The 215,152-nt window shown below is 41.5% G+C and overlaps 2 protein-coding genes across 5 annotated transcripts; one reads left to right on the top strand and one right to left on the bottom strand.

Annotated features, from left to right (window-relative positions):
- Positions 1-53,383: 53,383 nt before the first annotated feature.
- Positions 53,384-191,058, top strand: rhobtb3 (Rho related BTB domain containing 3). 4 transcript variants are annotated; one of them, XM_043709644.2, is made up of 12 exons: positions 53,824-54,109; positions 54,308-54,533; positions 70,630-70,822; positions 132,121-132,278; positions 165,517-165,622; positions 167,359-167,724; positions 170,240-170,352; positions 173,271-173,397; positions 180,515-180,688; positions 186,120-186,286; positions 188,699-188,795; positions 190,943-191,058. In XM_043709644.2, coding segments are annotated over exons 1-12 (1,845 nt in total). In that variant the 5' UTR covers positions 53,824-54,107. The 4 variants fall into 4 exon arrangements, with proteins under 4 accessions (XP_087855196.1, XP_087855206.1, XP_087855201.1 ...); XM_087999070.1 differs by lacking the exons at positions 53,824-54,109; positions 190,943-191,058 and adding an exon at positions 53,384-53,452 and having other exon boundaries at positions 188,699-188,836; XM_087999075.1 differs by lacking the exon at positions 190,943-191,058 and having other exon boundaries at positions 53,546-54,109; positions 132,124-132,278; positions 188,699-188,836.
- glrx (glutaredoxin (thioltransferase)) lies at positions 190,907-212,693 on the bottom strand. Its single transcript, XM_043709632.2, has 3 exons — positions 212,433-212,693; positions 200,509-200,625; positions 190,907-191,094 (listed from the first exon to the last, which is right to left on the bottom strand). Exons 1-2 carry the CDS (start codon positions 212,637-212,639, stop codon positions 200,515-200,517), a joined length of 318 nt encoding a protein of 105 aa, XP_043565567.1. The 5' UTR covers positions 212,640-212,693; the 3' UTR covers positions 190,907-191,094; positions 200,509-200,514.
- Positions 212,694-215,152: the final 2,459 nt, after the last annotated feature.

Raw genomic sequence — 215,152 nt, 5'->3', positions numbered from 1 at the left:
CTTTCATCTCCCCTGATGCTTGCATCAGTCTCATTCCATGAAGAAAACAATCCTCAATAGTTTAACGAAAGCGTTAAACCAGTTGGTTGGTTGTCTGATATTCAGCTCCGTACCTCTTATATGGAGAGTATCCTGACTTTGACCACTCTGAGCGGCAGACTGATGTGTCTCAGTCTGGTATTGAAGGCTGCCCTTGACCTGCTGTGCTGGGACATGCTGACCAAAGACAATTGTCCATTACTGAGGCCCACTGACAACTATGACTAGCTTCTGGCCTGTGTCAGTGCTAATCAACAAAGCATGACAGCAGTAATATGAACCTGCAAAAAGGCAAGGTAATACAATGTCTTGAGCATGCAGGTAGGCCGAGACTGATTGAGCAGTTTGACAGTGAGTGAAGAGCCTTGAGATGCAGCATAGTCTAGTCAATGAGCTGAGTGTGTATCCCTAAGTGCACAGTGTCCTTGGTACTGCATTACAATGATAGTTGGTAGTGCAGCCGGAGGTGCAACATTGAAGTGTAGAAGGATTTGAGCTATAGGGAGAGGCTGAACAGACTGGGGCTGTTTTCCTTGGAGCGGGTAACCTTACAGAGGTTTACAAAATTATGAGGGGCATGGATAGAATAAACAGACAATGTCTTTTCCCTGGGATGGGGGAGTCTAGAACTAGAGGACATAGGTTTAGGGTGAGAGGGGAAAGATACAAAAGACACCTAAGGGGCAACTTTTTCACGCAGAGGGTGGTGCTTGTATGGAATGAGCTGCCAGAGGAAGTGGTGGAGGCTGGTTCAATTGCAACATTTAAGAGGCATTTGGATTGGTATATGAATAGGAAAGGTTTGGAGGGATATGGGCCGGGTGCTGGCAGGTGGGACTAAATTGGGGTGGGATATCTGGTCGGCATGGACAGGTTGGACCGAAGAGTCTGTTCCTGTGCTGTACATCTCTATGACTCTATGTTCCATGATGGTTCTCAAGTTGGCTCATATTGGGTGCCAAAGTCCATGGACTTGGGTTGGGTGTGGCCAGTGCTGCTGGAGCATTCCCTGGTGCCTGTTGTCCAATGTGGAGGACCTGCAGAGCAGGCAGCAAGCTGAAGTTGCTGGGTACCCGTCCTGACTTCTATGTCAGAAACCCTGGTTAGATCTCACCACATCTTAGGAATGAAATATTGGTCTAAGAAGGAGTACAATGTGGGTTTACAAGAATGATACCTGGAATTCTAGAGTTAAGTTATAAATAGAAATTTTCTTTAGAATTTAGAAGGTAAGGGGTGACCTGATCAAAATATTCAAGATATTAACAGGAAAAGATGGGGTAAGGAGATAAATCATTTCCACCTTTAGTAGCAGCTTCCACTTCATCAGCCTCATGAGCAAGTAAGTGCTGCATTGTCACAGATATTGTCTTTCAGATGAGAAGCTAAAATGAACCCTTGTTTGTACTTTCAGTTAAATATAAATAATCCAGTGACACTGGTTTTGAAGAAAAGCAGGTCAGTTATCCTTGGAGTCATGGCCAATATTTAATGCTCAATCATCATCATTAACTTGGATCGTCTGATCAATACCACATTTCTGTTTGTGGGAGCCTGCTATGCTCAATTTAGCAGCTACATTTCTGATATTGCAGCAGGGACTGTAATTCATGGGCTCCTCCTGAGTATGTACATCTCAATAAAGAAAATATTGGTTAAGTATACAACTATTCTTATTTATCTTGTGATTGTGGATCTAGAATTATGCCCAGCACACTATTAAAAAAAATCCCTTTCACTTTTGAGTCATGAGGTTAATTTTTATTTGTTAAGATGTTAAGCTGTGATAATCACAGTTTTTTTCTGAAACTAGTTGATAGCTGTTTACCAAACTTGCTGATCAATGTGATGGAATCAATGAGAAGAAATCCTCGTGTTCTCGTCCTGGTCCTATGATTTCTAAGACTGAATGCTGGCATTGGAGGGTAAGAGTTTCTTAATTTATGTATAAATCCAATCTTGTTTGTTTATACAACATAGACCAGTGTGCACAGGAACAGGCCCTTCAACCCACCATATCTGTACCAACCTTAATGTCATTCTATACTAATCCCATGGGCCTGAACAAGGTCCATATCCCCCTATTCCTTGCCTGTTCATTTGTCTGTATAAATGCCTCTTAAACATTGCTATTGTATCTGTTTCTATCGTCTCCTTTGGCAGCATGTTCCAGGCAATGACTATCCTCAGTGTAAAGGTTTGCTTCACACATCTCTTTTAAACATTCCCCCCTCACCTTAAACCTCTGCTCTCTAGTATTGACCTGTCATAATTTTATATACTTCAATCATGTCACCCCTTAGTCTTCAGTGCTCCAACAAAAGTAATCCAAGTTTGTTTAAGTTGTCCTTATATCCAATATTCCAATCCAGGTAACATCCTGGTAAACCTCTTTTGCACCCTTTTCAAAGCTTCCATACCCTTCCTATAATATGGTAACCACAACTGTGCATAATTCTCCAAATGTGGCCTAATGGAAGTTTTATACAGCTGCAACATGACCTGCTAATCTTTCTACTGAATGCCCCAACTGATGACTGAAAATATGCTGTATGCCTTCTTTATCACCTTACTCACTTGTGTTGCCACTTTCATGGAGTTATGGACTTGCACACAAAGATCCTTGTATGTATCAATGCTTTGAAAGGTCTTGCCATTTACTATATGCTTTCTTCTTGCATTTGACCTCTCAAAATGCATCACCACACACTTGCCCAGATTAAACACCATCTGCAATTTCTGTCCAACTTTCCAACTGGTCTATGTTTTTGACAACCTTCCTCACTATCCACACCTCTTGTCAAATTTCATGTTGTCTGCAAACTTACTAATCGGAAAACCTACAATTTCATCCAAATTATTTATATATATCACAAACAACAGAGGACGCAGCACTGATCCTTGCTAAACACCACTGGTCACAGCCGCCCGTCAGAAAAACACTCCACCACAATTACCCTCTGTCTTCTAAGACCAAGCCAATTTTATATCCAGCTTACAAACTCATTGTGAATTCTATGTGACTTAATCTTCTGGACCAGATGATCATGAGGGACCTTGTCAAAGGCCTTAGTAAATCCATGTAGACTATATTCACTACCCTACCCTCATCAATCATTTGTCACTTCCTCAAAAAAACTCAAACAAATTTATGAGACAAGATTTTACCTGCAAAAAACCATGTTACCCTTCTTTAACAAAGGAACAACATATGCTATTCTTGAATCTACTGGGACCTCAGCTGTAGCTAAAAAAGATACAAAGATCTCTATTAAGGCCCCAGTAATCTCCTCCCTTGCCAACCTTACTATCCTGGGATAGATCCCATCAGACTCTGGGCATTTACCTTATTTAATGTTGTTAAAGACATCCAACACCTCCCCCTTCTCCATACTGAAATGCCCTAGAATATCAAGAGACTTCTCCCTCAGTTTAGCATCAATATTTTCCATCTCCCTGGTGAATACCGATGCAAAGTAATATGTTTAACTACATTATTTTCCTATTTCTGGCTGCACTAGCATGTGGCGCAGTGATTAAAACCTGAGAGAACCTGCTTTTCTACTTCCTAAGTAACTCCTAATTTCCCTTTGCAGGACCTCTTCTCTCTTCTGGCCTATATTTTTGGTACCAATATGACCTACTGGCTCACAGTCCCCTTTCAGAAGGTCCTGTGCCCACCTAGAGACCTCCATTACCTGGTACTAGGGAGGCAACACACCATTCTGGAGTCTCAGTTGCAGCCACAGAATTGCATGTCTATGCACCTGACTATAGAATCCCCTAGCCTACACTGTCACCTTCCCTGGTGTACAACAGAGCCAGTTCTGGTGCCACTGATCTGGCTGCTTTGGTTGCTTTTCCCTGTGATGGAGAGGCCATCTCCTCCAACAATATCCAAAACAGTGTATCTGTTTGAGAGGGGTATAACCACAGGGAGCTCCTGCACTGCCTGCCTGTCCCTCTTGGCATCACCCAATTATCTAACGAAACCTTTGGTGTTGCCATATCCCTGAAACATCTGTCTATAAAATTTTCTGCCTTCTGTATGCTCCTCAGTTAGTTGAACTGCCGCTCCAACCGATCTATGCGGTCTGAGAGGAGCTGCAAGTGGACACACTTCCTGCTGGCATAGTTGTCAGGGACTTCTCTCGGATCTCCCCTGATCTCAGAGGAGGAGCATACCACTCCACTCACTGCCATTACTATCCCTCTAGTAACTACTGGAGGAAAAGAAAAGACCTTACCTTGCTGTAGCTTAGCGCTACTTGCCTTATTCAGCAAAGTCCAATGTTGAAAAGTCTGGCGCTGGAAAAGCACAGTAGGTCAAGGCAGCATCTGAGGAGCAGGGGAGTCAACATTTGGGGCATAAGCCCTGTGTCCGGAATGTTGGGGGGGGGGAAGGTGGTGGTGGAGGGGGCTGAGTGATCAATAGAAGGGGGGTGGGGCTGGGAGGGAAGGTAACTTGGAAGGCGATAGTTAGATGCAGGCGGGGCCTGATAGTGATAGGTCAGAGCGGTGAGTAGAGCGGATAGGTGGAAAGGAAGATGGGCAGGTAGGGCAGTTCAAGAGGGGGGTGCTGAGTTGGAAGGTTGGATCTGGAATGAGGTGGGGAAGAGGGGAGATGAAGAAACTGGTAAAATTGACACTGATGCCGTGCGGTTAGAAGGTCCCAAGGTGAAAGATGAGGCGTTCTTCCTCCAGGCGTCGGGTGGCTAGAGTTTGGCAGTGGAGGCTCAAGGCTTGCAGGTCCTTGGTGGAGTGGGAGGGTGAGTTGAGGTGGTCCGCAACAAGATGGTGAGGTTGTTTGATCCATGTGTCCCAGAGATGTCCTCTGAAACGTTCCGCAAGTTTGCATCCTGTCTCCCCAATGTAGAGGAGAGCACATTGATTAGATGTTTAGATGTGCAGGATAATCTCTGCCAGACACGGAAGGATTATTTGGGGCCTTGGATGGAGGTGAGGGGGGGAGGTGTGGGCGCAAGTTTGAAACCCCTCGGGCGGTGGTTTTACACCTCTTTCTTAATCTCGCAAAGAATTAAGGGATATGGGGAGAGTGTGGATTAGATTAGATTAGATTACATTAGATTAGATTACTTACAGTGTGGAAACAGGCCCTTCGGCCCAACAAGTCTACATCGACCCGCCGAAGCGCAACCCACCCATACCCCTACATTTACCCCTTACCTAACACTACGGGCAATTTAGCCTGGCCAATTCACCTGACCTGCACATTTTTGGACTGTGGGAGAAACCGGAGCACCCGGAGGAAACCCATGCAGACACGGGGAGAATGTGCAAACTCCACACAGACAGTCGCCTGAGGCGGGAATTGAACCCAGGTTGCTGGCACTGTGAGGCAGCAGTGCTAACCACTGTGCCACCGTGCCACCATTAGTGATGTTGAAATGCCCATTAGTCATGATTGCATCCACTCCTATGTCTTATGGTCTTATGGTGGCAAGGGAACGTGCCGTGAGTGGAGGGTGGGTTGGTGGGGGGCATGGACCTAACGCAGGAGTCACTGAGGGAATGATCTCTGCAGAATGCTGATAATGGTGGGGAGGGAAGTATATCTCTGGTGGTGGGGTCTGACTGTAGATGGCCAAAATGGGCGAGGATGATGCATTGTATCCAGAAATTGGTGGGGTGGAAGATGAGGACCAGGGTAGGGGGGGGGGGGGGGTTGGCGTTCCATATTTGTTGTGGTTGGATTGGTGCAGTTCAAGGGCAGAGGTGCAGGAAGTGGAGGAGATAGACTGGAGGGAATTGTTGACTACTTGGGTGGGGAAATTGTGGTCCTTGAAGTAGGAGGCCATCTGGGATTTTCTGATGTGGAATTGCTCCTCCTGGGAGCAGATATGGCTGAGACGGATGAATTGGGAGTAAGGGATAGCATTTTTACAGGAGGGATTTGGAAGGAAGTGTAGTCCAGGTAGCTGTGGGAGTCGGTGGGTTTGAAGTAGAGGTCAGCATTGAGTCGGTCACCGGAAATGGAGACGGAGAGGTCCAGGAAGAGAAGGGAGGTGTTCGAGATGGTCTGTACCAATGAGGGACCTAGAGGACAGGAACAACTGAACCTCAGCTTTTTCAATTGTCCAATCAATTGATTGAGATTCTTTCATCATGTTTAGATGGGGTTGGGGTTACTGCATGGATAAACTAACTGATCATGGTGCTGTGATACAGAAAGCCATTCAAGTGGGGGGAGAGAAAGGAATCTAGTTGTCATGGGTGAGTCAATACAGGGCTGGACAGCATGCTCCAGAGGAAACAACATGTGTCCAGACGGCTTTGGGATCTCGGCTTGTAGCTGGACAGGAACTTGTGGGAGGGATAGAACCTAGTTATTGTTGTCCATGAAGGTACAAATGAGATAAACAGCACAAAGAAGGAGATTCCATGTAGTTGGTACATAGAGTTTGGAGCCAAATTAAGAAGCGGAATATAAAGGTCATGATTTCTGGATTATTACTTGAATCATGTGCAAATTGGTATAGGCTTACCCAGCGAGATATATACATGGCTCAAGACCTAGTTAGATTCAAGCTTTTAGCCTGTCAGCTCCAGTCCTGGGGATAATGGGACCTAAACCAAAAGGACAATCTTCACCTGAACTGCTCTGAGGATGGTTTACTTGTGAGCCACATAACAAGGAAAGTAGAGGGGTAAAGGATTGAATTTAGAAAAATATGGTAAGTAGAGACAAAACGTAAATACAAATGGATTAGTATGAGAAATGAAAGACTGTGACAGGAAAGGATAAAAAGAACAAATCTAAGAGAAAATCAACAGATAACACTAGAATTGACAAAGGGATTAAAAGGAAAAAAACTAAAGGATCTGGATGTAAATGCATGATGCGTTGTATCCAGAGATTGTGGGGTGGAAGGTGAGGACCAGAGTTTTTTTATCCTTGATGTAGTTGGAGGGGTGGGGCTCAAAGGCAGAGAATTCAAAACAAAAGAGAAGAATTGAGAGCATAAACAGAACTATATATATATTTATAATATGATCTGGTGATCATTATAGAAACGGCTGCAGGATGACATGGATTTGGACCCAAGTATTGATGGGCACATGGCATTTCAGGGCAGGCAGCTAAGAAAAGCTAGAGGGCTGGGGTCATTAGTTATTAATGACATTAGCACAATCAAGGAGATCAGAAAACTAGGATGTGAAAACTGTTTGAGGAGAGATAAGAAATGATAAAGCTAATAAATTAAGATGGTGTACAGATGCCTGAAGAGTAACCACATGGTTGGGTGGACCATAAAGGACAAAATAATGCAAGCTTGTCAGAAAGGCACAGTGATAATCCTGAGAACTTTTAACTCCACCCATCAACTAGAAAAGTCAGATTGTCAAAGGTAGTCTAGATAATGAGGTAATAGAATATTTTTGGATATTTTTTAGAAATTATATTTTGGAATTGACAATACAGTAGACTATTCTAGACCTTGTAATGTGCAACAAGGTAGGATTAATTAATTATTTCATAGTGAAGATGCCTGTAGGTAGCAGCACCCATAATGTGAGAGGGAAAGGAATGGGTCCAAGATTATTTTTAAAATTTATATAATGGCAATTATGAAGGTATCAAAGCAGAGCTGGCAGAAACAAATTAGTAAATTAGGTGCAAGAGTAATTTGACACAGATGCAGTGGCAGAGATTTAAGAGTCTACATACATACCAACAACTAAGAAAAATTCCAAGGGACATACCTAACATCCATTGTTTACTTGACATTTTCGAGGTAATATGTGTAAAAATAATGTAGTGGGCATGTTCAGCTGGCAGGTCAGAACACGGGATGGAATATAAAAAAAAGCAGAGAATGAGTAAAATAAAGAGTATGACAGAGGGTTAGTCAGAAATATAGCAGATGGTAATAGATGGTAAAAATACTTAAAAAAATAAGAGTGAACACTTTGATCATTGGTATATAGAAAGTAAGTCTAGGGGAATAATAATGCAAAATCTGTAGATGGCGGATGAATTGAATGGATATTTTGTTTCAGTCTTCACTATAGAGGATCCAGATAATATTCCTGCAGCAGCTTACAAACAAAGGGAGTGATTTACTTTGGAAAACTACCATCACCAGACAACTAACTTAAAACGTATAGATTTTTGGAGCTATGAGCTGACAGCTGCCCAAGTTCTAATGAACTTCATCCGAAGGTCTTACAAGCTATAGTTAATGAGATTGTTAATGCATTGATGGTAATTTTCCAAAATTCCCTAGGTTTGGGAAAGGTCCTGTAAGGGTGGAAGATAACAGAAATAACTATTTTTCTTCAAAAAGGAGAGACTATAAAAAGTATACGGCAAGCCATTTAGTTTAGCATTTGTCGTGGAGAAAATGTTAGAGGTTATTACCAAAGAGGTTGCAGCAGGGAACCTGGATAAATTCAAGGTATTCTGGCAAAGTCAACATAGTTTTGTGAAAAGGAAATCATGTTTGCCAAATTTATTAGAGTTATTTGAGGGAATAATGTATGTTGTAGATAAAGGAGAACAAGTTGTTGTACTGGAGTTAGATCATCAGAAGGTATTTCATACCATGTCATAACAGAAGCTATTGCAGAAAACAAAATTTCACATTTTATGGGGTAGCATATTGGCATTGATAAAAGATAGGCTGGCTAAGAGAATGCAGGCAGATGGTATAAATGAGTCTTTTTCAGGTTGGTAAATATGATGAGAGGTGTGTCACAGGAATTAGCATTGGGATTTCAGTTGTTTACAATTAATATAAATGTCTTAGATGAAGGTACAAAGAAAGTATGTTACCAAATTTTCTTATGATACAAAGGTAGGTGAGAAAGTAAGTTGGGAGGAGAACACAAGGAGACTACAAAGAGATTTAGATAGACTTAAGTGAATAGGCAAAGATGTGACAAATGGTATATAACATGGGAATGTGTAGAATTTTCCATTTTGGCCGGAAGAATATATAATATTCTGGCTGGGAGAATACGTATGTATTTTGAGGAAGCAGGAGGATGCAGAGAACTTGGACAGGCCAGGAGAGTGTGCAAAGAAGTGGCAGACGGAATGCAGTTTGGGGAAATGCGAAGTTATGTACATTGGTAGGAAGAATAGAGGTCTGGACTATTTTGTAAAAGGAAAAAAGCTTCAGAATTCTGAAGCACAAAGGGATTTGGGAGCCCTCGTTCAGGATTCTCTTAAGGTTAACATATAGCTTCAGTTAAGAATTAGGAAAGCAAATGCAAGAGAATCATAGAGTCAGACAGCACACAAACAGTCCCTTCAGTCCAACTCTTCCATGACGGCCATGCTGAATTAGTATCATTTGCCTGCATTTGGTCCATATCTCTCTGAACATTTCCTGTTCATGTACCTAGCAGAAAGTGAGGACTGCAGATGCTGGAAATCAGAGTCGAGACTGTAGTGCTGGAAAAGCACAGCAGGTCAGGCAGCATCCGAGGAGCTGGAGAATCGACATTTTGGGCATAAGCCCTTCATCAGGAATGTGGCTTGTGAGCCACGGGGGCTGAGAGATAAATGGGAGGGGGTTGAGGCTGTGGATAAGGTAGCTAGGAATGTGGTAGGTAGATGAAAGTGTGGGTGGGTGGGATGGAAGGAATATGGTCAGGTAGGACCGGTCAAGGGTGTGGTGCCGAGTTGGAGACTTGGGACTGGGATAAGGTGGGGGAGGGGGACATGAGGAAACTGGTACACATTGATCCCGTGTGGTTAAAGGGTCCCAAGGCAGAAGATGAGGCGTTCTTCCTCTACGTGTCAGGTGGTAAGGGTTTGGTGATGGAGGAGGCCCATGGTGGAGTGGGTGTGTTAAAATGTTCAGCCATGAGCGGTGGGGTTGGTTGGTGTCGGTGTCCCAGAGATGTTCTCTGAAATGATCCACAAGTTGGAGTCCTGTGTCCCTGAAGTAGAGGAGACTACATCACATGCAATGGATACAGTAGATAACATGCATGGAAGTACAGGTACATTTCTGTCGAATGTGGAAAGATCCTTTGGGGCCTTGGACGGAGGTGAGGGGATGTGATCCAAGGTCTCAAAGGATTTTTCTGCATCCAACAGAAATTTACCTGTATTTCAACACACATTATCTTTTGTATCCATGGCACACGATATGGTCTCCTCTACTTCGGGGACACAGGACGCCAACTTGCGGATCATTTCAGAGAACATCTCTGGGACACCCGCACCAACCAACCCCACCACCTCTTGGCTGAACATTTCATGCCCCTTCCCATCTCACCAAGGACATGCAGGTCTTGGGCCTCCTCCGTTGCCAATCCTTATCACCTGATGCCTGGAGGAAGAATGCCTCATCTTCCATCTTGGGACTCTGCAACCACATGGGATCCATGTGGATTTCACCAATTTCCTCATTCCCCTCCCCCCTTATCCCAGTCCCAAGCCTCCAACTTGGCACTGCCCCCATTGACTGGTCCTACCTGTCCATCTTCCTTCCTTCCCACCCATCTGCTCCACCCTCCCCTCCGACCTATCACTTCCACCTGCACCTTCATCTACCTATCGCATTCCCAGATACCTTCCCCACAGCCCCAACCCTCTCCCATTTATCTCTCAGCTCCTCTCCCCGCCCCCCCCCCCCCCCCCCCCCCCCCCCCCCGTCCACAAGCCTCATTACTGATGAAAGGCTTGTGCCCAAATGTCAATTCTCCTGTTCCTCGGATGCTGCCTGTTCATATACCTGTCCAAATGTCTTTGAAATTCTGTAATTGTACCTGCTTCTACCATTTCTCTGGCAGCTCATTCCATACTAGCATTCAATAAAGAAGGCTGGAATACAAGAGTAGAAATGTACTCCTGAGGCTGTACAAAGCTCTGGTCAGACCGCATTTGGAATATTGTGAGCTGTTTTGGACCCTGTATCAAATGAAAGATGTGCTGGCATTGGAGGTGGAGAATGATCCAGGTTGTAGGGCTTATCATATGAGGAGCAGTTGAGGACTTTGGGTCTGTAATCGAAGGAGTTTAGAAAAATGAGGGGGATCTTATTGAACCTTATAGAAAACCTTATAGAAAAGGCCTGGATAGTGTGGATATGTAGAAGATGTTTCCTCTGGTAGGAGAGTCTAGGACCCAAGGGCACAGTGTCAGAGTGAAGGGACGATCCTTTAGAACTAAGATGAAGAGGAATTTATTCATCTTTTAGTGATGAATCTGTGGAACTCATTGCTGTGCAGGCCAAGTCATGGAGTGTATTTAATACAGAGATGGATAGCTTCTTGATTCGTAAATGGATCAAGGATTACCATGAAAAGGCAGGAGAATGGTGTTGAGAAAGATAAAATTGCAGAGCAGACTCAAGGGGCCAAATGGCCTAATTTGGTTCCTATATCTTGTGGTTTTATGGTGTAGCAGCATATTGTCTGAATGCTGAGACATTATAGTGCTCTGAAATGCAGAGATCTAGCATACAAATCTCAAAATGCTAGTACGCAATTTAAAGCAATTAGGAAAGTGAACAAAATGTTTTAATTTATTGTGAGCAGAATTGAATGCAAAATTAGAAATATTATGCTTCAGTTATGCAGACCACTCTGAGAGCACAGCCTTAAATGGGGATGTACAAACAAGCCCAATTACTGGAACCCAGTCTCTGGAGGAGGCCTCAGTGCTCGGGTTAGGGGTGGGGCCACTGTACTCTGGTCAGGGGCCAGGAACCTGGGACAGGAGTGGGATCGGGCTGGAAATTTCAGGTCCTGCTCCTGAGGTCATGTCTGGAGTGCTGTGTACAGTACTGGTCACCTTGTTTAATGAAGAAGACATTAACATTGGGATAAGCAGTTCAGACAAGGTTTACCAGACTAATATCTTGAATGTAGACAGGCAGGTGGCTGGAAGAACACAGCAAGCCAGGCAGCATCAGGAGGTAGAGAAGTTGACATTTTGAGTGTAACCCTTCTTCTGGACTGAGGGTAGGTGTAGGGGGAGCTACAGATAAAGGAGGTGGTAGGGGCAGGGTGGTGAAGTAGGGATAGGTGAAGACAGGTAGAGGGTATGACTTGGATGGTCAATGGGAGGGATGAATCCAGCTAGTGACAAGGAGGAGTGGAAGGGAGTCGGGGGGATGGGAAGAGACATTATTTGAAATTGGAGAACTCAATGTTGAATCCTCCTGGCTTTAGGTTGGCCGGGCGGCAGATGAGTTGTTGTTCCTCCAATTTGCAGTGTGGTTTGTTGTGGCAATGGAGGAGGCCAAGGATGGTCATGTCAGAAAGAGAGTGGGAAGGGGAATTGAAATGGGTGGTGACTGGGTGGTCTGGTTGTCCCCTGTGGGCCTGGCTGACAGGCTCGGTGAACCGTTCCCTAAGTTTACGTTTTGTAAAGAAGACCACATTGGGACCACTTGATGCAGTAAACTAGGTTGGGGGAGAAGCAGGTGAACCTCTGTCTCACCTGGAAGGACTGTTTGGGGCCCTGGATGGAAATGAGGGTGGTGGTGTACTTGCAGGTTTTGCACCTTTTTCAGATGTAGGAGAAGCTATCTTGGGATTCAGGGGGGTTAGTAGGGAGAGTGGTGCAAACCAAGAACTGTCGAAGGGAACGGTACTTGTGGAAGGCAGAGAGGGGTGGGAGGAGAAGATGTTCTTGGTGGTGGGGTCTAGTTGGAGTTGATGAATATATTTAAGGATGATGTGGTGGATGCAGAGACTGGTGCGGTGGTAGGTGAGGATAAGGGGGACTCTGTCTTTATTGCATTTGGAGGGGAGGTTAGACCAGTGAATGGGGAATGGAGGTGGTATTGTGGAGGGCTGTCTGGATGACAGAGGGAGAAAAGCATGCTGTTCAAACAGGTGGACATCTGGGATGCTTGGGAGTGGAATGTCTCCTCATCCAAGCAGATGTGGTGGAGGCAGAGGAATTGGGAGAACAGGATGGAGTTCTTGCAGGATATGGGTGGGAGGATGTTTAGTCCAGGTTGTTATGGGAATCTCTGGGTTTGTAGTAAATGTCCGCCTGGTGACTGTTGCTGGAGATGGAAATGGACAGGTCAGGAAAGGGGAGGGAGGTATCTGAGACTGACCAAGTGAATTTGAGGACAGGGTGAAAGTTGTGGGCAAAGTCAATGGACAGCTCCAGTTCAGTCTGCATGTAGGACACTGCACCGACGCAGTCATCGATGTAACGGCGGACGAGTTAGGGCACGGTGCCTGTGTAGGTACTGAAGAGGGACTGTTCGACGTAGCTGTCAAAGAGGCAGGCGTAGCTGGCAGTTCATCAACTTTGCCCACAACTTCCACTCCGTCCTCAAATTCACTTGATCCACCTTGGACACTTGCCCCCACTTTCCTAACCTCTTCATTTCTATCTCCGGCTACAGTGTCCAGACGGACAATTACTACAAACCCACAGGCTCCCATAACTACCTGGACTACATCTCCTCCCATCCAGTATCCTGCAAGAACTCCATCCCATTCTTCCAATTCCTCCACCTCCGCTGCATCTGCTCAGAAAAGAAGACGTTCCACTTCCAAGCATCCCAGATGTCCACCTATTTCGAACAACGTTCCTTTCCTCCCTCTGTCATCCAAACAGCTCTCTACCACACCACCTCCATTCCCCATTCCACTGCTGTATACCACCCCCAAACGCAATAATGACAGAGACAACTTGTCCTCACCTACCACCCCACCAGTCTCCGCATCCGCCACATCATCCTTAAACACTTCTACCAACTCCAATAGACTCCACCACCATCTTCCCCTCCCCATCCCTCTCTGCTTTCTGCACGTCTTGGTTTGTACCACTCCCCTCACCAACACCCCCTCTCTCCCCCCTCCCCCCAAACCCCCAGGTATATTCCCCAGCAACCGGAAAAGATGCAAAACCAGCTGACACCACTCCCTTCACCTCCATCCAGGGCCCAAACAGTCCTTCCAAGTGAGGCAGAGGTTCATCTGCCTCTCTTCCAACCTAGTTTACTGCATCAGGTGCTCCCGATGTGGTCTTCTCTACACTGGGGAGACCGCATGTAAACTTAGGGAACAATTCGCCAAGCAACGTAGATGTGCCAACTGGGGCCAACCGGACCTCCCAAACACCACCCATTTCAAAAACCCTTCCCACTCACTTTCCGACATAACCTTGGTCTCCTTCAATGCCTCAACAAACCACATTGGAGGAACAACATGTCATCTTTCTGTTTACACAGCCTACAGCCTGGAGGACTCAACATTGATTTCTCCAATTTCAAATAACCACTCTTCCCATCCCCCGACTACTTTCCCAGACCCTCCCCCTCACTTCCACTCCTCCCTGCCACCAACTGGATTAATTCCTCCCTTTGACCAACCAGGTTGTACCCTCTACCAGTCTTCACATATTCCCCACTTCACCATCCTGCCCCCCCCCAACTTCACCAGCCTGCCCCTGCCACCCCCTTTACCTGCAGTTCCCCCTACACCCACCCCAATCGTGGGGAAGGGGTACACCTGAATCGTCAACTTCTCCATCTCCTGATATTGCCTGGCCTCCTGTGTTGTTCCAGCCTCCTCATTGTCGACTTTGGATTCCAGCAGTTGTAGTTATTTTTGTCTCTAATATCTTGAATGGCTAGTTTTTCTAATGAGAAAGGTTGGACTGGCTTTGTTTGTATCTGCTGGAGTTTACAAGAGCAAGATGCAACTTGATTGTAACACATAAGAGCCTGGGTTGTCTTGATTGGTTGGATGTGTAGACATTGTTTCTCTTGTGGGAGAATCTTGGACTTTGGGTCACTATTTAAAAATTAGGGATGACCCATTTAAAATAGAGGCAAAATATAATCTATCAGCAGATCATGAGTCTTTGGAACTCTATTTCTGAAAAAGTAACAGAAATTCAATGGTGCAATACCCTAGCAGGGATGGCAGTGGAACAACAATGGCAGGTATTTCTGGGTATAATGCAGAAGATGCAGGATCAGCTCATTCCAAAAAGGAAGAAAGATCCTAAGGGGAGGCAGGGGTGGCCGTGGCTGACGAGGGAAGTTAAGGACCATATAAAGACAAAAGGGAAAAAGTATAACATAGCAAAGATGAGTGAGAATTCGGAGGACTGGGAAGCTTTCAAAGAACAAAAGAGGATAACTAAAAAGGAAATATGCAAAGAAAAAATAAGGTATGAAGGTAAACGAGCCAAAAATATAAAGGAGCTGAAAATGTGTTGCTGGAAAAGCGCAGCAGGTCAGGCAGCATCCAGGGAACAGGAGAATCGACGTTTTGGGCATAAGCCCTTCTTCAGGAATGAGGAAAGTTTGTCGAGCAGGCTAAGATAAAAGGTAGGGAGGAGGGACTTGGGGGAGGGGCGTCGGGAATGCGATAGGTGGAAAGAGGTCAAGGTGAGGGTGATAGGAGAGACTGGGAGAGGTCAGGAAGAAGATTGCAGGTTAGGAAGGCGGTGCTGAGTTCGATGGATTTGACTGAGACAAGGTGGGGGGAGGGGAAATGAGGAAACTGGTGAAATCTGAGTTCATCCCTTGTGGTTGGAGGGTTCCTAGGCGGAAGATGAGGCCCTCTTCCTCAACAATATAAAGGAGGATAGTAAAGGCTTTTTAAGATATGTGATAAGAAAAAAAATGGTTAAGACTAAAATTGGGTCCTTGAAGACAGAAATGGGTGAATTTATTACGGGGACAAAGAAATGGCAGAAGAGTCGAATTGGTACTTTAGATCTGTCTTCACTGGGGAAGACACGAGAAATCTCCCAGATGTAATAGTGGCTGAAGGACCTGAACTGAAGGGAATTTATATTAGGCAGGAAATGGTGTTGGAGAGACTGTTAGGTCTAAAGGCTGATAAGTCCTGGGACCTGATGGTCTGCATCCCAGGGTACTGAAGGAGGTGGCTCGAGAAATCATGGATGCATTGGTGATCATTTTCCAATGTTCTATAGATACAGGATCAGTTCCTGCGGATTGGAGGGTGGCTAATGTTGTCCCACTTTTTAAGAAAGGAGGGATAGAGAAAACAGAGAATTATAGACCAGTTAGTCTGCCTCAGTGATGGGAAAAATGCTGGAGTCAATTATAAAGGACGAAATTACGACACATCTGGATAGCAGTAACAGGAGAGGTCAGAGTCAGCATGGATTTATGAAGGGGAAATCATGCTTGACTAATCTTCTGGAATTTTTTGAGGATGTAACGGCTCGCTTTCGGAATGGCAGGCGGTGACCAGTGGTGTGCCGCAGGGATCAGTGCTGGGACCGCAGCTTTTTACAATGTACATTAATGATATAGATGAAGGTATTAAAAGTAATATTAGCAAATTTACTGATGACACAAAGCTGGGTGGCAGGGTGAAATGTGAGGAGGATGTTAGGAGAATTCAGGGTGACCTGGACAGGCTAGGTGAGTGGACGGATGCATGGCAGATGCAGTTTAATGTGGATAAATGTGTGGTTATCCACTTTGTTGGCAAGAACAGGAAGGCAGATTACTACCTAAATGGAGTCAAGTTAGGTAAAGGGGCAGTACAACGAGATCTAGGTGTTCTTGTACACCAGTCAATGAAAGCAAGCATGCAGGTACAGCAGGTAGTGAAGAAAGCTAATAGCATGCTGGCCTTCATAACAAGAGGAATTGAGTATAGAAGCAAAGAGGCCCTTCTGCAGCTGTACAGGGCCCTGGTGAGACCGCACCTGGAATATTGTGTGCGGTTTTGGTCTCCAAATTTGAGGCAAGACATTCTGGCTATTGAGGGAGTGCAGCATAGGTTCACGAGGTCATTCCCGGAATGGCGGAACTACCTTACGCTGAAAGATTGGAGCGACTGGGCTTTTATATGCTTGAGTTTAGAAGGCTGAGAGGGGATCTGATTGAGACATATAAGGTTATTAAAGGATTGGACACTCTGGAGGCAGGAAGCATGTTTCTGCTGATGGGTGAGTCCCGAACCAGAGGACACAGTTTAAAAAAAAAAGGGTAGACCACTTAGAACAGAGTTGAGGAGAAACTTCTTCACCCAGAGAGTGGTGGGTATATGGAATGCTCTGCCCCAGAAGGCTGTGGAGGCCAAGTCTCTGGATACTTTCAAGTAAGAGTTGGATAGAGCTCTTAAGGATAGTGGAATCAAGGGTTATGGGGATAAGGCAGGAACAGGATACTGATTGAGGATGATCAGCCATGATCATAATGAGTGGTGGTACTGGCTCGAAGGGCAGAATGGCCTACTCCTGCACCTATTGTCTATTGTCTTTTTGAATATATTTACGGCAGAGGTGGATAGTTTTTTTGATATAAGGGTAGAAATAATATCGGGGGTAAGCGAGAACGCTTGAAGTTACTAGTTACTATCAGATCGGCCATGATTTTATTAAATGGTGCAGCAAACTCAAGGGCTGAATAGCCTACTCCTATACGTGTTTGTATATTTGTCTGATAGTAATGTTATTATGTGAGTCAAAACCTTCAATTTTGGTCATATTTTGCTTCCCATCTCCTAAAGATCCTCCACTACCCATAGAAACTAACAAATGACCAGATCTAAATGTTAAATTGAAAAAATACTTTGGTAAAAAGATGGTGAGTGAAATATTCCAACATTTTAATAAAGACAGCTGCACTCATTTTCATTCTCCAGGATTTCAAGTGCAAGAAGACAGCATAATCTCAATGTTTTTTTAATATTCATGTGTGGAATCCAAGCATCACTGACAACACCAGTGTTTATTGCCTGTGCATAATTACCCTGATGGAGTTAAAAATCATACAACACCAAGTTATAATCCAACAGGTTTATTTGGAAGCATGAACTTTTGGAGCGCTGCTCCTTCATCAGGTAGTTATGGAGGACAACCACCTGATGAAGGAGCAGCACTCCGAAAGCTAGTGCTTCCAAATAAACCTGTTGCATTGTAACCTGGTGTTGTGTGATTTTTAAATTCATCCACCCCAGTCCAACACCGACACCTCCACATGATGTCTAATTTTTAAGTAGTTGCTGGGCACACTGATCAATGCTCCTGGCACGTGCTGCCACCACAGCGGTCCTGGTCTAAAGGGTAAATACTGCAAACAATAGGTATTGCTGGAATTCAGAATTAATGAGCACAAAGTCAAACAGATCGCATAAAACTGGAGTCACTGATATTTAATTCCATGGATAATCTGCACTGTTCAGACAAGATAGTATTCATTCTGAATTTCTTCAACAATAGGTTCTGCACCTAAGATAAAAATTTAACAGAAGGAGATTGATCCTTCAACTCCAACAATTGTTTTGGTTTGATCCATGGGCTTTAGAAAATTGCACACTAAACAAATGTTTCCTTGACAACGACAGTAACATTGATCTGCACATAAAACAAGACTATTTAACAAATTAAAGTACACCTTGCATTTGTATCCAAGACAAGAATGACATAATCAATGCTTCTAAAGCTACATGTTATGCTCTGAAGACTTAATGACAGAGTCATAGAGTCATAGAGATGTACAGCATGGAAACAGACCCTTCAGTCCATGCCAACCAGATATCCCAACCCAATGGGCCAGCACCCGGCCCCTATCCCTCCAAACCCTTCCTATTCTTATACCCATCCAAATGCCTCTTAAATGTTGCAATTGTACCAGCCTCCACCACATCCTCTGGCAGCTCATTCCATACACGTACCACCCTCTGCATGAAAACGATGCCCCTTAGGTCTCTTTTATATCTTTCCCCTCTCACCCTAAACCTCTGCCCTCTAGTTCTGGACTCCCCGACTGCAGGAAAAAGACTTTGCCTATTTATCCTATCCATGCCCCTCATAATTTTGTAAACCTCTATAAGGTCACCCCTCAGCCTCCGACGCTCCAGGGAAAACAGCCCCAGCCTGTTCAGCCTCTCCCTGTAGCACAGATCCTCCAACCCTGGCAACATCCTTGTAAATCTTTTCTTAACCCTTTCAAGTTTCACAACATCTTTCCGATAGGAAGGAGACCAGAATTGCACGCAATATTCCAACAGTGGCCTAACCAATGACCTGTCCAGCCGCAACATGACCTCCCAACTCCTGTACTCAATATTCTGACCAATAAAGGAAAGCATACCAAACGTCTTCTTCACTATCCTATCTACCTGCAACTCCACTTTCAAGGAAATATGAACCTGCACTCCAAGGTCTCTTTGTTCAGCAACACTTCCTAGGACCTTACCATTAAGTGTATAAGTCCAGCTAAGATTTGCTTTCCCAAAATGCAGCACCACGCATTTATCTGAATTAAACTCCATCTGCCACTTCTCAGCCCATTGGCCCATCTGGTCAAGATCCTGTTGTAATCTGAGGTAACCCTCTTCGCTGTCCACTATACCTCCAATTTTGGTGTCATCTGCAAACTTACTAACTGTACCTCTTATGCTCGCATCCAAATCTTTTATGTAAATGTCAAAAAAGTAGAGGGCCCAGCACCGATCATTGTGGCACTCCACTGGTCACAGGCCTCGAGTCTGAAAAACAACCCTCCACCACCACTCTCTGTCTTCTACCTTTGAGCCAGTTCTGTATCCAAATGGCTAGTTCTCCCTGTATTCCATGAGATCTAACCTTGCTAATCAGTCTCCCATGGGGAACCTTGTCGAACTCCTTACTGAAGTCCATATAGATCACATCTACTGCTCTGCCCTCATCAATCTTCTTTGTTACTTCTTCAAAAAACTCAATCAAGTTTGTGAGACATGATTTCCCATGCACAAAGCCATGTTGACTATCCCGAATCAGTCTTTGTCTTTCCAAATACATGTACTTCCTATCCCTCAGGATTCCCTCCAACAATTTGCCCACCACCGAGGTCAAGCTCACTGGTCTATAGTTCCTTGGCTTGTCCTTACCACCCTTCTTAAACAGTGGCATCACGTTAGCCAACCTCCAGTCTTCCCGCACCTCACTTGTGACCATCGATGATACAAATATCTCAGCAAGAGGCCCAGCACTCACTTCTCTAGCTTCCCACAGAGTTCTCGGGTACACCTGATCAGGTCCTGGGGATATATCCACCTTTAACCGTTTCAAGACATCCAGCACTTCCTCCTCTGTAATCTGGACATTTTGCAAGAAGTCACCATCTATTTCCCTACAGTCTATATCTTCCATGTCCTTTTTCCACAGTAAATACTGATGCAAAATATTCATTCAGCATCTCCTCCATTTTCTGTGGCTCCACACAAAGGCCGCCTTGCTGATCTTTGAGGGAGAAAGTGAGGACTGCAGATGCTGGAGATCAGAGCTGAAAATGTGTTGCAGGAAAAGCGCAGCAGGGCTGAAAATGTGTTGCTGGAAAAGCGCAGCAGGGCTGAAGAAGGGCTTATGCCCGAAACGTCGATTCTCCTGTTCTGCCGGACCTGATCTTTGAGGGGCCCTGTTCCCTCCCTAGTTACCCTTTTGTCCTTAATATATTTGTAAAACCCCTTTGGATTCTCCTTAATTCTATTTGCCAAAGCTATCTCATGTCCCCTTTTTGCCCTCCTGATTTCCCTCTTAAGTAGACAATAGACAATAGACAATAGGTGCAGGAGTAGGCCATTCTGCCCTTTGAGCCTGCACCACCATTCAATATGATCATGGCTGATCATCCTTAATCAGTATCCTGTTCCTGCCTTATCTCCATAGCCCTTAATTCCACAATCCTTGAGAGCCCTATCCAACTCTTTCTTAAATGAATCCAGAGACTGGGCCTCCACTGACCTCTGGGGCAGAGCATTCCACACAGCCACCACTCTCTGGGTGAAGAAGTTTCTCCACATCTCTGTCCTAAATGGTCTACCCCATATTTATAAGCTGTGTCCTCTGGTTCGGCACTCACCCATCAGCGGAAACAATCCTTTAATAATCTTATACATCTCAATCAGATCCCCTCTCAGTCTTCTAAACTCAAGGGTTGATAGCTAACAATGGTATCTAACATTGTTACACTCCACAATATCCTCTTAGCACTTAGCACTACACCAAGGTCTGTATCCACATCTTGCAACCTGTTCACACTGTCAGCTATGCAGTTATTAGATTAGATTACTTCCAGTGTGGAAATAGGCCCTTCAGCCCAACAAGTCCACACCAACCCACCGAAGCGCAACCCACCCAGACCCATTCCCTGACATTTACCCCTTCACCTAACACTACAGGCAATTTAGCATGGCCAATTCACCTAACCTGCACATTTTTTGGACTGTAGGAGGAAACCGGAGTATCCAGAGGAAACCCACGCAGACACGGGGAGAATGTGCGAACTCCACACAGTCAGTTGCCTGAGGTGGGAATTGAACCCGGGTCTCTGGCGCTGTGAGGCAGCACTGCTAACCACTGTGCCACCGTGCCGCCCACTTTAGATTACTTACAGTGTGGAAACAGGCCCTTCGGCCCAACAAGTCCACACCAACTCTCTGAAGAGCAACCTACCCAGACCCCTACACCTAACATTACGGGCAATCTAGCATGGCTAATTCACCTAACCTGCACATTTTTTTTTGGAGTGTGGGAGGAAACCAGAGCATCCGGAGGAGAATGGACAAACTCCACACAGACAGTTGCCTGAGGTGGGAATTGAACCTGGGTCTCTGGCGCTATGAGGCAGCAGTGCTAACGACTGTGCCACCGTGCTGCGCCCCCGCCCCCCCCACAGTAGTATACTCCTACTTTCTTTATACTCTTCTAAGGATTCACTCGACCTATCCTGTCTATACCTGACATATACTTCCTTCTTTTTCTTAACCAAACCCTCAATTTCTTTAGTCATCCAGCATTCCCTATAGTTACCAGCCTTCCCTTTTACCCTGACAAGAAAATACTTTCTCTGGATTCTTGTTAACTCATTTCTGAAGACTTCCCATTTTCCAGCCGTCCCTTTACCTGCGAATATCTGCCTCCAATCAGTTTTAGAAAGTTTAGATTAGATTAGATTACAGTGTGGAAACAGGCCCTTCGGCCCAACAAGTCCACACCGACCCGCCGAAGCGAAACCCACCCATACCCCTACATTTACCCCTTACCTAACACTACGGGAAATTTAGTATGGCCAATTCACCTGACCCTGCACATCTTTTTGGATGGTGGGAGGAAACCGGAGCACCCGGAGTAAACCCACGCAGACACGGGGAGAACGTGCAAACTCCACACAGTCAGTCGCCTGAGGCGGGAATTGAACCCGGGTCTCTGGCGCTGTGAGGCAGCAGTGCTAACCACTGTGCCACCGTGCCGCCCACAAAGTTCTTGCCTAATACCGTCAAAATTGGCCTTTCTCCAATTTTGAACTTCAACTTTTAGATCTGGTCTATCCTTTTCCATCACTATTTTAAAACGAATAGAATTATGGTCACTGGCCCCAAAGTGCTCCCCCACTGACACCTCAGTCTCCTCCCCTGCCTTATTTCCCAAGAGTAGGTCAAGTTTTGCACCTTCTCTAGTAGGTACATGCACATACTGAATCAGAAAATTGTCTTGTACACACTTAGGAAATTCCGCTCCATCTAAACCTTTAACACTATGACAGTCCCAGTCGATGTTTGGAAGGTTAAAATCCCCTACCATAACTACCCTATTATTCTTACAGATAGCTGAGATCTCCTTACAAGTTTGTTTCTCAATTTCCCTCTGACTATTGGGGGGGTCTATAATACAATCCCAATAAGGTGATCATCCCTTTCTTATTTCTCAGTTCCACCCAAATAACTTGCCTGTATTTCCGGGAATATCCTCCCTCAGCACAGCTGTAATGCTATCCCTTCTCAAAAATGCCACTCCCCCTCCTCTTTTGCCTCCCTTTCTATCATTCCTGTAGCATTTGTATCCTGGAGCATTCAGCTGCCAATCCTGCCCATCCCTGAGCCATGTTTCCGTAATTGCTATGATATCCCAGTCCCATGTTCCTAACCATACCCTGAGTTCATCTGCCTTCCCTGTTAGGCCCCTTGCATTGAAATAAATGCAGTTTAATTTATTAGTCCTACCTTGTCCCTGCCTGCCCTGACTGTTTGACTCACTTCTGTTCTCAGCTGTACCCGTCTCAGATTGATCTCTTTCCTCACTATCTCCCTGGGTCCCACCCCCACCCCACCTTACTAGTTGAAATGCTCCCAAGCAGTTCTCATAAATTTCCCCGCCAGTATATTAGTCCCCTTCCAATTTAGGTGCAATCTGTCCTTCTTGTACAGGTGACTTCTACCCCAAAAGAGATTCCAATGATCCAAAAATGTGACTCCTTCTCCCTTACACCAGCTCCTCAGCCATGCATTCATCTGCTCTATCCTCCTATTCCTGCCCTCACTAGCTCCTAGCACTGGGAGTAATCCAGATAGTACTACCCTTGAGGACCTCCTTTTTAAATTTCTGCCTAACTCTCTGTAATCTCCCTTCAGAGTCTTAACCTTTTCCCTTCCAATGTCATTGGTTCCAATGTGGACAATGACCTCCTGCTGGCCCCTCTCCCCCGTGAGAACATTCTGCACCCTCTCCGAGACATCCTTGATCCTGGCACCAGGGAAACAACACACCATTCTGCTTTTTCTCTGCTGGCCACAGAAACGTCTGTCTGTACCTCGGACTACAGAATCCCCTAACACAATTGATCTCTTGGAAGCCGACGTACCCCTCGTTGCATTAGAGCCAGTCTCAATACCAGAAACTTGGCTGTTTGTGCTACGTTCCCCTGAGAATCCATCACCCCCTACATTTTCCAAAACAGCATACCTGTTTGAAATGGGTATATCCACAAAAGACTCCTGCCCTAGCTGCCTACCTCTCTTATCCTTCCTGGAGTTAACCCATCTATGTGACTGTACCTGAGACTTTCCCCCCTTTCTATAACTGCCATCCATCACCTACTGTAGCTGTTGCAAGTTCCTCATCACTTCTATTTGTCTCTCCAACTGATCCACTCGATCTGATAAGATTTGCATCCAACAGTATTTATGGCAGATATAATCCGCAGTAACCCTTAAACTCTCTTTAAACTCCCACATCTGACAAGAAGTACATATCACTGCAAAGGCCATTTTTGCTTCTTCACAATCTACAGACCCAGAAAATAACACCGTTTTATTCCTCTACAAACACTGCCCCAGGGTAAATTAATAGCTATGGCTTATATTTTAAGTTTAATCAAGAGACTTATCTCCAAAAACATATAATCAAGAAAGAATCTATTGTACCCACTACTGCAGCCTTTCTATTGGACAGACTTAAAACAACAATTAACTTATCTGATTCTGTGCTGTGAACTTCGCCCAACAGTCCCTCCAAGATTAGTTGTGAATTTCACTGTTTGTTAATTTTCCCAGATGCACTCCGATGTCCAGCGATACACGAATTCAGGACATATCTCATCTTAAAATCCAACTCTGCTGTAAGCTGCAAAACATGTTGGCCTGGATTTCTGAGGAGTCCCAACTACACTCAGATTGCAATTTTGTGCCTTTTTTGACATTAAGAAAGAACTCTGCATTTCAGACAGGAGATGTCGATTATGACAAGTGTGCTTTAATTCTAACAGTTCCCGTAATAGCTGGGGAAAGGCAAACCACATCTCCTAACACTGGAAGTTATCTGCTGTATTTTGTGATTTGAATGTCCAGATTGCCTCCTGTTTAATACCTCCTGTGAAAAATTAAGTGCACAAGGTAAGTGTGAGGTCAGGGTGCCACTTGGGTAGGCGACAGAGTACTAAAGTGTCGGGTAGGTAATGTGCCAACTTCCAACAGACTGACTGGGGGAAGATGGGAGACATTGAGAAGTTTTGGGCAGCGAACGGAGATTGCACCCTCTCCTCTCCCTCCCCTCCCCTACTCCCACCCCCCCACCCCAGCAGAATCAGGGTGTTGTTTGGTGGTGGGGTGATTCAGGACTTGAGGGGAAGGCAATGTCGAGTGCACTGATGGGGGAAGGTTGTCAGGTCAGGGAGTGGGGATGTGTGGGGTCTGGGGGAGGCAGAAATGAATGCGTGTGTGTGTATTGAATATAATACTTACCCAGGAGTTAGACTATGTATTTAATTATCCAAACTTAGGGCTAAAGGGATCAAAGAGTATGGGAAAAAGTGAGAACAGGGTACTGAGTAGGATGAACAGCCATGATCATATTGAATGGTGGAGCAAGTTCAAAGGGCAGAATGGTCTACTCTTGCTCCTATTTTCTGTGTAATTGCAATAGAACCCTCTGAAATCTTCAGTTTCAGAGAATGCTGTCAGAAGGTTCCAAGCATAGGAGAACTACCCATCAGAACCTTCAATTTCCTGGGCAAATCCTCTGTCTCTCCTGTGTACCCATGGGCAACTCCTATGTAAAGCTATTACTTAGCTATTGGAAAATTGGGCCATTATTTGTAGCCATTTCAGATTATACAATGGGTTAGGACAAAACAAAAAAAAGTCAGAAACTCGTCAGATATTGCAGCTTTCTGAGAAATTAACTTTAGTTCATATATTTGTTTGAATAAGCATTATGCAATGGATCTGTGATGCATGTGTTCTATTTCTGACACCCAAGCAGAAACAAATATTATAGTACAGAGAATTGTTACAGTCCCAGAGGCGAAAATTGGTCCATCATGTGTCTGTGTCCACTCTCCACATAAACAAACTGAAATGATGATATGATGACAATATTATACAATAACTTCAAGTAACATTTTAGAGCTTTACAAAGAGACTTTCAAAAGTCTGCTTTGATATCAACTGCCAACTATCAAAAGAATGGAAATAGAAATTAGGCAGTTTCTGTAATAGACATTTGGCATCCAAGGCCAGTTTGACAGTGGAAGGCAACTTAAAAACGTATTTCAATACCAACACTTGCCAACTGGTCAGCTTTGAATTGGTTTTGCAATGTATCCTGCTGTTGGTTTTGATACATATCCCTGCATATGTCTAATAGTTAAGGCTGGTTCTGTATAAAATCCTGCCACAGTTTGGGGTAAACTGTGGTGACACTTGAGCCAAAATCTCTAATCGGGTATTTTACAGGCATCATGATAAAAACATACTTTCTTATCCAAGGCTATTTAGTTTTGAGATTTTATACATACAATTGTGTGGCTAAATAATCAGGATACCAGTTGACTCTGTTAAATCAAGTAATTAATGCAAACTCAGAAAATAGACTTAAAATGCAGAACATTTCTTAAATGCAACTTTTTCGTCAAAGAAAAATTTTTCATGGTAACTACTATCAGATTATAACTCTCAAACAAGCATAGCTTAATTTTTATTTGTTTTGGCTTGAGGGCTCAGTTTGATTAGTTTCATAGCAGTTGTGGTTCACACCTTCATTTCTAATTTTTTTTTCTCTACTGCTTTATTTTTGTAGGAAGAGAATGTGTACATTAGCACTTGAGGTACTTACTTTTGCATCATACCACTTTCTGACTATTTCCTTGAACTACAGAAGTTCTACTTAAAATTAACTTTAAGAAATATGTTTCAATTGCTTTACTTAAGTTAAATGCAGCCCAGCTGCTCTTCAAAGTAATGTGACAGCCATTTTCACAGTTAAAACTAAACTGGGCACTGATTAATACCAAGGTCAAGAATGAATTCTGGTCACATCACAATGAAAGAGATTCAAAACTTTTGAAGTTTGAATATCCAATTTCCAACAAAATTTTAAAATTCTGAAATGCAAATGAATTAGCATCATAGGTCATGAATTTTAATGTTAAAAATCACACAACACCAGGTCATATTCCAACAGGTTTAATTGGACGCACACTAGCTTTCAGAGCAACGCTCCTTCATCAGGTGGTTGTGGAGGACACAATTGTAAAGCACAGAATTTATAGCAAAGGTTTACAGTGTGATGTAACTGAAATCATACATTGAAAAATACCTTGATTGTCTGTTGAGTCTTTCATCTGTTCAAATACCATGATAGTTTCACTTCTTTCATATGTAAATCACAAGACTCTTTTTTTAAAAGTTGCATTCTCAGGTTAACTGTAACAATTGGTGTTAGCTAGACAATATGTTGAAGTTGTTAGCCCCCTGTGTTCTCTATCTATGCCATGGTGTTTAGATTGATTCTAATCTAAAAAGTGAGATAGAATTCTAATGGCTAAGAAAGGTAGAAGTTGACAATTGTTAAAACGTTTCTTGAAACTTGGGCAATATTGATTTTGACAAAGTTATGCTCCATTTACATCTCAGCTAAGTAAGGACAGGAGCAAGACTGTTGGCTCTGCTATTTGTTTGGAGATTTAGGTAGATTGTTGCCTATGTATCTTTTGGATTATTTACTGTTCTGCTATTGATTGATAAAGTTTGTGTCAGTCAGTGCCCGGGCTATTTATTGGTATGTTTACAGTTGCCAATATACCAAGAATAAAAGTAAGAATTTCTCTTCATGTAGTGTTGATAAATACATTTTCAATCTGACAGTCAGGGATAATTCTACATTCCTTATACAGTGGCAGCAATGTACAGAAGACTGGTTTGATACTGAATTGACCTCATGTTATGAATCCTATAAATCATAGGACCATGCATTCTGCATTGATAGGCTTTCTTTTAATTGTTCCTGGGATGCAAGCACAACTAACAAGGTGAGCGTTTATTCCTCATACATAATTGTCCTCAAGAAGGTGATGGTGAACTGTCTTTTTGAACTACAGCAGCCTAGCTAATGACACACAAGCTGCTGTCTTCAAAGGAGTTCCAGGTGTTTGACCCAGTGACAGAATGCAATATAGCATCAATTGATGAAGCAGCCTCCAAACAAGTGTTTAAGTGCTAACCATGTAACTTTCAAATGAGGTGCATTTGACTCACCTTTGCTGATGCGTGGCTAAGATTAGGATTGTTGCTAGATGCCAAACTACTGACATTAAACAACATAAAAGAGGGGGGAGAAAGATCTGGCACTTTGTTCTGGATGACAATCATGCCTCTTAGAATAGGTTCCTCTGATTTTGTAGCTATGAAGGATAGGAGGTTATAACCATGAGTTATGCTGGTAAAGGGGCCAAGCAGATATAGTGACGAAGGGTTAGACTTTGCAATTGTCAAACCGATTTAAAGTGCTCTCATCATGTATGGAAAAAAGCAAGGCCCAGAAGCTGGATGAGCAGTCTGGCCATGGCGTGCTGTTGTACAAGGTGAAGGGGAGCAGAAAGGAATGTAGAGTAATAACGGACAGTATAATAAGGGAAATTGACATGCTCCCCGCAGCAAAAGTACAGGCCCAGACAGCTGTGTTGTTCACCCAGCTCCAGGTTCAGAATGTCTGCCGGGAACCATTGAGGAACTTGCAGTCTCGAATCCCTACAGTGTGACATGGACAATTCAGCTCAGCAAGTCCACACTGACTCTCCAAAGGGTATCCAACCCAGACCCACCCCCTGTACCTTATAACCCTGCATTTCTCAAGGCTAATTCACCTAACCTACACATCCCTAGACATAATATGTTATTTAATATAGCCAATCTACTAACGCACATCTTTAGTTTGTGAGAAGAAAACTAGAGCACCCAGAGGGGACCTGTGCAAACATGGGAAGAATGTATGGATTCCACACAGACAGTCTCCCAAGGGTGGAATCAAGCTGGGTTCCTGGCATTGTAAGACAGCAGTGCTAACCATTGAGCCATCATGTCACCTCTGCAATAGGAAGGGGAGGATTTAGTAGTCACCATCTGTGTTAGTACTCGTTACATAGAATTACAAAAATGTTTCTGTGTGGTCAGCATAAGAACCATACACCAAATTAAATGGCAGACCCTCAAAGGTAACAAACTTTGCATTATTATCTGAGCCACATGCGATCTGTCATAAAACAAATCAGATTACAGAAATAAGTATATGGCTTAAAGATTGGTGTTGGAGAATTGCAGAGCTGGAGGGACAATAACATTTTTGCTTAGTAAATCTTTTTGTTTCCATTGTATAAGTTTTCCTTTTGCCTTTTGAGTTGCGTTTGTGTTCAGGTTGGTGCCTCAGGAAGAGGGATGTCTTATTTTATCTTTGTTTCAATTTTCGAACCCCTTGAAGAGTCATAGGACCTATTATTTAATCAAGAAATAATTATTCCAGAGGGAAGAAGGTTCTCAAAGGTCCCACACACCAAGGCTATTTAGCTCTTCTATTTTGACCTCAAACAAGAGCAGAAGGTGGGCATTGAACAAGCCACAAGCAGGCAAAGTTCCCATTTCCAATGGGTTTCAAGATCTTCAGCATTTATGTGCTTCCTGTAAGTGAATTTTATCACAATATCTGTCTTATAAACATTAAATATGTGAGGAGAAGCTGAACTAATAATAGTTGATTAAGTACATTGCCACAATAAATTATGGCTCAATAAAGATTAAAATTAATTGCTTCAGTTCCTTAAAGTAGCTGCTATCATAACCAATGGAAAGCGTATGTTTCAAATGATCATTGAGCTTTAGCATCTTTGCCCGAACTGTCAGGACTTGGCATCCACTCCCCAAATGCTAACATTGATAAAATAGCCAATTCTTTGAGGTGGCCTTTCCATTGCCGCTGCTCATCAGCTTTTAGAGACTCTTGGACTGCTTTCCCTTTTTCTGGTTTTGGCTGCCTGACTAATGTTATCACAATGGGTAGCTGTACACATAGGACCACAGATTTAATCATGGTACTGGTTATTGATTTATGATTGTTTTATCTAGGCTGCATTTAACTTTTTTATCTAGGCTGCATATACATTTATCAAGCATTCTGAGTTCCGCATTATTCCACAATCAAACATATTATTCCTTCTTAAGCAGTGTTGCCTGTAAAACATTCAACCGATAAAGAAGTGGAGGCGGTAGAGTAAGGTGGGGAGGTGTGCGTGCCCAAGCCATAACTGCAGGGGAGCTTAGCATAACCAATGCAAGGAAATTAGTGATCAATCTTGACCTCACTTTCATCTCAAAATGTTGAATGGTTTCAAACATAAATTTTCTCAGGACTTTGTCACAGTAACACAGTACAATGTTACTTCAATGTGTTGTGCCAGGGTTTAGCACGTTATGGATTTGTGCCGATGATTATTTGTGTGAAAGAGTTACTGGATACAACCCACTCATGTGTACTTCTTGGAGCAAGATCAAAAGCTTATTTGAAGATGCAGTTTCCTCTAGATGCCTGGCAAGGAAATATGAAGCTGCATGACACAAGAAGGAAGAAAGTAAATGATATAGAATAATATTGATTACTAGACGAGCAAACAATCATTTTCAATTCTACAATTATTTTAAAACATGTAACAAATGCAGTAGAAAATACTAATGAACCTCAGACAAGAATTATTTTCCTGTTTTGCTTGCAGTGCGGTTAAACATGTTAGAAAAATAAATTTTCATGTAAGATTGGCTAGGACCTGAAAATGGATTCAGGATTTCGATGTAGGATTATCCTGTACTCTGGTCCTAATACAGGTAGCTCACAATCCTCTTGTTAATTTAACTGATTCCAGCATGCAGCCACTGTTAAGCCCTCTCTCCTGAGTGGCTGCATTTCTAAGAAAGGCTCACAAAGTCATAAGAAACTACCACATGTTAAAGCTGGCCTGAACTACATACAGCCAGCCTATACCTCTTGAAGAAGTGGCACATTGTGGCTGGAGCTGGTGCTGAAAGCCATTCCAAAATTAATTTTGAATTGAGGATCTCAATAATAGCACATGTTGGCAGGGAGAGGACTCTATGATATTCCAACCTTGCATTGGAGACCTTGTTACAGGAGGTAGAGAATAGGAGGGGTGTGACCAGTGGATCTTAAGACACATTTTGAGAAGGCAATGGATTGGGATGGCTATGGTGATCACTGTCAGGAATCTATAATTGGGGCTCTGAATGCAGTACCTCAAGACGTTCCTCACATATGGTCAAAGTCAAAGTCAAAGTCAAAGTATATCTTCAAATAATATCATTTTTTCTTGCCAGCAATGATGAATTTTAATTCATTAATGACTCCATTTATAGGTTCACATTACCTTCACACACTGAGCATTGCTGCAAAACTCACCCAGATCTTGCAGCACATTCACTGATATACTTCACTGGTATCACTTGCTGACAGTGCAGTATGTAACTGAAGGCAACATGACCTAACTAGCAAAGTGGGAGAAAGTGAGGACTGCAGATGCTGGAGATCAGAGCTGAAAAATGTGTTGCTGGAAAAGTGCAGTAGGTCAGGCAGCATCAAAGGAGCAGGAGAATCGGCGTTTCGGGCATAAGCCCTTCTTCAGGACTAACTAGCAAAGTGCAAACTCAACTATATGTCCTTACTCTGATGGAGGAGACATCAATTGTTGTCTTTGGAACAACCATGTCTGAGGCTATGGCTTGCAGTCAGATTAAAATCAAGAAAGATAGTACTATCTTCATTACTAATCTTCCATCTCACCTCTTACCAACCCCATTTGCCACAATCTCTTCTGATTACAAACTGAAAATTGTGTAAGTATCCACCTCTTGTTTTCCAACCTTCCTCTTACAACAGCATCATCTTTGTACCTTTTTCATTTCTGATTGGCCCACAGTTGTGATTTGGCCAGACAGTGGTAGAATAACAAAAGGCGCAAGAGCAGAAAGTAAGTGTTGACATAGAAACAATATCATTTGTACTCACATGTGAGTCACCAGCTCAGATGCTGATCCAACACTTTTTAGGCACATGCAACATTTGCATACAATGCATGAAGCCACGTATATATTGCACTGCACCACAACTGCAAAACCTTTATTGCTGCCAGACATTTAGTAGTGCTTTTGAAGGGTCTTTTTTTAACTGCAAGCCAACTTCACAGTGAATTATGCTGAATTATACCTCAATACTGATCCTGGCTTGATAGCTATAGTTGGCACACTAGGTTGACTTTAAGGGCTCATTTCTTCAATTGCCATCTATCATTAAGTACTTCAGCAGGACATGCTGTATTAATGTCATGACTTGTTTTGCAGTCTGAAGCAGCAGTGGTAAGTGATCAGTTGTTCTGTATATAACCTCCCAGCAAATCTTGACATGACTTATCTCAGAAGTGTATGGTGAAATTCAAACTCACAAAATTCCTCAAGCCATCACAAAATGTGTAAAATCTGGATTAAACCACCAAAGTGAACACTTTGCCTGACTGAGTGCTATTCAGGACAAAAACAATTCATGCTAGTTTTCATCATTAACAGCGAGTAACTACATTTCTTGTAAGTCTACTTATTTTTAACAAATGGAAGAGAATGGATTACTAATCCATAGAACTCCTACAATGCGGAGAAAGGCATTTCAGCCCATTGGCTCTGCACCAATCCTCTAAAGAGCATCCCACCCACACCCAGTCCCTTACACCCACATTTATCATAGCTAATCAACCAGCCCTGCACATCTAATACTATGCAACGTAAATCACACCCATTCAAAGCCCCAGATATACACACTTACTCACAAATGAAACAATCAAAAGACAGATGGTTTGACAAAAATGTGATGGGTGAAAAAAAAAGACAGCAAGAAACAAAATTCTGAAGTTCAAACATCCATATCTCAAGGACAGGCTAAATGGTCTTTCAGTTTCTTTTGCTTTTAATAATTCTAATAGCTTGTGCTAGTATTCCTTACTTCAATAGTTAATCCAATGGACTATGATTTTCAATATATTAAAATGCTTTCTTTTAAATTTCTTGGGTTTTACTTGACTTGTCACTCACACCAGTTTGACAGCTCTGGAGATCTGTAGCTGCCCTACACTTACAGCTGTGTAACAAACTGCAGCTTGACCAATCTGAGAGCTAATGTTTAGTAGTCTTTCCTTAACCTAAAAATTCCTAGTGCTGCTCTAACGCAATACTCCATCGCTCTTGTTACTTTAATAGCAACATTAGGCTGAATATTACCAGATATCAAATGTCAATTGTGGCAATTTTCATGAAGAGTCTCTCTGTGAGCTGTAGTGAAATTCAGACCATAAAAAGACCACATGACATAATTGCAGAAGTAGGACATTTGGCCTAGAGAGTCTGCTGGCTAACCTGATAATTCTGAACTCCACTTTTCTGCTTTCTCCTCGTAACCTTTGATTCCCTTACTAATTAAAAATATGTCTATGTCTTGAATATACTTAATGACCCAACCTCTACTTCCCACTGCGATAAAGAATTCCACAGATTCAGGCCCTTTGAGAGAAGAAATTTCTTTTCATCTCAGTCTTAAATAAATGGCCCCAGATCATCTCCTGTCTATTCTTCAAAACTCATCTCATTACATATGCATCCCGCGTCTAGGCTCCCTGTGCATCAAATCTTTCCTATTGCTGGAGGCAGAAATTCTCACCATTGCCAGGATCTGCAGACAGTCCCCGATCTGGTATCATGTCTGAAGCCCGCTGTGCACCAGATTAAGTGCTGACATACAGGAGATTGGCTTTGCCCATGCACAGACTGAGGGGAAACCAAAGGAGAAATGCTTGTAAAATTATTGCTACTTAAGTACCAAAGCAACACAGGTTGTCCATTCTTAATGTCATCCTGTCTTAAAACCCTGTCTGTAGGAGTGCCTTTTTTCCCCCAGTGCCCAATGTAGTCAACCATCACGCTGCGCTGTTCCCCTATTGAGGCCAGGATGGTTGTGACATTGATGGTCCCACTCCTCCCAACTAACCCATGTCCTCCAAAGAACAATCATCTCCTCCCTTATATGTTTCACCCACTTTGCAATTATTGTCTCCTCTGTATTCTAGTATGCTGCCTCCAAATTCCAGTGTTGACATGCACAACTTTCCTATCATGGTAGTGGCCCCTGGTAACCCCCTTTGATGTTCATTAAGCTGACTCCCAGGACTGACTGTGAGCTGATCCCCTGACAACTTGGTTGGTCAGCCCTGACTGATGCCTGACTGGACTCCTGCTCGATTTGTGTGAAACTCCCCAATAGAGTTAATGCAAATCCCTGGATAGATTGCACTTGCCTTGCAGAACTGACTATGGTTCACACCCTGAATTGCAGAGTTTTAGATGTCCTGACCTTGATTGCTCTGATTGACTGAGTGACTGTGCCCAAGTCCCTGGGAAAAAAAAGCTGCCCTTGGTTTACTATGCCAGGACTTCCCCTGACTGAAGGCTACCTACCTTGATCTTACTGTGGACTGCACCTTGTAGTCTTTGAGACATACATGTCCATTTGGTTCAAGCATATGCAGTGCGTTTGCCATGTAAGCTGGAGATGTGGATGTAGTGTTACATGTTTTCATACAGCAACTTGCCCACCCACTTAGCAATCTGTTCACCCACTTAGCAAGTGGCTTTTGACTTGCATTAAAAGACAAGGCAAGACAGAAGTACTGTGAGCCCCAACCAGAGAAGGCAAAATACAAAAAGCTAAGACAAGGCAGACACTATGTAGATCCAAATAGGTACAAAGTGAGCATGCACTAAAAGAGAAAGCAAGGAAGACTAAGCTGGGTCAGAGGTCTGGACAGTCATGAGTCAGGTTTTTCATCTACGTTAGTCGGGGTGTGGGGGTGGTGGCCATGGGCCACAATCAGTCATGTGGGTTTGCTCAGTGAAAGGCAAGATGGATTATCAACAGCCATTGCAATGATAGGGAAATTGGAGAAGTCAATTCCTGGGACTGCAGGCAGATTCTGGGATCACATGAAGTGGCAGAGATGATATTGCATTTCATCCAACCCATGAGTTGGGTTTCTGTCCCTGTACACAAAATGTCCTGGCAGCATTTCTGTAGAACGGTCATTAGATCCGAAACATTAACTCTGATTTCTCTCCACAAATGCTGCCAAGCGTGCTGGATTTTTCCAACAATTTCTGTTTTCGTTTCTGATTTCCAGCAATTCCACAGTTCTTTTACAAAACAGTCTTGCATTTTAATGCTGCATTTTGGAGCACTGTGTACCTATCAAGGTAATGCAGCCAAAAAATAAATAAAAGTCAGCGACATGCCATGAGGGTGTGGTGAGGTCTGATGTCAATATCCATTGTTAAGTGGGGGAGGGGTGTAGCTAGCAGTTTCCGCCCAAGGAGCATGCCCTGAACTGTTGGTGACTGTTATCCAAGAGGGAGCCTGGAGCTGCAAACAAAAGGCTGGAGTCACCAGGTACACGACTTTCATGTCAGGATTTGTCAACATCTAGCAAGTGGCACCCACATCCCATGAATGAATTTAAAAAAGCAAGATGAGGCAATAATAATATGCTAATGCAGGCAAATGCATGCAAATAGATTTCTCACCGCTCAATAGTGAGCTTCTTGTCACACTGTTCAAAACATGGTTGGAGGATTGGACTTTTTCCTTTCTGCATTGAGAGTTTCATTGCTATTGATCTCACTCTATTTTCCTGACTGACCCACTAATCATTCAGGGGCTGGGAAGATGCTACCCGCCACCCCCCCCCCCCCCCCCCCCCCCCTCCACTCACTTGGACAGCTAAAAATAAGCACCATTTGATTTTTCCAAGTTGCAAAACTCCCTAAAATAGTATTTTAGCTATTTAACAGTGCCTGATTTCCGATCCAGTTTGTCATCAAAAAGGAAAAGTCTGTGATCCCTCCCAATTTATTTGTATACAGTCTTACCTTCAGATGAAAAACACACACTATTATTCCACCACTCCCTGTGTGTGTTTTAGTACGTTTACGTTAAAAGACATCACAACAGTGAGAATGAACCGTCTTAGAATGAATTGTCTTGAGGGTTGCTTCTGCCTATGTATTTCATTCTGTTCATACTCATGCAAAAGCTCAGAGCTCTATTCACACAACAGCTGCTTTTTAATGTCAGGAGACAGGCTCAACCATTTCTGTTATTGTTCAGTGCCACAAAATCCTGTTTGAGTCATAGAGTCATAGAGATGTACAGCACGGAAACAGACCCTTCAGTCCAACCCGTCCATGTCGCCCAGACATCCCAACCCAATCTAGTCCCACCTGCCAGCGCTCGGCCCATATCCCCCCAAACCCTTCCTATTCACAAAACCATCCAGTTGCCTTTTAAATGCTGTAATTGTACTAGCATCCACCACATCCTCTGGCAGCTCATTCCATACACGTACCACCCTCTGTGTGAAAAAGTTGCCCCTTAAGTCTCTTTTATATCTTTCCCCTCTCACCCTAAACCTATGCCCTCGAGTTCTGGACTCCCCCACCCCAGGGAAAAGACTTTGTCTATTTATCCTATCCATGCCACTCATAATTTTATAAACCTCTATAAGGTCACCCCTCAGCCTCCAACGTTCCAGGGAAAACAGCCCCAGCCTGTTCAGCCTGTCCCTATAGCTCAAATCCTCCAAACTTGGCAATATTTTTATAAATCTTTTCTGAGCCCTTCAAATTTCACAACATCCTTCCAATAGGAAGGAGACCAGAATTGCACACAATATTTCAAAAGTGGTCTAACCAATGTCCTGTACAGCCGCAACATGACCTCCCAACTCCTGTACTCAATACTCTGACCAATAAAGGAAAGCATACCAAACGCCTTCTTCACTATCCTATCTACCTGCGACTCCACTTTCAAGGAGCTATGAACCTGCACTCCCTGTGACCTTATCATTAAGTTGTTGTGGTTCTGTTCGCCGAGCTGGAAATCTTTGTTGCAAACGTTTCGTCCCCTGTCTAGGTGACATCCTCAGTGCTTGGGAGCCTCCTGTGAAGCGCTTCTGTGTGTTTCCTCCGGCATTTATAGTGGCCTGTCCCTGCCGCTTCCGGTTGTCAGTTTCAGCTGTCCGCTGTAGTGGCCGGTATATTGGGTCGAGGTCGATGTGTTTGTTGATGGAGTTTGTGGATGAGTGCCATGCTTCTAGGAATTCCCTGGCTGTTCTTTGTTTGGCTTGCCCTATAAGGGTAGTGTTGTCCCAGTCAAATTCATGTTGCTTGTCGTTGCTTGCATTATAGGGCAAGCCAAACAAAGAACAGCCAGGGAATTCCTAGAAGCATGGCACTCATCCACAAACTCCATCAACAAACACATCGACCTCGACCCAATATACCGGCCACTACAGCGGACAGCTGAAACTGACAACCGGAAGCGGCAGGGACAGGCCACTATAAATGCCAGAGGAAACACCACAGAAGCGCTTCACAGGAGGCTCCCAAGCACTGAGGATGTCACCTAGACAGGGGACGAAACGTTTGCAACAAAAATTTCCAGCTCGGCGAACAGAACCACAACAACGAGCACCCGAGCTACAAATATTCACCCAAACTTATCATTAAGTGTGTAAGTCTTGCTAAGATTTGCTTTCCGAAAATGCAGCACCTTGCATTTATCTGAATTAAATTCCAGCTGCCACTTCTGAGCCCATTCCATTGTATTCTGAGATAACCTTCTTCGCTCTCCACTGCACCTCCAATTTTGGTGTCATCTGCAAACTTACTAACCATACCTCCTATGCTCACATCCAAATCATTGATATAAATAACAAAAAGTAATAGACCAGCACCAATCCTTGTGGCACTCCACTGATCACAGGCCTCCAGTCTGAAAAACTACCCTCCATCACCATCTTTTACCTTTGAGCCAGTTCTTTATCCAAATGGCAAGTTCTCCCTGTATAGGGAGTGATAGGGTAGGGGAGTGGGTCTATATGGGATACTCTTCAGAGGACTTGTTGGGCCAAATGGCCTTTTTCCACACTGTAGGGAGTTTATTTCTATTCTACAGTCCTTTCACTAACACCACTCTGTCCAGTGGCATACAAAAGTTCCAGATTCAACAAACTAATTTTAAAAATCCACATCTTCATTTTCAAATTCAACATTTCAAAATATCAGAAATATTTTGCAATAAACGGAACAAACCTTAATAAAAACCCAAGAACTGCAGATGCTGTAAATCAGAAGCAAAAACAGAAATTGCTGGAAAAGCTCAACAGATCTGGCAGTATCTGTGGAGAGAAATCAGAGTTAACGTTTTGGGTCAAGTGACCCTTCCTCAAAAGTGTGTGAGAGAACAAGCTTTCTACCTAACTTCTAAAAATTCTACAGTGCGGAATGAAGCAACCGCAAATAAACCCCTGGCGTAAAATATGCCCAGCTGTTCCAGGAAATTATCCAAGTGCTTTATAAAATCAGCTTTTCATCCTAGTGGAGTTATACAAATGCAAAGCTTATGCAGTGTGGGGTGGTTTTGTTCTGCTCAGTGAACAAGTGAAACAAATGCAGAATGGCAACATAACTACATTTTTTAGTGAATCCACATATATCTTCGTAAATTAAAATAAGATTACTTTAAAAATACTACATATAAGTCTGTAAAAGGTATGAAAATTTTTAAAATTACTATGTAAAGGTTTGACACATTCTGAAAGGGAATGAATTTTGTGGTTTCATCTGAAATATTTGATTAAATTGCATAAAAACAATCACTGTTCAAAAATCAGCTGCTCTATTTGCACACTCTGTATAAGGTAGATTGAGTATGACTTTTTAACGTCATTTTCCCCACTTTCTGTTTTCAGCAGCCCATGTGTTTGCTCAAGTAAACTGACAACTATCACAATCTATTCTCACATTTCTGAAAATGTTGTTCTTAAAAGAATCTTAAGAGTGTGAGAACAGTCAAATGATGATACATCCTCTAATTTTGTTTTCCTCTTCCCATTTGGACAATCCATGAACTTGGCAAGTGGCAGGTTAGGGAAATGAAAGTTGCACTTCTTGAGAGGGCTTATTGCATTTACAATGTAAGGCATAGACATTTCTTCCTTGCATTTTATTCTGCATTCCTTCACATTTGCTATGTGAAGCCCAGGAACACGTTGTAATGCTATTTAAATGAAATTGCTTTTCTTTCAAACCTGACTCTTCCATTGAGCAGTGTTTCTTATATTGTTTGAAGAAAGGAAGCTGCCAGGACCTATAGATGACTGTGGTATGAATATTTAGTAGAAAGAATTGAGAATGAACGTCTCACCAAAAAAAGTTAAAATTAAGCACTTTATAGTCAAGGTAAATTGTATTTTAGATGCATGGACAGTTAATTATGTTTCTTTCTTTTTATGATCCTTACAAATATTCAATGCTTAAGGTAACATTTTACTGAATGTCCAACTTGATGAAACTGAACAAATTCAGTGATTCATGTTTCGTAAGTGAATTAAAAGGAAATTGATCCTTCTAAGATTTGGAGCAAATTGTGGACTTTCACAGAACATTCCACTACTTTTTTTTATCATTGTAAGGATAAACTAGGTGGAGTTCCTGATGTATTAAGGGAATTCCACCACACATGCTCTTTGACATGGAGGAGCACCGAAATTCAATCAACATTTTACTCCCAACTCCATCTGTCAACCCCCCCTCACATTGCTGTAGAAACTAAAATATGACTTGAAACTGGATTAAATGTGAACCTGGAAGTCTGTCCTCTCTCTAACATTGAGCCAAAGTGAAATTTCAGGGCTCTGGTAACAACAGATCTCACGTAAAGCAATTTTAAAAATTTTCATAGTGGGTACTTATAACTTAGTGAACTCCTCTTTCGTTTTTTTTTAGTCATTTGCATTATTTCTCCAGGGATGCGTCAGACTTCCACTAAATTTATGATGTATGATTGGAAGAATTCTTGCAGAATATTGATAGCTTTGTTCTGACCTAAAGCTTAGGATCACTTAGCATCAATATTTATGCAATAGTGTAATTATGTCCTTATGAAATGAACCAAATTTGGCACCTATTTCACTCCTCCCTCACCCCCACCCCCGACAACAAGACGCTTGCCTCAAGGTCAGATAAGGGGCACACAAGTTTCATCTGAACAGGTCTGATTGGAATTCAGTTGTATTTGTGGATCCTAACCAGGTGGGAGAGTTTGACAGTGGTTTACACTTGCTTTAGTCTAGTTTTCAGCCTGCTTTAGAAATTTTTCTCAGGCAGATGGGTTTTTAAAAAGTGCTACAATCAGGTTTGTGTACTTTAGAAGTTAGACCTTTAAATGCCATTCCCCCAGGGGAATCGTAGGACATCTGTCGGAGAGTCCTTTTCCACTGAGAAGGGGAAAAAGGAGGAGAGCAGTTAATAGATGCACCATGTATTCCACCAAGGTGTGCAACCTACTGGTGTGCAAAGGGCTGTAAGACAAAGACAGTGACCGTGTACACATAGATGGAAGCTTCAGATACTAGAGTGGTGTAATATTCTTTCATTTTGCAAAGATTTGGGTAGTGTTCGTTCATTTCCTTAATGAAAACTTCTTGGACTTGCACATGTTTTCCTGGTATCTCCCACACATCCGCAGCCAGCAGTTGTATACATGCCAATGTGGGTACCAAATGTAGCCAAACACCTGGACAGCCATGAACACAAACATTCTTAAAGGCATGTAGTCAATCCAAATGAAAACTATCAATTTGCACACATAAACACTCTTGGAACATCAAGAGAAAATAACATTTATGTAATTTCAAAACAAATCAATAATTTTTGTCACTATCAAAGCTGAACAATTACCCTTATGAAGCCATACATGAGTAACCTCCTGTTTCCTTACATTATCTCCATGTGCAAAGATATTGAGGTTGCCTGTGACCATGGGGCCCAGCTATGGCATGACATATGGAGGTTCCACTGTTGCTGTGGCCATTGGTGCCAATAGCAAGAGAGAGGCTATGCCCATACAGGAGTGTCCTGAATTGCCTCCCAATATTGGCAGCAGTTGCTCATCAACATTGCCATTCCATTGGCCCTCTCTACTATCCTGAGAGGAACCAGGACCTGGCTCTGAATCCAAACTTCTCAACACTAGCTCTCCCTGACTCTGGGCCTTGGATCTCAGATTCAAAGGATAGAATACAAGCTAGAACAGATACCCAGTATTCTCTCAGTGAGCTGCTGGATTTAATCATCTATGACAATAATCAGTCACTCAGTAAAGAAAATGTGTGTTCTGAACAATAGGTGATAGCAATGCACATAGTCTGATTGACTCCTTCATTGTCCATCTTATCTGGAACCGCTCTGAAATTACTGAATTGTCTCTGTGTAACTCACTTTAAATCTAACACCTTGTGTCTGCTGGACGCAAACGTTCATCATCTATTTGGGATGCAGCATCTAGTTTGCCTCAATTGCCAGAGGCCTGCCCAATCTAACCTGATCACTTGTCTTGTGACTGCGAATTGCCATTGTGTAGATTTATTTCAGTCAATTCCCTCATACAAACCTGAGATTTGTGCATCTGTGCCTGGACCAGAGCAAGGATGTGACTCTGCACCCTGTCAGAGTCCTTCCTTTTCCTCCCATGGGTTAGTATTGATCCCTTGGGGCAAGCATGTCCAGTTGTCAACCTATGGAGGGAAAAAACTAAGGCGAATGAAGGCAACACCAACGTTTGAGGTGACAATAGAGAGGGACATCTTCAGAGATATTAACCATTGTTTCAATCTCAGCCCCTTTAACACTGAGGCACACATTTGTCCCCCAAAATCTGCAAGTCTCCAAAGTTAAAACTCATCAATGTTACCATTACCATCAACACTGTTTGCAGGGTTCCAAGCTCTGCATCCTTGGAATTGCAGAATCCTGAGACTTTCCTCCAACATTGGTGCATCGTCATTGAGGTGACAATGGCTATACCATTTCCAACTCGATAAGGTTGAGAATGGCCATGTTGGCTTCATCATTTCCATCCCTGCCTCTGATATTATGTGCTGTCCTTTCCTGCAAATGTAAAGGTGCATTGTAATGAATAGGCTGTGTGCAAATCATAATTTCAAATGTGTGCCAAAAAGTCCTTTGTTGGTAATTAATATTTCTTAATGGCCTTTGCTAACTAACAGATATTGCAGACAATAAGCCAACTTCCCCAAGAATTTAATTAGTAATGGGTTGAAGGGTTATTCAGATTCGCCAGGGAAGTGGAGTTGAGGCTGAGACGAGATCAGCCATGATCATATTAAATGGCAGGGCAGGGTTGATGGGCTAAATTTCCTACTCCTGCTCCAAATTCATATGTTCTTTAAGAATCCTTCAGCATAATGCAGAGTGTATGCCTGCTTCATACTGCCTTAGGCCAAGACACTAGGCAAATTTCACATCATCACACCAATGAACATAGATCCATCTCCAAAATCATCATGCACTCTGAGAGAAATCAAGCTGATGGAGGGAAGATAGGGGCATATTTTGCAGAGTGGAATCCAACTGTTGTTTCAGGTTGAGAGACCTAGCATCATATCACATTAGAAATTAATTCACCACATTGATCATTTACTTAACCTCATAGTGGAAAAGACCACTTGTGTTGCTTCTGCATAATATCAACAAGAAACGCTACTGCTCAAACCTTTGAGATACCTAACCCCCAAGGTAATTGGGACACATTTTTGAACCTTGGCAGGTCTTAATGATAATGCCTCCAGCAATTGAAGTCTACTTGGCAACCAAACTGCACTCTCCATGTATTAACATTTTCCCTTTACATTGACATTCTTACAAATTGTCCTGATGTAGGCAAGATGAAAATGTTCAACAAAATATGTCCTATTTTCAGCAATTCTCTTAATTGATTAAATCAGAGAAACTTGCCCAAACAGGCTTTTTCTTTTCACCAAGTTTCTAAATGACTCTGTGGGAGAAAACCTTTCTAAAATGAAATTATATAGACTGGTATTAGTTTTAAGTCAGTATCACATGAAGTTATCATTCATAATTCACAAATTGTTAAAAATTAAGTTTCAACACATTATCATAATTTGAACCTTAAAACGTAACACAACCTTGGAACACTCTATCCATGTTAATAATTGTGACTTAGAGTTTAAAATGTTATTTTGTTCCACTTCTGGACTTTATTTTTGCAGCTCATTGATGTCATAGTGACAAATGGCAGACTCCTGCATTCAGTTTGCATGTTTCAAAGTCAAGTACAGTATGGTGCTGGGTGATTCAAACTGAAACAATGCTGTACTGTACGACTTGAACTCCAGTGATTTGGAGAATTATTTCATTATGTTCCAGGGGAATATATGTTAGATATTCTTTGGATAGTTTAAGACCCATGAATCACTTTTGTGAGTTCTTTTCAGTCCAGAGAGAAACTACACATGGGGGTGAAGCTCAGAACAAGTCTCAATTTATAGTTAACATTTCTCGAGATGTGCTGGCATCATGCAACTTCTGCTCACCCATCTCAATTCATTACACTCAAAGCGGCCAAAGAATACTGTAAGGTGAGCAATTATCTTATGAAATCGTGATAAACATAGCATTAGCATTATTAAGAGAGACTACTGATTTTGTCTTAAGATGTTCCCAGTGTAATATCACTCCAGGACAAAGAGATTTTTGCTTGGCATTATGCCAACCAGCTTTTAGCATGGGGGAGGGAAGGAGAGTGTTGGAGTTGGGACGGATGATCCCATAGCATCCACTGCAGTAACATACCCCAAGTTATTTCACAAAGATACAATGGAACAATAAATTGTTTGTAAGCTAAATGAGAAAATATTCAGATAAGTGACCGAAAGCTTTGTCAAAAGTTTGTCTTAGAAGCTGAGAGAGAAGTGGGTACAACATGTGAAAAAACCTACAGAGGAAATTTCAGAGCTTAGTGGCAGAAGGCGCAAACATCAAAGGTATATAAAAGACATGTAGAATGCAAAAGAGGCTGCAGTTAGGGGATTGCAAATTTGTATGACAGAAAGTGACTGCAAAATTGGAAAAGGAAAAGGCTATGCAGGGATTTGAAGGCAAGGATGAGAAATTTAAAATCAGTATTTTGTGGAAGCAAAACGAGCATAGGGCAGATGGATAAATGTGGTTCGATGTGAATTAGGTTATGGGCCACTGCGCTTTTGATGACCTCAGTTTTATGTAGGATGGAAATGAGAGAGAGGCTATCCAGAATAATAGTTTAGTAGTTGTGTCAAGAAATAAAATAAAATCTGGATGAGGATTTCAGTAGCAGATGGATTGTGGGAGAGCCCTGAGAAGGATGATTTGTTTCCAAGAGTCGTTCCAGGAATGAGAAACTTCAGTAATGAGGATAGACTGAAGAAGTTGAGACTATTCTCAAGAAGAAGAAGGCCGAGAGGAGATTTGATGGACGCTTTTGAAATCATAAGTACACTGGACAGAATAGATAGGGAAAAGTTGTCTCGCTCCTGAAAGATTAGGGACACGAGGACATAGATTTAAAGTGATGTGCAAATGAAGAAGGGTGATGCAAGAGAAGTCTTTTTCAAATATTGATTTGTTAGAGTATGGAAACTTGGTGGAAGCAGGTTCAACTGAGGCATTCAATAGAGCATTTGGTGATTATTTGAATAGAAGTAGTGTTCAGAGATTTAGGAAAAGGGTGGAATTTGGCACTAGGTAATGATGCTCATTTGAAGAACTGGTGGTATGATGGGCTTAATGGCTGGCTTTTATACTGTAACAATTCTGTGATTCTGAAATTCATCACAAGACCATAAGACATAAGAGCAGAATTAGACATTTGGCCCATTGAGCTGGCTCCACCATTCGATCATGGCTGATATGTTTCTCAATCACATTCTCCTGCCTTCCTCACATAATCTTTGAACCCCTTACCAATCAAGAACCTATCTATCTTTGTGTTAAATAGACTCAATGACTTAACCTACGCAGCCTTCTGCAGCAATGAATACTACAGATTCACCACCCTCTGGCTGAAGAAATTCCTTCACATCTCAGCTCTAAACAGTATCCCTTCACTCTGAGGCAGTGCCCTCAGGTCCTAATCTCTCTTATCAATGAAAACATCTTCTCCATGTCCACTCTATCAAAGCCTCTCAGTATTCTAGAAGTTTCAATGAGCTCCCTCGTCATCCTTCTAAACCCAGCATCCTCAAATCATCAACCAAGCCCTTCATCCTGGGATCATTTGCCCCTTCCAATGCCAACACATCCTTCCTTAGATATGGGGCTCAAAGCTGCTCACTAATATTCCAAATGTTTCTGACCAGAATCTTATACAGCCTCAGCAGCAAATCCCTGCTTTTGTATTCTAGCCATCTCAAAATGAATCCGAATATTGCATTTGTCTTCCTAACTGCCAACTGAACCTGAACATTTACTTTAATAGAATCTTGAACTAGAATTTCCAAACTCCAAGGATTCCCAAGGCCTGTCCTTGATTAGCAAAGGTATATGACTCTATTCTTCCTACCAAAGTGCATGATCTCACACTTTCTCACACTGAACTCTTTGCCCACTCTCCTAACCTGTCCAAGTCCTTCTGCAGCCTCTCTGCTTCTTCAACACTACCTGTCCCTCCACCTATCTTTGTTTGACCTACAAACCCAACAACAATGCCCTCAGTTCCTGCATCCAGATTGTTATGTATAACTTAAATAGTGTGGCCCCAACACTGACCCCTATGTAACTTCACTAGTCACTGGCTGCCAGTCTGAAAAAGACCCCTTTATCCCATTCTCTGTCTTCTGCCAGTCAGCCAATCCTCTATCCATGTCAATACCCTGCCCCTAACATCATGGGCTCTTCCAGCACCACTGATCCAGAATCTGGTGACTTCAGTTCTCTGATGGCTGTGAATAGCTCAGCACATGGTCACAACCAAGGCAAGCCGTGCATACCTCTTGCCCATGAATATTCCCATTTGGCATTTGCTAACCCCTCATGTCCAGCATGGCATCTTTCCAATCCACTTCCTGGCTGCTTAGAAGCACATCTTGTATTGCAAGCAGCAATTGCAACTAGCATTGAAAAAGAGAATCAGGACACTTTGTGTACAGAAACAGGTATCTGCATCATGATTAGAGCAGGGCTGCATCTCATGGCTGCTCACTTGTCCTCTTAGCAATTGCTTGATTGATGCCTTCCTGAATGCTCACAACATCCACGCCTTGTCTTGCTAGTTTGTTTTGCTGGTCTGCTCCTCAGACTAGAGGGCAGATGTCTTGATACATTAACCTCATACCAGTACAATGTACTAGCAGCTTATGTGGCAAACACACTGCATGCGCAGCAAGAAAGAAGCCATGTCTCATGGTCTTAGAGAGTAGTCCCCACTGAAGTGCATGGAGATGCTGACCAGAATAAGTCAACCTAATCCAGGAGATTGTCCATGGTCATGAATCTGGATGGTGTTTTCTCCATCAGGAGATCCATGGCTCTCCATTCCAAGGCATGGGTGGTAGCCAGTGGCTCCATAAGGGCTAATATTGGTGGGGAAGAAGGGTAGCCATCAATCGGGGTTTGGGTACCTCTTATCATGGCTGTCCAGTTAGGTCCTCAAGGGAATGGGCCACAGTCAGTCTATCAGGTCCTTTCACAGAAACCTAAAGGAAGAGGGTTGGAGGGGATGAAGAAATTTCTGGGAAGCCTTGGCAAGCCTGTTTGGGAGCTACAGGGTAGGGGGGAAATAGGGAAATGATAAATGTGAAAGGGGGTACCAGTATCTGCAAAGGGTTACATCGTAAATTATGGATGGGGAGCAGGTCATACAGGAGGGGAATTTGCCCAGACTTAGGAGAACTCATATGCCAAGGGTCAGGAGATAAGATGGCTGGTGCAGGCTCGTGTAGCTGGAGAGTTCACAGGAAGGGCTACCAGGATGGGAATTTGCTAGCTGTTCCTCCACAGCATCGCACTGATCTGCTGACAACCTTGGATCAGGCTGCCACAGTCTGCGGCGTGACCTCTTCTGGCAGTACTCTAGGAAAAAGACTCATCTCCTTTGCACCAATTCCTTCACCAAAACATCCAGATGCCCATTGGAGCATCACAGAGCTATGTATCCCCTTTCTGACAACTGCAGAAACATTCTTGACTAAGCAGGGCAGCTTCCGAGTGGTAGAGCTTGTCTGGGTGAACAGTGGTCTTTTGAATATGGTGCAGGAACCAAAGATGCTAGTCCTTTAAGATCATAAGACCGTAAGAAATAGGAGTGGAAGTAAGGCCACTCAGCCCATCGAGTCCACTCCGCCATTCAATCATGGCTGATGGGCATTTCAATGCCACGTACCCACACTCTCCCCTTAGCCCTTAATTCCTTGCCAGATTAAGAATTTATCAATCTCTGCCTTGAAGACATTTAACGTCCTGGCCTCCATTGCACTCTGTGGCAATGAATTCCACAGGCCCACGACTCTCTGGTTGAAGAAATGTCTTCTAATTTCCATTTTAAATTGACCCCCTCTAATTCTAAGGCTGTGCCCACGAGTCCTAATATTTCTGCCTGGTGGAAACAAATTTCCAGCGTCCACTCTTTCTCTGCCATGCATTACCTTGTAAGTTTCCATTAGATCTCTCCTCAACCTTGTATACTGTAATCCCAGTATCCTCAGCCATTCATCATATGTTAGGCTTACCATTCCAGAGATCATCTGTGTGCATCTCCACTGGACACGCTCCAGTCCAGTATGTCCTTCCTGAGGTGTGGGGCTCAAAACTGGACACAGTATTCTAAATGGGGCCTAACTAGAGCTTTATAAAGTCTCAGTAGCACACTGTTGCTTTTACATTACAACCCTCTTGAAATAAATGACAACATTACATTTGCTTTCTTAATCACGGACTCAACCTGCAAGTCAGCCTTTAGAGAATCCTGGACTAGTACTCCCAGATCCCTTTGTACTTAAATTGTATGAATTTTCTCTCTATTGAAAAAATAGTCCGTCCCTGTATTCTTTTTTCCGAAGTGCAAGAACCTGCAATTTGCTCACATTGAATTTCATTAGCTATTTCTTGGACCACTCTCCTAAACTGTCTAAATCTTTCTGCAGCCTCCCCACCTTCTCAGAACTACCTGCCTGTCTACCTAACTTTGTATCATTGGCGAACTTCATCAGAATGCCCCCAGTCCCTTCATCCAGATCATTAATATATAGTGTGAACAGCTGCAGCCTCAACGCTGAACCCTGTGGGTCACCACTTGTCACCGGCTGCCATTCTGAAAAAGAACCTTTTATCCCAACTCTCTGCCTTCTGTCAGACAGCCAATTCTCAATCCATGCCAGTAGCTTACCTCAAATACCTTGGCTCCTCACCTAACTCAGCAGCTTCCTGTGAGGCACCTGATCAAAGGCCTTTTGGAAGTCTAGGTAGATTACATCCACCGGGTTTCCTTGGTCTAATCTAATTGTTACTTTTTCAAAGAATTCTAACAGGTTTGTCAGACATGACCTACCCTTACTAAATCCATGCTGACTTGATCTAATCCAACCCTGCACTTCCAAGAAGTTAGAAATCTCATCCTGAACGATGGATTCTAAAATTTTACTTACAACTGAAGTTATGTTAATCGGCCTATAATTTTCCATCTTTTGTCTTGATCCTTTCTTGAACAAGTGGGTTATAACAGTAATTTTCCAATCATCTGGGAATTTCCCTGACTCCAATGATTTTTGAAAGATTACAACCAACACCTCTGCTATTTCTTCAGCTACCTCCCTCAGAACTCAAGGATGTAGCCCATTGGGGCCAGGAGATTTATCAATCTTTAGACTTTTTAGCTTTTCTAGCACTTTCTCTTTTCTAATGGCTACCATACTTAACTCTGCCCCCAAGTCTCCTTAACTGTTGGGATATTATTCATGTCTTCCACTGTGAAGACTGACACAAAGTATATATTGAGTTCTTCAGTTATTTCCTTATCTCTCATCACTAGCCTTCCTGTGTCAATTTGGAGCAGCCCTATTTCTACTTTTGCCTTTAATTTGTTTCTTATGTATTGAAAGAAACTTCTACTATCATTTCTTATATTATTGGCTAGCTTACCTTCATATTTGATCCTTTCCTTCCTTATTTCTCTCTTTGTTATCCTCTGTTTGTTTTTGTAGTCTTCCCAATCTCCTGATTTCCCAGTGCTCTTGGTCACTTTATGGGCGCTCTCTTTTTCTATGATACATTTCCTGACTTCCTTTGTCAGCCATGGCTGTCTAATCCTCCCCCGGATAATCTTTCATTGGGATGAACCTCTGTACTGTGTCCTTAATTATGCCCAGAAACTCCTGCCATTGTTGCTCTACTGTCTTCCCCACCAGGCTCTGCTTCCAGTTGATTTTTGTCAGTTCCTCTCTCGTGCACTTGTAATTATCTTTATTTAACTGTAACATCCAATTTTGCCTTCTCTCTTTCAAACTGCAGACTAAACTCTACCATATTATGATCACTGCCTCCTAAGTGTTCCCTTACTTTTATAAAGTCTGGCTCATTACATAGCATTAAGTCCAGAATAGCTTGCTCCCTTGGGGCTCCATCACAAGCTGGTCCAAAGAGCGATCCTATAAACATCCCATGAATTCCCTTTCTTTGGATCTACCAGCAACATTATTCACCCAGTCCATTTGCATGTTGAAGTCCCCCATCATCACTGTGACCTTGTCTTTCTAACATGCCCTATCTATTTCCTGGTACATCCTCAACCCCTGGTCCTGACTACTGTTGGGAGGTCTGTACATAACTCCCACTATGGTTTTTTTTGCCTTGTGGTTCCTCAACTCCATCCATACAGACTCCACATCATCTGATCCTGTGTCATTCAGTACCATAGATTTAATTTCATTCTGAACTAACAAGGCAACACCACCCCCTCTGCCCACCTCCCAGTCTCTTCAATAGGTTTCCAGATATCCAAAGCTGTTTTGGTAAGACGATGATGGAATTGGACATGATGGATTCATTCACTTAGGGATGGGGTAGCTGGTTAATTAGGTATGCAGGGAGAAGGCTGAAAGAACTTGTCAGGTACCATCAGGAGGTGGAGAATTCACTGTTTCGGGTGTATCCTGTCTGGTAATATACAGAAAGAAATCTCACTGGGGCCACACGGAAGAATCCCTGAAAAAATACTTGAAGCAATGTGCACATCTAAGAAACGGTCTATTTCTTCCCTAAAACTCACATAATTTCCATCCCCAGAAATTTTTCCATTTTCTTTCTTGATTCTCATATGACTATTTCTTCCCATCTAACACTCTGTGTGAGATATCAGTGGTAACCACCAGAGCTGCCATTTTTTGGATCTTTGACATTTGACTCTCATCAGGATAAGTATTACGGTGTGCTGAAACACTACTTCAGAATTAATACATAGTCATGATTTCACTTGCATTCTTAAAATTTCTCTCCAACTTCAGTGATTGGAACCATTGATTCCACAGATATTTCTTTTCTGTTGCAATGTCTACAAGTATATGCTTAGATTGCTTAATTAGAATCCTACATTTTAATTAATATGCTTCAGAGGCAAGCTCATAAATGTTGATTGTTTCCCTTTTAACAGCTTCATAGTCTGCACTTTGTGATTCTGATGAAATAGTGTACACATTCATAGCTGTACCTATCAGGAAACTGGCATTGAGTTAAAATGCTCAGACAACTGGTGCAGACATAATGGCCCCCTACACTTAATGAATCTGTTAATAATCGATTTTATAATATTGAGGGCCAAGGAACTTTTGGTCACTTCAACATCATGGGTACTATGACAATATCAATGAATTACAACCTCTATAACTTTATGAACTAAACACAGATTTCTAGTTTAATCCCACATGGAAACAGAATCATCATTTTTTACCACGTTTTTCTTCCTTTGCTTTCAGTATTTCTCTACCAAGTCATGTCTGAGTTCTCTTTCTAGGGTTGAAGCCTTTTAAATTCCACTGTCTTTCTTTTTCTTCCTTCACACTTTTCATTTCAAGCTCAATTCTTCCCATCTCTTTTAAAATTTGTCTTTGTTTCTCATTTTCTTTATCGTTGTTTTCCCTCCCCTTTCCTTATTTTTCATTTCTGTCTATTCAACTACAAGAAGGCATAGGTTCAAGATGAGAGGGGGTAAGTTTAGGGGAGAAGTTGTGGGAAAGTTTTTCAGACAGAGGGGGTGGATGCCTGGAAAGCACTGTCAGTGGAGGAGGTGGAAGTAGGCACATTAGGTCGAAGGTGTATTTTGATAAACACATGAACATGAGGCGAACAGCAGGATAAATATCATGAATGGGTAATAATATGTAACTGATCTAAATAAGGAGTAGGAATGCTCCTCTGTATTGCATTGTTTTGTATTGCATTTTCCTTCTGATTCAAGCTTTTTCATTGAAAGCTCATTTTATCAATGACACGTCAATTTCAAGTTTCCCTCATTTTAACTCTAAATTATGTTTTTATTTTTACCTCAATTTCTTCAATAACTTTCTCAATTTAGCCTTAGTCAAAGATTTCAAGTAATCCTTTTGTTACAGTTTGATTCCTGAAGAAGGGCCTGTGCCCGAAACGTCGAATCTCCTGTTCCCTGGATGCTGCCTGACCTGCTGTGCTGTTCCAGCAATAAAGTTTCAACTTTGATCTCCAGCATCTGCAGACCTCACTTTCTCCTTGTTACAGTTTGTACTTCCAATAAAGTCTAGCAATAGTCAGTCGTTTTGAATGTGCTACTAGTACAATATACTTCATATTCCTATTTTTAATGCATTGTACTTGCACATACTTTTTAAGATACACAGATCCCTCTTAAATTCCATGAATTTTGAACCTGCGAACCACTTTGTTAAGATCCCAGCTGATTGAAACACTGGACAAGTCAAATCCCCAAGTGAGGTCTGGCTTATTGCTCTAAAGTGTTGTTTTTTCTTTTTCTTTACCATGGAAATTAGTTACTGAACATATTCACAAGATACTTTTAAGAAAATAACTTGAAGTTTTATTAGACAAAAGAAAAACGTGATCCATGTTACACTGTATAAGGACTATTTGAAATGATCTCATTACAAATATCAAAAAGAATGATTCAACCCTTTTTATCCAAACAAACACCCAAAACTCAGTGAAGGATCTGTCCATCTTCACTTTACATTTGTACATGTTGAAGAAAAAGCTTTAGTCAATTTCTTTTCAGCAAATTTATGCAGTTCATTCAATTATATTTTCTTTGGTTAATGACTCATCTTAAGACCCTTAAAAAGCAATATTACCTCAACTCTTTTGTTACTGAACATTTGTTCCATAAACATGTATCTTTATCAGCTGGAGCCTTTCTCCTAAACAATTGGGACTTTTCCTCATTCCTGCTCTGAATATTTTGGAGATTGCTAACCTTACTGTTACAGATCTTTTACCTTTGCATGAACCTGCACACTGCCTGATTTCTTCCAGATTGTTGTAACTTGCTGTTTTACTGGACTCCTGTCACAAGGCAACAACAGTTTTTCTCTGTTCTATTGTTTTTTTTTAATGCTCTGAACTGTTCACCTCATGCTCTAATTCAAGGCTGTAACCTTCACTAAACAAATGTATAAACAAACATGACATTTCCTGGCACTAAAACTCTCAAAGTGAAACTAAAACTATGTCTTCTCCCATCTTAACTTACAATACAGAAATACGAAATTGTTGTTTTTCTGGATGTTTTCTTTTCTTTTGGCTGTTTCTTTTATTTCTGTTTCTGTTTGTAATCCTGTCTTTTGTATACTAAGTTGGTGCCTGAGACTGGCAACTTTGTACACTTTTTACTGTACTCGAATACACATGACAATAAAATCTAAAACAACACTAATATACTGTCCACTTCCATCACAATTGTATGACATTACTGTTACATGCCACTTGTCAGTCCAAAACTTAACGTTGTCCAGGTCTTGCTTAATAAGGACACAGACCTCTTTGCTTTGAGGAACTGGAAATGCTGCTGAACACTGTACAATCGTCTGTGAATGTCAACACTTCTGACCTTAAGATGGAAGGAAAGTTATTTATGAATCATGTGAGCTGTGTTTAGAAGATCTCTGGGGATCTTATGCCTTGATGTTTCAGGACTGAGGTGATTGACCTCCAAAATCCACAGTCCCTTTCCTTTGTATGAAGTCTTACTCCAACCAGTGGAAAATTTACTTTCTGACTCCCACTGATTGCAGTTTTGTGAGTGTTGCTTGATGTCAGACTCAGTCAAATGCAGCCTTAATATGAAGAACAAGCAGTCTCATCTCCTCTCTCTCGAGATTTCAGCTCTTTTGTCCATGTTTGGAGCAAGGATATAATGAGGTCAGCAGTTGAGTGGCCCTGGCAGAACCTGATTGAACATCAGTGAGTAAGTTATTGCTGTGTCAGTGCCACTTGATAGCACTGTTAATGATGTGTTTCAACACTTGGCTGATGATTCAGAGTGGACTGATGGGGCAATAATTGGCTAGGTTGATTTGCCCTGATTTGTGTGGATAGGGCATATCTGGGTCATTTTCCACATTTCCAGGTAGATGCCATGATGAGGCTGTGCTGAGTATTGCTTGGCTAGAGGTACAGTTATTTCTGAAGCGGAAATAATGGGAGTTTACACTGAGTTTCAGAGAACATGGATATATGTGATGCTTGCAGTTATAATATTGCTGAGCCCCCACTTTACCAGACTATTTATAGAACGAAAGCTATCCCATGGTTGATGTATTTCAGTGTTTGGCAGGATCATTGGTAATCTGTCCTAATGTTGCTGGTGGACAGTGTCAGGGCCTGTACCTGTGGTTAACTGACTACTCTGAGAAATTAAAGTTTAGTAAAAAAAGCTGTCTGAAACAATGTAAGTTTTTGTGCTCATTGCTGCTGGGTTAGTCATTTAGGTCACCAGTGCTAACAATGGTATCAACTACCAGCTGCCTGCTGTCCTTCCCACATGTTAGAGGACACACAGGGTGTATTGATCCAAGCATGGTGTTACAAATGATTTCCCGTTTCCAATTCACCGCTGCCCGAGAAACCTCCCTCGCTCTCTCTCTGTCTTTCCTTATCATTAACATCACTGTGATTTTCCTCATTTGAATAAAGTCAGGGGATAAACCCCGTGTGTGGCTGCAACAGTGTTTTGTGAACGGATTTAAATCTAATTCCTTTGCTTTCACTGACGTCAGGAGCCTGTGACTGGACCGGGTTTTGCGGGTATACAGTGTATTGGGAAAAAAGAGAGCTCTGTCCTGTTGTCCACAGAGCAGGCTGACTGTACCAGAGCCGCCTTTGCAGCCTCAGTTGATCCGCTCTGGACTAAGGACAAACCCACAGCGAGAGTAAAGTTCACCGCCTCGTCTCGCTGGCTATTGCTGCATTCTCTGCGGTCTACCCAGGGCAGGGAGCCAGCCTCCGCTCACTTCGAGTTTCTTTGTTACTCGCACCGATATAAGTATGAATAAACCCCAGCGTTGGCTCGGCGTTTGTGTTAAGCTGACGAGCCAGCATTGATCATGTAAGTTGCACGGCACCGGTTCGGTTAAAGTCGTTTGGAGTTTTTTTTTTGGTATTGAGTTCACTTCTGCCGTATTCGGTGTTAAAGTCAGCCTGGTCTGACAAAGCCCCCCTCCAAGCTGCACGCCTGTAATTACACGGCTGATGCTAGTCTCCGTTGACTGAGTGCCCCTATGTGTAACTTGTCCTCCTTGTTTAGGTCGGTTCGGATCGTGGCTCTGGGCAATGAGAAAGCGGGCTTTGAGGACAGCCTGCAGCAGCCGGATCTGATCACCACCTATTTCGGCAGACATGCCATTATCCGGCACGTTGAAGAGAGGCGCTTGCTCAGCTTTGCCACCCACATCACATTTCCTGCCTTTGTCGAGTACCAGGCTTATGTCTTCGGCAGAGTCCAAGTGCTGATTCACGACTGTCCCAACTGGGTAAGGAGGCAAAAAAGTTACAATGGGGCTCGCCCCTTAAGGTCACCTGAACTATAAGAACGCTTCGTAACGTTTGTGCAGCGCACCCCCAAAGATCACTTGTCCCTAGTATCAGTGATGCGCTGTTTTTGCTTTGGGTAATCCAGTAGACTATCTGATGCGCTAATGTGAAGTTTACAATTTCAAATGCTGCAATTTTATCAGAAGCTCGTTAAGTGGAACGATGGTTTTCCTCCCCGCTTACCGTTGTCTTAAATGGAGACATTTATTTGCATAATTCGACCATCATGTTACATATTGTCCATTTGTACACTGATCTCATGTTCAAAACATGGCCAACACAGCTCAAGAGTCATACTTTAACCCTGAAACAAATAATAATGATCAATTTTGAACTTTCAATAAAAAGGAAAGAATTGCTTTTGTTTTGGTGACTTCTCGAGGTCTTAGCACTGAATTTATGAACGTCTACTGAATATTTCCACAGTAGTTATTCTTTAATTTGACCTCAAGAGGTGCCTATTTAGACTGCAATCCCATCAAGGTAAAGGCAAAGTCACCATAATCCCACTCTTTCAATTAGAGAGAGATAGCTCTGGTTTAAACTGAAGGCCACCATGCCCTATTCTGGATCAGTGGTGCTGGAAGAGCACAGCAATTCAGGCAGCATCCGAGGACAGGCAAACCACCATGCCCTAGGCAAGGGAAAAAGTTGAGAAGGAGAATCCTTCATTAGAATCTCAACCAGTGTGGGAATTGAAACAACATTGTTAGCATTGCTTACCAGCTAATAAAGCTAACCAGTAGTGAAAGGTTATGCCACTGGGGAATGAAATCCATTATAAGATAGGTTTCATAATTGGGCTTAAGGTTCTAACCTGAACAATGATGATAGAGGTCAGTTACCAATATTTTGCCAGAATATTCATCTGCACTTTAATGGGATTTCATTTCCTGACATTTATTTTGAAGGAAATTGCTTTCAGAAATTGAGAGACTGAAAATGCTGCAAAGGTGCTTTTAAAATAACTAGAATTATTTTAAAATGTAAGAAGAAAAGATATGAATTATACAGCTATAAAAGGCAAATGGAATAATATAGCCCTTCCAACTAGATATTTCTGCCCATATATTTCTATGGGGAAACAGTGCTTTCCCTGTTTGTGCACACATTGCTATTGAATATGCAGAGCACTTGTTCTTGCGAGTGACGAGAAGTAAGTCAATCAGAATATACAGTACTGTTTTGGGACTGCCATGCACACCTATTATTAGTTTGTTGTAATGAAGTGTGAGTTTCATGTAACCAACTGCAGGATCATTTCAATGACAGTCATTGTGTGAGTATGTTATTCTGTTAGCAACAACATAACTGAGACTGGCAATATGCAAGCCTGCTCTCCCACCCCCACCCTGAAAAGGAGGAGTAGAGATGTTAAAGGCAGTATGTGAGTGGAGTGCTACTTTTCTAATGCACGATTAAGACTTGGCAGCCTGGCATGCAGGTAGACATAAGCTCTGGTAAGTGTGCACTCAAAGAGATGAGCAGCACAGAATTCTGATCACAAGACTTTCCTTGGCAACAGCTGGAGCACGACATGACTGAAATGGGATAAACTCTACCTTTGTGGAAGAAACACAATAGTCACATTTCAAATAAGTGATTAATAGTTAAAAGAATGCGATTGAAATTTGTGGAGGCAGATAATTGTCAAGAACTGACAATTCTTGGTATGTGTGCATTGTATTACTAGTATGATGTACAGGCCACAAAAAAAAAAACATGAATGTAAGAAAGTACCTTCAAAGTATACCTTGGTTTTTCTACAGTAGACTTTTAAAAATTTTTAGTTGACTTGAGAGATCATCATTTTAACACCTTCCTTATAGTTTAATGGAAGTGAAATTCAATGGAATTTCAAAGCACTTGATACTGGTAGGTCTCTTCAAAAAGGGGAAAAAAAATCCCCCTTGATTTAACTCAGTTGCTCAAAAGGAGCTTAATTAACTGCAATTTGAAAATCTGAGTATATCAATCACATTGGACTTGAATAGGAAAGCTGCTTCATTCTTTGCTTCTCTAGAACTTTCCACAGACTACAATTACATATAAATATAAATGGAGGAGAATTTGTCCTTCCATGCTATTTCTAAACAAAAATCTCACTCATGGGATGTAAGTAAAGCAAGGAGGCCATGTTCTAGTGGTATTATCACGACTGGGACCCAGGTTCAAATTCTGCCATGGCAGGTGGTGGAATTTGAATTCACTAAATCTCTAGAATTGAGTCTAATAATGATCATGAGTCAATTGTCCAGGAAAAAAAATATATATCTGGTTCAGCATTGCCCTTTAGGGAAGGAAACTGCCATCCTTATCTGGTCTGGCCTACATGTGACTCCAGACCCACAGCAATGCGGTTGACTCTTAATTTCCCTCTGGGATAGGCAATACATGCTGGCCTAGCCAGTGTTGCCCTTATTCTGTGAATGAATTAAAAAAAAACTGACTGGGTTAGCATTTTTGCCAGTTCTTGGTTACTCCTGAAAAGGCAATAGTGAGCTGCCCACTTTAACAGTCCATGTGCTGCAAGTAGGCTGAAAATATCTTTAGGGAGAGAATTTCAGGAAATTGACCCAATGACTGTGAAGGAATGGCAATATATTTCCAAATCAGGGTGTTGTGTGGCTTGGAGGTGGTGGTGTTCCCATGTACTTGCTGCTCTTGCCCTTCAAAATGGAAATGGAAATGAGTTTGGAAGCTGTCATTTAAAGATCGTTGGTGTATTTTTGCATTGCACCTTTGTAGGTAGTACTCACTGCTGCTACTGAGTTTGATAGTGGAGAGAGTGGATGTGGTACCAATGAGGAAGACTGCCTTATCCTGAATATTGTCAAGCTTTTTGAATGTTGTTGGAGCTGTACGCATTGATGCAAGTGGGGAGTATTCAATCACGTTCCTGACTTGTGCATTGTAGATTCTGTAGAGACTTTGAGAAGTGAGGTGAGTTGATTGCAGCAGTGTTCCTAGCCTCTGACCTGTTGTAGAGGAGGTGAAGGTTACATTGTCCCCTATTAGAGATGGTCATTGCCTGGCATTTCTATGGCGTACATGTTACTTGCTATTTTTCACCCCAAGCCTGGATATTGTCCAGGTCTTGCTGCATTTGGACATGGTCTGCTTCAGTATTTGAAGAGTTGCAAATAGTGCTGAACATTGTGCAATCATCAGCAAACATCCCCACTTCTGACCTTATGATGGAGAGAAAGTCATTGATGAAGCAACTGAAGATGTTTGAACCTCAGACACTATCCTGAGGAACTCCTGCAGAGTTGTCCTGGAGCTGAAATGATTGACATTCAACAATCATGACCATTTTCCTATGTGCCAGGTTTGACTTTTCCCTGATAGCCATTGATTGCAGTTTTGCCAGGGTTCCTTGATGCAGTCAAGTGGAGCCTTGATGTCAAGGGCTGTCACTCTCACCTCACCTCACCTCACCTCTTTTGTCCATGTTTGAACTAAGACGGTAATGAAGTTCTGAAGCTGAGTGACCTTAGAGGAACTGAAACTGGGTTTTGCTGAGCAGGTTGATGAAACTTAGCACCACTTTACTGATGATCAAGAGCAGACTGTTTGTTTGGATGGTAATTTGTCAGGCTGTATATGCCCTTCTTTCGTATCCAGGACATACCTGGCAATTGCTCACATTGTCAGAGAGATGTCAATATTGTACTTGAACAGCCTGGCTAGGGACACAGCCACTATTGTTGGAATGTTGTCAGGGCCCATGCTTTCGCAGTATTTAATGTCTCAAACCATTTCCTGATACCATATGGAGTAGATCAAATTAGCTGAAGACTGGCATCTATGATGGCAGGGGCCACTAGTGGAGGCCAAGATGGATCATCCATTCGGTACTTCTGGCTGAAGATTGTTGCAAATGCTTCAGGTTTACCTTTCACACCGATGTTCTGGGCTCCCCCAGTTTTAAAAGTAGAAGTAATTGTGGAGCTGCCTCCTCCAGTTTAATTATCCACCACTGGTCAACAGTGCAGAGTTTAGATCTGAATCATTGCTGTATTCCTGATGAAGGGCTTTTGTTCGAAACGTCGATTTTACTGCTCCTCGGATGCTGCCTGAACTGCTGTGCTCTTCCAGTATCACTAATCCAGAATCTGGTTTCCAGCATCTGCAGTCGTTGTTTTTACCCAGCTCAATCAGTAGCGGTGCTGCTGAGCCACTCTTGGTGATTGACATTGAAATCCCCCACCCAGTTTACATTCTGCCACCTTACCACTATCAGTGCTTCCTCTCAGAATTGTTGAACATGGAGGAGCACTGCTTCATCAGCTGAGGGAGGATGGTACATGATTAATAATTTTGATTCTGGATGCAATAAAGTCTCAATATTAGATTAGATTAGAATAGATTCCCTACAGTGTGGAAATAGGCCCTTCAGCCCAACAAGTCCACACTGACCCTCCGAAGAGTAACATCCAGACCCATTTCCCTCTGACTGATGTACCTAACACTATGTTGTGAAATTCCAGGGGAACTCCCTTCTCAGTGTATTCTGCCACTACCTCTGCTGGGCCTGGTCTGCTGGTGAGACAGGACACATCCAGGAATGAGTGATATTGGCTTTTGGAGCACTACCTGTAAAGTGTGATTTCATGGGTATGACTACATCTAGCTGTTGCTTGACAAAAATGTGAGGCAACTATCCTAGTTTTGGCAGTAGCCGCAGACGTTAGTGAAGAGGACTTTGCAGGATCGACAGGGCTGTGTTGGTTATTGTTTTCGGTGCCAAAGTCGATGCCAGGTGATCCTTCAGTTTTTGTTCCTTATTTCCTCTCCAGCAGTTGTTACAAAGGGGTTGCTTGCTCGGCCATTTCAGGACAGTTAAGATCAGCCATATGCTGTTGGGTCTGGAGTCACATGTAAAGATAGCAGTTACCTTCCCTCGAGGACATTAGTGAACCAGGTGGGTTTTTCTGTCAATCAACAATGTTTCCCAGTCATCATTAGACTCTTAACCTCAAATTTTTATTGAATTCGGATTCAAACCAGGGTTGCTGATTAATACTCAATTAAAACTGCTAGGCCATCACCTCCTCCTGTTAACTTTGCTGCATAAACCCTTGGAAAAAGTAACAGTTTGTTGAGTAGTTTGTAACTTTGTTTTCAGTGGCATATTGTTACTAGGTTTACAATTACTGCTGAACAGCTCAGCGGCCAAAAAAGAACTAATTTTTTATTTGTGCATTAATCAGTTTTTGATTTAAACCATCCACAGATTTTTAAAATAACTTCTTAAAGGTGGAAAGTATTGCAGTGAGACAGAACGATGTAGAAAGGATTCCAGAAATTAGGATTAAGGTAACTGATAGCATGATCACCCAAGCTGGAGCAATTAAAAATTTGGCACGCAGTGCAGGCCATAATTAGAGGCACAGGGATATCTCAGAAAATTCTGGGATTGGGAAAGATTACAGAGAATTTTTTAAGTATAGCACTGATTGTACAATTTCTACATCGGTTACTGAAAATGTGTTTAGAATGTAAAATCTGAGTGCTTTTCAGATACCTAGATATATTTTCAAATGCATTTTGAATGATTTTGGAAAATACATATTGTGCACTCTTTGTTAGCAAACGTATTGAATTATTTTCCTGTCATTCTTATCTTTTGATTCACCTGTTATTTCAGCACCATGTTCATTATTTTCCACTTGTTTTCCTGTTTAAATGTCTGTTTGCAAAGAGATTTTAGATTTACCGGAATGGTTGGCTGGAAAACTTTACGAATATCTTAAATAATTTTTACCAATTACCAATGAAAGCGAACAGTTTAATAAAGCTTACAGTTAATAAGGTCAATTAGCCTCAGAAAATAGCAGTATGCTTCCACTTTTAAGACTATTCTGTTGTGTACTTGTCTTATCACGGAAATGTTACGGTGCCAAAGGAAGCCAATTGGCCCAGTGTTTCTGCACTGCCTCACCAAATGAGTGATATGACTTCATGCCATTTTTCCCCATACACTTTATTTCTATTTAAATAATCATCTAATGCCCTCCCAAATGCCTAAATTAAACATACCTCCACCACATTTCTAGGTAGTACATTGTGTAAAAAATGTTTATTTTCTCACATCACATTTACAACTTTGGCAAATCATGTTAAATCTGTGCCCTCTAGTTTTCAATAATTTTATCAGCAGAAATTGTGCCTCCATATCCATTCTATTCCAATTCCTTCATAGTTTTGAAAAGTTCTCGCAGATATTTTGGGTTGGAGGAAAGTTTGCTGTAAAGTTCCCCAGGGCTTGGAATTAGGACTCTTGCTCTCCCTATTATATATATTAATGATTTAGATCTTGCTACACAAGGAAGACTGATTGAATTTTCTCTCTCTCCAAGGAACACTGTTCCAATTTCTCCAATCAGTCCTTATAACTGAAGCTTTTCCTGGAACTATTCTTATAAACCTGTTTGCATTCCCTCCAAAGCATTCAAATCCTTCCCACAGTGTGACACCCAGACTGTACACAGTATGTCAGTTGAGATCTAGTCAGTGCCTTACATTAGTTCAGCATCACTTTCTTGCGGTTGTGCTATATGCCCACATTGGTAAAGTCCAGTATACTGTTGCTTTATTAACTGCTCTCTTCACCGTGGGCAGCACGGTGGCTCAGTGGTTAGCACTGTTGTCTCACAGTGCCAGAGACCTGGGTTCAACTCCTGCCTCAGGCAACTGTCTGTGTGGATTGTCTGTGTGGAGTTTGCATATTCTCCCTGTGTCTGTGTGGGTTTCCTCTGGGTGCTCCGGTTTCCTTCCACAGTCCAAAAATGTGCAGGTTAGGTGAATTGGCCATGCTAAATTGACTGTAGTGTTAGGTGAAAGGGTAAAATTAGGGGGTGGGTTGCACTTAGGCAGGTGGGTGTGGACTTGTTGGGCCGAAGGGCCTGTTTCCACACTGTAAGTAATCTAATCTAATCTAATCTAAACCTGTCTTGCTACCACCAATTATCTATGCACATATAAACGTCTCCAAGTGTCTTCGCCTTGCAAAACTGAAAAGATCGTAATCCCTACTTTGTATTGTCTGTCCACGTAATGCAAAATGCATTACTTCACACTTTGACACATTAAACTTCATCTACCACTCATTTGTCCATTTTTTAAAAAAAAATCTTGTCTATGCTATTTGGCTTTCTAAGCTGTCCTCCTCACAGTTTACAATTTCAAGTGGTTTTGTATCATTCACAAATTTGCCTCCTGTGTGTGTGTAGCAAGATCAAAATCATTAACAAAAATCAGGAAAAGCAAGGGTCCTAATTCCAAACCCAGGGGAACTTTACAGAAAACTCCCCTCCAACCCAAAATATCCATTTCCTATTGCTCAACTAATTTTGTATCCACTTTGCTACTGTCTCTGTTGTTCCATGATTTCTAACTGTTTTAACTTGTTACAACATGTTTGGCCAGTCTGTGTGGCACGGACTATTGAATGCCTTTTAAAAATCCACTTGCAGCACCTCAATAGTTTTACCCTCATTGATCCTTTTAAAAAAAACCCTATTACCTCTTTTTAAAAAAAACCTTCAAGTTAGTAGATGTCTCTGCTGGCTCTTCCTAATCAATCCACCATTTGCCATCTGACTACTATTCCAAATAATTATTTTTAGAGCCTCCTCCCAACTGAAGCTAAACTAGTCAGTAATTGCTAGGATTAACTTTAAAACATTTTTGAACAAGGAAATAAGGGTGGCACGGTGACTCAATGGTTAGCTCTGCTGCCTCACAGCGCCAGGGACCCGGGCTCGATTTCAGTCTTGGATGACTATAAATGTGGAGTTTGCACAGTCTCCCCGTGTCTGCGTGGGTTTCCTCTGGGTACTCTGGTTTCCTCCCATGGTCCAAATTAGGTGCAGATTAGGTGAATTGGCTAAGCTAAATTACCCATAATGTTCAGGGATGTATAGGTTACATGCATTGGTCAAGGGAAATGTGATGAGGTTGGGGGATGGGTCTGCATGGGTCTCTTCAGAGGGTCGGTGTGGACTTGTTGGACCAAATGGCCTGTTTCCACACTGCAGGGATTCTATGGCATTTGCATTTCTTCTCTGACACCTCCCAAGTCCAGGGAAGATTATAGACAGGGCCCCTAAATTTCCACTCTCACTTCCTTAATTATCCATAGATGCATCACATTGGTTTCAGTAACAAAAGTAGAAATTGTTGGCAAAACTCCTCTTTAGAACTTTGGGCTTGAAGGCCTTGTCAACATTTAAGCATTGGCAGTCTCTCCAATATTTCCTCCACTCAATTAGTGACTGAGTTTCCTCTGGCACTATGACAGTGGTAGCAATCACATCCTTGATAAAGGCATGTGCAGAGTATCTGATATCTCAGCCATGCAACATGCCTTCTTGTGTAAGTGTTCTTTTTGTTCCCTAATCCACCCTACTATGTCTTTTCCAACCCCTTCACTATTTATATGCCTATAGAAGTCTTTAGGAATTATTCTTTTATGATGGCTGTCTGTCATTTCTCATAATGCCTCTTTGCTTCTTTAATATGCTTTTTTACATTCCTTCTTTAACCTTTTTCATGTTCCTCATGGTTTTCCATTGTATTTTTTGCTTGACATTTATCATAAGCACTCTTTTTCTTCTTTATCTTATTTTATATTTCTATTTTTAATCCAGTGAGTTCTGAATTTGTTTGGTGTACCTTTCCCTTTTGAGTGAATGTATACCTTAACTCTACCCAAAACATTTCTTTTTTTTAAAGTAGGCCATTGTTTTACAGATTTTTCCTTTCGTTCCAGTTGATCCAGCTCAGTTTTATTTGTCTCTCTCTCTGTTAATTATTTCTTTAGATTGCCTTCTGTCCTTTTTTATCAACATCTTAATCCTAAACCTACGTAGTATCTAGTGAATGGAATCACAGAAAGCAGTATGACAGTATTTCACCCATTTACAATCTCATGGTATCAGTGATCAGAAATAGGCTGAACTCTCATGGAAGAGAATTGAGTTGGTAATATTCTAGGAGACAAAGGTGGGATGGGGTCTAGCTTTCTGCCTCCAGTGCATGCCTATGGTTGCATGGGAGTCAAGTGGATGAAAAGGCCAAAACGCTGGAAAACCTGGTCAGGTTTTGATGATGAATGTCAGGCCGTCAAATCATCACTTCTCCAGCCAACATGTCCCGTCTATATCCCCTCATGTTCTCCTATGACTCCTCATGCCCTCCATACTAAATCACTTTCTACACACATCCTTGTACACTCATGCCGCCTCCATGACTCTTCTTACCCTCTCACCTGTTCCAATGCCCTCCAACCAACATGCTCCCTCTATATCCCCTTATTTTCTCCCATGCCTCCTCATATTACCTGTGCCTCCTTCCTATGCCCTCTGTAGCCACTCAATCAGCTTATACTACAAGAAGACCTCAGGAGGCATGCCGTTAAAAAATAAATGAAACCATATTATACAAAAAAACTGAGCTCTCACTTAAACACACTTCCTCCTGAAAACATCTCAATCATGAATTCTGTTCGAAAAAGTATTTCCCTCAATTTTAAATATGTTTCAAAAGCAAGCAAGCATTTAGTTAGCCAAGCAAATAAAAGATGTAGACATTTAAAAATTTCATAAAACTGTTCATCAAAATGTGAACACAGACTACTGACATAAGTGATTTTGAACCCTTTGGTCAGAGTTGTTCACATTTGGCATATGGGTAGGATTGATGTATTTATCCTAAATTTCACACCAGTGAGTTGAGAATGTGTAGGACAATTGTGAGCTGTTGATGCTATGTTTGTGTTCATAGAATCCCTAGGGTGTGGAAACAGGCCCTTCAGCCCAACAAGTCCACTGCAACCTTCCAAAGAGTAACCCATCCAGACCCATTCCCCCTACCTTATATTTACCCCTGACAAATGCACCTAATCTACACATCCCTGAACACTGTGGGCAATTTAGCCAATTCACCTAACCTGCACTTCTTTGGACTGTGGGAGAAAACCAGAGCGCCCAGACGAAACCCACACAGACACGGGAAGAATGTGCAAACTCCACACAGAGGCTGGAATCAAACCTGGGTCCCTGGTACTATGAGGCAGCAGTGATAACCATTGAGCCACCATGCTATAATTGGTTCAGTAAGACATTGACTTATTATCCTTGTTTGCAAATCCCTAATTTCTGAAACTCCTTCAGCCCTATAACTCTCTGAGATCACAGTGCTATTCTAATTCTGGCCCCTTGAGCATTTCCTCCACCAATGGTAGTCTTCAGCTGACCAGCTCCCAGGCTCTAATAACCTGCCCATCCCTCTGAATATCAGTTCCTCCCTTTCTTTCTTTAAGGCACTCTGTCAAACCTATTTCTTTAACCAAGCTATTGTTCACCTGCTTTGATGTTGTCTTATGCCTTTTGATTTCAAATTTATATTGATAAGTCATGTGGGATCTTGGATTCTCTATTTTATTATGTTAGCAGAACTATATAAGTGCATCTCATTACTGTTATAGTTGTTAGTTAGAGCAGTGTAGAAGGTCAAAGAGGAAAAGATCAGATGGCAATGGTAGAAGGAATTGAAATGAGAACCATGACTGTTTCTTACTTTATACCTTTTGTTTTTTGTTCAGTCGAAAGTATAATTTTATTTCCACATTTTCTTATTGAAATTGGTTTGACAAATTGAAGTGACAGGATGGTGCTAAATATAGAATTTATTTTCTGAAATGAACTGCTTTAAACAGACCTTGTATTATGAATTCATTAATTGAGGTCAGATGTTAACCACTGAATATCATGTGCTTATATTACATTTCTATTCTTTGCATCACAAACTCTTGTGATATAGATAATTGCCTTTTACTCAGATATTGCTATGGATTAATATTCATTGATGATTTTGAGACATCTCACACCTACGTGTGAAATTCTGTTCTCATTTACAAAATGAATGAAGGTCGTGCCTCGTAGGTATTTTTAATCAACTTGTGCAGATGTGTTATCGTGGTTGTGGGTATGTTCGCCAAGCTGTGAAGTTGATTTGCAGATCTTCTGTCCCCTGTCTAGGTGATGTCTTCAGTGCTTTGGAGCATCCAATGAAGCACGGCTGTACTGTCTTTTAGAATTTATTTGGTTCTGTTCCTGCTGCTTCTGGTCGCTGATGCGGATACTTTGTTATAGTGGCCAGTATATCAGGTCTAGGTCTGTGCTTATTGATCGAGTCTGTGGACATACATTTTGAAGCAGTGCAACTTGAATGCAGATCTCCTGGTCCAGAGATAGGAAAACTACCACTGTGTCATAAGAGCCTGCAATCACTCCTTAAGAGTTAATGTCAGCCAAGGCTCATTTGGGAAAAAATGAGCCTCTGAGTTTACATCCCACTTTACCATTTACATGCAGAGATCTAGACTGTTGGTCATATTGTACTGGCTTTCAAATGAAATATTACATAAAGTTCTTATCTACCCACTCAAATAGACATAAAATACTCTACAACACTAATTTGAAGATAATTAAGGATGTTACTGCTGTTGCCCAAGATGACAATTTTTTTCCTGTGAATGTTGAGATAAAAGGTGTGTCCATCATTCTTTTAGATGTCAAAGGAATGAACTCCTTTGAAGAGTTATATACAGCTGAATGTGTTTATGTGCAATTTGGAATAAATTTTTCCTGGGGTACTCAATGGGTGCAAAAGTCAGTGAATTCCAGCCATCTGAAGTTGATGGGTTTGCTTTGAACTTCTACACAAAAGCTTTGACCTACAACAAAAAATATGACCTAAGAAGATGTTGCATTTGTTTTTTTTTTGCCTGAAAGTCCACAAGGACAAGATTTTGAGATTGGTTTAAGCTGAGTTTTAATTTCATATACCATGATATTCATTGCTTCCTGTGCTGTTTTAAAATATGTAGCACTGTAGTTAATTTAATTGAGAATTACCTTGAGTCTCACTTTCAATGTTTGTAAAATATTGTAATCTTTGAAAATATCATTATTTCTGCCCACAGAGAATTAGTCCTACTACATAAGTATTCATGTTTTACTTTCAGTAAACAGAGAATTCCAACATATAGAGAGTTTATTTCATATTGAAAGAAAATAGAAAATATTGTTGTGCTAGTATCAGCAGATAATAAGCTTCCTTTGAGGATGGCAAAGATTCTAAATTGTGAAATCTCCAGATATACAACAGTCCCATTTCTTCTTTCATTCTTTGTAGATTTCTGTCAATTATTGCTAATGAGCATAACTTAAAAGTATAAGAATGTAGGGCCAACAAAAACTGTATTCCATATCATTTCACTACTTGTAATTCCTTTAAGACATATGTCTGCCACATTGCAGGGCCTTACTTTGATGGCTGGAAATGGGTGCAGGCATTGTGATTAATGATTAACTCCAAGCAGGTCCAGGTTCAAACTGCACTTGTCAGGGAATGAATCTGGCCTAGCAAACCTTTGAAGAGGGGGCAACATGGGAGACAGCAGTCCCCAAAGTTTTTAGACACAGCTTTGAAGACTTTAGGAGACAGGAGGAGTGTGTAGTCACGGGGGTCATAAAACCTTCCAGACACATGCAGTGAGAGTAAGTAGCTGTGAAAGTCAATGACAGAGTTACACACTGAGGGCCTGGATGCAGTGCCATAAGAATTTCAATGACCTCACACAAATGATTAAGATCAGTAATGCATCTTCAAATTCCATTTCCTATCAACTGCACCACTACCTCAGGTACTGCTTAATTTCTACTCCCCCACCCCCATCATCTTCTACCAACAATCAAAATTCACGCTTGGTCATTTTTTTGCTTTACTGCATCCTCATGCACTCAGTACTTCTGCAAGTCTCAGACCTATATTTCACTTATACACATAATCAGTGATTTGAGCATTGCAGCCACATAATCAAAAAGAGTAAACCACACTGTCTGGCTCTCCCTGCCTTTTAAAGAGAACAAGATGCCCACAAGTATGGTTATCAGGAGTTAACTGGAGGGGGGCAGGTTCACTTGCATGTCCGGACCTTCATGGAGGAAACTATGCTAGCCATTATTGGAATGCTCATTGCTGAAGCCTAGGCTGAAACTATAGAAAGTGACAGTCTTCTCGTACCTAACATGCTTCTCCCATTCCACCTTATTTATCCTTGGCTTCCGATTTACATGCTGTACAACATATACTTCATACAAGGTAGAAAATAAGAAAGGAGAAAGTGAGGACTGCAGATGCTGGAGATCAGAGCTGAAAATGTGTTGCTGGAAAAGTGCAGCAGGTCAGGCAGCATCCAGGGAACAGGAGAATCGACGTTTCAGGAATCTGAAGAAGGGCTTATGTAGAAAATAAGAAATCCAATAGGGAATTTTGAAGAAACATTTTAGCTGAAGAGTAGAATAAACTTAGTACTTGCAGCCAAAGGGTGTGATTGAAGTGAATAGTACAAGCGCATTGAAGAGAATCTAGACAATCGTATGTGGGAGAAGTGAACAAAGGATTATGACAATAGATGAAGAAAGCTAAAAGCAGGGTTCAGTGGAGTGTAAATGCTGGCATGGACTGGTTGGATGACACGGCATGCTCTTGTGTGCTGTTCCTGTGCAATGCAATTGTCACACTACAACTATCCTTCACTCTCTATGACCCAGTACCACATCCTTACACTTCTGCTTTTCTCATTCGGATATCTAAGAAGTGGAACCTGGCCAGACAATAGAGGAACAGGACAAAGGTTGTGATAATGGAGATATACCTGCACATTCACTTGAACTTATACTCAGTAATCAACACAGATACTGACACTACTCCTCCACATCATTATCCTCTCACTTCTGATACACATGCTCCTGTCTCTCAGCTGCCTACAGTAGACCTGGTGACAATGTTATCCCTCTTGTTGCTGAGATGTTACAGCATACAGCAGACCATGCCAATCTTGTTACCTTCTCTGTCAATGTTTCCCCCAAGTGCTCCATGTAATGGAAACACTGTTTCAATGTAGCAGTGATCTGCTCAGTTACATTTTGTGTGGCAGCACAACTTTCATTGTATGCGTACTGCGCACGTGAATCATTGCATAACTAAGTCATCAAGATAGTCCTTGTTCTCCAGAAGTCAACTATTTGGGTTTAGTTGGTAGCTCCAACTCAGCTGGTATAGTGGGCTGCCACTCAAAGGGCATTGTGCCTGCTGCTAAGACACTGGATGCTGGTCTACATCATATGCTGCATGTGTTTGCTCACCAGCCAGGTGTTAGATCATAGAATCACAGGATCTCTACAGTGCAGAAAGTCACCATTCAGTAGTAACCCTCTGAAGGGCATCAGACCCAAGGCCCCCCCCACCCCATCTCCATCCCCATATTTCTCATGGCTAATCCACTTAGCCTGCACATTTCTGGACACTGTTCATGCTAAATTGCTTTGTAACCTACGTAACCTGCACAGCTTTTATGGGAGCAAACCGGATCACCCAGTGGAAAACCACGCAGACATGGGGAAAATGTGCAAACTCCTCACAGATAGTCGCCTGAGGCGGAAACTGAACCTTAGTGCTGAGGCAACAGTGCTGTCCACTGAGCCACCGTACTGAAAGAGTGAAATTCATTTTATTTCCAGTATAATGCAGAGTTGGCATGTGGCCAAAGTTTTGTGTGCACATTTGTAGCACAGTCCATCATGCAGAAGCTTGCAATCCTAGCAAATACACATTCACTCTGCCCTACTGTCTAGTATAAGACAATGAAATGTAGTTAGTTCTCTTTAGATGGGGAGGCTCTTTGATATCCCTTACACAATATTGCATGCATTCAACAAGATTTTAAAAATATTTCCAACTACACAGTAAAAGACACTAGAAACATCAGTGGTCATCTTTGCATCTACTGGCAATATGGACCTTGCTATCCTCCGGAAGGTTCACTTATGCTGCAGCAAGTGGCAGTGTTCAGAGAGGATGTCTTTACTGAATCATAGACATCCCACACATTGTTCCAAACTGACTTTTAAGGAGAATAAATTCCTGAGTATCTTGGGTGGATGTAACCTCCTCCTGAAAGTCTGTTTTCCCCTCTCCCCTTCCTAGGTCCTTTCTAGCAGCTGGTTGTATCTTGTATGGTCTTTGTCAAATCTAATGTCATGCTGTGTTCATCCAGAAACCTTGAAGTCAGCATAAAGTCAAATCAGCATCGTCTACACCACTCCCTGTAAATATTTGTAAATTTAAGCAAGTAAATATATCAGCGCACATATATTCAGGCTGTTGCATTAATTCTATCATTCAGCAGTTAACTTCTATGTATTTGATCCCTTTAAATAGTATTGGTGAAGAAACCTCTTGGTGTGAAACGTTCTTTGGAAGTTCAGGGTTAAGAGAAGTTGTTAACTTAATCATTGAGGTTGAAAATGGCATTGATTGTGTCAAATCAGTATTGTACACTGATTACTACCATAATGTCTTGTTCTGCACGACATTATGGTAGTAATTAATTGTGAGTGTGCTAATGTTCTCTCGAATATGTCAGTTGAGACGATTCACCTGAAAAGTGGACACGTGTTGCAGATGCTTTTTTGAAGGTGAGTGTTGAGATAGGTTTTTTTTTCTTATTAAGTTGCAATGAAAATTCTTCTAATTGTTGACTAAATAAGATTACATTAAGCTATATCTGAATTAATGCACTCAAAACTGCTCAGGTTGCCCTGTAATTTGCAGTTTGCAGATTCTCCCCCTCAATGTTTTATCCCTCAATGTTTTATGAATGATATCTTTTATGAGATGATTGCCAGTATGCTGGACTGTGTGCATATTTTGAGGAAAGGGAATTGGGACTAATACAGGGCAGCTGTGGAAAAAGATTTTAAAGGTGACATGATGGTGATAGGATCCTTCCTATTCTTGTGCATAAATAATTTAGCAAATCTGATTTGCTCTACATGCTGTGGCTGACTGTCCGATTTAATGTTTTGGAATCAAACATATACATGAAGCAGTTTTAAATTTTCAGTTTCATTTGGATTTCTCAATTTGGCTTACTAAGTGTTCTCATCTCTTTGTTAGGAATTATTCGACAATGACTGGTATAGATCACGGAATGTGGTTGGGCTAGCAGACATCATTGTCCTAAAATACTCCGTCAATGACAAAACCTCATTTCAAGAAGTGAAAGATAATTATGTTCCGATTATTAAGCGGTTACTTAACCAATGGACAGTTCCAGTCATAGTTGCTGCAGTTGGTACAAGACAAAATGGTGAGTAATGAAGATTGTGCACATATTATTTAAATAAATAGTGGGAAAATTATACACAATGGTGTTAGTAGAATTCCTGTAGTAGTCATGTTTCACATGTGATGGTTTATATGTATTAAATTAGTCAGAAATCAAGCTACATTTTGTGAAAATTTTTCCTGTTCATCTATGTGCTATGCACTCCCCATAGTTTACAATATCAAAATCTTTTAACGTCAGCTTCCTCCTAACAATTCAGAAGGCAAGCACATCACATGATATTGAATGAAGCCAATTACCCCAAGATGATCTCTGGTTTAATCCCAGAAGAATGAGTTAGCTGGTATCAATAAAGCTGCATTGGCTACAGCATCGCTGGGCTAAGAAAGGCAGGGAAAATGTCAGTCAGAATGTTTTCTGCTGTCCATTGCCAATGACATATGGCAGAAAGAATATTTACTGGCATGTATATTGGAAGATTAAATCTAATTTAGCATTACGAAAGAGTATTGTAATGAATAATTAGCCTGAATTAGTCAGTAATCTAATGGTAAGGGAAACTTAGTTTATAATGATCTTAACAAGATTGTATCTGATGTGAGGTTTGAGTAGCAATAATTTAAGTCATCATTCAGGTTTTAAATTTAGATAAGGCTGATTGTGGAAGGATGAGGCAGGAATCTATGAAAATAGAATTCTGTACACAGTGAAAATCTAAAATAAAAACAGAAAATGCCAGAAATTAGCAGTCAGGCAGCATCAATGGAGAGGAACAGATTTACTGGGTTAGATTTTGAGTCTCACCAATTTTGGGTACCTTTTTTAAAACTGGTAACAGGATCTAGATTTGCGATGCTCAGAGCTGACCGTTTTTCTTAACATAGCATAGCAAGCCCACAGCCAATGCCCTAGCCTGATCATCACCATTACAGGGTTGGCATATCAAACACTTTAAGTTTATTGGGAGGCAATGGCCTAGTGGTATTATCAGCTGCCTGGTAATTGAGATAGCCAGGTAATGTTCTAGGGAATCCTACTGCAATGTGCTTCTTTCCTTAAAACACATCTTTAAATTGCAATGTTTTACATATTTTTGAAGACTTCCAGTTTTGTGATAAAATTAATTGATTCTATAGCGCATGGAGGTAAGTGTGCTTGGAGAATGCCTGGAGATAGCATAAGATGTAGGAGCAGAATTAGGGATTGATCTGTTTCTTAACCCCATTCTCATTCCTTCTCCCTGTAATTCTTGATCTCCTTACTCATCAAGATCCTATCTATCTCTGTCTTAATACATTCAATGACTTGGCCTACACAGCTTTCTTCAGCAATGATTTCCACAGATTCACCACCTTCTGGAGGACTAAATTCCTCCTTATTTCAATTCTAAGTGGCAATCCATTACACTGAGGCTCTGCCCTCACAATCTAATCTCTCCTACTCATGGAAATATCATCTTCATGTCCACTCTATTCAGGCCTCTCTGCATTTTGTAAGTCTCTGTGAGATTCCCCTACATCATGCTAAACCAGACCTAGAGTCCTCAACCAGTTCTCAAATGACAAGCCCTTCACCCTTGTGGTCATTCTTGTAATCTTCCTCTCGTTCCCTTCCAAGGCCAACATATCCTTTCTTAAATTTGGGGCCCAAAACTGCTTACAATATCCCAGAGTTAAACTGGGTTATGGAGATTGTACTTGCAGCTTGGAGGGAGAGCATCTACACAAAAATGGCGTGGAGTGCATGGAGGCGCCATGTAAGTGGAGGGAGTTACAGGTAGAGAGACCCTATCAGCTTTGAATACAACTGGGAAAAAGTCCAAGAGAGCCAGGCAGCCTTCTAATCAGGCTGTTTTGACATATTCCCACATCTGTAGCTACATCCATACCTGACTGCTTTAATTGTCAGACCCAACTCAGTCCAGCCCCTGCCTCGAAAATGATGCATGTGGAGGCCGCTTCTATGGAGCTGAGTCTGGTTATGAAAATACAGCTTAGTATTTCTGATTAATGGCTTTTCATTGGAACTGAGGGAAGATAAGAATGTAATAGTTTTTCGGCAAGGGAAAAATGGGAGGTGGGGAGAAGGCCAATCAAGAACGTCTATGATAAAGTGGAGGATAAGGTAGATGAGCTGTCCAGAGGTTTCTTAGCCGGAAAATCAAAAGGTATAGTAATGATGGATTATTTGACTTCCTTTATATTTTGTATTAGTTTTCATAGTCAAGGATATGGATGGATCCCTACAAGCCACAGTTTTGGCAAAGTTCCAATACTTTAGATTCCCTACAGTGTGGAAACAGGCCCTTCAGCCCAACAAGTCCACACCGACCCACCAAAGTGCAACCTACCCAGACCCATTCCCCGACATTTACCCCTGCCCCTAACACTACGGGCAATTTAGCATGGCCAATTCACCTAACCTGCATGTTTTTGGACTGTGAGAGGAAACCGGAGCAAACCCACACAGACACGGGAAGAATGTGCAAACTCCACATAGACAGTCACCTGAGGCGGTAATTGAACCCAGGTTTCTGGCGCTGTGAAGTAGCAATGCTAACTACTGTGCCATCGTGCACTTTCTGCTCCCAATTGGGCTTTTTACTGAATAACTTAACTTTCAGCAAATTTGGTTTGTAGATCTCTCTTCCATCTTCCCAGTTTTTTTTAATTAGAGTAGACCAGTCAAGTAAGAAGTGAAACTAAAATGAATCCAGAGATTATGCTAATTATATTCAATGTGAATTTACAACAAGGTTAATACAGAAGCTAATGAGACCAGTGGTAGTCAAAAATCCAGATCCTAATGGGTTTTCATCCCAAGGTATTAAATGAAGTAGGTCATGTATATTTGGTGCGTCAGTCAAGATCTTTCCAAATTCTCCCAATTTGGAATCTTTCTCTAATTTGTTTGATGGCAAGGGGAGTTATTAGGGAATAGGGTGACTGAGCATTTGATTAACTGTGTGCTGATCAATGACAGATTAGCATGATTTTGTAGAGACTAAACCATGTGTAACAAAGTTGAGTTTTTTTGAGGTTATTAATGTAGTAAATAAAGAAGAGTCTACAGATATTATTTAAATTAATAGCCAGTAAGCATTCAATAAAAGTTAAGAATGCCTGTCAAACAACATGAATGGAGAATTGGTTAAGAGACAGAAGACTGAGATTTAGGAGAATGGATAAGTAATCAAGTTGGCAGGATGTGACTAATAGTGTTCTTTCTTGTTCTGAACTTCAGCCTCAGCTTTTCACGACATTTTTACAAGTGACTTGGATTGAGGGACAGAGACCTATATGTCCAATTATTTTGATTTTTAGGTGGTAGAATACACAACATAATTGGAAGTGCACAAAGTTGGAAGGAGACATCAGAAGATTAACTGAGTATGGGCAAATCTGTGGCATAGGAACTTAAATTCAGGGCAGTACACAGTTACCTGCCTTAGTTCTTGTGTCAGAATAGCTTTGAATTTTGAAAGAAGTTTGGGCCTATGAATTTAAGAGTTGAAGTGCAGAAAGCACTAAAACAATGGACATTTTGAAAAAGTAATCTAATAAAACATTTGCCTTAATCTTGTATGCTGGAATAAACAAAAATGTAAATTCTTATGCTGTACAACTGGATTATTGCATTCACTTCTGGACTTGCATCTCATGCACTAATCTTGGAAGGAGTGCACTTCAGACTCACCAGCATATCCCAGGGACCAAAGGGTTTTAAATTATGAGGATAGGTTGCTTGGATTTAGTTTGTTCCTTGAATAGAGCAGACAAAGGCGTGGAATAATTAACTTCCTTCGGATGGTCAAAGGAAATATTAAAGTTAGAGAAAAATTACTAGAAGAATGAATTTTGTGCAAACTTCTGAATGTAAACTAGAATCAATGGACAGTCTAGTTTCATAAAACTAATGTAGAAATAATTTTGATAACTGAGAATCCTTTGATTATTTATAACTATGAAAGGTATGGTCGCGAAATGATTCAGAGCAGGCATTAACTATGTAGTAGTAAATTGAAAAGCAAGTCCATTAGAAATTAATTGCAGAAAATATCTTTCTCAGAGCTTTTTTTGTTAATCCGGGGGAAAGAACTTAGTCTGTTCTGATCTAAGAATATGAGATTGTAAGAAACGAACTAAATCCAAAATGATTTTGCAATAAAAATAATAAAAGTGCCAAGGATAAACTGCCAGCTTTTGTATTTTTTTTTACTAATTCCTTTAGTGACATCAAGCTGGATTAAGGCTTTGCAAACTGCTTGCTGGGTGGCATTAAGCTTTATTTACATTTACATAACTCTTTTCCCTTTTCTGCAATTAATGAAATCTTACAACAGTTGTAGCTTAATTTAAGGCAAAATCATAATAATTTGAAAGACATAAAGCAAGTGTTAAATTTAAATTACACTGGAACCACTGTCTAGTAGAACTGAGGGTAGCCCATGATAACAGCAACTATTCTGGCATCTACCCAACAATTTGGAAAATTGCCCAGGTATATCTTTTATGCAAGAAGCAGGACAAATACAATTGGCCAATAATTGCACCAACAATCTACTGTTGGCCATCTAAAATATGATGATAGGGGTCATCAATAGTGCTATCAAACAGAACTTGCTTCCCAATAACCTACCCACTGCACAGTTTCGGTTCTAGCAGGGCCATTCAGCTCCTAAGCACATTGCAGTCCTGGTTCAAACCATGGACTTGGACAAAAGAACTGAATTTCGGAGGGAAGGTAAAAGTGATTTCCCAAAACACCAAGGCTGTATTTGAGTGAGTATGACATCAAGGATCTCTAGCAAAACTGCAGTCAGTGAGAATCAGGAAAAACTCTCATGCAAGTGGAGTCTTTTGTGGCACATACAAGATGATTATGGTTGTTTAAGGTCAGTTATCTCAGATCCAGGGCATCTCTGCAGGAGTTCCTCAGGGTTATGTCATAGGTTCAACCATCTTCAGCTGCTTCATGAATGACCTTCTGCCATCATGAGGTCAGAAGTAGGATGATTGCTGATGACTGCACAATGTTCAGCAACATTCATGGCTCCTCAGACACTGAGACTGTCCATGTCCAAGTGCAGCAAGGCATGGACAGTTTCCAGGCTTTGGCTAACAAGGGGTAAGTAACCGTCATACCACACAGGTGCCAGGTAACAACCGTCGCCAACAAGAGAGAATCTCACATTGCTCCTTGACATTCATTGTCTGTGATGTCACTAAATATCCGAAAATCAAACCTTGGGGTTATAATTGAGCAGAAATTGAATTGGACTTTGACCTGTTTGCCAAATCTTAGTCCAGCTTCATATCACTGAAGCTATTTGTTTTAAAAAGCAAAGTAGAAAAGTTGTTGATTTGAATGCTACTACCACAAGAACATGTCAGAGGCTAGGAATCCTGCAGTGAGTGACTCTGCTCCTGACTCCTCAAAGGTTGTCCATCATCTGCAATGTACAAGCCAGGAGTGTGATGGATTACTCCCCACTTGCCTGGATGAGTGCAGCTTCACCAATACTCAAGAAGTTTGATATCATCTAGGACAAAGCATGTCACAAATATTCAATCACACAACCAAAGATGCTCAACAGCAGCAATGTGTACTACCTCTGAGAAGGAGTGCAGAAATTCACCAAAGCCCCTTGGATGGTACCTTCTAACCTCAGTATCTTCCACTATCTAGAAGGATAAGGGCAGCAGTTAGATGGAATACCACCACCTGCAAGTTCCCATTCAAACCAACCATTATCTTGGAAATATATCGCTGTTCCTTCAGTGTCACTGTGTCAAACTCTTGGGACTCCCTCCCTACCAGCATTATGGGTCTGCCTACACCAAGTCGATTGCATAGGTTCAAGAAGGCAGCTCTCCTTCTCAAGGGCAAATAGGGAAGGACAATAAATATTGGCTGTTACAACACGGAGTAAGCCCTACTGCTTAAGTTAAACTAGCAACACAGAAGAGATTTATCCTGTGCAGTAATCTGTGAAAATTCGAGAGGCCAAGAACTAGTTAAAGTAAAAGTAACAACTTTATTTTTTAAAGTATTACAGAGAATAATGAACTAACAATTATTTACAACTCCGTCCTCTAACCTATCTTTTACCTTCCCTTCTATAATACTCGTGTGATAAAAAGCCCCAAGTAAGATTTACCAAACATTCAAGTTTTGAAAACCAGCCAGGTGTCGAATTTTCTATTTGGATCTTCCTGTGTCTTTTCTTCTTCTTCGGGATTATGCTTCACTGGTCACGAATCGATAAATGTACCTTTAAGAGAGCTATTATGGGCAGTCTCTACATGCTGGTGGCATGGCAGTTCTCTTCCGACTGTTCAATTTTCCCTGGTCCCATACCCCAAAGCATTGGATTGTTTCATTAGTTTTTAATGTTGTTAAAGTACTAAATTCAAGTTTGATTGGAGGTTGCTATTTTGGCGTATAATTTAAACTGATTGCCGAATTTGAATTTGTTTTTGTCTCCAGACAACCAGCTACACTAACTGCTGGACCACATTGTACATTGTATCTTGCTGAGAACACTTAGTGTTGGCAGGTAGTTCTGCTAGCTTTTAACTTGCTTAAAGGTATAGTACACCCACATCTTCATAACATTGGCCCAAATATCAATGCCCATATAGCATGAATTAATTAATAAATAAACTTGGCTAAGCTACACAATCATCAATTCCACCTGTGATTACAGATGAATTTAATTATTGCAGATTTAGTGTTTGAGTGGAAGGGAAAGTTGAGTACAATGTAAAACAAGTTGTTGATTTACTGTCACTCTTTTTGCTGAATATCAATTTCACTCCCAGTGATCTTAATCAGTGGAGGAACTGAAATGCCTCAAATTGTCAGTTGAGTTCGATATGTTTACTCAAGGCAAGACTTTAAGTGGACATGCTGTGAGTTTAGTTTCACAGGCTTAAAATGTACAACAAAAGAGATTGGTTTATGTTTTAATGCAGTAATTAAGATAAATCTTATTCTTTCCATGTAGAAAATGGGAGTTCTGGATTTACATTCTAGCATCAGTTCTAGAACTCAATTTCCCTAAACTGACAAGTTTAATGATTTGTAATCAGGATCTTGGATGTATCTCGTGATGACATATAATTTGGGGGAATTGCATCTTAATGCCATGTTTTTATGTGATGCAGTGGTAACCCACTCACTGAACAATGTCAGGGGTAAGCCTGCATCTTCTGGCCCTGAAAGTCACAAATCAATGGTACTTTGTTCAGACATTGAACTGCGTGCAGTTGTGGCTTCTAACCGTCTAAGATAGCTTTCTCAAAAAGCTGCCATGCAACTAAAAGGATGGCACTGCATTATTCCTGGTAAAGCTATCAAGGATACAAAGTTCGTGAAATATCAGCGATGGATAGAGGGCTGAACAACTGGCCAATTAATAGCCATATAAGTACCTCAATTCACCCAAGGGTGGGTGGGTGGCACATGGCCCCTACTCTCCCACTGATGAAATATGGTATTCCTTGTCATCCCACTCAATGTTATGCCTACTGCTATTGGCTTCTCGGGATGGGCAGGGTGCAAACTCTCTGTGGAAGAGTCCAGTCAATGCTGAATGGGTTTAAAGGATGGGGATAATTAGACCAGGACGCACAGACATAATTCAGTTGTCTATTTCAAACCACATGTCTGAACTTTATTTTTATTTTTCCATGATAAACTCTAGTGCATTCTATTCATTTAATTAAACCTACTTATGTAGTTTTGTAATTATACATAATTGCAATCTTATGATACTAGCTGAAAAATGTGTTGCTGGAAATCGCAGCAGGTCAGGCAGCATCCAAGGAGCAGGAGAATCGACGTTTTGGGCATAAGCCCTTCTTCTCCTGCTCCTTGGATGCTGCCTGACCTGCTGGGCTTTTCCAGCAATACATTTTTCAGCTCTGATCTCCAGCATCTGCAGTCCTCATTTTCTCCTATCTTCTGATACTAGCATGAGTGGGAAAAGCGTTGAGAAGAGGAAGGAAAAGAGGATACAAAGGCTTTATTTTAGGGGCAGTTAGGTGAGGATCTGATATTTTCTGTGAAAACTCATTATGAATATTAAAAGAAAATCTCTTGTCACTTTAATATTGCATTTACTTTCATCCAACAAGCTTGTCAAGAATTATGCCTTATTAGCAAACACAGTTTGTTTAAAAGAACATCATGTGCAAGAAATCTGAGATAAAAACAAAGTGCTGGAGAAACCCAACAAGTTTGTCAGCACCTGTAGAGAGAGAAACAGAGTTAGTGTTTTGAGTCCAGTAACCTTTCATCAGAACATCGTAAAGACGTAGTTAAATGTGGGAAGAGAGATTTTCAGATCAATTGATTTGTTTTCAGAATTGACATAACATACCAGAAATTTAAACTTGCAGTTAAACTCTACAAACTGGGAAGAAAAATTGAGGGAATGGTATGAAGGTTAAACTAATGGCTAGCTGCAGAAGAGAGAATATGAACACTCGGAGGCTGTAAAGGTATCCAGAGAGGATAGACTTTGAAAGTATTGAAAGACCGAGTGTAAAGCCATAGAGCAGCTAGCTAGTGAAATTAGAATGTTAAAAGGTTATGTTGGCAAAACGCGTTGGTAACATTTGTAATGAGAAAATTAAAAAAAGATTGTAAAGTGGTGCCAAGGCAACCAGGAAAATCCAGAGTAAGTCTTAAACATATGCAGATTGTCATTGATAATACTGAAGAATTCAGCAGTACAGTACCATGACTAAAAGCAAATTTTGATGGCTAAAATGAGTCCTCATCTCAGATATGACCTTCCATTTTTAATTGAGAAATCAAATTAAGTGTTAAAGAGCAGAATGCAGCAGCAAGATTGAGAAATTGTCCAAAGAAGATAGGAGAGATCTGCATCAAATATATCAACAAAGGGGGGTGGTGGGGAGCTGAGGTGCTGTAAAATCCAGCTCATGAATTCAGAGCCATTGGTTAGCCGACAATAAATGTTAGTGTTAGAAGATTAAACAAACAGACGGGCACACAATTTTATTATGTTCATAATGTGCAAAATGTTCTTGTTAATCTGTATTTATCTTGAGCTGCAGGTACAAACAAATCATATTTGATTTGGTATTCATTTCAACCAAAAGGTGACTGTGCTAAAACATTTACAACATTCAAAATGTACAAATAAACTAATAAAAAATAATGTAGATTTTACTGAGTTGCCTGGGGCATTCAATCCAGATTGTACTGCCTGAACCATGGCAATGTGGACATTCTGTTTTTGCTTAAAAGTAGAAGGCAAGATGGGGTTGGGTGTGCTGAGGGCCGGAATATCGAGAAGCAGTATCTAGGCTTTCTGGAAAAATTGAATTTGAGTATGAGTCAGTGCAGTAAGTCTTTCCCAGTGAATCCAAAATGAAAAGTTGTGGTGATTTCAAGTAACATTGATAAAGAAGGAGAGAGTTTGTGTTTGGATACTGTCTCTTTTACCTTTGTAACATTCAAAACTGCTTTACAGCCAGGGATGACTTTTTCATTGCAGACAATATTGTAATGTACAAAAACATGCATGCATAAAAGTTTCAAAGAGCAAATAAGTGATTTGATCAGACAATCTGGCCAATTTAGTTGAAATCATATTTTCAGTGCAATTTGGCCAAAATTGGTGTTAGTGGCACTGAAAATTGTTGAATTTTAAGCAAAATTTGCATTAATGACAACTTGTTTCTGTCAGCTCTAGAAATTCTTTTAAAAGCATCAGGCTGAGTTTCCCCATTTGCAGTTAATGTGGTGGTGAGTGATTTTCATCATGTTCACTCCACCATAGCCTGGGACATGTTTTCTTGCATGTTCTTCCTTTTTTCTCCCCCTGAATTAAAGGAACTGAGATGTGCACATTTTTCGAGCATCTCAGAGACAGTGAGATGGAAGTTCTTGCCCCGCTCAGGGACTTCTGGCTTCTGTGTTTAGATGGCATGCTTAAAGTGGCACACCCCTTCGGATGCTGCAAACTAGGAACAACCCCGCAAACTGCGATGCTCCTTTTGAAGTTTGTAGAATGCTTTAGAATAACGGCATGCTCACCCCTTACTTCCAGGACAGAGATCTGGAGGTCCTGGTGGATGGAATGATGGAGAGAACGTCAATCCCTTTCCCTGCTTACACCAATAGACCCGGCCAGTCAGCTTGGGTTAGTGCAGTGTCCCAATGAGCCACCCAGCAATGATTTTCTGCACTACCTGCAGCGTTAGATGCCACTATATGCTCCCTGCGATCTCACATTCAAATGGCCATCACTTATCCTGTCTCTTTCACTGCACACATGTTCACCAAAGACTACAACTCTCACTATTCCACTCAATGGCTCTCAACCACCTCTTCTTCCCAAAGTACCAACTCTTCTTGCCCTTTGTACTTGCTTTTCACTGCTCATGCATCACAGCTCTTGTATCCACTTCCATCATACTCCTTTTGTCTCTTTATAGAAAAATATTGACCTATTCATTCTTAATCTACACATTCTATTATAATTATCTTCTTCAATTAACTCCCTCTCTTCTCATATGCAGGCACTGACAACACTCAGCTTCTTCTTAGCAGAAGAGCTCTATTGCAGAAGATCCTCAGTACCATTTCTAGCTGTAAGGAGGAAGCGAGTTAACCCTCAGATGCTGCAGCAGCAAGGCTTTCCTCAGCAGCCTCCACCAACTCAGAAACATTCACCTCAGTGGGTCCTTTTTTATCTGATTAGACTCAGGAGCACAATCTGGTGAGCACATCACTGACACCTTTGCAATTCAGATCTTTGACACTTAGATGATTAGATTCCCTACAGTGTGGAAACAGGCCCTTCGGCCCAACCAGTCACACCGACCCTCCGAAGGGTAACCCACCCATACCCATTTCCCTCTGACTAATGCACCTAACACTGTGGGCAATTTAGCATGGCCAGTTCATCTGACCTGCACATCTTTGGACTGTGGGAGGAAACCGGAGCACCCGGAGGAAGCCCACGCAGACACGGGGAGAATGTGCAAACTCCACACAGTCGCCCAACGCTGGAATTGAACCCGGGATCCTGGTGTTGTGAGGCAACAGTGCTAATTTGGCAGAGACTAGGGACCTGGCCAGCCCCAGACTGAAGTCAAGCCCTTGCTTTCAGCTATAAATTACTTGGTCAACCTGCAGAGACAGGCGAGAGATTTCAGGCAGGTTTGCCAGAAGCAGTCAGTAAATTGGAACAAATGACGAAGGAGTTAATCAATAGTATCAGTACTGTACTGACTCCAATGTGCAGGCATTTGGTGGTCTCCATGGACAAGTTGGTGATCAACTTGGGAAAGAAGCAGAACACATGGTGTTTGCTGGATATCCACTCACATCTGTTCTCCATGGCTTTAACCATAGGTGTTCACCTTGAATGGCAGCTTTTGCTTCTCTCCAGTTTCCCCTTGCTGTCAAAGAGACAGGGTAATGCCAGCAGACAATGATTGGAAGGAGGAACAACTCACAGGCTCCCACAAAGCTCCTTCTCAGGGCACTTTAGAGGTGCCATGTCCCTCCACCTGTTCTCATCTGTGACCCCCAAAACCTGCAGCAGTTCAAGTCAATGGGCAGGAGACTCTCAGCAGGCTTGGGCTCCCCTAGGCCAAAAGACATTTGACCCAAGTCAGCAAATTCATCTGCAGAGCAAGCCCATTCCACTCCAGCTGTGAAAGTTAGTCCTGCATCTCTGTTGTCTGGAGTTAGAGAGGGGGAATGAGGGCAGAAGGAGGAAACAAACTGAAGGCAGGTAGATAATATGGATGCTATACGTCATTGTAAACATACCATCACTTTTGTCAATATATTTTCATTTGCACTGTTACAAATATCTGTTGTAGTATTGATTTCACTATTTAGGACTAGGTTAAGTCAGACCGAGGTGATGTGCCTTTTGACTTATCCCAAGAATGTAAAATGTTACAACACCAAGCACCATTTATCTCTCACAAGCTACAAAGTCTTTGACTGCAGGTAGAGGCATTCATCAGGGATCTTTTAACTCTGAGGATTGCATTTAGGGCTTTGCATCTGAAAGTGAAGGACACTGAGACGAAAGGTATTGTACAGGGAATGTGCCAGGGTCTGGCCTGCACATACTGTTTAACACTCACACCTACGCGGTGGATGAGACTATAGAATTGGTGATGATTTCAGTAGGGAAAGATTGTTCTAAAGGATGAATTTTTTAAAGGAGCACAGTGATATTCAAGGCAGGGAGATGTTCAATGGGTAATTCACATGTGAACTGTCCTCAGTGCAACAGTCTGAAGAGAGAAGGTGCACAAAAGGAATGTCTCTCACAGGTTAAACACTCCTGTAGAGGATGTTCAAGCATGAGAAGGCAATGTTTCAGTCTCTGCAAATGCTGAAGCATTAGGGATAGAGATGAAGGAAAGGTCATAATGGACTTGTTTAGGGTTCAGGTCAACTTGTTGGCTGTTGTGAGGGCTTAGAGATGACTGATGTGTCACATCCTCAGAGCATTTCAGCATTAAGTTGCATGAGCATCATATAATATAAATGTATTGTCTCCCTGCTGCTTTTTACCTAATGATGATGTCGGGCAAATTATGTTTGGCTGCTTTCACATTAATTCCACTGACGTTATTCATCACATATTAACAAGGAGAACATCACACTTCATCTGAAAGACAAAACCTGAGGAAAAGCCATCAATACGTTAGAACTTCTCTTCAAACTAATCAGGGATGAGCAACTGAAATGTGCAAAAAATCAAACAAAGTCTGAACCCAGCTCAATCACCCCGGAAGCATGTGGCTATAAGTTTGTCTCTGACATCTCAGATTCTTCAAGACATTGCTCTGCTCTTCTCTCATAGTCAGCCTACCTGGACATTGTCCTGATCATCAGTGTCCTCTTCATCCTCAGAAGCTTGCTCTCACTGCCCCATTTCATCCAGATCCAGGAAATCCCTGCTTTATTGGCTCACATTTTGAAGAACACAGCATATTCTAATGATGTGGAACACCGTGTGCAAGACCCCACCAGAGTGGTACAGGTGGTGAAACCTGACCTTAAGTGAACCAGAACCAGATCCTATGGTCTTTTCCACTGTGGCCCTGGGAAGAGTGAGCATCAATGTATTTTAGCTCCACGTTCTTCGCTGGATTCTTACCGGTCTTGTGGGCCAGGTTTGGAGGCAGCAACTCTTGTCTTCCAACACCCAAGCCCTTATGCGATGAGGACTTTGAAAAGAGAGAGGAACCTGTGACTGTTGCAGTACATATGCATGGCAGCTCCTTGGATATTTGGTGCAGACCTCTACTAAGTGTCATGTGCTATTTCTGCTCTATTGTAAGAATCTGTGGAGGAGTTCAGAGATAACGCGCAATGTTATTGAAGAGAGACCTGAGTCTTTCAGCCCTAACAAAACCTAATCTTCTTGTTTTGACATCACACTGAGTGGTATAGAGGCTTCACAAGGACATAGTAGACATGGATTGAGAAGGAGTTGAGGTATATGCCCTTACCAAGAGCATGGTGGACAGCCAAAATGTCTGTCATTGAATGGGAGTACACCTCTGCCAAACAATCTCCATGAAACATACTCTCACTCCTAACCTCCTGTCCATATTTGGATTAACTTGTTCAGTAGGTACCACTTAGTTTTGCTTTTAAGTTCCTTGCTGAGCTTACATCACAAGGTGGCAATCAGTGTGCACAATATAATATTTAAAATTGTTTTAAGACACAACTTGTGATCTGCATTCTTTGACAATTACATTCCTGCAATTGAAATGAGAATTAAAGGCAGGTGAGCAATGTCGTTTAATCAATGACACAATGAGTGCTACAATTGCCCCCTTAGAAAATCGCATTATCTGCCCTTGGAGAAAAACTAGTAACTTTCTCCTCCCACTTTGGATGTGGTCCAACTATTTTCTGAACTTACAGTTGATTTTTCAATCAATATGGTGAGGTTACAACTTTCCACAATTTCCCCTGTTCTACATGTTCCTTTGTGTTGCTGTCCCTGTAGCTCCAATGACCTTTCAACTTCCTTCCATTTCAGTCCCATTTATTTATATTATTAATGGGCCTGCCTACCTACCTACCTCTAAACTGCATGAATCTGGAGCTTTCTATGCCCTTGCTGGCTTCATACCCTCCGTAGGTAAAGGCCATAGATGAGTTGCTTGAACCAGACCTTTGAGAATGCCCTCACTGTCAGATCCACTTTACTATCTCAAATTGATCTCTACCATAGTATCGTAGCAATGAGGCCTGTCTCCAAATTTGAGTTGCCCACTTTCCCTGGAGGCCATGGACTCACATCAGAGAAGTTCCTTGACTATTTGTGACCCAAACCCCATAAGTGTCTATGGCTTACACCCACCATAATCTATTTTGTTTGGACAACTTTGACACTCGTTCCTTTTGACTTCCCCACATTGCCATTTTCTTTGAGCACATTTTGTGTGTTTTCTATGTAAACAGCCAACACATGCTTTAAGCTTTGATTTTTGACATGATATCATGGCATATAGTAACATGCCCACCCCTTTTCTGAATGAGGCATTTACACTTCAGTGCGTCCCATCATCATGAGCTTCTTGCCTCCTCTTCTGCACAGAAAGCAAGCTATAGTTGGTTCTGCTATATAATGCACATTTTTTCTATGCGAATTGGATATAATGTGATTGAAGAATTTAGTCCATTATTTGTAGAATGCAAACTTTCCTTGTCTGTATTGGCTATAATGTAATTCTGATCCTATTGGTTTAAATGGTGCTGCTATTATGTGATTTTCTTATAATACGGGATCACACTGAAACAGAACTTTATATCAGAAGAGACTGTATACCACCGAAGCTGCCGGTCTCAAACTTGGCACTAAAGACCTTCTGTGGCTAGAATGTCAGCTAAAACACAGAAGCTGCCTGCCTTAAAGTCAGCGCTGAAAACCTGTGCTATGAGCAGTCTCAGACACAGACACTGACTGGTTCTAAGTTTGTGCTAATGATTTTGTGTACTAACAAACAAGGTAAGACTTTAAAGGTACCTGGCTCTATCTCGGCATTCAAAATGCCGCATTGGTACATAAGCTGCTTGGCTAGTTCTCAGCGCAAAACAACCTGTGACCAGGATGCAAGTCCTGGCTCTCCCTCACCTCTAAAGTACATGCTTGGAATCTTGAGCACATATCCAAGTTGGGCTGAGACCAAACACATTGACATTGTGAAGCTGGTGCCTTGCCAGTAGTGAGTTGAGTGGATGATGAGTGTAGGAAAAGCATGGCCATTGACCACATATGTACCTTGTGCTGAAGAAATGGTTCAATTTAAAGAGAAGCTAGATGGTTTGTACAGCCATTCCGTGAGCTGAATTGGGCACTGATAAGACAACTTGCCAGATACTCATTACCTTTTAGCAGTTGAATTTATGCGTGTCAAGTTTCTCTCTGTTGTGAAATGGAGGATTGGGGGATTGCTAATATGGCAAGTTAGGCTATTGATAAACTGAAAATACAGTGCGTGGAAATAAGCTTCTCAACATTCAGAAGTGAGATTCTGAGCATGCCATCTAAAGCATGGTGAATTCATTGACGGATTTTTACTTCATATCAAAAATTTGATTTTTTTTTTACTCTCAATCTAATCAAATCAACTCACTCACCATAATTTTCACCACTTCAGAGAGGAAAGTTCCTCCCATCGTTCTTTAAGAGCTTTTAGACAAGTAGATTTTGTGACTGTGGGATAAGCTACAGGAATGATCTGAAAGATTAATTAGCAAATTTTTGTAAATATATTAAGACATAAGAGGATGAAGTCAAACAGTTTCTCGCTGTTACTTTGGTAAGGTTTATTTTTACTAAGATGTCTCTTTCTACACAAGGACTGCAAATTGTTGGAACAATTTGGCTGTAGCTATATGTTAAGCTGTTTTATAACCTCAAAGGCAGTTTGATGTTTCATCACTCAAGAAGACTAGGAATAATATTGATAAACCTTTATTAAAACTTATTAAAATATCTTAATAGAATGAATAGAAAATAGCTGACTACTTCAACAAATTTTATACAGGAATTATTTCCCTTGGTTAGTTTAAAGTGAGAAGCAGATTGTGAAGTCAAATATTCAGAGATGTTGAGATGGAAATGTGTTGCTGGAAAAGCGCAGCAGGTCAGGCAGCATCTAGGGAACAGGAGAATCGACGTTTCGGGCATTAGCCCTTCTTCAGGAAGAAGGGCTAATGCCCGAAACGTCGATTCTCCTGTTCCCTAGATGCTGCCTGACCTGCTGCGCTTTTCCAGCAACACATTTCCATCTCTGATCTCCAGCATCTGCAGACCTCACTTTCTCCTATTCAGAGATGTTGTCAATTATTTGTACAAAGTCACCATTTTAAATCGGTAGTATATCTGATGTGATCCTGAATCTTTACCATTTAAAGTTCTTGACCTAACCAGTATAGTTATTAAACAGAGCTTGTCAAAGCCCCTCAACTTTGCCTAATTTTCCTAAACTTTCTCCAGTGAGAAAAAAGGAGATATTAAATTTATTACATGAGCCAAGCATTATATTTTTCATGAATCAACTATAACCATAGTATGAAAATTGTACCTTGAGCCCTTAATTATCATCTTTATTATCCTTTCATGTATTTCATTGTTGAATTGAGAATGCTTGCAGCTAATGATAAAACAGTGCAAAAATTCTAGGATCTTATTTTCTCTTTAGCTAATTTTCAGCCAATGACCCATGTTAAAGGTGTGCATTAACAGTGGAGAACTGTGTTCATGACCATGTTCACTGCTGCTTTGATAATTCCCAAACCTCCCTGAAAAGAATTAGATATTATTGGCAGAAAGAGTTTGTTTCCATATCAATAAGGGAAATAATGTAAAATGTATTCACCATTTTACACTGAAGCCCAGATTTCTAGTTTTGGGCCAGCTTGAATGCACAGTTGAGTGCATTCCCAGTTCTGGAACCCCAACCTTTTAAACTCTCTACCTATGCTTCTGATTTTTGGTCTATGGCTGGAGTTGGAGATTGCAGGTTTGGCTTTAAGTTAGAGCAGGCAATCCCAGAAGACTTGTGCAGGCTACCAGTGAAGAGGCTTCACGGCTGTAAGGCCTGCATCAGGTACACTGCTCTGTGTCTAACATTTAAAAAATAAAGAATGAACAATCTCTCCAATTCTCACCGCCATCACCCCACCTTTTACATATTCCCCATGTCCTATACATGACAACACTTGCTACATCATTGCACATACTCATCCCCTTGTACACTCATGTCATCCACAACAATGCCAAGCTATCCCCTACCTATCTCCATGGCCTTTGTAGCCCTTGTGCAGACTTAATGCAATTTCGAGTGAAACCATCCCTCTCACCCATCACCCTTTGTCCTTACACTCAACATGCCATATCAACTAATATACAAATATGGCAAACTTCAGGTTCCAGATGAATGAAGTCAAAATGAAATAAAATGCTCAATATGTATTGAAATGTTCACTATATTGAGAAAATAATCTGATTCTTACAGACCAACTTATTATACTTACAAAATTTCAACAGGATAAAATCTTATAACAAGCATTTTAGTTAAGTTCAAGAAACATTGAGATTCATAATACCACATTGAAAGTCCAAAACAATTTGGAACAATAAAGCAGCCTTTGAAATTGAAGACACCCCACGCTGAGTGATGGTGAAATCAGTCATGCAAGATGCAGCTTTATGTCAGTAAAGTGAAATATCATGCAATCGTTTTAGCAAATATTTAAATCTGAGCACTTTTAAATGCCTTGGCACTTTTGACCAGTCCCTTTGATATTATTGACCACCCCTTTGACAAGTTCCTTTAACAGGTCCTTCTGGCAGATTTAGCAGGTCACTTTGACAGGTGTTTCTGACAGTTTTCCAGTTGATTTTGCTCAATGTATTTTTTCTCACTGGAGAAAGTTTAGGAAAATTAGGCAAAGTTGAGGGGCTTTGACAAGCTCTGTTTAATAACTATACTGGTTAGGTCAAGAACTTTAAATGGTAAAGATTCAGGATCACATCAGATATACTACCGATTTAAAATGGTGACTTTGTACAAATAATTGACAACATCTCTGAATATTTGACTTCATAATCTGCTTCTGCCTTTAAACTAACCAAGGGAAATTATTCCTGTATAAAATTTGTTGAAGAAGCCAGGTATTTTCTATCCATTCATGGACCGATGAGCTTTATAATAATGCATTTAGGTACTTTTTTAATGCAGACCTAAGCCTATCTTTAACAATCCTAAATAGCACACCTGATCTGCCCCAGCCGAAAGGCATCTGACTTTCCTCAAAGGGTGCAGTATCTCGACAAAGCGCATCTGATCCCCCTCGAAGCTGTCCTGGGACCAGATCCAAAGGAGCCCATTGGCTATCCAAAGAAATCCACAACGTTCAGACCTCTGTGAGCAAGTCTAACCTGTATTCTCCTGATTTCACAGTAAAGTGATGCCAAAGTTAAACTTGAGTGGAAGTAACTGATGATTTAATTGGCCATCTACCTTCACAAACTGCACATGTGAATCCCGCCCTCTGAAAATCGATAATGCTGAGTTCAAAGGCAGGATTTAGGATTCTAATTAATTCTGCCATTTTCACCGTATCAGGGAACACTGTCCTATGATGAAGAATGAACCTGAGCATTTCACTCCATTTTCAGCTGAGATTTAGTAAGAAGAATGCTTGGGAAGAGTTCCAATAATTATCATAGGAATAACATAATTGAATAATATATACAAGATCTTTAGCAGATAGCATTTGTGTAGCATGTCACCAAACTTTTGTTTTAACATCTATGACTGAATCTTCTGCTTTCTGTGGTACCAAGTTTGAAGTGGGAAGGGCATTTAGTTAGGTAAGGTAGTGGTATCATTGAACCTTTTTCTATTTAGCTGCAATTTGACTCCTTTGTGGAGAAATCAGATCTTCAGTCTCCTGGTTCACAGAGTTTATCACAGGCATTCGTTGAGTGGTCAGTCATTCGCAATTATATTTAATTCAGCCTTAGAATTGAACTGGATGTACACAGAGGCTATGCCACCAAGTCTGCACCAATTTTGGCCAAAAGTTCAATCATCTACCTTGTTACAAATCATACTTCTTAACTCTAGTAAGTAATATCACCCTAACTAGAAATGTTAGAAAACAGTGCATTGCATTTATTGCTATTGGTTAAGCTACCTCACTTTTGGTGGAGAGGTTATTTTGCTTACAACAGGACAGTAGTTACATTTGAAATGTTATTGACTGTAGAGTGCTTTGCATAGTCTAGAGGGCATAAAAGGCATTCTATAAAAGCATGGTCATTCTTTCTCACTTGAAGTCAATCTATGATTTGAGCAAACTATGTATTATTACAGCAAGTCACAAATCAAATGCAGAATACAGCAGGTACAATTTAGTATGGCTAGATGATCATTTTGTACTTTCCTGTATAAAGAACATCATGACTCATAAGCTAAAAAAGAGATAATAACAAGGATCCATTATAATTAGGCTGCCACTCCCACAGGAAGAAGCTCTTTCAAACACACAAGCTGAGATCCAGACAGCCTATACTTTTTCTCTATTAAACTGATATCAGAAGAAATGATGGCTTTTCATTGAACCAACTAATAGGCTGATTTATGTATTTAATTTCTACAAAATTGCACACAATATCAACTTTTCAATGAAATTGGTTTAATATGATTTGAAAATGTCTTTCATGTAAGTTAAAAGGACATTTCAAATGAAACCCCAAGATTTCTGCTCCATTCATCCAAATGTTTTGAGTGTTCATGGATCGCAAAGAAAATCCTGCCCAAATTATGGAGATGAAACCCTTGTGATAGGCACACTGTTAGGATGCACATGGGGATGCATAGATCAGTCATACATTTACCAAGTGATGTCCAGATGAAGAAATTGTCAGAAGTCTTCACTTTTTGTAACTTAAATATGAATGAGAATCAATGTAAACCAAACATAAATTAACAGCAAATTCTGGCAGTGAGGGTTATAACTTATATACAAGATGGCAGTTACCATATATGGAAGTAGTGGATACCCTGGTTATATGGTTCCAGTTTCAACTGCTCAGAATTTCAATTTAATCTGCACAGGAGGGGGTGGCAGGAATGAATAGTGCCATTGAGCTATTGCTGATGAGCAGCCTTCCTCAAGCCCAATACACATCCTTAGCTTTGGAATTTCAGAAAGCTGCATCCTCCCAGCCCTCATATCCTTTAAATGGGGATATTACTTTGATGACATAGTCAGTTTGATGCTAGGCAATGCAATGTGAAGGGAAATAGCATTGCACAACACTTCAATCCAATGGTGTCTGAGCAGAATATGTTAGTACAAAGAACTGGACTAAATTGTTTGCAATCATCAACTAGAAGATATTCCTTCCGTTATAGACCGCAGACTTCAGAAAATTCAAATCGAAAGAGCAGTGATTGCTGAAAATCAGAAAAAAACCCAGAAATTGCTGCAAAAGCTCAGCAGGCCTGGCAGCATCAGTGGAGAGAAATCAGAGTTAACGTTTTGGGTCCAGTGACCCTTCCTCAGATCTAGTCCTCAGAACTCCAGTTCTGAAAAAGGGTCATTGGACCTGAAACACTAACTCTGATTTCTCTGCACAGCTATTGCCAGACCTACTGAGCTTTTCCAGCAATTTCTGTTTTTGTTTCAGTTAATTGAATTCATGTGATTTCAGGAAATGCTAAGTACATTGAATACTACAAAGGCTGTAGTGTTGATGATGTTTTGACTGCACTATTTGCTGAAGGATTGTGCATGAGAACTGGCTGTGCCATTAGCCAAGATATTCCAGAACAGCTGCAACAGCGAGATCTATGAAACATAATGGAAAATTGCCCATTATGTCTTGTGCGTAAGCAGGAGAAATCTAATCATGTCACTTGCTGCCCCAGTCCTCACTCATTCATATACAAAGTAGTGGAAGTATTGTTGACATCAATATGAAGCAGCACCTGAGATGAGGGAAAGTACCTTGATTTCAAGGCAGCATTTGAGGCAGCATCAATGATCCGAGTAAAGTTTAAATGAATAGTAGTCAAGAAAATTCTCTACTTGTTCGAGTCATACTTTGTGTAAAGGATAATGTTAGAGGTCAAAAAACTGAGCCCTAGACTATTGCTGCAGGAGTTCCTTAGGGCAGTGACCAAGGTGTGACCATCTTTGCTTGTTTAGGCAATACATTTCCCTTCATAATAAGGTCATTACTGTGCATGCTCATTGATGGTTGCACGGTGTTCTCAGTGCAACAGATGCTGAATTATTCTGTGCTAAATTGCAGCAAATCCTAGGCAACATGCAGCCTTGGGCTTTGGTATCACCTTGCATCTGCGTTTGAACTTTCATGTTAACTTATCTTAGGCAAGAAGGGAAGTAAAGGAGTAATGAACTGCTGATGTGCTGTGTTTACAAAACAGAAATATCTGGGAACCCAAACAAAAGCAGCAGTTTGTTTTTCAATTTCCCAATTCAGGTTCAGCTGTAACACTCGGGTTATATGAGCAGCAAGAATGCAGACATTCTGCAAGACGGTTCATCGCCAGATGATAAAGCAATTATCCCAGCATTATTGCCCCTTATTAAGCTAATATATATGTTGTGTACATTAACACACAGAATCCTGCAACCATGATCTGAGATAGGGAATGAGGTAAGGATCATTTGGAAATGTGCAGCATGCTGCACCCCAGAGTTTGCTACCCTGCATTTTAGTTTTGATTTATGTAGGAATTAGGCTATTGCATGAGTTCAACAAAATGAACATGCTGTTATTGATTAGAAGAAATTCTGTTACTGTAGTTCAAAAAACATTTATAATCCTTGGCAGCCATTCAACTGTTTCCTCAAATGAATACCTCTCCTCTGAGGAAACTGGTGACATGAATGTAAATATGTGTTCTCAATTCTTGGTTGAAGACTTTGTCATGAAGTGGGATTTTCCCACGGGAAAGTTAAAGGAATAGCTTGTTTTTTTACACACTGCAGGACAAGCACCACAGGAGTGTTTGGATGAATATTTTAAACCATATTTTTCTTTTGACTAATTAACATAGTTGGGTGGAATGAATAATTTCTGCAATCATAGTTACACATGTCTTTTCCTGCAGTCCATTGATGACCGTGTATGTTTTAACATCTTAATGATTTATTCACACATTCTGCTATGAAGATACACCACAACATCTCTTTTCATATGTTTTATATTAGTTTCCTTATGGTGGAAATTATCTGAAAGTTGAGTTTTATTCATTTAGAGATGTACAGCATGGAAACAGACCCTTCGGTCCAACCTGTCCATGCCGACCAGATATCCCAACCCAATCTAGTCCCACTTGCCAGCACCCAGCCCATATCCCTCCAAACCGTTCCTATTCATATGCACATCCAAATGCCTTTTAAATGTTGCAATTGTACCAGCCTCCGCCACATCCTCTGGCAGCTCATTCCATACACGTACCACCCTCTGCGTGAAAAAGTTGCCCCTTAGTTCTCTTTTATATCTTTTCCCTCTCACACTAAACCTACGCCTTTTAGTTCTGGACTCCCCGACCTCAGGGAAAAGACTTTGTCTATTTATCCTATCCATGCCCCTCATAATTTTGTAAACCTCTATAAGATCACCCCTCAGACTCCGATGCTCCAGGGAAAACAGCCCCAGCCTGTTCAGTCTCTCCCTGTAGCTCAGATCCTCCAACTCTGGCAACATCCTTGTAAATCTTTTCTGAACCCTTTCAAGTTTCACAACATCTTTCTGATAGGAAGGAAACCAGAATTGCATGCAATATTCCAACAGTGGCCTAACCAATGTCCTGTACAGCTGCAACATGACCTCCCAACTCCTGTACTCAATACTCTGACCAATAAAGGAAAGCATACCAAATGCCGCCTTCACTATCCTATCTACCTGCAACTCCACTTTCAATGAGCTATGAACCTGCACTCCAAGGTCTCTTTGTTCAGCAACACTCTCTAGGACCTTCCCATTAAGTGTATAAGTCCTGCTACGATTTGCTTTCCCAAAATGCAGCACCTCGCATTTATCTGAATTACACTCCATCTGCCACTTCTCAGTCCATTGGCCCATCTGGTCCAGATCCTGTTCTAATCTGAGGTAACTCTCTTCGCTGTCCACTACACCTCCAACTTTGGTGTCATCTGCAAACTTATTAACTGTACCTCTTATGCTCGCTTCGAAATCATTTATGTAAATGACAAAAAGTAGAGGGCCCAGCATCGATCCTTGTGGCACTCCACTGGTCACAGGCCTCCAGCCTGAAAAACAACCCTCCACCACCACCCTCTGTCTTCTACCTTTGAGCCAGTTCTGTATCCAAATGGCTAGTTCTCCCTGTATTCCATGAGATCTAACCTTGCTAATCAGTCTCCCATGGGGACCTTGTTGAACGCCTTGTTGAACGTCCATATAGATCACATCTACTGCTCTGCCCTCATCAATCTTCTTTGTTACTTCTTTAAAAAACTCAACCAAATTTGCACAGAAGACTCAAAATCCAATCCCTGTCTGCTGTGGGAATCTCGCAAAACATATCCATTTGAACAAAACATGTTTTGCACCTATCAAAGTCATAGAGAGTTGTGTAACCATGGAGTTTTTACAGCACCACAAGAGACCCTTTGACCCATGTTGGTCATCAAACAACTATTTATTCTAATCCCATTCTCCAGCATTTGGCCTGTGTCATTTTATGCTTTGGTATTTCAAGTGCTCTTCTCAGTACTTATGTGTCTTAAAGATTTCCACCACTACCACTTTTTAAGCAGTGGGTTCCAGATACCCATCACTCTCTGGGTAAAATAAACCTCAAGTTCCCTCTAAATCTCCTACTCCTTAATATAAAGCTATGTCCTCTGATTAGTGACCCCTTTACTAAGGGAAATGCGTATCCCTATCTACCCTGCCTATGCTCCTCATAACTTTGTACACCTGAATCTGCCACCACCATCCCTCATTTCTTTACCTGAAGGAAAACAACCCCAGACTATCTAGTCTCTCTTCATAGCTGAATTGCTCCAGCGAAAGCACTATCCTGGTGAATCTCTTCTGCACCCCCTCCAGTGCTTCCTATTGTGTGGTGACTAGAACTGTACACAGTACTCCAGCTGTGACCGAACTAAAATTACAAATAGCTCCATCATTTCCTCCTTGCTCTCATTTTCAATGCCATAATCAATACAAATAAAATTAAATGTTCCATATGACGGCTGAATCACCTGTCTATTGTCCTGGTGTCATCAATGAACATAGAACATAGAAGAATACAGCGCAGTACAGGCCCTTGGGCCCTCGATGTTGCGCCGATCCAAGCCCACCTAAACTACACTAACCCACTATCCTCCATATACCTATCCAATGCCCTCTTAAATGCCCATAAAGAGGGAGAGTCCACCACTGTTACTGGCAGGGCATTCCATGAACTAACGACTCACTGAGTGAAGAACCTACCCCTAACATCAGTCCTATATCTACCCCCCCTTAATTTAAAGCTATGCCCCCTTGTAATACCCGACTCAATACGCGGGAAAAGGTTCATACTGTCGACCCTATCTAACCCCCTAATCATCTTGTACACCTCAATCAAGTCACCCCTAAACCTTCTTTTCTCTAGTGAAAACAGCCCCAAGTGCCTCAGTCTTTCCTCATACGATTTTCCTTCCATACCAGGCAACATCCTGGTAAACCTCCTCTGCACCCGTTCCAATGCCTCCACATCCTTCCTATAGTATGGCGACCAAAACTGCACACAATATTCCAGATGCGGCCGTACCAGAGTCTTATACAACTGCATCATGACCTCAGGACTCCGGAACTCAATTCCTCTACCAATAAAAGCCAGTACGCCATATGCCTTCCTCACCGCACTATTTACCTGGGTGGCAACTTTCAGAGATCTGTGTACATGGACACCAAGATCCCTCTGCTCATCCACACTACCAAGTATCCGACCATTAGCCCAGTACCCCATCTTTTTGTTATTCTTCCCAAAGTGAATCACCTCGCACTTAGCTACATTGAATTCCATCTGCCACCTTTCTGCCCAGCTCTGCAGCTTCTCTATATCCTGCTGTAACCTGCCACATGCTTCCTCACTGTCAACAACTCCTCCGACTTTCGTATCATCCGCAAACTTGCTCACCCAACCTTCTAACCCCTCTTCCAGGTCATTTATAAAAATGACAAACAGCAATGGTCCCAAAACAGATCCTTGCGGAACACCGCTAGTGACGGCACTCCATGAAGAAACTTTGCCATCAACTACTACCCTCTGTCTTCTTCCATCCAGCCAATTTCTAATCCAAACCTCCAACTCACCCTCAATGCCATATCTCCGTATTTTCTGCAGTAGCCTACCATGGGGAACCTTATCAAACGCCTTACTAAAATCCATATATACCACATCTACCGCTTTCCCCTCATCAACCTCCTTTGTCACCTTTTCAAAGAATTCAATAAGGTTTGTGAGGCACGACTTGCCCTTCACAAAACCATGCTGACTATCCTTGATCACATTATTCCTATCCAGATGTGCATAAATCCTATCCCTTACAATTCTCTCTAAGACTTTGCCCACAACAGAAGTGAGACTCACCGGCCTATAGTTACTAGGGCTATCCCTACTCCCCTTTTTGAACAAGGGAACCACATTTGCTATCCTCCAGTCTTCTGGGACTACTCCTGTAGACAAAGAGGACATAAAAATCAAGGCCAATGGCTCTGCAATCTCCTCCCTTGCTTCCCAGAGAATCCTAGGATAAATGCCATCAGGCCCAGGGGACTTATCTATTTTCACCTTTTCCAGGATTTCCAACACCTCTTCTCTACATACCTCAAAGCCATCCATTCTACTTATTTGTGCCTCAGTATTCTCATCGACAACAATGCCCTGTTCCTGAGTGAATACTGAAGAAAAGTATTCATTCAGTGTCTCCCCAATCTCTTCCGCCTCCACACGCAACTTCCCCCTACTATCCTTGACTGGACCTATTCCTACCCTAGTCATTCTTTTATTCCTAACATACCTATAATGGTCTAAAGACATGCACTCCAAGGTCCCTCTGATCCTCTGTACTTCTTACAGTCCTACCATTCAATGTGTACTCACTTGCCTTTTGGCCCTCTCATAATGCATCACCTCAAATTGTTCAGGATTAATCATCATTCAGCTGTTTCATTCATCTCTGTGACTTTTGTACTCCTGTGATCTCAGTGATAGTCAAAGTAATCTCGAACAACTTTTGTGTATCACTGATAACCTTTATCCAATCCTGTTTACTTGTTCATCTGAATCTAGGAAACAAGTAACTCTCAACTGCACTTACAAGTTGCCAAGTATCTAGCCCTTTGGCCTTTATTCCCCAGTGTATGTTTGCAGTCTGTGATCAGCTCAGTCATTTGCTCTTCTCTAGTTTTGATGTTCTTTCCATTGCAGAAATCTGTCCTTTCTCCCCCCATCTTGATCATTTTCTAGTATAGCCGAAGTCTTTGCTTATTCATTTTCAGTTGCAGTAGAGAAGAATGTATGGTGCAGAAATGGTTTAATGACCAAACTTTATTTCACCACTATTGGGCCTTATTTTCCGCTATAGAAATCATTTATTACTCTAGGCTCATCCTCAATGAGCATCTATTTTCTGATATCAGCTATCTTCTTACGTCACTTTCCTCGCACAATTCTTTTCTAGTAGGTGTAAACACTTTATTGATTACTTTAAGACTGAGACCATCCATTGTCTTGTATTTATTCTTCCAACAATACTTTTTCCCATCAACCCTCCCTGTAGCCCGCACACAAACTAAGCCCTGATCTCTCACATTTCTTTAGTTACTATCTTTTCAGAATAAGCAAAAGTGAGGACTGCAGATGCTGGAAATCAGAGTCTAGATTAGAGTGGTGCTGGAAAAGCACAGCAGGTCAGGCATCATCCGAGGAGCAGGAAAATCAACATTTCGGGCAAAATCCCTTCATTGGCACCACTCTAATCTATCTTTTCAGAATGCATACCTGAGTTTATCACCTCCTGCTCCCTTATCTCCCAGTCCCACTGAGTTGTTGATGACTCACTTTTCCTTCCTGGTCCTTTTAAATAGTTTGCATTCCTTAAGTACTGCTCCTAACTTTTAAAGCCATAATCATCAATTTCATGCCCCTGACCTTCCCCACATTACAATCACTCGACCCTAATATTCTTGCAAACTAACACTCTATCTATAAGCTAATGTTTCGAGTCTAGATGACTCATCATCAGACCTGAAGTGTGGTATGAAGGAGACAGCATTTATGCTGACAAAGGTGATGCTGTCCGTTGTGGTCTGGCACACTAATCGTTACCTTGCAGAGGCTTAACACCAGCTCTCTATACTTCTTCCTATTGCTCCTAGACCATAATCTCATATTCGAGCCTCAAGCCATTATTGCCAGGACTGTAACCAACGTCATTACCTCTCGAGATCTCTGTCTCCACTCCGTACCCTTACTCCCGCCACCGCCCCCCCCCCCCTCCCCAAGTTACAGCCTGCTTCTACATCCTTCCCAAAATCCACCCCCGTAGGCCCATCGTATCACTCTGCTCCTGCCCCACTGAGTTTGTTTCCTCCAACCTTGACTCCATCCTCTCTCCATTTGTCCAGACCCTGCCCAGCTACATCTGCGATTCCTCTGATGTCCTCCACCATATTGACAATTTCCAATTCCCTGGCCATTAATACCTTCTGATCACCATGGAGGTTCAATCCCTCTATACCTCCACTCCCCACCAGGATGGTCCATCACCACTCTCCTTTGCCTGGCTGAACTTGTTCTCTCACTGAACAATTTCTCCTTTAATTCATCTCACTTGTGCAAAGTCAAAGGAGTGGCTGCCAGTTACGCCTGCCTCTTTATGGTGTATGTGGCATGATCCTTGTTCCAGTCTTACACTGGCCCCCTTCCACAACTCTTTTTTTTCAGTACTTTGACAACTGCTTTGGTCCTGCTTCATGTTCCCACCAGGACCTTGAAAACTTCATTCATTTTGCCTCTAATTTGCACGTCTGTAAAACCTTCATATCGTCCATTTCTGGCACTTCCCTTTACCTTTCTGCCTCCATTTCAGGGAATAAACTGTTCACAGATTCCCACAGCTACCTTCACCACAGCTTATCACACCCTCATCATTCAGGACTCTATCCCATTCCCCCAGTTCCTTTGCCAACGTCGCATCTGTTTGGATGATGCCACCTTCCAAACCAGCGCTGCTGACATGTCTTGCTTCTTCATGACTGTTGTTTCCCGCCCACTGTGGTGGCATCTGACCCATCACTCGTGCTTCCACCCTTGCCCTTTCATGATCAGGTTCCCTTTGTCTTTACTTTTCATCCTACCAGCCCCTGCATTCAAAGGATCATTCTCCACCATTTCAGATAACTCCAGCATAATGCTACCACCAAACCTATTTGCCCTCACTCCCCCTGTCTGTACCCTCTGGGACGCCCTAGTCCATTCCACAACAACCAACTACTCCCCTCTCCAAGGCACCTTCCTAAGTAACCGCAGAAGGTGCAGCACCTGCCCCTTCCCTTCCTTCCTGCTCATCATCCAAGGGCCTAAATGGTCTTTCCAGGTAAAGCAGGATTTCACCTGTACTTCCTTCAATCTTTTGTATTATATTCGCTGCACCCGATGTAGCCTCCTCTACATAGGAGAAACCAAATGCAGACTGGGTGATTGCTTTGTGGAACACCTTGTGGTCTGTGTGCAAGCAGGACCCTGACCTTGCTGCAGCGGTCATTTTAACACAGTGTCCTGCTCACATGCCCACGTGTCAGTCCTCAGCACGCTGCAATGCTCCAGTGAATCACAAAGCAAACTGGAGGAACAATATCTCATCTTCAGGCTCGGCACTTTACGCCCTTCTGGACTTTAATATTGAGTTCAACACTTTTAAAATTTGAACCATTTCTTTCCTTTCTTTTAGCTTGTTATCATGTTGTTCCCCTCCCCCATCCCCCTTAGTGTCCTTTGAAATCTGGCAGGAAACACAACATTGCTCTGCCATTCTCACATTCCGATCACTTAATCTGAACTATCAACGTCTCTTCTTCACCAGCACCCTACATGCACTACCCCGATACCCCCTACCCCCCAAACTACAGCGTAAATGCTATCCCTTCCACACTTCACTTGAGCTCTGATGAAGGGTCATCTAGACTTCAGATATTATCTTGGTCTCTCCCTCTCTGTCTGTGGTTGCTGTCTGACCTGCTGTGATCTCCAGCATTTGCTGTTTTCAGTATAGATTTCAGCATCTGCAGTAGTTTGTTGTATCTTCAACATTTTCTCAAGCCCTTGAGTACATTGTCAGCACTGAAATTATATAGTCCTTCATGAGAACTTCCAGGGAAGCAAACAAAACATACTGTTTTGTACTCTGCTTTTTGTGGGGATGACTGAGTAGAAAAAAAAGCGTTCCTGGATTGTTAAAAGTGACTTTATATAAATCTCTAAAGCCAAATGAAGGAAGGTGGAAAATAATTCTTAATGTGTAGATTTAAGAATGAATCTAGACCCAAAAGCACTATTGCAGTTCAGAGGAGTTGAGTTTGAATTGGGTTAACTATTGGCAGTAGCAAGAAGAAATAAAATGCATCTGAGGGAACAACAAGTGACATGAATCTGTACAGCAGCTCTTTATTGCAATAGTGAGTTACTAGTATTCTTTAACAAATGGGAAGGATCAGTAATTCAAGAGCAAAGATGTTTTTGGCACAGTGCAGTGAATTCCTGAACTCTGGCATAGCTGATACGGGGCTCAAACTTGGGGTAAACTTTTACATTCAGTCTAAAATGAAAGATTTGTTATGGCACAGTATACCGATGTATTAATGTAGTGCGGATTCGAACAGTTAGATATAATTTAATTTCATAAATTTTTATTATTGTTAATCCTTATCATTTTGGGTTATGTGAAATGTAAAGTGAAAGAAATGTGCTTCACAATGCGCCCAGTATTTTGCATTATAGGAAGATCGATTTAATTGCTGCATTCTAACATGCTTTCCTGTGGAAGATTATTGAGCTGCATCATGTACAAGGTCACTTATTCACAGCAGTGACTGATGCAGAGCTAGTGTCTGTTTGTTGGGGGCAAAAATGAAACTTAAAAGAAAAAAATGAATGCATTTAGAAGAAGGGTTTTGTTCATTCTCTTATTTAAATCCCACAAAGCTGTGAAGGTGTTGGTCCTCTTTAACAAAAGTCAGGAGGTACTGAACGAATGTAATATCACTAAATTTAATTTGTTTTGTTTTGACAATTGACCCCAATAGAAAGGAAAAAAGTAATCAAGTATTAAATGATTTACAAATTGGCAAGCATAACATTTAGTATATTTAAATCAGTAGTACTAAATTATACAGTTCACAAATATGATCCTGTACAGTGAAATCTGTCTACTTGAATAAGAAGAGGTTTAAAAATATCTGCACATAGTCATTAAATATAATACAATAATAATCTGTAACATGATCTCTCCCTTTATGGGGTTATCACCTTAACGTAGTGGAGAGGAATGTGTGCTCCAATGATACCTTGAATGGCGCTGTTGGGAGTTTCTTGCACTTTCTCTTGATGTTACCAAGTGTCAGACAAAATACAGCCCAAAATATCCTCACTGACAAAACAGGCTGATGAAGATTATGTGCTTCACTGGCTGTGAAAGAAGAAGAAGGCTGCAGCACCAAGGTGGTCCCAGTAAACATGATTTAACATGTGTGGGGTCATGTTCAAATAATGACCAAAATCAGTAAGTGGCAAAAATAGCCTCCTTTATTCAAGCAGCACAAGTATGAGGTGGCAATAGAATCCCAAAATACAATTTTTGCAGGAGCCCCATTATACACAGTTCTTACACATAGTAAAATTCAATTTCTATGGTGTTACATTAGGGTTGTACATAAAGGTTTGCGATGCTTCTGTTCTGGGAGACAGGAGATGGGTGGAAATATGTGCTAAGTACTGGCCGTTAGTTCTGATGGGATTAAGAGTGTCGGTTCGGTCTGCTTGCATAATTAAGAGGTATTCGTCCTTTTGTCTTTTAAGTTAGTAAATGTTAGTAAAAATGCTAAGCCTATATGATCTAAATAAGTTAGAAATTGTACCTGTACTTAATAATAAAGGATATTACTGCAGCTGGGTTGTGAGATTTGTTTACTGTTTACTGGTGTGAATTTCATTCATTCATGCAATTTCACTTAAGTGCTGATTTGACAGTTAGTTTCTTAAAGGGATAATGGCCCAGTTAAAAGGTATTTTACAGGTACATACTAATTGAGGAAAATGTTTGGAGTTCTGTAATCTCTTCAGGTCCGACAGTTGTTAAGGGCTGATTATTGTTATAATCTTTTCATAGTTTTGGGCAGGCATGGAGACGTGATGGTCGGGATGTTATTGTTCTGAATATTTATTCAGAGGAATCTTTGATATTTATTCAGAGGTAAATAGGTCTAAACACTACTTGTAGCAAAGGCTGATAAGAATTGAAGGTGTAAAAAAGCAGTAATGGTTAAAAGGGGTGGTTTAATTAGAAAGGATTGTTTTAATTTGCTCTATTTTAGAGTAAAGTATACTACAGAACCATGGTTTTATGAATGAATGAATGAAACCATGTTATAATAAATAACCCATTAGTAAAGGGTTATAAATGAATGAACAGGAACCCAGTAGTAATGATATAGTGAGCTGGTGAGTGAGTTAATAAAGATAATATATGACACAATATCTTACACATGTCACCATAATCTCACCACCAACCATTAAGATCATTTGGCCTGTGATGGCATGCAATGTCTCCATGTTAAACAAAGCCATCTGCAGGAATTTCTAATCAGGGTTCATTTGCCAAGCCATGTGGCAATGGAGAATTGGTGATGGGCTGTGAACTTGCAATCCATCATCAAGAATCTTCACTGGGGACAGTTGTTTGTTCAATAGCTGTGTTGGGACAGAGGTGCATTTGGGTAGCAGCTTCTGGAACTGAGCGGTCTTCTTCAGGGTATCCTCTACTCACCCCAAATGAGGAGTAGTCTAGAAAGGTGCCCTAATAATAGACAGCCCGTTTTCTCCTGGCTGGGGATCTTGCACATTCTGGGATTACTATTTTTATGATTAAAGAAAGAAATCTTCAAATGTTATGATGTTCATTCCTTCCCATCTGGAAAGAAGAACTGTAATCATTTCACTTAAGCTGTCAAGACTCCAAATGGATATCATTGTTGAAACTTTATTGCTGGAACAGCACAGCAGGTCAGGCAGCATCCAGGGAACAGGAGATTCGACGTTTCGGGCACAGGCCCTTCTTCAGGAATGAGCAGAGAGTGTTCAGCAGGAGAAGATAAAAGGTAGGGAGGAGGGACTTGGAGGAGGGGCGTTGGAAATGTGATAGGTTTCCAACGCCCCTCCTCCAAGTCCCTCCTCCCTACCTTTTATCTTCTCCTGCTGAACACTCTCTGCTCATTCCTGAAGAAGGGCCTGTGCCCGAAACGTCGAATCTCCTGTTCCCTGGATGCTGCCTGACCTGCTGTGCTGTTCCAGCAATAAAGTTTCAACTTTGATCTCCAGCATCTGCAGACCTCACTTTCTCCTCCAAATGGATATCACTGTTGTCAATGTGACCTGCATTCCTGAAGAGGTACAGCAGAAAGAAGAAGCAAGGTTTTCACCTTGTACCAGAAAGGCAAGACTGACAGTCGTCCTTATATCCATGGAGTTAATATGGCTCTCTGAAATAGGATCCTGGATGCTCTGCCAGAACTGCCCAATTGTATAAATTAAAGATTCCTGAAACTTCACCTACAGGTCACACACAACCAATATGCCATTGTTGTCAATGTTTGTCCAACCCTACATTCCAATGAGTATGTTTAGGAAAAAACTTTATTCTGACTGGCTGAGTACCTCACAGGCATCCAAAGGGAAGAAAAGGTCATCATTATGGAGACTTAATTGTTATGATTATCCATGAATTTAATGGCTACAACAGGATCATTCGGGTAAACAGGATGGGAAAAACCAATACAAATGCCATTCTCATGCTGATTGGTAGAGTGTAGTTAGCCTGGTCTCATTATACCAAATGATTTAATCCACCAGAAGGGCAAATGCAAAATCCCATGTAGGTAGCATCTTAGTTCAGTACAAAACCAAAAGGGACCTGCTGGGGAAAGAAATGGGCAGCCAACATTATCTGGCAGAAGAATGCAAGATCACAAACTGTTATGACTTAGGGTTCTCTAACCTGTCTTTTACTTTCCCCTTCTACAATACTTTCCAATAAAACCCCCTGAGTAAGATTTATTAAAAATTTAAATTTCAAAACCAGCCAGCTGTCGAATCTTCTCTTCATATCTTCCTCTGTCTTCTTTTCTCCTTCTTAGGAATTTCTGTTTCACAGGTCACTCTCCGGGTAGTCTGCGTGTGTTGGTGGCTTGGCAGTTCTCTCCCAACTGTTCAATTTTTCCCAGTCTTATACCCCCAAAGCACCGGATTGTGTCATTGGCTTTTAAGATTGTCAATATACTAAATTCAAACTTGATTAGAGTTTAGTTTTTTTTGAGTGGGTATAATTTAAACTGATTAGCCAAATTCAAATATGTTTTTGTCTCCAGGCAACTAGCTACACTAGCTGCTGGACCAAATGTTACATTGTATCTTGTTCAGAACATTTGGTGCTGTCAGGTATTTCTCCTAGCTTTTAACTCTCTTAAAGGTACAGCACACTCGCTTCTTCATAACACCTCCCTCCCCTATAAAAAATGAACCATCATAATGAAAAGATGGCTTCCTTTCTTTTCTTGACTCTTTAAACACATTACCTGAACATACCAATAACTTTAATCTAAGTTCACCTTAACTTCCTCCCATATAACTGTGTGTGTGTGTGTGAGAGAGAGAGAGAGAGTGTGTGTGTGTATATAAAATAAAATCTCATCTAAACGTTATCAGTTAAATCCATGATAACACATTTGCAATTACATTCTTATGGCCCGCAACATGTACGATTTTTAAATTAAAAGTCTTGTAACATCAGACTCATACAAAATAGTCTCATATGCTTGTCTTTAACATTCTAAGAATGTAAGAGGATTGTGACCTGTGTACACTGCCGTGTCCGACACATTGCTCATGACATACACATTAAAATGTTGTAAGGCCAGTACCAAACTCAGTAGTTCTTTTTCGATTGTGGAGTATTTCCTTTGGCGGATGTTGTTCTTCTTCGAAAATAACCAAGTGGCCGTTCAATCCCATCCTCGTCTTCCTGTAGGAGTACAGCTCTAACTCTTCTGTCATTAGCATTCATGGCAACTTTAAAAGGTTTTGAAAAGTTTAGTGTAGTTAGAATTGATTTGGTAATTAATAGCAATTTCAAATGGTTGAATGCCTCCTGGCCACTGAAACTTTGTGTTATTCTTCAGCAAATTGGTTAACAGTGCCACTACACTGCTGCAGTTTGGGACAAACTTCCGATAGAATCCGCTGAGTCCTAAGAATCGAAGCACCTCTTTCTTCGAGGTTGGTCATGGAAGTTCCTCAAAAGCCTTTGTTTTTGCATTCTGTGGGGTCAACCTTCCATGACCGATGGTATGTCCCAAGAATGTCACCTCTGCTTTCGCGAATTCCATTTTATTTAAGTTTATCACCAGTTTTGCTTCTCGTAGTCATTCAAAGAGCTCTGCCAACTGTATTATGTGATCTTTCCAGGACTTACTATAGATCATTACGTCGTCCAAGTAGACGGCACAGGTTGTTAACCCAGCCACAACTCTGTTCTTGCATCTTTCGAATGTGGCGGGCGCATTCTTCATTCCAAAGGGCATCACTTTAAACTGATATAGCCCAATTGGGGTTACAAATGCAGAAATTTCTTTTGCCATCTCTGATGAAGGTACCTGCCAGTAACCATGCATTAAGTCCAACTTGCTGATGTAACTGGCTTGCCCGACTTTCTCAATACAATCCTTCAATCTTGGAATTGGATAGGAAACGGCATTGACATTTCGATAATCCATGCAGAATCATTGAGTCCTGTCTGGTTTGGGAACTAAGATGATCGGTGAACTCCAGTTGCTCGGGCTTAGTTCGATGATGTCCTCATTAAAGATGACCTCCATCTCCTTCTGAACCTCTCTGGCTTTGGAAGGGTTAAGCCGATAGAGGTGTTGTTTAATTGGAGCAATATTCTCTACATCTACCTTCATGTACAATAGCATTAGTCTTTCCCATCTGATTCTTACATATGTCCTTATACTGCAGTAACAAATCTTTCAACTGCATTCCATGCTCCTGAGACAGATAGCTTACTAACCTATCCCACTCAAGGACTTTTTCATTTTTTAAACTATTTTGAGGCACTTCACAATCAACATCATCTGGATTGGATTCCTCACTCTGCGGGGCAGTAACTAACACCTGTTTCTCCAGTTCTTTCTCTATACTATAATACGGTTTAATATGTTCACATGACATACCTTTTTAATCTATCTGGCATATTTATAGATAGTTCAACTTTTTCTCAATTTGATATGGACGACTAAACCTGGCTTTGAAGGAATCACCTATCACTGGTAACAGCACTAACACATTGCCTCCTTGGGAAAACATCCGAGTCTCAGAGCTTTTATCTGCTACTTGCTTCATTCTACACTGTGTCCTCTTCAACTCACCTACTCGATTTAGTCTTCTTGCCCAAATATTAACTCAAAGGGAGTGAACTGAGTAGATTCATTTGGGGCCTGTCTATTGGCAAACAATACGAATGGGATGCCTTTATTCCAATCATTTGGGTAATCCTGAGAATTTGCTCTCAACATGGTCTTCAGGGTCTGATGCCACCTTTCTAAATCTCCCTGAGATTCAGGATGATATGCACTGGATTGAAAGTGCTGTATACTTAAGGTATCCATAACCTCCTTAAACAGCCTAGCAGTAAAATTTGACCCTAAAATTTGAATCTTTCTGGGTAGCTCATATCGTGTGAAGAAAGCTACTAACACCTCTCTTACCTTTTGTGCCTTGATGTTCCATAATAGAATTGCCTCCGGAAATCTGGTAGACACATCCATTATGATTAACAAGTACAGTCATAGAGATGTACAGCATGGAAACAGACCCCTCGGTCCAACCCGTCCATGCCGACCAGATATCCCATCCCAATCTGGTCCCACCTGCCAGCACCCGGCCCATATCCCTCCAAACCCTTCCTATTCATATACCCATCCAAATGCCTCTTAAATGTTGCAATTGTACCAGCCTCCACCACTTCCTCTGGTAGCTCATTCCATACACTTACCACCCTCTGCGTGAAAAAGTTGCCCCTTAGGTCTCTTTTATATCTTTCCCCTCTCACCCTAAACCTATGCTCTCTAGTTCTGGACTCCCCGACCCCAGGGATAAGACGTTGTCTATTTATCCTCTCCATGTCCCTCATAATTTTGTAAACCTCTATAAGGTCACCCCTCAGCCTCCGATGGTCCAGGGAAAACAGCCCCAGCCTGTTCAGCCTCTCCCTATAGCTCAGATCCTCCAACCCTGGCAACATCCTTGTAAATCTTTTCTGAACCCTTTCAAGTTTCACAACACCTTTCCGATAGGGTTCTCGGGAGGGGACCTGCCCAATCAATTATAACCCACATGAACGGTTCTTCAAATGCGGGAATTGGCAGCAAAGGTGCTGGTTTTCTTATCGCATGTGGCTTACCTACCATTTGACATGTATGACATGTACAGCAAAGGTTAACCATATCCTTGTGCATTCCAGGCTAATAAAAATGTTTTTGTACCTTAGCCTGAGTCTTTCGTACCCATAGGTGACCTCCTACAGATAGTTCACATGCTACCCATAACACTTCCTGTCTGTATGCTACCAGCAACATAATCTAGCGCACTTCAGCCCATTTTTCCTCTGCAACAACCTGTCATGATCTCCACTTTCGCCTTAGGATTCTATCTTTCAGAGAATAACCCTCTGGAATATTCTCTGCCTCCTTTTTGGAGTACACAGCCACATATATGTCTTTTTAAAAAATCCCTACAGTGTAGAAAGAGGCCCTTCGGCCCAACGAGCCCATACCGACCCTCCGAAGAGTATCCCACCCAGACCCATTCCCCTACATTTACCCCTCACTAATGCACCTAACCTACACATGCCAGAAAACTATGGGACAATGTAGCATGTCCAATTCACCTAAACTGCACATTTTTGGATTGTGGGATGAAACTGGAGCATCCAGACGACACCCACGCAGGCACAGGGAGAATGTGCAAACTTCACACAGACAGTCACCCAAGGCTGGAATCGAACTCTGGTTCCTGGCGCTGTGAGGCAGCAGTCCTAGCTACAGAGCTACCGTGCCGCCCCAACCTTGTATTGTTTTGTCTTGCTGTTACAAGTCCCTTCGTTTTTCAGGACTAAACACTTCTGTCTGACCCTCTGCCTGTTCAAACATTTCCTGCACCATTACGTTAAAAGGGTATCCGTTTACTGAACTTCCATTCCTTCACCTTTCTCTTTACTTTTCGCTTCGTGCTGTGACTTATGCTAGTGGGAGCTAGTTACCACACAGTCTAGGAAAATACCAGAATGCTTCTGTTTTAACTCCTCACTTCCTTGGTCTTCCTTGGGCTTTTCTACAACAGGGGTGTCACTCCCACCTTGGATCCTACCAAATCATTCCCAAGAACAAACTGAATTCCTGGAACTGACACTCTGTCAATCATTCCCACTGTAACGTCCCCAGTTGTAAGTTGGCACTCCAACCTGATCTTGCATAGAGAACGCTAAATTTCTGTCCATCTATCCCACAAATTACCACACTCTCAGTAACAGAGCAGAAAAAGTGCATATTCGCTCATCTCTCACTATCAGCGACTGGTTAGATCCTGTATCTGTCAAGATTATAACTTCTTGTCCTTCTCCTGTTTTTTCTGAGTAAACCTTACCCACAGAGGCGAATTCTTTGTGAAGATCAGGTACTAACCCCATACCTAACCCCTATCTCAGCTGCAGTTCCTCGGCTCTTCTTGGGGTCTCCTTTACTAACTTCACTAATGCCACTAGCTTAGCTTACTTAACCACATCTTTTCACACAGTGCCTTTCTTTAACAACCAGCACTGTGACTTTACAAGTCCCACTGTACCACAGTGGAAACACCTGAGGCCTTTTACCTCCTTTCCAGTCTCTTGGGCTTCTTTTTTATCCTGTGGTAAATTCTTACCAGTGCTCTCTATTCTTGGTTTAGTAGTGTACAATCTCCCCTTCTCCCAACGTCTGTGCCTCACAGGATAAAATTCTGGCCGGAAGCTTGTCTTGTACACCAGCATGTACTCATCTGCTAATTCTGCTGCCCTTCTGACTTCCTGAACTTTCTGTTCCTCCATGTGAATTCTTACCATCCCTGGAAGTGAGTTTTTGAACTCCTCCAGCAGAATAATCTCTCATAGAGCCTCAAAACTCTTATCTATTTTGAAAGTGTGCACCCATCTATCAAAATGACTATGTTTAATTCTTTCAAACTCAACATAAGTCTGACCTGGTTCCTTCTTTGTGTTTCTGAACCACTCTATGCTTCTAGTATCAATTTACAAGCAATTAAAATATCCTGTTTAATCTCTTCATAATCTCTTGACCCCTCATCTGACAGTGCGGCAAATACCTTACCAGCTCTGCCTACCAGTTTAGTCTGAACTGGCATTACCCATAATTCCTCAGACCATTCCATCTGCCTAGCCAATTCTTCAACCGAAATAAGTCAGGCTTCAACATCTTTCTCATCAAGTTTTGACATATTTGTAGATATTACTGCCTTCTCTGTTAATCTTCATCCTGTTAACTTGACTTTGCTGACTAAGTTGCAACTTCTCAAGTTCAAATTCTCTCTCTTATTGCTCAGCTAAGAACCTTCTCTCTCTTTTTTTCTCTCTCTCTCCACTCCTTTGTCTCTCATCTTTCTCTTTCCCTCTCCCTTTCTTTTCTCTCTGTTTGCTCAGCTAAGAAACTTGTCTCTCTTTTGCTCTTTCCTCTCTCTCTCTATTTATCTTCTGACTCCATTTTCCTCAATTGTAATTTAAGTTTTTCTACCTCTATTGCACTTGTCTGTTTCTCTGACACACCTAAGTGTTCGAGTAACCCCTTTACAATTTTAGCTTTACTTCTGTCCTTGGTTAAACCCAAATCTAACTTCTTTGCTAATTCTAAAAGTATGGGCTTTTTCTTTCTTTCTAGATTTGCTTGGCAAATTTGGAAATCATCTTCAAATCCCAGAACCTCTTTAGCAATTTTAAGAGCCATTTTTCTCACTTTTAATTTAATCAACCGCAAGTCACCGAAAGTAAACAAATTGCCTCACCTATGTTTTATTTAAAGATTAGGCCACTAACCCACAAGTGTTTAAATCTGCTGGGAGTTTTTTTACTCCAAAGCTATTCAAATCTGTCTAAACCAGTTCAAATCTCAGATGTGCCCCAAACTGTTATGACACAGGGTACCCCCCCCCCCCCACTATTTTACCAGCAACACAGAAAAGATTTACCCCGTATAGTAATCTGATAATTCACGAGGCCAAGAACTATCCCAATGGTCATTATTTAAAATAAAAAATAACAACTTTATTTCTTAAAGTCTAACAGAATAATTAACTAACAATGACGTACATTTCCTTTCTCTAACCTGTCTTTTACCTTTCCCTTCTACAATACTTTCCAATAAAACCCCCTGATTAAGATTTACCAAAAATTCAAATTTCAAAACCAGCCAGCTGTCGAAACTTCTCTTCATATCTTCCTTTGTCTTCTTTTCTTCTTCTTAGGGATTTCTGTTTCACAGGTCACTAATCAATAAAGGTACCTTTAAGAGAGTTATTCTCCGGATAGTCTGCGTGTGTTGGTGGCTTGGCAGTTCTCCCCCAACTGTTCAATTTTTCCTGTTCTTATACCCCCAAAGCATTAGATTATAACATAGAACATAGAACAATACAGCACAGAACAGGCCCTTCGGCCCACAATGTTGTGCCAAACATTTGTCCTAGCTTAAGCACCCATCCATGTACCTTTCCAATTGCCGCTTAAAGGTCACCAAAGATTCTGACTCTACCACTCCCACAGGCAGCGCATTCCATGCCCCCACCACTCTCTGGGTAAAGAACCCACCCCTGACATCTCCCCTATACCTTCCACCCTTCACCTTAAATTTATGTCCCCTTGTAACACTCTGTTGTACCCGGGGAAAAAGTTTCTGACTGTCTACTCTATCTATTCCTCTGATCATCTTATAAACCTCTATCAAGTCACCCCTCATCCTTCGCCATTCCAACGAGAAAAGGCCTAGCACTCTCAACCTATCCTCGTACGACCTATTCTCCATTCCAGGCAACATCCTGGTAAATCTTCTCTGCACTCTCTCCAAAGCTTCCACATCTTTCCTAAAGTGAGGCGACCAGAACTGCACACAGTACTCCAAATGTGGCCTAACCAAAGTCCTGTACAGTTGCACCATCACTTCACGACTCTTGAATTCAATCCCTCTGCTAATGAACACTAATACACCATAGGCCTTCTTACAAGCTCTATCCACCTGAGTGGCAACTTTCAAAGATCTATGAACATAGACCCCAAGATCCCTCTGTTCCTCCACCTCACTAAGAACCCTACCGTTAACCTGTATTCAGCATTCTTATTTGTCTTTCCAAAATGGACAACCTCACACTTGGCAGGGTTGAACTCCATCTGCCACTCCTCAGCCCAGCTCACTGTCACTGGCTTTTAAGATAGTCAATATACTAAATTCAAACTTGATTAGAGTTTAGTATTTTTTTGAGTGGGTATAATTTAGACTGATTGTTGCATTCAAATATGTTTTTGTCTCCAGGCAACCAGCTACGCTAGCTGCTGGATCAAATGCTACATTGTATCTTGTTCAGAACATTTGATGCTGTCAGGTATTTCTGCTATCTTTTAACTCTCTTAAAGATACAGCACACCCACTTCTTAGGGATTTCTGTTTCACAAGTCACTGATCGATAAAAGTACCTTTAAGAGAGTTATTCTGCGGGCAGTCTGCAGATGTTGGTGGCTTGGCAGTTCTCCCTCAACTGTTCAATTTTCTCTGGTCTTATACCCCCAAAGCATCAAATTGTGTCATTGGCTTTTAATTTTGTCAATGTACTAAATTCAAATTTGATTGGTATTTGGTTTTTTTGGGTGTATATAATTTAAACAGATTGGTCGCATTCAAATTCGTTTTTGTCTCCAGGCAACCAGCTACCATAGCTGCTGGGCCAAAAGGTCACATTGTACCTTGTTCAGAACACTTGGTGCTGTCAGGTAGTTTTTCTAGCTTTTAACTCTCTTAAACACCCACATCTTCATAACATTAATCACGAAGTCAGCAATCAAATTGCTGCAGACAAACACCCAAAACCAAATTGGGAAGATAAAAGGCATGTAGTAGGAAGAGAAAACTCGAGAAATTATTATGACATGTAATGGATTATTATGACATATAAAAGATTTTTGAAGCCGCCTGGGTATCTGTTAACATGAGAAAGAACAACTTCACCCACTCCCCAATCATGAGTTCACCATGGCAGAGGATATTCTCCACTTTATCTCCTGGCACCTCATGGTGGAATGCATGTGTGGGCCACCATCAATGGGAAAATTGCAACAACTGACTAAAATAAAACAAAGCCCTGATGATATTTCACCTGATGTCTTCAAATCTGGTGAACTTTATTCATATCAAGACTCCAATCCTGCAGATTTACGAGGAAAGAAATTTCCCCACCCCCTCCATCCTGATGTCAGAATAACAATACTTGTTCCTTCACATAGGATGATTAATCATGTTGTTGAAATGATTGAAGTGATTTCCCTCTTGTCAACAGGAAAACGTGAAACACATTCTCTGGAATCACCAACTTCCTCTGACTGAGGAAATCCTTCTAGAAGCAGTGTAATTTTAGAATGTTCAAAGGAACCTCTGACACGGTCTTTGTTGCCATACAATTTCAAGAGAAAAAAACATCAGACACTTTTCATTATATTCATCAACCTGACCAAAGCAGTTGACTATAAATTGAAAGGTGCCAAGGTTTGTGATGCAAAGATTTGGATGTCCACGGAACTTCATCACAATTCTGCAGTTGTTTCATTATAATATGAGTACAAACTGCCTTGAAAGAGGCATGTAACCACAGACAATTTTAAAATCCAAATCATGATCAAGCAAGGCTGTGTGATAGACCATACTATTTATATTTGACTTTAGAGTGTTATTCACCTTGTCACAGATCAACTAGCCATTAATGTCAGTTTTAAATGCTACATAGATGAGAATCTCTTTCGCATCAGTCACTTCTGTCCCAAATATGAGCTGACCTTTACAGACGCAGGTGATCTATAGCATGTCGATAACTGCAGTGGTCATTGCCTAAATGTGATATAAAGTTTGTGATTTATTATTTCAGATTTTTGAATTTTGAACTCATGGCTTTACAGGTTTTCCTGTGTGTTTGAAGAAAGTTAGTCACTAACTTGTAGGTATTGTAGCAGCTATGATAATTTAACTTAAAACACAGCAGTGGAGAGAGAAACTTTCTGGAAAGTAATGAAGTTTTGTTAACATTGACATATGAAACTGTTAAGGAAGAGGTTATCTCAATGTCAAGAGTTTAGTTTAAAAGTTCCAGACTAGAAGTGGTTGGTTAATTCATGACAGCATTATACAAAGTTGTGAAGGTCTAAGTTCAGTTACATAACAAATCAGGGAAATTGAATTGAAACCACAGCAAATTCAAACCCTGTGTGGGATAGAGAAGAGAATTCTCTTTGATTTTTCTGTACTATATTTTAATGTTACTGGGATGAATCGGATTGTATTTTTACTGAGTGTTTTGAAATATTTAAACTAGTGTTATATGTAAAAAGCTTGATTTATTGTAAATCATCTTATCTTTGGTTTGTATTGTAAACATTTGTTTTGTTGTTAAAATCAAAACTATGGCATTTGAACTTGTGTTTCAGTGAAAGGTTACCTTGTAAAAACTAAATAGAACAAAAAGTGATCTATCAAGCCAGATTTCAATAGGAGATTTGTCATGTTTAGTAGTAACATTAGCTGGGATCCTAACACATTTGCATTGTTTCCAAGCCACTCTCGATCTCTTCCAAACAGGAAACTCAGCCTGTTCATGAATACTGTCAAAATGAAACTCATACCTCAATCCACAACTGGTAAACCAAATATACCATGCCCCATGTATGATAAATATGATGACCACTTTCTATACTTTGGCAGCCATCTCACTATGAAGAGGAGATCCAATGTGTAATAGATCAGCATTCTACAAACTACAGCAGCAAGTGTTTGACAACAAAACCTCTGCTAGTCAACAATGATACTGTGAAGTTCTCTTTGAAACATCACAGTATTATCATTAATGACTGGAAGGAGTTTTTTTCAATCATTCAAAATGACAACAATTTTTCCATCAAGTTGCATCAAACATTGAATTACAATGTCTTGATGAGACACATGATGACAGAGAAAGAAAGAAAATGAAGTAACGCCTTTACTCCAGATCCAACCCCATGCACTCAAAAGACCTGTTTGGTCACATGAAGACCCATGGCAGAAACACCCCATTCTGAGTGGACGTCATGTTCAAATTGAGGGACAACTGATGACATCATGTGATTTATTTTAACTATAGTGGGTGCTAGATTGTGTTTTTTAAAAATTATTCATGGAATTTCAGCATCCTTAAATAGCCTTGAGAATTAAACACTCTCACAGAATGTGTCATTGGTTACAGACAATAAAACCATTTCATTGAGCGTCAGATTGGCAAATGTATTGCACTTGGCACAAACAATATAGTTACGGTCATTACAAACTTCACAATGTTCTCCAGGAATATCAATCAACAAAGATGCTCTTGCAATAACCCAATCCCTTGTGGTTTACATGGTGGTTCACATCCACAGATGGCCTGACTTACCACTATTGGCTTCAGAGTAATTGCTGCTTCAGAGAGGAAGTCAGCTTCAGAGGTACTGTTTAAAATACTTTGGAGACATTAGGTTTGATTTCAATTTGGGATCAGGAAACTGGCCCCCAGCATTTTTAAGTGCCCACCACACCCCATGTCTGTATCACTGATATGACCTGTTTTGAAATGAGCTTCTATTGATTACCCCAGAGATGAGTTCAGCTCACAAATGGAGCTGCTGGGAACTGCATAGAGGCGGGATCATCTCTAGATTGCAATCTTCAATGGCAGATTGCAATCATACAGTCTCCGACTCCTTGCAGATGGAGTAGGCAAGAAATCACTGACTTAATAGTGCATTGGTGCAAGCAAGTGACCAGATAGACAATTGGAAGGTACTTGATTGAATCTGTTTGAATCACTCTATTTCATTAACCACATTGAACAATGGTTTACCACATTGATTCCAACAGCCAAATACATGTACACGAGATAATTCTCTTTTCCGAGTCTCTAACGTAAAAATGTTCCTTTAACCCTTATTGGCTCTTTGTGAAACTCTTTCAAGAATGTGAATAGTGCTCTGAATTGGAGATGGCATGGACACCATGAATCTCATCTTCACTTTGAAAAGAGTAATGTGTTCTGGAAGACTGATAGACCATTTAGATACATTAATTTTTAAGTGCATGTGCACTCGATCTTGCTTCTGTGAAAATTTGAAAATCCAACCCATTTAAATTAGGGTTGAGAAATATCTCAGCCTACCCATATCAAAATGACATAGCAAACTGACCTCTAAATAGAATAACACCCAGCAGATAGATGTCAGGAAATTATTTTTAGGAAAATAATTTCCTACACATTCCAAACCTTGTGTCAAAATGCAGTGCTGCTTATTGTGTACTCCCAGAGGAAACTATGTTGGCTGGTGCAATGGCTCTTTCTTTTATCTGAGATGGGCTTAGTTTGGAGCCTTTAAGAATGGTGGCCAGGACTCAATTCTGGGAGTCCCACACCACTCCTATTCCAGCAAAGTTTGCCAGCATGAGATAAGGTTGTGGTAGCACAGCTGCATGCCTTGGTCAGCACTATTTCAAGGCTGGAGAGCTTAAATTTTCAATTTTTATGAAGAATGTTTTGTAAGACGGAACTTGCTGTACCTTAGAAAAAAAATCATAACTACCTGTTTCTCCACATTCAATAGACTTAATCGCCTCCACTTTAACTGTTTTACTTTGACAGCCGGGGTCATTAAGTGCTTGGCTAAGTTTCAAAAGTTACAGAACTACATGTTTTATTTTGGCACACTGTAGACAGTTTCATTCGTACTTAGTGAGAGTTCTATTTTGGTCATTCATTCATGGCTGTTGCCAAAATGTATTGTGCATCCCTGTTTACCCAGTTGGAGGTGCTAGTGAGCGGTGTTCTTGAACTGTTACAAGCCCTCAGTTATGGGGACACCCACACTAGTTTTAGGAAAAGAATTCCAAGATTTTAACCCAGCAAGAGTGAAGAAATGGTGATATAGCTCTGTGGCAAGATGATGTGTGGCTTGAGGTGGGTGGCTGGGGGTTGGGGGTGGGAGCGATGTTATTCACAGGCTGTGGCATTCGCAAGGATCTGCTCCCTTGTCCTTAGAGTTGATAGGGATTGTAGAGTTAATGCAATGCACCTTATAGATGGTGTATACTACTACCATGAAATGAATGTTGAACATGGTGGATGCAGTCAAAAGGGATGCTTTGACCTGGATGACATCAAGCTTCTTCAATGTTGTTGAAGCTGCACTCATCCAGGCAAGTGTAAAACAAATTCCTGACATGAGCCTTATATAATTGACAGACTTTGGGAAATCAGGAGGTGAGTTAGTTGCTGCATGATTTCAAATCTCTGTCCAGCTCTTGTGGCTCTTGTTGTCAAAACCTCTAGGATCTTTTTTTAGAGGAGATGGATTTACAGAGTTGGGAAGCTTTTGAATTTGAACTTCCCACCTCCCTCACAAAATCTGGCTGAATGTTTACCCGAAGCATCCAGTCTCTTTCCCCCACGCTGTCAACAGGGTCTAGCTCATGGTTATTTGCAGAAATACCAATTAAATGCTGTTGCCCTGCAGTGCCTTTATTGCAACCAGTAGTATTTATTTTCCACATTCATCGATGTACTGTACTTCCAAAAATATTTCCAGCTGGGACCTCACTTTTGTTTAGAAAAATATATAAACAATAGACAAACTTATTATCACTGAACTTGTTATTGACTTTACGAGCCATAATATTTGAGTTTTGCAGTCTGTACTCAGCAAACAACATCATACTTCAGGCTGATGGTTTTCAACGAGAAATCAAGACATAGCAGCAAGCCAAGAAAATTTGACACCGTGGAAGTTACTGTATACATTTGACAATGTCATAATGCAGTGAGTCCTCCAAGGTGTTTCTTTTTTAAGGCATTATGTAATTAATGACAGAAGAAAATTTGTCCTTAGGATCATAGAATAGAAGAAAGGAATTGCACCCAAATCAGCTCTTGAAAGCTTTTAAAAAATTCATTTCTGGGAATGAATTAAATAGGCCAGTATTTATTGCCTATCCCTAGCTGGCCAAATGCTGCCAGACCCATTGAGTTTTGCCAGCAATTTCTGTTTTTTTTTAGTGAACCAGATGGTTTCTTTTTGACAAACAACAATGGTTTCATGGTCATCATCAAACTTTTAATTTCAGATTTTTATTGAATTCAAATTCTACCATCTGCCCTGATGGGGTTCAAACTCAAGTCCCCAGAATAATCTCTGGATCACTGGATTAATAGTCTTGTGATATCACCACCATCACCTCCTCCTTGTCCACTTAGGCTTGTTTCTGTCACTTTTCTTTGCACATTTTAAAGATGTTGTTTGTTTAAATATTTTTCCCTACTGTAAAGCCATAATGGATTCTGCATCCATCACTATTTCTGGCATGTTGTAAAATTCTTCAGAGGAAGAATGAAATCAGCTAACCTCTCTCTTCATCTTTCTTGGTAAACTACTAATAACCCACCCTTTTGAAAATCATACATTATTTGGAATTTCTTGACAGGATCCTCCATTAACTACCCAGGGTTGAATCTTACCTTTGTTTGACAGTTCACTGTCAGTTCATAAATGCTAATTTCATTGAGATTTATGGAGATTTCTTTCTGCAAGACATTTTCTTGCCACACTTTACCAAATACGCCACATTAACCCCCTATTATGCCCAATTGGTGCCCCTCCTGACTGATTCTAATCCCGTTCTACCACTTGCCATATCAGAAACAGTTAGTCACTACCAGGATATCCCAGAATTGACCAGCATCCCTTGCGCCTGCACCATCTTTTAAAGCCCATAGTGCACCCAGACTAGCACCAGCCAGTAGCTGGCATTATTCCTCTATTTGCCATGGACATGGCAGGCAGGGAAAATGTTGGTGCCCCACTGTGTGTGCAAGGACCTGGATTGACTGATACAGAGAGAGGATGTCATTTTCCTTCAATGACACAGAAGAGACCACAAAACCAGATCATGCCAGTCTGGTCCAAGGTTGCCACCTAAGGTAGTGTAGTCTCAGCTGTCTGAAAGAATGCGCAGAATGTAGGAAGAAGGTCAATGACTCTCTCACTCTGCTAGGGTCTGTGCCACCACCTTCTATCCCACACCTCACACTCCATCTCTGCTACTGCACCCACCTCTGACCAAGACTCATGCTCTACTGCTGTTATGAACACTTGCAACATCTTCCCTATGTATAAGATCATAAGACACATGAGCAGAAATAGACCATTCAGTCACTGGAGCTTGCTTCATCATTCAATGGGATCCTGGCTAATCTGAATCTTCAGCAACAAAAATAGAAATTGCTGGAGAAACACAGCAGGTTTGACAGGAGCTGTGGAGAGAAAGCAGAGTTAATGTGACTGAAATATTCTGGTCTCCAGCATCATGATTTTCTGATAATCCTCACCTTCACTTTCCTTCCTTTTCCCCATAGCAGATTAAAAATCTGCCTACCTCAGCCTTGAATATACTTATTGACCCAGCCTCTACACCCTTCTGTCGGTGGTAAAAAAACACTCCACAAATCCACTATCCTCTGAAAGAGGAAATTCTTCCTATCTTCTGTCTTAAAAGTGTGAGATTTTGAGATTGTGCTTTCTGATCCTAGATTCTCCCACAAGGGGAATTAAACTTTCTGCATCTACCTTCTCAAAACCCTTAAGAATCGTATATGATCTGGGACTTATCTGTTCACCTTGTTTCACTTGCTCTCAACATAGCCCCCCCCCCCCCCCCCCCCCCCCCCCACCTCCCACAGTACAACCAACACCATGAACCCTACAAACTCCCTGAGCCATCCATTCAGTAGCTCAGGGCAACTTCCCACCTGCACCTAAATTAATACCTATGCCACCCAGTTTTAACTCCCTTAATCTCTACCTCTGTCTCATTCCTGGATAGAAAGAGCCCAGAATAGGGAGAAGAAAGAGTCAGGACAGGTGATGGCCAGCCCTATATTTGGCTTCTATGCCATATGATAAGTAGATCCTAACTGAACAGCTGACTGACAGTGTGCAAGCCCTTGGACTGAGGCTGCTCTTGACATACTGCATCAGGAACGCCCAATGGAAAGCTTCCTCCCTTTACTGAGAACTGCTGACAGCCACAACGGTCATCCTTGCTTTGGGCATGACAGTGCAGGAGCACTGTGAGCCTGGATTCTCTGACTCCAGGACGAGGTGCAAAAAGGCAAGGAATGCAGTAAGCATCCAGGTAGGCTCAGAGTGAGTGAGCACTGAGTTAACAAGAGAGATGCAGTCTAGTCCAGCCCATGAGCTTTTTGCATGTCCCTCATCACAAAGTATCCTTGATATAATCATAGTTGACTTTGTGGCCCAAGGTAAAGCATTGAAATACAGAAGTATCCTATAAAGTGGTTGAGAGATGTGCCATGAGGATTTCTTGAAGCTGCACATACCAATGCCCATGGATATAGCTTACATGTGGCCAGTGTCTATAAGATTTGCCCTGAGATGATGGTGCCTGATTGGAGCAAGCAGCAAGTTAAATTAACTGGGTACCTGCTCTAACATCCATGTTGACAATCCTGGTACTTAGACTGCTCACAGTGGATGATTTGGTAGAAGGCATAATATTGAGGAAAAACCGACAATTAAGGCTGTTAACAAGCAATAATTCCCCTTCAGGAGGGAGTATCTCTTTGAAACTTACAGAAAACTGAGAAGTCTAGATAGAGTGGATGTGGAGAATATGTTTCCATAGGTAGGAGAGACCAGGACCTGGACAGAGTTAAGGAATGACCCTTTAAAACTGAGATGGGGAGGAATTTCTTCAGCAATAAGGGCTGGATCTATGGAAGTCATTGCCACAGAAGGCTGTGTAGGTCAAATCATTGAGTTTGTTTAAAACAGAGATAGCTAGGTTCTTGATTGGTAAGGGGAGAAGGCAGGAGAATGGGATTGAGAAATACGTCAGCCATGATCAAATGGCAGAGCAGACTTGATGGGCTGAATGGCCTAATGCCCCTGTATTGTATGGTCTTAATATGAAACCTATCAATGCCTAATAAGAATCTCATCTCAATTAGGTTAAAACAATTGTTCCTGAAATGGAGATATGCCTTACTGGAGTACTTGTGCACTTCTCCCACATTTCTTCCTTAGAATCCATTGTTTGGACTCCTCTAAGTTTCTGCCCCGGGGATTTCTTGTAACTAAGGCCTGTCCTGCCTATTTTTCTCTTGGGAAATCATCTCTATGCCCTTTTGTCTCCGTTCAAAATGTGTTGTAACGTACTAACTGGCAACATAATGATTTGAAAGCTTTACTGTTTGAGCTCGAATATGTCTCTATTTATAAAACTTATGCTCCTACTTTTGAAGTTTATTTCTGTCCCTTAAATGTGGGCCAAAACATTCAAAGAAAATATATTGAATGTCATTAGTACAACAGCACATCGTCAGTTTAAAGCAGAAACAAAATCATCAGGTTGCCTTTGCCTTGCATAATTTGAATAATTGGAAACACAGTGGTTTAGTGGTGGTGGATAATAAGAAAGAAACAATATAATCAGGAGTCATTAAGTGGCTCTGAACTGGATTTTCCTGTCCCAGGGTGGAAGGACTGGGAAGTGGGGGCAGTCAGGAACATACTTCAGGGCTATGTCTGTTTTGCAGTCTGGTACTTAGCCCAATCAGGGGCATTACTCAGCATCAGGCAGAGACACTGATCCAGTGGCAGATCAGCATGTAGGAAGCCCCTCCCATGTATAGGGCCCAATAAGATTTTGTTGGTGGAAAAGCCCTGCAGTGTTGGTGGCCTGGGAATTTAATAGGTTATCACCCCAAGAAAAGGTCACAGGCATCAAAGGATGTGGCCCCAATGGTGCAAACAGAGGGGTTTTCCCTCAGGCTCTCCACCACCCCAACTTTTATAATTTGTTTTTCTGCATCAGTGGATGGCCCATGATGAGGCATTTTCCCTCAGCTCAAAAGCAGTCTCCCCTCTGATTGGGGGATTATTAAAGCAACAAGATTCAGTGGTAAATCATTAGAATGCTACTTTGAGGAATATCCACCTGCTGTTCCTGCTCCTGCAAGTGTAAGCATCAGACCCCCCCCCCCCCCCCCCCCCCCCTTTGGTCCCATTGTCAGGATTATAAAACCAGGAGTAAAATTCAGGCCTTTAAATCTTGATTTTATATTACATTGGTTTAAAACAAGGTATGTGATGGCCTAGTTGTACAATCACTAGACTGTTAATCCAGAAACTTGGCTAATGTTCTGGGCACCAAGATTTGAATCCCACCATGGCAGATGGTGGAGTTTGAATCAAATAAAAAATATCTGGAATTAAGAATCTATTGACACCAGGAATCCATTGTCGATTGTTGAGGGGAAAAAACCCATCTGGTTCACTAATATCCTTCAGGATAGTAAATCTGCTATCCTTACTTGGTCTGGCCTACGTATGATACCAGACCCACAGCAATGTGGTTGACTCTTGACTGCCCTCTGAAATGGTCAAGCAAGCGGCTCAGTTGTAAGAGTTACAATGAAGTCTCAACAAACAAACAAAACTGGATGAATCAACCGAGGCAATGGAAAAGGCAATGGCAGATGCAGCCCTGACAACTCTGCCAAGTCCTCCTTACCAACATCTGGGGGCTAGTGCCAAAATTGGGAGAGCTATCCCCAGACTAGTCAAGCAACAGTTTGCCATATTATGGTACTCATGGTATCATACCTTACAATGTGCCAGACACTGCCATGATGATCCTTGGATATGTCCTGTCCCAGTAACAGAACAGACTCATAGAGTCATAGATATGTACAGCATGGAAACAGACCCTTCAGTCCAACCCGTTCATGCCGACCAGATATCCCAACCCAATCTAGTCCCACCTGCCAGCTCATGGTATCATACCTTACAATGTGCCAGACACTGCCATGATGATCCTTGGATATGTCCTGTCCCAGTAACAGAACAGACTCATAGAGTCATAGATATGTACAGCATGGAAACAGACCCTTCAGTCCAACCCGTTCATGCCGACCAGATATCCCAACCCAATCTAGTCCCACCTGCCAGCACCCGGCCCATATCCCTCCAAACCCTTCCTATTCATATACCCATCCAAATGTCTCTTAAATGTTGCAATTGTACCAACCTCCACCACATCCTCTGGCAGCTCATTCCATACATGTACCACCCGCTGCATGAAAAAGTTGCTGCTTAGGTCTCTTTTATATCTTTCCCCTCTCACCCTAAACCTATTCCCTCTACTTCTGGACTCCCTGATCCCAGGGAAAAGACCCCAGCCTGTTCAGCCTCTCCCTATAGCTCAAATCCTCCAACCCTGGCAACATCCTTGTAAAACTTTTCTGAACCCTTTCAAGTTTCACAACATCTTTCCGATAGGAAGGAGACCAGAATTGCATGCAATATTCCAACAGTGGCCTAACCAATGTCCTGTACAGCCACAACATGACCTCCCAACTCCTGTACTCCATACTCTGACCAATAAAGGAAAGCATACCAAACACCTTCTTCACTATCCTATCTAACTGTGATTCCACTTTCAAGGAGCTATGAACCTGCACTCCAAGGTCTCTTTGTTCAGCAACACTCCCTGGGACCTTACCATTAAGTGTATAAGTCCTGCTAAGACTTGCTTTCCCAAAATGCAGCACCTCGCATTTAACTGAATTAAACTCTATCTGCCACTTCTCAGCCCAGTGGCCCATCTGGTCAAGATCCTGTTCTAATCTGAGGTAACCTTCTTCGCTGTCCACTACACCTCCAATTTTGGTGTCATCTGCAAACTTTCTAACCATACCACTTATGCTCGCATTCAAATCATTTATGTAAATGACAAAAAGTAGAGGATCCAGCACCGATCCTTATGGCACTCCACTGGTCACAGGCCTCCAGTCTTAAAAAATAACCCTCCACCACCACCCTCTGTCTTCTACCTTTGAGCCAGTTCTGTATCCAAATGGCTAGTTCTCCCTGTATTCTGTGAGATCTAACCTTGCTAACCAGCCTCCCATGGGGAATCTTGTCTAACGTCTTACTGAAGTCCATATAGATCACATCAACCGCTCTTCCCTCATCAATCCTCTTTGTTACTTCTTCAAAAAACTCAAACAAGTTTGTGAGACATGATTTCCCATGCACAAAGCTATGTTGACTATCCCGAATCAGTCCTTGCCTTTCCAAATACATGTACATCCTGTCTCTCAGGATTGCCTCCAACAACTTGCCTCCCACTGACGTCAGGCTCACTGGTCTATAGTTCCCTGGCTTGTCTTTACCACTCTTCTTAACAGTGGCACCACGTTAACCAACCTCCAGTCTTCCGGCACCTCACCTGTGACTATTGATGATACAAATCTCTCAGCAAGGGGCCCAGCAATCACTTCTCTAGTTTCCCACAGAGTTCTCGGGTACACCTGATCAGGTCCTGGGGATTTATCCACCTTTATGAGTTTCAAAACATTCAGCACTTTCTCCTCTGAAATATGGACATTTTGCAAGGTGTCACCATCTATTTTGCTACTTTCTATATCCTCCATATCCTTTTCCACAGTAAATAATGATGCAAAATACTCATTTAGTACCTCCCCCATTTACTGTAGACTCAGGTGGAGGTGCCAGCACAGTTGTATACAGTAAGGAGGGAGTTGTCCAGGGAGTCCTCGATATTGACTCCAGATCCCATGAAATCTCGTGGCACAAGTTAAACACTGAAACCTCCTGCTGGTTACTATGTACCTGTCCTCCCTCACTTGATGAATCAATACCTCTTCATGTTGAAGAACACTTGGAGGAAGCACTTGGGTGGTGGGACGTATTGGGGGAGGGGGTGCGGTGGGGCGGTCAAGGGTGCACAATGTACTCTGGGTGGGGCTTTCAATATCCACTACCAAGAGTGCCTCAGCAGCAGTATTACTGATCGAGCCGGTCAGGTCTGAAAGGTTTTAGCAGCTAGATTGGGTCTGCAGCAGGTGGTGAGGGAACCAACAAGAGGGAACAACATACTCGACTTCATCCTTAATAATCTCTGGCTTCAAATGCATCTGGCCATAACCATATTGACAGGCATGACAACTGTACAGTCCTTGTGGAGAGTCACATGTAGGCCAGACCAGGTAAGGACAGCAGTTTCGTTCCCTAAGTGACATTAGTGAACCAGATGGGGTTTCCACGACAATCAACAATGCTGTCACAGTCATCATTAGACTTTTTATTCCAGATTTTTATTGATTTCAAATTTAACCATCTGCCATGGGTGGGACTTAAACCTGGGTCCCCATAACATTCGATGGGTCTATGGATTAACAGTCTCGTAATAATACCATTAGACCATTGATTCCCCTCTTTCAAATGGAAGAGAGTAATCTTGACTATTCACTGCAACAGCAGTGAGGGTAGGGAGGCAGACAGATACACCTGGAAAACCAGACATCTTAGTCAAGACTGGGATTGTGTTTTTGTAGAAACTGGTGGGAGATGAAGCTGCTACGTGGTTCTTTTCCCTGTTTAGGGAAATCTTGGGCTTTTGTTTGCCATTTCCCTGGGACCTATTGTCACCTTCCCGATGAAAAGGGAAAGGAGAGTGAAACAAGTGGCCAACTAAGGGAATTTTGAAGAGCAAAAAGCCTCCATGCTTCAATTACAGATTTTCCAAATAATTATTGATATGACATTCTGAATTTTGCATTGTGCCTGAAATATATGTGTTGGTCAAATTTAGTAGACCTTTTTTTGGTCTTCTGCCTTTGAAATAAAAGTGCATAGCAATTATCTATTCCAACCAAAATGGCCTTCAAATTGTGTTCTATTTTGGTCTTTCACAAAGATTTTTGTGCAAAATCATGTGTAATAGTCCTGGGTGATATTTTGACAAGAGCTTCTTGGACAGCTTAACAGTGACATTTAGCAGGTCATTTAGAGTCTGTTCAGTTTTTACATAGTTTCACCAGGCCTTGACAGCTATACTAAATTCTGGGATAAGTTTATCCTAGTAATAATGACTTATCACTTGATTAGATGTTTTGCGTAGTAGTCATGGTATTTTAATGGCATTGCCACTGATCCACAATCATCCATTCTGGATTGAAGAGCAGAATTAAAGAAAAATCAAAATTGCCTTAAATGGCTGGCATCTTCAATTTACATCCCAGTTGTGCTCGAAAACAGGACATGGATTGCTTACAGTGTGGAAACAGGCCCTTCGGCCCAATAAGTCCACATCGACCCTCTGAAGAGCAACCCACCCAGACCCATTTCCCTACACCTAACACTACAGGCAATTCTTTTTTAGCATGGCCAATTCACTTAACCTGCACATCTTTGGACTGTGGGAGGAAACCACAACACCCAGCAGAAACCCATGCAGACACAGGGAGAACGTGTAAACTCCACACAGACAGTTGCCCAAGGTGGGAATTGAACCCAGGTCTCTGGTGTTGTGAGGCAACAGTGCTAACCACGATGCCATTGTGCCACCCATAAACAATTGAAATCCCTCCAGCTCATGTCTTTTATACCAAAAGTATTTTTTTCACACACTGACTGATTGAATACTGAAATAAGCTAAGGAGACTTTGGCTTCTTTATATAGACAATGCAGCCTTATTCCACCCACTGAGAAAGGAGTCAAATATCACGCGATAATTGTGTAATGTATCAACATTCTAATCTGTCTCATCAACTGCACAGTCATACATTTACGTTGTAATATTTGGATACGCAAAGAAAATATTTAAAGTACACTTGGAAAATATCTTTCCTGGAAGTAGCCGAAGAGCAAGAGAGTCGACGTTTCAGGCATAACCCTTCTTCAGGTTATGCCTGAAGCACTGACTCTCTTGCTCATCGGATGCTGCCTGACTTACTGTGCTTTCTCCAGCACCACGCTTTTTCAACTATGACTCTCCAGCATCTGTAGTCCTCACTTTCTCCTCATATCTTTCCCTGCAAACATGAATAAAATTAGATATGAACTTATCTGCATTTTGAACAAGTCGAATTCTATAAGCATATGGGGCCAATTTTCCTCAGCTGCTCATGCTCAGACAGGACAACTGCAGTAGCTATGCACAAGGATAGAGATTGTGCTTTGGGTGCAAAATGGGTGCAAATAACCAAACATGCTGTGTTTAGGATATTTTCCCCTGTTTGAAGAAACTGTCTTTCTCTCGAATTTCCACTGAAGCTCATTGGCCTCTCACTGAAAACAAAAGATGTTATGAACCAGTGCAAAAAAAGGCAGCAATCAAAATTCTAATTTACAAAAAAAACAACTTAAGAACTAATCCTTCACAACTCATAGAGTGATATGGTATGGTTAGATAATGCAGGTGAAATGTATTTATCATAAAAATATAAGCATTTTGAATGATCGAGTTAACCTATTGCAAGTGAATAACATGAGTTTCAAATGACTGGAAATTACTTTTAAAAATAACTATTTCCTGGTTACGTTAGGGTATACGAGTTAATTCCTTTGTAAATTGACTTAACTGACATTTAGATTCTTTCAGAAGGTTCTCGTTGGTATCATTGCACCTGAAAGTTCCAAAGTTAAATTCTTAGCCCCCTCAAAGGCCTGTAAAATGAACACAGTAAACAGCAACTCACAATGGTGATTGATTTACCCTGGGAGCAGGGCCAATTTTGTGGGCAGTGTCTGCTTCTAACACAATACTTTTAAACAGTTGCAAGATGTTGCAGAAATTTGAGTTGTGTTGAATTTCATATGCATTTTAAAATTTAATTATGTAGCCTTTTGTGCAGATATGCCAATTTCAGGCAGCTAAAGTCAAGAAAAGATGGTCTTTGTGTTGAACCCTAGGAGATGGGTGCCATAGTAAATGAATATTTCATGTCAGTTTTTACTGTGGAGAAAGAATGGAGGCGAGAGAACTCAGAGAAGCAAATATTGATGTTTTAAAAAACAGTTCTCATTACAAAGGAAGAAGCTGTCAAGGTCTTGGAGAATATAAAGGTGACTAAGTCTCCATGACTTAATCTCGTGTCCCAGAACACTGTGGGAAGTAAGGGAGGAAATTGTGGGGCCCCTTGCAGAAATATTTGCATCAACTACAGCCAAGGGTGAGGTTCCTGATAACTGGAGGGTGGCGAGTGTTGTGCCTTTGTTTAAGAAGGGTTGTAAGGAGAAACCGGGGAACTACAGATTTGTGACTTCGGTTTTGGGAAAGTTGTTGGAGGTGATTCTAAAAGATAAGATTCAGACAGATAAAAGTTGATTAGGGATCGTCATCATAGTTTTGTGTGAGGAAAATACTGTCTCACAAACCTGATTGAGTTTTTTTAAGGAAGTTATCAAAAGATTGATGAAGGCAGAGCAGTAGACATTATTTACTTGGACATTAGTAAAGCCCTTGACAAGGTTATGCATGCTAGACTAATTCGTTCTGAGGAAGGGTCACCAGACCCGAAAAGTTAACTCTGATTTCTCTTCACAGATGCTGCCAGACCTGCTGAGCTTTTTCAGCAATTTCTATTTTTGTTGTCATTGGATATATGGCAGGGACAGGTTGGACCGAAGGGTCTGTTTCGATGCTGTACATCTCTATGACTCTATGACTCTATATAATTGGCTTAACAGCAGGAGACAGAGTGTGATGGTGGAGTGTTGTTTTTTGGACTGGAGTCCTGTCACCAGCAGTGTTTCACAGGGATTGGGTTGGGTCCTTTTATATTTGTCATTTACATAAATGATTTGGATGAGAATAAAGAAGGCGTGGTTAGTCAGTTTGCGGATGACACCAAAATTGGTGGCAAAGTAGACAGTGAAGAATGTTTTCTAAGATTACAAATGGATCTTGATCAATGGATCAATGGGCTGAAAAATGTCAGATGGAATTCAATTTTGATAAATCTGAGGTTTGCATTTTAGTACAACAAACAGGGACAGGGTTTATGCAATTAATGGTAAGGCCTTGGATAATGTTGTAGAACAGAGGGACCTAAGGGTCCAGGTCCATAATTCTTCCAAGTTTGCATGACATATAGACAGGATGGTTAAAATGGCATTTGACAATCTGGTCTTCATTGCTCAATCCTTTAAGTATAAGAGCTGAGATGTCACACTGATGTTGTACAGGACATTGGTGAGACCTCTTCTGGAGTATGGTGTCCAGTTCTGGTTGCCTTGTCATAGGAAGGATATTACCAAGCTAGAGTGGGTTCAGAAGAGATTTCCCAGGACGATGCAGGTGTGGAAGGTTTGAGTTATAAAGAAAGGCTGGATAGGCTGGGACTTATTTCACTGGAGCATTAGATGGTTGAGAGGTGACCTTATAGAGGTTTATAAAACCATGAGTGTTATAGATAGGGTTAATGGTAGATGGCTTTTCCCTAGGATGGGAGATTTCAAGACTAGGAGGCATATTTTTTAAGTGGGAGGAGAAAGATTTAAAAAAAGACATGGGGAGCACATTTGGATAAGTTTATGAATCGGAGAGGTTAGGAGGGATGTGGGCAGGTAGGTGGGATTAGTTTAGTTTGGGATTATGTTTGGTATGGACTGGTGGGACCGAAAGGGTCTGTTTCCGTGCTCTATGACTCTATAAATTGTCTGAGCAGACAGCTAGCATATAAATAGAAGAAATGGGAGCAGGAGTAGATCATACAACCCCCTGAGTCTGAAGTCAATGACAGAACTGCTAGAGTGCAGAAGGAGACCATTCAGCCTATTGAAGTACCACTGCTCATCAAATGAGCATCATTGCCCATTGACAAAGTGCTGCTTTTTCCCAACGCCCATGCGCATTGTTTCTACCCAAATATTCTCTTTACGTCTTCAATTGAACCTGCATCCACCACAATTACAGACAGTACATTCTATACCCTTTACAACTTACTCTGTGAACAAGCTATTTTTCCCCTAATACATTCGCTCCTTCTGCAAATCATTTTAAATCTGTGTCCTCTGGTTCTTGATCATTTTATGAGCGGAGTCATTCAAGCCTGCTCATGATTTTGAAAACCTCTAATAGATCTCCTTTTAGCCTTTTCTCCAAGGAGAACAATCCCAACTTCTTCAAGTCTATCCTCATAGCTGCAGTTCTTGATCCCCGGACCAAATTGCTTCACTCCAATGTGTTCACGTAATTATACACAATACTCCAACTGAGGTCTAAAATATGTATTACAACAAGTTCAACATCACCTCCTTGTTCTTATTTCTTATGCCCTTATTAATAAACCCAAGGTTGCTGTCTGCAGTATTAATTACTCTCAGCCTGTACTGTCACTTTCATTGATCTGTGCAGTATACCCCCATGTCCCTTGGCTCCAGCACCCCATTTAAAAGTATATCCTTTATACTGTCCTTCAATATGATTCCTACTAAAATGCATTACCTTACATTTTTCTGCATTCAATCTTAACTTCCATCAATACACCCAGACCTTTTGGAGCTCTGTACTCTCCTCCTCACAACTTATAAATATTCCAAGTTTTGTGTCATCTGTAAACTTTGAATTTGAACCCTGCACAATCATGATCTAATTTTAAATCATTAACATGTATCAGGATCCCAACACTAAAACCTTGGAAACTCCACTACAAATCCTCCTTCTGAAAAGTATCCATGTAGCTAATGACCCTTTTATTCCATGGCCTATAACTTTCCTCACAAATCACTTGTGTGAAACTTTAGCAAACACCTTCTGAAAGCCAACGCACACCACATCAACTAGGTTACTTTCATCAAACCTATCACCTCTTCAAAAAATATTCATCAAGTTCGTTAAACACAATTTCTCCTCAGAAATACAAGCTGAATCTTTCTAATCAAGCTACCTTTCTTGTGTGACTACTAATTATTTTCCAAATAATTGTCGCTTGAACCCTCCCCACCACTGAGGTTAAACTCACTGCTATGAGAAGTGGCATGGTTTACCTTCCTCTGATATTTCTGCACGACACAATGAAAGAACTGTCAGAATGGAAGGAATGCTGATTGGAACTTCTTCGCAGAAATGTGGTGCTCCCTTCTTATGTTAAAAAGAAGCATTTTTAAAAAAATCACTGTAAGGATGTAGGTATCGCTGGCTGGCCACCATTTACTGCCCATCCCTAGTTGCCCTTGAGAAGGTGGTGGAAAGCTACTTTCTTGAATTACTGCAGTCTACCTGGGATGGAACCACAATGTTATGAGGGAGGAAATTCCACGATTTTGACCCAGTGACAGTGAGTGAGTGGTGATATATTTCTGAGTCAGGATGGTGTAAGGCTCGGAGGAAAACTTGGAAGTGATGGTGTTTCCATGTATCTGCTGCCCTTGACCTTCTAAATGGTAGTGGTCGAGGGTTCAGAAAGTGCTTTTGAGAGAATTTCTGCAATGTATCTTGTACATAGTACACATTGCTATGACTGAACGCTTGTAATGGAGGGTGCAGGTGCTTGTGGATGTAATGCCAATCAATGAGGCTACTTTGTCCTGTATGATGTCAGGTTTCTTGAGTGTTTTTGGAGCTGACTCATCCAAGCAAGTGGGGAATATTCCAACACACTCCTGACTTATGCCTTGTAGATGGTGGACAAGCTTTGGAAGTCTGGAGGTGAGTAACTCATCACAGTATCCCTAGTCTCTGACTTGCTTTTGAAACCACTGTATTTACATGATGAGTCAAGCTCAGTTTCTTCAATGGCAACCCCAAGAATATCAATAGTGGGGGATTCAATGATGGTAATGTCATTGAAAATCAAAGGGCAGTGGTTAGACTGTTAGTAGAGATGGTCATTGTGTGGTCCAAATGTTACTTAAAACATTTGGGCCAATATATAAGTTAGTTACTTTCTCTAAAATTTAGAAGGCCGTATCAAAACTCAAATAATATTATTTAGAGTCACACCATGGTGAATGCTATATAATTAAATTCAGTTTATCTTGCCATTAAAAGATCTTAAACAAGCCTTGTGTAATTGGAGTTTTACCATGACAACCTTCTAGTTAATGCTGAGACTTTAAATTCAAAGAGTACACTATCACTTGCATCATCATCACTGCAATTATCTGCATATTTTCACTTAAATTTTCATAAGACAAAGCCTTGTGTGTTGTCTTGGTTCAGAGTCGAACAACAGCAATAACCTTTTATTTGACTTTACAGTCCGAGCAAGAATAAATTAAGTGTATTTCTGTTGAATATATTTTCATTGCAATGCCTAATCATACATGCATGACTCAGATTCTCAAAAATGTAACAATTTCTGGGATATTGTTGTTTCAGGAAGAGCATGGATTCTTCAAGGATCCTGTCCAACAGTTGTCCCTCAACAAATGTCAACAAAAACAAACCAGTTAGATATTCACCTCTGTGCTGTTTGCAGGTTATTGCTGAGTGAAAAATAAATGATTTATTTAATAATTTATTCAAAGAAGTACTTCTTACATATTCTAATAGCCATTTTATGCAATTTTCACTGTTGGAGACAGTGGACAGTCCTCGTGTATTGAATAGTAAAGATTCTGCTATTTTCAATATACAAATTCCCTAATATTTAATAATTTTATTGTTTGTCTTGACATCACGTATAGTATGTACAACTACATTGTGAGCTTTGTGTAAAGTACTTTGACTTGGAAATTCATGATGTTTCAACATTTTTAACAGAAGAAGGGCCGCCTTGCTCTTGCCCACTGTGTACATCAGATAAAGGGAGCTGTGTTCCTTTCTATGAGGGAATTGAACTGTCTAAAGAAATTGGAGCAGCCTACTTGGAACTTCACAGTCTCAATGACTTTTATGTGGGGAAATACTTTGGAGGAGTGGTGAGCAAAATTGTCATTTTCTTTCTAAAATATGAAGTTTTAAATTGCAGTTTATTTTCATATTCTATTGTTTGGTATAATTATTAGTGAAATAATTATCTTGGAGTTTTGTCAATGTGTTTAGTTGCATTGGATTTGTTATTGACACAGCCTGTGGAGCTGAATTGCTTGCTTGGTATTTTTACTATTGACTCTTCAAAGTATGCATCATTTGGAGGGGTGTTGGTCTCTCAATTGAGACACCTGTACCAAAATGAGTGTATTTAGGCTGCCTGTAAAATATTTTGTCATCTTTTGTAAGTTTCCTGTTTTAGAAGTAAGAAAAAAATAACAGTTTGACTTGCCTAAAATCTTTGGCATCAAGACAACAGTCATTTGTGTAAACCACCCTTTATAAGCTTTTTATGATTGATCTCAAGGCACACCATTGCTGATGATTCACTATTCATTGTGATGATACTACAAGTGCATTGAACTCCTGACTTAATTTCTCTGATGTACTTTCATTGGACTTATTGGTTGTTTTAAATCTGTCCAAGAGAAAGGCTGCAGTAGTGAGTATAGTGGATTCTTTCTTGATTATATGTTTTTGGAGATAAGTCTCTTGATTAAACTTAAAATATAAGCCATAGCTATTAATTTAACCTGGGGCAGTGTTTGTAGAGGAATAGGACAGTGTTATTTTCTAGGTCTGTAGATTGTGAAGGAGCAAAAATGGCCTTTGCAGTGATATGTACTTCTTGTCAGATGTGGGAGTTTAAAGAGAGTTTAAGGGTTACTGTGGATTATATCTGCCATAAATGCTGTTGGATGCAAATCTTATCAGATCGAGTGGATCGGTTGGAGAGACAGTTAGAAGCGATGAGGAATTTGCAACAGCAACAGTATGGGATGGATGGCAGTTAATAGGAAGGGGGGAAAGTCTCAGATACAGTCACATAGCTGGGTTAACTCCAGGAAGGGTGAGAGAGCTCGGCACCTAGGGCAGGAGTCTTTTGTGGATATACTCATTTCAAACAGGTATGCTGTTTTGGAAAATGTAGGGGGTGATGGATTCTCAGGGGAATGTAGCATGAACAGCCAGGTTTCTGATATTGAGACTGGCTCAAATGCAACGAGGGGTATGTGATCAATTGTGTTAGGGGATTCTGTAGTCCGAGGTACAGACAGATGTTTCAGTGGCCAGCAGAGAAAAAGCAGAATGGTGTGTTGTTTCCCTGGTGCTAGGATCAAGGATGTATCAGAGAGGGTGCAGAATATTCTCACGGGGGAGAGGGGCCAGCAGGAGGTCATTGTCCACATTGGAACCAATGACATTGGAAGGGAAAAGGTTAAGACTCTGAAGGGAGATTACAGAGAGTAAGGCAGAAATTTACAAAGGAGGTCCTCAAGGGTAGTAATATCTGGATTACTCCCAGTGCTACAAGCTAGTGAGGGCAGGAATAGGAAGATAGAGCAGATGAATGCATGGCTGAGGAGCCGGTCTATGGGAGAAGGATTCACATTTTTGGATCATTGGGATCTCTTTTGGGGTAGACGTGACCTGTACAAGAAGGACGGATTGCACCTAAATTGGAAGGGGACTAATATACTGGCAGGGAAATTTGCGAGAACTGCTTGGGAGAATTTAAACTAGTAAGGTGGGGGGGGGTGGGACCCAGGGAGATAGTGAGGAAAGAGATCGATCTGAGACGGGTACAGCTGAGAACAGAAATGAGTCAAACAGTCAGGGCAAGCAGGGACAAGGTAGAATTAATAAATTAAACTGCATTTATTTCAATGCAAGGGGCCTAACAGGGAAGGCAGATGAACTCAGGGCATGGTTAGGAACATGGGACTGGGATATCATAGCAATTACGGAAACATGGCTCAGGGATGTGCAGGACTGGCAGCTTAATGTTCCAGGATACAAATGCTCCAGGAAGGATAGAAAGGGAGGCAAGAGAGGAGGGGGAGTGGCATTTTTGATAAGGGATAGCATTACAGCTGTGCTGAGGGAGGATATTCCCGGAAATACATCCAGGGAAGTTATTTGGGTGGAACTGAGAAATAAGAAAGGGATGATCATCTTATTGGGATTGTATTATAGACCCCCCCCCAATAGTCAGAGGGAAATTGAGAAACAAACTTGTAAGGAGATCTCCGCTATCTGTAAGAATAATAGGGTAGTTATGGTAGGGGATTTTAACTTTCCAAACATCGAATGGGACTGCCATATTGTTAAAGGTTTAGATGGAGAGGAATTTCTTAAGTGTGTACAAGACAATTTTCTGATTCAGCATGTGGATGTACGTACTAGAGAAGGTGCAAAACTTGACTTACTCTTGGGAAATAAGGCAGGGCAAGTGACTGAGGTGTCAGTGGGGGAGCACTTTGGGACCAGCAATCCCTAATTCTATTCGTTTCAAAATAGTGATGGAAAAGGATAGACCAGATCTAAAAGTTGAAGTTCTAAATTGGAGAAAGGCCGATTTTGACGGTATTAGGTAAGAACTTTCGAAAGCTGATTGGAGACAGGTGTTCACAGGTAAAGGGACGGCTGGAAAATGGGAAGCCTTCAGAAATGAGACAACAAGAATTCAGAGAAAGTATATTCCTGTTAGAGTGAAAGGAAAGGCTGGTAGGTATGGGGAATGTTGGATGACTAAAGAAATTGAGGGTTTGGTTAAGAAAAAGAAGGAAGCATATGTCAGGTATAGACAGGATAGATTCAGTGTATCCTTAGAAGAGTATAAAGAAAGTAGGAGTATACTTAAGAGGGAAATCAGGAGTGCAAAATGGGGACATGAGATAGCTTTGGCAAATGGAATTAAGGAGAATCCAAAGGGTTTTTACAAAATATTAAGGACAAAAGGGTAACTAGGGAGAGGATAGGGTCCTTCAAAGATCAGCAAGACGTGTGGAGCCACAGAAAATGGGGGAGATACTAAATGAATACTTTGCATCAGTATATGGAAAAGGATATGAAAGATATAGACTACAGAGAAATAGATGATGACATCTTGCAAAATGTCTAGATTACAGAGGAGGAAGTGCTGGATGTCTTGTAATGGTTAAAGGTGGATAAATCCCCAGGACCTGATCAGGTGTACCCGAGAACTCTGTGGGAAGCTAGAGAAGTGATTGCTGGGCCTCTTGCTGAGATATTTATATCATCGATAGTCACAGGTGAGGTGCCGGAAGACTGGAAGTTGGCAAACGTGGTGCCACTATTTCAGATGGACGGTAAAGACAAGCGAGGGAACTATAGACCGGTGAGCCTGACCTCAGTGGTGGGCAAGGTGTTGGAGGGAATCCTGAGGGACAGGATGTACATGTATTTGGAAAGGCAAGGACTGATTCGGGATAGTCAACATGGCTTTGTACGTGGGAGTTCATGTCTCACAAACTTGATTCAGTTTTTTGAAGAAGTAACAAAGAAGATTGATGAGGGCAGAGCAGTACATGTGATCTATATGGACTTCAGTAAGGCGTTCGACAAGATTCCCCATAGGAGACTGATTAGCAAGGTTAGATCTCATGAAATATAGGGAGAACTAGCCATTTGGATACAGAACTGGCTCAAAGGTAGAAGACAGAGGGTGGTGGTGGAGGGTTGTTTTTCAGACTGGAGGCCTGTGACCAGTGGAGTGCCACAAGGATCGGAGTTGGATTCTCTACTTTTTGGCATTTACATAATTGATTTGGATGCGAGCATAAAAGGTACAGTTAATAAGTTTGCAGATGAGACTAAAATTGGAGGTGCAGTGGACAGCGAAGATGGTTACCTCAGATTGCAACAGGATCTTGATCAGATGGGCCAATGGGCTGAGAAGTGGCAGATGGAGTTTAATTCAGATAAATGCGAGGTGCTGCATTTTGGGAAAGCAAATCTTAGCAGGACTTATAACTTAATGGTAAGGTCCTAGAGAGTGTTGCTGAACAAAGAGACCTTGGAGTGCAGGTTCATAGCTCCTTGAAAGTGGAGTCACAGGTAGATAGGATAGTGAAGAAGGTGTTTGGTATGCTTTCCTTTATTGGTCAGAGTATTGAGTATGGGAGTTGGGAGGTCATGTTGCGGCTGTACAGGACATTGATTAGGCCACTGTTGGAATATTGCATGCAATTCTGGTCTCCTTCCTATCAGAAAGATGTTGTGAAACTTGAAATGGTTCAGAAAAGATTTACAAGGATGTTGCCAGAGTTGGAGGATCTGAGCTACAGGGAGAGGCTGAACAGGCTGGGGCTGTTTTCCCTGGAGCGTCGGAGGCTGAGGGGTGACCTTATAGAGGTTTACAAAATTATGAGGGGCATGGATAGGATAAATAGACAAAGTCTTTTCCCTGGGGTCAGGGAGTCCAGAACTAGAGGGCATAGGTTTAGGGTGAGAGGGGAAAGATATAAAAGAGACCTAAGGGGCAACTTTTTCACGCAGAGGGTGGTACGTGTATGGAATGAGCTGCCAGAGGATGTGGTGGAGGCTGGTACAATTGCAACATTTAAGAGGCATTTGGATGGATATATGAATAGGAAGGGTTTGGAGGGATATGGGCCGTGTGCTGGCAGGTGGGACTAGATTGGGTTGGGATATCTGGTCGGCATGGACGGGTTGGTCTGAAGAGTCTGTTTCCATGCTGTCCATCTCTATGACTGTATAACTGTATGACTCCAGATTGTCGTCACTGGTGTACTGTCTTGGTGTGTTAAGGGATATGGCTGGAGATACATGCAAGGTTTTTATTGACCTTACAAATCCTTCAGCAAACCTGGAGTATTGACCTTTAACACTGAAGTTAAAAGTAAAACTCAGTGTTGAAAGTCTGAAATCAAAAGATAAGGTTTTGGAAATACTCAGCCAGCCTTTCACAAACGAAGTGAGAAAAAAAAGGTTAATGTTTAAGAGAAATTAAACTTTAATAAAGGGTTATACCTAAAATACATTTAGATGCTGATGGAGCAACTGTTTATAACATAATATTTTTAAAATGATATTTGGATGGTTAAGCTAGCAAAAGCTGACAAATTGATTTTTATAACATATTAGTAAATCAAAACTAATTTTCTTTTATAGCCAATTCATGATGAGTTTTGTTACTTCATATTATGAGTGTGTAAGTATGTAAATTCACCAGTGCCTCAACGTGCTGTGGAGATTTAGAAGGTGCCACCATGGTGAAAACTGTAGTCAATACGTAGCCACAGAGGAAGGAAAAAGCAGAATCATCATTGAATTTATTGCATGCATTCTAAGAATTACCTATTGAGTGGTGCAAACAGTAAGATGGCACTTGCTAATACACTTCATTGAGTTGAATTGATATGTGAGAAGGCAGGCAGTAGTAAAAGAAAGAGGGAAATTTCATGTGATTTCCTTTAGAATAAATTGGATTTAGTCAGAAAACATTGATAGATACTTAAAGTGGAGAATTACCTCATAATGTAATCTACTTAATAATACATTGAGAGAATCAGGAGGATTGGTGAGCACAAGGTGTAACATTTTCATTGGATGGTATATTTTCAATGGAACTATGCCTGGATAACTGCATCTGTTTAAACTCCTTTGAAAAAATAAATGTTTGGAGAAACTTAGAAATTGATGTGTAATATATCCGTGAACAGTAATTACTTAACTCTACCATTTCAAAATATTTCTTTAAGCTTCGTTAAATGTAATTTCTCCTCCTCAACAGTTGCATGTGTACTCTGTGCATTGAATTATTTCCATAGCAGTTTTAAAAATAATTCTAGTAGCTTCACTAAACTTAGGATGGAGAATAGGCCTCTTTGGGGTGGCTGGGAATTGATTTCAAAGATAGTAAACTGAACGTCCTCTTCTATATCCTGAGGTGAGAAAGAACAGTCAATTGGACAAAGGGTGAAGAGTACATTGTGATACCAAAGGGTAATCCCAAGGGTTAATTTACACAGTAATAACCTTGCAAGAAAGCTAGTGGACCTTGATTTGAATTGGATACAGAAATTATTGGCTCTGCAATGGAAGGATGATGCATTTCACCAGATTACTAGCCATGTGTTGAGGGTGAATATCATTAGTTATAAAGTATAAAATTAACATTGCTGGCAAGAGTTCAAAATAAATGTTTGAGAAATGGTGCAGTTTCTATCTTTGCTTGAATTACTTTTGCCACAGTTTGGAAGTGATTTCTCTCATCTCCTACAAAAGGGAGCTGAGTGATGAGTTAGAAACACAGGTTAAACGTTGTCAGTTATATACAGAAACATCCATAACATTTTGTAATATTGCGCTCCCTACTGGGGAGGTGTTGATGAATTTAGTTAATAATGTCTGCTTTCTCTGAATCCACATGGTGAGTTTTTCCCTTTGCATTAGACAACACAGTCAATTTTCAGAAAGAGGCCAAAGGCAATCATAGAGGGTTTGTTAATGAAGTGTGTAGATGCTGTTTACAAGGAAAAGTGCCTTGGATCAGTTTCTGGATGTCTCTAGTCACTGCTATTTATTTTTGCACTTTGATCTTAGTTATTGTTGTTGGTTGGCTTCATTGGCTATCTAGAGGTTGACATTTTGCTCTATGGCTTGCATGACATATCTTGTGAACTTGTGGAATATCCCAGACACCATATTAATCCTGGAAAATCAAGTTACAAGGTAATTCAGCCACCTGAGTCAGAAATGTAATGTCTATGTTCCATCATAACCCTTGTGGAAATGTGGTTTTAACAACATGTAGTTGTTATCAGCTAAGTATGCAAAGATTTCTGCAAAGAAAGTGTACTACTGCAATTTCCTGTTTTGCACACATCAGAACAAACAAAAGAATACTAAATTTCCAACAATCACAACAATGTATAGGGAGGGAAGGGTGCTAATTAGTTAGCAAGTCGATTCTGAATGACCAATGTCATAGAGAAAGCAAATAGACTTGCTGGGTAATACAAACAAGGTGCAAGGGTTGGACATATTCTTTTTGGTTATAGCAAATGGATCCCTGCATATGAATGATAGAATATTTCTAACTATAAATGAGCCATGTTGTAAGCTTGACGGATTATCTTAAAATGGTTGTCAGTGCAGCTCATAGCTTTCAGGATTGTTCAGCAAGCACTTATCAAAAGCAGAACCTTATGTGACAGTCAAGATTTTGTTTTGGATTTTGCTGACCATGGATTTCTTGATCATGGCCTGAACACTGCTAGTTATGAATAATTGAAGGCAAATCATGTTTGGTTCAATCAACAAGTTGTTGGGATGTGGAGTCTATGTACCTAACATTACACCAGTGCTGAAATTGATACAATTATATGGTAGGCAGAGCAATATTTTGGACTTAAAGCAGCTTATGGTTAGTGAAAAATGCCATTCACATAGCCCCTGCATAGTAATGGCATTAAATGACTTGCCTCATATTATTCCAATATTTTAGGTAATTTTCCCTTTGGGTAAAATTACCATAGTACCAGAGGACCATGGTTCTCTCATCAGAGAGAATTGACTGTTGATGATTTTAACTTGAGGGTCACTACATCATAGGTAAGGGGTGAGATTGAGAAGGAGGAACTTTCATGGCAACTGCAGCCAGTACAGGAATTGAACCTAACTCTCTCTATATCACAAACCAGCCATCCAGCCAACTGAACTGTCACCCACTTTGACTTTACAATCTATTTAAAAATATACTGGGTACTTTTCAGGTCAGAAGGTGCCAGCCTTTTGCCCAGTTACAACTTTCTGTGCTGCACAGACAGCAATGACCTGATAAATATAGCCATAATCTTACAGGACAGCTTTAATGCACTCTATCTCTGCATAAAGCTTGGAAGGTAAACAAATGGCACTTTCCTCAACCTGTTGGTTCCTATATCCACTATAGGTTCTCCATAACTTTCTGTGATAAACTACCCTCACCGGTCAATATGCATTGGGATTCATTTGGCTAATTGACCTGATTTATATACAAGATTGGTCTCAAGTACAGTTCTATAAATCAGAGTTATTTGTCAAGCAACTGATGTTTAGTAAGCTGAAAATACCAAAAAAACTAGAAAATGAGTTGGAAGGATTTGCCAGCACTCACAGGATATAAACATTATGGCATATTGAAGGTCCTTCCAGTTTGACCTTTGATTATTGCAAAAGGACACACCTGTTTTATATGGATATCCTTTCTGTTATGAAGGCGTAATTACAGAAAATGTCTTCATTTAAATATCTGTTCCAGAAAAAAATCATGTATTTCTGCTGAAAACAATTACACACAAAAATGGATAGAGCCCACCCACATCAGTTTGCCACTAAATTGGCAGACCAAAGGTTAAAACCACCATACCCATCTCAAACTCATATTTCCCTTCTCACATTAAAATGCTATTGAAGATATGAGTATATCTGAACTTAAATGCACAAACACAAACTACTTTCTTGGGAGTTGAGAGTTTTGCAGGAAATATGAAATTAATTCCCCACCACTCCTGTCACCAACAATCTCCTGTAACCATCTATTATTTGAATTTTCAATTAGTCAGTAAGCCCACTGCTGAGAAATTAGATCTCCAAATGAAATCTGATGCTATGAGTTTTCACTCTATCTTCCCAAACCTGCCTCATTACCTCTGCATCATTCCTAATGACACAGGTTTTACTCTCCTACTCTCCATAGGTAGACACACTGGCCATTGCCAAGATCTCCTAAGAATCTGGGTGCAGGCACCATATTTAAAGTTTGGCAGTCAGCCAACTGGCAATCCGGAGTTGAATCAGTCCATGCGCACATGCAGCAAGCCCCAGACAATAAGCAAGTTCAGGCTAACAAATGACAAGTAACATTCATACTACACAAATGCCAGACAATGGCCATTTGTACCAAGAGAGAATCTAACCATCACCCTCAATGTTCAATGGCTTCATCATCACTGAAACCCCACTCTCAACATCCTGAAGCTTACCATTGGCCACACACTGACTGCACTGGCCTTATAAATACTATGTCTTCAAAAGCAGATCAGAAGCCAGGAATCCTGCAATGAGTAACTCACCTCCTGACACCCTAAAGCCTACTATCACTCTGTCTATAAGGACATGGGCAGCAGGAACACCACCATCTGTAAGTTCCCCTCTAAGCCATTCACCATCCTAATTGGAAATATATCACCATTCCTTCATTGTCACTGAATCAAAATTCTGGCTCCCTCCCTAGTCGTCAATTATAGGTCTGCGGACAGCACTTGGAATACAACATTTCAAGAAGACAGATCGCCACCACTTTCTCAAGGGCAACCAGGGGTGGGCAATTAATGCTGGTTCTGTCAGCAACACCCACTTCCCATGAATGAATAAAGACAAAGAAAGCTGCCTCAGTGGTACATTTGGCCCAGACATATCGGATAAGAGTAAATTAATGTCCTGCTTTGCTCAAAGGGATTTTTTAGTCCCAGTAAATGGATTGGTGCTGAGGAGACCACCCTCTTCTCTAGGACTAGGAAAAGAGACCATGATACCAGACCCTGCCAGCCTGGTCTGGGGTTGTCGATCGTGGTCAGTGATGTTCATGGTCTGGAGGCATGCACAGCAGTGCTGTAAGATGTTTAGTTACCTTCTCCACTTCACAAAGGTAAGCACTACCTCTGCTATCTCTCTCTCACTGTATCTTTGCTACTGCACACACACCTCACTATGGCTCATGGACCACCAATCTCACCATTGCATCTCACCAAATGCCCCTCTCTCGACTTCTTGCCCTGTGTGCCTTCTGCACCGCTGCACCTCCATGCTCTTGGATGTGGTCTGTCTGTTTGTGGTGGTCAGGGGGTCTGTACCTCTAGAATCCAGAGAGTGGGGCACCGTCAGCCCTGTGGAACTAATGCAACCAGTCTGGGAGTCGTGAGTAGTCAGTGGGAAAGCGAGAATCACCAGGTACGTGCTCTGACTTTTATCACACAAGTTGTTGCTGTCTAGTTTCTATTCCAGCAGGTGGGAGAATACAACAGCATCCAAATAAGGAGGGGCTAGGTAATAGTGAGATATTAATGGATGCCAATGCATTGCCTCTCATGAGTGAGAATCTAACCTCGCCATCCAACACTTGGTTGGAAAATGGAATGTTTGCTCTTGATGACAAGATTTAATATGATTTTCCCAATTTTCTCATCACATCCATGTTGTTTAATGCCTGGGAAGATTCCAGCCTTTGAATATAAATACAACATGGCAACAAAAATCTTTCATGAAGAGAATGCAGGAAAACCAAGTGTTCATAATATTACTCTGCTTGCGTTGGGAATTCAGAATTACTGTGAATTAAATCCAATCTCTAAAACTGGTAAGAGCACTAAATTTTCAGATTGTAAATTTACCCACAGCTGTTAAAATCAGAAAACTATAATGATGTTAAATATATTCCTTCAATACTGCAAGGGTCTATATCTAGGGAAGAAACAGAACATGTAGAATTACTGCTGTCATCAGCAAATAAATATCATAACTTGGATTTTTTTTTCTAAATTAACACCCTCCTTTGCTGTAATTAAATCTGCTAGTTACTTTTAACATTTAAATAATAGCTTAATAATGTGTCATGTTATTGTTATGTTGTTATTGCAATTCAAAAATCATATAGCCATAATAACTGGAAAGGTATGAAATTATCTGAACTTCACCCACTATTGAACAAAGAATGCAAGAGATGTTATAGATTAAAACTGAGAAGGGCAAAGAAGATCAAAGAAGGAATGCCAGGAAAATCTGAGCCAGATTGTCTGTATTCACTCTTCAATTATATCTGCAGGCCGCTGTCACAGATACTTGCCAATCTCCAAAGGGGATGATCTTTTTTCAGATCTGCCATCTGTATATTGGTAAATGTAGACGACCTTTAGAATAAAGATGACCCTGTGAGTGACAGCCTAGAGTATGTTCTCCTACAACTTTCCTGCATTAATTTCCTTCCCAGCACCAAGCTCAGCTGGATAAAGACCAGCTGCAGTATTGCCCAGATTGCCAGTCACAGCTCTCTCAGATGGCTTCCCTGATGTATTATGCAGTAGAGACAGCTTGTTTTTTTAAAAATATCTTACCTGCTGCATAGCAACAACCTCACAACACATCAGCCCTATCTTACTATATTGCTGTGTTTTGCTCTGTATTCATATAGTCATTTCGTAGACCATTCAATTAATTGTACAGCATATAACTGCACAATGAGGTAATGTCACTACCTCTGAGCCAGTCAGATAAATTCAAGTCTCTCCTGTCCCAGAGGTATGTCATAACATATCCAAATAGGTTGATTAATAAATAATTAACAGTGCTTTGTTGGGGGGGCTTTGCTATGCAAAGCATCAGGAAGAGTTCCATGTGAAAGAAGAATTTCTTTTCTAAATTTTAAACCCTAACTGTCATCCTGCATTGTCATATAAATCTCAGACATAAAACGGTTCTGCTTTTCTGAGAAAGGAAATAAGGTAGTTGAAAGTTGTGGAATACTTGGCATCATTATAATACTTCAGTGTGCTCCTGAAATAATTCTTTTGATATTGTGTGCCCCATGGCTGTGCTTTCAATGCTTTGGCATGTAATGTATGTTGGGTGCCTAGTCCACCTCCTCCCGATTACCCTCAGCATATGAAGGATTGGCAGATGTCAACATTGACAGTCCACTGCCCCCCTCCCCACATATAAACAAATAATTAAAGAAGGGCTTATGCCCGAAACGTCGATTCTCCTGTTCCCTGGATGCTGCCTGACCTGCTGCGCTTTTCCAGCAACACATTTCCAGCTCTGATAATGTGCTGTCCATGCCAAATTCCGGGTGGTTTTGGCAGTGGACCGGAGAGTTCAAGCTGCTTTTTTAAAAGACAATGTGAAAGATATGGGGGGTTACCATCTTAAGGTGGTGTCCTTTATGTATCGAGGGCACTCCACCCCCTTCCTTCCCACTCACTTGCACTTGTGGAGTCCACCCCTCCACTGCAATTTTTATACTCTCTCCTTTTACTGTAAAATACATTGTGATTACTTCCATTCTTTCTGTTTGGTCTGTCACCATGATTTTCTTTTTCCACTGTGTTTGATAAAATTCATCATCATCACAGTAAGGACTTCTTTGTTGATCTCACAAAGGCATTTGGCACTGTCATCAGAGCAGGACCCTACAAGATTTTATGGAAAATTGGCTGTCCACCAAAGCTCTGCAGTCTCATATACTCATTACATGACAACGTGCAGTGCATGGTATAGTTTGACAGCTCCACTTACGACAGTTTCTGAGCACAGAATGGAGTGAAACAGCATTGTGGCCAAGCCCCAACTCTGCTTGGTATCTTGTTTTTCCTGATCTTCACCTTCCCTGCAGATAAGGAAGGATTATATTTGCTTACTAGGTCAGATGGCAAGCTCTACAATCTATCAAGAGAAAGCAATATGAGAAAAAATAGGCTGATCTCTCCTGTTTGTAGCTGAAGTGCGGTAGCAAGTGGGTTTCATGAGACTGAATGCCACCTTTCTTAGGTGTGTTTTCTGTAGACGTTTTTCATAGAACCCCTATAGCATGGAAGCAGGCCATTCAGCCCATTGAGTCCACACAGACCCTCTATATCCCACCCAGACACGCCACTCCCCCCCCCTTACCCTTTCCCTATAACCCTGCATTTCCCATGGCTAATTCACCTAGCCTGCACATCCTTTGACATCATGGACAATTTAGCATGGCCAATCTACCTAACCTGCACACCTTTGGACTGTGGGAGGAAACTAGAGCATCCGGAGGAATTCCATGTGATCACAGGGAGAATGTGCAAACTCTACACAGACAGTTGCCTGAAGGTGGAATTGAACCCAGGTCCCTGGTGCTGTGAGGTAACAATTATAACCACTTAATCACCGTAGATGAGTTCTTAGTAAGTGAAGAAGACGAGATTTTGTACGAGAATGTGTCCTCAAGAGTAGTGGCAGATTGAGTGCCTGGCACAGTTACTGAGCAATTTTCGGGAGAGCAACCTTACAGCAGATTTCTTCATTGAGTGTTTGAAGGTCAGTGACACGGTGCATCAAGCTAACTCTTCACTTCATATCCTGAAGGAGTACAAGGAGACAGTTCAGCTGGGAACCAGGTAGAGAGAAACATCAAGCTTCATCTGATAATAAGTTCCTGTTATGAAAGTAACAAAATGCAACCTATGAACAGAGATTGTCTGATTTTTCTAGAAATAAAAGGCAGCCAGTTCTTGCAATATGCGATGAATTAGCATATCCTTAAAAATTCATTCATGAGATGTGGGTGTCTCTGATGGGGACAGCACTTGTTGCCCATCTCTTGTTTCCCTTTAGCAGGTGATGGTGAGCTGCCTTCTTGAACTGCTGCAGTGTATTTGGTGGTGGTAAGCCCACAATGTGACTAGGAACACAATATCAGGATTTCAAGCCAGCAACGCTGAAGGAACCATCAAGTAGGATGATGAGTGGCTTGTAGTGTTCCATGTATCTGCTGCCCTTGTCCTTCTAGATGGAAGTGGTTGTGGGTTTGGAACATGTTGTCCAGGGAGCCTTGGACAATGCCATCTTGAAATGGGCTATGACACAAAATACAGAGACATGGGATTGAGGGTGATTTAACGGTTTGGATCAGAAATTGGCTAGCTGAAAGAAGACAGAGGATAATGGTTGATGGGAAATGCTCATCATGGAGTTCAGTTACAAGTTGTGTACCGCAAGGATCTGTTTTGGGGCCACTGCTGTTTGTCATTTTTATAAATGGCCTGGATGAGGGTGTAGAAGGATGGGTTAGTAAATTTGCGGATGACACTGAGGTCGGTAGAGTTGTGGACAGTGCTGAACGATGTTGTAGGCTACAGAGAGACAAAAATAAGCTGCAGAGCTGGGCTTGAGAGGTAAATGGAATTTAATGTGGAAAAGTGGTGATTCACTTTAGAAAGAGCAACAGGAATAAAGAGTACTGGGCTAATAGTAAGATTCTTGGCAGTGTAGATGAGCAGAGACATCTTGGTGTCCATGTACATAGATCCCTGAAAGTTGCCACCCAGTTTGCCAGGGCTGTCTAACTGATGGTGGTCTTTGTGGACTTTGGTGCGGACTACTCCCAAAGGCATTGAGACATGGCAGCTTGCTTGCTGCACGTGCATAACTGCTGGCACATGATGCAAGTGCAAGATGAATATAGCAGCCTGCTGTACTGCAAGATGTACACTGCTTAACTGAGGACTGCTGACCAGGAAGGAAAGCTGCTTGCTTGTGTGACTGCATTAATTGGCATGGCATGGCAAAGCATGAGCAAGCAAGTAGGTGCCACAAGGGCAAGCAGATACAGCCTGGGAACTCGGTATCTGCTGCTGCTTATAAAGTCTCCGTAGAAGCCTTTCAGGGTCAGTTGCTGCTCACCCTGCAATGTAGCTTTGTTCCTTCAGAGTGCCCTGCAAGTGGATCAGAAAGGTACAGCCATGGTCGTGAGGAGCTGACAAATACAGGATGCCAGTGGCTGTGAACGAGAGGTGCATGTGGATCATGCCCTGAGATTTTATTTAATCTGAGCAACATAGAAGCTCTTCACAACCAGTGGTCAGCTAAGTTGCCAGGTATATACTTTGATTTCTGAGTTGAGAATTCCTGAAGTCGAGCTTATTTGGTGCTTTTGGTAAAGTTAGAAACAGAACACTGATGAGTTGAGTTCGGATATTAATAAAGAATTTAAAAAGCAGTAATCCCCTTAATAGGCAATTCACTGCTGCCACACCTGCTGAGCTTTTACAGCAACTTCTGTTTTTGTTTCTGATTTACAGCATCTGCAGTTCTTTCAGTTTTTATTGTAAATTCTTCCCAGACCATGGCAGACTGAACACCACTGAGTGAAAAACCTGACATGCCACTCAGCAAATGCATAAAAGCTCCAGCAAGATGCATCTGCTATTAAGACAGACCTTGCTGGACGTCTCTTCTGATTCTGCCACAAATTTTGCCATAGCCTAGTTTTCCAGTGGTGTTCAGTCTGCCATGGTCTGGGAAGAATTTACAATAAAAACTGAAAGAACTGCAGATGCTGTAAATCAGAAACAAAAACAGAAATTGCTGTAAAAGCTCAGCAGGTGTGGCAGCATTTGTGAAGAGAAATCAGAGTTAATGTTTTGGGTCCAGTGACCCTCAGAATAGAGTTTACAATGATCTTTTGTGTTCTACATGGATAAGTGCCTCATCTTCACTCCACAACCACATCGTCACAGAGTCCCCACTCATTTTAACTCTGTCACTGCACACATCTCTCACCAGGCCTCATGGATTACAACTTTGAAAGGCTGCATTAAATTCAACCCATTGTCTTGACTTAAAATCTGCCCACCCTTTTTTGTTGCACAGTCTTCAGCATCAAAGGGAACAAGGTCACCTCTGTGTTTCCAGTTGATATTGTGAACAATGATCCCATCTTTTTGTTCACAGTATGGCCAACTGTACCCTTTTACAACACTCCTTTCTTGTGTAAAGGAAACGTTTTACCTGAGGTAAAAAAATTATTTTCTAAATTAACTGGTCAAACAGCCAATAATACAGTCCCATCAACTTTGTTCATTATTCCCCCTTTTGGTCATATTCCAAAATCATATGCTTCAGTTGATTTGTATTTTTAATTGTGTCAGCACATCTTCAAACATTAACCTTTAACAGCATGCACTTTGCTTGAGGACAATATTCTTCCTTATCACTAGTTTGACAAATGTCATAAAGATAAATAAGTTACTGTTAGTGTAGATCTATTATTAGTGAGTGATTATGAAGCATTGAGAAATGTCTGTTACCACAGGTCAGAGTTAACATGAACTGATGAAAGTGTAAGTGTGACTGGCAAATCTATGGGTAGAATCCTATGGGGATGTAAGCTGTGTGGGCTATGGCAGAAAAGGTTGAGAGGTCTACCAAGGCCTAGCTTAATGATGGGTGCATCTTATATACATTTGGTGAGCAGCGAGATGAGTTTCTGACTAGGCAGTAGCAAGCTACCAATTAAGAGGAATTATTTATTGTTAATCCCATTATTACTGCCACAATTTGCCTCATTAATTTTTAACTCAATGTCATACCTTTTGTTTTCCTAACCAATGGAATAGGCTATATATGGGATTTCTGGAAGTCAAGAGTGGGTGCCTGGTGACATTAGCTTGCCCCTTGCTCTGAAGGACCTCCATGTTAAACTCCAAACATGAACATCTCCATGGGCACCAGCACCCCACATTAGCATCCAACATGTGCCAATGCCTAAGAACTCTCAAGGTGCATCTCTGATCCACTTACAGTACACTTATTCACTTTGTGCTGCACTGGCAACTGCTATTGTGATGCTGTAGCAAGAACGTGTGTGCTCAGGGACACACACCCAGCTGGATGATGTCCATCTCTGGTACTTTACTTGCTGTCATAACTTACTCACTGAGCCTACTTGGATGCTTACAGCACCCCTACCTTGCATTGTCTTGCTTTTTTCCAGTTTTCCCTCTCAGCCTGATATACCAGGCACATTTTACTTCTGTTTTGACTTGCCATTTAGCATGGACACACAACCAGGAGATTTGTCATAGTTGTCAGTAGTCTGCAATCAAATCAAGAGGGATACTCTTCAGGTAGTAGGTCCAGGTGCAGTAAGTCAAGGGAAGCCTTCAGTAATGGTCCAGGGACTGGAACAAGGTCAGTCAGCTGCTTGGAGCAGTCACAGTGTGGCTGCTGTCCATAGAGGGGATGAGGAACTGAATGTCAGGCAGTCCATCACCTCTATTGATTCTTTCAGCCCTATTTATTAATGTTTTCCCTCAGGAATGAGAGATAGGCAGGTATTAAGTGTGGTGAAAGTGGCTGGCACAGCAAAGAGCATGAAATGTTATTGGTGTTGGTGGTTGGGTGATAACAAATGAGGAAATGTGCTGCCGGCAACAGTGAGAGTGATAGAGCATGAGCCTTATTGGGAAGTGGGTACAATAGCAGAGAGAGAGCACATGTGAGGTATCAGAGAGAAGGTGATGGGACTTAAGTCGATAGAGTGGAGGAGCAGTTTTACCCTGGCATGCTCTGCATTCCTCCAGACTGCACTGAAAATGCTCTGAGCTGGCTGGCAGCTTCAGACCATGGTCTAGTGTCATGGCCTCCTGCAATCCTGAGCGAAGTGTCTGCACTATCCCACCCAGCAGGAACTCCAGATCCTTGGCTGCAATGTGGGGCACCACTTTCCCCTATCTGCCATGTCTGGGGCAAATTCAGAAACCATGCAGGCAACCCTGGACTGACAGTACTGGTCTGGGCTCATATCAGGTTCTCATAGATGGTGTGGGGGCAAAGGTTGTGTGAGATACCACACTGTGATGTATCTACATAGGATGTTCTCAATGGTGCATCTATAAAAATTGGTAAGAATCTTTGTAGATATGTTGCTCTTCCCAAGACCACAAGAAACTATAAAGAGTCAGTGAACGCAGCCCAGTCCATCACGTAAACCAGCCTTCCATCCACTGACTCCATCTATATATCCTGCTGTCTCAGGAAAGCAGCCAACATCATCAAATACCTCTCTGGTCCCGGTTATACTCTCTTCCACATTCCTCTATCAGGCAGAAAGTAGAAACGTTTGTGTTTATGCACAAACAGATTCAAGAACAGCTTCTTCCTCACTGTCATCAGACTTTTGAACAGACCTCTCACTCTGCACTTTCTCTGCCGCTGTAACAGTGTATTCTGCACTCTATTATAGAGTCATAGTGTCATACATCATGGAAATAGATCCTTCGGTTCAACTAGTCCTTGCCAAAATAATCCCAAAGGAAACGGGTCCCATCTGCCTACTCCTGGCCCATATCCCTTCAAATAGAGTCATAGAGATGTACAACTTCAGTCCAACTTGCCCATGCCAACCAGGTATCCCAACCCAATCTAGTCCCACCTGCTAGCATCTGCCCATATCCCTCCAAACCCTTCCTATTCATATACCCATCCAGGTGCCTTTTAAATGTTGCAATTGTACGAGCCTCCACCACTACCACATTTAAATTAAAATGTCATTTACTAGAAAATAAAGGAGTCAATATCAAGGTTTTCTCTAGTACTTTACTTGCTGTCATAACTTACTCACTCTGAAAAAAAGGATTTTATGACCGACTAACCCATGAAAAAGTAATAAAAACCTGACAACAAACACACACAAAGAGACAAGTAATAAATTTAAAAAAGATAGTGTCTGGCACAGGCAGCAAAAATAGATTGCGTAAATAAAGAGTCCTTAGACTTTTCAAGGGGACTGATTCTCACCCTGAGGTCACAGTTGTTTAATTGTTGATTTGTATTCTTAGCAGTAGCCGAATCATTAAATACCTTTCCGTTTTTGGTCAATTGATATTTTACTAATTTGATTTTACACCAGGCAACGTATTCTGAAATGATTGAGAAACAGGCAGAGAGAGAGGGTTTCAACTCCCATTGTCACAAATTCATTTTTCCTTCTCTCTGCCCTGCTGTTCAAAAACAATTATTGTAAAAGAGTTAAAATATACATTCTGGAGTATAGTTCCATTGTCTGTCCACGTTGACTGATGGGCAAATCTTTCAACTCACAATATGTATCAATTAAAAAGGAGGTGTGAATTTCTTTTGCTGACTTGGTTACTTGTTTCTATATGTTGATATAAAAATGGTAATTTCAAATCCCAGTTGATTTGTTTTTTTTTTAGCACCCATTGATTTGTTTATTCCAGGTTTAGATTAGATTAGATTACATTACATTACAGTGTGGAAACAGGCCCTTCGGCCCAACAAGTCCACACCGACCCGCCGAAGCGCAACCCACCCATACCCCTATATTTACCCATTACCTAACTCTACGGGCAATTTAGCATGGCCAATTCACCTGACCTGCACATCTTTGGATTGTGGGAGGAAACCGGAGCACCCGGAGGAAACCCACGCAGACACGGGGAGAATGTGCAAACTCCACACAGTCAGTCGCCTGAGGAGGGATCTCTTTCTGTGATCAGAGGCATCCAATAGAGCGCCATGCATCTTCCGTTTTAAAAAAAATGTTTTTAGTCCATAAAAGGTCATAGGTATAACAATCAGATACTAGACATTATAATTCAATAAATTGTATGTACCACTATCGTAGCATCTCCCCACCATAAAGAATCAATACAAACAATGCTTAGTGTAGCACAGTGGCTCAGTGGTTAGCACTGCTGCCTCACAGTTTCAGGGACGTGAGTTTGATTCCAGACTTGGGTGACTGTCTGTGTGGACTTTGCACATTCTCCCTGTGTCTGCATGGATTTTCTCCAGGTGCTCCAGTTTCTTACCACAATCTAAAGACATGCAGGTTAGGTGAGTTGGCCGTGCTAAATTGTCCATAGTGTTCAGGGGTGTAGGGTAGGTGCATTAATCGGGGTAAATGTAGAGTGATAAGGTAGGGGAATGGGTCTGGGTGGGTAACTCTTTGGAGGGTCAGTGTGGACTCATTAGGCCAAATGGTCTGTTTCCACACAGTAGGGATTCTATGAAGTTTAATATAAAGTAATAGTACAGACATGGAATGACAAACACACACATTCTGTGTTCACTGTCTTCAGTTTAACCCAGATTCAAACCCTTCTTTGCAAGAAACACACAGACTTGTTCTGTATGCTGTGGCCTCTCCCAAAGCTTTCGACATTCACTACCCAATTCCCAGATTCCACCCATTAGATTCAAGAATTTTTACAAATTTGAACTGATGGATTTTCAGGTTGGTTAATCTGAGGTTTGCCTCTTGTAGGATACCTCCAATGTGAATCCTGCACTCCTCCTTTCATTTAGAGTCATAGAGTCAGAGAGATGTACAGCACGGAAACAGACCCTTCGGTCCAACCCGTCCATGCAGACCAGATATCCCAACCCAATCTAGTCCCACCTGCCAGCACGCGGCCCATATCCCTCCAAACCCTCCCTATTCATATACCCATCCAAATGCCTCTTAAATGTTGCAATTGTACCAGGCTCCACCACTTCCTCTGGCAGCTCATTCCATACATGTACCACTCTCTGAGTGAAAAAGTTGCCTCTTAAGTCTCTTTTATATCTTTCCCCTCTCACAGTAAACCTATGCCCTCTAGTTCTGGACTCCCCTACCCCAGGGAAAAAACTTTGTCTATTTATCCTATTCATGCCCCTCGTAGTTTTATAAACCTTCAAAAGGTCACCCCTCGGGCTCTGATGCTCCAGAGAAAACACTGCCAGCCTATTCAACCTCTCCCTGTAGCTCAAACACTCCAACCCTGGCAACATCCTTGTAAATCTTTTCTGAATCCTTTCAAGTTTCACATCTTTCCAATTGGAAGGAGACCAGAATTGTACGCAATATTCCAACAGTGGCCTAACCAATGTCCGGTATAGCTGCAACATGACTCCTGTACTCAATCCTCTGACCAATAAAGGAAAGCATACCAAACACCTTCTTCACTATCCTATCTACCTGCGATTCCACTTTCAAGGAGCTATGAACCTGCACTCCAAGGTCTCTTTGTTCAGCAACACTCCCTAGGACCTTACCATTATGTACATAGATTTGCTTTCCCAAAATGCAGCACCTCACATTTATCTAAATTCAATTCCATCTGCCACTCCTCAGCCCATTGGCCCATCTGATCAATATCCTGTTGTAATCTGAGGTAACTTTCTTTGCTGTCCACTACGCCTCAAATTTAGGTGTCATCTGCAAACTTACTAACTCGACCTCTTATGCTCATATCCAAATCATTTATATAAATGACACAAAGTAGAGGACCCAGCACCGATCTTTGTGGTACTCCACTGGTCACAGGCCTCCAGTCTGAAAGACAATCCTCCACCACCACCTTCTGTCCTCTACCTTTGAGCCAGTTCTGTATCCAAGTGGCTAGTTCTCCCTGTATTCCATGAGATCTAACCTTGCTAACCAGTCTCCCATGGGGAACCTTGTCGAGCGCCTTACTGAAGTCCATATAGATCACATCTACCGTTCTGCCCTCAATCAATCTTCTTTGTTACTTCTTCAAAAACTCAATCAGATTTGTGAGACATTATTTTTTCACACATACAGGCATGTTGACTATCCCGAATCAGTCCTTACCTTTCCAAATACATGTACATCCTGTCCCTCAGGATTCCCCTCAACAACTTACCCACCATTGATGTCAGGCTCACTGGTCTATAGTTCTCTGGCTTGTCTTTACCACCCTTCTTAAACAGTGGTAACACATTTGCCAACCTCCAGTCTTCCGGCACCTCACCTGTGCCAATCGATGATACAAATATCTCAGCAAGCGGCCCAGCAATCACTTCCCTAGTTTCCCACAGGGTTCTGGGGTACACCTGATCAGGTCCTGGGGATTTATCCACTTTTATGAGTTACAAGCCTAGCACTTCCTCCTCTGTAATATGGACATTTTTCAAGATGTCACCATCTATTTCCCTACATTCTATATCTTCCATGTCCTTTTCCACAGTAAATACTGATGCAAAACACACGTTTAGTATCTGCCCCATCTCCTTCGGCTCCACACAAAGGCGGCCTTACTGATCTTTGAGGGGACCTATTCTCTCCTTAGTTACCTTTTTGTCCTTAATGTATTTGTAAAAACCCTTTGAATTCTCCTTAACTCTATTTGCCAAAGCTATCTCATGTCCCCTTTTTGCCCTCCTGATTTCTCTCTTGAGTACACTCCTACTGCCTTTATACTCATCTAAGGATTCACTTGACCTATCCTGTCTATACCTGACATATGCTTCCTTTTTCTTAACCAAACTAGATATTTCTTTCGTCATCCAGCATTCCCTATACCTACCAGCCTTTCCTTTCACCTTAACAAGAATATACTTTCTCTGGACTCTGGGGGGTGGGCGCTATTGGATGGTGTTCGGGGGGGTGGGCGCTGTTGGATGGGGTTTGGAGGGTGGGCGGTGTGCGGTGTGGATGGGAATTGGGGGAGCTGGCGGTGTCCGGTGTTGGACGGGGTTTAGGGACGGTGGGCCTTGTTGGATGGGGTTTGGGGGGTGGGAGGTGTGCGGTGTTGGATGGGAATTGGGGGGGCTGGCGGTGTGCAGTGTTGGACGGGGTTTGGGGATGGTGGGCCCTGTTGGATGGGGATTTTTGGTGCCGGGCAGTGGGCGGTGTTGGATTGGGTTTGATGGGGCTGGTGGTGGGTGGTGTTGGAGGGGGTTTGGTGGGGCGTACGGTGTTGGATGGGGTTTGGAGGGAGCGGGCGGTGGGCAGTATTGCACAGGATTTGAGGAGGCGGGTTTGGACAGGGTTTGGGGGCGGGAATTGGATGGGGTTTGGGGGCGTGGTTGGATGGGGTTTGGGGCGGGTGGTGTGCGGTGTTGGATGGGGTTGGGGGCTGGGCAGTGGGCGATATTGGGTGGGGTTTGGTGCGGCAGACGGTGTTGGATGGGGTTTCGGGGGTGGAAGATGTTGGATGGGATTTGGGGGGCGGACGGTGTTGGATAGGGTTTGGGGGTGGGCGGTGTTGGATGGGGTTTTGGGGGCGGACGGTGTTGGATGGGGTTTGGGGGGTGGGCGGTGTTGGGTGGGACTTGGGGTGTGGGCGCTGTTGGATGGTGTGCAGGGGTGGGTGGTATGCAGTGTTGGATGGGGTTTGGGGGTGGGCGGTGCGAGGTGTTGGATAGGAATTGGGGGAGCTGGCGGTGTGCGGTGTTGGATGGGGTTTGGGGATGGGCCCTGTTGAATGGGGTTTGGGGGGTGGGCGGTGTTGGATGGGGATTGGGGGGCTGGCGGTGTGCGGTGTTGGACGGGGTTTGGGGATGGTGGGCACTGTTGGATGGGGATTTTTGGTGCCGGGCAGTGGGTGGCGTTGGATGGGGATTGAGGGGAGCTGGCGGTGTTGGACGGGTTTTGGGGGAGCAGACGGTGTTGGATGGGGTTTGGGTGGGCGGAAGGTGTTGGATGGGGTTTGGGCGGTGGGCGGTTTTGGATGGAGTTTGGGGGGGGCAGTCGGTGTTGGATGGCATTTGGGGGGTAGGCGGTGTTGGGTGGGGTTTGGGGGGGCGGACGGTGTTGAATGGGGTTTGGGGGGGTGGGTGGTGTTGGGTGGGGTTTGGGGGGCGCGGACGGTGTTGGATGGGGTTTGTGGGGGTGGACGGTGTTGGATGGGGTTTGGGGGGTGGACAGTGTTGAATGGGGTTGGGGGTGTGGACATTGTTGGATGGGGTTTGGGTGGGGGGGTCAGGTGGTGGATGTTGTAGGGGGCCGGTGAGGCCTCGTATGTGCTGTGCTGCTGCTAATCTCCTGAACGGGGAGCAGACTTAATAGAAAACTCCGAGCCCCAGAGGAAAGGCACTGAATCGATTAACTGAATAATCTATTATCCGAACGAAATGGTACCCGCCCATTTCATTCGGATAGTCAAGGTTTCCCTGTACCGTCAAAATTGGCCTTCCTCCAATTTAGAACTTCAACTTTTAGATCTGGTCTATCCTTTTCCATCACTATTTTAAAACCAATAGAATTATGGTCGTTGGCCCCAAACTGCTCCCCCACTGACACCTCAGTCACCTGCCCTATTTCCCAAGAGTATGTCAAGTTTTGCACCTTCTCTAATAGGTACATCCACATACTGAATCAGAAAATTTTCTTGTATACGCTTAACAAATTCCTCTCCATCTAAACCCTTAACTCTATGGCAGTCCCAGTCTATGTTTGGAAAGTTAAAATCCCCTACCATAACCAGCCTATTATTCTTACAGATAACAGATCTCCTTACAAACTTGTTTCTCAATTTCACTCTGACTATTAAGGGGGTCTACATTACAATCTCAATAACGTAATCATCCCTTTCTTATTTCTCAGTTCCATCCAAATAACTTCCCTGGATGTATTTCTGGGAATATCCTCCCTCAGTACAGCTATAATGCTATCCTTTATCAAAAACGCCACTTCCCCTCCTCTCTTGCCTCCTTTTCTATCCTTCCTGTAGCATTTGTATCCTGGAACATTAAGCTGCCAGTCCTGCCCATCCCTGAGCCATGTTGCTATAATTGCTATGATATCCCAGTCCCATGTTCCTAACCATGCCCTGAGTTCATCTGCCTTCCCTGTTACGCCTCTTGCATTGAAATAAATGCAGTTTAATTTATCAGTCTTACCTTGTTCTCTGCTTTGTCCCTGCCTGCCCTGACTGTTTGACCCACCTTTGTTCTCAACTGTACCAGTCTCAGATTGAACTCTTTCCTCACTTTTTCCCTGGATCCCACCTCCCCCCACCTTACTTATTTAAATGCTCCTGAGCAGCTCTGGCAAGTCTCCTTGCCAATATATTAGTCCCCTTCTAATTTAGATGCAATCCGTCCTTTTTGTACAGGTCACTATTACCCCAAAACAGCTTCCAATGATCCAAAAATGTGAATCCTCCCGTACACCAGCTCCTCAGCCATGCATTCTATCTTCCCATTCCTGTCCTCACTAGCTCGTAGCTTTAACCTCACATCAATTGACTTGATTTGACTAATTGAGATTTGAGACCTTTGTTGCTTAAGGGTGTTTCTGTGTTTAACTCATTGATATGCCCTGATCAGTTTCTGCTGTGGAACATGTTCCCTTTCCTTCTCCCTTTGAATTTCCCCGACCTAATCCACTTTCTCTGCAGCACTACTGCCATCCGGTGGTTGTTTATGCTCCCTTGTGGCTCATCCACTGTGGGATGTAACCTTCACTTGTTCCTACCCTGTCTCAGAACTCTACTGATCAGAGTTCCTAATTCTGATCTGTCATCTTTTGTCACCTTCAGTTATTCATTCTTGTCTTCGTTTATGACCACTCGCCTAACTGTAGCCCTGAACCTTTCCAATTCCACTGCCTTGTCCTTGGCCATCACCTGATGAAGAAGCAGTGCTTCGGAAAGTTATGATTCCAAATAAACCTGTTGGACTATAACCTGGTGTTGTGTGATTTTTTAACTTTGTCCTTGGCCCTGTTTATTTGAAGTGACGCTTGCTCCACCACCTCATGCCTTATGGGTTTTAATGGCGCCGAATCTCTTTCAATTCATGGACTTTCTGCCACTTACTGCTGGCTTCACCATTCTTTCCAGCCTCTTTGGGCCTTGCTTTCCTGGTTGGCAGGCATATTTTGTTATCTGTCGAGAGTGTGGTGCTGGAAAAGCACAGCAGGTCAGGCAGCATTTAAGGAGCAGGAAAATCGATGTTTCCAGCAAAAGTCCTTCATCAGGAATAAACACGGACTTTTGCCCGAAATGTCAATTTCCCTGCTTCTCGGATGCTGCCTGACCTGCTGTGCTTTCCCAGCACTGCACTCTTGACTCTGAATCTCCAGCGTCTGCAGTCCTCACTTTCGCTTATATTTTGTTATCTGGCAACTCATACATCAAGAAGATCTCCATTCCCAACACTGACAAGCTTAGAACTAGCCCCACTGCTGCCAGACTCATAACAACTTCACTCTCTGAGTAAACTTTAACCAGTAGCATCTCTATGCTCTTTGTCATGTGCCCTTTTACCAGAGCACTAGAATATAATTTGCAGCAGGTGGAAAATCTTTTATTTTCCCGCTAGCAAGGTCTGTGAGTATGCAGTTTCTCAAAGCATGCTAAGTTTTTTCTCTGACTGTGCAAACCAGTCATTAGTCACCATTCTTTTGGACACAAACCCCTGCCAGCCATCCTTGCACATCCTTTAGTGTGAAAGCGTATGGGGTAAAAGCAGGAGATGGGCATTTGGTAAAGATGCTTGTTTGAAGAATGAGTGCAGATACAATGGGGGTTGACAGTATGGTGCTAGAAAAGACCAGCCAATCAGACAGCATCCGAGGAACATGAAAATCAATGTTTCGAGCATAAGCCCTTCATCAGGAGTGAGGCTTGCGGGCCAAGGGGGCTGAGAGTTAAATGAGAGCTGGGGTGGGACTGAAAAGAAGGTAGCTAAGAGTGCGGCAGGTAGATGAAGGTGGGGGTGAAGGTGATAGGGCGGAGAGGAGAGTGGAGCAGATAGGTGGGAAGGGGTGTGGACAGGTAGGACAGTTCAAGAGGGTGGTGCCGAGTTGGAAGGTTGATCTGGGAGAAGGTGGGGGAGGGGAAATGTGCTTGGAAGGACCAGAGGTGGAAGATGAGGCGTTCATCCTTTAGGCAGCGGGTGGTTTGGCGATGGAGGAGGCCCAGGACCTGCATGTCCTTGGGAGTACAATGGGCTGAGTGCCATAACAGTTCTGTGATTCCATGGCCAACTGTTACGCCTGAGCAGAAACTGACTACCTTTAGTACTACTGACACTACTCTTGCCGTTTGGCTTTCTCGGAATGCTGGTCCCATTCATTCTCCTTTGCATGCTCTGGTTTCCCACAGAGGAAGCAAATGGGCCAGTTTTCCACCTGTCTCCACGTAGGTCTTTTCTTGTTGTGTCTGTACCTGCCAATGAAGAGTGGGCTGCTTAATCTACTCAAATTCCTGGTATGTTTGATCAGGCCATTTCTTGAGGATGTGGATGTTTGTCTGGTAGACTTCCACCACTAACTAGTAGATATTCAGAATAGCCCATTTTACTTACTGATGATGAGTGGCACTCTCCTCAAGTCAGAGACAGTAAATTTTGTCAATGTTCCCTGTCAGTCTACTCTGTAATATTACTTTCCACCGCTGGCCTGAGTACTTTAACCGCTGTGCTGACCTTTCAGAAGAGGCTTATGTGAGGATGAGGCATGAAGGCTCAGTTAAGGGGCTTGAGAGTTACAAGTTAGCCAGAAAAGATCTAAAGAGAGGGCTAAGAAGAGGCAGGAGGGGACATGAAAAGGTGTTGGCAGATGGGACCAAGGAAAACCCTAAGGCCTTCTATGGGTGTATCAGGAATAAAAGAATGACTAGAGTAAGATTAGAGCCAATCAAAGGTAGTAGTGGAAAGTTGTGTGTGGAATCTGAGGACATAGGGGAAGCCCTTAATGGATTCTTTTCCTCAGTATTCACATTGGAAAAGGGCAATGTTAGTGAGAATACGGAGGAATTGTGGTTGACAAAGAGGAGGTTTTAGGAATTTTGGAAGATCTGAAAATAGATAAGACCCCTGGGCCAGCTGGGATTTATCATCGGATTCTCTGGGAAGCTAGGGAGGAGATTACAGACCCTTTGGCTTTGAGCTTTACATCATCATTGTCAACAGGAGTAGTGGAAGAAGACGGGAGGATAGCAAATGTTCCCTTGTTTAAGAAGGGGAGTCGGGACAACCCTAGTAATTATAGGCCGGTGAGACTTACTTCAGTTGTGGATAAGGTGTTGGAAAAGCTTATAAAAGATAGGATTTATAATCATCTGGAAAGGAATAATTTGATTAGGGATAGTCAACATGGTTTTGTGAAGGATAGGTCGTGCCTCACTAACCTTATTGAGTTCTTCGAAAAGGTGACAAAACAGGTGGATGAAGGTAAAGTGGTTGTTGTGGTGTATATGGATTTCAGTAAGGTGTTTGATAAGGTTCCATATGGTAGGCTATTGCACAAAATATGGAGTTTGGGATTGAAGGTGATTTAGTGGTTTGGATCAGAAAGTGACTAGCTGAAAGAAGACAGGGTGGTGGTTGATGGGAAATGTTCATCCTGGAGCTCAGTTACTAGTGGTGTGCTGCAAGGATCTGTTTTGGGGCCACTGCTGTTTCTCATTTTTATAAATTATCTGGATGTGGTCGTAGAAGGATAGGTTAGTAAATTTTGTGGATAGTGCCGAATGATGTTGTGGGTTACAGAGGGACATTGATAAGATGCAGAACTGTTCTGAGAAGAGGCAAATGGAGTTTAATGCGGAAAAGTGTGAGGTAGTTTACTTTTGAAGAAGTAACAGGAATGCAGAGTACTGGGCTAACGGTAAAACTCTTGGCAGTCTGGATGAACAGAGAGATCTTGGTGCCCAGGTGCATAAATCCCTGAAAATTGCCACCCAGGTTGAAAGGGTTGTTAAGAAAGCGTGTGGTGTATTGGCATTTATTGGTCGGGGGATTGAGTTTCAGAGCCATGAGATCATGCTTCAGCTGTACAAGACACTGGTAAGGCCGCACCTGAAGTATTGAATACAGCTCTGGTCATCGCATTATTGGAAGCTTTGGAAAGGGTTCAGGGGAGATTTACTAGGATGTTGTCTGGTATGGAAGGAAGGTCTTTTGAAGAAAGGCTGAGGGAACTGAGGCTGTTTTTGTTGGAGAGAGGAAGGTTGAGAGGTGAAAAATTCAAGATGTATAAGATAATCAGAGGGTTAGATAGGGTGGACAGTTAGAGCCTTTTTCCTCGGATGGTGAAGGCTAACATGAGGGGACATAACTTTAAATTGAGGGATGATAGATTTAGGACAGATATTGGGGCAGTTTCTTTACTCAGAGAGGAGTAGGGGCAGGGAATGGCCTGCCTGCAAACAGTAGTAGACTTGCCGATGTTAAGGACATTTAAATGGGCATTGGACATACATATGGATAATAATGGAACGATGTAGGTTAGATGGGCATCAGATTAATTTAATAGGTTGGCGCAACATCGAGGGCCTAAGGCCTGTACTGCGCTGTAATGGTCTGTGTTCTATAACAAAGGTGTACCCTTCATCTTCACCAAATTTAGGGATTAACTGAGCAAATGTGAATATTTCAGCCCTTAAATCTGATTGCGTGGCTCCCTTGTCAAAACTACCTTCAGTCTCCCTTCTTAGCTCAAAGTGCTTCAGTTGGACATCTTTCATTTTCCCTTCCCTGGAATTCCTTTTTCTACCCTTTATTCCGAATTCCAATTCTTTTTCTTTTCTATTTCCTGCCACTCTCTCTCTCCTTTCCATTCCTGGAATTGTATTTCAATTTCCAATCTGTGCTGTTTCAATCTTAATTGATTTGTTTCTCTATCTTCAGGATAGATAATTTGCACTTATTTTGCAACTTCTATTTTTTTTCTGTTATCATGCTGAACTCCGCCTAAAAATGCCTCGCTATACCTTTTAATTCTTTCAAGGACAAGGCTTTTAATTTTTCATCATATTTCATCCTGCTGTATTAAAATCAAACATTAATATCTTGGTGTTTTTGATCTTAGAAATGCAAGAAAGCCTTCCTTCAGTTTACTTCTTTTAAAAACTGTGTTTGAAGGAATTGTTTATTTTCTTCTACAATGTATTTATTTTTTGAATGTAGGATCTATCTCAAACTCTGAACCCTCAAATCTGTTATGAGGAGGGGAGGATAAGGAATTGGCTTCCCTCTTTTTAACCTCAGCATAGTCAGTCGCATCAATATATTTTATTCTTTCTTTTTATCATGCAGCTATCAAATAAAATGCAGTTTGCTAGAAAATGAAGAGCCAGTTACCTAGGTTCTTTCTAGTGAATGAAAGATTCATTTTATTATCTACTAACCTTGTGTAAAAAAATAGTAACAATGTGACATCAGTCACAAAGTGAGGGAATAGGTTTCAAAGGAAGACTGTGGTACAGCCAGTGAAAATAAAAATTTCGCAGTTAAATGGTCCTTAGAATGTTAGCTATTAGATTAATATCCTGAGACCACGTGTTTAAAATTGACTTGAATCCACATTCATAGCCTTTAGTTTATATTGTCTCTCCATATTCTTCGTCTAAAAATATACTACCTTATACTTTACCAAACTGAACTTCAACTGTTACATATCCCCCACTCCAACATTTAAATGTTCTTCACTGACCCCCTCACAACTTAAAATGCTTCCAAGATTTTTATTTAAATCATCTGCAAACTTTGAAATTGTCCCTTGCACATCAAGTCTGAACCATTAATATAAATAAAAAAAAACGAAAGGTCCCAACACTAACTGGAGAACTCTACTACATATCCCCCTCCAATCTGAAAAATGCCTGTCAACTTTCACTCTTCCTATCCCCGAGTCAATCTTGTATCCATCTCACTGTTGTCTTTTTTATTCCATGAGCTATAATGTTCCTCACAAGTCTGACCCGCTGTATGAACACCTTTTGGAAGGTCATGTAAACCACATCAATAGCCTTGCCATTATCAACCTTTTCTGTCACCTCTTCAAAAAACTCCAGGAAGTTAGTTAGACATGATTTTCTTCTAACAAATCCTTGCTGCCTATTCTGAATTAACTCCTACTTTTCCCCATGACATTTATTCCTAACCTGAATTATTGATTCTAGAACTGCACCCCGTGGCACAGTGGTTAGCACTGCTGCCTCACAGCGCCTGAGACCCGGGTTCAATTCCCGCCTCAGGCGACTGACTGTGTGGAGTTTGCACGTTCTCCCCGTGTCTGCGTGGGTTTCCTCCGGGTGCTCCGGTTTCCTCCCACAGTCCAAAAGATGTGCAGGGTCAGGTGAATTGGCCATGCTAAATTGCCCGTAGTGTTAGGTAAGGGGTAAATGTAGGGGTATGGGTGGGGTTCGCTTCGGCGGGTCGGTGTGGACTTGTTGGGCCGAAGGGCCTGTTTCTACACTGTAATGTAATCTAATCTAATCTAATCTAATCAAGTGGGGAGTATTCCCACATTCTCTTTACTTGAGCCTTATAGGTGAAGGACAGATTTCAGGTTATCAGGAGATGCATCATTTACCACAGAATGTCCAGCTTCTGATTTGCTGTTCTAATCAAAGTGGATTGTTCCATTTTGGTCTCTGGACAATTATAACTTCCAAGACATTGCTGTTGGTTAATCAGTGATGATAATGCAAATTGAATGTTAAAAGGGAATGGCTAGATTGTCCTTTGTTGGAAATGGTCATTGCCTATCACTTGTGGTATGAATAATACCAAGCATTAATGGTGTCCAGGCCTTTCTACATATGGACATAGACTGTTTCAATATCTAAATGGTTGAACCCTGTCAACCATCAGCAAACAGCCTGAGTTCTGATCTTGTGATGGTGAGAAGATTATCAATGGAGCAGTTGAAAGTGGTTGTCCCTGGGACACTGTATTACTGCTGCAGTGTCCTGAGGCTGAGATGATCAGCCTCCAGCAACTGCAAGAGAAGTTTCCTTCTGATTCCTACTGACTTCAGTTTTGGAATGCTTCTTGAAGTGGCCACGTGGCAGTATCACTGGGCTGTTAATCCAGAGATGCAGAGACCAGATTCAAATCCTGGCAGAGCCGATGGTGGAATCTGACTTCAATTTGGGGCGGCTCGGTGGCTCAGTGGTTGGCACTGCAGCCTCACAGCCCCAGGGAGCCTGGTTCGATTCCAGCCTTGGGCAACTGCATGTGTGGAGTTTGCACATTCTCCCACTGTCTGCATGGATTTCCTTCGGGTGCTCCGGTTTCCTCCCACAGTCCAAAGATGTGCAGGTCAGGTGGATTGGCCATGCTAAATTGCCCATAGTGTTAGGTGCACCATTCAGAGATAAATGGGTGTGGACCTATTGGGCTGAAGGGCCTGTTTCTACACTGTATGGAATCTAATCTAATCTCATCTAACCTAAACACTTGCCTGAATGCTGCCTTGATGTTAAGGGCAATCATTCACTTGAACTATGCAATTTAGCTCTTCTATCCATGTTTGGGCCAAGGCTGTAATGAGATCAGAATCACATGGCCCTGATGGAATCCAAACTAAGCATCAGTGAGAGGTTGTCACTGAATAAATGTTATTTGATAGTACAGTCAGTGATTTGTCTATCTCTTTGCTGGTAATCAAGACAAGATTAATTTGTGGATTGTAATTTCCCACATTGTTTCTGTTGTAGTTGTACTATTGTTATCGTCTGGCTGGCAGTATGACAAACCTGGAGCTCAGATCTTCAGCATTCCTAATGGGGTGTTGTTTGGGTTTATAGCCTTTGCTATATCGTTCACAGATTTCTCAATATAACATGAAGCGAATTAAATCACTCAAATACTGGTGTCATGATGCTGGTACCTGTGGAGGAAACCAAGGTGAATCATCCAGTGAAAATGTCTGGCCGAAGATTCTGAGGAAACTAGAATGTATAGTTTTAAATCAGAGTTTGGCATGAGAAGAATTTTCAGAGTGACTTTGCATGAGAAGACAGTATCATGTTAAATTCTGAATCCTGTCCAAAATCCCCACATATGAAGAGTAAAAGCAAAGCACTTTTGGTGCTAGGTAACATCTACATTTGTTCAACAATTATGAAACATGTAGCTTTTACTCTGTCCAAGAAAAATAAATATATCATCTAAAAGGTATTTTCCACTTATAATTAAACCTTGTTGGTTACAAGATTGGCTTGGTCATAGATTGGTTGTGGAGGGGTGTTTTTCTTACTGGAGGTTTGTGACCCGTGGTGTTCTGCAAGGATCAGTTTAGGGACCTCTGTTGTTTGTCATATGTATAAATGATTTGGATGAAAATGTAGGTGATCTGATTAGTAAGTTTTTAGATGACATGAAAATTGATGGAATTGTGGATAGCGCGAAAGGATACAGCAGCATATATAGATCATCTGGAAAACCTGGGTGGAGAAATGGCAGGTGGAGTTTAATCTCAATAAGTGTGAGGCGAGGTCAAGTGCAAAAGGAAAGTATAAAGGGATCTTTATGTGCAAGTCCAAAGCTCCCTGGAAGTGGCAACATAAATGGATAAGGTGTTTTTTAAAAAAAGGCAAACGGCATGCTTTCAGTCATCAGTTCAGGCAATGAGTTTAAAGTTGAGAAGTCATGTTCCACCTGTATAAAACTTTAGTCAAGCTACATTTGGAGTATTGTGTGCAGTTCTAGTTTTCACAGTATAGGAAGGATGCGGAGGCTTAGGAGGGGGTGTAAAAGAGGTTAACCAGGATATTTCCTGGATTGGAGTATATTAGCTCTAAGGAGAGATTGGATAAACTTGGATCATTTTCATTAGAGTGTCGGAAGCTGAGGGAGAACCTGATCTGAAATATATGGAATTATGAAAGGTATGGATAGGGCGATAACCAGAGTCATTTCCCAGGGTGCAATGTCAAATACTTGGGGGCATAAGTTTAATGTAAGAGGGAGAAAATTTAAAGGAGATGTGTGAGGCAAGTTTTTTACATAGTGTGTGGGAGGTGCCTGGAACGCACTGTCAGGGGAGGTGGTAGAAGTAGATATGATAGAAATACTGAAAAGGGATTTAGACAGATATATGAACAGGCAGGAAATAGAAGGATAGAGGCCATGCGCAGGAAGAGGGGTCTAGTTTAGAATGATATCATGATAGGCATAGGCATGGTGGGCCAAAGGTTCTGTTCCTGGGCTGTTCTGTTCTTATGTTCGAATTTTACAGTTATCCAGACTTTTGTAGTTTTGATTTCTGCATTCTTTCTGTATGCAATTTTGCAGTTGGAATACTTTATCATACAGTGTTTAAAGCAGAAGTCTTCTCAAAAGAAAAAGAGAAGGAGTAGCAGACCCCACATGATACCACCGCCTAGACTGGGAGAACCAGGTAAGAATTGACAAGGGAATGAGAGTCTTTTCAGCTTAGTGAAAGGAATCTGGAAAAGGGCAATCAGTCGTTTGACTGTCATATACTGCAGCAAGACTTGAGTTATGAATATCTAAGATTTTGTAGCTGAGGGTATTTCATCAATAAGTTGAATGATCACCTTAGATAGAATAAGTTCAACCATAGGGAGTCAGACTATATCTGTTTTTGGATATTGGTTATGAATCCAACTCGTACTGATAGAATGAAACTCTCATTTACAATTGGCTGTAAGAGCACTAGTCAAATATGTCATTGAATAGATTCGACGCAGGAGGAGGCCATTTGGTTAATCAAATCCAATTTCAAACTAGCTCTTATCAGCATTGTTTCCAAGAGAAAGCTGTCTATTATTTGGCAATTGTGGATAAAGAACTGAATTTTGTTAATACACTAGCTAATATTTTTGCCTAATAAGGCCATAAGACATAGGAGTAGAATTAAGGTCATTCGGCCCATCGAGTCCACTCTGCCATTTAATCATGGCTGATGGGCATTTCAACACCACTTAGCCGCACTCTCCCCGTAGCCCTTAATTTCTTGCGAGATCAAGAACTTATCAAGCTATGCCTTGAAGACATTTAACATTCCGACCTCCACTGCACTCCATGGCAATGAATTCCACAGGCCCACCACTCTCTGGCTGAAGAAGTGTCTCCTCATTTCTTTTCTAAATTGATCGCCTGTCATTCTAAGGCTGTGCCCACAGTTCCTAGTCTCCCCGCCTTACGGAAACAAATTCCCAGCATCCACCCTTTCTAAGCAATGCATTTTATACAGTTAACAATCTGTTCTTTTATGCAGTTTTGCTCAAATATCTAAGAGGATAGCTAGTTGATGAACAGGAACTGCTTTTTAGAGGTTGGGTAAAGTTTCTTCAGTCAATGATTTTAAGAAGCAGTTAAAGTTTGAGTACAGAATAAGTAAACCTATTTCATCCTCGTGTCAACTTGATTGACCAAATTATTAGTTGAGGAAATGGATACACATTAAACGGGAGTAAGAGGAGCATAGACAATGGCAGCTACTGAAATTTGTGAAGTGGAGCAAGCTTAGTCTTTCCTTAATTTTGGAAAATTAATTTTTCAAAAATAGTTTTGAGCTGTGGCTTAAGCATATTTGCCCATATAAGGGTTCAAATTCCTGGCTTGATCCATTACCAGGCATCCTTTTGCATGGGATAGTTGGTTCCTGAAATAAAATAGGAAGCACTGGAAATATTCAACAGATCTGGCAGCATCTGTGAGAGTAATACAGTTAAATGTTTTGAGTCGAATATGACTTCTATATGGGGAAGTGAGACTAATGGGGTGGGAGACTATGTGAGGGATAGACATAAGAGATGCAGTTAGTTCACAGAGAGACAGGTTAGAGTGGATGGAGAGAAGGAGAGAATTGATAGCAAAAGAAATTTTGTGTCTTATGACCCTGCTCCACGGCTACCTGATGAAGGAACAGTGCTTCAAAACCTAATGCTTCCAATTAAACCTGTTAAGTTATAACCTGATGTTGTGTGATTTTTAACTTGCCTCTTTATATTACAGGTAAATAGATTGAGATTTCAAGTCATATACTTATTAAATAGTTTACTTCATATTGAAACAATGAACAGCATGTCTTACTAGATTTCAGCTGTGTGCATATTTCTGATTTTGTACCCAAGATGGTTATTACTTCTCTGTTATTTTTCCTTCTAGTCAAGCTACCTTGTTTAAAGATTGAGGAATCCCGGTACCATCGCGACTTGTTGAACCTATACTACAGCTCTTTATGCACAGATGTGGTGTTCTTTTCCAAGGATGGACAAGAGATGGCAAGAGCTCACAGGGTTGTGCTGTGCAATGCGAGCCATGTCTTCATGTTACTGTTTGGCTTGGAGATTGTCAGTCACCCTGGTGAATTACCTGGGAAGGTTGCTCATAATTTGTTTGCAATAGACCAAGGGGACACTACATTGAACTCCAGCCGAGCTTCACTTTATAACAGCCAGCCAGTAAGGGTCATCATTTTAGACTCACTGCTGTGTGCCTGCTACTCAGAGGTGTTGAAGTTCATTTACACAGGTATACAGCCTGTACCGCGGAGAACTTATGATGCAGTGCTACCATCCTGAAAGTTATATTTATATTAATTTTCTTGTATAAATTACTTTCTGAAATTGCTGTTCAGTTTATCTATAGTCCCTAAAATTGTATTCTGGTAACATTACTAAATTGTGATAATATATGAATCAGAAAATAGCAATAGGTAAAGCATTAATTTCTCTTTTTGAGATTCAATTATATCCAAATTAATTGGCACGCAGCAAACTAAACTCTATGCTGATGACAGCTAGCTTTACTTCTTGCCACTACTTCCATGATTATTGCTTGTCTTCCAATCTCTGTAGAGACCAATATTTTTTTAAAAAGATATTTGAATTCTCAGTAACATGATTTCAAGTTTTAATAACTTGTAACTTTCCTTTTTCGAACTGATTATTTTCACTTCTTGAGAGGCATTATGTAAGATTCAGGTGTTGTCTGATAAATGTGGTGATACCAGCTAATAGGAGAAAGTGAGGACTGCAGATGCTGGAGATCAGAGCTGAAAATGTGTTGCTGGAAAAGCGCAGCAGGTCAGGCAGCATCCAAGGAGCAGGAGAATCAACGTTTCAGGCATGAGCCCTTCCTGAAGAAGATGCCCGAAACATCGATTCTCCTGTTCCTTGGATGCTGCCTGACCTGCTGCGCTTTTCCAGCAACATATTTTCAGCTCTGATACCAGCTAATATTAGTTTGGAAAGCCTAAATGTTGCAGCATGGGCTTAAATCATAGAACTGGTTATTCTCATAACGATACTAGCAATATTTAAAAATAACAAACAGAGAAAATTCATATCATATTGCAAAACTTAACCTCACACATTTTTACAATTTTCATAGATTATTGAATTGACAGGCATCTCACTGATCAAATACCTTTGAGGGGTTCCTGTGTTACCAGTGGCACAATGTGGACCTTTCCACGCAAAACTAAAAATGAGGAGATGAGGAGAACTTTTTTTTCTTTCAGTGAATTGTGTGACTTTGGAACTCTCTGCTTCAGAAGGCATTAGAGTGCGATTGTTGAATATTTTCAGGACAGAGACAGATAGGTTTTTGTCAGGCAGGGGATTCAAGGGTTCTCAAGGTGATGGGAATGTAGAATTTGTAACAGCAACAGATCATCCACTTACTCATTGAATGGTGGTGCATAGTCAAGGAGCTGAATGTTTTGGCTTCTATGTCATACGTTCATAACATTTTTGTGGAAGTGTTTGAGGCTGCAGAGCTTTGTCCATCATCCCTACCTCCTTGGGCTGTAATTCAGGTAACAGTGTTCCTGATGCAAAATAAAAAAAAACAAATTCCTGTCTTTGGAAATCCAAGCTGTGAATCTGAAATGATGACTCACTCAATTGAGTCAGTAGAGTGTCCAGTATGCTTTGTCCCACTTGGTGTACCAGTCATCCGCTATCAATCCAATGATGATTGGCTGGGAATGATGGAACTCCCTGCTTGGGGAAGCACTCCTTCAAACGTAGCTAATGTAAAATTAGTACCTGCTTTCAATTCTAGACTGTTTCTTCTTGCAATGGCAAGTTACTGGGTAATTTGGCAGCATTCGTCAAGATGACTATATTGTGATGTTTCAGAATAGTAATTTGGTTTTCTTTAGTTTTTTTTATAATTTTAATTTATTAATTTAGTTTTATTATCTCCCACTGGGAGCACAGGGAATTGTAATGATTTCTACCTTAATATTCAAGTTTTAAATGTTGCTGTTGTAGCAGTAAAATTCAAGATGCAAACTTTTCTTGATTCCAACTGTAGAAAATTATGGTTTAAGTGGCAGTTGGTTGTCAAGATTCTTAGAATACATTTTATCTTAACAAAGCACAAAACAAAGGGGAAATCATAGAAGAATATTTATACTCAAGCCAATGTTTTCATTAATAATAATGTATATTGGAGTAAAATATACTTTTTTTTTCTACTTCTTATAAGTGCTGTGGAATTTGATCCAAAATGATTGAGATAAAGTGATTATATTTGTAGGAAGGGACCTATTCTCTACAAATAAAACGCATACAATTTTTGAATTATGCTAAAGCTTGGGGAGACATTAGCTCATGCTTTCTTCAAGGTCAATCAGAGTTGACTTATCAACCGTGCAGAACCCTGCTCTCTTGTGGCAGAAATTATTGTGACCATTTGAAATTTGGCATTCTTGCATTTGTCCTGATGAGTACATGATGAAAAGCTTCAGCAACATGCCAATATCAAGTATATTCATGGCTGGGTTAGATTTTGTTTTCATTCAACAAGAGAGTCAAGGTTATGGAAAGCATTCAGGAAAGGGGAATCAAAGTGCAATCTCGTCCACCATGATCTTATGGCAGAGGAGGCTTGAGTGGCCAACTAATCTACTCCTGCTCCTAGCTGTTGTGCTGTTGTAGTTCTCTTTTCAGCCACATTCAATATTTAAAGTTTACAGTTTTGTAAGTCATGCCTGGTAACCACCTTGTTACAAACATCATTTTATCTGCTACTATAGGCACTAACTGTTGGGAGGAACTAAAATCAGTTCTCTGGAAGAAGCTTAAAAATCTCGAACAAGTGAAACATGTGATGGAAACAGTCAAACTGCTGTTCAAATGCAATGCTAAGGTAGGTAGTCAAATAATGTAGTGTCAAATTCACAGGCAGGAATAAGGAACACTTTTTAAAAATCATATTAAGGCATTTAGTTATTTGTTAAAGATATAAAGATGCTAGTGATATAATGTTACAGAGTAACATGGAATGTTTCAATATATGCCCAAAGATGTGCAGGCCAGTGAATTGGCCATGCTAAATTGCCCATATTGTTAGGTGCATTAGTCAGAGGGAAATGGATCTGGGTGGGTTACTCTTTGGAGGGTCGGTGTGGACTTGTTGGGCCAAAGGGCCTGTTTCTAAACTGTAGGAAATCTCATCTAATCTCCCAAATATGTTCATATTTAACATTTGTCAGAAGCTGAGCTCCTAAATTCTTTCGTACAGAAAAGTGGTGAGTGGGAGAAAGATGCTTGATAAAGAAATAGGATTAATCAGTGGATAAATAGGCAACTCTTGTCATGTATGTTCTGATATTTATTTATTCATGAAACGTGGATGCTGCTGGCTAAGTCAGCTTTTATTATTCACCCTAATTACCCTGGGGAAAATGATGCTATGCTGGTATGGTGGAATTTGAGTTGGAATCGGCCACAGAGCCAAATGGGTTGGAGAAGAGGAGGAGTTCCTGCAGATCTTAAAAATTGGACCTTATTATAATTTTTTGGACTTGATTCCCACCTGCCAATCAGCCAAGTTGGTAATTCTGTCATTTGTGGTAAGGCCAAGCCTGCAGCAAGAGGTCACAGCCAAAGAGCCTTGGGGATGAACTACAACAAGCATTAGGAGGAGGCGGTTGATAGTGCTGGATCAGTGAAGAAGTGCAGGAGGGGAAAGAGAAACACTGTGATCAAGGGGGAGAGAGGCAGGCATTGAACAGGGGCCAGGTGAAGACACTAATTAGAGTGAGATACTCGGATGTCCTGGTATTAGCCAATGTAAAAATGGTAGCAATCTTTGATTCCTCCATGACCTTCTCTCAACTACTGTTAGACTAGTGGATTATAATCACAGCCTAAATCTGAGGTTATCCAATTAATCAATTTCATAAGTTAAATGAAAAGAAACTATCTGGGCTTTTTTTTTTCTCATAAATTGCCACAAATGTGATTGCTTTCCTATAATTTCAATGTGAATCATTTCAATTTGCAACTATGGTAAGTCTTCAGTTTAAGTCAAGCTTGGCTTAGAGAAAAGATTTGCTAGAGTTTGCAGCTACACATTATAATGGCATGACAGCAATAGCAAAAACAATTACTTTTATGTAGGGACTTTAGCGTAATGAAACATTCCAAGATGCTATTGTGAAACAAAGTATAGTACTGAATCATATAAGGAGGTATTAAATCAGATGTCCCAAAGGGACATTGGTCAAAAAGATGTGTCCTGACAGAAGGGAAGTGAAGCAGTGTGGAGAAGATATTCCTGAGCTTCAATTGGTTTATAGAGCTGGCTTCAACACTCACCCTGTGCAAAATTGAGAGAGTCAGGAAGGCAAATAGCTCTCCATCTCATGCCTGCACACGCAAATAAACAGCCCCTCTCTTCATCCAGCTTCCAAGATCAGTCCTGAACAGGGGACAATTATTTCCCTCTTGTTTCCCTCAAGGTTTCAGAATCATATTACGCCATTATCAGTACCTGCTGAACACTTTTCATCATGAAGATTGATCCCTGAAGTCTGCAAGTTCACCAAAATGTACTAGGAATCATTTTCATTTCATTTCAATAAACTCACACAAGATAGGCAGCACTGTATTTCGACAACATAGCAATTCCAAATTACTTCTCAGATTGTATAGACCATTTTAATAATGTATTTAATGTAGTCATTCAAAAGTATCTTCAACAAGGTGTAACAAAAGATTTAAATAATCTGCCCTTTGAAGTATTGCCCTTGACATTTTCCTCTGTGTTTGTTCTTGTGGATTCAGGATTGTCAAGAATGGTGGGAGAGCAACAAATATAACAACAACTTGCTTTTCATAACATCTGTAACAGAGTAAAAGTAAGGAGTTAAAATATAATTTGCCACTGAATCACATAGGAGATAGATTATCAAACATTTGGTCAAATAGAAAGGGTTTAAGAGTGTTAAAACAGGAAAGAAAGGAACAGTGGTTTAGGGGAGGAATTTGAGAGCTTAGTGCCTAGGAGGCTGAAGGTACAGCCATCAGTGGTACAACTATTAAAATCATAGATACAGAATTGGAGGAGCATACTTATTACAGGATTGAAGGACTGGAGGAAGTTGAGGATTTTTAATATTCATGCATTTCTTAATGCAGAATCATTATAGGCCGGTGACTATAAGGGTATTTGGTAAATGAAACATTGTGAATTCAGACACAGGCAACAATGTTTGAATGTGCACAAGTTTATGAAAGGTGAGAAAATGGGAAGCTGTTCAAGAATGCATTGGAATGTTCAAATCTAAAGATAACAAAGTTATAGGAGATGAAGACTTCAGTAGCAGATGACCTGAAGCAGACTGGAGTCAGATAATGTTATGGAGATGAAAGTAGGTAGTCGTAGGAATGGCATAGACATGCAGTCAGATGCTCATCTCAGAAACATTTTTAATTATTAGTTCATTGGTGAAAGCGATGAAAAGTTACAAAAATGACCTCAACTAAGGAAAAGCATTTATTGTAAAAGCATTTGAATGTATCTTTAGCACAATAGAAGGTGACAATCAAAGACTGCAATCCCAGCCAAACTAGTCAATGGAATATAGTAACAAGCAGCAGTCTTAGTTTCCCATTGATGGAACATGTTTATAATTCCAAATCCTACAATTCTCATATTTTGCTGAAATTACTCGAAGGCAAGTCCCTAAAAGAAACAGAAATGACTAAATTAGGAACTGTATAAGAAAGTGTAAGTGGCTAAGTCTAAATATCCCAATGCTTCTTTTTATGCCTCATTAGACATTTTGTTCCAGCGATGTCAGCAATCAAACAGCAAAAAGCAAAGGGCAGTCTCAAAGTTGTTGCTGTTCTTTAAGTCTTTTCTTTCAAAATCCTGACTTGGCTGATGTGACCTTTAAAGTACAAGGTATGGAGTTCATTGCTAACTGTTCAGCCTCTTTCAAAGTTATTATTCATGTCTCATTAATACTGTCAACATCAGTTCACAATATGAGAGAAATTCTCCAAATCAGTGTTTACATTCAATGAAACTCCAAGTAGTTCAACTAAGTTTCTTGAAGCACCTTAGGTTACCAGTTTGCCAGTAACAAGTTGGAAATACAGTGAAGCAGTTGCAAATTCCAGTTATGTAATTGTGGCCAGTATTTCTGTGAGGAGAAAATAAGAATTGTTTTATTTCATTGAGGAAAGTGAGTGTCTTTGTTTTTGTGAAAAGGAATTGTAAAACAATGGGAGAGTTTCTAAAGATGCATGAAGATAGGCTTGGAAGTGTCCTGTCAGGGAAAAAGAGGGGAACCACATTAGTAAATGTCCCTCTTCCTGGGGTAAGACATAACAGGTTTGGCTGCCCAATCCACTGGGACAGGCGTTTGAATAGTCCAATAAAGATCCAATCTATAGGTCATTCTGTGGTAATACCAGCGGTGATATTTCCCATTACTGGAACTGCACGCCTTCCCCCTGCCATTTGCAATGGCTAACAACTAATTCAGCTGACAGGACTGAGAGGGCCATTAGAACTTGAGACTCCATGCACCAGTGATGACACTGTGAAGGGGAAAGGCTGTGACTATTCTCTCACTGTTCCTGTATAGGGATTTCCTTTTCAGTCCAATCTCTCAAATCTCTTTATTTCAACAAGTTTATACTGACGATTGATGGAACTTTCATGTAGAGGCACCCTCGCGCTCACTAGACAAAAGACAATAGGTGCAGGAGTAGGCCATTCAGCCCTTCGAGCCTGCACCGCCATTCAATATAATCATGGCTGATCATTCCTAATCAGTATCCTGTTCCTGCCTTATCTCCATAACCCTTGATTCCACTATCTTTGAGAGCTCTATCCAACTCCTTCTTAAATGAATCCAGAGAGTGGGCCTCCACTGCCCTCTGGGGCAGAGCATTCCACACAGCCGCCACTCTCTGGGTGAAGAAGTTTCTCCTGAGCTCTGTCCTAAATGGTCTACCCCGTATTTTTAAGCTGTGTCCTCTGGTTCGGCACTCACCCATCAGTGGAAATATGTTTCCTACTGCCAGAGTGTCCAATCCTTTCATAATCTTATACGAATCAGATCCCCTCTCAATCTTCGAAACTCAAGGGTATACAAGCCCAGTCGCTTTAGTCTTTCAGTGTAAGGTAATCCTGCCATTCCAGGAATTGACCTCGTGAACCTACGCTGCACTCCCTCAATAGCCAGAATGTCTTTTCTCAAGTTTGGAGACCATAACTGCACGCAGTACTCCAGGTGTGGTCTCACCAGGGCCCTGTACAGCTGCAGCAGCACCTCTTTGCTTCTATACTCAATTCCTCTTGTTATGAAGGCCAGCATGCTATTAGCCTTCTTCACTACCTGCTGTACCTGCATGCTTACCTTCATTGACTGGTGTACAAGAACACCCAGATCTCTCTGTACTGCCCCTTTACATAAATTGATTCCATTGAGGTAGTAGTCTGCCTTCCTGTTCTTGCTACCAAAGTGGATAACCATACATTTATCCACATTAAACTGCATCTGCCCACTCACCTAACTTGTCCAGGTCACCCTGTAATCTCCTAACATCCTCATCACTTTTCACCCTGCCACCCAGCTTTGTATCATTAGCATTTGCTAATGTTATTGCTGATACCATCTTCTATATCATTAACATATATTGTAAAAAGCTGTGGTCCCAGCACGGATCCCTGCGGTACCCCGCTGGTCACTGCCTGCCATTCCGAAATGGAGCCGTTTATCACTACCCTTTGTTTCCTATTCGCCAACCAATTTTCAATCCAATCTAGTACTTTGCCCCCAATACCATGCACCCTAATTTTACTCACTAACCTCCTGTGTGGGACTTTATCAAAAGCTTTCTGAAAGTCCAGGTACACTACATCTACTGGATTTCCCTCGTCCAACTTCATAGTTACATCCTCAAAAAATTCAAGAAGATTAGTCAAGCATGATTTCCCCTTCATAAATCCATGCTGATTCTGTCCTATCCTGTTACTACTATCCAGATGTGCAGTAATTTCATCCTTTATAATAGACTCCAGCATCTTTCCCACCACTGAGGTCAGACTAACTGGTCTATAATTACCTGCTTTCTCTCGCCCACCTTTCTTAAAAAGTGGTATAACATTAGCCACCCTCCAGTCCTCAGGAACCGACCCCGAATCTATTGAATTCTGGAAAATAATCACCAACGCATCCACGATTTCCCGAGCCACCTCCTTCAGAACCCTGGGATGCAGACCATCAGGCTCCGGAGACTTATCAACCTTCAGACCTAACAGCCTCTCCAACACCAAATCCTGGCAAATATAAATTCCCTTAAGTTCAGATCCTTCAGCCACTGCTACCTCAGGGAGATTGCTTGTGTCTTCCCAAGTGAACACAGATCTGAAGTACCCATTTAATTCCTCTGCCATTTCTTTGTTCCTAGTAATATATTCCCCTGTTTCTGTCTTCAAGGGCCCAATTTTTGTCCAAACCATTTTTTTGCCTTGCACATACCTAAAAAAGCTTTTACTATCCTCCTTAATATTCTTGGCCAGTTTACCTTCGTACTTCATTTTTCCTCTGCGTATTTCCTTCTTAGTAATCCTCTGTTGCTCTTTAAAAGCTTCCCAGTCCTCAGTTTTCCCACTTATCTTAGCTATATTATACTTTTTCTCTTTTAACTTTATATGTTTCTTTAATTCCCTCGTCAGCCACGGCCGCCCATGCCTCCTCCTGGGATCTTTCTTCCTTTTAGGAATGAACTGATCCTGCAACTTCTGCATTATACACAGAAATATCCGCCATTGTTCCTCCACGGTCATCCCTGCTAAGGTATTGCACCATTGAACTTTGGCCAGCTCCTCCCTCATAGCTCCATAATTCCCTTTATTCAACAGAAGTACTGTCACTTCCGACTGTACCCTCTCCCTCTCAAATTGCAGATTGAAGCTTATTGTATTATGGTCACTACTTCCCAATGGCTCCTTCACTTCGAGGTCTCTGACCAATTCTGGTTCATTACACAATACCAAATCCAGAATTGCCTTCTCCCTGGTCGGCTCCAGCACCAGCTGCTCTAAGAATCCATCTCTGAGGCACTCCACAAAGTCTCTTTCTTGTGGCCCAATACCATCCTGATTCTCCCAGTCTACCTGCATGTTAAAATCCCCCATAACAACTGTAGTGACATCTTTGCGACAGGCCAATTTCAGCTCCTGATTTAACTTACATCCGACATCCAGACTACTGTTTGGGGGCCTGTAGATGACTCCCAAGAGGGTTTTTTTACCCTGGTATTTCGAAGCTCTATCCACACTGACGCTACATCTCCTGACTCTAGGTCCCCCCGCGCAAGGGACTGAATATCGTCCCTTACCAACAAGGCCACCCCACCCTCTCTGCCCGTCAGTCTGTCCTTACGATAACACGTGTATCCTTGAATATTCATTTCCCAGGCCCTGTCCACTTGAAGCCACGTCTCAGTTATCCCCACAATATCGTATCTGCCAATTTCCAAAAGAGCCTCAAGCTCGTCCATCTTATGTTTAATGCTTCGTGCATTCATGTATAGTATTTTTAATTTGTTACTGCTCTCACCCTTCCCATCAATCCTTATTTCACTCAACCTTACAGCATGATGCCTTTCCGAGTTTTCTGCCTCATTAATACAGTTGTCTGTCTTGACTTCTCTTGTTCTAACTTTCCCTTCAATTTCCTTTTTAAACATCCAGCTTGTCCCGTTCCCCCCCGCTATTTAGTTTAAATGTAGTGGTGTTGCAGTAGAAAACCTGCCAGCCAGAATACTGGTCCCTAACCTATTAAGGTGCAAGCCGTCTCTCTTGTAGAATTTATGTTTACCACAAAATATACCCCAGTGATCCAAGAACTTAAATCCTTGCTTCCTTCACCAGTTCCCCAACCACACGTTCAAGTCCATTATCTCCCTGTTTCTGGCCACACTAGCCCGAGGAACTGGAAGCAAACCAGAGATAACCACCTTGGACGTCCTGCTTTTCAGCCTTCTTCCTAGTTCTCCGAAGTCTCGCTGTAGTATGTTCCTCCTCTTCTTCCCGACATCATTTGTGCCGACATGTACCACCACCTCTGGCTCTTCACCCTCATCCTTGAGGATTTCCTGCACTCTGTCCGCGATGTCTTTCACTCTAGCACCAGGAAAGCAACACACCATCCTTAAATCCCGTCTGCTGCCACAAAAGCCCCGGTCAGTTCCTCTCACGATGGAGTCCCCTATTACCACGGCTCTGTGCGATGTCCGACTCTTCCGCTCTGCCTCTGTGGCAACTTTTGATTGACAAACTTGGCCGCCTTGCGAACTGGCAGTGTCATCAGTCTCTGCTTCCAAAAGCTTCAACTTGTTCCTGACAGGTACTTCTCGCGGGGTCTCTTGCACCTGTCTCCACTCCGCCTTCCTCATCATCTGCCCTCTTCTGCTCTCTTCTGGCATGATTGGTGTAATAACATCGCTGAAGGTCTTGTCCAGAAAGATCTCGTTTTCTCGGATGAGCCTAAGGTCTTCGAGTTCTTTCGTCAGCGCTGCAATATGCTCGGTCAATTGCTGAATGTGCACACACTTCCCACACATATACGAGCCAGACACACCAGAGTCGTTGACCTCCCACATCAAGCACGTAGTGCACTGAACCAGCTGGGCAGTCATGTCTTCACCCTCTTCAACTATGGTGTAATCACTTCACTCAACCTCCTTGTCAAAGAGTCCTGAGCTGAAGCCTCACTCTTCGATCTAAACTTCCTTAGACCCTCTTTTTGTGGCACGTCTGTGGACTCTTAATTAAGGTTAGAGGAGGAGGGAGGGAGGGAGACCCTACTTTGTAGGACCTGGGGTTTAGAACACACCCACTCTAATAGTAATCACTTACCTTCCCGACCGGCTTTGCGCTCCGTCTGAACTTCCGCCCAGCTCCCGCCGCTCTCTGTTGCGAAAAGACCGTTGGCGTCGAGGTAAGTTCTTTATATAGTAATCACTTACCTTCCCGACCGGCTTTGCGCTCCGCCTGAACTTCCGCCCAGCTCCCGCCGCTCTCTGTTGCGAAAAGGAGTCTGCATCAACTGTGTCCACCTTTCCTCATGGCTGCCAGTCTGACATTGCTGGATTGAACGTACAGCTTTCTTAATGATATGTCAATTTAGGAGGTCACTTCCCAGAGTGCTATGTTGGCAGGGATATCGCCAACATGCACAGACTTCAGACACGCCAATGGGCCTGACATTGTGATCACAATGCCTGTCGGGAAAAACCAACCTCATTTATCACCACTCGTGAACAATAAATTTACGCCTTGCTCTCATTAATATTTGTAAACTATATGGATTATAGTGGCTGATTGAAAGGACAAAAACATTTAATTCCTTGCACTGAGTTATTCTTTATTGGAGTTATTTCTCATTTATCTTGGAGATATTAGTAATGAGTTAGACATGAGTTTGTGTGTTGATGGTAGGTGTTGGTGGGAGTCCAGTGTAATTATGGTCCTTTGTTCATTATTTTATGATGGTGGAAGCTAGAGCCGTTTGTAGCTGCATTCTGTAGTTTGGTTGCATCAGTCCACAAATCCACACACCTGTAACTTTACACCTTTCAACATTTTTGTGGGCGGCACGGTGGCAAGCACTGCTGCCTCATAGCGTCAGAGACCCAGATTCAATTCCCGCTTCAGGTGACTGACTGTGTGGAGTTTGCACTCTCCCCGTGCCTGCGTGGGTTTCCTCCGGGTGCTCCGGTTTCCTCCTACAGTCCAAAAATATGCAGGTTAGGTGAATTGGCCATGCTAAATTGCCCGTATTGTTAGGCGAAGGGGTGGATGTGGAGGAATGGGTCTGGGTGGGTGGCGGGTCGATGTGGACTTGTTGGGCCGAAGGGCCTGTTTCCACACTGGAAGTAAACTAATCTAATCTAATTTGTAAATGACACTTCTTCAGCAACACACATCATTACAATTCTTGATAAGACTCCAAAAATAGAAGTCAGTTTTCAAATGCCAAGGGTTAATGGCATTTCATTTAAGTCTATATTGTTTATTCCCCACTTGGAATTCGAATAGACGGCTGTTGATGAATGAGCAGTTGGTTCATTCTCGGTCTTGGTTAACACCAGTCTCATTGGGCTGCTGAGATTCTGTTTTTAATCCTCTTTGAGAGTTACCTCATATCAATTCAGAGCATTCACTGACACCTTTTCTTTTCTGGCACTTCCTTTTTTGTTTTGAAAATATATAGCCATATCTTTTTCAGTTCTCTGCCTAAAGGCAGGTCCACTCCAACTTGGCTAGGACAAGGAGGTAGGTACCAGATCTACACCAGCTGGAAAAAGGAATCAACTTCCAGATGGAACCACTGATCTGAACCACACTACACTGCACTGCCCCCATCTCCCTGCTTCCCAAGGAATCCAAGTTGCTCTTGCAGTAAGCATCTCACAATTTAGAGCAATGGATAATAATGGTAGACCTTTCAAGTTTCTTTCTATCACTTGGATTATCAGGAAGCTCTCCTGCGTTTGCTACCTGCCACTGGCATATTTGTAAGGATTTAGGTAGATAATGAGCAAACCTTCCTTAGCCATCAGATCCTGGAGAGGAACTTATACCTGGGATTCTGGGATACAGGGGTACTCTCCATTGCACATGCTACATACACTTGAGTTTAACCTCACTATAAAGTACTTTATCTCACATTTCTAACTGAAATACATTTGTAGCCAAGAACATCACCTATCTAAAGTGATTAAATTCAGAGAAAGAATACCACTCTGAGGTTGTGCCTTTATTTTTATAAAAGCAGCTTAGAGTATGAAGTATGCTAGAAGGTCTTTCTTGCAAATGCAATTTGTTCAAGCTAATCTTGCTCAGAGGAAATTATTTTAAAAATTGTTGGGTTAATTTGCAGTTCTGATGATGCTACGGTTCCTTTATCTTTATTCAAGATACAAAAGAATAATTTGTTTCATCTGAACCATTAGTTCTGAATGAGTTCACATTCTTTTCTGTCTCTATCTCTCTTAAGGTGCATCTATCTATGCTCATAGAGCAGTATTGGTAGCTCGCTGTGAGGTAATGGCAGCAATGTTTAGTGGATACTATGCTGAAACAACAGCATGTCAGATTCCTATTCAAGGTGTTTCCAAAGAAACCTTTCTCTCTTTCTTGGAGTATCTGTACACTGATACCTGCTGCACAGGTAAGGAATCAATTCTGCAGAGGTGGGGAAAGTGTACTTATATAAAAAGAAATTTTAATAAAGATCTTGCAGATCAGCTGTCTAAAAATGTGATAGACTGAGTTCCTGCATGTTACTAATGTAATGTAAACTCGATCAACTTTGGGCAGTACAAAGACACTGAAAAAAGGCTAAGAGCCTTCCAGGTTCAAACCACCCTACTTCTCAGTTACAACAACAACAACAACAATTTTAATTCTGTAAAAAGCTTGTCAGTGGTCTCAATTGTCCTAACAGCAAGTCAGTGTTACCTAGGAAAATTTCATAACTTATTTCTTTTCTGGTAATCAATGATACTTTATGATTTCGAAATGCCGGTGTTGGACTGGGGTGGACAAAGTTAAAAATCACACAATGCCAGGTTATAGTTCAACAGGTTTATTTGGAAGCACTAGCTTTCGGAGTGCTGCTCCTTCATCAAGTGGTTGTGGCTTTATGTAGTGAGAGCAACATTTCCACAGGACTGCTTGGAGACCAGGGATTATTTAAGAGTCACAAGTTCACAAACTCACATCTTCAACTTTGGATTGCTTGAGTCCAGAGATTTTCTGACACCCACTTCAATAGAAAATGCACCATCAGAGCCAGTTTTCACCATGGGCTAGTGAGAATGGGATCTCGAGAAGGAGATCAGTAATGGGGGATGGTGGCACTGTGTGCAGAAACAGGCTGGTTAAAGGCACATTTCAGTTCTTCAAGACATTGCTGCAGCTGTTTGCTTATGTATTAGGGCCTCTAGGCTCACCTTCATATACATTTACATCCTCAATTCCCATATCACCTCCATACCAACTCATACCACCACCAAACCAACTCATGTCACCAACAACCAAGGGCATCACTAAGAGCACAAACCACAGTATAGTCTTGCTACCCACAAACTTCTCCTGTACTAGCAAAAATGGGGACACAGAACAGAAATCTTAGAATCAAATCATATCCATTATTTTAAAGTGCATCTGCTTGGATATAGTTGGAGGCGTCAAAATCAATGCATAGAGGCAAGGGCCTCTATTTCCATGCCTCTGTCAATGCAGAAAGGATCAAACAAAGTAGGCACAAGCAGCATTGACAGTACTCCTGGCTGTATTCATGTTGCAAGGTGAAAGAATAGGCCTGAGGCTGGAAAGGATATGAGGCAGAAATCCCATCCATCTCTATGCAACAGTCTAAAGTGAGACCTTTCAGAATTTTCACTTCCATAATCCAGCCAAATGTGAAGATGCAGGAGACGGGACAGAAGCTCAGGAACCTTTTGAAAGACAGGTTTGACCATCTTTAGGGGCGTAAAGGTAGCAAGGAGGCAGGTGGTCATGGAGACAGGTTTGGACAAGAAGGCAAAGTGGCAGTGGGTCAGCTCCATAGGCTGCAGTCCCAGATAATGGTCTACTTGACAAGCCAGGTGTCAGATTGAAACCTGACTTGATAGATTGTATTTTGTTTTATGTTTGGGTTTAATGAGGTGATCTTTCTCTGAAACACAAACATGCAATTCTGCAGATTCAGTTTTAACAATAAAACAAGGGTTTATCACTCAAAACAAATGAAGAATAAAATAGAATAAACCAATTTTTTTATATAAAGCACAAGTTTAAAAATGTCAAATCGCATGATTAAATACAATCTCATTTATTCTGACAACACTCCTTTCCAGTATTCACAAAAGGACGGAATTCCCTTCTCTATCACATCTTTAGGGTTTAACTTAACAGGCTTTTTATTTCTGGTCCTGACAATCTGATAGTCTCTTCCTTGAGTCTTCATAAAACTGAGTCTGAGATTTCTCAGCTTCAAGTAAGCCCTTCAAGTTTTAGCCAACCATTTCTGGGCTAGAATTTTCAAACAAACTCTTTATACTTGGGAGTTTCTTAACTGGTTCATAACTGTTTCTTAACAAGTCTAAACTATCTCCTTCTTTGGACGCAATTGTCACACAGTGCAGCTGCAACCAAGGCTCCCATAAACCTGACCAACCCAAAAACAGCTTTCTTCAAGCTATGGGTATATCCCTTAAGACAAAAAAATCCATTCTGGAACCTTCTGACTGAAGACTGTTTGTTTAGTTTGGCTGTTTGTAAAAACTCTCTCAATGAAAACAATATCCCATTACTCTCCAGGAAGACTTTACTCATGCAATATTTTAAAAGAATAACCACTGATGCAAAAACAATTAGAAAGTTAATCATGACACCCATTCATACTTACACACAGACTAAATCACTCAGACTACTAATTCAAATTCCAAACTCAAACTTTAATTTTAAATATATATATATATATTTATATATGTATATTTATAAAAATAAGTAAATCACACAGCTTACATCACACACACAGAAATTTGAACAGGCATCAACTTTGATGGGATGTACCTTAAGGGCCTAGGAAGTTTATGTGCTGAGAACTGAGGCTTATGCCTGTTTGCTGGAACTCACAAGTGATCATCACAACTCATCAGAGATGTGGCAGCTAAGTCAGGTCATTTAGCAAATTTGCCATCTGTCACAAAGTGGGCTTTTCATCCAGAAAACCTCACTTTCTAGCAGCTTTGTGACAGATGCCAGATTACAACATTGGAAATAGCTCTATCTCCCAATTTCTGCTTCAGTTATGAAAATCCAGACCATAGAGACTTCAGCGCAGAAGGCGGCCATTTGGCCAGTAAATCCATGCTGGCTGAATGAGTCCCAATCAGTCCCATTTAGCGAGTCCCATTTGCTGACTCTTATCACTATAGCCCTTGAAGCTTACTTCCTTAAGGGCCACCCTCACTTTCCTTTTGAAAACATTCATCGCACCCCTTTCCACTATCCTCATGCATGTCAAATTCTCATATGTAAAAACGTTTATACTTCTACATGCTCCCCCCATCACTTGTTCAAGACCGTATACCTGTATCTATATCCCTGAGTCCTTACATCAACAGGGGACAGTTGTTTTCTTTGCCTATTCTACCTAAGCCTGTCATAATCCTGCATATAACAATCCAATTTCTATTCAATATCCTTTGCTCTAAAGAGAGCAACACCAGCTTCATGGTGATGGGAGCAGGAACAGTCTACCAAGCAGCGAGGCAAAAGTGAGGACTGCAGATGCTGGAAAACCAGAGCTTAGATCAGAGTGGGCTGGAAAAGCACAGCAGGTCAGGCAGCATCCGAGGAGCAGGAAAATCGCGTTTCGGGCAAAAGCCCTTCATCAGGAAGAGCTATGAGGCAGCGAGAGCAGGCAGCCCAGAGCAGTGGCTAGGTGAGGTTGAGCCCTTGTGAGGTATGAGAGCCTGGCATGGCCAGGTGCTTATGGATTGTGGTGTTGAACTGTTAACTGTTTCTTTGTTTTTCGACTTTTTTGTAGCAAGGACTGTAATGTTTAATTTTTTTTAACTTTTTGTTTCACTATTTTGTACCAAGCAACTTTTGAACTTAAGATGGTGCCATAAGTGGCGACTTATAAACTTTACACTGCACTCATGTGAGTACATGTGACAAACCTAATTCATTTCAATTATATTTGTAGCTGAAGTCCCTCATCTCTGGAAACCCTTTAGTTAAATCTCTCCAGCATTGTCTCATGGACCTTCACTTATATTATTGGACTCGGCCTAACTAGAAATTATAAAGGATAAGCATAACTTCCAATATTTTTCACTCAATACCCCCTCTAGTCATAGACCCCAATTCCATATGTTTTGCCTATGTATTTCTCTGCCCTCTCACTTCCAAAGATCTAAACATGTAAATTCCTCTGTTCTTCCACTCCTGCAATTTTTTTTTTAGAATTGTGCCAGTGAAACTGCATTATGTCTTGGCAGAAGAATATCAGCAGAATATGTTATCTGTAGTAAATTTCATCCACCACTTGCTTATCCATTCTGCTGGCCTATCTATGTCCTGCTTCATTTGATTGATAACATCCTCACTGCCTGCCACACATCCATTTTTGGTATAATGGCAAATTTCAAAATGTTACTCTGAATTCCAATATTCAAGTCATTTGTATTTGTCAAAATAAAGCAATGGTCCTAGCTCTGATCTTTGGGAAACTCCCTGTCTATTGGCTGGTTGAAGAACGACCAGCATGGCTCATTCCTTTCAGTCTGCAAGCCAACTTGTTATGCAAATTGACACTGACTCTCCTATTCCATGGTAACCAGTTTTATTAACAAGCCTTATACGTGCAAGCATTCTCATTGATACAGGTAAAGTTGCCATAGCCATATCACACAACAGGACTGCTCTGTCATCAAACAGAGATTTTAAGTCAGAGAATGGCTTAAGGATCACCACATCTCAGAGAAGGGGAGAGGTTGAGAAGGAGAATTCTTCATGGTAATCTCACTGATACAAAGCACTAATCAAACGATATAGTCTTACCTGCAGCTCTAAACATGTATTATCCTATTCATCCCTAACAGGACCCATTTCAACCCTTACTACCTGCTTATTATTACATACTGGTATGAGTTGGTTTGGGTTTCTCATTTAACTGCTATGCGATTCTAATATACTTGTTTTGCCTTTTGTAAATTTTTCTTTACTTCCCCTCTCAACCTATTGTGTGGTACTTAGCCTGGTTCTTGCTTGAAAAAAAAATCAGCTGACTTGAGTCATACACTCTCTTCTTTGCCTTCCAAAATATTCTGCCTCTATTTTGACATCCAGAACCTTGGCTTTGCTTCCCTTCTTCAAATATTCCAGATGACCTTACATTGGAAATTTCAGGAAAGACCCCATATAGCGAATGGGGCTATGCTCCTGGCCATAAGACCTCATGAAGACCTCGTGTGGGCCTTACTTGGGTCTGTGCTGGCAACCTGGAACTGGCATCACTGTGTGCTCTCTAGTGAAGGCAAGCATTTGCATGGACTTGTTAAGGTGTGGGTAGCCTGCCACTTTTACTCTGTCTCAAAAAGTCTCCCAAGGACAATTATTAGCAACTTGCAGAATATATGATCTGAATGTAATTATTAGAATTGCAGATTTGTGCATTTTCAATGTTAAAAAGAGACTTTTATATCAAAAATATTATTGAAGGTGAGCAAAGTGGCACTAATTTGTTTCAAATCAACATCCTTTCTTTGGTGACTTTTATTTTTGACGAAGGGCATAGAATTAGTTTGTGAGAAAAATGTCATGAAATCAATTAATACACAAAGGAATTCTCACTCTATTTTTGGAATTTTAATGATTTCTAAACTTAGATATTAAGAGAGACAAATTGTAAAACCAGTTTTGCATTTATTTCTGTGACTTAGTAACTGACCCTTAATTAACATTGTCAAAGAACTATGCTTGATAAAAGTACCAAGAGAATGAAGAATATCTTGAACGATATCATTTTAATACTGTGATTATTTGGAACAAAATGTTAATTTGTCTAAACTTCTGTTTTCTAGCCAGCATTCTGCAAGCCATGGCTCTGTTAATATGTGCTGAAATGTATCAAATACACAGACTGCAGCAGATATGCGAATCATACATTGTCACACAGTTACAGAGCATGCCCAGTAGACAACTTGTATCGACCAACCTTAACATTGTAAACTTATATAGCAAAGCCAAGGTAAGCCAATACTCATAAAATTGAAATACTTCTCCACCATTTATAGCGCATTATAGACCATTTAAAAATTAAATGTTGAAGTCATTCTTCAAAAATATGATTTGATCTCACAGAAACCTATGACTTTTGCCACCTTGATTAAAGCAGTACATCCATTGGTTCCAAAGAAAGTCATATTGGACTTGAAATGTCAACTGTTTCTTTCTTCACAGATACTGCCAAACCTGCTGAGTTTCTCCAGCTCTTTGTTCTTGTTTCAGATTTCCAGCATCCACAGCATGTTGCTTTCTGCTTTGCTTCTTCAGTTAGACAATAGGCAAAATAGTTAGAAAATGTGTTCTGAACTGTGTTTCAAAATAAGCCAAGTATTTATAATGAGGCTGGTGATGACATATAAGATAGTATCATGATATCAAATTATAATATGGTGTATTTTTGATTCAAAAGTAATTTTAATGCTGATGACCTTAAATGTCCATTAATTTACTTTAAACAACATAAATTGGGAATTTGGTGCTGACAGAATTTACCAGGCAATTTAGAATAAAGGGGTAGAAATTGGACAGGGATACAAAACAGACAATATTGCACACGTAGCTCAAAGTTCCTTATTGCTTCACTGGTTTTGGCTTTGATTTACCCAAGTGGGATCCTTTAAATTAGCCTTCCACTAGTTAAATCTGTTCATGGGATTTAGACATCAATGGCTACTCCAGCATTTATTACCCATTCCTAATTACTCTGTGGAAAGTGGTGGTGATGGTGAGCCTCGCTATGGTTGTGGGGGTGGGGTGGGTGGAAGTTGGGGGCGGGGCAGGGAGTGTGGATGTTGTCAAGAAGGGATCTCCAGCTTTTGACCCAATGACCCAGGAACAGTGGTATACTTCCAGGTTAGGGCAGTACACTAATGATTTTGACAGTTATTCCGTACAAATATTAAAACAGAAAGCAACTCTGATCAGAGCATTGCCCTGAGAAAGAAATGTAGCAAATGGCTGTTTTGCTGTATTGAACCAGAACAATGCATACTTGTGTAGCTTTCAGTATGCACAAGTGTATTACACTGAGTCTGACTGACAATTATTAAAAAATTAATCAGTGGAATTCTTCACAAACTCAGCATTTCTAGGTAAATGTTGTCTAATTTCAAGATCTCATCAAAAACAAACTATCCCCAATTTATTTATAATCACATTTTCAACGTCTCAACTATTGGGCTTTTGGCCCTCTGCTCACCAAATATTCCTGATATAACCACGATGGGCTGAATAGCTTCATTCTGTGATGTAACAATTCTACGATTCTATGAACATTTCTGCAACTACTGATTTAGCAAGTAACACTCTTGGCTCCAGCTTTAATGCTATAGTCCCCAGGAAAACGCACTAATTTTCATTCATTAATTTCCCTATGGACTAAAGGGAACAACAATAAGGGCAGAGACCATGAACATGAGTGAATATTGTAGACAATTAGTTTAGCCTTCACCAGCAGATTTGACTGGATCACAAACGTTCATGATGTCTTGCTTCCACCATCTAAAACTGCACGATTCCAGGGTCATCCTAGAGTACAAAGATAATGCCTTGGGTTTTTTCTGTACTGCAGCCAGTCTTCATGAACTCCTACCCCCTCCACCCTACCTCAAGAATCACAAGGAGTTTGTCGATTTGTGTGTCTCAGAGAGGAATCTGATCAACTGCCTCTGTTGTATCCTCTTTCATTAGCCCATGGGATCAAATTCCCTTTAAACGTCCCTCTTGCAAGCAGTGAACACATCTTTCTCTAATTCTGCTCCTCATGCCAGCTGAGTTTATCTTCTGTAGGAGATTAATTTTGTACTCCTTTAACCCTATTTCCACTAAACAACTGACCACCCCACTTCCCCTCCTGGTCCTCAGGGTTTGCTGATTTTGTTAACAGTTCACATTCTCAATTTAATCTGCTGACATCACCCTTCTGCTCAGAAATCTGAGCTTGACCCCATTGTTTTTGGTAAATCACTTTTATGTCCTATCATCTTCAAGATCCTTGATCATGTTACCATCTGCCAAATGTATCTTTCTCAGGATTCTATATTTGAATGTCTCCAATCTATATTCCGCCCCTCCGCACTATTACAGCTCTTATCAAGTTTGCAAATTATATCCTATAGTCCAACTGAATTGGACTGCTGTCACCAGAATCCTTCCATTCTTCAAACTAGTATTCGGAGTTCCACTTGTAATCCTTTTCTTATGTCCCCAGCCTCTCTGACTCTGATGGTCTGCCTAAGGATGTATCCACAAGTCACAGAACCACTAAAAATCATTCCAGACTGATCTGTCAAAATTTCACACTGACTCTGTCCCTGTTGACAACTCAAGACTGTTGATGTCGTGTACATTTTAATCTGGAATACTTTATTTTCAGTTCCACAATGCGACAAGATTGTCTACTTGGTTACTGCATTTCATTGCCAGCAACTACCTCATCTTCAGCCAAAAGCTAGAGTTTCAAGACCTTTCTGGTAAGGTGTTATTTGTACTATTTTAAACTCTCAGGAATAATACAGGTTACTTCACTGAATTAATATTTACTAGTGATAATGCTTTTTTAAAGAAAAAACATGTATCAAAAATCAAAGGAAACTTGCATAAACCTAAATTAAAATCCAGCCTCAGAGCTGAATGTTTTATTTATATGTACAGTAGTGTAGTTAGAGGTAAATAATTTTACAAAGCTTGGGATTTGCCCTCTCCTGTAAGGTAGCTCAACATTTCCTTTGGCTCAGTGCAGCTGCTAATCATGGTCATAGCTAGTGCTCACCACAATCTCCATCCATTACTGTCAAACTTTCCCTCCCACAATGGGGTGATTTTGCTGCCACTTCCTGCAACAGCCACTTCATTTAATAGCCCTGTCAGTTAATTTCCTTTTTACTAGAATTTGATGTGATTTGGTCCTGCCTGTCGCACAAGAATGGTAAAATATGATGTTGTTACGGACCAGACTCCCTCAAAATATATTAAGACAGCCTAGACCTTACCTTTTAAAATAAGAAAAAGTTAAGTGTAAGGTGTTACACATTCCAGATGCAATTTGATTGGTCAAACTACTAGATTTGAAGCAAAACACACTTTATTTATATACTTTCGTTAAAATACAACCAAAGAAAGAGTAAAGAAAACTACCTGAGCACTAACTCTATTAGAAAATTTAACAGAATGATAATTATTTAGCTGCTAAACAGTAACTGGTCCAATAAAGTCCCATAAACACACACTTGGCAAAAGACAAATTCAGAACGCAGATAGTCTCACATGCAACTGTAGCAATCCAGGAAGAAAAACATCCCGAGGACTCAGTGTAATGGGGAGAGATGTACTACAGCAACAGACCCAGCCAAAACTGGTCCTGTAAAGCTAAGAAACTAAAAACCTTGGTTCTTTGGGAGCTTGACCACATCATTCAGGCTGTTTCTATTGTTCCAACGTTTTAAAAAAAAAACCAAGACCTCAGAAGCTGTTTACTTTATTGGCTTTCCAAATAACTAGCTCAGAACCTCATTCTTAGAACCCCTCTTAAAACAAGAATTACCAGGACAAAATAACCTCTTAAAGTCATGGTACTGTCACAATGTTGTGAATAAAGTAGCTCATACCTGACCAAGTCAGTTTTTGATTGAGAGAGAGCGCAGCATTATATTTCACAGGTATTGCAATGTGAAGAACCAGGAAGACATGCATATTAAAAGTGAACAGCCATGCAAAACGTTAACAAAGGAAAACAAGACCCTAACTCAATTCTCTTTTTTATAATATAACATTTATTTGCAAAAGTGCTGTTTTATTATTTTTAAAGAGCTCAGACCCTCAAGAGCCTATGGGTGACAACAGATTATCAGCAACAGTAGATACAAACCAGAAAGAGGAAGAATTAAGGACAGATAGGATGGAGTGCTCAGTAAATAGGGTGAATATCAGAAACAGGAGAGGGATTCAAAAAGATGATCAAATGATTTTCCATTAGCTGAAGAAAGAGAATACCCCACTGAAGGCTTGTCCCAGCCACAATCACACAGGAATAGAAAAGTTTCAGCTAAAATGTTTTAGCCCATATTTCTAGGGTTTCTGCCTATCTTTGTTTAAGGTCAGGAGAAGTGTACCTCCTCAAAAGCAATTCCACTCATGAGATACCATGTGCTGATTTGAACTTCGGTGAAAATATAGTGTGTGTCTACCCAAAATGACAAAGCTCAAGGCTGAAATGACTGCTGACTGAACAGCTAGTACATTAATTATTACATTGAAATGAGGGCTCCTGTTTGACTAAGCAAAGTGATGGAATTGCAAATTCTTTAAAATTTGCATAATTTCATGTATAAAATATTTGAACAGGATTTTTTTTAAAATGGCAGAAATGTTTGAAGTAACAGTATCCTGATGCAGGATAATGCATGGACAGGTTGGACCGAAGGGTCTGTTTCCATGCTGTACATCTCTATGACTCTATGATTCTAAATCATTTAGTCAAATGCAATATAGAGCCAAACTTTAGGGATACTTTTGACCTCTTAAGTCCAGACAGGATGTCAGATAATGCAACAAAATAGAAAAAGAGAAACCACAGACAACAGCATTATTCACGGTCAATCTTTTTATTATTTATTTGCAGAGGACGAGCAAGCATTTGTAGAAAATCATAGGTGGCCTTCAAGTTCGTACTTGCAGGAGCTGACTGAGTACAGGCACCACATTCACTCTGGGAGATCTCGTTGTATCCTCATGTAATAGACCGTCAGCCAGACCTTGGATACCTATCAAAGGCTAAAAGAAGGATATTTAGAAAGCTTTGTGCTACATTAGGAAAACAGCAGACAGAAGCATACTTCATCTCAAGAAGAATGAAGACAAGGAAATTTGAAGAAATTCCCAAACTTGTATCCATTACAATGCTCTGACGACATGCACTTTTCATGACCAGACGACCAACATTTTGGATTTCTTTTCTAAAATTAAGACATACAGCTCCTCAGTCCTCCGCTGATAGTGAATCTATAGATTGTGCATAAAATATTAAGAATGGTATTGATTATATACCTTCTTATCATCTTCCTGGTGGCAGTTAGTATTTGTTAAGCAAGTCTTAGGCAAAGTGATGCACATCATAAGCTTAAGTTTTCCTTTCTTTACATTATATCCAAATGAAATAAAATGGTTGACAGAATAAGTAATTCAACCACAGACCACCAATGCACTCTGTCTTAGAGTGCTGAACTGCACAGCCGCCCTAGAATTGGGCAACACAACTGATGGCCAGGAGCACAACTCCAGCCAGCTAGCACATGTTGAAATTCAATATTAGTGAGTTGATTTTATGACATGGTTAGAATCGTAGTTAGAAAAACATAACATTCTAGGATTGCAGTAATGAATACCTACAATATTTTAAAGAATTTTCCAGCTGACAAGGTCTCTTTTGTGTTTATTTTGTATAAACTAATAGCTATAGAAAATTCATCTACTCCATTTGGTATTAATCTAGCTGATATTACATTGGTGAGTGGTGTTTACAGTGAAGATTATTATATACTTACTACCAAGGTGGGAGACCATAGTTGGAATGAAGTAATTTCAATTCTGCTATTTATGAATAACTGATATTCAGCTATTAAATAGAAAATATTGGAAATATAAAGGTCATGAACATTTGTAAAGAGGAAAAGCTGTAGTGTAATGGTAATGTCACTAGGCTAGTAAACCAGAGGCTTTGGCTAATGCTCTGAGGACTTGAGTTCGATTCCCAATCTAGATGATGAAACTTGAAATCAAACAATCAAATGTGGAACTAAAAGCTAGTTTAAATAGGGACCACAAAACCTTTTGACAATTGTCATAAAGACACATCTGGTTTGCTAATGCCCGTTAGAGAAGGAAATCTGCCATCCCTAACTGGATGGGCATGTGTGACTCCAGACCAGATAATACTGTGGTTGATTCTCAAATGCCTCTGGTTAGCTCTCAAATGTTTTAGTCAGCCGCAGTCGTACTTTATTTTATTCATACATCAGATCTGGGAATTGCTCATTCCTAGCTTCCCTTTATAAAGTTGTGGTGAGCTGCTAAGTCCATTTGGTGTAGATGGATGTGCAACACTTTGGGGGAGGGATGATCAGAAATTTTATCCTGACTTGGAAAGGACAGTGATATGTTTCCAAGTCAGGATGAGGACTGGCCTGAAGGGGAATGTCCAGGCAGTGGTGTCCTCATGAGTCTGCCTCCCTTGTCTTTCCAGACGTTACTGATCATGAGTTTGGAAGATACCTTCTAAGGAGCCTTGGTGAATTTCTGCAGCACATGGAGCATGGAAACAGACCCTTTTGGAATATCGCATGCAATTCTGATCTCCTTCCAATTGGAAAGATGTTATGACCAGATATCCTAACCTAATCTACTCCCATTTGCCAGCACTTGGCCCATATCCCTCTATACCCTTCCTATTCATTTAGCCATCCAGATGCCTTTTAAATGCTGCAATTGTAATTCTTGATAGTGGGGTTCAACAATGGTAATGCCAATGAATGTCAAAGCATGATAGTTAGATCCACTCAGTCTTAGATTTGTATTGTATGAAAACAAACTCATCAGTCCAACTCGTCCATGCCAACCAGATATCTTAAATTAATTTAGTCCTATTTGTCTGCATTTGGCCCATATCCTCTGAACCCTTCCTATTCAAAAATCTATCCAGATGCCTTTTAAATGCTGTAATTGTACCAGCCTCCATCAATTCCTCTGGCAGCTTATTCCACACATGTACCACCATCTGAGTGAAAAGATTGCTCCTTAGGTCCCTTTTGTATCTTAAACCCATGCCATCTAGTTCTGGACTCCCCCCACCCCAGGGAAAAGACTTTGTCTATTTATCCTATCCATGCACCTCATGATTTTATAAACTTCTCTGAGGTCAGCCCTCAGCCTCCGACACTCCAGGGAAAATAGCCCTAGCCTATTCAACCTCACCCTATAGCTCAAACACTCCAACCCTGGCAACATCTTTGTGAAGCTTTCCTGAACCCTTCCAAGTTTCACATCTTTCCAATTGGAAGATCGGAATTGCACACAATATTCCAATAGTGGCCTAACCAATGTTCTGTACAGTTGCAACATGATCTCCCAACTCCTGTACTCAATACTCTGACCAAAAAAAACATAGCAAATGCCTTCTCCACTATCACATCTACCTGTGATCCACTTTCAAGGAGCTATGAATCTACACTCCAAGGTCTCTTTGTTCAGCAACACTCCCTAGGACCTTACTATTAAGTGTATAAGTCCTACTAAGATTTGCTTTCCCATAATGCAGCACCTTGCATTTATCTGAATTAAACTCCATCCACCACTCCTCAGCCCATTGGCCCATCTGATCAAAATTCCATTGTAATCTGTGGTAACCTTCTTTGCTGGCCACTACACCTCCAATTTTGGTGTCATCTGCAAACTTACTAACTATACCTCCTATGTTCACATCCAAATCATTTATACAAATGACAAAAAGTAGTGGACCCAGCACCGATCCTTGTGGCACACCACTGGTCACAGGCCTCCAGTCCGAAAAGCAACCCTCCACCACCACCCTCTGACTTCTATCTTTGAGCCAGTTCTGTATTCAAATGGCTAGTTCTCCCTGTATTCCATGAGATCTAACCTTGAATTTTGCAAGGGATACACATTGCTACTGAGCACTGACACCACTTCACTGAACCAAAGGGGTGGGCCGTGTTATCTGGGATTATATCAAGCTTCTTGAGGGGTTCTGGAGCTGCGCTCATCCAAGTGAAGTTTAATTCACCACAATCCCGACGTGCTTTGCAGATGGCAGATAGGTTTTTTGGGAGTCTGATAGAGAGTTACTGCAGGGTTCCACACCTCTGACCAGCCACAATATTTATAGTGGATCATCTAATTCAATTTGTCACCAATTGTAATCTCCAGGTTCTTGATAATGGGGTTCAGCAATGGTAATGCCGATGAACGTCAAGGCATGATAGATAGATTCATGCAGTCTTAGAGCTGTACAGCACGAAAACAAACCCTTCAGTCCAACTCATTCATGCCAAACAGATTAGATTAGATTAGATTCCCTACAGTGTGGAAACAGGCTCTTTGGCCCAACCAGTCCACACCGACCCTCTGAAGAGTCACCCACCCAGACCCATTTCCCTCTGACTAATGTACCTAGCAGTATGGGCAATTTAGCATGGCCAATTCACCTGACCTGTACATCTTTGGATTGTGGGAGGAAACCAGAGCACCTGGAGGAAACCCACACAGACACTGGGAGAATGTGCAAACTCCACACAGACAGTCGCCCAAGGCTGGAATTGAATCTGGACCCTGATGCTGTGAGGCAGCAGTGCTAACCACTGAGCCACCGTGCCACCCCAGATATTAATTAATTTAGTCCCATTTGCCAGCATTTGGCCCACATCCTCGGAACCCTTCCTATTCGTATATCCATCCAGATGATTTTAAATATTATTATTGTACCAGCCTCCTCCACCACCTCTGACAGCTTATATCTTACACGCACCACCCTCTGCATGAAAAAGTTGTCCCTTAAGTCTCTTTTAATCTTTCCCTTTGCACCATAAACCTATGCCCTCTAGTTTTGGACTCCCTGACCCTAGGGAAAATACCTTGGCTATTCATCCTACCCATGCCCCTCATGATTTTATAAATCTCTGTAAAAGGTCATCGCTCTGACACTCCAGGGAGAACAGCCCCAGCCTCTCCCTATAGCTTAAACCTTCCAACCTTGGCAACATCTTTGTAAATCTTTTCAAGTTTTACAACATCCTTCCGACAACTAGGAGACCCAGAACTGCATGCAGTATTCTAATAGTGGCCTAATCAATGTCCTGTACAGCTGCAATGTGACCTCCCAACTCCTATATTCAATGCACTGACCAATAAAGGCAAGCATACCAAATGCTTTTGAACCTATCCTACCTACCTGCATCTCCACTTTCAAGAAACTATGAATTTGCACTTAAGGTCTTTTTGTTCAGCAACACTCCCCAGGACCTTACGATTGGGAATTAGAACTGGTGTGGTGTGAATGTTAGTCGTCACTTCTCAATCTAAGCCTGGATATTGTCTAGGCGTTGCTGCATTTGAACACAGCTGCTTCAGGTGCTGGACATTGAGAATTGAGAATTTTGTTGCTGATTGCACACTGAACATCCCCACATCTCATCTTACAATGAAGGGAAGGATAATATTGAAACAGTTGAAGACTATTGGGACTAGGACATTAGTTATTTGATACTGAAGCAGTGTATGTCCAAATGCAGCAAGGTTGGACACGCAAGTGGCAAGTAACATTCACATTATAAATACTAGGTAATGACCACCTCGAACGATGCAGCATCTAACCATTGAACCTTCACATTCAATGGTTCCCATCACCAAATCCTCCACTATCCACATTCTGGGGGCTATAATTGACCAGAAACTGAACTGGATTATCCAAAGAAATTCCTACGGGATTTCCTGCAATGAGATGATTGACCTACAATATTCACAACCATCTTTGATTCCACCATTTGGGCTGGTACAGCATCAGCGGCATCAGTGGAGTCTGAATTGGCGAGATTCATTAAGGACTCAGTGGTGAGGCTGTTGGTGGAAGTGAGATGGCGCCAGAGAGTGGTGACTATTGTTGTAGCAGCAGTGTGCAGCGAACGGGATGCCACTAGGTCCTAGATAGCACTTAAGGACTGTAAAGTTGAACACGTTCTTTATTTCTTCATTTTTCTGTCTTCATATTCTAAGTTTTGGATTGTATTTCTGCATTTTAAGATGTTGCCAGAGAGTAGTGACACTATATGATACTTTTCACTGTATTTTGTAACAACAAAAATCAAACCTATTGACCCCTCTCTGTAATCTGTTTGTGACCCCTTTGCAACTTGCCTTTCCAGCTATTCTTGAAGTCTGCAAGTTTGGCTACAGTACATTTGCTTTCTTCTTCCAAGTCATGGATATATATTACAGTCCCAACACTGAACCCTATGGAACCCCACTGGCTACAGGTTTCCTCTGAAAAAGAACCTATATTCCCCCAACTTGTTATTTCCTGCCCGTTAGCCAATTCTTCTATCCATGCTAATCTATTGTCTCAAACAACATGGGGTCTTGTGAGGTTTGTTGAATAACTTTGGAAATCCAAATGCGAGGTATCTACTGGTTCACCATATCCACTCTGGTGAGATTTCCTCAAAAAAGCTAACAAAATTAGTCAGATATCAATTTCCTTTTCATGAACCCATGCTGGACTGATTGGAGTAGACCTGAGAGCACTCAAACTGAGTGTTGCTCGATAGCACTGCTGATGACATTTTCACCATTTTCCTGTTGATCAAGAGTAGCTTGACAGGACAGTTATTGGCTGGGTTAGATTTGTCCTGCTTTTTTCTGTACAGGATGTACTTGAACAATTTTTCACATTGGTCAGGTAGATGTCAGTGTTGCAGCTGTGTTGAAATCTCTTGGCTAAGGGTGTGACAGGTTTTGGAGCACGTCTTCAGTACTATTGCATGGTGCTGCCATGCCCTCTTGTGTAGCACTGTGACAGTGCTGAATGTGAAAAATTTCAACAGATGTAAAATTCAGTGAGCCATCAAGAAACAGTTGGAGGCACTGGCTTCTGGAAAAGGCCATTACAACAATACTAAATGCTTGTGCTGCAGAACCTGCCACACATTTAAGCAAGCTGCTCCAGAAGAAGCAGGACAAATCCAACAGGACCAATTATTGCCCTATCAATGTACTCTTGTTTGGTAAAGTGATAGAATGTGTTATTGATAGTACTGTCAAGCAGTACCTGCTCAGCAATAACCTGCTGACTAACAATTTGGGTTCTGCCAAGGTAATTCTGCTCGATTGAAACTTGGACAAAAAGTTGAATTCCAGAGGTGAGGCGGGAACAGTATGAAGGGAGCATCTGATGGAGTGTGGCATAAAGGAGCCGTAGTAAAAACATGAATCAGGGTGAAACTTTTCCATTGTTTGGAAACAATGGACCTGGCATGTAGGAAAGTGGTTGTTGGAGGTCAGTCACCTCAGTTCCAGGGCATCTCTGTAGGAGTTCCTCAGGATCATGTCCTTGGTCCAACCAGCTTCAGCTGCTTCATCAATGACCTTCCCTCCATCATAAGGTGGGGATGGGGATGTTTACCAATGATTGCACAAGGTTCAGAATTATTCACGACTCCACATGTATTAAAGCAGCCTGTGTCCAGCTGCAATGAGACCTAGACATCATCTGGGCTTGGGCTGAGAAGATGACACATTACATTCATGTCACACAAGGGCCAGATAGTAACACCTGAAGCAAATATAATAAACTAGATTCTGTTGACAGTCAAAAGCATTAGCGTCACTAAACTCTCCCACTAACAACATCTTCTGAGTCAGTATTGGTTTGAAACTGAACTGAACCAACCATAAAAACCCATGACTACAGCAGCAGGTCAGAAAAGTTTGATTGAATATTTTCCTCTTGGCTGCAACAACACTCAAGCAGCTCAACACCATCTCGAGTAAAGCAGACTGCTCGACTGTAACCTCAACTGTCGCTATCAAAATCTCACTCCTTTCACCAATAAACAGGGTACAATACCTACAGATGCTGGGCCATAACTCATCATTTAAGCGGCATTTGGATAGGTACATGGATGGGTACTTAATCTAGGTTAAAAGTTCGGCACAACATCGTGGGCCGAAGGGCCTGTTCTGTGCTGTATTGTTCTATGTTCTATGTTCTAAGACTCTTCTAAGATCACCTTCCAAACCCAAAAGCACTACTACCTAGAAAGACAAAAAATAGCAGACTTATAAATCACAAATATTCAGCATCCAAGTTCAGTGAGCAATAGTGAAGGCAATGAACTGTGGGCCTTTAATTCAAAGGGAATGGAGTTTAAAACGCTTGCTAAATGTGTACAAGACATTCATTTGGAATACTGAACAGTTTTGGTTCCCACATTGACAGAAAGAGATTGGAGGCAGTGCAGGGAAGGTTCACTAGGCTGTACCTAGACATGTATGGATTTTCTTAAGAGAAGTCGAGCTTATACTCATTATACTTTAGAAAAATGAGAGGTGACTTTATTGAAACATGCAAGATTCATCTTGAACTTGATTGGGTGGATGCAAAGAGGTTGTTTCCCCTTTTTTGGAGAATCTAGGGCCAGATGACATAATCTTAGAGTTGAAGATTGCCTTCGCAAGTCAGAGGTAAGGAGGAATTTCTTGAGGGTAATGAATATGCAAAATTCTTTATCGGATAAGGCTGTTGAGACTGGATCAGTAAGCGTGAGATAGAGTTAATCAAGGGTTACAGGGAAAGGCAATTGAGAACTCTCAGATCAGCCGTAACTTCATTGAATAGCAGAGCAGACTTGCTGGGCCGAATGGCCTACTTCTGTTCCTAAATCTTATAAATATAGGGATTACTACCATTTGTAAGGTCCCCTCCAAGATGCAAAACATCCCAAATCGCAACTCATCACCGTTCCTTAACTTTCACTGAGTCAATGTCCTGGTGCATCTTCCCCAATAGCACTATGCCCACACCCAAAGGACCGCAGCAATTCAGAGCCAGCTCAACATCACCTTCAAGGGCAATGAGGGATGGACAACACGTGCTGACCTCACCAGCAACGCAACTAGATCATGAAAGAATACAAACTAAGAATGGGCAAAAGTAGGTAGATGCAGTATAATATGGAAAGGTATGATATTTGGCAGCAGAGTACAGAAGCAGTATACAAGGTACAGAGGTACCTTGGTGTCCTGGACCGTGAATCATGAAGGTAGCATGCAGGTACAGCATGTGATTTAGAAGTCAAATGGAATGTCGTTGGTGGCAAGAGGAATGAAAAATAAAAATTGGGATGATTTTCTGCAGGGGTGGGATAACATTTAGAATACTGTGTAAAGTTTTGGTCTACGTTAGAATTGCATTAGAAACAGCACAAAGAAGGTACACTCAACATCACTTGAATGGCAGTGTTATAAGAGAAAAAGGATGGCCCCCGTTTCCATTGCATTTAGGAGAATGAGAGAGGATTTAATATTTCAGTAAGATTATATGAGACTTGACAGTTGACCTGATGAAAGATTGGTTCGCCTTACACGAAAGACTAAAACTAGAGGACACCGTTTTAAAAAAAGGTGTATGCCATATCACAGATTTTTTTTTCCTCCAAGGGTCAAGTGTATGGAATTGCCTTTCCCATACAGCTGTAAAGGTAGGGTCATTAAATATTTTTAAGGCCAAGTTATACAGATTCTTGATTAACAATGGACTCAGAATGGAATTCGGTGTCATCAGGGATGGGGAAAAATGTGTAATTAAAGCTATAAACAGATCGGCCATGATCTTATTGAATGACAGAGCAGGATTGAGTGGTTAGGTGACCTTTTCCTGCTCCTAATTCATATTTGCAAATTCTATATGGAGGCATGAATTTTAAGTTACAAGAATTAGAAGTGAGAGCATACAGATGTAATTTGCTGAAGCCACGTAAACAAGTTCTGCCAGGATTGTTTGAGGGAGAATAGAAATGTGTCTTAGATTAAAACATGGGACAAGCGGATTAAGCAAAAGGTACAGTAAGCAGTGAAGCAAGTTTACTATTGAGGTGAAATTAATCGAGCAACAAACCAGGAAATGGACATCCATAAAAATTAACTTAGCAAAAGCTATAATTATTTGCTATAATTAAAGTTTAATTAATGTTCTTCAGCAAGGACAACATTCTTTGAATGGGATTGCAAGTACAAACTCCAACCAACTCATGGTTCTGCTCATACATAAATCAGGTTACAGCAACACAAAGCTTCCCAAGTAATTGTATAAACACGTTTTAAAGTTTAGCAATGGTGAAGAGATATTTAACAAATTAAGCTGTATTCATTTCCTCCCACCCCAACCTATTGTGTTCATTTTAAAAAAAAACACAAAAATGATAACTGCTAAATCATAATTTACAAATGCCATATTGTATTGCTTGTACTTTGGGGTAGTTTTTTTGGGTTCTAATAAAATAATTTCTGTTTTTGTACATGAACAGCTTTCTAACACCAGAGTTCTGTAGGATGCAAAAGATTCCATCTAGAGGTCAGAAACTGCACTGCATACTCAACAATTCCAGTCTCAGTTCATCTTACCAAGGGTTAGATGGCACCAATGGCACTCAGTTTGCCCTTCAGCAATCCGTCGTTTTCCAGCTTAACAACATCCGAGCCACCTCCAACACATTCAGTCCCAATGAACACACGTGGCACCTACAATAAAATCAGTCTTATTATTATAATCAGAAAAAAAGTCAAAATTGCACAATTTAATACTAACCTGCATTTCTCTTTAGCTTTGATAAGTGAGCAATTAGTTTAGATCGATTGTTTCTACCAAGGAGGTATAGAAGAAAAGCTACGTTTAAGAAACATCTTTAAAAAGTAGGAAAGAGAAAGGCGCTTATAAAAGGAATCCTAGGATTTAAACTTTGTACCATTAGTAGCAGTGTCTCTGGCTGCCAACGTTAAAAAATCACACAACACCAGATTACAGGACCTGATGAAGGAGCAGCGCTCCGAAAGCTTGTACTTCCAAAAAAGCCTGTTGGACTATAACCTGGTGTTGTGAGATTATTAAACTTTATCCACCCCAGTCCAACACTGGCACCGCCATATCATGGCTACCAATGGTACAGCGCCTGAAATCTGGAATGCTCAAGTAGAATTAAAAAGGTTGTGCATGATTTTGAAAACACAAAACAAAGTGTTTAAATTGAGACATATTGTCAGATAATGAAATTCAGTGAGCACAGATATAGTGACAAAGTGGGGCTTGGTATAAGTTAGATACAAGGGCAGAGCTTCACATGAACTCACATTTATAGAGGGTAGAGCATGAGGGGCCAGCCAGGTGTGTTAGAATAGCAATGTCTAGAGTTAAAAAGACATGGAGGAGGGTTGAGGATTTCAGCAGATGAGCTAATGCCGAGAGTGATTATTTTCAGGTAGAAACAAATGGTCTTAATGCTCGTGCTGATTTAGTAAGAAGTACATCTCATGATAAACATGACACCAAAATCTCAAACACTTCTGGTTCAGCTTTAGTTAACTGCCAGGAAACAGAGATGGAGAATGAAATGAGGATTGAAGTAACATGGCTTCTTGTAGCAGAAATGGAAGTGGAATGGCTCCAATCCCATTAAAAAATATTTAACAGGTATAGAAACCTTGCGGAAAAAAAAGTGAAACAAAGGATATAATCTAAATGGTGAGAGAGATTGCAGAGCTGAGATGCAGAGGGATCTGGGTGTCCAAATGCATGAATCAAAAAGATTAGTATGTCGGTGCAACAAGTAATTGGGAAGACGAGTGTAATATTATTTACTGAGAGAAGAATTGAATTGAGCTGGGGAGTGCAGATGCAGTTTAATTTGGATAAATGAGAGGTATTGCATTTTGGTAAAACCAATCAAGAGCAGGACTTATACAACTAATGATAACACCCTAGGTAGTGTTGTAGAACAGAGAGATCAAGGGGTTCAGGCACATAATTCATTCAAATTTGCATCACATGTAGACAAGGTGGTGAAGAATGCATTATTTTAGCATGCTTGTCTTCATTGCTCAGGCCATTAAGTATAGGAGTTTGGGACATCATGTTGGCATTGTAAAGGACATTAGGGAGGCTTCTTCTGGAGTACAGTGTGCAGTTCTGGTTAAATTGGAGAAAGTTCAGAAAAGATTTACCAGGATGGTGCCAAGAATAGAAGGTTTAAGCTACAAAAATAGGCTGTCATAGTGCTACACAATAGGACCTGGCCAGGGACCAAAGCAAATCTCTGGGAAACATGGGTTTGAATGCAACTAATATATCAGGAATTAAAATTGAGGATTTCAGCAGATGAGCAACACTTGTGTTGCTGCTTGCACTGTTTAACAAGTGAATTGTCCTGTTTCAGCTTCAGGTTGGGAACCTCCGTTTTTAGGTATGTTTTGCTCTGCTCTTGCTCTTGACATGCCATCCTGAACTCTTTGAACCAAAGAGTATTCCCTATCTATGTTAATGAGTCAAGAGGTTACAGATTGTTACGGATTCAGCAGTTAGTTATGGCCCACAGCACCCCATGAGGGTGGTTTTGAATTTCTAGATTAATTTTTGAAATGTGTTCAATTCTGGCATAGTGATAGTGCCAACTGATGTGAGGGCATTCTCAATGTGAAGACAAGATTCTGTCTTTGCAATCATCACTCTTAATGATAATTTCATGAACACATGTCATCATTTTCTATGGCAGGTTCAAGGTTAAGTACATATTTCCTTCGCTTTTTCCTCATTTGATTCAGTCAATAGAGATGCTACTGAGCCTGTCTTGATGATGAACATTGAATTCCCCTAGCCAGAGCACATATTGTGCCCGTTCCACCCTCCGTTTGTCTTCCAAGTGTTGTTTAACACGGAGGATAAATTAAATTGAGCAAAGTGGTAGTTAGCTGATTTTAATGTCCATGTTTGACCTAAGATTTCATGTGGTCCACAGTCAATGTTGAAGATAACACGCCCCCAGATATATAACACTTTGCCATCACTTCTGCTGAATCTATCCAGCAGGCGAGACAGGGCATACCTCATGATGGTGGTGTTACCTCAGATGTGTAAGATATGATTACGTGGGTATGACCATGTCAGTGTGTTGCTTCACTCATCTGTGGGATAACTCTCAACTTTGGTACAACAACTCCAGATGACTTTGAGATGTCAACAGTATTGAATGTTTTTGAAGAAGTAACAAAGAGGATTGATGAGGGCAGAGTGGAAGATGTGATCTATATGGACTTCAGAAGACGTTCAACAAGGTTCCCATTGGGAGACTGATTAGCAAGGTTAAATCTCAAGGAATACAGGGAGAACTAGCCATTTGGATACAGAACTGACTCAAAGGTAGAAGACAGAAGGTGGTGGTGGAGGGTTGTTTTTCAGACTGGAGACCTGTGACCAGTGGAGTGCCGTAAGGATCGGTGCTGGGTCCTCCACTTTTTGTCATTTACATAAATGATTTGGATGCGAGCATGAGAGGTACAGTTAGTAAGTTTGCAGATAACACCAAAATTGGAGGTGTAGTGGACAGCGAAGAAGGTTACCTCAGACTACAACAGGATCTTGATCAGATGGACAAATAGGCTGAGAAGTGGCAGATTGAGTTTAATTCAGATAAATGCGAGGTGCTGCATTTTTGGAAAGTAAACCTTAGCAGGACTTATACACTTAATGGTAAGGTCCTAGGGAGTGTTGCTGAACAAAGAGACCTTGGAGTGCAGGTTCATAGCTCCTTGAAAGTGGAGTCGCAAGTAGATAAGGTAGTGAAGAAGGTGTTTGGTATGTTTTTTTTAAATTGGTCAGAGTATTGAATGCAGGAGTTGGGAGGTCATGTTGCAGCTATACAGGACATTGGTAAGGCCACTGTTGGAATATTGTGTGCAATTCTGGTCTCCTTACTATTGGTAATTTGTTGTGCAACTTGAAAGGGTTCAGAAAAGATTTACAAGGATGTTGCCAGGGTTGGAGGATTTGAGCTACAGGGAGAGGCTAAACAGGCTGGAGCTGTTTTCCCTGAAGCGTCAGAGGCTGAGGGGTGACCTTATAGAGGTTTACAAAATCATGAGGGGCATGGATAGGGTAAATAGACAAAGTATTTTCCCTGGGGTTGGGGAGTTCAGAAGTGGAGGGCACAGATTTAGGGTGAGAGGGGAAAGATATAAAAAGAGAACTAAGGGGCAATTTTTTCACACAGAGGATGGTACGTATATGGAATGAGCTGCCAAAGGAAATGGTGGAGGCTGGTACAATTGCAACATTTAAGAGGCATTTGGATGGGTATACGAATAGGAAGGGTTTGGCGGGATATGGCTGGATGCTGGCAGGTTGGACTAGATTGGGTTGGGATATCTGGTCGGCGTGGACAGGTTGGACTGAAGGGTCTGTTTCCATGCTGTACAACTCTATGACTCTATGATAAATGGAGTTAAGGGCTTCCATAACTATGGATCATATCTTGGCTCTGCAAGTCCTGCTGCTTCCATTCATGAATAAACAAACAACTCACTGGAGGAGATTCCACAATACCTCTATCCTCAATAATGGGGTGGGGGTGGGGAGCCCAGTGCATCAGTGCAAAAGATAGGCTGAAGCAATTCGCAGCTACAGTGCAAAGTGCCAAGTGGATGACTCATCACAACCTCCACCTGAATTCCACAGAATCGTAAATGCCAGCCTTCAGCCAAATTAATTTACTCCTTGTGATTTCAAGAAACAACTGAATTCACAGAAGATTACAGTCCCAGAACAACATTCTGATAATAGTACTGAAGATTGGTGCTTTGAAATTTTGCACACTCCTAGCCAAGCTATTCCAGTACAATTACAGAACTGGCATCTAAAGATTGCCCAACTATGTCCAAAAAAATGACAAATCAAATTTGATGCATTACTGCCAATTGGTCTAGTTTCTGACATCGTAAAGACACAGAAGTCATTGACAATTCAAGGGACACTTAAATAGTCACCTTCTCACTGATGCTCAGTATCAGGATCACTCAGCTTCATTTGTCAAGCCAACAGTTAAATGCTAGAGGGGAAAGTAAAGGTGATTGCCTTTAACATCAAGGCAACATTTTACCAAATGTAGCACCAAGAAGCCCTAGCAAACTGAGCCAGAGGAAAACTTTCCACTGATTTGAGTTATATCTAATAAAGCAGAAGATTGTTGTGGTTTTGAAGATTAATCATTTCAGCCCAGGACATTCCTGCAAGAGTTCTTCAGGATGGTATCTTCAGCTCTTCATCAATACCCTTCTATCCAAAGGTCACAATGGGGTGTTTGCAGCATAATTTGCAAATCAAATGCTGAAGCAGCTCATGTCCAAATGCAGCAAAACTTACACAATATACAAGTTTAGGTTGACAAATAACAAGCAACATTCACAGAACATAGGTGCCAGGCATTGATCACCAGCAAAAAAAATGTAAACATTGCCCTTTGATATTCAATGGCATTATCACTAAACTCCCCACTATCAAAATCTTGGTGATTTCCATTGAGCATAAACTCAACAGAACTCATAATATAAATACAGTGGCTAGTAGAGCAGGCCAATGGCTAGGAATTCTCCAACAAGCAAATTAGCTCATAACATCTCACTACCTACAAGAAACAAGTTATGAGTGCGATAAATATCAGAGGAGAAAGTGAGGTCTGCAGATGCTGGAGATCAAAGTTGAAACTTTATTGCTGGAACAGCACAGCAGGTCAGGCAGCATCCAGGGAACAGGAGATTCGACGTTTCGGGCACAGGCCCTTCTTCAGGCCCTTCCTGAAGAAGGGCCTGTGCCCGAAACGTCGAATCTCCTGTTCCCTGAATGCTGCCTGACCTGCTGTGCTGTTCCAGCAATAAAGTTTCAACTGCGATAAATATCACCCCACTTGCCTGAATGAGCACAGCTCCAGTACCTCAAGCAGCTTGACATCATCCTGGAAAATGTTTAACACCTTCAATATTCATTCCCTCCACCACTAAAATACAGTGCCAGCATTATGTACCATCCACAAAATGAACTGGATTAACTCAGTTAAAAATCACACAAATCCAGCAAAATAAGGTGTTTTTAGGGTAGATGATAACTGGATAATATATCAGAGGACCACGCCCAAAGTGGAAGCCTTGGAAGTGAACTGGGGAGAAAAAGCAAATAAGAAGCAAACAGTATTAAAAAGACTGATAGTTAGCATAAAAGGGGATACAAGGTTTGTATCCACAATAAAAGAAATATGTAATTAAAGATTAATAAAAATAAAGCATATCTCTGCCTCCATAGATAAAATAAGGTACTAAACATACTTGGCATCTTCCTTTACCAAACAGTGTGATGCATAAGTCACTTGGTGAAAGAGGAGATAGTTTAGACACTGCTTAAAATTGATAAATAAACAGGGTCTCTGTTTATTGTTCAAATTGACAAGGCACCAGGATTAGAAGACATGCATCCAAGGATATTGAGGGAATACAGCAGATACTACAGAAGCATAGGTTTTATTTCTCTATTCTCCCTTAAACTTTGGCTGATGTCAGAGGACTGCCCAATTTCAAATGTTATACCATTGCTCATTAAAAAACAATGCTTGTCCAAGAAACCTAAATGCTCGTTTTTGAATCTTAAATGGTGGAGATGATAATTTACCCTTTTTGTTAGCAAAATATCCTGTAACGATAAAAGGTCGAAGTGTGTTTGGATGATCCTTCAGTGTGGTTAGGAGCATGGTGGAGTCACGTTCAATTAATGGTTTAAAAAGTAAGAGTTGGATGATTGTCTGAAAAAAGAAGCAAATGCAGGGATACGGGGAGAAGACAAGGAATTGCGTTCTGAATTGAACCTTTGGAGAACCAATACAAAGGCCAAACTGATAGGTGTCCTTCTGTGATGTAACCAGTTTTGAAACAAATGTTAGAGAATAGTTTTCAAAAAGAATTTACAGCATCAATGGTATTACAATGCAGCATTTAAAAACCTCTGAGTCTCAATCAGCAAAAGGCATTTGTATTCCTATTAGCAAACATCAAACTGCAACATAAATCTGTGAATATTTGGCTTTAGACATATATACAATGCATCAGCTCTCCAATGCCATTTCTTTTAGGGAGTGGCAGAGTGAATAGCTCAAATAGAAAAATTGTGATTCCTAATTTCAGTGAAATTGGATTACCTACCAGTTTTCAGCAAGGTTAACAGCAGACCATAAATCATCAGAAATTATGGTATTCCATAATTAATAATGCAGACCATTTACCCCATAATCTACACTTCCTTTTGCAACATTCAAAAGTCCCCATATATGAACAGTGCAAGCTCCCCAGGAAGATTCAGCTCCAAATGAGAGCAGCTTAAGTCTACATTGTGAATTAATGGTTAAAACAACACTTTCTATCTCTTAAATTTATTCAAAAATCAGCAGTGTCAATTCGAACGATGTTTGTAGAATTACAATTTTCCAAAGATAGAATATCATGCATACTATCTTATTAGGCCCAAAATGATTACAATATAAATTTGCAATCCGCTCATTCTATTCCAGATAATCTATAGCCAGGATCTATTTCTGGAAAGGCCATCCAGGACTTAGGGCTCATGACCTACATGTAATCCTTCTGCTTCTAAATGCCACTCTCAGTTACAGATTGAGTCCTAGGTACTATCAATAATGGTACTCCCAAACATAAATAATTCAGCCTCTTCAGTCAATGAAAGTGGCTAGCTTGTTCAAATCAGAACAAGAAATTTTAAGGTTGGCCACTGCTCAATTAATTTAATGGCTTGTCAATTGAGATAAAATAGGACCAGTGTCAAGAATACATACCTGACACTGCTGCCCATCATAAAGTCAATAGTGGCAGCATCATTATACAATGTCCAGCATCATTTGCAATTCCAAAAATACTGAAGAAGTCCATGTCCAAATGCAACAAGACTTGATATTTTCGTAGTTTGGGCTGGCAAGTAACATTTGTGCCACACAACTGCCAGGCAATTACCGTCTCCAATGAGAGAATCTACCCATTCTGCCTTGAAATTGAATGACATCACTGTCATTGAACATCCAACATCATTGTTTCTGGGGGAGGAGTTAATCAGTCATCATTGTTCAGAAACTGCTCCAGTGTTGTATAAATAACAGCTAAGGAAAAGTTGGTTAGAAAATATATCTATGTCGAAGAGAAGTAATCATACATCATATACCCAACATCTGAATATAGATCACTGAAAGGGCTCATGTGGGCACAGTGACAGTATCTTTCTTCTGGGTCAGAAAGTCTGGAGTTAAGCCCCATCTACTCCAGAGATGTGGAACAACAACTCTGAACAAGTTAATTAGAACATATCTATGGTGCGCAAATTGACTGCAGTGGTTTAAGGTGGCAGCTCACTGTAACCTTCAAGGACAACTAGGGGTGGGCAATAAGATTTGAATTTTGCATTTACTTTGGAGGGACAGAGGAGTGGTTCCATTTAAAATTTAAATAAATAAACTAAAGTAAATTGTTGGATTAATTTTAGGGAAAATGCAATGGCAGACATTTAAGGGGATATTTCAAAATACACGCAACAATAGATACATTACAATTAAGAAAAGTTCTAAAGGACCAACCCATCACCTATGGATAACTGGAAATGTTAACAATAACATCAAAACTTTAAAGAATAAAATATTTAAGTGGCATATCAGAAGATTTGAAATTTTTAAAAAGGCAAAGAATTAACAAGGAAAGTATGAGAAAACGCTCATCCAAAAAATGCACAACCAGGCAGTAAAGTTGCTGTAGTCTTACTAGACCATTGGGCTGCTCTCTCAGGGACGATTGGTGGTGGATTAACGTGAGGGTCGCGCACATCTCAGGCGAGGGAAGACATTGAGAAAGAGAGCTCTTCATTGTAACCTTAGCTCATGTGGAAATTAAACTCAGACTGTTCACATTTCTGCCTTGCAAATCAGCCACCAAGCCAACTGAGCCAAGCAACATTCCAAAACAATATAGTAGCATGAAATCCATCAAGACCCATGCATTTGCTATCAGTTATCATGAGAATCTTTTGAATACAAAAGCAGAGAGATTATGTTTCAGTTATACAGGGCACTGGTGAGACCTCATCTGGAGTACAGTGTATAATATTGATCATCTCAAGGATGAACAAATGCACTGGAAGCAGTTCAGAAAGGTTTACCACCCTAATATCCAAAATGACAGGGCTGATGTATGATGAAAGTTAGGCTTGGGTCGATTGGAGTTTAGAAGAGCAAGAGGAAATCTGAACGAGAGATACGAGATCTAAGGATATATTTTTTTAAAAAATGGTAGAGATCAGAACAACATTCTGGAAAAACTCAGCAACTCTCCACAAATGGTACAAGACAAAAATACAGTCAATATTCCTAGTCCAGTGCTGCCAGACCTACCCAGTTGCTCCTGCAATTTTCTTTCAGATCCTGAGAGGCTGTGAGAGGGTGGATGCTGAGAGAATGTGGAGAATCTAGAACTAGGGGGTCAGTGTTTCAAACAAAACACAAGTCACCCACTTAAGTCACCACTGGCGACACAATGGCTCAATGGTTAGCACTGTTGCCTCACAGTGCCAGGGACTCAGGTTCATTTCCAGCTTTGGGCAACTGTGTGGAGTTTGCACATTCTCCTCATGTCTGCATGGGTTTCCTCCAGGTGCTCTGATTTCCTCTCACAGTCCAAAGATGTGCCAATTAGATGAATTGGCCATGCTGAATTGCCCATAGTGTTCAGGGATGCGTAGGTTAGATGCATTAGTTAGGGGTAAATGTAGCGTAACAGGTCTGGTTGGGTTACTCTTCAGAGGGTCCATGTGGATTTGTTGGGCCAAATGGCCTGTTTCCACACTGTAGGGATTCTATGATTCTTAAACAGATTGACCTTTTATTTTCTGAGGCTCACAAGTGTTTGGAATTGTGTTTTGAAACAAAGAGAAGCAGAATATTGGAATAATTTAGATGGCTAGACAGAAACGCAGATAAGGTTACAATCGGATCTGTCATGATCTTACTCGATATCAGAGCAGACTTCAGGGTCAGAATGGCTTACTCCTGTTCCTCATTTAAATGTTTACATAGACTCGTACCCCACCTCATGACATCTCCATTTCTCATTATGCCCCTTAAACGGTCGACGGGAATACGGTTTCTAAATCCTGGTGGACAAATGCAGGGAGATGGTATTTCATCTTCAACCTCCCCTCCCCACACTCCTACTGCTGCCCACCCAATATATAAACCTTTTGTCTTGCTTTCACAATGTATCTCGCTTACTTACGCACAGATGGCTGGAGGTGGCAATGTGAGCCGTGGACCCCCAAAGACCAGCAAGGTCCACCCAGACAGCAGGGAAATGGAATCTGGTGGCACCCAGAAAAAAGAACAGGCAGAAGCAGAGGAGGCGGCAGCTAGCGGAGACACACAACAGCTGATCCTAGCTCTAGCTGGGCAGATGGAAGCAATGGAGGAGGAGGTAATCAAGAAGGCAGAGGAGTGGATACCTGTTAAAAACAGGAAAAGAAAATCCTGCCAGGCCACCAAAGCATCCCAGCAAAGGGGGAAAAGACAGCTGCACGAGGGAGGTACGGCCAGCTCTTCGGATGGTGAAGACGGGCGCAAGGAGAGTCATCTCCAGAAGACGAGACAGAGCGCTGTACGTGAAGAGGAGGGCATTTCCTCCCAACCAGGAAACAACGGACCCCCTAAATTCCATCCTCCACCCAGTGAGAACCATAGGGTGCCCATTGCCCCACAGCTACAGGTAACTGAGAGCCGTGATCCTCTGACAGTCCCACTGTCAGACACAGAACTGGACGGTGCAGACCCTTGCCTTGGCTCAATGACACTAGAGCGGGTAAATGACCCCAGTGAGGAGCTGGACAGCTACCTCAGCCCAGTGAGGGTCCAGCAGTTCGTGCTCACCATGGGGATGCAGACAGCTACCCCAGAGACAGGACAGTCAAATGGACAATGGTAACCCCATAAACTGGGGGTTAAAGAAGGTTCCTTTGCTATCGTATAACAGGGGGCCCACTCAGTAGTTGGGTTCCACTGAAGCCTCAGCTAAATACTAAGCGACTGGATGGGTAATAAACAGAACTGTAAATACAATAACTGTAAATTCAATTAATTCAAATTGTTCTCTGTAATGTTAAGACATGCAATGTATATATATATATATATATATATGAACGACATGACCAATTGTACAGGTACCAAAGATTTATTTCTATGAATAAAGTATATTTTGAAATAAAAAAAGTATCTCACTTTTGAAAATCTGGGCCACTTATGGACAATAACGGATTAGTTTGTGGATAAAGCATTGATCAAAAAGACAAAGCTTCCGTTCGACAAACAGATTCTAAGCTTTGGAAAACTTCATCTGAATGACGTCACTTCCAGAAGGGGCTGACACGTGATGAAGAAAAAAATATCATCTTCCTATACACATTTTAAAAGCAAAGAGCCAAGTCCCCTGCCAGAGGCTCTGTCCAGAGATGAGTGAGCTCTCAGGGTTCCTTATTGGTAATAATTCTGGGAGGCACTTAGTGACTGCAATAGTGTGGCGTGTGTAATGGTTACAGTGTGACAGTGAGCTACATTACTTAAACTGAAGCAGTCCCTCGCACGGCCCTAACACAGGATTGGCCCTCCTGAATGCCTCTGCATGGGCCTCACTTTCAAATAGGGACAACATAAAATCTCTTCAGTGTGGGAACAGACCATTCGGCCTATCGAGTCCACACCGACCCTCTGAAGAGCATCCCATCCAAATCTACCCTATCCCTGAAACCCTGCATTTCTCACAGCTCGCCAGCACATCCCCAGACATCAAGGGGCAATTTAGCATGGGCAATCCGCCTAACGTGCACACCTTCGGACTTTGGGAGGAAACCCGCGCAGACACCGGGAGAAAGTCTGCGAGGGAGTTTGCACAGTAACCCGAGGGTGGAACCGAACCCGAGTCTCTGGCGCTGTGAGGCAGCCAGTGTTAAGCATGCAAGGAAACCTCCCCGCAGTTCATAGGATTCAGACAATAAAGAGGAAATGCCATCTTTACAAGTAATCATACACTCTGTAACGCAATCGTTTCATTTGCCAAAGGAGCCTCCCCATTGCACCACCAAGTAGTAGAAAATTGGACCGCAGGGAAGGTTCATCTGCTTATTTTGTTCGCGATGACTTAATTATATTTTCCCAAATAAACATTATTACGTTTGAGCAGATATTGTCCATTCCATTTTTAAAGGGCAATAGTCCGAAGATATGGAATAGGAATGGCGGGGAGGCATCTCAATGCTGCTCGTCAGCTGACTGCAAATAGAAATCGACTATTTTAAAGCGGTTTAAAGCGATTACTTCGTATCGAAGTAAACTAACACGGAAGACTTAAACAGTATTATATAATGCAACAGCAACTCAGCTACCGAGATTCACACCAGCAGAGGCAATTCCCAAAAATGAACTCACAGTTCTGGCTCCGGTTATTTTTTCAAAGTAGTCTTGGATAGCTTTCATTTCGGGAAGGCCACTAATATCGTAGATCTGCAGACGGTCTTGCTTGAAATCGTAGGCTTCAAGCACATTCCGCGCTGATACACAATAAGGGCAGCTCTGCTTGATGAAAAGAACCACCTTGTCTGGATGAATTTTACTGTCCACGTAATCCTGTGCCATTTCTTTTTCTCGTTAGACCGTCACTTCAGTGATTCAGCAGCAAACACAAGCAGTGCCCCTCTGTTGTCACAACTGGGAGGAGTTTGAAATTGACCAGCGAGAATCGAAACCATTTGGCATAGACGCAGCACTGAAGGCGGGAAAGAGGAAGATTATTTGATTTTAAAGTTGTTTGATTTATTTGCTTTCCAGTCATTCCAAAGAAACCCTAAAATTGTTTCTCTCAAAAAAAAAACCTCATGTTGAAAAATTATGGTGATTGATGCTTCAGTGCATGGAAACAATTTGAGCGGGATGTAAAATTATTTTCTTATGGTTACAGTAAGGACTGTCAGATGCTGAAAGCCAGAGTCAATAGATGTGAAGCTGGAAAAGCACAACAGGTCAGACAGTATCTGAGGAGCAGGATGCTGTCTGACCTGTTGTGCTGTTCCACCTTCAGTCTATTGACTCTGGCTTCCAGCATCTGACAGTCCTTACTGTCTCCAAGTCACTGAAAATCAACACTGCAAAGTCTCTTATAAGGATAAAGTTAAAAGTCACACAACACCAAATTATAGTCCAACAAGTTTATTTGGAAGTAGTAGCTTTCGAAGTGCTGCTCATTCAGGTGATTTTTCAGGTGTTGTATGAGTTTTAACTTTGTCCACCCCAGTCCAAGACCAGCACATCCCATTTAATAAGGATACCCACCTTGAAGATAAAAATCACACAACAACAGGTTATAGTCCAACAGGTTTAAGTGGAAGCACACTAGCTTTCGGAGCGACGCTCCTTCATCAGGTGATAGACTATCACCTGATGAAGGAGCGACGCTCCAAAAGCTAGTGTGCTTCCAATTAAACCTGTTGTTGTGTGATTTTTAACTTTGTACACCCCAGTCCAACACCGGCATCTCCAATCACCTTGAAGATGTTTTCTTTCTCAGTTCGAAGAGAGCTCAGTGAGTCTCTCTCCCACTGGAGCCCCAGGACCACCCCTCACTCTATATACTTCTGGACTCATCAAGCTTTCACTTCTTCTTCCTCCTCAAATATGCCACCCTGCGTGATCTCCAATTAACATTCCCAGTGTATTGTATGTGTGGCATGTGGGAAGTCAATTTCTTCACTGTGCGCTTCACAGCTGCCTTGCCCATTGTGTCTAGCTTTTTCTGCCTTTCTTTGCAGATTTATTGCATGTAGTGCATTTTTGTTTCTCCATTAAAATCCCTAGTTATGTAAGGTCTAGTGAACCAGGCATTGGATATTCTCAGGGTTTCTGCACACTATCAAAATCCCCCACAAATTGATGGTGCTTTGATATCAGGCATCATGTGTGGGTAGTCTTGGATGGCACTACAGCAAACTCAGTATCTGTTTAAGAGTCTATTACTGTACTTATCCAACTATTTTCCTGTTTCTACACTGCCACGTGTGCACAGTTCTGTGATTTTCAGGTCTTCTTACTCTCAATGTTACCCCAAAAGATATTCTTGCCAATGCTTACTGCAGATTAATATTTGGCACTGTAATTTGAGCAGCACCTCCTTAAGCATTCCTACAGCACAATGGGGAAAATCAAAAGTTTCAGTGTATACGACATTCTCAATAACAAATTATGATTGTCAGCACATGTCCTATTATAATTTTGTGGTATTAGCTGGTAAATTGTCTAGTGACAGTATGTCTAAGAAACAAATTTGAAAGACAGAGATGAAAGTACCAAGGCAGGGTACTATGGTCATCTATACACTCTGTCAATGGACTCTAAGGTTAGTTGACTATGCATTGCCTGGCAGCTTGGGGACTTGACTTTTGGTGTGTGTCCATGGGTTGACAGGTTATTCATTCAGTTGTGGGGCATTTGTTTTCATTCAACCTTGAAGTTGATTATTGACTGAGTGACTTATACCATACCTATCAACCATAGTGTGCTTGATGACACTCTCACTTCTGAGTCACAAGGTTATGGGGTAAATTTCTACTCCATGCAAATGACCATTATTTCTCAAGAGAGTACTGGCTGGCCAGTATTTATGGCATGCCTCTGTTTTTTTGAACTGCTGCAGTCCATGTGCTGTAGGTAGATTGACAATGCTGTTAGGAAGGGAATTCCAGGATTTTGATTCCTAGCCTCTGACCTACTCTTGTAGCCACTGTGTGACTTGAGTTGCATTTCTGGTCAATGGTAACCCCAGGATTTGATAGTAAGGAATTCAGTGATGGTAATGCCATTGAATATCAAGGGCAGTGGTTAGATTGACTCTTATTGGAGAAGGTCATTGACAAGCAGTGAGTAACATTTGCACCAGGTAATCTGGATATTGTCCAGATCTTGTTGCATTTGAGCATGGATTGTTTCAGTATCTGAGAAGTTGCAAATGGTGCTGAACATTGTGCAATCATCATCAAACATCCTCACTTCTCACCTTATGATGGTGAAAAGGTCATGAATGAAGCAGCTGAAGATGTTGAGACCTAGTACCTTACTCCGAGGAACTCCTGCAGAGATGCCCTGGAGTTGAGGTGACA

Source organism: Chiloscyllium plagiosum, unplaced genomic scaffold (genome assembly GCF_037043375.1).
Source record: "Chiloscyllium plagiosum isolate Xiang-an unplaced genomic scaffold, Cpla_swu_hap1 HiC_scaffold_2, whole genome shotgun sequence".
Lineage (NCBI taxonomy): Eukaryota > Metazoa > Chordata > Chondrichthyes > Orectolobiformes > Hemiscylliidae > Chiloscyllium > Chiloscyllium plagiosum.
The sequence above is the reverse complement of the archived record's forward strand: the minus strand, read 5'-3'. Positions and strand labels throughout refer to the sequence as shown.

Bases quoted from the DNA above. Each gene is read 5' to 3' on its own strand.
- rhobtb3 (XM_043709644.2), top strand. The intron at 165,623-167,358 runs GTAAGAATTGAC...TTTTCCTTCTAG, and splicing joins GCCTAGACTGGGAGAACCAG to TCAAGCTACCTTGTTTAAAG. The intron at 188,796-190,942 runs GTAAGGTGTTAT...ATTTATTTGCAG, and splicing joins AGAGTTTCAAGACCTTTCTG to AGGACGAGCAAGCATTTGTA.
- glrx (XM_043709632.2), bottom strand. From the start codon at position 212,639: ATGGCACAGGATTACGTGGACAGTAAAATTCATCCAGACAAGGTGGTT. The intron at 200,626-212,432 runs GTGAGTTCATTT...ATTTTATTGTAG, and splicing joins AAATAACCGGAGCCAGAACT to GTGCCACGTGTGTTCATTGG.